Source organism: Solenopsis invicta, chromosome 3 (assembly GCF_016802725.1).
Source record: "Solenopsis invicta isolate M01_SB chromosome 3, UNIL_Sinv_3.0, whole genome shotgun sequence".
NCBI classification, from domain to species: Eukaryota; Metazoa; Arthropoda; class Insecta; order Hymenoptera; family Formicidae; genus Solenopsis; species Solenopsis invicta.
Window position 1 is genome coordinate 14,825,457 of NC_052666.1, and position 288,358 is coordinate 15,113,814.

A 288,358-nucleotide genomic window follows, 5' to 3' on the forward strand; every position below is an offset into this window, starting at 1 on the left:
AAAATTGAAAATTATATTTTTAAATTATAATTAATTTATTAACATTTAAAATCATATTTGTACAAATAATGAGATTGATATCATTTTACACGATTATGTATAAATTCTTTATTATATTACACATATAAAATGTTTTATTAACCTAATGTCATACAATAAATATGAATCAATAATACGAATGACGAACGCTACACATATTACACGCGTCTTTCGTTGTCACAAGATGCTTCAATCAACGTTGCAACATTGCAGCGTTGATTCTACGCGAGGCATTCAGCTTAAAAAAAAAATTCGGAATACGTGACGCTTGTGTTCGAACTTCGTCTTTTAAAGTTAGAGTACGAAAGAGATGTAGAAACGAGGATTAAAGATCATCCAGTGCGCGCGCTCAATGGAAAAATTTTAACAATCTCTCTCGTTCTCCTGCCCCGACGAAAGTGTAACAGTACAGAGATTCGCTAGGCCAAAGAAAATAAACGGTAGTACCACGGCGGGAATCGGCGGAGGCGCATTACTCCGAGTCGAGAGCACACAACCTACGCTCCCATCGGACTTTCTCGGGGTCACTGAGTTGAACCGAGTGGTGTATCTAAAATTGCACCTAAGAAGAATGTCAGCAAAAGGTGGAAGGAGACGTTGTGTAGAGGAAAACGCCGTTGGAACAGTGTTTGATAAGAACAGCCAGTGCTTTACCGGTTTCTCATCGCCGAAGTGGATCCTCGCGCCGTGTGAGAAATTTTAAAGTAAACCGTGACGTAGATTCGATTTAAATGAAGCTTCAGAATTCAAAAAGTGTCCTCGGAATAAAGAAAATCGTGTTCATGATCACGAGAAAAGAACGCAAATGATCAAATCGACGCGATAACAAATCGATAAAACGATATCAGGAAACTTGAGATTATCGCGTGATTAATTCATTCATAAAATAACATTATATAATAATCCCAAGAAGAACAGTACAGTCAAAATGATGTCAATTTGCCGTTATGTTGACCAAATATACATTAATTTTGTGTCATAAATAATTATAATTTAAGTAGAACAAAAAGTCATTATGACAACAAAATGACGTCGAAATCGTTAAAATAATTTGTAAAAATCATGACTTATTTTAATGTCATTTTAATGTTGTGACATATTGTTCTGCTTAAGAAATTTTGGTCTTACACGATTTAAAAGTGATAGTGCATTGATTTTTTTTTCTTGTGTGTTTGTGATTTTTAGAAACTATAATGTATGTGTATTTTTTGATTATTAGATGCTTATTATCACAAAAATATATGATAAATATCCCTAACGAAAAGAACTCTACAAAATTAAAAACAAATCAAAATATACCATGAAAAACATCAAAACTACCAGAACCTATAAAATTCCACATGAATTTAAAAAATACTACAAAAATTTACATGAAAAAAAGAATTAAAACACTTTTGTATATCAAACAAAACAAAATAAAAGTTATGGCTCTTATAAGTGAATTAAGTTAGAAAAAAGTGAGCTCAAGAGCCGCGCAGGATGTCGGAAATAAATAACAAAAATCTCCAATGTCAGGCAAACGTTTCGACTTTAATGACGGTCTTCCTCAGTGATAATACAAGTCTATAAAACAACAATCGCACTAATTAAGATATGAATTTATCACAATAAACAAATAAAGAACAGAAATAAGAAATGAAAAATGAAAACTTTTGTATATGTTTGTATTTTCTAGTGCACTGTGTTTGCGACTTCTATAAATGTCTTGATAAAATTACGTAGAACTACAATTAATATCGATATTCTAGACATTTCTATATACATTTAAGTACAGTAAAATATAATAAAACTAAGGAAGTTGAAATTAAAAACACTTTTGTTGAGATTTTTGTTTTGCGATGAAAAATTTGTGTTTATACAAGATTTTTTATTTAAAAAACATCCAGAATTTGTATTTATTTTAGAAAATCCTTATTTATTTATCAATATTAATATGCTCTCCTTCAAAGTAATCCCCATCGAATTTCATACACTAGCGGTTTTTGCAATCATCAAAGCTTCTTTGGACTTTTTGATATAGCCTTCAGCTCGTTCAGCGATGCTATTTTTATTTTCTTTCGCAGGGGGCCAAGTCCATCGAATACGGTAGCTGAGGCATCAATGTTGAATTTTTATAAAAACTCACGAACAAGTAGTGAATTGTAATCAGATGCGCTGGCACAAATTTGGTTGCCACTCGTAATATGCCAGTCATAGTGTTCAAATGTCAGTCATAATTAATTGTATGGTCCATATAAAATACCAAATTCATTTGCAACCTCTCCAGTGATTTGGTGATTATGGTATTCAGCACAATTTGTTTGATTTTTCCACGTTATCATCAGTAATTGATGTACGTGCTCATCCAGACCTCTCGTCATCTTCAACATCTTCACAGCCTTCTTCAAAATGTTTGTACCAATCGTAAAGTGCTGTTTTCTTCCTAGCAAACTTATGAAAAGCTGTCTCTAACATTCCACTTACGTTACTACATTTAATTTTATTTTTAACGCAAAATTTGGTACAAATTCTTTGGTCCGTCACATTATTACGACAAAAATCACCGTCTTACTAGCTTACCTGTTCAAAACCAACTACGCAAAATGGCTGAAAATTCACATAAATGTCATAGACAAATGTACTAATCTCAAAAAAAGGAAGTGAGTTCAATCGGTTATGCGCGAAATTAAAAAATTCTATTATACATATTTTTCTAACAGTACTCTATGTTGCGGCAATTTAATCTGTTCAATAAATTTCTGTTAAAATTATGCTAGCCTGCATTAGTGATGCTTTTAAGTTTTTATATTTTTTTTTGTCATTAAGTACAATATACTATAACAAAATGGCATAATCAAAATTCTTTTATAGACTTTTGTATTTTTTTTTTTTTTTAATGTTTGATTCTAATTAGATATAAGATTTACACTACATATTTTGGGACATACAATTCCAATCACACATTTTCACAAAAAAAATATAAATGTTCTAAATTCTTTGAATTAAGAAGATATTCAATAATTAAAATGTTGCATGATTTGTGTAGAAATGTAAAAAACTTTTTTCCAGCAGATATGGCTTTGAATAATCGAATGGAAACTTCGTAAATTTTTTCTCCCGTGTACATCTTCAATCTTTATTATGTGTAATCTACAAAAATTTTCCATAAAATTTATTTTAGCAGTAAAACTAACTTAAGTGTAGAAAAAAATTTTTCCTAGATCAAGGAAACATCAATTTTTTTGCATTTTGACGAACAATTTTGATATCGGTTTAATCATTTTGATATCTTTTTGACATTTCTGTTCAGTTCTCTTTGAGAATGTAACTTACAATTAGTAAACATTAATGATAACATCAATGTTACGATCTCATACTTGACAATATAAATGTAACATAATAAATGTAAATTTGTAACATTGATGTTGTTATATTATTACTAGTATTTATTAAAAAGCTGCATAAACTTGTGACAAAAACATTTTTTTAGACGATTCGTTAATTTATTAAGCCACAGAGCAAAGCGACATACATACAGCAGCAGACGATAGAACACAAAAACCAGCCACATTATTAAATTTCAACGAATTCAATGTAAAACTCATGCAACGCGAGAAAAATGTCTTTCGTGCGGGAGGCCATCCGGTGACCTCATTCGAGTAAGAGTGTTTTCAGTTTACGTCCGACCGAGAAGACACTAGCAAAAAGGAACAACATTGCGAGCGCGTTAATACGTTGCTGGACCAATTTTATTGTCTACACACATTGCATGAATCGCTGATGATCTATTTCGTGAATCAGCGATGACTAATAATCTTAATATTGCACATTATAAGGTATCTGAGCCGAATAAGACCCACCTAACTTATTTTATTTGTTAAAAATTTTATTTACAAAGATATTGAAATGAACTAAATGAGAATAAAACGTTTATTCCAACCACTTGCCAAAATAAAATTATTATCTATATAAAACATTTTTAAATAAACAAAAAAGAAATTTTTTTAAACTCTGACATTGAGTCTTATAAAATTCTTGTGCTTAATAAGGCCCAAATTAAAAATAAATTGAAAATAACAAAGGAATTAAACATATTTTCCAACTCACTGTTAAAATGATTATTATACACAAATACAAAATCCTTTAAGATCTATTTTATCGTAAAACATCACAATTATTTTAATTTTGTCTATAATTAATATTTTAACTTTAAGAAATTCTGACTACTTTAGTGCAATTTTAGCTTATGGAAAATTAGCGTTATTAAAAATCATTATTCTCTGTTGCAAGCCACATACATAATAAACAAATGGCAATGGCTATAACAATAAATGTATAAGTGAGCCTTATTTAATAATACATAATTTATAAAAAAGTATACATATTCCAAAAAATCAATATACCTATATATATATATATATATATATATATATATATATATATATATATGTGTATATATATACATATATATATATATATATATGTTTTTTTCTACAGTTAGAAAATTAAGTAATATTTTAATACGTTGTAATAAATCATAAAATAATATATGCTTATTAAATTTCAACAAATTTTTATGAAAACGGCTGATTTCCCCACTTTGTTACAAGCTTTTGTTGCACTGAATAAACGTGTTGCTACCGGTATTAATCCCCTAGTCCCTCTTTATCTACTTCCTGTGACACATTTTTTAACCATATATTTTAAACATAAAGCGCATTTTTAAATGATAAATTTAAAAGTGGGCCTTATTTAGTACTGGGCCTTATTCGGCTCAAGTACCTTACATCATAATTATTATATATATATATATATATATATATACACATACACACATATATATATATATATATATATATTACGTATAATATCAAAAAATGTTTCATAATTATGTGTCTCTTTAAAGCCAAAGTATCTCTCGACCTGAACGGAAAGTCCAATGTGGGTCACCGCCTTACAGAACATGTTATTAATTGATCCATCGATGATGGTACGCTTATGATAGTAGCAGTAGTAATTCACGGTCTCTCGAATTGCATGGATTACATCATAAGGTGTGCGCGAGTCCGGTATTAATCAATAGCCGCGACGCTGGCAAAAAGTGAAGAAACTGCGAGTAATTGGATGCTATTGTTGCTATTTTTGCTGCCCCAGGTAGAACATAAAATCATAATAAGATAACATCAAATAAAATTCATTTTAGAAAAATGATATGATCTCATTCGATACAAACATTTCTGATAAATTGTTGATATTAAAATGAGTTTAACATTAAGTTTTTAGTTTAAAAAATCATTTTAAAATCATTATGACTTTGTAATAAATTCTTAATATGGCAATGATTTCAAAGTGACTTTTTAGTTAAGTTAATTTAAAATTAATGAATTCATTACAAAACTATCAAAGATATCGAATGAAAGCGCAATGACTTTTTCTAAAATTATTTCCACTTTATGTCATCTTAATCTTATTATAATTTTGTGTTCTACCTGGAACGATGTAGTATTCCCAATGCGTCAACACATGGAAAGCGACGCTGCTACATCAAATGTGCCGAAGATAATTCGCAGGTGACACGAAGAATCGGGCCTGATTATCTGCTTAGTGAAAACCGTGCCTCGATGTGCCGTGAAAGGTTCGATGTCGCACGTGGCCGCAATTCGCCACCGCGAGTGGATCGATTATCTCGTCAGCACGGAAGGATCTTATGCATTCTTTTGATGTTTGAGACGCTGCTCGGCTGCGACGCTCGAGGTAAGTACTACTGCTCAATAAAATTTATTTTGTTATTACTTTGCGATTGTTGAAAAGTCTAAAAATTATTCTTCCGATACATAATACATAGACAAAAAAAGTATACACTTTGCAATTACATACTTTTATTTCAAAACTATTTCATCAATTAATTCTATTCATAGAAGTATTATTATCAAATAATTTACGAAGTTAACATTTTACGACAAAATATGTCAAAATAAAATGTAGCATTAAGGCTGAATAAAGACTACTTAATTTATTTTATCTTTTTAAAAATAATAATTAGTATTTAAAAATAAAATTTTTAAAAACTAAAATATAATTATAAAATTTAATTTTATAATTTTATTCTTAAAATCTCTATTAATAGAGTTTTAAAATAAAATAAAAACAAAATTCTAAAAGTTAGTTATTCAGCGACATCTTATAAAATATCTTATAATTATTGATTTTTTGATAACTCTACTTTGATACTTTTTATATGCACAATAACTAGAAGAATCATATCATATAAAAAAAATCATATGATTCAATTTAAAAAAATGGCAATGAGCTTTATGGTATCTTAAAAAATTAATTTTTTTTTCAAAATTAATTTTTCAAAAATTGATTTTACCATTATTTTAGCACTTTTTTCAGAAATTAATTTTATCATTATTTGTTTTCCTTCAAATTATAAATTTTAAAACTTGAAACTATAGAACTTTGTAATTTATTCATATATTCAACTATCAAAAATAAAATAAGACCCTGTATAAAATGTTTGAATTATACCTATTTCTACCAACGCAGATTAACTTTAATCTTAGTTTAATTTACTCTTTTATCTTTTTTTAATTCTAAGAATTAGTAAAAGTAAGTTAAACTAAGATTAAAATTAATCTGCGCTAGTAGAAATAGGCATTACTAAGTCTGTAAGAATTTGAGTCACACGATATATTAATTTGATAAGCCCATAATTAGAATTCATATATTCGTATTTAGAAACATAGAAGTACAAAACATAGAAAAGAAATTTCATAGTACAATTTATAAAAATTTCGAATGATTAATAAACGAGGAATAACCTAACCTAAGAAGAAAACAACAATAAAATTCTTGATTACTCGCTTGACTGTTTAAAGCTAAACAACTAAATAGACAGTTATTCAATATACATTCATATTGAATTATTATATATGTCGCAATTTTCACTATAAAATATAAAACGTATTACATATTATTATTGAAATAAATAATAAAAGAATTAGTATAATAATTTACCATGTTAAATCAATAATTCCATGATTCCGCAGCCGTAATACTCAATATAATTATTTAAATAAAATATTTGATAAAATAGTGTAATATTACATTAAACGTGGAAATATTATGTATTATATATATTAGAGAGATATATACAATACGATTTTCGTAAATTGCATAAAGATAGCTTTCACGCATAAAATGTTTTGTTACTTTGTTTCTCTCTACGATATATTGATTCTTTTATGTATAAGTACATTTCATTAATACGCAAGCGTTATTGGGTATTTGTAAAATATTAAAGCTTTAAATTAAAAAATTAAAATGTAAAAATTGGAATTGTAATTGTTATTTTACGCGCACGCACGAACGTACAAATTTCTTTTTTTAATTTAATTAAAATTAAATATGAAGAAAAATATTACTAGACTTTAATATTTTCCTTTTAGCAATCACGTTATTCCTACATTATCGTCAGTATAAATCACGTATCATGTGAGAAACCAAATTGTATTTTCTCATCTGGAAAATTTTACTTACATTGTTGTCTGACTTCTTGCTAAGAACTTAACCATCGCTCTAATCACACGCTCGTAGATTTTATCTTAATCAACTAACATATCGTGCGAATGTTCTAAGAAAGCGTACATACAATTGAATTGGATTTAAAAAATAGTGAGAGCAACATTCTAATTAAGTCGATTCACAATTAAGACGCTAAAAACGAAACGTCCATTCAAGTCAAACGAAGTCTTGCAAGAGAATCTCGTTTATAACAAATAAAAGTAACGTTGGTATAATTATTATTAGCCTAATAAGACTAACTTCGGTTATGTAGGTATCATGGCTTAAATATTTAATGTATGCAATAAATATTTTTTTACTTGTTTCAAAATCATTTCCTTTTTTTCTCCCGATTTACATAAAAAAGAACTCACGGAATATAAAATTCTAATTTAATAAAATTTTATATATATGCATATAAAGGAAAGAAGAGAGTCGTGAGATATGTGTGAGATATCTGATATCATGTACAGTTTGTGTTGAATTCTAAGGACAAACATTAAAATTACTTTGGTTACAGTTTACTTACAAAGGAACTGTCACGGGTATTCGGCGCCGATTTGATTCTCCTTGAAATATGTTGTTAAATACAAAAATCTAAGAGGCCCGTATTTTTTATATTGGCGGAATTTCATGTGTAGGGGATAAAACCCTTTGAAAAAAAAAACAGTATTTCTCTTACGGGGCGTATATAAAAATAGAAGAGACAGAAAAAAATATTTTTAATAAAAGTTGTACGGTTTAAAAAATATCTTAAAGTTGTTAAAAAAATTTGTTTTGTTTTGTTTAACAAAATACCCCAAGCACCCAAAGTGTTTTTTAAATTCTTCAAACTCTTTTTCAGCCAAATTAAAGGTTATTTTTTTCCAATCCAACCATACATAATAAAATTTGAAAAATTTGAAAAAAACTTTGGGTGGTGAGGATATTTTGTTAAACAAAACAAAAATTCTTTTTTTCTCTACAACTTTAAAGTATTCTTTAAACCGTACAACTTTTGTTAAAAAAATATTTTTCTGTCTCTTCTACTTTCGACAATATTTGCCCCAAAAAAGAAATACTGTTTTTTTAAAAGAGTGTTTTACCCCCTAAACATGAGGTTCCGCCAATATAAAAAAATATGGGTCTCTTAGATTTTTGTGTTTAACATCATTTCAAGAAGAATCAAATTGGCTCGACAGTTCCCTTGTTAAATATTTTATAATGGTTAATAATCATTATTATAAAATATGTGAATTTCAACTTTGCAAGTAACAGAGACTTTTATAAATGTATATGCAATTTTGAGAAGTAAATTAAATATAAATTTTTTAACTTTAGTCTAGTTTAAAATCTTAAATGTGGCTTTTAAATAATGTAATTGAATTTAATGTGTATCATAATATGTGCATTAATTCGGCGTATATCATAAATTATATCATGAAATGAAAGGATCATGAGTCATTTGCTTTAACCGCTCTTTCGACTTTATAATCTCATAGAAGACGTTACGGAAAATAAGTATTGAGATATTAATACTTATTAGTATTGGCAATACTAAATTAGCCAATACTCTTTCGCCCAATACTTAGTATTGGTGAATACTCAATAAAGTATTGGCAAATATGTACAAGTATTAACGAGGGTAATAAAAAATACAAAAAATGTCCACAAAACTCATTATCCTTATTTATTGATTATAATGCACTGAAAAAAAATTTATTAAAAAAACTAAAATATTTAGTCCAATATAATCATCAACTAAACATTGGGTTGATTCAAGTTATTTAGTTACACAAAAAAGGTATAATTTATTCATGTCAACTATTAAAACTTTTTAACCAAGACACAATTGAACAAACTCAAGGTTTAATTGTACGTATCGGATTAAATATTTTAGTTTTTAACCAATTTTTATAATTACATACGTACAATGCTTTATAAAATAAAGGTTAAAAATATAATAAAAGCGGGTAAACCTTTACAAAAGGGGAGCAGCCTCTGACGACCTTGACCTTAATATATGTTATCAATGGGAAAGTACTGAGTGACATACACAAAGTTTTAAGTAATGCTCACTTTTTATTTAAAAAAATATTATTACGGAAAGAAAAAACAGTTTTTCTTACTTATTTTGGAAAATATTTATTTTACAAAAAAATGTGTCAAACAAAACATGAAGCTAGTAATAAGCTCTATAAAAAAGGTCATATACATATTTTACTTAATTTCAATACTTTCGTCGTTATTGTAGAAAAACTGTTTTACGTCGAAAGGGTTTTCGACGCAAAATAGTTTTTCTACAATACACAGAGAGCGCGTGGGCGGGGGAGAGGCTCCGCCCCTTCCCCTGCACTCCCTCTGCGTATTTTTTCTAACCCAATCCACTTTGTCTCAGGTCCACTAATGACGGGGTGGGTGTGGGAGGGGATCATAATTTCAAATCTAATATTGCAACGTCAATTAGATATCCTTGGTCAAATTACAATTAAAATAGGATTAGGTTGGGTTAGAAAAAATACGGCGGGGGGGCGGAGGAGGGGCAGAGCCCCCCCACCGCCCAAGCATCTACTTTTCACACAAAACTACTAAAAATTAAAAAAAAAAAATTATTTTAACCCTTAAACACACCGACCCTGTAAAATACGGAAACACATTTTTGGGTCTGAGAGACTTTTTCAACTTTGAGAAGCTATAACTTTGATTACAATCAATATTTCTTTACAATTTTTTTTTTTAACGAAAGTTCAAAATTTTAAGAGTGTGACTGCACAATCGGCATTGCCGAAAAATAATTTATTGTAAAGCTATAAAAGAAAAATCATTAAGCAAAAATGAGAAATTGATAAAAAATCCATTTTTCCTTCAAAAAATCATATTTTTGCAACAAAAAACTTTTAAGGACTTTCAAATAAGGCGTTTTAAAGCTAAAAATTCATACTTTCAAAAAAAAATTATATCATTGTTATTTCTATTAAAAAATGTACTTATGTAACAAGGCGAATATGAGGCGAATATATTTTTTGATTAAATTGTGTCTAAAATTGAAAATTGATGTGTGTCATGATATATTTTGGAAAAACTCCCTTTTCTACAGCATTTTATAGTATTCCAACTTTAGACAGAGTATATGCGAGTAACATCCGCAAATCGACCTGTTCGAACGTATTTTGTCCAGCTTTTTTATGTAAAATACTCACAAAAAAAGTTTCACTTTCACACTATATGGGTCGCATTGGCCCTAACAAAACTTTGCTGCCGTGCTGTTCGAATTCTAAGTGACCAAAAAAGTTGATCAACCATATCAATCGAAAGAGGAGATTTCAAACTTTTTTACGTCTTGGTCCAAACCTCCTATCTCATTCCGTCTTCACATAGCAAGCGTTCAAAACTTCATATGGGGTCTCTCAGACCCACTTACGTGTTTCAGGGTTAAAACAGTTTTTCTACTATAACGACTAAAGTATTGAAGTTAGATAAAAAATTTATATAACCCTTTTTATAGAGCTTATTACTAGCTTCATTTTTTGTTTGACACATTTTTTTGTAAAATGAATATTTAGTGAAATAATTAAGAAAAACTATTTTTTCTTTCTCTGATAATATTTTTTTAATAAAAAGTGAGCATTACTCAAAACCTTTTGTATGTCATTCAGTACCTTCCCATTGATAACATATGTCAAGGTCAAGGTCGTCAGAGGCTGCTCCCCTTTTGTAAAAGTTTACCCTTAAATATATATTGATATATTAAAGGGTTTAGAAATATAATATGACTGATTCTTTATGAAATCAGATAAAATTCGCGATTTTGCTGAAACCTTGTATTTTCTATAATATTATGTGATCACTAATCAAAGTATTTACCAATACTAATTGTCAATATTCAGTTTTTTGTTTATCAATACATAATTACTTTTAATCAGGGATGGGAAGTAACTCGTTACTTGTAACGAAGTTACAGTTAGAGTTACCTGTTTTTGGTAACTGTAACTTAACTTCGTTACTTTTTTTCAACTGTAACTATAAACTTAACTTAGTTACATTATTTGTGTAACTAGTAAGGCTGTGTTCCGATATTAACTGCCAGTACTGAAAATGTATAGTATATGTGACGTGAACTATAAATTTTCAGTACTGCCAGTAAAAACGGAACACAGCCTAACTAAATTAATAGTTATTTTTATAGTTACTTTATATATTTCAAACTCATTTGCCAATTTAGATAGCATTTGCAAACATCACCCGAGTGGCGTCGTGTATCATTTTATCTTTATTTAACAATCGGTAAACAACAAGGATAAAATGATATATATAAGGGTACTCAACTGATGTTTTCAAACGCAGCTTTAATGTAATTGGTGATTGGTTAGACCTAAAAGATTACACTAATAGCAGTAAGCGCTCACTCAACCACTGAGTTTGCTGAACGCAGCCACTGTTGCTCGATGCAGTGACAATTCTATGTTCTATGCTTCTTATGTGATCCGAGAGAGATGATATGATGAGAGATGATGTGATCCGAGAAAAAGTTCTGTCTAGAAAGATACACGTGACAATAAACGGTTATATGTTATACATTTGGCAGCCCCGTACCAGTAGTCATAGGTTACAAGTTATTTACATGTAGATACACGATTGTATGTGACACATTTTCTTCGATGGTTTTTAAAATATAGACTTGCTCATCGAACGGCGAACGTAATTGGTTCTTACTTGTGGATTCAACCAATTATGTTCGCCGATCGAGGAGCAAGTCTACATTCTAAAAACCATCCAAGAAAACGTGTTGCAACCTTTTAGCTCACGACTGTACTTGTAGGGCCCGGATATTCAAGTACGATTCCGGGATGCTCGCGAAGAATCACTGCGTGTTGTGTGATCGTCTGGCTGGTCTATCGTGTACATACGTGTGATAATCAGCCAGCAGAGAATTGGTTACTAAGAATGCCTTTGAGTCTAAATTCTATACTTAGTCTTAAAGTTAGTTTATAATAGCCGTTACCATAAGAAATTGATCAATCATAGTCAATTATTCTTTTATAAATCAACTATGATTGACCAATTTCTTACGATTACGGCTATTATAAACCAACCTTTATCCTCAAAAAATTTAGAACATAATTCACATAGTTTTCATCTGTACATATAGGTAATTAATATTTAATATATGTAAACATGTCACATGCAAATTATGCGTCGTCAATAAAGACTATAATAAAGACTTAAGCCTTTAGCCTTAAGAAATTGGCCAAACACAATCGATTATTCTTCTATAAATCAATTATTATTGGTTAATTTCTTAAGGTTAAAGGCTTAAGTCTCTATTGTAGATAACGCTTTACACAATTAAAGATAGAAAAGACTTTACGTGGATGCTCTTCAGTAAAAGTCTCGTATTTAAATTATTAATGTTTTATAATATTACCAAAAAAAAAACAGAAAAGTAACTGAAAAGTAACTTTAAGTTACTTTTTCAATAACTGTAACTGTAACGAGTTATTTTTTAAAGTCAGTAACTTGTAACGGTAACTAGTTATTTTTTGGAAGACAGAAACTGTAACTGTAACTAGTTATTTTTACAAAGTAACTTTCCCAAGCCTGCTTTTAATACTTGAGTATTGACCAATACCAGTTTCCAATTTCTAATATTTAGTATTCACCAATATTAATTGTCAATATTCTCAGTATTCATCAATATTTCATTATAACTATCTCTAATACTTGAGTATTGACCAGTTTCTAATATTTAGTATTCACCAATACTCTCAGTATTCATCAACGTTTGACTATCTCTACCACTAAAGTATTGACCAACACCAGCTTCTAATATTTAGTAATCACCAATACTAATTGTTAATACTCAGTATACAACAATACTTAATTCTCTTTAATACTTAAGTATTGATAAATACCAGTTACTAATATTTAATATTCACCAATACTAACTGTCACAATTTAATATTCATTAATATTTAAGTATTCACCAATACTGACTTTCAATACTCTTTGTCAGTATTACATCTTAAATACTAAATATAGAATTATCATTACTAAATGAGCCTCAATACTTAGTTTTCGTATATTTTCCATAAAAGACATCATTGATTTTTTATGGGCTGTGTTTATATATCTGCCAATATGAGCATTATTTTTAATATTAGAATAACTTCAAAGAGTTTGTTTTTTTGTTTTATGTTGTGTCAGTTTTACCAGGTGTACAAGTATGAAATGCGGATTTGAGACAACAGATGGTGCACCAATGCAGTGTGTAGTAGAGTCCCTAGAAATAGAGAGTCTGGACATCTGTTCCTAAAATGTCGGTGATGATTATGTCAGTGTATGTAGGTGAGTATGTTTTGTGTGTGTGTATGTTTATCGTTGTGTGCACTTGAACGTGTTGTATGCTGTTATCGCATTGGCTAAAGAGGATTAAACAGGGATCCGTATTGATGCTGCCATTTTAGGTGCACAATCACGTGTATCCAATCACGTGGAACCCCGAGATGTCCAGACTCTCTACTTCTAGGGACTCTAGTGTGTAGTAGAGTCCCTAGAAGTGGACAGTCTGGACATCTCGGGGTTCAACGTGATTAAATGCACGTGATTGTGCACCTAAAATGGCAGCAATAGGAATCCCTGTTTAATCCTCTTTAGCCAATGCGATAACAGCATCCAACACGTTCAAGTGCACACAATGATAAACATGCATACACATAAAGCTCACGTACATACACTGACATATTCATCACCGACATTTTAGGGGCAGATGTCCAGACTCTCTACTTCTAGGGACTCTAGTGTGTAGTATAAAGATTTGACGTATATGCCATTTTGTTGTGCCATCAACAAGAGTTATCGCGCACAAGTAATAAATTGAAAAAGTGTTTGCATAGTATTATTTTGCTGTATTTAATATGTCGAAATTTGTGCCAAATAAAGAGCATTCGCGGACAGTATTAATTTTTTGTTTTTATCCGAATAAAACTGCTGCTGAATCATATCGATTACTTCGAGTAGCTTATGGTAAACATGCTCCATCGCAAGATACGTGTGAACGATGGTTTCGGCCTTTCAAAAGTAGTGATTTTGATGTTGTAGACAAGGAACATGGAAAACCACCAAAAAGATACAAGGATGTAAAATTGCAAGCATTGTTGGACGAAGACGATTCACAAACACAAAAACAACTTGCAGAGCAATTAAACGTTAGTCAACAAGCTGTTTCCAATCGCTTACAAGAGATGAGAAAGATTCAGATGGATACCATATGAGTTGAACGAGAGACAGATGGAGAGGCGCAAAAACACATGTGAAATTTTGCTCGTACAATATAAAAAAAAATCGTTTTTGCATTGTATCGTTACTAGGGATGAAAAGTGGATATATTTTGAAAATCCCAAACGCAAAAAATCATGGGTAGACCCAGGCGCACGTTCCACATCAACCGCAAGACCGAATTGTTTTGACAGGAAGACAATGCTCTATGTTTGGTGGGACCAGAAGGGTGTTGTTTATTATGAGCTATTAAAGCCTAGTGAAACGGTTAATACTAAACGGTACCAACAACAATTGATCGATTTAGACCGTTTGTTACTCAAAAAACGACCAGAATATCAAAAAAGGCAACACAAGATCATTTTTCTCTATGACAATGCTCCATTACATACGGCAAAACCGGTACGCGACACGTTGGAAACATTCAGCTAAGAAGTGCTAACACATGCGTCTTACTCACCAGACTTGGCTTTTTCCTATTACCACTTGTTTGCATCGATGGGTCACGCACGTGCTGAGCAGCGCTTCGGTTCGTACAAAGAAGTGAAAAAATGGCTCGATGAATGATTCGCGATAAAAAGGGAAGAATTTTATTGGCGTAGTATCCACAAATTATCCGAAAGATAGGAAAAATGTATAACTAGCAATGAAGCATATTTTGAATAAATTACTTTTTATCATTCTTCCAAATTTAACAGGTTTTCTTTGGAAAAAAATCCGCATTTTGTACTTGTACACCTGGTAAAGATACAATAATAAATCTTCAAATATATTAGAAGAATTTTTTTCTGGCTTTATATAACATCTAACTTTAGACTTGTCACATAGTGTTTGATACAGTATGGGACAGTATGTGACAAATGAGGTGGTATGTAACAACAGTTATTTCTCTATTGTTTCCGAAGATTATTCTTTGCGAAGAAAAAATTATTCTTTATTGAAAGGAAAACTTATTCATTTCATAAAAATTCAAACATCCTTTTACACTAAAAAAAAAGAGCAAAAAGAAAAAATCTGCCCATAATGTGCCCCACCTTTTCCTATTAAAGGATGAACAAAGTTTAAAATTTACTAAAAACAATTTTAAAATAATTTACAAGCAAAAAATTACAAGATTAATAACAAAGTCATTAATATTTATAAAGTTAATAAACTCGTAATTTTAAGACTAAATTAATGAACAAATATATAAGATTTAATAAACCGTTATTTAATTGTTAATAACGTAATAGAACATTTCGATTTAACTTGGCCCTCATCAGCCATCTATTATATGTACATGATACAAAATAACGCATAAAACGTACGTACACAATATTCAATAAGAAACAAAATTCATTGTATGTAATTGAAATTTAACATATTAATCGTTATATACTTGTCACACTTTTTTAAGTCTGCACAGTGTTATATTCCTGATTTATTTTTTACGGGAAGTCCGCATTAACACCGGTTGATGATTTGGCATTAACTTATGACAACCTGCCTTGTTTGAGAACCTAGCGCATAATTAAAACCATGCTAATCATGATGGCAAATTGTTTAAAATTGAGCCTATATTATTTGTCTAATTTATCAAATCTTAATCTTATATATTTGTTTGTTTCTTTGGTCTTAAAATTACGTGTTTGACTATAAGATTTTTATGTAAACACTATGTATAATTAAAGAGTTTATTCTAAAAAACATCCTGTATATCCTAAATTTAATACTTTGCGACGTACATCTTTGATAGTATTCGAAAATTTAAATTTTACACGTTTTCCAAGGTAAATCCGTTTTATTAAACAAATATTTAGCTTAAATTTTATTTCTAGTTGATAATTTTTAACGTTTTATATTGTATTTTTTATTAATTAAATCTCTTTCCTAAAAATCGAATGTTTACCGTAAAATCCCATTTGATGGACGATTGAATCTGACTTCCATGCTTTACTCACCCACGCTTTGCTCAAGCGTTACTTCAAGGGAGAGCAAATCGACATAATCAATTTTTACGTGGCAGCGCCATGGAAACCGCGAGCAAAAAGAAATTACGTTTCACAGATTATAGAGATTATCGTGTTATACCGCAGAATAATTAATGTTGCGAAATGTTGTGACGCCAATCGTCGATTGTTCCCGCGAAACCGTTAAAAGCAGTGATTTGATCGTGCCGTTTTATTTTAAAATCTCAATTTACTTGTCATTGAGCAATTCTGACGGCAAAAGAGATAAACAGTAAAATAGTGTATAATTTTAATTTTTTCGCGAAATACGTCGTGCGTCATCACGTCGCATCGCGGCGTCGCATAGTGGGCAAAAAAGCTCATTTTTTAGACAAAAATCGACCGACAGTGCAATTCTTAACCGATTTCAAAAAAATTTTTTTTTAAATAACTTGTAATGAAATGCTCTATAACGTGGTGCTGCGCCTTTTTTCAAACAAAACTTCAATTAAAAACGGCGGATCATAAATGATTGCCAAAAGTGCTGAAATGATATTGAATGTGATACCTCACCTACAATATTGGATATATTTACACCAAATTAGATATATATGGTTTTTTGGGCACGCTAAATATGAATTTAGCAACTAAAAAATTCTAAACTTAAAATGACAATAAATATAAAAATTAAAAGTATTGAAATTATACAATATTTAGTAGATTTACAAATAAGTTAGTAAACATTAGATACATTATTATTTTTAAATGTTTTTCACAGTTTGTAATATTATATTGTTAAGAAACTAAAGAATATTATATTGCTAACTAACAGAAATTTGTTATATTGCTTTGTTATAACTGTTTGTGTATAACAAAACAATGCTTAAGCCTTTTTACCGCGTTAAGGTATCTGTCATTGAAAGAGTATTTGTTTTTTGGGTTTTTGTCTATTTTGTTTAGAAATATTTTTGTTTTTTATCTTTTGTTTTTGTATTTTTTTATTCCTATATTTTAAGCATTATATTACGCGTTATTTATACACGCATACGTATGCACACGCGCACACGCATATTTATATTTTTATATATTAAACGCATTTCTGAAATAAAAGATCTCTTATGTCCTCATTCTAAGACTCACTTAAGAGATCTTTTATTTCAGAATTGCGCTTAATATATAAAAATATGAGTATGCGTGTGCGTGTGTGTATACGTGTGCATATCTAAATAACGTGTAATATAATGCTTATGGTATAGAAATAAAAAAATACAAAAAAAACAAAAATAAAAAACAGAAAACTTTCTAAGCAAAATGAAAAAAACCAAAAAAACAAATACTTTTTTAATGGCAGATACCTTGACGCGGTAAAAGAACTTAAGTATTGTTTTGTTATCACAAACAGTTATAATGAAGCAATATAATAAACTTCTGCTTATTAGCAATATAATATTCTCTAATCTTTTAACAATATAATATTACAAACTGTGAAAAACATTTAAGAATAATAATGTATCTAATGTTTCTAACTTTTTTGTAAATCTACTAAATATTGTATAATTTCAATACTTTTGATTTCCATATTCATTGTCATTTTAACCCCTAAACACACCATAAAATACGTAAACACATTTTCGGGTCTGGAAAACTTTTTCAACTTTGAGAAGTTATAACTTTGGTTCCAATCAACATTTTTCAACAAAATTTTTTTTTTACATAAAAGATCAGAATTTCAGAAATATGACTGCGTAATTGGCTTTGCCAAAAAATGATTTGTTGTTAAGTTGTAAAAGAAAAACCATTAAGCAACAATTGTTCAAAAATCCACTTTTCTTTAACAAAATCATATCGTCGCAACAAAAAACGTTTAAGAACTTTCAAATACGGCATTTTAAAGCTAAAGAGTCATACTTAAAAAAGAAATTAAAATATTGTTATTTCTTTTAAAAAGTATATAATTACACAGGTCTATAAAATTGGGGGGGGGGGTCTTGGGCTTTAAACTTTAAATGACGTTTCTATAGGATTTTGATGCGCTGAAAACGACTACGTTGTCCGTTTTTTTCCATCACCCGCCATTTTTTAAATAATTGCAAAAACAGTTTTTTTTTAACTTGATTTCTTTATGATTTTTTTCTGGTTAAAGAAAAAATGATAACGTGGTCAGCTTTACGGCATTTTACGCAGAAATGTTCCCACAAAACAGAAAATATTTTATCGTATCTTATAAAAATGTTTTGTGCAAACCGTAAACAAAAAACTTTAAAAAAATCGTGAAAAATCGTAAAAAAGTGATTAATTTCGAAATATAAAACCAAATAATTAAAAAACAAAAAATCTTACAAAATATTTGACTTTGTAGGCACATTAGCTCCATGTTTCTAGTTTAATCCTTTTTTTGAAAAATTAATTTCCGATTATTTGTTAAAAAGTTATTGAATTTAAACCATAAATGCATCCCGCGAGCGTTACCTACGGTGCGAGACATCCTTTCACGTCTGACGGACTGCCATCGAATAAAGTTTAAAAAGTTATAAAGTTATATGTGATCATGTTGTGTATAGTTTTTTGGTCATTGATTTAAAAAAAAAAACAAATCAAAATGGCGGATTTAATATGGAAGACAAAAATTAAAAAAATGCGTATAAATAACATGAACATCGATATCTGATAGTTTTGTAAGTCTTTGATTACTGCTGTATAATTATAATTGTTTAATTGAAAATGGCGGATCTAATATGGCGACACATAAGTTTCAAAAATTCATCGTAATAATTTAAAATTGTATTATTTATACTGTATGACAAAACAAAGAAATGTATATTATGCTTTCTGTAACGACTTTAATGTAGTTTTTTTTGCAGTTTCAAAATCTTCACTTACTTATTGTGACAATAGAAAATGTACATACAGAAAGGTAATTTTGCGCTACCCATCCTGTATCACGTGGAGGTATCACCTTATTAGAGGTCATGGCCCCTTACGTCAAGAACATATTTATACTATGTGCAATCCTTTTCCTTCACTATTTACAACATTACTATTTACATTATTATAATATTTACATTATACAACGTAACTATTAATCTTAATGCTAAATTTACATTTATTATTTAATAAAAGATCAATCCTAGAAAGCAAAGTCCAAAAAGTATCAATGATCCGGGACTTTGAAAATAAAAGAACTTGCTTTTATTAAATTGGAAAATTATATTCTACATTTAAGTATGCAATTAAATGTAAATTTACTATTAAGATTTATCGTTATGTAGAATAATGTAAATATTATAATAATGTAAATAGTAATGTTGTAAATAGTGAAGGAAAAGGATTGCACATAGTATAAATATATTTCTGACGTAGAGGGCCATGTCCTATAATAAGGTAATACCTCCATGTGGTACAGGATGAGTAGCACAAAATTACCTTTCTGTATGTACATTTTCTATTGTCACAATAAGTAAGGGAAGATTTTGAAACAGCAAAAAAACTACACTAAAGTCATTAAAGGAAGCATAATATACTTTTCTTTGTTTTGTCATACAGTACAAATAATACAATTTTAAATTATTACGATGAATTTTTGAAACTTATGTGTCACCATATCAGCCATTTTCAATTGAACAATTGTAATTATATAGCAGTAATCAGAGACTTACAAAACCATCAGATATAATTGTTTATGTTATTTATACGCATTTTTTAAATTTTTGTCTTCCATATTAAATCCGCCATTTTGATTTGTTTATTTTTGAAATCAGTGATCAAAAAACTATACACAACATGATCACATATAATTTTATAACTTTTTTAACTTTATTCGATGGCAGTCCGTCAGACGTGAGAGGATGTCTCGCACAGTAGGTCACGCTCGCGGGATGCATTTATGGTTTAAATTCAATAACTTTTTAACAAATAATCGGAAATTAATTTTTCAAAAAAAGGATTAAACTAGAAACATGGAGCTAATGTGCCTACAAAGTCAAATATTTTGTAAGATTTTTTGTTTTTTAATTATTTGGTTTTATATTTCGAAATTAATCACTTTTTTACGATTTTTCACGATTTTTTTAAAGTTTTTTGTTTACGGTTTGCACAAAACATTTTTATAAGATGCGATAAAATATTTTCTGTTTTGTGGGAACATTTCTGCGTAAAATGCCATAAAACTGACTACGCTATCATTGTTTCTTTAACCAGAAAAAATTCATAAAGAAATCAAATTCAAAAAAAGCTGTTTTTGCGATTATTTAAAAAATGGAGGGTGATGGAAAAAAACGGACAACGTAATCGTTTTCAGCGCATAAAAATCTTATAGAAACGTCATTCAAAGTTCAAAGCACAAGACCCCCCCTAATTTTGTAGACCTGTGTTATATAACTAGAAAAATATGAGGTATTTTTGGGTGTCTAAAAATCTATTTAAAAAAAAAATTCTTACCTTTGCAACAAAAAACATTTAAGAACTTTACACTACGGCGTTTTAAAGCTATTTAAAGTTGCGTGAGACGCGAGTTGAATTGTCAGAATTCACTCCGAATAGAGCGCAAGCGAGAACTGTGTGAGCGATTAATTTTATCGACGCTCGGACTAGATACAGCCCTGAACGCGCGATTACGAGAGCGAGTCCGACGTGAGAGCGCGAGCAACGAGGGTAACGTAACTTTGGTATAATGAGAGAAATGGGAGGCGGGAGAGGAAAAGAAGGCGAACACAGTGATTACTCAATATAATTAAAGGTTCAATGTTAATCGTCTTTAATCACTAAATTATTTACAGTGTCTCTGTCTCGTTGATTGATAAGAGCGCCCGCGCAATTTTATTCAATACGCGCGTGTCGACAGCGAACGCAAGCTCGCGCGCCTTATAACTCCCGACGCTTCCTGATTTCTGTCTCGCTCGGTTACGGATGTGACTCTCTCGCGCCGCTTCTCGAATCTGAATCTGCGGATTTCTCGCAGAGAGAGCGAACCTCCCTGCTCTGGTTTAAACGAAGAAAAGCCGGGAGAAGCAAATTCGGCGGGAAAATGTCTCATTGGCTCGGATAGACCAATTACTGTATCGTCATCGACGATTTAAAACGGTATCCGGACCGACCGGTAAACTCACTATTTGCTTGGTCCGACCTTCCTTTGCGTGTACGGACGACCACGACAAAAACTTATTTGCTTCTCATACAAAATATTATTCTCGTTACCGAAGTTTCTCGTATTCTTACTTTCGAATAACCAACGAGACAGAATATTCTTGACGAGATACGGCGCGTAGAACGGATGTTGTTAAGAATAGTTGAAATGAGAAAATGTTTAATTAATATTATATTTTTTAAAGATAAAATAAAACGAATATTTTATAATGTTAAGGAATTATATGTTTATGTTTTTTTAAAAATGAGCTTCAGACAATAACTTTATTATAACAAATTTATATTAATAACATATATTTTTACGATACCTTATTTACGATACCTTCAGATGAAAATTAATTTAAATATCAATTTAATATATTTACAATGTTTTCTTGGGAAAATCCATATTCAATATAATTATTCTTCTTTCATAATAAAGAACAGGGGATGTCCAAATAGGTAACTTCCAATAGGCTCAATTATAACTGTTAAAATGAAACTCCTCACCCGAATGGTAGGCGTCCCTCTTATTTTCTTAGACTCTTCCACCCGAACGGCAATCACTCCGCCCGAATGGCTTAACAAATCAAAATGCTTTATGATTCTTCTTTATATAAATGCCGAACGCATAAATATCTTATAATGCTGAAAGCCAAGAAGATCTTTTTTATAAGACTTCACAAAATCTTATTATTTATTTCATAGATATTCTCTGATCGTGATAAAATACTAACTAACTCTCAAGTCTACTTTTTCTTTAAACTAAACTACACTGACACTCGAATTTTTGTCAACAACAACCTATCACCTAGCAACCACAACACTCCTTTTTTTTAAAAAATACGAACGGAATTTCTCGATTTTAAATTTTTACAAATATTATCAACACATCGTTATCTAACTCTTCGCGAATCATGATATACTATTTTAAACAGATGTTCTTATGAATACAATGATGTGATGATTTGCACGAATTTCATAATCTTGAATTTGATTAATAAAATAAATTGAAATTAATAAAATTGACATTAATAAACTAAGAAAAAACAAAATACAGTAACTTATAATTAATCTGACTCGACTGTATAGTCGTGAGCTAAAAGGTTGCAACACATTTTCTTCGATTGTTTCTGAAATGTAGACTTGCTCATCAAACGGCGAACGTCATTGGTTCTTACCTGTGGATCCAACCAATTAAGCATCGAACCATCTACCATCAAAAAAAATGTGTTGCAACCTTTTAGCTCACGACTATACATAATTATTTTGAAATATTTGAACTCAAAACAAAAGCTAAAAAATCATACTTTCAAAAAAAAATTATGTAACTGCCACTTCTAACGAAAAATATACTTACGTAACAAGGCAAATATGGAGTATTTTTGATTAACTCAAGGTGTCTAAAGTTGAAAATTGATGTGTTTGACAATATATTTTACATCCTACGCAAAAATCCTCTTTTTCACGGCGCTATAGTATTTTAACTTTAGACAGAGTAACATACGCATAGGGATCTGTTTGAACGTGCTTTTTCCAGTTTTTTTTACACAAGATTACTCAGAAAAAAGTTTCACTCACACACTATATGAGTCCCATTGATCCTAACAAAACTTTGCTACCGTGCCATCCGAATTCTAGTTAAGCAAAAAAGTTGATCAACCATAGCAATCAAAAATGATTTCAAATTTTTTTATGTCCGAAACTTCTATCTCATTCCATCTTCACACAGCAAGCGTTCGAAACTTCATATGGAGTCTCTCAGACCCACTTATGTGTTTAAGAGTTAAGTTTAGAACTTTTTAATTGCTAAATTCATATTTAGTATGCCAAAAAAATCATATACAGGGTGTCTCATTTTAAATGATCCAGCCAAATATCTCGAAAACTAAACCCAGTAAACAAAAATGTTTCAGACAAAAGTTGTATGACTTCAAGGGGACATAAGGTGGTGTCATTAATTTAACCTTGAATAGTTGCTTAAAAGTTACGTAAAAGACACCTTCAATTTTTTTAATGAAACTGCCTACTTTTTATTATATATTCTTGTAGCTTATCGAGAGCTTTCCAAAACACTACAAGAAAGTTTATTTTTGTTGAGTACTTTCCGAGTTATAAGGCTTGAAAGATACGGTGTACTGTAACTTTCAAGCGTTACAACTCGGAAAATACTTAACAAACATAAACTTTCTTGTAGTGTTTTAGAAAAGTCTTAAAATAAGCTACAAAAATATGCAATAAAAAGTACAACATTAGAGTATTGGTACTTCCCTAATTAAAACGTATCGGTACTTCTCTAACATTCTATATATTTTATTACATTTTCTTGTAGTTGATTTTGAGAGCTTTCCAAAACACTATAAATAAGTTTATTTTCGTTATTTCCGAGTTATGACGCTTGAAAGTTATAGTACACCGTAGCTTTCAAGTTTCAGAATTCGAGAAGATACTCAACGAAAATAAACTTTCTTGTAATGTTTTCGAAAAGTCTCGAGATAAGCTGCAAGACATGTAATAAAAAGTAAGCATTCCCATTTTAAAAATTGAAGGTGTCCTTCAGGTGACCTTCAAGCAACTATTCAAGGTCAAATTAATGACACCATCTTATGTCCCCTTCGAAATCTTACAACTTTTGTCTGAAATATTTTTGTCTACTGGGTTTAGTTTTTGAGATATTTGGCTGGATCATTCAAAATGAGATATCCTGTGTATATATATAGGGTTGAGCAAAAGTCCGGCAACGATCAAATATCTCGAAAAAGATCAACTACGAGGTGTGTTCAAAAAGTATCGCGAATTTTGAATTTTCGCTGGTTACGTATATTCGAATTTCGATCTTTTTGTGGCGTTATGTTGGTACTCATGTCTCTCACTTATGCCGACAAGCTCGGCCATTTTGAATGTTCACTTAATTGTTGACAGCTGCTTTGCTTGCACGTGTTTCGTCTTCGATTTTTACCTATTCAAAAAAATGGATCAAAGAACCTGTATCAAATTTTGTGTGAAAAACGAAATTAAGTGCGCGGATGCATTCCGAATGTTGACTGTGGCATACGGAGAAGCTACCTTGGACCGAAGCAACGTTTATCGGTGGTACAAAATGTTCTCAGAAGGCCGAGAAGATGTGAACGACGAAGAGCGTGCCGGACGCCCGAGCACTTCAACAACAGACGAAAAAATTAATGAAGTGGAGAAAATGGTATTGGCCAATCGTCGAATCACCGTTAGAGAAGTTGCTGAGGACCTAAACATATCGATTGGCTCGTGCCATTCGATTTTTATCAATGATTTGGGCATGAGACGGGTCGCCGCGAAATTCGTACCAAACGCTCCTGCTCACACATCGTTGCTTGTGCGCGACTTTTTGGCCAAAAACAACACACTAATGATGCCGCAGCCACCGTATTCCCCAGATCTGGCCCCCTGTGACTTTTTCTTGTTCCCTAAACTGAAGAGGCCCATGAAAGGACGACGTTACGCTACGCTTGACGAGATAAAGACGGCATCGAAGGAGGAGCTGAACAAGATAAAAAAAAATGATTTTTTGAAGTGCTTCGAAGATTGGAAAAACCGTTGGCACAAGTGTATAATATCTCATGGGGATTACTTTGAAGGGAACAAAATAGATATTCATGAATAAATAAATAATTTTTGAAAAAACACAAAATTCGCGATACTTTTTGAACACACCTCGTATAGCAAAAAATATGTAAGTAGCAAAGTTGTAGGGTTTAATAAAATGTACCCAATGATGGCTAAAAATTTGACCTTGGATGGAAGACGAAGATCATATGAAGGTCAAATTGAATTTTTTTAATGGAACTGCCTACTTTTTATTACATGATCTTATAGCTTATCTCGAGACCTTTCTAAAACACTATAAATAAATGTTTTTTCATTAAGTATTTTTTGAGTTATAAGACTTGAAAGTTACAGTATCACCGGCATTAGCATAACCTAAGGTGTACCGCGTGGAGGTTGCACGGTCGGATTTGCACCTTGTGTGTTTGTGCGTGCGTGCATACGTGCGTGTGTGCGTGTGCGTGTATGTATAGCAGCAGAGATTAGGATCCCACGGTTTGTCACTTCCGCGGTATTTAGTGACTCCAAAATCTCTCTGCTGTGTGTAAGTGATATACCTTTGAAAATATCATTTTCCACTTTCTCAATTAACTAAATGTTCAAAATGTCTTCCTTCTACCGTTTGACAACGAGTTAAATGCTCATAGAAATTATTGATCACATTTTTTATTTATTCTAAAGTGATCAGAGATGTTTCCTGTGTTATTCGGTTGCTAAGGTTTTCCAAATTGCGTGGTTTTATCGCATAAACCTTACTTTTGAGATGTCCCCAAAGAAAATAATCAAAAGGAGACAAATCAAGTGATCTAGCAGGCCATTCAGTGGTATCTCTCCTACCTATTCATCGATTAGAAAAACCACGGTTTAGAAGTTCTCAAATTCCTACTGCATAATGAGGTCCTGCTCCATCTTGCTGGATAGTTCTGTATGTTTGCGTCAAATAAATTTTCAATTTCTAGTATAATATGATCTCGCAATAAACAAATCATCATCAACTCTGCTTGAAGCCTAAAAAATGTAAACACAGGAGAAAAACAAAAATAACTTTGTTTTTCGCGTCTCGAGCTAGACGATAAGCTCGGCTTAGTTCTTCATTCGCTCTCATCGAACGCAATTATTCCTTCACGATGTAATATCACACGTACTCAGTCGAAACTCGCGCATACCCGCGCTTCACGATTACGCTTCTCAGTCGACTCAGTTTTTGTATTTTAAAGACAAATCGCGCCATCTCGCATCTCACTCTGTCTTTCCTTTTTTTCCAATTACAATTTTTTTTTTCGAAAATGTTGACTAAAAAAGAATAATAATGCTGCTTACTTATCGAGGATTTGGAGACCGCATTAAATCATATCAAGAAGTACCTGAACTATTCAATGCTACATATCCTAATCGCAATCCTATTTCTAAGTCCACCGTTCAGAGGACAGTGATACGTTTTCACAAAACAGGAACAGTTAAAGACCGACCTCACAGTATCCACAAGCATTGAATGTCTAGGCAGAAATCTGTAGTCGCGGTATTTTAGCCCATTTTTTATAGATAGTAATTTGAATGCTGAAAAGTATGAAAACTTATTGCAAGATCATATTATACCAGAAATTGAAAATTTATTTGACGCAAACATACAAAACGTGTGGTTCCAGCAAGATGGAACAGGACCTCATTATGCAGTAAGAATTCAAGAACTTCTAAACCGTGGTTTTCCTAATCGATGGATAGGTAGGAGAGGTACCAGTGAATGGCCTGTTAGACCACCTGATTTGTCTTTTTTTTTAATTATTTTCTTTGGGGACATCTCAAAAGTAAGGTTTATGCGACAAAACCACATAATTTGAAAGACCTTAGCAACCGAATAACACAGGAAACATCTCTGATCACTTTAAAACAAATAAAAAATGTGATCAATAATTTCTATGAGCATTTAACTCGTTGTCAAACGGTAGGAGGAAAACATTTTGAACATTTGATTAATTGAGAAAGTGGGAAATGATATTTTCAAAGGTATATTACTCACCTAAAGGTATATTACATAGCAGAGAGGGTTTGAAGTCAGTAAATACCGCGGAAGTGACGAACCGTGGGGTCCTAAACTCTGCTGCTACACACACACACACACACACACACGCGCGCGCGCACGCACGCACGCACGCACGCACGCACGCACGCACACACACACACGCACGCACGCACGCACGCACGCACACACACACACAAGGTGCAAATCCGACCGTGCAACCTCCACGCGGTGCACCTTAGGTTATGCTAATGCCGGCGGTACTGTAACTTTCAAGTCTTATAACTCGAAAAATACTTAATAAAAAAGCATTTATTTATAGTGTTTTAGAAAGGTCTCGAGATAAGCTATAAGATTATGTAATAAAAAGTAGGCAGTTCCATTAAAAAAATTCAATTTAACCTTCATATGATCTTCGTCCTCCACCCAAGGTCAAATTTTTAGCCAAATCATTAGATACATTTCATTAAAGCCTACAACTTTGCTACTTACATACTTTTCGCTATAGTTAATCCTTTTTGAGACGTTTGACCGTTGCCGGACTTTTGCCTAACCCTGTGTATACATACATACATACATACATACATTATATGTATATATATATATATATATATATATATATATATATATATATATATATATACATAAACACATAAATACATACATACATATATACAGTGTGGGGGGAAAAGTACCGAAACAGCAAAATATCTCGGAAACTAAGCATTTTAGAAAAAAGTATTTCAGATAAAAGTTGTAAAGTTTCAAAAGATCTATTTATTGATTTTACCAGTTTAACTTTGGATTGCGTCGCCAAAGTCATATTAAAATTATATTAACTTTTTTAAATAAAATACCCTATTTTTGATTCCAGAATTTAATAGCTGGTGTCTAGAAATTTCCAAAACATTATAAGAAAATTCATTTTTGTTAAATACTTTTCGAGTGATGAGGCTTGAAAGTTACATAGTACATAGTACAGTAAACATTTACACATACGCACACGCACGCACGCACGCACGCACAGGCACACACGCGCGCGCACACGCATACGCACGCACACACATACACACACATACACACACGCGCGCGCGCGCGCTCACGCACGCACACACATTTTCACACATGTATACATAATTATACAATCCTACGCTCTGACCAATCATTCATCCCTCCCTAATTTTTCTTATTAAATAAAAACTATTTTATTTGCTACAACTCAATACTTATTAATTCACTCTCCCAAAATTCTCTCGTTATTAATAAATTGTTGCATTTAAGGGTATTGTATCACACGCTTTCCGGATACAACTGGTGACAGCTGCTTTCTCTATTAAATTAAATCAAATACTTACGTCTCAGATTTAAACTCCACAATCCGCGAACGTAACAATAGGTATATTATTCATGCAAAATTAACATTTTGTATTACAATTTAAAATTATTTGATTTTATCATTTTACGAGTTACATTATTGTAATAACAATTTAAAAATGAATTTAGCCGTAGACAGTTAAAAGTGACAGATTTTTGACATAGGTTTTTTACAAAAAATCACATTGTATGCGTTTAGTTACTTCGATGGAGCCATTTGATAACACTTTGATAACTGCTTTCCAATAATGTTTAGATACTTTTAGTCAGCTGTGTTTTTATTATGGACACAAAACAAATTACAAAATGGCGTCATTTGGGTCAGTAGCGTAATTCGGTACATTTATCCTATAGTAATATTTATTAATTGAGATTTTTTTATCACGGATTCAAGAACTGCATATCAAAAATTCAAGTAAATCGACTGCAAACGCTTTCTTCATATAAATCGCATAAAGTTCTTTATATAAAAATCCTACAAAATTTTGAAAAATTAATAGAAACATTCTAAGAAAAATTTTCAACAAGATAAAAAAATGTAAACGTAGATAAATATATTCGATTACGCAAAATTAATATATGTATGACAAACTACGATTGTAACTGTATATCTTTTATAACTGTACGTAGGTGTCGTGCAATCTTTCTCTTTCTCTCTCGTTAACACCATTTATTTGATCTATAAGCACTTGTGGCACTTGCAGGTAACGGTACGCCAGATGTTTATAAGATACTCGGAAGTGCTAGAATGCGCCAAGCAGACTACGATTATTCGTATATGAATAATGACATGAATGAAAATCAAGAAGATCTGTACGTCGGTCACAGTGGTGACCCGTGGAGTATTTCTTCGACACGTATTTACAATAAAAATATTTACGCATACGTATCGTCGAACAACGCCACGACAAACGACACGAAAGTTCTATCTACGTAAGTTGAACTTACCTACATGGGAAACTTTCATTAATTTGTAATTAGACAATTTATAATTTAAAACTAACAGAACATAGAAAAAACTACACAGAACGAATAACTTTTCCTTCTAAAAATGCATTTATTTTTAAAATGTTAAATATTAAAATGTAAGATTATACGTATATAACTTTAAACAAACTTATATATAGAAATTTTGTATAGTTTTATCAAGAAAAAGATGTTCTCATTATTCAATAATTATTTTCGTAAATTAAATAAAAAAAAAGAAAGCAATATCTTCAAACGAGAATTAGAATTTTTTTAATGAGTACAATGTGATTTTATTATTAAAACAATCATTATGCTTCTTAGATAACTAAATAAAATGAGAATATATTTTTTTAAGAAATTTAAGATTAATAAATTCTTTAAAAAAGGTTAAATTAAATTTAAGCAAGATTGTTTTATAGATGTATAAAAAATATATTTTCTTCCGAATATAGGAAACTATAATTTTTGAATAAAATATCCCTCATAGCAAAAAATATCATAGTGATCATAGTAGGCTACAGGTAAATTGTAATATCACTACGAAGTCATCAGAAAATATCCCTGTTACTTTACTTTATGATGTCAAATTTATATCACCGCCATCCCAGTCAGAAATAATTCTTTCGTTTCGACATCATTAAGATCGATTCAAAACTTCTTACGTCCAAATTATAACATTTTCAAGTAACCAAAAGTTGTATACGTAAAGAGTATAATAGAAGATACATGCATTTTTTAATATTTTTGGAATATACATATATGTAATAAATAATCTTATATTCTGAAAAATTTTGTTCGAAAATCGAATCGATATCTATTCAATATCAATTCGACGATGTGATGATGTAAAAAAAAATTAACTATAATAATTACATTTCTATTTTTGCATCGTTTATTTTTATCATTTATTACATGAAAACAAATAGAATGATTTCAGCATGTAATGATTTATAAAATTGACATTATTCGACGTCGATTTAAACAATAATTGTTATCTGAAAATTTTTTCAGAATTTTTATACACATTAGAATACGTCAGAAATGTTGAGAAATTTACATTTTTTCCCAAAATTTTTCATATAATATATTGTTGCGGAACGCCGCAATTTTCCAGCTTCTTCCAGAGTCATTAATTCTAGAGCCAAGAATGTAACGAAGCGCTGAGATTATTATTTTTCAGTTCCAGGCGATCGATTCTTAGCTTTAGTGTTATTGTTTGGCGATCGGAGCAAAGCGGTGAGCTCGGTCTACCGCCCGCGTGATTGCGCGCGTGGTCGAGCGATGCGCGCTGTAGCCGACCAATTAGCATTCGATGCGCGACGATCTCGCGTATTTTGAACGGCTAAGTCCGGCACAATTCGGTTCTTAAGTCGATTTTTAGTAACATTGTCAATCGATAGAATATATTTAAATATATTTGTAACTTTTTTATTTTTGCAATCTACTCTTTATTTATAAAATTATAGCAATTTTAAAACACAGTTGGGCGTCTGATTGTTTGAACGCTCCGGAATTGCCCGAGATTATCCGAACTCGAAAATGACGTCACGATGTTGTTGCCGAAAGCATAGTATGTATGCACATAGTACTCAGTACAGCTGTATGCTCAATTTTTATTTAATTTGAACTGCTGTACTGTTATTACAACAAATAAACATGAGTTATTGATGGTGTTTTGTGTTCTTGTGCAAAAATATTACGAAAAGTGCACTCGCTAAAGTATTTGTGACAGTACTACGCGAAGAAGCAATAAGGTAGTTGTGGTTTCGATTGGCTCGACGTCCGCATGAATCAACAAAATCGAATTATTTTTGTTGTGATGATCATTTTGTTGTAAATATTCAATATCAAACCATTATTTCCATTAGTATCTATATTTCTAAAGTTTTGAAGTTAGGTTATGAGAATAGTATCTATAAGAATGACATGTTGTAAAAATAATTCTTTAGTTGATATTTTCTAACTAAAAGATGACATGGAAAATTATATTTGTTTCTCTTCAATGGGTGGGCCTATAAAAATGAAATCGGGAGTTATGCCACATATTTTTTCCTGTCAACTCAATAGAGAACGAACTGCAAATTATTCCTTTCATCTTACTGACAATAAGATACAAAAGAGGTTACTGATATTTTGGCTGCAGGATACTCTTCGTTTGATGTTAGAAATAAATGAACTTATATTGCAGCTTTTGCATTCCCTAACTTCAACAGCGTTGAATTTGTCATTTTCCTTAATAAACTCACAAACCATAAATACGTCTATTTGAAACAAATTTGTTAAATCAGCTTTAATAAAACCTGATTCTAAAATATTTGCCATATTTGAAACTACTTTTTGTTTATAATTTAATAATAATAATTGTGCGAAACTATCACACAGCAGAAGGCTCGAAGCGCGCGGAAAAGGAACAACATTGTGACGTCACGCCAATAGTGATGCGTTTTCATCCATTTGAAATTCTATGAATATTTGAACTTTATTATTAAAAAAATATAAACAAATTAACTGATTTTATTTTAATAAATTGTTATTATAGTACTAATATTTTAATAAAACAATTAAATTTTCCAATTCAAAAATTTATTTACGAACCCAATTTGTTCCCTGCAAAACCGCGAAAAGTTTCACGTAAAACCCTCGGGACCGGATCGTGTCGCAAACTATATAGGCTCCCGCAAACAGCAGGAGCGCGCCTTTTCGCAGTCAGAATTCTAGGAGCAAGCGTGTCATATTGAGAGCGAGTATCTTTGTTCAACAAAATTAAAGTTCTATTTTTTTTCAAACGCAACCAGCACATTTAATGAAATTTAATCGGCATCTCCATCCCGCCAAGTAACATCGGTGCAAATTCGCGCACCAGTGCCGCGCGACGAACATATATAAATATTTCAAAATATTCTATAAAGGTTTACATTAAAAATTGTGAGAACTGTTCTAAAAAATATATTATACAAACAATTAAAAAAATTCCAAGAAAAATTTTCTTTATTCTAAAAAAAAAAATAAAAAATAAAATAAAGAATAGTGAGCTCAAGAGCCACGCAGGATGTCGGGTGCAAATAAATAACGAAAGACTTCAATGTCAAGCAGGCAAACGTTTCGACCTTTAATAACGGTCTTCTTCAGTGATAATACAAGTCTATAAAAAACAATCGCACTAATTAAGAAATGAATTCGTCGGAATAAACAAATAAAAATCGAAAAATTAAAATTAAAAACAAAGTTACCAAAAAGATAGAGATTACATCTTATTATAGCGTCTTAGCATAATGATATTGTGAACAACCTCACAGAGCGTGTGCCGAGACAAGAGTTTTGTGAAACAACATCGATTGGTTGCTAACAAATGAATAAATAAATAAATAAGACAATGATGTTAAAATGATGACTATAAAGCTTGTGGCATACAACAATGAAAATAAATAGTTAAAAAAGAAGAAGTATAAGCGGAATATAAGTAAAGAGATTCTAGTAAATAAATAAGAAAGCTGTACAAGTCATTAGATATAAAATTATAAAAAATCATTCTAAAAGTAATGTAAATTCAAAAAAGGAAAAGAGGAGATAAGTCAAAGCGAAAATCAAATACAGATTACCTCTAAGCACCAAAACTCGTATCACAGCCTTGAGATGGGATGTTACATCTTGGTGAGAATAGATACAAATAATATAGACCGAAACGAGATAGCCTCGGTGGCCCGAACGAAAGGAATAGAAGGAGGAGGGGTGATGAACCTAAGAAGGGGGAATACGCTCGAGGATAGGAAGATACGCATCCGAGAGAAGTTCGGTATCGCTTTGTTTATTGAGTCCGTGCATTTGATTTTTGATGTGTAGCATCTCGGATATAGATCTTTTGACATAAGATGGCTCCTTGTCTAAAATTTTTACGTTCTCCCAATCAAATTCGTGATTTTCTCCGATGCGATGTAACGAAATAACTGAAGGAGAACTGGCCTTCCTAATGTCTGCTTTATGTTCGCTAACTCTTGTTTTTAATTGACGTTTCGTCTGTCCCACGTAAGAAGAATCACAGTCCTTACAATTAATTTTGTAGACTACGTCATTACAAGAAAGACGCTCTGTATGATCTTTACCTGTCGTTATAAATTTATTAAGTTTAGAAGGGATTGTGAACGCAACACTGCAGTCAAACTTACATGAGAAAGACGAAAATTTCTCTGATACCGACTCAATGTAAGGGATCGTAAAAAATCTTCTAACACGTTTATCCTCAACGTAGGTGTCATCTTTGTAAAAAAGGTGTTTAAGTCTGGAATTTATCATGGAGAAGATAAAATTTAAAGGATAGTTATTCTCCAATAAAATGTTAACTAAATTTATGAAGTTCTTACAATGAAATTGAGGATGTGATAATAACAGTAATTTGTCAACCAAACCAAAAATAACACCCTTTTTATGACACAGGGGATGGTGTGAGAAAAAATTTAAGTATCTTCCTGAGAAAGTTGGTTTGCGGTATTGATCGAAAATAATCCTATTATTCACATTTATAAGCATAACATCAAGAAAACTGATTTTTCCCTCGATCTCTCTCTCCATAGTAAATTGTAAACGGTCATGCATGGAATTAAACGTGTCAAGAATGCCCGATAGCGAATTAGCCGGGGCTGCTAATATAATGTCATCTACATATCTGCAGTAAAAAGGTAGATGAAAAGAAAGGAGTTTTAACGCCTTACACTCCAAATCCTGCATGACCAGATCCGCTAAAATAGGAGACAGCGGTGATCCCATCGGCAGACCGAAGATCTGTTTATAGCAAGTATTATTAAATTTAAAATATGTGGAATCTATTATTAAATTTAGAGCTTTAAGAAATTCATTGACCGGAACAGTAGTATTTTTTGAAATCAGATCCCATCTGGTCGTGACGCTTTCCACCGCTAAGTTTTTTGGAACGTTGGTGAAAAGAGACACGACGTCCAATGACACTAAGACGTGATCCGATTCCACGTGAAGGCCATTAAGTTTATTGACCAAATGGAAGCTATTTTTCACGAAACTATCTGCTTCCGGTATGCTGTTATAAATTATGTTATGTAAAAAATAAGCTAGAGAGTGTAACGGACTATTTATGGAAGAAATTATAATTCTTAAAGGGTTATTAGGTTTGTGGATCTTCGGCAGGCCGTAGGCTCTCGGCAAAACACCGTCCGTTGTCAATAAACTCCTATAAATATGTTGTTCAATGAAACCTTTATCTTTCCATATGGAGAGAAGAGAGCGAGTCTCTTTGGTTAATTTTTGAATCGGATCTTTGGATAATTTGACGTAAATAGACTCGTCAGAGAGCATGCCTTCCATCTTCGAGATATAATCATTCTTGTCAAGGGCAACTGTTACATTACCCTTGTCCGCTCTGGTAAACAAAATATTAGGGTGCTCCCTAACGAATCTTCCCGTGGTTCGTAACCAGTCTTTAATTAGCTGGTCATTGATATTTACCTGACGGTCGCTGCGAAACAAGGTCTCCAAGATCGATACCGAACGATTCCTTATTGCCACGTGTATGTTTTCTCGGTATTGTGAGATGTTAAGTTCTATGTGTTTGATGAATTCTAATAATGTTCTTCCTCTGTCACCATCCAATAAAGGTAAACCAAAGCGGTCCCCCAGTTGTAAGAGATATTGGACGTCCCTCGGGATGTCATTATTGCTTAGATTAGTAAACCAATCGTTATGCAAAGTGTCCAGAGGAATCTCAGAATTAAATTCAGAGGGAGACACATGGATTTTATGTATTGTCTCATTCACACTGGGCGTAAGCCGTTGGAAAGAAAAAGTTGTTTTCTCATTAGTCACATCCGAAGTCTTGGCGACATATTTAATGTCTCTTATGTTATTAATCCAATACTGACGCTTTTTATAGTCATCATTTTAACATCATTGTCTTATTTATTTATTTATTCATTTGTTAGCAACCAATCGATGTTGTTTCACAAAACTCTTGTCTCGGCACACGCTCTGTGAGGTTGTTCACAATATCATTATGCTAAGACGCTATAATAAGATGTAATCTCTATCTTTTTGGTAACTTTGTTTTTAATTTTAATTTTTCGATTTTTATTTGTTTATTCCGACGAATTCATTTCTTAATTAGTGCGATTGTTTTTTATAGACTTGTATTATCACTGAAGAAGACCGTTATTAAAGGTAGAAACGTTTGCCTGCTTGACATTGAAGTCTTTCGTTATTTATTTGCACCCGACATCCTGCGTGGCTCTTGAGCTCACTATTCTTTATTTTATTTTAATTATAAGAGCCTTAACCCTTGTTTTATTGTTTTGTTTTCTCTATTCATTCTTTATTTGTTAAAAAAATAATTTTCAATAATTATTTTAAGGAGTAAAAATTTTCATTTTTAAACATGAAAATAAAGCGATTTTTGAACAAATAAATTCAATCAAAAACGTTATTATCTTAAATGAACAAAAATAAAAAAAATTACCTTCAACAATAGTCCTAATTCAAACCAATATCGAAACGATCTCAACTTTTAAATTAAATCATTTTACCTAATCAGAAATAATTCTTTAAAAAGAGAAAAAATAATTATTTTTTTGTTTTTGACGGAATGTTCTTAGAAAACATCACAATAACTCTTCGAAACAATGTCATTTTGGTGTCGAATAAAAGTCAAAACTTACTTGAAATTGGAGTCAAAAATCTATCAAAATTAACAAAAATTTCGAAAATTTTTGACTTACATTTTCAACATCAAAACGATATTGTTTCGAGGAACTATTTCTGACTGGGATATCGCTGTGACATGCAACTTTTATCACATTAGCTATGCTACTGTGACATCATATTTGAAATATGATATTACAATCATACAAATTCAATATCACGTATACAAATCAGGATATTACTATTTGTAAATAATTTGCAGAAATAAATATAATCTAAAATAGTTTTTGTGATTTATTATTAATAACATTCACTTATTTATATATTTATTTATATTTAAACAGATTTTTTAATCAAAATATTTAAGATGGACTCGGCAATATTAAAATTAGAAAATAAAGCGTAGGAAATGCGAGTCAAACGAGGTAATTGATGCGTCAATGTACAATATATTTAGGATTTAGTACATTGAAATGTACATTAATAGATCAGACGCGTTTCGACTTTACTTGAAGTGATTCTCAACGGTAATTATAAATTAACAAAATCATAAGTGTTCATAATTGTGTAACGTGGTGGTCGCGTTGAACGAAAGAGAAACGTCTCATATTTAGCATAAGTTGTATTCGACTCGAGAGCGAAGAATCGAACAGTCGCTTCTATTTGTTCAAAAATTCTAAGCGAATTTTCAAAAATAATCCATCAATGTTGACCACCAAGATGGATGTATGGGCGATTATGCCGTGATCTGTGGACAGTGAACATGAATGTTTGGAAGTTATAAAATAAAAATTTAGACAACTCACCAGCACTGTCAATTCAAGCCATTTTGTAAGTTGACGTCACATCGTAATAAATTAACACAGATTTCTTTTTATATAAAAATAAATTCAAAGAAAGATGTCATTAAGTCGAAATTAATAAAACACAATAAATATAATAAATAGAGTGGCACAGAGATAGTCAGATGTTTCCTCGTCAAACGCACGAACACAAATGAGCTCGCAATAATAACCGATATGTATCAAAAAAGGTCACAACCTGTCTAAGATCCCCGAGTATGCGTGGTCGAGGAAATTCGTGTCTGTTTGTAAATTCAGACTCTCTCTCTCTCTCTCTCTCTCTCTCTCTGAGATTTAACATGTAGCATCTCTGAAGTGAGTCGTTTGAAAATATTCTTTTCGACATCGAGAACTTGAACATTGTCCCAATCAAAATCATAACCGCGATGTAATCTATGGTAAGTAATAACAAAATTAGTTGTCGTGTTTCTACGAATATGTTGGTGATGTTCTGAGATTTTCGTGTTTAATTGTCTCCCCGTTTGACTCACGTAGGAAGCATCGCAGTCATTGCATGATATTTTACACACGACGTTCTTTTTGGAGGTATCCTGGAGAGGATCCTTATGGACTTTGATAAAAGTGCCAAGTTTATTGAGACTGTAAAAAACCAATCCAGAGTCAGTATTATTTGTAATGCCCCTGAATTTGTTAGACACTGAATCAATAAAGGGGATCATAAACCAATTTTTTTTTGTTCAGATTCAGAATTATTAGTGATCCTGTTGGGTATTTCGATTATGGATAAGACTTTCTAATCTTGTTTTAATAGTTTTTAAAATAAAATAATTTTTTTAATGTTTTTTAAACGTTTTTTGATGTTTTTTTCAAATAAAATTTTTTTCATATTTAATTTAATTATTGTATTATATTGACATATATTTTCTAGTTGCATTTTTATTTAAACAAATAACAGAAAAGTTATTCCAGATGCTATTCCGCATTTATGAAAATAGTAAAAAACTATAATTTTATACATGTTTATATAAATAATGCTTTAATTATACATATTTCATCTTTTCGGTAACAAATATTGACCTGATCTATCAATTATATACATGTATCAGCACAAAGTGTTCACAGGTTATTATGAAGAATCAGTTCGCAGCAATTGTAGAGGTTAAGCATCATTCTTTGGGGTCACGATTTGAGTAGGTAGGGGCTACTCGGAAATTTCCAAAAAAATTCCGAACTTTTTTTATTGCGGAAAATTTGTTAAATATTTAAAAAATATTGTTTTGCTCACGTATGATAAGCTCCACTTGAATGATCCATGTAAAAAGAACATGGATTCCACGTACCTATTCTCATCGGGTTATTTCATATCATAGTCATGTCATGACGATATCACGCTGTGACAAAGTGGACATTCGCATGTCATTATGACATCATGTGATATCATTATAACATAATTACTTGTCACACAACACATCTGTGCAATATCACAGTGACATTTTTTGCTATGAGAGATATTAGTTTAATTTACCATAGTCAAAAAAATTTTTTTTAATTTTAGAATTAAATTGTTATAAAAGTATTAGAATTGGAACACTTTCCTAAATTTTTGTAAATTTGTAATGCATCGTTTTTGCGATGAATTTCTCAGTGAAACTACAACATTCTACACATTTCTCAAATATCTTACCATCTCTTACAAAAATAATTCACTGTTTTTACACCTCACATAGACCTTTTTTAGCCCGTTTTTAGCCCGTTTCATCATTTTTATGCCCGTTTCTCGCACTTATAATCTATTGCAAAGTAAGATGATGAGTATACACGAGTATGCTTACAAGTATTTTTGAGTAGATTCGTTTTCAATATTCATTTTTCAGCTGATGAGTGACAATACGTTATTTATACGTTTTTTTACTTACAAAAGGAGAATAAAATATTCGCTGATTTTCTTAACTTTAATCATATTTATATTAATTATATTAGTACTTATCCTCTACTAATTCATGAATAAGTGACACGACGCAATATTCAAGTATTATTAATACCTAATGTATGATGCTGCAACAAACCGCCTTTCCGCCTTTAATATTTGAAAAGCTCATTACAGGGCGAAGCTTTACAGATTATTAGCGGATTTGAGATCTCGTCAGAGAATTATGAACCAGCGTGGGAATTATTGACTAGCACGTATGACAATAAGAGGTTATTGATAAATACTCATATGAACAGATTATTAAATTTCCCAACGGTAGAGAAAGGCAAGTATGCTACTTTTAAGCAAATAATAATTCATGTTCGAACACATATAAAAGCCCTCAACGTGCTAGAATTGCCTGTTCGAGCATTGGGATGAATTATTGATTCATCTGATAAAAGATAAACTAGATTATGTAACACAGAAAAGCTGGGAAGAGGAGACAAGTCGAAGAGCAGAGAAAAACAGGCCTACGTTAGAAGACTTTCTTCGATTTTTATCCGAATATGCACGAACAATGAAGTTAATCGACAATGGCAGATCCAAACCGGAAGCGGTTAAGCAGCTTACATCGAACGCGAGGATGAACAAAATGGAGAAGAGGTGAACGTGGCGACAACATCAAGGGAAACATGTGACAATTGCAGTGGTCCACATCGCTTATTTAAATGTGAAGAATTTCTGAAGTTGTCGATACCGATGAGAACCGACAAAGCACGACAATTAAGACTATGCTTAAACTGCTTTGGTAAGAAGCATTTTTCAAAAGAATGCTATTCGGGAGCGTGCAGGAAATGCGGCGGAAAGCATAACACACTACTGCATAGGGAAGAATCCAGTGCTAAGGCAGACGAAGGTAAGAATACGTCTCAAGGTACATCGGATGCATCAGCAGTCACAGTGGCAGTCTACACAAAACAAAATTCAGATCAACGCATTCAGGATAAAACAAGCACGGAGAACAAGCTTAATATTCACATTGCCAAGAACGACCAATCACATGTCATATTATCTACAGCTCAAGTGTTAATAGAAGACATAAATGGAGAAAGGCATCTCTGCACAGCACTATTGGATCCGGAGCACAAACTAATGTAATAACAAGATCTTAATAACAAGAGCTTAATAAAATAAAATTGAAACCAATCAAAACAAGCCAGATGATCAGTGGCATAAACAGTGAAAGAGTTAAGTATACGGAATTAGCAAGAGTCAAAATAAAATCAGCACACACCAAATTTGAAACAGAAATTAAATGCATCATTATGCCGACGATTATTGAACAATTGCCTCAAGTTAAGTTGGAGAAGAAACTTATACCAATAGGCACCTAAAGGCATGCAATTAACGGACCCAGAGTTTCACAAACCGAATAACAGTGATCTACTCAACAGAGCTGGCTTATTTTGGCGCATTTTCTGTAGAAAATCCATGCCACAGCAAACAGGGGTACCGAGCTTACAAAAAACATTGTTCGGTTGGATCATTGGAGGAAAGCTGCAAATAGGTAAAGTTACAAAAACGGAGAAGATATGTGAGATATTAGCGGATGTCACTCTGAAGGAGCAGTTAGAACGATTTTCGAAGGTAGAAGAGATATTGGAAATTCGTCAGCCTACGGAAGAAGAAGTCGAATGCGAGGAGAACTTTAAGAAAACAGTAGAAAGAACATCATCCGGAAGATTCATAATAAGTTTACCAAGGAAGCAGAACGTTTACTTAGGAGAGTCAAAAGAGCAAGCAGAAAGAAGATTGTTAGCGTAGAGAGGAAATTCAAGAATGATTCAAACTGTAAAGAGAAATACATAAAATTCATGGCAGATTATGAAAGCAAGGCGCATATGTCACGGATATTGGCATCAACGGAGGAGCCGGAGGAAATATGTTGGTTGCCTCATCAAGCAGTGTTTAAGACGGATGGCTTGACTACCAAAATTCGAATAGTTTTCGGCGCATCATCCAAGACATCAAACGGTAAGTCATTGAATGATAAACTTCAAGCCGGACCAAACTTGCAGAATAAGATGTTTGACATTCTTTTAAAATTTAGAACACATCAGTTTGTATTTAGTGCAGATATTGAGGCCATGTATAGACAAATTCTAGTAACAGAAAGAGATCGACACCTCCAGAGAATATTATGGAGATCTGAATCAACGCAACCGATGCAAGCCTATAGCTTAAACACCGTGACTTATGGGACAACTGCCGCACCTTTCTTGGCGATAAGATGCCTGCGCGAATTAGCACAGCAAGAAGATAATTTGTTAGAAGCAGCAAACGTTGTAAGACACGATTTTTATATGGATGATGTGTTGTCAGAAGCATCTACAGAAAAGAAAGCTGTTCAGCTACGCAAAGAAGTGACAGAAGTATTGAAGAAAGGACAATTTCGACTAAAAAAGTGGCGAGCGAATCATAGAAAAATTTTGGAGAATATTAAAGGAGAGGATGAAAACGACAAATTTTTAAAACTTGATAGGGAAAGAGCACTAAAGATTCTCGGATTACTATGGGATGCAACAACAGATACGATACAGTACTCAGTGAACATATCAAGGCCAGCCACTGTAAGCGGTGGCACAAAAAAGCATAGTATCTCAGGTTGCACAAATTTTTGATCCGTTGGGTCATTTTGGGATCTTTTCCAATTTTAATCAAGGTCAAATACATCATGCAGCAGACCTGGCAATTTCCGTTGGATGAGATAAGCCTCTACCTAAAATAATGCAGGAGCAGTGGCAAGAGTTCTATGATGCTCTGCAAAAACTCAATGAATTTAAGGTCATGCAAAACTTAAATCCAGGTAACCAAACTCAGGTGTTTAATGTCATGGATTTCGGAGATGCCTCCAAAAAAGCATACGGAGCGTGCCTCTACGCTATATCAAAAGATAAGGAAGGTAATACACAGTCTTTTTTAATTTGTTCAAGGAGTAAAATAGCTCCTTTAAAAACTATCTCACTACCAAGGTTGGAATTGAATGCTGCGCTCATGCTAGCTAAGTTAACTGCTACGGCTATACGTGCATTCGGTAACAGAATTAAAGAAATTCATTTGTGGAGCGACTCTAGCATTGTGTTACATCAGATAAACACTAGTCCCAACTTGTTGAAAACTTATGTAGCGAATCGTGTGACGAAAATTCAACAGGCAGTGAAGAAAGCAACTTGGCATCATTTGCCATCATCGGACAATCCTGCGGATGTCCTGTTACGAGGTTCATCAATTGAAGAATGAAAACACAACAAGCTTTGATGGCATGGTCCTTGGTGGATCGCTAACCCGGGAGAGTGGCCGTAGCTGCCGCAACAAGAAGAAGAAACGGAACAGCTGGAATTGAAGAGGGCACTAGCGGCTGTGTGTATTCAATCACATAATGATATTTTAAGAAGATTTTCCTTGTACGACAAATTATTGCAAGTCAGTGCATACTGCCTACGTTTTAAGAACAATTGCAAGGAATCAAGAGCTAAAATAATCGGACCATTGACAGTGCAAAAATTGAATCAAGCAGAAATTGTAATTATTAAGTTAGCACAGGCAGAATCTTTTATAACGGAGATATTAACTTTTGTCAAGGGACAATCTATTCCGAGAACTAGCAAATTAGCGGCATTTAATCCATTCTTAGACCATGAGGGAATTTTGAGGATCGGCGGACGATTACGCAACGCACAACTTATTGCAGAGCAGAAGCACCCGATACTTATACCGTCGGAAAATTCATTAACTGTTTTGATCATTAGACGAGAACACGAGAGACAATTACACAGTGGTATAAATCAACTACTGTATACCATACGATGACGTTTTTGGATCATTAGAGGAAGGCGAGAAATAAAAAAGGTGATCAAAGGATGTATGAAGTGCTTCCGTTTGAAGCCTGAGAGCAAAGAGGTACTAATGGGTGATTTACCCAAAGAGAGAGTTTGTGAAAACTTACGAGCCTTTATAAATGTCGGAACTGACTACGCAGGACCCTTCTTAATTCGAGAGAGTGGCAGAAGAGGCAAGATGGTCACAAGAAAGGCATGGATAGCAGAGTTTGTGTGCTGTGCTACTAAGGCAATGCATCTAGAATCGGTGACAGACTTGTCAACGAAGGCATTTATCGCTGCTTTACGGCGTTTTACAGCAAGAAGAGGACTCTGTAATCAAACATTATCCGATAACGGGACGAACTTTGTTGGAGCAGCCCGACAGCTTCAAGAGCTCTACACGTTTTTTCAAAAGGAGAGCGAATCAATTTCGCAGTATTTAGCGCAACAACAAATTCAATAGCAATTCATGCCACGATCCCCAAATTTTGGCGGATTATGGGAAGCAGCAGTGAAGGTAGTTAAAAAGCACTTCTACGCTGTCACTCAACGTCAGATTCTGACTTTCGAAGAATTCTATTCCATCTTAACTGAAATCGAGGCGATAATGAATTCGCGTCCACTTTGTCCAATGACCAAGAATCCGGACGATTTAGCTGTTCTAACTCCCGCCCATTTCTTGGTTGGGGATTCATTATTGCTACCTGTGGAGGACAATTTTTTAGTCACACCAGATAACAAACTATCCAGATGGCAACTTTTACAAAAGTTGAGACAGTCTATATGGAATCGTTGACACATTGAGTACTTGCAGGAACTGCAACGTCGACATAAGTGGGCTCACCCATCGGACAATCTTTATCCAGGTATTATTTGTTCTGTTAAAAGAGAAAAACGTACCACCACTTCACTGGACGATAGCTCGCATTACCGAGGTCCACCATGGAAAAGACGAAGTCGTTAAAATAGTCACAGTCCGCACTGCGAGAGGATTCTTCAAACGAGCTGCAAGAGATGTTTGTCTCCTCCCAATATACGACAATCAGGAAAAAATGTAAAAGACCAGCACCAAGTAACGTTTTATTTTATTTTTTTTTTAATATCTGCCCTCACGAGAGATTCACAATTTGAATGTATTCAATTTCAGTATCATTTAATCATCATTTTATTATATCAACTATTATATTAATTATATATTATTTTATTGAAAGTCAAGTCTTTCAAGGAAACCGGAAATTTTCGTTCTTTCTTGTTCATTAACAAGAAAGAACAAATTCGTTTTCCCACGCGCGACTACGCATTGAAGGACGCGCGCGCCTCTCTCAGAGTTCTCATGTATACATTAGCCAGAATAAAAACATTGTTCGTACAAAGATCAATCAAGCTATCAATTCACACCTATCAGCATTAACATATACAATTGTACACACACACACGCACGCGCACGCATGTTTGGGATAGCGTGATTCAGTAAAAATTTTAATAACTAAAGGAGAAGAGAGTAATATGGTACCCATTTTTATTTTATTAAATAATTTTGTTTATAATTAATATTTTCTATTGAAACTTGAACGATTACAATTATCAGAGTGTTGTTTAACAGATTCTAGACTCAAAGTAAAAAAATATTTATTATTTAGAACGTGATTTATAAAAATCTAATGCACTGCATAATCGGTGGAAGAAAAAAAGTGGTTGTAATATGGTTATCCATAAAAATAATTTCAAAAAATCTGTTTAGTTTAAAAGAATCACAGTACCTTGTTACAAAATTATATTCTTTTAATTTTCCATTGTTTAGAATTTTTTAGTTTAGAATTTTTCTGCGTTCACAAGCTTTAGAAATACCATTAGAAATTTTATTAAAAATTATATTATTTTATCCCTGTTTAACATTAAACAACAAACATAAAATAATGTCTCTAATGTTTCTAAACACCGCTCTGTAGAATGATTTATCGAAGAAATATTTTAATATAAAAATTTCGCTTAAAAAATTATATTAATGGAAATTCCATGTTATTGTTTTAACTTTGTACAACTCGAAATATGTATAACTGAATAAAAAGATAAATAATAGAAAAACACTCGAGTGTATGTACCTTCGTGTAATGATACACTCAAATTTAAGAATAATGAGGAAAGGTATGTAATTAAAGATTAAAGTGTGTCTTGAAAAAATTTAGAAGTGCTCAAAAGTAAAAATGTCTTATAACAATTGTCAGTCATTATATATTGGCATATAGCATCACTAAAAAATGGTGAGCTACTATACAAATAATTCCAAAAGCAATTGTTAAAATCAGTGTTTTCACTTTGAGGGAAATTTTCCCATTTCGGAGAATTTTTGAACTTTTGAGGGAAGAAAAGAAAAAAGGAAAAATGAGGGAAAATTACACAAACTCGAGAAAATAATAAAGAACATATAGTTATCCATATTAATAAATCCCTTTTTGAGTGTAACTACTATAGAAATAAGGAACAGCCAATTAGGAGTTGATAGCATCGTCTGATTGGCTGAGGTTGTTATAATTCCTATATTTCCTCACTCTACACCTGAGGGATTCGATCGATTGAATTTAAGAAGTTGGCAATCTTATTAGATATCTGTGATTCTGTATTGTTTTGTTATTAAACATTAAAAAATTGATGAATTTTTATTTTTAAAAGATGTTTGTTTATTTTCCTTATTTATTCTTGTTATTGTTAAAAATAGATTTTTAATCAATTTGATTGAAAGTAGACATAATCTATTTTCTTTTTCTGAATTAAAAGCATTAACTTAAGTTTAACCTGACGCCTGAGGATAACACTTGTAAGATATAAAGAAATTATAAACAATTATAAAGAAACAAAATAAATGATTTAAATATAAATTCAAAAATTTTTTATTAAAATAAAGACTTTAGACGCAAACTACTCTTAAATAATAAAATCGCTAACATTTTTTTATGTAAAGGAAAATACAAGGAAAATTCAAGGTAGAATGTCGGAAAAAAGGGAAAATTTAGGAGGAGGAGAAGAGAAATTTTAAACCACTTGGTGGAAACACTGGTTAAAATACGTCACCTAATGACGGAAATAAGAGAGGTAGCCATATTATCGACAGTAGCCATAATACCTTCTTCTCTTTTATATGTTAATTATATATTAATTATAATTTTTAATGATTTGTGCTATTTCAAGATGTGCAGCGTCCCAGAAATTTATTCGGAATTAATTCATATTTAATACAGTCTCCGTATGGATATTACTGAGGTATACAAAATAAAGGTTTGCCAAACTCAAGCCCTTTCAGGGTATAGTTGTAGTAGTATAATTTAGGCTGCCTAGTTACAACCCGTATAGGACCCAGTTTGAATTTTACTTTCATTCCAAGATAATTATACCTAAAAAGTATGTTTAAATAAAAATTTCTTTTTTTCAAAAATAAGCAAAATTTAATTAAATCATTCCGTAACTTTTTACAGAAAAAAAATTTTTAATTTTTGTTTTAACTTATTAAAACCCAAGATTAAACCAGCAAAGATATTTAAAAAATAATAATTAGAAATAGTATCAAAACATAAAAGAACATTATTGACATAAAAAGCATATTGCAAAAACTAATAAACTGATTTGTTTATAACAATTATAACCATTAAGAAACCATCATATATGTTTCTTTAGTAATTTTTCCCCGTTGAATCGATTGGAGCAGTTTCTCTTTACAATCAATTTTTAATAATTTGTCTATAACAATTAATTTGCAAAATTGACTTTTGTAACGTACTCTTTACGTCAATAATGTTTTTTCATGCTCAGGTCCTATATCTAATTGTTCTTTGGCTACTTTTATCAGTCTGGTCATGAGAAGGAACGAATTTTAATTATTTACATAGTTTATTTTTTTGCATAAAATATGAATGTTTTAAGAAAGAGTCATATACATTTCGTTAGTAATTTTTTCCGTAGAATCGATTGGCGTAATCAATTTTCCTCTACAGTCAATTTTTAATAATTTATTTATAACAATTAGTTGCAAAATTGATTTCTGTAATGTGTTTTTTACGTCAATAATTCTTTATGCTCCAGTATTATTTCCAATTGTTATTTTTTTAACTCTCTTTATTGGTTTGGCTATGGATAGACACAGGTTTGAGTTATTTATATAGTTTATTATAAAAATATCTAAGGCTAAATAATCAAAGGGTTAGTAAAAGTGTTTACTGTTAGTGGCAATTAACACGCAAGTTTCTTCATGTTCAAATCAGCTTCACTTCAAATATAACTTTTTATTAACAATATTCCAAGTGTACGATTAAATTAGTATTAGCGTATTAAGTTACTGTTCCCAGATCTTAGGTTCGAATCCCGCCAATGCATTTTTAAAGTTATAAAATAATGCGTAATTGTATTTAGTAAATTAAAAATCTTATATGCAAAACAGTGAATACAGATTAAGCTATAAGAATAATAAGATCTGTTAAAAAACGGAAAAAAATATATAGGTAAATATTTCTAAAAAAATTAAAAAATAAACAGGAACAGACTAAAATTTTTGGCCTAAGTTTGAAAACTACTGCAGGCGTGAGTGCTTATGAGTGCTAGATGAGTATTTTGCACTCGTAGCTAAATATACATTTGTACACCTCAAATTTACACACTGCACGTTTTCACTATTCAAAAATACTTATAACTATACATTATTACTACTCAGATATACTCGTATGTAACCGCTTTAAGCAATCATTTTTCCGGAAAAGTTCCTGTTTGCGACCTAGAAACGGATCATACTCATTGAGCGGATTGCACGTTTTCACCACTCATATTGACCATTTTCAAGTGCTAAAAACGGGCCAAAAACGATGAATTATTTTTGTAAGGAATGGTAGAAAAAATGTCTATTGATAAGTACAAAATTCTACTAAAAATAGAACTTTGTAGAAATTATTTATTTTTTAGAAAAAATATTTATTTTTTCAAAGAAATGTGTATTTAATTATTAACTAACAAGTGTTATAGTTCCAGCATTTTTGTAAATTTTTGTAGCATTTCTTAAGTTTGTATAGAATTTTGTAAAATATTTTTCTGCCAAGATAATACTAATATGTTAATATTTTTCTGCCGTGATAATACTAATATGTTAATATTTTCTTCTATACATGATTTCAGAACGAGCGGAAAAGAAAACAACGGTCATGCAAGATATAAAAGAGGAGTGATACACCTTTATAACATGGTAGTATGTGCCACAGGATGTAATCCCTTAGTTTACAAAGGATATGGCTGTTACTGCGGATTCTTAGGATCTGGTTATGTCATCGATGGTATCGACCAGTACGTTCACCTATTTTAGCTCTGCCCTGACAGAGTCAAAAGTTCTAGAAAATTCTACACAAATTTAACCCTTAAACACATTAGTGGGTCTGTGAAACCCCTTATGAAATTTCAATCGCTTGCTGTGTGAAGACAGAATGAGATAGAAGGCTCGGACTAGGATGTAAAAAAAGTTTGAAATATCCCCTTTCGATTGATACGGTTGATCAATTTTTTTTCAACTAGAATTCAAACGGCACGACAATAAAGTTTTGTTGAGGTCAATGGAACGTATAGAGGGTGATTCAGAATAACCCGTTGTCTTTCAAGGGACGTATTCCTGGTTGAATTCTAAGACGATTTTTCCTTTGCCAAAAATTTGTCAGACCCTTAGATTTTGAAATATCAGCCGATTAAGTTAGCGTATCACGGGTCCAATACAGATGGTACGCAGGAGCGGCGCACTCACCGTTACGCGCGGGTGTGTCGTGAGGTGCCTGCTGCGCTCAGCTGATACAACACACAAGTCTTTTTCCCCTCTCACTCTCTCTCTCTCTCATTCTCTCTCTCTCTCTCTCTCTCTCTCTCTCTCTCTCTCTCCCCCCTCTCTCCCCCCCCCTCTCTCTCTCTCTCTCTCTCTCTCTCTCTCTCTCTCTCTCTGTCACATCACAATGCTAGCTTTAACTTAAAAATGTAATTAATTTTCTCCTTAATTTTAATGATTTTAATAAGAGAAGTGCCAGGAAATTCTTTATACAGTCGAAGAATCGAACAAAGAATTGCACAAAATCTAGATATTTAATTACATTTAATAAATTATGTCATTGCAAGTATTCAAACAAATATTTATTAAAATTTAATAACTTTTTTTCTCAATGTAGAATCTCTTGATATAAAAAAATAATTTTAATAAAATAAATAGAAAAATATTTTTCAATAAATTTTATTATTAAAAACAATATTAATCACTATTTTATTTTTAAATTGCCGCGTTCTAACTTCTGTTTGACCAATCACGCATTCATATTCGATCATAACGTATCTCATAAAATCAATCGGCGGCTCTTTCCTGTTGTCGAGTAAACACGTGTTATCTGTTCGTCGCGCGTAAACACGAGTTTTATCGAGCTACATATTTTCGCACGCCGAATGACTAATAATTATTTACAGTGATCGTTACTCGAAGTCATCGTTAATTAGTTACTCAAGTTTTATTGATCAAGTGAATGAATTGTGTATTATGATATTAAAATGATAATTTACGAGGGAATCAAGGAAATTTTGGTCTGTCTCATCGTGGAGACAACTTGATCGCTATACAGAATAATACGTAAGTAAATGCATGTCCAAACTTGTTCGTGCAAGCACGCGCGCACGTGCTCTCCTCTCTTTTTCCTCCCCCCCTTCTCTCTCTTTGTGACAAAAAAAGAACTACTGTTTCTAAAAACTCGAGATATAAATATTTTTGTAGATTTCGTGCAATTCTTTGTTCGAGTCTTCGACTGTACAAAAAATTTTCTGGCTCTTATTAAAATTTCCCTTTCTCTTATTAAAATCATTAAAATTAAGATGAAAATTAATTACATTTTTAAGTTAAAGCTAGCATTGTGATGTGATAGAGAGAGAGAGAGAGAGAGAGAGAGAGAGAGAGAGAGAGAGAGAGAGAGAGAGAGAGAGAGTGAGAGAGTGAGAAGGGAGAAATACTTGTGTGTTATATCAGCTGAGCGCAGCAGGCACCTCACGACACACTCGCGCGTAACGGTGAGTGCGCCGCCTCTGCGTACCATCTGTATTCGACCTTTGATACGCTAACTTAATCGGCTGATATTTTAAAATCTAAGCGTCTGACAAATTTTTGGCAAAGGAAAAATCGTCTTAGAATTCGACCAGGAATACGTCCCTTAAAAGACAACGGGTTATTCTGAATCACCCTGTATAGTATGTGAGTGTAACTTTTTTGTAAGTAATCTTATTGTATAAAAAAAAAACGAACAAAACAAATCCGTTCACGTATATTACTCACATGTATTCTAAAGTTTAAATATTATATAGTGTTACGGAAAAAGCAGCTTCTGCACAGAGTCCAAAATATATCATGAAGCACATTAATTTTCAATTTTAGACATCTTGAATTAATCAAACATCCTTTACATTTGCCTTGTTACATAATATTTTTTAATAAGAATAACAATAACATAATTTTTTGTGAAAGTTTGACTCTTTAGCTTTAAAACGCCGTACTGTAAAGTCCTTAAAAGTTTTTTGTTGCAAAAATATGATTTGAAAAGAAAGTGAATTTTTATACATCTAAAACTACTTATTATAAAAGAATAACAATGCCATAACTTGTTTTTAAATGTGACTTTTTAGTTTTAAAACGTCGTATTTTAAAGTCCTTAAATGATTTTTTTTTTTTGTTGCAAAAATATGATTTTTTTAAAGAAAAAGTGGATTTATGGACAATTTTTCGTTTTCTTTTATAACTTCATATAACTTCCTTTATAACTTTCCTTTATAACAAAATAAATCATTTTTCGGCAAAACCAATTGTGCAGTCACTTAACAAAGTCGAGATAAACAGATGGATTACTTTAAAAGCAATAAATTCAGGAAATATTTTAATATTGTAACGCTGGTACTTTCTGGTGCAAGATATTGAGATAGGTTGCTCGGATGTGCTCGTCGGATGCCAGGGTTTGAGAAATGATAACTTCGTGATTTGAAGTATGAAAGATACAAAAGTGTACATATATTTATCTTTAATATAATTCAACTATAAAGAAATATAAACAAGCGTTCGATCAAATTACACAAACAAACAAATAAATCAAAAGATAAACTGATTTGCACAAATGTTGTAAGCAAAATAAACGGACTCGAATAAACGGTTAACTAAAAATATCGTGGGTTCGTACAACGGTTGTAAGAAAGTGAACGGATTTTTGTAATTGAGGTGAATACGTGCGCGAAAGCACTTGTTAAACGGAGTTAACGTGAAGCGGCAAACTTAGAAAACGGTTAAACGGGCCGCGATTGGCCGGCGCGACGGCCGATCGCGATCGCGGAATCGGCGGCGCGCAACGTAGCAGACGGTTTCGCGATCCGCAAGGGTAGTCGGCAGCGGAGATCTAAGTGATCTCGCCCCGCGGGGTGCTGTCACTCCGTGGGGGTTGATTTACGATTGAGCCGTATACAGGGGACGGCATCTAGTATCCCCGACGACGGTGTCAGTTTCAAGAATCTCCGAGAACGGACGTGCGGGACGGACGGTTCCTATTGGCCGAGAATACCCGGCCGCGAAAGCGATGAGAATACCCGTCGCGGAAGGCGGATTGGATTGGCCGAGTATTCCCAGCCGCTAGAAACGACGAAGATACCTGTCATAAAGTGGTTAAAACAAGAATCCCCGTTCCCGAGGAAATGTTCGTGAATGCCCAAGCGAGGAAGGTACCGAAGATACTCGGCGCTGGAGAGGAGTAAGTTGGAAATCAGTGGCTCGGAGCGATCTGACTTCAGCACCCCACTGCCAGCTTATCTATCGGTCCGCGCGGTTGGACGCACCAATCAACGCGCGCGGCCGGGCCGGCCGGAGTGGGAACGCTTGCCAAACGCGGCGCGTGGCGCGCCGGGCGCACGTGGTGGTACGTGATCACGGCGAGGTTGGCCTGGGCGCACGCACGTGTTTAATTTGCAAACGACAGTCAGATGTTCGGACCGGAGGTGAAGTGGCGGCACGGTGGAGGGCGCAACGTTACAATATTAAAATTAACACGGCAATTAATTTACTTCATATACAGGGTGAGCCATTGGAATCTATAACCCCGAATATTTCCGTTCCCTTCCATTTTACAAGAAAATGTTTCAGACAAAAGTTGGTTTCGAGGTGGACATAAGATGGTGTCATTAATGTGACCTTGAATAGTTGCTTGAAGGTCACGTAAAAGTCACCTTTAATTTTTTAAATAAAACTGCCTATTTTTTATTGCATATTCTTGTAGCTTATCTCGAGACGTTTCCAAAACACTATAAACAAATGTTTTTTCGTTAAGTGTTTTTCGAGTTGTGAGTCATCTGAATCTATCACCTCCAATAACTCGTTTGGGTGGCCAAGTATCAAAAAAAGTTTCATATAAAAGTTGTAGAGTTTCGAGGGGGAACCAAAATGGCGTACCTTTCAACTTTTGGTTTTGACCGGAAGTGGGTTACTTCAACCGGAAGTGGTGTTTTAAAATGGAAACCCCCCTTTTTGACACCGGAAAATGAAAGAGCGGAAAATTTTACGTTCAGATAAGACCTTGGCTGTTTTAAAAATTTCAAGATGGCGGACAAAAGTTTTAGTAAACCGATTTTCACCAAATTAAATTTACGAGGGTTTTTGGGGTTGTTGATCACGAATCTGAAGTCAGATTTACAAAATTCAAAATGGCGGATCCAAGATGACGGACGAAATTTTTAGCCGAAATTAATAGAAATTACTACTCTTAGCACTATCCAGGAACAACGGCGTGGACGTGGTAGTTTTTTGTTCCCTTTGGGGTGCTTTATTTACGTGAGTTTCCTTGCCTCTTACTATCGGGGTGCTTTATTTAGCGAATTAAATGTTCAAATTACGTCCATTTTCTTGAATGCATAGGTCGATACGCCTTCTGAATGATGTAACTGTTCTCAAAAGAATTTCTTGAGATATTGCGGCACAAGCAATCCGAATACGTTCCTTCATATTCTCCTTGGTTGTTGGTTTCTCGCTATAGACAATATTTTTCAGCATTTCCCACAAGAAAAAATCGGGAGAAGTTAAATCTGGCGAACGAGGAGGCCACGCGACTGCGCCCAATCTCCCAATTTACCTACCATTTTATCGGTTATTTAAATAATTTCTTACAATATTTGAATAATGTGCTGGCGCACCATCCAATTGAAGCCACATCCGTTCTCTGGTGAATAAATCAACATCTTTCAATAGTACCGGTAAATCGTCTCGAAGAAACTGCAAAAAGTTTTGTCCGTTTACATTTTCTTCAAAAAAATAAGGACCTATTAAATAGCCATTTACAATGCCACACCAGACCATTAAAGACCAACGATTTTGAAAATTAGTTGAACGAAACCAATGGGGATTTTCATCAGACCAGTAGTGACAATTATGTCTATTTAAAGTTCCATTGCTAGTAGTGACAATTATGTCTATTTAAAGTTCCATTGAAAGTTGCCTCATCCGAAAAGAGTACGTACCAGAAAAAGTTTTCATCTTGTTGGATCATTTGCAGAGCCCATTCACAAAAATTTACACGAAGTAAATAATCATTAAAATTAAAATGTGTCAACGTAATGTGATATGCATGAAATTTTCTCGCCTTTAATATTCTCGCAACTGTTCGCTGAAGTATGCCAATTTCTCTTTCGATTTGACGAGTGCTAATATGACGATCGAGATAAATTTTCGCTAAAATGGTTATAACACGATTATCATTAACATCATATTCATGATGTCGTGATCGGCGAACCATAGACCCATCACTTGCTCTCTGCATAAGGGTTTTAATGTTTACCCTAGTTGGATGCCGTCTATCAGGATAACGTTGAGCATACAGACGTTCAGCTCTCGAAAAATTATTCCTACATTCCTCCAATATTTGGATCATGTCCACGATTTCGTTTGGTGGGTAGGCTGCCATATTAAAGATAGGTAATTACTTGAGTTCTAAAAGTATTGATTTCTCAATAGATACAAATAAGCGGAGATATCGTTGCTATTTTAGCATTTACGTCTGCTTTTTGATTGCAGGATGATATGTAGTCATGGTTATAGCAACCTAGCCGAAGAGCTACATGAACTAGTGGCGCATCGTTAGGGTCGGGACTAGGGTAACCATTAAAACCCTTATGCAGAGAGTAAGTGATGGGTCTATGGTTCGCCGATCACGACATCATGAATATGATGTTAATGATAATCATGTTATAACCATTTTAGCGAAAATTTATCTCGATCGTCATATTAGCACTCGTCAAATCGAAAGAGAAATTGGCATACCTCAGCGAACAGTTGCAAAAATATTAAAGGCGAGAAAATTTCATGCATATCACATTACGTTGACACAACATTTTAATTTTAATGAATTTTAATTATTTACTTCGTGTAAATTTTTGTGAATGGGCTCTGCAAATGATCCAACAAAATGAAAACTTTTTCCAATACGTACTCTTTTCGGATGAGGCAACTTTCAATGGAACTTTAAATAGACATAATTGTCACTACTAGCAATGGAACTTTAAATAGACATAATTGTCACTACTGGTCCGATGAAAATCCCCATTGGTTTCGTTCAACTAATTTTCAAAATCGTTGGTCTTTAATGATCTGGTGTGGCATTGTAAATGGCTATTTAATAGGTCCTTATTTTTTTGAAGAAAATGTAAACGGACAAAACTTTTTGCAGTTTCTTCGAGACGATTTACCGGTACTATTGAAAGATGTTGATTTATTCACCAGAGAACGGATGTGGCTTCAATTGGATGGTGCGCCAGCACATTATTCAAATATTGTAAGAAATTATTTGAATAACCAATACAATGGTAGATAAATTGGGAGATTGGGCGCAGTCGCGTGGCCTCCTCGTTCGCCAGATCTAACTTCTCCCGATTTTTTCTTGTGGGAAATGCTGAAAAATATTGTCTATAGCGAAAAACCAACAACCAAGGAGAATATGAAGGAACGTATTCGGACTGCTTGTGCCGCAATATCTCAAGAAATTCTTTTGAGAACAGTCACATCATTCAGAAGGCGTATCGACCTATGCATTCAAGAAAATGGACGTAATTTCAAACATTTAATTCGCTAAATAAAGCACCCCGATAGTGAGAGGCAAGGGGACTCACGTAAATAAAGTATCCCAAAGGGAACAAAAAACTACCACGTCCACGCCGTTGTTCCTGGATAGTGCTAAGAGTAGTAATTTCTATTAATTTCGGCTAAAAATTTCATCCGCCATCTTGAAATTTTTTAAACAGCCAAGGTCATATCTGAACGTAAAATTTTCCGCTCTTTCATTTTCCGGTGTCAAAAAGGGGGGTTTCCATTTTAAAAAACCACTTCCGGTTAAAGTAACCCACTTCCGGTCAAAACCCAAAGTTGAAAGGTACGCCATTTTGGTTCCCCCTCGAAACCCTACAACTTTTATATGAAACTTTTTTTGATACTTGGCCACCCAAACGAGTTGTTGGAGGTGATAAATTCAGATGACTCACAACTCGAAAATCACTTAACGAAAAAACATTTGTTTATAGTGTTTTGGAAACGTCTTGAGATAAGCTACAAGAAAATGCAATAAAAAATAGGCAGTTTTATTAAAAAAATTAAAGGTGACCTTTACGTGACCTTCAAGCCACTATTCAAGATTACATTAATGACACCATCTTATGTCCCCCTCGAAACCATACAACTTTTGTCTGAAACATTTTCTTGTAAAATGCAAGGGAACGGAAATATTTGGGGTGATAGATTCAAATGGCTCACCCTGTACTTTATTCTTGTATGATACGCTGGCACCACCACTGTCCATCGAGTTTGTTAACTTAAACTGCGAGCAACAAATATTGAACAAGTTTACTTTATTTTTAATATCTCTTTACAATATTTTAGAGTAATTAATTAGTGTAAAATTTTAGTGTTTTTTTTTTATCTACAATACTCTATATCTTTTTTCCGGAGTGGGGGTGCTAGAGTAAGTCAGCAGTGTCAGCACCCCCAGTTTTGATTGTAATTTCCAGGAAATAGGTAAGAACAATAAATTCGAGACTAAGGCAATAAATTAGCAATAAATAAGCTACTGTGCCATTGAGATTTTAACAATGGCCGCCTCAATAAGGATATTCCACGTCTATGTTCGTACTACACTCTCGAATATGAGTGTGAGTTAAATCTCAATATTCTCAATTTTTTTAATAGTTGGAGTGCTAGCTTCACTTCAGAAGTTTCCAAACAACCTATTAGAAGAGATTTTTCTGGGCAGAGTTACTCTCGATTGTTTGCCTTTGCTTTCGAGAGGTAGCGATCGCTTTTAAATCGATTAAAAACCGCGATTTAAAACTATACTGTTCTGGGTAGATTTGAACCCGAAACTTTGAAATGGAAAGCAAACTCGCAACTCCTTATGCCACATCGCCGCCTAGTCTCTATTAAACAACATTTTAATATAATCGTTAAGTTTCAATATAAAATATTAATTATCAACAAAGTTATAAAATGTGAAAAATAAAATGTAAATAAGATTCCATAATATCACTTTCTCATTTACAATTTCAATAAAATATCGTTAATTTATCATTACGGAATATGTGCAAGTTTTCATTGCAATTTCATCAAAAATTTATTTCAATCTCAATAAAATGTTAATTTACAAAGTATTTACGATCTTTCGTTGCAATTTTATTAAAAATTTTTTTTAATTTCAATAAAATTTCCTAACTTTTTTGTTAAATAATAAGAGAAAGTATGATAAATCGGATCTATTTACGGAGTTTTTGTTCTTTATAAGGCGCAAATAAAGATAATAAAACCGAAGATACCATTGAAATGATAATTTAATTCCCTTCATTTTTGCTTGAAATTATTTTGATATACCTTTCACCAGTGTTGAAATATAATGAAAAATGTAAAAACACTTTTTCCAGTCCGATTTGGAACCATACCTTGGTCCAAATCACACTTCTATTTTTATCGTCTTTTAATTAAAATTTTAGAATATTTTAATGTTTTTTTTTAGTATTGAGTAAAAACGAGCAATTTAACAGTCAAAAATAAAAACTCTATTTAAAAAAACAAATTAATAATAGTTTATATAATTGAACCGTTTCCCTATCATGTCATAATATTGTTATTATAATTAAAGTTGAAAACAATAAACTTCAATTATTCCGTGTCTGATAACTCATAATATTTTATGCAATAGAAGCACGATTTTCGTGTCCTCCCAGGACATGGGCGTAAGTGGGCAATCTTTTGTGACAAACATTTCCGTATTGTGAGCATGCGCACTTTTGTTAAGAAACTGTGAGCATTTCGTGACGCATGCGCTGAGCGTAGGGTCGAAATACATAAGCAAAGGTAGTACACTGATCTCTCATAACCTGTAACCGGGACAGATAGTGACAGGAAAACGCCACGCGCTTCTTTTGCCTGAAATGGCGCGAAAAACGTACTTCCATTGCATAAAATACCGTATGCATCAAGGAGCCAAACTTCGCCGGTCTTGACTTCGGACGCTATTTTCACCACGAGGCGTAGCTACGCGTGCTATGTACTAATTTAACATTTCTAGAACCGGATTTGGTCAACCGATCACCAGTGATGGTCTACGATCAGGTTGCAATTCCAATGTAAAAGTCCAATTTGGACACGAGACCTTTTGAACTTTGAAACTTTTACAGTAAACCACAAAAATGATGACAAAATGCTTGATATTTTTGAATTCTACACTTTTTAATTCTTAAACCAATTACCTTTCAAAATTTTAATATATTTTAAATAATAATTTGTAAGAATTTTTATTTTTTTTTCACATGATAGCTAAAAACACGTATTCGCATTTATTCTATGAATGTTATGATGGAGAACTGTCAAACTGTTGTTACATGTTCGGTATCTTATAAGGACTTTACATTATAAATGACACGCAAATCTGCTTATCATCTGCAAATTTGCTTATCATTCTGCAAATCATATTCAATTAAATTAAAAGTACATATTTGGAACACAATCCGATTTAGTCCACTCTCCTGTATCGATAATTTTGCATTAAAAATTTATTTGTATTTTTAAAAAATTATTCAAGTGTCATCTATTTTTTATTAAACACAGTAAATAATTTTTTAAGCAAAATGTAATTAAAATTTCATTGAATATTCATTGAAATTTTGTGAAATTTAATGAAATAACAAATTCATCGAAATTTTATCAAAATTTTATCATTTTTCTATAAAGAAAAGAAAATGCCAATTACAATCGTATTTTTATCTTCACACAAAACAAATATCAATTGAACAAAATGTAATGTTCCAGGTGTTGCAAGATGCATGATTGGTGCTATGACGCTACGGAGTGCCCTATGTTCTCGGAATATTTTGTACCATATTATTGGAGATGTTACCATGGCTATAAGCCCGTTTGCGGTTCGTTTATTGATCGATTATTTGTTTTTTAATTTCCTTACGAGTTAACGCAATTTCTTTTGTGAATTGGAAGGGGATTAAAATAATTTCAATACAATTCTTTTTCTATAAATTAAGTTTGACTCATTTATTGTATCTCTGGTGAAAATTATTCTTAAAATTTTTCATAATTGTTCAGAATTTGTATACAATAAAATTCCAAATTTTTCAGAATTTTTGTATACTTTCTAAAATATTTCTTAGATTTTTCCAAATTAAAACGAAATCCCGTTTAATAACATTGTGATCACAGCGATCAAAGCTTAGTTTTTCTAAATCAATCAGAAAGTTTTATATGAAATTAACCAATTGGCAAAGTAAGCAATTGAATCTCATGTACTTGGAACACTTCAGAAATGATTAACTAAATTTATATATATTTTTTTAAATTTTTTATAAAGGGTTTCTAATAATTAATGATACATCTCTCGCTTGTACGTAGAATGGACAAAACTGAGTCGAAAAGTCCTGTACCACTTTGCGATCTTTGCAATAGTTAACGAGTTATAAATTAATAAAATATCTGAATTAGTCCGCCCACCGCCAAATCCAAGCGCGCGATTGAGGTTGCCAAGCGTGCAGGGCGGGAGTTTATTAGCGGCAGCGCGGCTACGCAAAAACGGCGTGCAATGCTGGACCTCCCCTCCCCCCCCCCCTCTTGGTCGTGAATGTTCTCCATCATTTTTATCAAGTAAACTTCCGCCCTGCGTGCTTGGGTTTGGCGGTGAGCGGGACTAATTCGGATGTTTTATTAATTTATAGCTCGTTAATTATTGTAAAGATTGCAAAGTGGTACAGGACTTTTCAACTCAGTATGGTCCATTCTACCTACATGCGATAGTTTTATCATTAATTATAACTAGTATATGGTTAGCCATGGGGCGTCAAAACAGATGACGTCACAGGGGGAAGGGGGAAACTGGCACCAGTCTTATCAGTGGAAGGGAGAGGGGGGGGGAGGGACGCGATAGCAGTAAAAGGGCTAAGTGGAGGGAAGGGCCTAACAAAATTTGGAGCGGGGGCGGGAAAGACCTGACGACATCAGGACCGGGGCGAGGAAGACCTAACGATATCAAGAGCGTTTTTATTGGGAAGTAAAAAGGATGAGAGGGTGGCTCTGGGAGGAATTAGAGTGTGCTTATTGGTTCCCCCCACGGCTGCCCCAGAAGCGGATTGATTGAAAAACAGGTATTTTGGGAAAAATTTAGTAGCAAAGTGGGGAACGGATAAAAGAGGCCTGAGAAGTCAAAGGGCCTTATCTAGAAATTACGATAAAAAGGACGGAAACGCCTTTTACGATATACATATGCTTTCAAAGAAAGGGTACGTTTAGAAAAAAATAATTATCAAAAAGAAGCACTTTTAGGATTTTAGCGTTACTACGTGCAGGAGATAGAATCTTGGCATTAGGCAGATCGTGTGAAAAAAATAATTTGATTTTAAAAGTTACAAAAGAGTATTTATTGAAACATTCAACTTTTTTTCATACATCTACGAGTATATTCTTATATTTTTAAGTTACATGATTGAATGAGGTAGCATACAAATGATTTTATCACACATTTTCTTTTATTATAAAAAAAAATTTGTAAAATAATTCTACAATTAGTCGGTCGTTGTATGCGTATTTGACAGAAAATAAATTGAGGAACTGATTAAGATTATAGCCGTTACACATGAAATATAAAAAAACACAGCAGTATTGCCCACAAGTTTGAGAAAGCGCTTCTTGTAACTGTGTAGTGTTCTATTGATGCGTGATCGAGGTTTGTCGCAATCACAGGAGGAATCTAGAATTCGAAGGAAGTAATCCGTAGCTATCGAAATATGTTCCATTTCCATGTTTGTCAATGTAAAAGGCCAACCCAATATTGGCCAGGTTGATTGTAATCATCGGTCTTGGCAACGATGGCGGTCGACCTCGTCCACATCTTCGGTAGCTTGTCGGCTGGATAGACTCCCGTGTACGAGTATCCTACATTCAACTGGCGCAACGCATGTAAAATTTCGAGTGAATTCATACGACGGCAGTGGGATTATTTTCTCGTCTTCGGCTATAGCCGACGCTGTTTTGTATGTTACTTCTTCTTTTTCTTCTTTGCTGTCGTTTTTGTCGGAAGGAAGACTGCTGCGGCTCGAGCTACTACTATTTTGCTCGATTAACCAGCGTTTCAATTTGTAAGCATTGCGCAACGCGCAGTGAAAATTTGTTTTCGCACGAAATCCGTGGTACGTGCATCGATGACCACTCTCCTCGACATCAGGTAAATTTTTGAAAGCGGGAGAAATGCCTTTCAAATTATATACGTTTCTGGATAGCAGATTGTGTAGGTAACGCGCCTTTTCTTGTCCTCTGCTATAGATGTAGCGTGCTTGCCGAGTAATTTCTCGTAGATGTTGCTTGAAATATTTGAGATTAACTTCACCGTCGAACCACTCAATGCCGTGATAATTGCGCGTAAGCCAGTTGTTTTCACGTCTCAATGGATTATAATACGACCTTGCCCGTTTGACGAGTTGCCTTTACAGGCAACTCGTCAAACGGGCAAGGTCGTATTATAATCCATTGTCCAATGATTGGAGTGTTAACAGCGACAACCGCGACTTCTTTCGGAATAAATTGTTCTCAGCATCGCAAAAACCTTGAATGTCAATGACTATGTCCATAGTTTTATACTTTACGCAAGCTTTCTTAACCGAACCGACTACGTCCAAGTCTCGTTCTAAACGGAATTTTCTTTTAGGCATACGGTAGTTTAATGATGATGGTGACGATAAAGCTGATGGGGGTGAACATTTTACAAACAATGTTCTTGTTGTTGATTAATGTGCGTTATAAGAGACTACCCAGAAAAATCGACTATGACTTGCGGAGATGAATCAATTTCTAGAACATTATCGAACTCGGCATACACGATGCAATTAACGGTCGCGATAAGCGCCTTTTAGAATCTCACTTCTAGTCGTAAGCTTCCATGTTTCACGAAGTTCCAATGCCCAGCACAATTAGCCGATAGATCGGGTGTAAGATCAAAAACAAAAAAGCAATATTCGTTAGAGTAATCGTCTCTGCTTATAGAATTTCCTTCGTTCAAAAAATGTATGCCTGTTCCGGAAAAAAAGGTGTGATACGAAGGTTTCAATGTAGAGCGGTTCGTCTTTCTTGAGCTCGGTTGTAACGGTCTTGTAACTTGGAATCTGCATTCCGTCAGCGTAAAGCGAAAGGAAATTTATGCCGTAATTCTTGAAGTTAAACAAGTTTAATTTTCTGTCGCCGTTAAACACTTTGTTATCAACAAAGCCAACTATTATTTGTTTCGGTAGCTGTCTAAGTATTACATTATCTAACGATTCTCTCACGAGACCCGAGTGTATCGTGAACGTTTTAACTTTGACTCTCGTGAGGGGATACTTGGAAGTGGTTTTACTCAGCATTCTCGCATGCACTAGTAATACTCCGGGAGTTATTTTTGCTCTTCTTACAAGTAAGCTAGCGTCGAGAATGCAGATTTTTGACGTGGAATTTGTTTCCATTTGACAAAACGAATCTTTGAAACGTACGAGTCTTATTCTAACTTCCACCCCGTTAATTAAGAATTTATCTTGATTAAAAACGTTGCAATGAAGATGTCCTATGAGATCCAACGCGCATCCTCTTTGAATGTAACGCGCGCGTTTCACGAGAGTCTGATTTGTTGGCGAATCTACCGGCTCGTCCATGAAACCGGGAATATCCGTGTCTCACAGACAAGAGGTGAGATGGGAAGTTTTTGCGGGTGAAGCATAATTTAATAACGCCTCAATGTATGCGTGGTAAGCGTAACCGTTGTTTGGAGGTGACACGAGTTTTTGATTGAAATACACGTCAATTTGATTGAACATAAAATGCAGCAGTTGATTTACAGGGCCTACTGTGGGCGCCGCGGCGGCGGCGGCGGCGGCGGCGGCGGCGGTGGCGGTATTTGTCGACGTTCCCGTTTCTATACGTATACGCAAACTTAGCATAGTGCGTGAGATCCAGGTAGTTTTCTCCATGCCCGGGTATAACAAATTCTATTGGTGCATCGTCTGCGAGCGATGTTACGGGCTTGTAATAAATCCATTGAGCACTCTCGATACTAGTCTGGGTAAGCGATAAAGCAAAAGAGATCGAGTTCACTATTCAAATACTCGCTCGAATGGGTATGAAGGAAGGACATACTTATCACGACGTAGGTACTATGGATAACGCTAATTCGTGCAAAGATTACGAGAATATGTCGAATACACTGCGTTTCTTGCTGTTGGGCGTTTCGTGCCGAATGACTTTTTAGTTTTTCGAGTTGTTCCGTGACTTTTTTCCTTTTTTGACTTTTTAGCGTTTTTTCTGCGTACACTTTTTTTCGATTTTCTTTTGACTGAACGATTACGTTTACAAAGCGACATTCTCTTAGCGATGCGTGGATCGTGGTATCCGTGAGGAAACTGAAGCATCGGAGTTGTTACGGATACTTTATATCCCGATCCTTTCAGCAGGTCTTTTATTTTTTCTGTGGCTTTTCTTTTGAGGTTTTCCCCGATTCCGCGAAGCAATTTTTGAATGCCTCATTCAACGGGGTATGGTTCTCGACATCCTCCGTTACGTTGATCCCCGCGCCTAAAGCCTCCTTACGGACAGCCCGCGCATCCTTCTTTAGATAAGGTAAAATTTTTCTAAATAATCCTCCGAGAAAACTTCCGATACCATGTCCGCGTTGATAGGGCGAGCCGACAAAAACCCATGGAATTCCCCCACCCCTTTCGCCAGCACTTACGCTTTGCATCTCGTAATATTTTTCATAGTTCATGGTAAAATTAATTTTCCCTCTTTTGTTTATTGCAGACTTACGTTTATTTCAACTGTATTTTAATGAAAATTATTGAGCACGTCTGAAGTTCAATGTCACCGTCAAGGTTCCCCAATTCAAATGGTATTTTTTTCCGAGCTGATCTCTTATATCTAATTCGATTCTGCGGAAACGTGTTTGTCGCAACGGAATATAAAATGGAAGAGAGAAATGTTTCACCTGATTCGTCCCGTACGCGTAATTTCGCGTGACTCGACCGGACTATTCGGAGAAGCAGGGTTTGTACATTACCGGTTATATAAGATTTACAAATATCACAATAAACGAACAGTTTATCTGGAATACCACGCCACAGGCTACAGGGCTCTTTACTCTGATAATAATAAATTCGATTACCGTTTTCCATTTTAAATCCGAGTTTGAGAAAAGTCATGCATTCACCGGAATCGTTTATTATAATTTTACGAAAATATAAATTATCTTTTATGCCTAATTCTGTTTTGCATCCTAATATTCAAAAAAGATTATCGGAAAAGTTAGTATAATGATTAACACGACATTTTTCTACGTCGCAGCCAAGTCCTATTTCAAGTTTACTACCTTCTTTTTGTATTTCGAAAACAAAATGTGAATCTCGGCACGCTTCGTTAATCTCATGATAAGATTCTCGATAGTCTCGTAAATATCATTCTGTATTATTTCATGATGCAATACATACGATCTATTGCGTATCTCGTGTATATCTTCTATGGAAAAGAAATATTTGAGTTCATTTTCGGGAAATGGGTCACTGACATACGTGAAAAAAACTACAGGGAAATTGAATCTTGCTTAGTGCAACTTCCCATTCTCCATGTAATTCTACAGTTTGAGGTAACTCTGTGATGAAGGAGGAAGTAGTATTTTCCGGAAAATACTGCATACTGCTATTGCTCGAAAGAATCATATGAAATTGGTCCGTTGCCGAATCTCGGAGATTCGATAAACTCGAAACTGGGATCCGAGAGTCGAATTTGCTAGGATATTCGCGCCAGCTAACTAGCAGTTGCTTATTAGCACCACGTTCTTTACTCCTTATCACGCGATCGACAATAAATTCTTCCTCCTGCAGGTTTTTCTCGATTCGAGCTAATTCTTGTTCGTAAAAGATCCTGTCTATGACCTCCCCTGCTAAATCACTCAATTCGTACACACGAGGTTTTCGCCATTCTAAAACATGAATTTGAAATCGGTCCAGTTTGCCTCGTATCCTTTCTCGAAGGTGCCTTTCGTTCTACTGACGCGGACAAGATCGCCAGCATGGTATTTAGCATTCTTAATTTTGTTAACGTCTTTCCACCGTTCAGTTATATTTTCACGCGCGATACGAGCATTTTCTCTCGTTACAACCGCGGGTTGCATTTCGGTGACCGAATGACGAGTGTGATTGTACACACGCACAATATCTTGCAAAACATCGATGTATTGACGCGTATTTTTATGCGTAAAATACCGCCACATTTGTTCCTTTAACGTTCTGTTAAAGCGTCCGACGACGGCTGTTCTGATGTTGGAATTGCGCGTTACTCTAAAACAAATATCGTTTTCTTCCAAAAACTTTTGCGTCGCACGCCCAATAAATTCTTTACCCTTGTCAGTTTGCAAATATACAGGTATTCGTCCTTTGCTTCTCGCGAGTACACGTTGAAAAACTTTTGTCACGCATACGCTCGTTTTGTCACGTAATGGTTCTACCCAGACGAATTTACTAAGTACATCAATAATCACGAGAAAATAAGAATATCCGTCATTATAATTTTTAAGATTTCGTAGCTCAATTAAATCGCCCTCCCACATATCGTCGATATTCGTTACGTTGTAATGCAGTCGAGGAAACTTCCGCGCAGTGGACGGTGCAGCGAGTACGCATCTTGCGATTCCAGCCAGCGAACGACATTGTTACGTGTGAAATTCGATTTAGCGGCACGTGTCAGATTTTCCACTGCTGAGAAGCCAGCGTAATGGGCGGGATCGTAACATAATTTTTCAAGTTCCGACATTATCGATTATTTCTTCAGTGTATTCCAATCTAGCAAACGTCTTTTTCGCGCAGGAAGCGAATCTACGTTTTTCATAAAAGTTATAGACGGATAAGCTTTACGAAAGTAAGGCGATAGATACAATGCGTAATCAGGAGCTCTTTCTTCTTCTTCTCGTTCCTGCTTCTTGCGTTTTCCCGATTGACATTTCGTCGATCTTGTTGAATACGCTTTTGTTGCAATCGGCGTGGAACTCGACGAAGGCCGATGTTTCACATTAATCGGGGAAGAAAAAGCGAGGGTGGCATTTAACAGTCACTTATTCCCTACCAGTGCTGAACGCGTGTTTAAGCTGCATAGTAATCGAGCAAACTAAACTCTTCCTACTGGTGGTTTTACGGTTTTTCTTTCTCGCATTATATCGTTCATCAGTTCGCTGATATTCAAATATTTCACAATGTTGCCATCTATAGTCACGACTCCATTCTCGTACCAATTAATTCTGTCAGGCACCGCTTTATCGAGCAAATGTTTCATCAGTAAGCGAGCTTGAGCGCGATACGATTTCGGGACAGTTTCTACTATTTTTCCGGCACTTTTCAACAATCGAACGCTATGTTCTTTTCCTATCACGGTATTGTCGATACCGGATAAATGAGAAAGATTAGCAGAAATTTGCGATTTTTGGGGGATATCATGAGAAACAAACGTCGATTCACCGTCGCTATTGTTGCTGATCTCCGCCGGGAGTCGTGTTTTGTTGTCGACAATTTTGGTTACGTTGGTTGCATTTCGTTTTCGCGCTTCTCGGATATAGTAAAGATACCGCCAAAGCACCTCTCTGTACATTTTCTATCTCTCATCCTCGTTACGCGGGTAAGGTGAATTAAGAATACGACTCATTTCCGCATCGAGTCGTGTCAAAAGGGTACCAGACATTTGTACGGAATCATTATTATTGTTTTCACCGTTCTCCGTTGTGATATTTTCCTTCGGCTCTACAGCAATTGATTTATTCTGTTGTTGCTGCATTCTCTCAAGATTTTCTGTAGAAATCAAAACCATCTTTTTTGCTCTTTCCATTGCGATTTATTCCTATGATTCCGTACCTCCGATGATTCGTGTTAATAAGGCCGACAATATGGATCCTATGATATAGGGTAAAAATCCGCCTCGTTGTATCAAAAGCTGTCTCTTATCCTTCCAATTTTCGCGTTTTGTCGCAATACGTCGTAGTGTCGATTTGTATTTACTCAGCCGATCTTTTTCACGTCGTTTGAGTGGGACGTTGCCTTTAAATGTATTAAAATCGCACTCGTAAAACAACAAATAAATTTATCGTTCGAAGAAAGATCATTCGCTGCTTATTATTCAGATGACACAGCGCCTCGAGAAGACAAGCGTTTCTCTTTCCGATTGAACGTCTGGCGATTTTCGTCACGCTGTCCGAACTCATGTTGTCCTCCTTCGTCGCAAGAAAGAACCACGCGACTGGTCTCCACGAGCAGCGTTACGCGATTTTTATGCAATGGAAAACGATCTACGCAGTACGTAAACGTAATGTCTAGTATCATCGGGAAAGACGTATGTACAAAATCGATATTCGTCCGGAGTCGATTGCTTCAGATCGAGCAACAAGTATCCGTGAGGTCTCGAAGTAGCGTCGTAATATGCCTCTTCTAGAAATTTTGGATCGTCGGGATAGACTTGTTGCGCTAAATAACGAATTTGAGCGCGATCGCAAGGATTTTTGAAAACCACGACGTAATTCGCGTTGAGAAATATGTCGCGTTAGTCCGCGTCCCTGATGGAAGAGATTATGCGAGATAAAAATGACACTGAGATTCTTACGATGACTGCCTTTGGTAAAAAGATCTACGATCGCGTAGCTCGATGACGATTCTCTCATAAAGTCATCGATTATCACGAGTTTTGGGATAAGCAGATTGTTTGAATAATCTTCCGGGCGAGGTAATCCCTCGCAAAATTCGATTATATTTTTCTTCGTTGTTGTTGTCGTCGCCATTCTAACGTCGTATCCCCGTGCTGAATCTTTTGCCTCGCTTACATTCACGTCGTATTTTAATTGCCGATAAGCTTCTTGCCACTCCACGTAATAAAATAAAACTCTCAAAACTCACGTCGGACATGCTCGATAGATATTTGATAAAAGACTTCACAAAGATCGTTTTCCCACACCCGGTGGGACCGCATATAATCGATGTCACGAGATGTTTCCAACGCACATCCATTTCGCAAAATGATCGACTCGATTCCCGTGCGCTGCTTCAAAAACAAAAAAGAAAAATGGCGGTCGATGTTAATAATTCGTAAAAACGGACCGCAAGTAAAATTTTTTTGAATTTTATACATAAAAGCATACATTTTTCTCCTTTCAATAGCTATCCGTGTGTTTTCCTTTCTAAATAGACATCATTTTACATGCTTTTTACAACTATTTACGGACTGCTAGGCAAAAAAAGAATAGTCTTGATCCATTTTTACGAGTGTTCTAAAGCCATCTGATAGTCTGTTTTGTCTAAATTATTTTTATTTACAGATGGCACGTCGGAAACTTTAGCTTAACCGTGTGTTTTCATGCTTGAATAGCTTCACTTTGTATGCTTTTTACGACTATTTACTGATTGTTAGGCGGAAAAAGGATAATCTTGACCCATTTTTACAAGTGTTTTAAAGCCATCTGATTAGTCTGTTTTATCCAAATTGGCTTTATTTAGAAATGACACGTCGGACAAAATTACATGTCATTTCACGCAATTTCACACTTCTGACGCTACGACTTCAATATAGCCGCGGTGAGGAGTTAAGAACCTTAACTTTGTGTGAATGTTTAATATACTATTAAGAAAAAAAAATTATTTCATCATTTTACTACAGATTGATATGTCAGATGCAACATGAATTTGAAAATAAAATTCTTATAGATACTTTAAACTTATACGGATTCTGTCCATCTTATGATGATAAGAAAGTTTGTTACTGCTGCTGGAAATGAGGAATTAGCAAAAATTAAAACAATATATGTACTATATATTGAGAAATAATACTTGTACATGTAGGAAAAAGTGGAAAAGAACGATGGCACTTTAGGGCCGAAATTTGCCCATAACGGGGAACCTGTGAATTTGGTATTATATATTTTTATGTTTTTAGGTCTACTGAATTCAAATATAAAATTTAAAATTGTCCAAAGTGCAGGGAACTTTATGAAAATACGATATTTCTACACAAAAACCTAGTTTTGCGATACATGTTTTCTAATAGTAATTTTGAACTCAAAGACCTCTTTTTTTATGAATTTCTTTAAAAATGGATCTTTTAAATCACTATATCACTAAATCACTATATACTTTATAATTATGCATACACACATATTCATATACATATATATATATATATATATATATATATATGTCTGTATATACATAGATACAGACAGGGTATCCTATTGTATTTTTATTTTCTTTTTTTATATTTTTTTATATTCTTTTTTTATATTTTTTATATTTTTTCATATTTTTTTTAATATTTTTATATTTTTTATATATTTTTATTATATTATATTTTTTTTATGTTTATAAATCTTCTTCTGATTTTTCTGATTTATCCGATTGTAAATTGGATGGAAAAACATCGTCTTCATGAATCCCTGGTTTATTAATTCTATCTTGGAATCTCGCGTAACTAAAAAACCAAATTATCATAGTAATATGTGAGCAACATGCGAATATATAATATGGTCATTTAAAAGACCCATTTTTATAGAAATTCATAAAAAAAGAGGTTTTTGAGTTCAAAATTACTATTAGAAAACATGTATCGCAAAACTAGGTTTTTGTGTAGAAATATCGTATTTTCATAAAGTTCCCTGCACTTTGGACAATTTTAAATTTTATATTCGAATTCAGCAGACCCAAAAACATAAAAATATACCAAATTCACAGGTTCCCCGTTATGGGCAAATTTCGGCCCTGAAGTGCCATCGTTCTTTATTCAAGAATGTGATGACAATGTTGACATTAAGGGGGGAAACCACATTAGAAGGCTGTTCTTTAGGTTTTTTTTTACTATATTTTTTGAGGCGAATAAAATAATTAGAATCTATTTAAACTTTGGTATTATTTTGTTCATATTTTCAACGACATGTGACATGTTTTCAAGTCGTTTTCTATGAAAATGTCCAAGATACAAGCTGCCGTCTATCAAAGGTCATCGTCAGAGGTTGGTTATTTGCGGGAAATGTGGAGGTCAAAGTTTTGATCTGAAAGAAAAACGGCGAATGTTCTGGATTATTGCCATGTTTTCTAAGAATATTATCTACTTTGCAACTGAAAATGTTGAAAATTGGATGTTTTAGGGGTGTTTAAAAAAAAGTTTTAATTGTCACTATTTTTTGTAATTGTTTTGCAATAAAAAAAATTACACTTTTAATTAAGATATTCTTCTGCAAATTAGTTCATAGAACATTCGACATTTTTCTTTCAGATCAAAACTGTGATCTCCACATTTCCTGCAAATGACCTGATAACCTTCGATAGACGGCAGCTTGTATCTTAGACATTTTCATAGGAAACGACTTGAAGGACTTGAAAAAAAATGTCACATGTAGTTAAAAATTTGAACAAAATATGAACAAAAACCAAAGTTTAAATAGATTCCAATTATTTTATCCGCCTCAACAAAAATAGTAAAAGAAAGTTTTAAAATCATAACTTCCTAATGTAGTTTCCTCCCTTAACACAGAAACGATAGACGAAAAATATTCTTACCATATCATATGTTCGTGTTTTATTTCAAAGTCAACCAGTATATTAGAACTGCAAATACCCAAACAGACTGAAAAATCATTACATTCCAACACCGCTTTGCTGAAACTTTTAACATTTAACAAACCAACAATGAGACCTGTACCTCTTAAATTCCCTAATGTAAAAGTTATATTATCCAATCAAAAATTGAAAATTGTAAATATTATTTAATAAATGACATGACACACGAAAAAAATTGCTAAGGTTGTTACAGCAATATTATCTATGTTTGTGAAAGACATTTATGTGAATTCAAGTATATTGATGTTACATTTAATACATTTGTTAAGATATGCTCATCTATATAGTTCTCACAACCAAAGTTCTTAAGATAAATAACATCTCATATGAAAAGAAACTATTGGTAACTATACCTGAAAACTTATTATTCAGAACTATTGATAAAACTATTGAAATCTTCAAAAGCATTATGGGACATTACTATTGGAAATACGAATACTATTGGTTACTATTGGTCCGAATAGTAACTACAAGCATTTACTATTCATTACTATTGAAAATATGAATACTTTACTATTGGAGCGAATCGAATCTGATGTTTTTAAAAAATAACAAAAAGAATTTTTTTGACAGATTTTATTATTTTTATAGCTTAATCTGTATTCACTATTTCACATATAACATTTTAATCTACTAATTACAATTATGCATTATTAAATAACAATTGGAAATGTATCGGAGCATGAAAAACCATTATTGACGTAAAAAGCATGTTGCAAAAGTCAATTTTGCAATTAATTGTTAGAAACAAATTGTTCAAATTGCACCGGGCGCCCATTTTTAATCTACATTTTAAGTTCTGCCTGGCGGCAGGCGCCGTCAAGGAACCGTGCCAAGCCGTTGTACAGACAGGATTCGATAGCGCACGGTACGACAGCCCTTCAACCAATCATCTTGACTTATCTAACCTAGGGTGTATTCCGAAAGTTCTATCGAAAATATCTCTTTTAATAATAAAGTTGGTAACACTGTAACTAACTACGCTGTGTTCCGTAATAAAAGTTGAGTTTGTGATTTTGTTAACTTACAGAGACCATCGGAGAAGTTAGTTTAATTTCTTGTAATTTAATTATTTATAAAATAATTTTAATGACGTATTATTTATTAAACTAGTTCTAATCGTGTATTATTAAAATAATATTTACTTATAATAATTTTTATTTTGAAATAGAAATTAAGCAAAAGATGGATTTCCAAAAATTCCGTAAAACTAAAAATCGCAAGTTCTGATTAATTTTAAATTATTAGTTGTAAGTAAATTAGATTATATTTGTTTGTATGCATGATAAAATTTATTCTATTTAAGTAGTTGGAGAAGCTACAGTAGCTTAGCTAGCTTATAAATGTTAGACTTTTATCAAATATTATTATATAATTTCATACTTATTTCATACAAAATCAAATAAGTGTAAGATTATAAAAAAATAATATCAATATTAGCAATATCAAAAAATTTATTTTACAAACAAACTTTGCTGTTAATTTTTAGTCTTTAGAAGTTCTTATGTTCTTCAATTCTTATTTTAAAATTAAAATTATTATCAGTAAATAATTTTTTAATCAATAATACATGATTACAATTATTTTATAAATAATTAAAATACAAGAAATTAAACTAACTTTTCTGCTCATCTTTGCAAGCCAAGGATAATTACAAATTCAACTTTCATTACGGAACACAGCGTAGTTAGTTACAGTGCTACCAACTTTATAATTAAAAAGACTATTTTTAATAGAACTTTTGGAATACACCCCTAACCAAAGAAAAAACTCTAAGCATCGGCTACTGTGAGTGGTGGTATGCTATCGATCCCGTGTGCTATCACAATCCATCTCGTCGCACGCGCCGAGTCAGTGCGCATGCGCATTTAGGGAAAGCGCGCGGTCTTACCCCGGCGACTCCGCCGTCAAGCGCCGAAAAATAGCGAAGGCAAACGGAATTGCTGGGTATAAATAGGTCCCTAGAAACAGATTGCCTTCTTTCTGCCAGCATCCCTGCTTGTTCCGCTGCGCCGATATCTCGCTCGGAAAATATGTAGTCGAGGATTCTTAGCCACGGCGGAGGTACTCCGGGTTCAGACACAACTTCCCACCTTCCCGTACTTCTAAAACACGGATATTGGACTCTCGGCCAAGCGTCTTGGCGTGAAAAAAGTTTCACCCCAAGATAGATCTCTTCTCCCCGTAGTAACGCAGAACAACGGAAACACCAAGTTTGGGATCTCTAGTCGAGGTACTCGACACGTTTCCACGGCCCCTACCGCCATTGCTTGCTTCACGCACGCGGCCAATCGGCAAGTGGGCCAATTAAGCGGATCCCGATAGCACATGGGACCGATAGCACACCATCACTCATAGCGGCCGATGCCTAGGGTTTTTCCGTTGGTTGGGTCAGATAAGTCAAAATGATTGGTTGGTGGACTATTGCACTGTGCGCTATCAGATCCCGTCCGGGCCGATTCGCTCATCACAGCTACATTTGCAGAGCCGCGCCGCGGACTCTGCCCACCGCGTCTCGAGACCTCAAAACCGCGCCAGCAGAGCATCGCTCGTACGCACATCCCAATAACTAGCGACGTACCGCGCCCGCTTGTACATACATACATAGAGAAAACCGCTGTACATATCCGCTTTACAAATCTGTCCGTCCGTGCGCCGTTACATGTAAACATCTGTCGTTTAAAATCAGCGCGTTACTATTCACTTGTCCGCGCGTATAGTCGTGTTCATTATAGTTGCGACACTTTTTCTTTGATAGTTTTTGGAATGTAGACTTGCTCATCGAGCGGCCAACGTAATTGGTTGAATCCACAGGTAAGAATCAATTACGTTTGCCGCTCAATGTGCAAGTCTACATTTTAAAAACTATCGAAAAAAAGTATTGCAACTATAATGAACACGATTGTACATACCTTCAGTTAAATCGCTTGTAAAATCACCAAAATATCACGTCTGTTACTGTCAAAATAAATCGTTTATTTTACTGCAAACCGCCGCGTAATTATTAACGCACCTTAATTCTTTCCTTCCTCCCGATTGAACCATTTTCGCTGCACTGATGAACAAACTTGCGCAGGGAAAAACGGTATATTACAACTTTGACATCTTTATTGCACTTATATCTGACGAGGGTTTCAAATTTTTCATTGATTTCCTTTATATTTGATTTGCTTCATATTTTGAGGAAATGTATGTAATACATATTCTGTAAATAAAATTGATTTCGAATTAATAAGATAGGCTTACAGGGAGATGCTTTCAATTGCGAAATACGAAATTAGATGAGCCTTAGTTCATGCGGAAAGGGAGGTCGAGGATATAAAAAGTATCAGAGCATTTGAATGCATAGGCCTTCGTTTCAGAGAAATTTGCATATGAAGTTTGGCATTCGCCGCGCGATCCGTTAAATACTATTGCGCGCTAGATTAAAGCGGGCGGATTCCGATAGCACACGGGACCGATAGCACACCACCACTCACAGCGACCAATGCTTTTCCCGTTGGTTCGGTCAGATAAATCAAAAGGATTAGTTGGTGGGCTATCGCACCGTGCGCTATTGGAGGTGCCCGTCCGAGGTGTTCGAAACCTCGCAGTGCCAATTTTTTTTTCAATAATAGCAAAATTTATCAATTGTAATTAATTTTTATTATTCTTAGCAAGACATTAATCGTTATATATTATTCGTTACATGGAACAAAATGTAATAATCAGAAAGTTTGCATATTTATTCAAGTTTATTTATTTATTTTTATTGATTATACAATTCTGACATTGCTGTGGGACATGTACAATGTTGTGGGTGAAAACTTACGTAAAAGCATTGGAAACACAAATTCACTGTACACGATGAACATTGTATAAAAGAATAACGTGTTTTACCAGAATTTAATATTATATATATGTTTACAGGAAAACATAATTGATTCACATTACTAAAAATTTAGCGTTCATGTTCTAACTTAGACGCGTAGCAAGCAAATTGTAGCATATTTTTTAATTTCGGCGCACATAATAAATAGTGTTAACGATTGAATTCTAATTGCATCATATCGCGTATTCAATGCTGTTTTTTCTCCGCCAACAATAATATCAGAACAATGTACAGCAATGTCAAAATTGTATAATGAATAAAAATAAATAAGTAAACTTGAATAAATATGCAAACTTTCTAATTATTACATTGTTTTTATGTAACAAATAATATATAACGATTAATATCTTGCTAAAAATAATAAAAATTAATTATAATTAATAAATGTAGCTATTATTGAAAAAAAAATTAACACTGCAAGGTTTCGAACACCTCTCTTCACGCGACCACCAAGAACAAAATAGAAGGCGTACGCCTTAGTCTACTCATTCACCGTACTTCACGCTTTAACCTAGCGTGCAATAGTACTTAAGAGGATGTTAAAGTAACAAAAGAACTTCCTCGACATCGGTACTGAAGATTGCTGAAGATTATTTTTCGAACGAGACCAGGCTCTTTATTTATCGCTCAGATCTGTCTTTGTTCTTTGATTACACAGGTCTGCAAAAAAAATTTTTTCAAGAGCCGTTTTGGTTATTCCACATAAGTTATGTTTTAGGGTGTGCTGAATTCGAAAATGACCTCCGGGCAAATTACAGGGCATCACATTTTCTGACAATGTAGGTAACTGTGTTAAATAAGGCAATACTTCAAAACAAATAAAAATAAGTTTATGAAATTAAATTCAGTTATATCATTATGAAATTAAGTTCAGAAATCCAAATATGAACAGGCGAGAACCAAGAAAAAAGTTAAATCAGAGCCCGCGCGTCCAGCTTGTAACATGTTGATGCTGGTTAGGTTTCATTAGCTCACTTCTTTTCTTTGAAAGTTACATTGTTTTGGCATTGTATATCTTGAATGCACTGATGTAAATTAATTAATAATAATTTTGATTTTAAATTTAATTAAAAACCCTAAGATCAAAAAATATCAAAAATTGAGAAAAATTTACTAAAAAGATAATTTTGCATTTTGTGACAAATCCTGACGTCCAGGATTTTTTTCAAAATTTTTTTCGTTTTCAACACCCCAAAATACATGGAAATTAGATGAAAATAATCAAACAGCTTTTTAGTCGCAGACCTAGAGATCCTCAAGTAAGAGATTGGACACCTCCATATTGTCCAACCGCCATATTATTCAAGACACTTTCGGCGCGCTTTCAAATGTTTAAATTAATTTAATTATTAAATTAATTTAAACATTAAAAATTTATATATGTAGTAATTTTTAAAAAATTTTATTTTTAGAAAAATTTTAAAATAAAAACGTCATTAGAAATTATCTAGACAGTAGCGTGGAATATATTATACAATCACTATGAAAATTATTAATATTTCTATTTATGTTTTTAAATTACTAAAATTTTATAAAAAATAATATAATTTTTGCATTTGTAGAAACAAAAAGCAATTTAATAAAATATGCATAATTGCAATAAATAAATAAATATTTGAAATCAATAAACAGTTTTATTTAACGCGAGTATGCATAGCTACACTTTTACTTGTAAAAATATTGTTGTTTATATGTGTATTAGGTGATATTATAGTCATTTGCTTTAATCTTACTCCAATAAAATACTGTATAAAATAAAGTAATTTTTTGTTTCAAAGAATAACAATTTGATATATCATATATTAGATTACTACAGATCTCAGTATAAAAATTTCTTAAAAATTTCTTATACAACGAGGCATTTTAAATCCAACTCACCGTACATTAAAACATATTTTACAATTAGACATAGACAATACATTATCGGTATTTCTACTGATACATGCACTATAAGCTGGAAATTAGCATTACAAATGTATCATTATTTATTGTTATTATTATTATTTATTATTTTATATAAATAAAATAATTTGTATAAAGACTAAATAAGCATAGTCATATTAAATTAAACTTTTTTTTAATTTAGGTATTTTCTTTATTTTTTTTAAAGCGCAATACATAACTTTTGGTATTATTAATAAATTACAAATGTATTCAATAGACACATAATTCTTTATAATTGTCAAAATGCGATCTCGATAATGACAGTAACTCACAAAATAAGCACAGCGTGAAAACTAATCAGCATTACGGAAAAGCATCAACAATAAACTTCGAGAAATGCAATTATCGATTTAGCATGGACTTTTTCAAATAGGATTGTTAATAATATTCGCAAAAAGTTGTAATTATTATTCAAGTACTCTTCAGTTACGTAGTAATAATTAAATAGTTACTATTCAGAACTATTCATCAATGGTCGTAGTTATTATTGAAGTACTCAGTTACGTAATCTCAAATAGTTACTATTTGCTAACAATCGTAGTTACTATTGAACTCTACTATTACGTTACATAGTCGCAAATAGTTACTATTCAAAACTATTCACCAATAGCCGTAGTTACTATTCAATTACTATTTATGCACGTAGTTACCAATAGTTACTATTCCATTTACTATTGAAATTGAATAGTAACTATTGAAAACTGAATAGTTCTCAATAGTTTCTTTCCATACGGGATTCGATTAAAATACTCTCATGTATGGTTGCCTGAACCGAAGGTTTATTTCTCTAATATAGATGACAGAACAAATAGTGTGATTGAAAGATCTATAGGAATAGTTGCATGGTTCAGTGTCAGCAGTTCAGTGCCATTGCAGCAGTGTTACCTAATGTACTTGCAAAGAATAAAATAAAGTGTATTACTAACCCTTTGTTTATTTAGCCTTAGATATTTTTAATATAAATTATATAAATAATTAAAACCTGTTTCTGCCCATGGCCAAATCAGTCAAAAAACAACAATTAAAAATAGTATCGGAGCATGAAAAAACATTAATGACATAAAGAGCCCGTTGTCAAAGTTAATTTTGCAATTAACCCTTAAACACATAAGTGGGTTGAGAGACCCCATATGAAGTTTTGAACGCTTGCTATGTGAAGATGGAATGATATAGGAGGTTCGGACCAAGACGTAAAAAAAGTTTGAAATCTCCTCTTTCGATTGATATGGTTGATCAACTTTTTTGGTCACTTAGAATTCGAACAGCACGGCAGCAAAGTTTTGTTAGGGCCAATGCGACCCATATAGTGTGAAAGTGAAACTTTTTTTGTGAGTATTTTACATAAAAAAGCTGGACAAAATACGTCCGAACAGGTCGATTTGCGGATGTTACTCACATATACTCTGTCTAAAGTTGGAATACTATAAAATGCTGTAGAAAAGGAAGTTTTTCCGAAATATATCATGAAATACATCAATTTTCAATTTTAGACACGATTTAATCAAAAACCTCATATTTGCCTTGTTACATAAGTACATTTTTTAATAGAAATGACAATGATATAATTTTTTTTTTTGAAAGTATGAATCTTTAGCTTTAAAACGCCGTATTGTAAAGTTTTTCAAAGTTTTTTGTTACAAAGATATGATTTTTTTTTTTTAGTGGATTTTTAGATGCCCAAAAATACCTCATATTCTCCATGTTACATAATTATACTTTTTAAAAGGAATGACTTTGCCAAATTTTATTTTGAAAGTGTGATTCTTTAGCTTTAAAATGCCGTATTTGAAAGTCCTTAAACGTTTTTTGTTGCGAAGATATGATTTTTTTAAGGAAAAGTGGATTTTTGACCAATTTTTCATTTTTGCTTAATGGTTTTTCTTTTATAACTTCATAATAAATTATTTTTCGGCAATGCCGATTGTGCAGTCACACTCCTGAGATTTTAAACTTTTGTTTTAAAAAATATTGTAGAAAAATATTAATTGTAATCAAAGTTATAGCTTCTCAAAGATGAAAAAGTCTCCCAGATCTAAAAATGTGTTTCCGTATTTTACAGGATCGGTGTGTTTAAGGGTTAATTATTATAAACAAATTGTCAAAAATGACTGTAGAAGAATACTGATTGCGCCAATCAATTTACCGAAAAAAATTACTAAAGAAACATATATGACGCTTTTTTAATTGTCATAGTTGTAATTGTTATAAACAAATTAGTTGCATAATTGTTTTGATAAAGAAATAATTACCAAATTCCGTAAAGAAAGCGCATGATGTACGTAATGTAACATTTTATCCTTGTTTAACTTTCGGTGATCAACAAGGATTACGTCATGCGCATTATACGCTTTACGGAATCTATCTAACTTCTAATGGACATTTATCTGACTTCCACGATAGAAGTAAAATCTCATGAAGCTATAGAGATTTTATGGACTTCTAATGGACGTCCATCTGACTTTCATGATGGAAATAAAATCCCATGGAGCTATGAAGGTTTTATGGACTTCTAATGAAGATTTGTTGGCCTTCCATGATGGAAGTAAAATTCCATGAAGCTATTTCATGGATTTCTAATGGACATTTATCTAACTTCCACGATGGAAGTAAAATTTCATGAAGCTATAGAGATTAGATGGATGTTTAATGGACGTCGATCTGACTTCCATGATGGAAGTAAAATTCCATGGGGCTATGGAAATTACATGGATGTCTAATAGAGATCTATCTGACTTCCATGATGGAAGTAAAATCCCATGGAGCTATGGAGGTTTCATGGACTTTTAATGTTCGTCCATCTGACTTCCATCATGGAGATAGACCTCCCATGGAGCTATGGATGTTTCATGGACTTCTAATGGACATCCATCTAACTTCCACCATGGAGATAGACGTCCCATAGAGCTATGGAAGGGCGATAGACATCCACCGGAGGTCAATTTCTATGTGGGAACAAACATAAAATGATGTCTTTAAGAGAATGCTAAAGTACCATGAATTACCGACATTTACAGTGCACTAAATATCTTCAAATTGGCATTACAGGATCACAAAAACTTTTTTTAGAATTGAAATATGCGTAAAACGAAGATGTACTTTGGTCAATTTTACAAGAGAATCGAACAAAAATTAATAAATCATTAAAAATTTACTCGTACCCATACAGCACAGAAAATTGCAGCAATGTTGCAATGTTGCAGATTGCAATGCAATATAACGGAGACATTGCAGAAACATAAATTAACAATATGCTTGCAACATCTCATGGCATATAATATTCTAGAAATATTGCAATATCATAATTTTTTAATAAAATAATGGCAATAAAGAGCCAAAGCAGAATATTCGCGTATAATAATATATTAATTTAACTCATCTATAAATTATTCATCCGCATTTAGCAAACTAGGTCGGGCGACGTTACTAAATTTTCCGCTGAATCTCTACATTTCCTAACAGTACAACCGTCCATATATCGACTGTACGTTGACTCATCCAAGTCAGGCTTTCAGAGTTGACAGCAAATCGACTTTGCATAGACGTCTGCAGACATGCTTCAAATGTTGACTCTAAGACGTTTAAAAAAGGCATGCGGTCCCGTGGTGCTGTGTGCATCATAGTATTGTTAAGAAACATGAATATTCATATCAACAAACGAAATAGGTCTTATGAAGAAACCTTGATCTACATCCCAATGAACAAACAATATTTTTTAATCGTTTTTTAATAAAATTTTTTTCATATTTAAATGAATTATTGTATTATATTGATATATATTTTCTAATTACATTTTTATTTAAACAAATAACAGAAAAATTATTCCAAATGCTATTCTGCATTTGCGAAATTAGTAAAAAAAATTATAACTTTATATTTGTTTATATAAATACTGTGCTTTAATTATACATATTTTATTTTTTTGATAACGTATATTGACCTGATCTACCAGTTATATACACATATGTATCATAAGGTGTTCACAGGTCATCATGAGGGATCAGTTCATAGCGATCACGCTGATCAAGCAACGATCACCGGAGCCGCGATTTGGATGGGTGACCGCTTGGAAATTTCAGAAAAAAAATTCCCAAGATTTTTTTTGCAAAAAATATTTTTTTAAATGTTACACAAATATTGTTTTATTTATTGGAATTACGTGGTGTAATAATATTTATGTGAATATTTTGGAAAAATTCATAACATTGCAATGTTGCTGGGATATTTCAATGCAATATTTTGAAAAGCGGACATCTTAATGTTGCTGCAATCTTCCAGCAATGTTGCAACAATGTCTCGCAATCAAAATGCAATATTACAATGTTTCAATGAAATCATTCAGCAATATTCCTGCAATCTCTCTGTGCTGTATGGGTATAGCCGTCACCTGAGGTTAACTTTATCTTAATACAGAAGTTGTGTAGCTCGTACGTACAAAATGATAGTAGAATGTACTTTAGAAAACATGCACAAATAACACTGAGCGTGTGAAATTAAACTAAACGCTTAACAAAAAAAGATACGGTAATGTGCTTTTACCATATGCATATTTTGCTCAGCGAAGCTAAATTGTCATAAACAGAGCAATATAGTCCTCAAGAGTAGTTGATAGGTCTTTTTGCAGATGGCGAAATAATCGAAAAACAAAGACAGATCATTGCGATGAACAAAGAGCGATAGCCTGGTCTCGCTCGAAAAATAAATTGCATTGATCTGCAAAACCGACGTCAAAATCTCTTAGCAGTAACCAAGGTCGCTTGATTTTAAATCGGAGCGGAAAGAAGTAGTACTTTTTAGCGGACGGATGGTTTGGATAAGAAGAAGCCTCGTTAGTAGTTTTTTTTTTTTTTTTTTTTTTTTTTTTTTGTTACTTTAGCATTCTCTTAATGTTTCTAGACACCACTCTTTAGAATGACAATCAATTTCTCAAAAAATATTTCGATATGAAAATTTTGCTTAAAAAACCATATTAATGAAAATTCCATGTTATTGTTTTCACTTTGTACAATTCGAAATATTTATAGCTGAATAAAAAAGTAAATAACAAAAAAACACTGAAGTATATGTACATTCGTAATAATATACTCAAGTTTAAGAATAATAAGAAAGTATAAGTAATTAAATTGTAACAAACCGCTTTTCTGCTTCCCCTTCGGATCTTCCACCGCTCCACGCTGTCCGGCCGAACACCCGCCGGACAGCCGAACAACTGGCGCACAGTGCCAAATAAATATTTCCAACTGGCGTAACGAACGAAAATGTATCCGCGCGTCGAGAATATTTCCGCGCGCACGCGCCTCAGAAGCGAACGAAGTGGCGGTCGCTGCCGATCTCGAGCGGCGGAGATTCCCCCTCCGTTATTAAACCGTCCGTACCCCGCGTCGCCTCTCCTCACGAGATTCAGCTATATAAGCGCCGCCACTTCTACTACCCAGCCAGACATGATTAGTCGAATCAATGTCGATTCGACGTCCATAACACTGGTCGATCGACGATCGAAATGTGTAGTCAATTTGACTTAAAAATGGGCTTAAATTTCGACCAGTCTTTGACAAGTCGATTTGATATCAATTTGATGTCGAATTAATACTAATTTCCAGCGAGAAATGACCTATCGAATCGACATCGAAATAACATCATTTTGATGATTTCGATGTCGAAACGATGTCGAATTGACGTCGATTTTATCATCATTTCTCACTGGGAATATCTAGAGATGAGATTATAACAAGTTGAATTACGCCTAGAAATAAAATGTTTTGTGTAAAATTACTAGACACAAATATGAAATATTTGAAGACAAAGTATTTTCCTACTGTTATAAAAAATACTAATAAAATTTATAAAGTAGTATGTATTCACTTATAATCACTTCCCACAACAGTAATTTGCAAAAAGGTCTCTTTTGATTGCCATCGCCTCGAAAATTGTATTTACATGCAAGAGAATTACTAATAGCTGCAACTATAACTGGATACAATACTTCACTATCATTTACTTTAAATTCTTCTTTGGCTTTTACTTTCATTTGTGAAAAATAATGTACCTAATATAATAATGTAAATAAAAAAAGAACATTATTTAACTAGAACAAACTATTTCACAATTAAAACATAAAATCAAATCAACATAGTAAAATATTCAAACAGACTTTTAGCTCTTAAAGAATACACCAATAACAGTGAGCGCTCAACTGTAAAACGCAACCATCCAAGAGACACAATTGCAATTCGCGCCAAGTCTAAAAGCGTAGCGTAAGTGATGCATACTTATATTACCGTACACTGCCGTTCGATAATAGTAATAGTCGTAATTTATCAACCTTGTTTGCATGATAATAATCAATGTGGGCGCATTTCGAGAATATATTTAATAATAATATAATAATATAATAATAAAAAAATAATAAAAAAATCTTTTTTCTACATTTCTCATTTTACATTTTCATAGAAAGCTTATAAAATTTGACAATATTTAAGGTTTTTAAAAATTCCTTTAGAAAAATTTCAAATATGATGAATTCTTATAATAATTATAAATGTTATAAGATATGAAAATTATTATAAATATACATGTGTATGAAAAATGTTAGTGCAGCTTAGTGATATATTCATTGTAAATGCCCGGGAAAAAATATTTTATATATAAAATATGTCCAAACATAAATATATATGATTATATATATTTACATGTAATTTACATTTGTGTTATGTATATTTATATGTAAATAAATATACATATAATTATATAAAATTCTATATAATTACATATAATATAATTATATATACGGACATAATTTATGTATATGTGTACATAATTATATAATGATTATATATAAAAAAAATTTTTCCCGAGTGTCATTCTTTTATAACAAATGTAACAATTTTTAAGATCTATTTATTGTTATTAAAAAGTTGTTAAACCATGCAAATGATATATATGCATCTCTACCCAATTTGCAGATCAAGATTATATACAGGTTATATGTTGATTTAATTGTGTATGCAACACATATCGCATTCCAATATTTCAACTTTTTAGTGCATAAAAACAATGTAATAAAGAAGTAAAATATATACTGCGCTTTCCAATTTATGTTGATCTACGTAAAATTGAATAAAAGTCAATAGAAATTTTATAAAAATATTCGCAATTACTCAATAAACAATTTTTATGACAAAGTAAAAAATGATAAAAATATCGACTAGTTTTCGACCGTCGACCATTTATCGACGCATTGACGTCAAATCGACGTCGAATCGACGTCGATTCGACTAATCATTTTTGGCTGGGTAACGAGGCTTTTTATCCGAACCATCCGTCCGCTAAAAAGTACTACTCCTTTCCGCTCCAATTTAAAATCAAGCAACCTTGGTTTCTGCTGAGAGATTTCGGCAATGAGCATCCTAATCGTCTCCGTTTCTACGAACTCAAGTTTCTTGGGCTCAATCGAGAGATCTTGGTGGACCGGAGAAATCACGATCCGATCTCTTTTCCGTCGGCACCGACTCACGATCTGGGATGTGGAGTTCCGCGCCTCTATTAAGAGATCTTAGCGTGAGTCGTTGCCACCGCCGCAATACCAATGCGATATCGTACCGTACAGCTGTGCCGCGCGCGAGAGTTGTATTGTTACCGGGTTCGCGCGCCCATGGACACGGCCTTCGGCAAGGCCAAGCCGACTTGTAAACAGGGAATCCTAGTTTGAAGAAATTCGTCTCGGAATCACTTGCGTGTATATAGTCCGCGCGTAGTTATCTCTTCTGTCCGTCCGAGCGTTATTTCTCTGCTCCGTTGTCTGTGTTACTTTTCCGTTTCGTCCGTCCACGCGTAGAGATAAGTTCAACGTCACGTCCGTTCGAGCGTCATTTTCATTTGTCCGTCCGCGCGCCGCGTCCGCGAATACTTCATTATATATTCTCTTTGGTGTATAACAAACTGAGTTCTTTTGTCATCGTCAGAAACCAGTCTAGTTCTCTTGGCGACCTACCCGCTCCCTCGTCCGCCGAATTAACACCGCCCATATGCGAAGTCAGGTCATTACAAAATGTTAAATGTGTATCTTAAAAAATTGTAGAAGTGCTTAAAAGTAAAAATACCTTATATCAATTGTCAATCATTATGTATTGTCATATTAGCATCACTAAAAAACGGTGAGCTATTAAATGAATAACTCCATAAGCAATTGTTAGAATACGTCACCTAATAACGGAAATAATAGGGATAACCATATTGTCAACAGTAGCCATAATACCCTCTTCTTCTTTACATATAGCAACTACCCTCACTAAGGTTGGGACAACCATATAAATGATATAAGTCATTTCCAGAGAACTATTGTGTATATTTTGTATTCATAGGCGAAAATATTGCATTCAATATTTTGTATTCATAGGCAAAAAAATAACATCATTATTCTGTTGTGGCAATTCTGTTGTAACTTTTTCTCTGTGCATGGATGTTACTTCGGTAAATTTGTCGTATAATTTTTGATAAAAGTAATTTTAATAATGAAATTATCTCTTCTTTGGTAGCCTTTAATATACATTTTTGTGAAGGAAAACAGACTATAACAGTGGTTGTTACGTTGAAAATATATGGGTCTACTAGCGCACGATCTATACCGCGACGATAGGTCCGTTGTATTAGCGGTTGATCAATCCACGACTTTCATGACACACGCACACTGTCCTGCACGGCGCAGAACCGTATATTATATGTCGGATCGCCGCGACGACTTGCTCTCTCACCATCTCTCAGCGAAGCGACATTAAGAAGCATAAGGCTGAGATCTTTGTACAAACCATGAAGCCAAATCTTCACACGAGATTTCAATAAAGGTTACAAAACAATGGCACATATAGTCCTGCAATAAATGAAATACCAAGTGATGTGAACACAGTTTACACGACATTGAAGCAAGGTCAAGATCTCGTTAATAAGGCTTGTGGTCAAACTTAGCATGTTTATTTTAGACCAATAGTTATATGCATAATTGCATAAAAAATAAAATTTACTAATGCAGAAGAATTTCCGTCATTGATTCTTCGTCTTGGTGGTTTTCACACTTTATGCAATTTTATATCTTGCATTAAAAAACTTTGGGGTAATTGAGGTATACGCGATATGTTAATTGAATCAGGTGTATATGCAAGTAATACAGTAGTTCGAATGCTCGATGGCAAATAATTTCATCACGCTGTAAAAGGTTTAACCTTATGCTACAAACTTTTGCTGATTTTAATATTTGATGATTTTTTTCGAAAGTATTTATGAAAATAATAGTGACTTAAGGGGCAGTGTTTTTACTTTGAGGGAAAATTTCCCATTTCGGAGAATTTTTGAACTTTAGAGGGAAAAAGAGGGAAAAGGGAAAAATGAGGAAAAATTGAACAAAATCGAGAAAATTATAAAGAACATATAGTTATCCTTATTAATAAATTCCTTTTTGAGTGTAACTATTATAGGAATTAGGAACAGCCAATTAGGTGTCGATAACACCGTCTGATTGGCTGAAGTTGTTATAATTTCTACATCCGCACTCTACACCTAAGAGACTCAATCGATTGAACTTAAGAAGTTGGAAATCTTATTAGATATCTGTGATTCTGTGTTGTTTTGTTATCAAACATTTAAAAAATTGATAAATTGTTATTTTTAAAAGATGTTTATTTTCCTCATTTATTCTTCTTATTGTTAAAAATTTTTAATCAATTTGATTGAAATTAGACATAACCTATTTCCTTTTTCTGGATTGAAAGCATTAACATAAGTTTAACCTGATGCCTGAGGATGACACTAAAATATAAAAAAATAATAAACAATTATAAAGAAATAAAATAAACGATTTAAATATGATTTCAAAAATTTTTTATTAAAATAAAGAATTTAGACGCAAGCTACTCTTAAATAATAAAATCTCTGATACTTTTTTATGTAAGGGAAAGTATGGGGAAAATTCAAGGTAGAATGTGAGAAAATAAGGAAAATTTAAAAAGAGGAGAAGGGAAATTTTAGACTACTCTAGTGGAAACACTATTAAGGGGGCAGGATCCTTTGGAGGGTCAAAAAAAACCTATTTTTATGAATTTTTGTACAGAAACTGTATGAGCGATTGATTTGAAATTTCGCACACATATTTATCTATATTTTGTTGTTAATCAGGAAATTTACAAGTAAAAATAATGAAATTTGTAATAATTATAATATTATTCACGCGACGTGTCTGAGTGCGCATCGTCTTATAGTGATCATGAAATCTTGACACTTAGTTATCTGAGACAACAAATCGGAAAAGATTCTTAATCTACAAATGTTTGGTTATCGTCGGAACCAGAATTATTAAAATCAAACTATTTTTTAAATAATTATTATGCGTATAAAAATAAATTTTAAAAAATCACTAAAAATTTATGAAAGTTTAACGTAAAAAGAAAATAAACGCAGTAATATTGTTGTAGCTTCATTAACTACTTTAATCATCTTATATATCCGCTTAGCAACGATCACGCCACGAATTCTCGTTCCATCAGAAATGCAAGCTTGCGGAATTTGCAAATGTGCGAGCAGCGTAACCATCGCACGATTGACGGGAATACGACCATATACAGGATGATTCAGAATAACCCGTTGTCTTTCAAGGGACGTAATCCTGGTCGAATTCTAAGACGATTTTTCCTTTGCCAAAAATTTGTCAGACGTGTTAGATTTTTGTTAGATTTTGAAATATCACCCGATTAAGTTAGCGTATCACGGGTCGAATACAGATAGTACGCAGGGGCGGCGCATTCACCGTTACGCGCAGGTGTGGTGCCTGCTGCGCTCAGCTAATACAACACACAAGTCTTTCTCCCCTCTCACTCTCTCACTCACTCTCTCTCTCTCTCTCTCTCTCTCTCTCTCTCTCTCTCTCTCTCTCTCTCTCTCTCTCTCTCTCTCTCTCTCTCTCTCTGTCACATCACAATGCTAGCTTTAACTTAAAAATGTAATTAATTTTCTACTTAATTTTAATGATTTTAATAAGAGAAGTGCCAGGAAATTCTTTATACAGTCGAAGAATCGAACAAAGAATTGCACGAAATCTAGATATTTAATTAAATATAATAAATTATGTCATTGCAAGTATTCAAACAAATATTTATTAAAATTTAATAACTTTTTTTCTCAGTGTAGAATCTCTTGATATAAAAAAATAATTTTAATAAAATAAATAGAAAAATGTTTTTCAATAAATTTTATTATTAAAAACAATATTAATCACTACTTTACTTTTAAATTGCCGCGTTTTAACTTCTGTTCGACCAATCACGCATTCATATTCGATCATAACGTATCCCATAAAATCAGTCGGCTCTTTCCTGTTGTCGAGTAAACACGTGTTGTCTGTTCGTCGCGCGTAAACACGGGTTTTATCGAGCTACATATTTTCGCACGCCGAATAACTAATAATTATTTACAGTGATCGTTACTCGAAGTGATCGTTAATTAGTTACTCAAGTTTTATTGATCAAGTGAATAAATTATGTATTATGATATTAAAGTGATAATTTACGAGAGGATCAAGGAAACTTTGGTCTGTCTTATTGTGGAGACAACTAATTGATCGCTATACAGAATAATACGTAAGTAAATGCATGTCCAAACTTGTTCACGCAAGCACGCGCGCGCGTGCGTTTGCTTTCTCTCTCTTTCTCCCTCCCCCCCTCTCTCTGTAACAAAAAAAGGACTACTGTTTCTAAAAACTCGAGATGTAAATACTTTTGTAGATTTCGTGCAATTCTTTGTTCAATTCTTTGACTGTACAAAGAATTTCCTGGCACTTCTCTTATTAAAATCATTAAAATTAAGATAAAAATTAATTACATTTTTAAGTTAAAGCTAGCATTGTGATGTGATAGAGAGAGAGAGAGAGAGAGAGAGAGAGAAAGTGAGAAAGGAGAAATACTTGTGTTGTATCAGTTGAGCGCAGCAGGCACCTCACGACACACTCGCACGTAACGGTGAATGTGTCGCCCCTGCGTACCATCTGTATTCGACCCTTGATACGCTAACTTAATCGGCTGATATTTTAAAATCTAAGCGCCTGACAAATTTTTGGCAAAGGAAAAATCGTTTTCGAATTCGACCAGGAATACGTCCCTTAAAAGACAACAGGTTATTCTGAATCACCCTGTATAGTCATCGCGAGAGCCTAGTGCCCCACCATATCGGAAATACCGAAACTATAAGTTAGGCTGCCTAATTATGGGCAGTGGGAGATTTTTAATGTAAAGCACGAGCGGCACGTACGCGCTCTGCGATAAGCTGGTCACCCGACACCCGTAACACATCCAGCTGCCGAGTGCGCGATAACACGTGATCCGTTCACCGCGATTTGATTATATTAAAAGGGGAGATCATTTATAATTACGTTTGACGAATAAAAGTGTTAACAAGAAAGTGAGAAAGTGTTATTCGCCACCCCGCGCGTCTTCCTCCAAATGTCCTCCTTGTGAGTTTCAATCTTTCAGACGGACCGAATCCCGAATATTTTATCTTGTTGCACCCGCCAGTACAAAAATATAATTTAATTTTGCTGGTTCCAACGATAGAAAGAAGTGTTTTGAATATATAAATAAAAGACGAATTTAATCGGTTCATTAGTTTGTCTAAAATTATGGTCACCAGTTTGAAAAAGATAGTTTCGAGAAAAATGCGTTTAAAATTTTAAATACAATTTACTCGTATATTTTTAGGACTTATGTAAGTATCATTCTAATCAGCAATTCCAGGTTTATATTATATAGCCTGGAATTGCTGATTAAAATGACACTTATATAAGTATTAAATATGTGTGCAAAATTTCAAATCAGTCGCTCATATAGTTTCCGTAAAAAAAATTCATAAAAATAGGCTTTTTTTAACTCTCCAAAGAATTCTGTTGCTTAATATGTAACTTGTCCAAAAAATGTAATGAGTTTATAAAATGTTTGCGTCTTGCAATAAACTATGTTAAAAAATTCTTTGAATAATTTGTTTAAACAAACAGAAAAGATAATATTACCATTTAATAACTATAGGAAAAAAAAACACGACGAATCACCTACATTTAAATTTTAGGATGATTGTTTACAAAGTTTGCAAATACTTTTACAATATATTTGCGTTGATCATAAATCAAACTGGCAATTACACGTCAATACATTAATAGCAATGTTGCCATGTTTTTTCGCGTGTGATAAATATAATTACTCTCGGAGAACTATATTTTACACAATAAAAATGTTTCATCTCCCAAAGAAAGTAGAGACTGAATTTTTAAATGATCAATTTTTGATTAATTTTTCTGCTGGACCGTTTTGGAGCTTGCGGAGTGACATGAGTGTTAAAATGTCTATAATAAAAGATACAAAATCTAATACCAATGATATAATAAGATTAACACAGAAAGATTCTACTGTACTTCGCTGGATTGCAACTCAAAATATTTTTGGCAAGTTTTCTACGATAATGTCATTACGAAGCAAATCGAATAAACGAAATAATTCATGTGATGAGTATGAATACTAAAGTGAACGATCAATGGTATTGAAGAAAAATAAAGATGTGTTCAAAATGTTATATGACGTACAAACTCACACGACCGATCCTTTTTCTTTTGAAACAAGATCTGATGTTTTAATAAACTAATAAATACTGAATCGATGACAACTAAAATTTCTGATAATTTGTTGAATGTTTTATCCAATGACCGTAAAAAAAACTATTTTATTTTGCAGTAGTTTGTAGAGAGTAAGCTTTAAGAAAATCCTTCAATCAAGAAGATAGGGTTTTATAAGCCAGTAACCTGAAACAATTTGAAAACGTTCGGTGATTTAGTAAAACCTATAGTCATGAAAATAAATGAAAAAAAAATCTCTAAAGCTATTGAACCCAAAATTGTATCAAAGAGCTCTCGCTATCTACATAAATTGAAAAGATATTAATCTAGCTGTGTTATTGAGTCACTTATTAACAGATAATCCCTGTTTTTTATTTAAAACTGATAGATCCAGAAGACCGATAACAAAATCAGATTTAATTCATATTCTAAAAATAAAATTTGCAATTTTGTAATCTATGAACGTCCTGCATGCAGGAAACGTCGTTTTTATTATCGATGGAATGGCAGAGCTGTACTCACTAAATATAAAAATATTAAAGTATTTAATATCCTAAGATTTTAAATCATGGAACGGCTAATACAGCGTTTAACATATGCGACAGAAATTTATTTGGTTTTTCGATCGCTATGATATTTCTTCAAATCCAAAACAAAAAGAAAGAGCACGTAGATATGATAATAATCAAATACATAAAGTCGATGTTTGTGGTGGATGACTAATCGTAAATAAATCTGCGTTAATAAATATTTGCTGTTATACATATAAAAGATAACATTCATAAATGCACTATAATAGAAAAAATGATAATAAGATTTTCTGACTTTTACCTCGTCAAGATACTTATGTTCTTCTTCTTTTTAAAGTGCCATGCAGATTCCTGCGTAGGCGTCCTGCGTTCTTCTCTCATCATATGACCCTGTTAATAGCAGCCCGTTGGAGAGACTGGAAATCATGTATCCCCGTCCAGTGCCTGATGTTTCTGAGCCAGGACAGCTTTTTTCTTCCTAATCCTCTCTTTCTACCTTGAATTTTTCCCTGTAGAATGAGGCGTTGGAAGTGGTATCGTTCTCCCCGTATAATGTGGCCAAAGTAGGAGATTTTTCTTTTCTTAATGCATTCGAACAGTTCCCGGTTCTCGAGTCCAGCCATACGGAGCACATCCGTGTTCCGCAAATGATCAACCCATTTTACCTTAAGCATCCGTTTCAACATCCACATCTCAAATGCCTCCAGTTTGTTGATAGAAGCAATCTTAAGTGACCATGTTTCCACTCTGTATAACAGAATTGACCAGACATAGCACTTCACCATTCTATATCTGATCTTGAAACTAAGATTCTGGTTTGTCACGAATTTTTTCAGTTTCAGAAAAGTTGTTCTTGCCTGTTCGATTCTGCATCTTATTTTGGATTCCGGATTTCCTCTGTCATTCACACTGCATCCTAGGTATTTAAACCTTGTTACTCTTTCCACTGGCTTTCCGTCAAGATATAGATTGATGTTTGGAAGCCCCTTTCTGGAGACCATGAATTTCGTTTTGCTATTATTAATTCGTAACTCAATTTTTTTACTTGCTTTGTTGACCGCATTTAGCAGTGTTTGGATATCACCTTCACTGTCCGCCATGATTGCAGTGCCATCTGCATATCGTAGAGTGTCTTGCAATGACCGAGCAATATTTTAACAGCGTATTCTGGATGTAAAGTGGAGCAAAAAATCTTAATACAAAAATGTCGAGGTTATAGTACTTTTTGAATTATATCCAATCAAAGATAACCAATAATGTCGCGTAGAATTTGCGCGCTCAGGCCCGTAGTTGGATAGCACGCTCATCGGTTTATCACTTGTCACTAATTTCACAAGTTCATACAAACTGAATGTAACTACTAAATATATAGGAAACAGATGTCAATTTGTATTATGCTCGCTAAATAAATAACGAGTCAATATTGCATAAAAAAAACGTGACAAAGTTTTTTAGAGTATAATATCAAAGTATAATTACAGTGTGTAAACAGTGTGATAAAATAAAAATAGATTATACATCACAAGAATATTTTAATATGTTAATCACATATGCTGAAGCTAATCAAAGCGCTTATCGTAAAAAAGTAAAGAAGTAAAATTTTATAATTCAGTATATCATCAAGATTGTAATAAAAATTGATATTGTTTTATAAATGTGGACGATTTAATCTTATTTCCTTGATTAATTGTAATTATACGATTTTACGCTTTATAAGTCGTGAAAAATACAAAAATAATAATAAATTATTTTTTATAATTACTTTTTATGTTGAAAACGTAAAAATCTTTGTTTTGCAATTGTAAAACTATAAAATTTAATAATTATAACAGTAATAATGACGTTCTTAGGAATCAGATGTATAGTAAAAATCAATATTATGTGAAATCAGTGACAAATAATAAACCGATGAGCGTGCTATCCAACTACGGGTCTGAGCGCGCAAATTCTACGCGACATTATCTTTGATCGGTTATAATTCAAAAACTACTATAGTCTCGACATTTTTGTATTAAGATTTTTTGCTCCACTTTACATCCAGAATACGCTGTTAAAATATTGCTCTGTGATTGCAAGACACCCTGTATACTTATGTTATAACTAATGAATCTATTTATATTGATTCTGACTTTTACTGTCATACAAATACATATACACGCCTTATTTTTCATGTCCAAAAAATTCAAGAATGTGGACTAAAAAATCAAACTATTATCGTAGAGTCTCCAGATGTAGATGTGTTCATTTTGCTTTTATCACTTTATCACAACTTCAAATCAGAACCTCAACTATAATGGTTGTAAAAAATTGGCAAAACATCAGCACGTGTCAATCATCGTCGATATATTCCAGTTTTTGTTTTTGGAAATATACTCAGCCTAATTGAATGTTTGTCTATTTTGAATCTTCATGCACCAACAAGCTATGATACAATAAGTGCAATTTTCGGAATAGATAAAAAAACAGCATATTTAGCATTCGAGAAATTAAATGGTAAGGAATTTCAACAAGTAACTAATTTACATATAGTATTTTATCTGCTGAAAATGCTTTAAATACAATCAGTACATTATTTGCTGCCATAGATGATCCAAATAATAAAGGGTATAGCGGAATAAGAAGAGTGATTTTGAGCACCACGCGTAATCAACCGTTATATAGGGCAAAATATACATTTAGATAAAAGAAAATTTTATGCCAAATTTCATTTCAAAAGACCTCCACAAATTTGAGATATTGCAAGAAATGTGATTAATATTTTTCTTCTACTTTAAATGTAAATTAATTTTTACCGAAAAAATTTATGGGTATAAAGAATATCTACACTGCCCACCAAAGAAAACGGTACACCAAAAATTTAAGAAGAATTTATCAAATTTTAAACGCTTGTAAAACAGGAAATATTTATGATACAGGAGTGTCTCAAAAAAGGAATTAAAGCTTGAAATCAGTACTTTGAGAAACTTTTAATGCCGATTAAGTGGCATGATTAATTTGCTAATAGTCGATGATAGAACAAAAACTTGCAAAATCGATAAATAGAACGTGCAATTTCTAGAGTTGTGTGGAGTGAAGCAGTTGATGTAACTCAATGAGGTAAAAAGCGCGTAAAAGTTCGATTTTTTTCCTTCAAAATGTGATTTTGCGGAACACGATACGATAATTTTTCGCTAAGTTATGCCAATTTGAAGAAAAGTTGTTTTTTACGAGATAATAATGAATTATGAATTGCAATGTTGCCGTTATCAATGCAAATTATTACAATTTTGTCCAAGACATGTTGTTGGTTTAAAACATATTCGTGTATGTGTGTGTGTGTGTGTGTGTGTGTGTGTGTGTGTGTGTGTGTGGGCGTGCGTGCGTGTGTGTGTGTGTGCGTGTGCGTGCGTGTGTGTGTGCGTGCGTGTGTGTGTGTGCGTGTGTGCGTGTGGTGTGTACGTGTGCGTGTGCGTGTGCGTGCGTGTGTGTGTGTATGTGTATGTGTGTGTGTATTTGCATACCACAAGGATAAAGACCCCGTGGTTCGTCAATTCCACAGTATTTAAAGATTCCAAACCCTCCTCGTGGAGTATGTGTGTGTGTGTGTGTGTGTTTGTATGTGTGTATGTGTGTGGTGTGTATGTGTATGTGTGTGTGTGTGTGTGTGTGTGTGTGTGTGTATTTGCATATCACAAGGATAAAGACCCCGTGGTTCGTCAATTCCACAGTATTTAAAGACTCCAAACCTTCCTTGTGATATGTGTGTATGCGTGCGCGCACATGTGTACTAATAATGAATATGACCTCTTCGTGTGCGTATTACTTCATTCATACGATGAGGTATACTTCTTATTAGTCCTTTAATTTTATCCTGCCTTATCGTATTCCACTCGTTTTCAAGAACTCTTTAAAATTCTTGCAGTGTTTGAGGAGCAGGTACGTGATTTTGTACTTTCCTACCAAAGTTGTCCCATAAATGTTCTATGGGATTTAAATCTGGACTATTTGCTGGCCAATCAAGTCGGTTTATGCCAACTTCATTCAAGAAATCAAGCACTCTTCTCACAATGTGTGATCGAGCATTGTCTTGCATAAACAAGAAATTATCTCCAATAAAGTGTGCGTATGGAACAACGTATGGAATGAGTACTTCTTCCACGTATACATCTGCGTTCATGTTCCTGTCAATAAAATGTATATCTGTATGAGCATTCACTGAAATTCCTGCCCAAATCATTACATTGCCTCCATTGTAGCTACACCTCTGACTTACAGTGCAATCAGCAATACGTTCTCCACTGCGACGATAAATTCGTTCTCGTCCATCTGGAAAATAAAGACAAAAACGACTTTCATCGCTAAAAAGTACTTTGCTCCAAACTGCGTAAATCTAGTCTCTATGCTCATGTGCAAAATTGAATCGAGCTACACAATGACGACGTGTAAGCAAAGGTACAGTCGCTGGCTTACGCGAAAACAGATTTTGTTCCGCTAATCTTCTCCGAACAGTGTTAACGGATACGAGTACATTGGTGTTGCAGACATCCCTTAAATTATTTTGAATTTGGACAGCTATTCGATGTTTATCTCTTAATGAATTTAAAACAATGAATCGATCATCATTGTTTGTGGTACGTCAAGGTCATCCCGAATCAGACCTTCTCTGGAAAGAATTGGTGTCTAAGTACCTAGCATCAGCACGTTGCACAGTTGACACTGACAAATCAAGTGCTTCAGCAACATACCTTCGACTTCTGCCATCTTCAATTAAAGCAACTTGGGCAGCTTTTTCAGGATTTATCGTTGTCATAATTAATCAATAATTTGAAGGCAAAAAAATTAATTATAATTTGAATTAAAGTCGCACAAAACGTCTCGAAAGGAAAACATCAAGGAAAAAAATTTCCCGAGACAGCACAAGTTTATGAAGATTTCCTTTAAAGATTTTGGCACAGTTAAAAATCTGCTAGACTTTCCGCGGAAGCATTAATTACATTTATAGCATTGTATGCAAATTTTTCTTACGAGAGAGCTTCTTTGCTCGGCCCTCTGTCAGCAGTGTCCCGAACAACCGCTTGAGACAGTATTTGAACACAGTGTAATACGAATTCGGGACACCGCCGACAGAGGAGTTAACGAACCAGGGGGTCCTTATCCTTGTGGTATGCAAATACACACACACACACACAATCCACAAGGAGGGTTTGGAGTCTTTAAATACTGTGCAATTGACGAACCACGGGGTCCTTATCCTTGTGGTATGCAAACACACGCACACGCACACGTACACGCACGCGCACGCGCACGCGCACGCGCACACACACACGCACACGCACACGCACACATACGGATATGTTTTTAAACCAAGAACATGTCTTGGACAAAATTGTAGTGATTTGCATTGATAACGGCGACATTGCAATTCATAATTCATTATTATCTCATAAAAAACAACTTTTCTTCAAATTGGCATAACTTAGCGAAAAATTATCGTATCGTGTTTCGTAAAATCGCATTTTGAAGGAAAAAATTCTAACTTTTATGCGCTTTTTACCTCATTGAGTTACGTCAACTGCTTCACTCCACACAACTCTAAAAATTGCACGTTTTATTTATCGATTTTGCAAGTTTCCGTTCTATCATCGGCTATTAGCAAATTAATCATGCCACTTAATCGGCATTAAAAGTTTCTCAAAGTACCGGTTTCAAGCTTTAATTCCTTTTTTGAAGCACCCCTGTATCATAAATATTTCTTGTTTTACAAGCGTTTGAAGTTTGGTAAATTTTTCCTAAATTTTTAGTGTACCGCTTGTTTTGATGGGCAGTCTGTATACATAAACTCTAATTTTTTTCATTCTGCTAAAAATTCTGTTTTTAAAAAAATTTAGAATTTTTTAAATTGCATTATCTTTTGATTTAAAATAATAGCTATTTTTTTAAAAATTCACAGAATTAGTCATATGACATATTATATTCAAGATTCTTTTCAGATTTTTGAATTTGGTGGAACGTGTCAAAAAAAAATAAAAACCGATTTTTTAAATTATTGTTTGGTCTTAAGTACATCCGATTGACATATATTACGTTGTTTTTAAATACAATTACCTCCGATTACACATCTGCATACAGTAGTATAAAATTATAGAGTTCACGTAATTTAAACTGTAAGATTTCAATTTTTTTTAGACAGAAAAATTAATTTAACAAATTTTAGCAGTTTTTTCATTTTCTACAAATGTATATTTTCTTCAATTTTTAACTTTATCAAGCACATTGATAAACTTATTTACTCATAAGTAGATAAAATTATCATATGTATTATGTGCTTAACTTAATTATGTGAAAAAAGATATATAATGCTGATACAAAATCGCTAATATTTTAAGGTTATGTTGTTGCCAGATGTCCAACCTTACGATATAACGTTTTACAACTGACAATTTCAACCATAACATACTAGTGGCGCCATTTTTTGTGAAACGGCGGAAACTTATTTATACTCCTAATACATTTGTAGAAAATAAAAAAATCTAAAATCTGCTAAAATCAGTTAAATTAATTTTTTTGTCCAAAAGAATTAAAATCTTATAGTTTAAATTACATGAAATCTATAATTTTATACTACTATTTGCAGATGTGTAATCGGAAATTACGGAATTGTATTTAAAAACGTATTTAACGTAATATATGTCAATCGGATGTACTTAAGACCAAAAAATAATTAAAAAAATTGGTTTTTATTTTTTTTAACACGTTCTACCAAATTCAAAAACGTGAAAAAAATTTTGAATGTAATAGGTCATATGACTCATCCACTAAATTTTTTTAAAAATAGCCACTATTTTAGATCAAAATGTAATGCAATTTAAAAAATTCTAGATTTTTTAAAAAAAGAATTTTTAGCACAAAATGACAAAAAAATTGTCATTTTCTGCTAAAAATTCTTTTTTTAAAAAATCTAGAATTTTTTAAATTGCATTAACTCATATACATAAGAGTTTATGTATATGAATATCCTTTATAACCATAAACTTTTTTGTAAAGATTAACTTAGATTTAACGGAAAAAAAATATTAATAAAAAATTACATTCCTTACAATATCTCAAAATTGTGGGGGTCTTTTGAAATAAAACTTGGCACAAAATTTTCTTTTGTCTAGATGTATATTTTGCCCTATATAACGATTGATTACGCGCAGGGCCCAAAATCACTCTTATTCCGCTATATCTTGTATGGCTACTTGTAATTCTATTAATTTATTACGATTAATTTAGCTATTGAGAAATATTATTCGATAGATTGTAACGACCTATTTTTCTTACGTAGAAATCGCGCACGGCCGTAGCTCGTCGGAATTTCCAGGGCACGATCTGGGTCACAAGAAAATTAGACAGTAATTTGACTTGGAAAATATGTACACGTTTATTGAGAGATAGATTTAGATACATGTACGCACAAGGCGTTTAGATCGCAAGTAAAGATAACAGTTTGGAAGTAAACAAGGTAGTTCGCAAAGAAATATTAAAATCATATACGAGGTGTGTTCAAAAAGTATCGCGAATTTTGTGTTTTTTCAAAAATTATTTATTTATTCATGAATATCTATTTTGTCCCCTTCAAAGTAATCCCCATGAGATATTATACACTTGTGCCAACGGTTTTTCCAATCTTCGAAGCACTTCAAAAAATCATTTTTTTTTATCTTGTTCAGCTCCTCCTTCGATGCCGTCTTTATCTCGTCAAGCGTAGCGTAACGTCGTCCTTTCATGGGCCTCTTCAGTTTAGGGAACAAGAAAAAGTAACAGGGGGCCAGATCTGGGGAATACGGTGGCTGCGGCATCATTAGTGTGTTGTTTTTGGCCAAAAAGTCGCGCACAAGCAACGATGTGTGAGCAGGGGCGTTATCGTGGTGCAAAAGCCAATTTTTGTTCTTCCACAAATCCGGGCGTTTCTGGCGGATTGCTTCGCGCAAATTGCGCATAACTTGCAGGTAATATTCCTTATTGACCGTTCTACCCTGTGGCAAGAACTCATGATGCACCACGCCCCTGCAATCGAAGAAAACTGTCAGCAAAACTTTCACATTCGACCGAACTTGGCGCGCTTTTTTCGGTCTTGGTTCGTGCGGCAGCTTCCATTGAGATGATTGAGCTTTGGTTTCCACGTCATAACCATAAACCCACGATTCGTCACCAGTTATGACCCTCTGGAGCAAATTTGGGTCGTCGCGGACAGAGTCCAACATCTCATTAGCAATGTTCATGCGATGCTGTTTTTGGTCGCAATTGAGCAATTTTGGTACGAATTTCGCGGCGACCCGTCTCATGCCCAAATCATTGATAAAAATCGAATGGCACGAGCCAATCGATATGTTTAGGTCCTCAGCAACTTCTCTAACGGTGATTCGACGATTGGCCAATACCATTTTCTCCACTTCATTAATTTTTTCGTCTGTTGTTGAAGTGCTCGGGCGTCCGGCACGCTCTTCGTCGTTCACATCTTCTCGGCCTTCTGAGAACATTTTGTACCACCGATAAACGTTGCTTCGGTCCAAGGTAGCTTCTCCGTATGCCACAGTCAACATTCGGAATGCATCCGCGCACTTAATTTCGTTTTTCACACAAAATTTGATACAGGTTCTTTGATCCATTTTTTTGAATAGGTAAAAATCGAAGACGATCCAAAACACGTGCAAGCAAAGCAGCTGTCAACAATTAAGTGAACATTCAAAATGGCCGAGCTTGTCGGCATAAGTGAGAGACATGAGTACCAACATAACGCCACAAAAAGATCGAAATTCGAATATACGTAACCCGCGAAAATTCAAAATTCGCGATACTTTTTGAACACACCTCGTATATACAAGGTAATGTGAGATCGGCATCGGTAAATTGACTTCGTTGGCCGTAAAATTTACTGGTGACGTTCAGCGTGCGGCAAATGCACGGTTTATTCGTGTGCCGGATCGGCGGATTACAATTATGCACCTGTTCTGGTGCGTCGGTCCGGGAAAGCGCGGTTGCCGATATTCCTACAGCCGGTGCGTGTACTTTCTAACGGCGCGACGCGGATCTTTGGCGCAGGCTTTTGTTCGGCTCGACGGATGGTCCGCTTTTTCTACATGTGTTTATATGGAATTGGGTCGCGCTGAATTTCACGGTCGCCGGTGCGGACGTGGGGTACGAGGGACGCACGGCTATTCGTTCCTTTAAATCGTATGCTTTCGCAGTGCAAGCTTTCTGTCAAATAGGATGCAGTGGCTATGTCAAGTACGCTTGGCGAAAGCAAAGACGCTTTACCTTGTTTGTCTTTAGCCACTGCAACGGGATCGGATCGGTGTTCGGATGCCGGTCGGGCAAGAACTCTTGCCAGAGCCCAAGTACGCTTGAGCTCAACTTTGGGACGGGTGCAAGAGTGGTAGTCGCCGAGAACGCTCAGCAGCCTAAGACGCTTGACCCCAAGACTACCTAGGTAGACTTCTTCGAAGACTAGTCGGCGGAGTAGCTATCCGAAAAGTCGGCGGAAAAGAAGCGCCGCATCTCGCTGCTCTGGCTCTTTTATACCCAAATCTCGAAACGTCGGGGATGTTTGGTGGTGGTTCGGTTCGTTTCGGTGTCAGCATCCCCGCCGCTCAAGATCTGTCGCTCGAAGAGCGAATGGAGGCGAGCGAGTACGCCGATAGCGCGTGCCAGTTCGAATCGGTGCGCGTGCGCGGCAAGATACCCGACGCGCAGAAACCTTGTCGCTCGCATAGACGCATGTAAATTATATTATAAGCGCGTAGCGCTTTTCTTACGGATGTTCGGCCGGGCGCTTGTGGACGGTAACCGGTCCGAGGAGGGTGGCGAGAAGGAGGTTTGTTATAAGATAAATTACCTCCATCGCGACCTGATCTAATTCAACATGTTCTTTAAGCTAAATGGTAGATCAGTGAAAGAATGAAAACACTTCTGGCACGTACTAATCCTTTGAATTAAATATGTTTAATTACAAGAAAATGATATTTTATATCCAAATTATTTTGACGGTAACTCAGCAATGGAATTGCTACAAAAATATTTTTGTTCTAATGGCGGTCTCCTTGTTCGGTTATGACATCTTAATAAACGGAAATAGATTGAAAATTTGTAATCCATTTCAATTAATTTGAACATACATTTTAGATTAAAAGACAGCAATTAAGTCATTTCAATCCTATGTCAAAGATTAAAATGGATTAGATGACTCGTAAAAACTCCTTTTAGACAAAAAAAAATTACTTTATTTCAATCCCGTTTCATGAATTAAAATGAATTATATAACCCGCATATAACACTTCTTTAAATTAAAAAAAAATAGAAATCCAGTAATTTCAATTTCACTTCATAAATTAAAATAAATTCAAAAAATTCTTAAACTTTAATTGGATAGAAATAGATTCTTGTGGTCATTGTCAATGACTACATTCTTGATTTCCAAATTCTTGATTTTTTAAATCTATTTTTATTCATTTTAAATATTTTGAATGTATTTCCGCTTACTATGATGCTCTTGTTTGACTCCGATAAAATGTTGTTTAGTTTGTAATTGTTCTAATAACTGTACAAATAAAGATAGTACGAGTTATGTTCGGAAAGTAAGGTTATGACAAATATTACAAATCGAAAAATGTGAATTTATTTATGAAACTTACATGGAATGTTACGTAGGTATATAACTATTTTCCAACATAGTCACCATTCAGTTCCTTACATTTAGTGAGCCACGGGACTAATTTTTTTATGCCCTTGTTGCACTCGTTCCCCGCCAACTTCCTCGACCATTCGTAGACCGCGTCTTTTACCTCCAAATTAGACGAAAATCGTTTTTCCACTGAGATGCTCTTTTAGACGAGTGAAAAGGAAGAAATCAGAAACTGCAAGGTCCGGACTATGGGATGGATAGTTTAAAACATCTCAACCAAAAGAGTTTGGTACTACCAAGGAGATTCAAAACGCTAATTATTTAAAAAAAAGAACCGTACCGTAATCGTAAGATAATTTATTAGAGTATTACACTAATTTTATTGAATTTAACAAAAAAGATTATATAGTATAATAGAATGGATTGAAGAGAAACTTAAAAAATTAGTAACAATGAAGTAATAAAGATTATATTGTGTAATAATTTCCCGGACGTCTTAAAAACGACTTAAATTAAGAACTTTTTTTCAGATATCTTTAAGACGTCTTTCGAACGTCTTTAGGACGTCTCTTTGTAATTAAAACGTCTTGAGACGTTTTTGAAATGCTTTTAGACGTACATGTTGTTTGGATTACCTTTAAGCGCGTTTACTACATAATTCTAATTGTACCTTAGCTAAGACTTACATACGGTACAAGTGTCATAAAAATTTTGAATTACTACACATACAGCGAACACCGAATCTGGTATGGGCTGCAACTAAGAAAAAGAACGAACGATTTCAGAACACGAACGTGAATGTCCAAAGGTTCGTGTTTGGTATTCATTCTATATTTATTCATAGATGTATATTCAGTTTGATGCAATTGATCAATCGATAAATTAAAGTCGGTTTCTTTCCTATCGTAGAAACAATAACCAACAACCTATATATCACACTTTATCCAAGAAATATCCTTAGTATATTCTTAGGATCTAGTCATTAAAATATTCCTTGAAGGTTCTATGCTGTATGGGAATCAAATCTGATAATAAGATGAGTATGGGCAAAATTCTGCGAAAAAGAAAGATATATCAAAAACTACTAGCTCTCTTTCGTTTTTTTTCTGTTTTTCTTTACTTTTTTATCTATCTCTTTGTCTCTTTTGGAAGTAGGCAAATCAATCCTAAAATTTTCGTCAAGTCTCATTGGCCTAGTTTACACCGAGCGCTTAGTCCGCCACCTATACCCTATATTAGACCCAAACGTGATAGGTCACAACGATATAAACAGCTGTGGCCTTGGGTCAGGAAACTTCTTCGCGATCTCTCACCTATCTAAGGCGCTCTCAGGTCGCCCGAAATAATGCGTGTAAACGGAGATAGACTAAAGTAGCGCAAAGTGTACCAGTGAATCTTGATAAATGGCTTTGTTTTATGCAGGATTTACCGTGGTGGGAGTCTTCTGCCACAAGGATTTACATTGCGTAAATCAACAGTTTGTTTAATAATTAATAATTATATCAAACCTAAAGTGATGTAATATTTCAAATATAAATTAACCTCAAATTTAGCTCAATATTAATTCCAGTGCTTACACGATATGTCTTATTTTAATAATATTGTAAAATTAGGTAGTACGTCATTTATAAAAAAAACAGCAATTTTTCGCAAAATAGTAATTAAAAAAAAATTTGGAATATATTTTTCTGGTTTTTTTTCAGCAATTTGAAAAAAGTGGGTTTTTTAAATTGTACTGTACATATTCGTGCAATATGCTTATCGAGGCACTTCTTGTCTTGTTTGTCTTTGTCAATAAATGGTATTAACATGGTAGGTAAAACTACCTATATTAGAGCCTAAGATAGCCATAGGACTAAACGTTGTAAACGTTTCAGTAGTGACTTACTTTAGGTCAAGGGATAGGTTAGTGCATTGGTCAAGCCGCACGGTGTAAACTAAACCATTGTCAATCAAATTGGCATCGTTTCGGATCATGTTTCTTTATTTAAAAATCAAAGCTGATGACCAAACTCTGATTATACGATCTATATTCTATCGAGTTATAAGGTATTTCACTCTTACATTTAAAATGTGTAAAATTATTGAAAATATTTTGATATAAGAATTTTTTTCACCAGAAATGTTATACATTAATAACGAAACACAATAAAATAAAACAATCTGTGAAATCTTTATTACAGCGGTTGAGCATGGCAGCTGGGGAGGATCAGGATCTTGTGCTCAACGTTTATGCGAATGCGATCGATCATTAGCGGAGTGTCTGAGAAGATATCCCTGCCCTACTACCAAAGCAGTTTGTACCTCGTCACCGTGGAGACTCGTGCAGAATCTCTTCATGATTATATAAATCGTATTTTAAAAATAACATAAGCCACGATAGACCACATGTATTTTAAAACGAATTATTGATAGATAGATTCGTTTAAGCTAGGGATAAACATGTAAATATACAAATTTATGCAGTAAGAATTGACCTAACAAACACCGAATATACCATAGATAAAATATCATAACATATACATGTATTATATCTATACAATACAATTAAAGACAAGATAAGCCTGTATAAGATCATAGCAAGATTTTGGCGCTGAAATAATATTTCTTGTAATTTTACATATGTACAATTTCTATTTCTTTCCAACTATGTGCCCTTACTTTTGAACACAGCCCTTAATTAAATCAAAATAAATAATATCACAGAATTAAATTGACAAATTAATTTAATATTACTTTGATACTAACATAGCATCTTTTAAGATACCCCGGAAAAATGAAAAGAATATTATTTCAATGCCAAGATCTTGCTATAACCGTGTATAAATCTATTTTGTCTTCATTTTGTATTGTACGCCTAAGTTCAATTGTTAATTATTGTACATTAATTTTAAAACAGTCTCTGAGTATTTTTATTGTTGCAAAGAATATCAAGTACCTCGGGGTGGTCGACTGACTAAGACGCTCGCACGGAACGTTAGAAAAATTAGAATCAAACCCTGACCGAGAAAATATTTTTCGCGACAAATTTTTCACTTTTTTTGAAATAGAAGGCTCTTAAAAAATGTTATGTATCAGTAATGTAAAATTGACTTGTTAATATAATTTTGTAATTATTTATTCTAATTCAATCTAAAAGCTGTAGTCAGCGTCAAGATCTATACCGTATATGTAGGACTTTAACTTAGTTTCCGCCCGCAAATGTTAAATGGCGATGTAAACAGTTCTAATAGTCATTACTAACGCATCTTTTTTCGTCAACGTACTTTTTTCTTAGCTTTGACGTTTCTCGATAACATTCATTGTCAGTCAACATACATAATTATTTGCGTAAACAACATTTTTTTTGCTTTGTGAAAAATGGAACGCGATAAAGTGTTTTTTTTTTTACATGCTTTTGCACTACTTTGATTTGAAAAAAAGTGTAGCAGAAGTTCATCGATTACTTGAAGATGGTTATAGTGATCAAGATCCATCGCATACAACATGTAAAGAGTGGTATAGACGGTTCAAAAGTAATAATTTTGATATCGATGACAAACCACGCTTAGGACAGCCGAAAAAATTCGAAGACGATAAATTGCTGGCATTATTGCATGAAAACTCAGCTCGAACGTTAGAGAAACTTGGAAACAAGCTAGGAGTTACTGAAGCAGCTGTATCCAAATTTTAAACGCCATGGGAAAGATTCAAAAGGAAGGAAACTGGATACTACATGAATTGTCTGAAAGTGTCATTCACAACCGTTTCAATATCACGGTTTCCTTGTTTGCCAGGCAAAAAAAGAAGAGTTTTTTGTGGCGTATTGTGACGCGATGAAAAGTGGATCTACTACAACAATCCCAAACGCAAGAAATCATGGGTAAGCCCAGGACAATCATCAACATCGCAACCAAAACGGAACATTCACGGTCACGAGGTAATGCTTTGCATTTGGTTGGATCAGCAAAGAGTGCTGTACTACGAGTTGCTGAAACCGAACAAAACTGTTACTGTCGATGTCTACAAACGTCAATTGAACAAATTGAATGATAAGCTGTTGCAAAAAAAACCAGCAATAGCGAGTAACAGGCGCAAAATTATTCTTCTTCACAATAACGCTCGGCCACACACTAGAAGAATCGTCAAGGAAACACTGGCGCAGCTCGAATGGGAAATTCTTCCTAACCCAGCGTATTCACTAAACATAGCACATTCTGATTACCACTTGTTTATATCGATGCAGCACTGCTTGAGTGGTACACGCTTCCAAAATGTTAAAAAAGTGTAAGAATGAGTGGACGAATGGACTGCTTCAAAACCGACATCGTTTTATCAAGATCGCCCAGTTGCCAGAAAGATGGAAAAAAGTTGTAGAGAGTGATGGAAAATACTTTCATTGAAATAATTTATACAAATTTTTTTCCAATAAATGCTTTTTTTCAGTCTTTTTCGGGCCAAAACTAAGTTAAAGTCCTAACATATAGACATATTTTGCCTTCAATTGTATGTATGCAAAAAACGTGGTCTAGGTTTAATTGTTAATTGCTACATCTATGTTGTATAATATTACATTTATGTTACATTCGATGTTTGCTGATAACTTTCCAAATAAAGTATCTCATAATGCCTAATATATGATTCATGTATACATACTCAACGAGAAATAATTTATTGAATCAATTTCAAAAACATGTATCGATAACCGGAACATACCATTTGATAACTTTGCAATTAACCACAGCTCAACTTTCCGTTTGGAACAGTCAATCTAAATATTTTATACTAAATTAGTTAATTAGTGATATGGACAATCAGATGTCACTCATCAAAAATTAATCAAAATACTCATCAACAATCGATTAATTTATGACATACTTCTCGATGAATTTTCGATTCAGAAATGTTCAATTTTGACTTGACATCGAATACTATTTCCTTATTGAAGTAATATTGAATTGGGATTTCTAAAGCCCTTTCTAAGTACATATGAATAACTTTTCGGATAAGAAAATGACAATTTCTCAAACTGTGATTGACCAATCATATATAAAAGTGCCATTTTCATATGCAAAAATTAATCCTCAAAAACGAGAAAACATAAATATTTTCTTGTATCATACATTAAAAAGACTTAACTTATTCAATTGTATATTGTAATCAATGTTTAAAAATTTTTTTGAGCACACAAATCAATTTATTAACTGGATTTTGTTGAACTACTGTGTACGTATTAATCAAGAGGCGCGATCGCGTCTCGTGCCAATTCAAAAAAAAAAAAAAGCGAAAAAGACCGAACGCCTCTTTTACTCGAGTCAGCAAGTTCAAGCATAACGAGATTAACAGATCTCAGTAACGGCTAAACCGATCAAGTTCTGAGTAGTCTCAATCGTTAGCTTGGGTCAAAAGGCGCAGTCGCGCCTCGTGCCAATAAAAAAAAAAAGAAAAAAACCGAGCACCTCTTTTACGCGAGTCAGCAAGTTCAAGCATAACGAGATTAACAGATTTCAGTAACGGCTGAACCGATCAAGTTCTGAGTAGTCTCAATCAATAGCTTGGGAACGAATTGCATAACAAAAGTGTTTTTATTTTTTCTTTCCGTGCCCTACAAGCGGAGATATCGCGATGCAATTCTAAGTTTTCGACATTTTGTGTTAAGAAAATCATTGTTTTCATTATCGTCATCGTCGCCCTCAAGAATTCTCCCTTTCACATTTTCAACACAGAGCGCTGGCATACATTAGCTGTATGCGATTGTGGTGTACTTGTGGTGTATGTGGTATAGTACTTCTTGACATTATGGCCGCCGTGACAGGTTTTTTAACCTAATTATGCCTCAATCGTCAACAATAATAATCTCGATTCGCGGGGCAGTCCGATACTTTTTTAATCAATTCGTCCGTTTCGTCGTGTAAAACCGCGTCGATTTGATCGATCGAGTCTATTCATCAATCAATTGTAACGACCTGACTTTTTCCGCGCACGGGGCGGCGTGAGTTCGGATGGACGGATGGCGGTGACCATAGACTAAGATAGACGGAGCCTTTTTACGAGGGGTAGCTGAGATTAGCGGTAAGGGGGGGCTACCAGCTCTTCGGCTATTTCCGCAGCGTTCGGCTATGTTCGGGTTACATAAAGCTGGGATATGCTAGAAGAACGTGATTACTCGGAGCTATATTCAAAACTACGGTCTGAGTAATAATTGAATAAGGAATAAATGTAATAAAGGAATACATGAAATAAAATATATGTTTATTATTGATTTTTATTGGCTTTTAAATATAATTAATTTGTTTAATGTATGTCTGTCACTTAAATTTTCGTTTTTTATATAATGAGTTAATCTTATTTTAGCATATAATTCTATAATTCATCGCAATAAATGATTTAAATGATTACTAAAGAAACATTGATCATTAATATGCTCCTTTAATTGAATAAATATATTTTTATTGTAAGATATATTTTCTATTACGTTATATATAAAAGCATTCATATTAAAATTATTTAGAGCTTTATTTGTTCTTATGTACGTAAGTATTGCATTTTCAACTCTTTTGCATATATAAATCATATCTTCTGATGGAAATATTAAAGAACCTTTATTTTTTAAATGTATTAAATTCTGATTTATTCCTACATCATTCGCGATTAAAACATCAATACATTCAGCACAGTGTAAAGTTTTCTTTAATTTTTTAACTATATATCCTGCTATATATGTAATTATTTCGTTTTTATATTCGGTTGTACTTAGGGGTAATTGAGTGTGTAACAAATAATCATGATCTGTTTCTTCTGTATGCAAAATATCTAACCATCGGCTATTTGAATTTTTATATGTTGTAGCATTAATGATATCCAATGAATTTTGTGATGATGAAATATGCAATATGGGTATATTCTCCAAGGGTATGCAATTACCGGAATCTTTCTCGCGTATTTCTACATGTACAATTAATTTCTTTAAAGCAGATTTGAATTGTTTAACAGTTGGATTATTATTATGTCCGCCATGGGATCTTATACTACCAAATATTAACTCTAAATGGTCTTGGCTGACTTTGTACATTGGTAAATAGTCCAAGAAATTGTTGTCAATACAAGTAAACTTATATAGATGTAACATACTTTCAATATTGATTAAAAAACCGAGGAAACCTGTTTTTAGTTTAGACTGTAGTATGCTTTGATGTCTGTTTTCTTGTAATAATGACAATTTTTTAATATAGTTAGCACACTTTTCGACTTTTTTAGTTATTTCCGATAAATTTGTTACGCTTATCGGCTTTTTAAATCCATATTGTCTTTGGTTTTTAGAATTCAAAATATCAAACAGATCATTGAACATTGATGTAAACTTAATTGTTTCGGAACAATGTTGAAATTGTGATAATTTTAATAAATTTTTACAAAATTCGAACGAAGTTGCAACTGATGCGCTTAATAATTGTGATGCTAATTTAACTTTCATTTTATGCATGCGTCTAAGTTTATTTGCTAAATGTAAACCTTCGACTTCTTGTAATTTGTGCAATTCTTCAAAATACTTCCATTCAATTGTATCCTTAGTGTTAGCATAAAGAATCTTCAGTTTAGCCAATGTATTCCGTATCAATTTCAACATATGGCTAGGATCCAAAAATACATAAACGTTGAAATCATTAGATGGATGTTTGAACCATGTCTGAAAATTTTCAGAAAGATTTAAATTGCATCCTAAACTCTGGAACATTGTTAAATTAGAGCATAAACCATCACACGTGAGTGACACAATTAACATTCCAGCTTCTTGAAGTGCAATCAGGCATTGAATAGTTAAATTTTTCTTCTGTTCAGCATTTATGCCATTTTTTAGATAATATGCAATTGGCAATTTCCAAGAGTCATTGATGCATACCACACAAAAAAACCAACGCTTCTTTAGTCAGTTTTGTTGAATCACATTCTACATTACTACCGCAGTCAACGTAACCGACAAATTTATCTTTGCAGTAATCCACATGCTGACGTATAGCGACCTCGTCAAAAATTAAAGCACCTATCAATTTATATGAAACAGAACGTGCATGCAATTTTATAGCCTCTAAAGCTTCAAAGTTAATACCAGGTTCTCCATCAACTGAACGATACCACTTTGAAATGGTTTTAGGATGAGGTAAAGCATTATAGAATTTACAACAAAATTATATGCTCTAGGTGAATAATAGTGTAAAGATAAAGCAAACTGACGTAATTTAGGAGGATATTTCTTGGCTATAGGTAAGAGTTTCTTTTTTCTTATATCACGTTTTACTAATTTTTTCGCACCTTCATTTAAATGTTGCAATATGTCACCTTCATCTTCTGTTATTAGGTTTCGTTTCTGTAATTCCTTTAAGATAGTTTTTAAATCACGAATTTTCTTCTTTGCTTTCTTGTGGGTATAATTTATGATATGAAGCTTTCTTTTAAGAGATTTTACTTTTTCTCTATGAATTTTTCGCATTAGAACTTTGGTAGGAGAATTAAAAATCCTATCAGGGGAGATGCTTGTTGAATGATGTACTTGAGAATTTACATTATGCACTGCAGCACATGTTTCATTATTTACAACATCTGTCTCAAGCAAATGACAAGAAATATTTTGTTAGTCATCACATTGTGTATATGTTAAATATATATATATATATTACATTATTTCTTACATTAACATGTGGGAAAGCATCTATCTTTAATTTTTTTAATGTTACATGTGATTCATAATCTTGTTTGTCAAAATGCGCAGAACACACAGCTGCTTTTTTCGGTGGACACCAATATTTTAAGTTTAATGCTTCAAGCCATTTATTTTTTCTATTAATATCTTTTGGTAATCTAAAATTACGAATTATTTAAATACCTTATTATTATTATTATTTAAATACGTATAAACATAATTTTTTAATTAAATAATAAATTTCTTGCAAAAATTAACCAATAGATATATTCTAACTTACAAATGAAATGAAAATTTTTCTGTTTCTTTTTCTTTTTCTTGCTGCTCCCAATTTTTTCTATTGCAGTTATTCCGATTACTGCACCCAGATACAATGCAATAACTCATTGTAAAATATTCAAAGAAGCACGAAAGTGTATAATTGAATAATCGCAAAATGCAATGAAGCCATGAAGCTGTATGCAGTTTGAAGTGACAGCTAAGAGCCGAATGATTCCGAACAACTCCGAATCAAACCGATGTGCTGGTAGTCGCCCCTTACCGCTAATCTCAGCGCCACCCCTGTCCTATCTAACAGTATAAGCTCCGTCTACCTTAGTCTATGGCGGTGACGCTCGGACGGACGTAACACAACTTAGATATTACGCGCGGACGGACAGACGGAAATCAGAGCGTGCGGACGGACGAACGGTATTTACACGCGAGTTTCGTGACGGTCGGCCTTTAACGCGGTATTGTACACGGATCTATTTACAATGTTTCGCGGGATTTCCGAGCCGAGATTCTCGGAACTCGGAATCCTTGTTGACGCGCGAGTACCGTGGCCTTGCCGAAGGCCGCGGCCACGGCCGTAGACGACGCGCGCGCGGTACAGCTGTACTTAGTCCCGATTCCGGCGCGAGGCGGTTAATACCGCGATGGTCGGCGGTGGTGATCGACTCACGCCAAGAGCTCTTGGTAGAGGTGCGGAACTCCACACCCCAGGTCGTGAGTCGATACCGAGACGTGACGGCGGATCGGGAAGTGCCGACTACCAGGATCTCCTGGTGGAGCCCAAGGTGAACTTGAGCCCGTGAACCGACGGTCTAGGAAGGCGGATGGCTCGTGTCAAGATCGCTTGACGGAAGCTAAGGCGTTTAACTCCTTGTGAGCACTCGGGATAGGCTTTCTTCTGCGGACGAGAGATCGGACGGAGAAGAAGAAAGCCTCGACTCTCGGAGCGGCGGCGCTTATATACCTGAATCTCGAGGGCAGGGACGGTGCGGGGGTACGGAACGATACGGAATCGGTGGGGGTCTCCCCGCCGCTCGAGATCGGTCCAGCGGTCGCCACTCCGGTCGAGCGCGTGCGCGCGGAGATCTGTCACGGCGATCTCACGTGCGGATGCGTCAACGCGCACTACGCCGGTGCCATGTGTCTTATTGGCGGTACGCGCCGTGTTTTTGCTGTCCGGCGATTGTTCGGCCGGACAGCCCGGAACGGTGGACGGTCCGAGGGGGGAAAGGCGGTTTGTTACACAATAAAAGGTCGCAAGTAAGTTATTATCGAGGACAGCTAGTGTATTAGTGGTGGACGACGACGACGACGACGACGACGACGACGACGACGACGACGACGACGACGACGACGGCGACGACGGCGACGACGGCGACGACGGCGACGACGGCGACGACGGCGACGACGGCGACGACGGCGACGACGGCGACGACGGCGACGACGGCGACGACGGCGACGACGGCGACGACGGCGACGACGACGACGACGGCGACGACGGCGACGACGGCGACGACGGCGACGACGGCGACGACGACGACGACGACGACGACGATTTTTAAACTACAAAAAATTGGCGCTGTTGTTTTACAACATTTTATTTAGATTATATTTAGACATCTAGCAGCGCCAATTTTTTGTAGTTTAAAAATTTTTTATTTTAATAAAACATTCTCATTTCTGTATCAAGTTACTTTATATTTTTATAATATATTCTTTTTTATCAAACGCAACCACAGTGTTCCTCTTATCCACCTTTGCAAATATTATATCCGATTTATTAGAAATAATTTTGAAATAAATTTTGTAGAGAAATGTGCCGAAAAGATTTCTAAGTTTAGCTTTGATTAGTGTTATCTAAATTTTTTATGCCCTTGACAATAAGAAACAATTTATTTTTAAATACATTACTATACTGTGCACGAAGTCTAGCAAAATTATTTTTGATGGATTTTATATATTTTATATATTTTTTATAAAAGAGAGAAGTAACGATTTATTTGTCACGTAGTTATCATTACTTTTTTGGTAACAAACTGGTAACTGCATTATTTTTTATTTTTTGTAACTGTAACGGTAAAAGTAACGGTAAAATAACAATAAAAATAACTGTTAAATTCGTTACCGTTACTAGAAAAATGTAACGTAGTTACATAACGTCGCATAACAAATACAATAACTGTTAAATTCGTTACCGTTACTAGAAAAATGTAACGTAGTTTACATTTTTCTAGTAACGGTATTGAATTTAATAGATACTTTTCTCGTTATTTTACCGTTACTTTTATCGTTACAGTTATAAAAAATAAAAAATAACGCTTATAAAAAATAAAAAATAACACTTACCAAAAGATTGTTATCAAAAAAGTAACTGTAATAGTAACTACGTTACAAATAATTCGTTACTTCTTATGAAAAATATATTATATAAAATAATATATAAAATATATTATACAGGTATAAAACGTAGTTACATTTTTCTAGTAACGGTAACAAATTTAACAGTTACTTTTATCGTTATTTTGTTAATTTATGATTGTTACGTCTGACGAGAAAATTTTTTATTTTTCCGCGCCATCCGTACTAATAATAGCCTAATTAGAATCCGGAAACATCCTCCGATCAATTAAATAAATCCCACATCGGTATCATAAATCGATATCGCTCGATTTCAAATCTCATACGGCTTGGCTACATCGCGATGCCGCCCCCTCGACGCGCAACACCCGTGAGCGTCCATCAGCGCGAGACAAACATTGTGCGCGCCGACCCCTCGGCTCGCGACCCCCTCTAATACCACCAAGCTCCGCGCGTTGGAATTCTATTCATCTTTCCAATTTAGTATAAAATATTAGGAACGGCAAATTTATAATTATCGAAACGTGATCCTCTCATGGACGTTTCCTATGCTGCGCCATGCAACTCTGATCGAAACAACTCTAAAATCGCGGCCAATAAAAATGATTTTGAATCAATTAATCTCTTACGAATGATAATAAAACCTTAACTTTTTATACGTAAAACTACTGTATGTGCTTGGCGCTATCGCCTCGCACACTCTCAATTATAATATAATTTCTATTAAATTCTATTAATTTTTTGAGCACTGGATTTCGCGTCGGGGCTTGGTATGCGGTGCCCCCGCGAGTCGCAATCCCCGGAGAAGTCTACAAGCGCTCGCGCAAACTATAGGCGCAAGCCGCGCGGTCGCGGAGCGGGGCGGGCTTCTAAGGGCCACACGTTACGAAAAACTATTGCACCGAATTTTCTGGGAATCTGAGGAATCGTCCCGCGACACCTCTTGCTCATATCCTTGCCTATATAAGGAGCAAAATCGGAGCTCGAAAAGCAGATCAGTTTTGTTGGTCGAGCGAGAATCGCTGCCATCGGCAACCGCCAACGTGCAGACCTTCAGGTACGATCTCAACAACGGGTGGGTTTTACTCCTGACGAAGACGTTGGTCTTCGGGGTGGCCCCGGTCGAATCGCCTCTTTCCCTCTCTCCCCTTCCCATCAGAGATCCTGAGGGTTGAACCACACCTAGCATTAGCTAGAGTGTGGCCTCACTCGTTTCTCTGCTCCCCCTCCTTTTCATCCGAGCGTTGGAGAAGACTCGCGAAAGCGACTCTCCGACGTCTCCCCTCTCTCCCTCTCCTACGGCGTCGAAGAAGACTCGCTAACGCGACTCTTCGACTGCATCTTTTTTCCTTTCCTATCCCGTCAAGGAAGACTCGCTAGCGCGACTCCTCGACGCATTCACCGTCTCCTCTTTTCCCGAATAATATCCACTTCCAAGGGGGCGTTCTAACGGGTGTCCACTCCGACCCAGCGGATTCGTCTCTCACAACGTATACTCGTAATTTCGATTAGTTTCTTATCAGTAATAATTTGTTTCACTAAAATTCGTGGATCATTCACACTGACCTCTCTCTCTATCAATCGCTATTGCGTTGAAATTGTTCTTCAGAAGACCGGTAAGTCATCAGCTCATTTATACATTCACGTGGATATTCTTCTCACTGATTCAATACATCCCAGCCAGAAATGATTAGTCGAATCGACGTCGATTCGACGTCGATAACACTGGTCGATCGACGATCGAAATGTGTAGTCGATTCGACTTAAAAATGGGCTTAAATTTCGACCAGTCATCGACAAGTCGATTTGATGTCGAATTAATACTAATTCCCAGCGAGAAATGACCTATCGAATCAACATCGAAATAATATCATTTTGATGATTTCGATGTCGAATCGATGTCGAATTGACGTCGATTTTGTTATCATTTCTCACTGAAAATATCTAAAGATGAGATTATAACAGGTAATATTAACGTGAACTTGAGTAATATCGAATTGCTATTTATTACTGTAATATATTACTTTAATATGTGAATAAAATGTTGAGTGAAAATATAAATGCATATGTGTATTTGCCAAACAAAATATAATTAGAAATGCTTATCTGTTTCTTTGATTTTTTTATCACGTCTTCCAAAACTTTCATCATCTTGTTTTTGATATAGAGCATTCTTTAACCATTGTTCTATGTATAATGATAAATTCGTAACAGATACATTAGGTCTCTTGTTATGAATTGCGCCTAGAAATAAAATGTTTTGTGTAAAATTACTAATAGACACAAATAAGAAATATTTGATGGCAAAGTATTTTCCTACTGTTATAAAAAATAAAAATAAAATTTATAAAGTAATATGTATTCACTTATAATCACTTCCCACAACAGTAATTTGCAAAAAAGTCTCTTTTGATTGCCATCGCCTCGAAAATTGTATTTACATGCAAGAGAATTACTAATAGCTGCAGCCATAACTAAATACAATACTTCACTATCATTCACTTTAAATTCTTCTTTGGCTTTTACTTTCATTTGTGAAAAATAATGTACCTAATATAATAATGTAAATAAAAAAAAACATTATTTAACTAGAACAAACTATTTCACAATTAAAACATAAAATCAAATCAACATAGTAAAATATTCAAACAGACCTTTAGCTCTTGAAGAATACACCAATAACAGTGAGCGCTCACTCAACTGTAAAACGCAACCATTCAAGAAACACAATTGCAATTCGCGCCAAATCTAAAAGCGTAGCGTAAGTGATGCATACTTATATTAGCGTACACTGCCGTTCGATAATAGTAATAGTCGTAATTTATCAACTTTATTTGCATGATAATGATCAATGTCGGCGCATTTCGAGAATATAGTTAATAATAATATAATAATATAATAACAAAATAACATAATAATAAAAAAATCTTTTTCCTACATTTTTCATTTTACATTTTCATAGAAAGCTTATAAAATTTGACAATATTTAAGGTTTTTAAAAATTCCTTTAGAAAAATTTCAAATATGATGAATTCTTATAATAATTATAAATGTTATAAGATATGAAAATTATTATAAATATACATGTGTATGAAAAATGTTAGCGCAGCTTAGTGATATATTTATTGTAAATGCCCGGGAAAAAATATTTTATATATAAATTATGTCCAAACATAAATATATATGATTATATATATTTACATGTAATTTATATTTATGTTGTGTATATTTATATGTAAATAAATATACATATAATTATATAAAATTGTATATATAATTACATATAATATAATTATATATACGGACATATTTTACATATATGTGTATATAATTATATAATAATTATATATAAAAAAATTTTTTTCCGAGTGTCATTCTTTTATAACAAATGTAACAATTTTTAAGATCCATTTATTGCTATTAAAAAGTTGTTAAATCATGCAAATGATATATGCATCTCTACATAATTTGCAAATCAAGATTATATACAGGTTATAAGTTGATTTAATTGTGTATGCAAAAGAACACATATCGCATTCCAATATCTCAACTTTTTAGTGCATAAAAACAATGTAATAAAAATATATACTGCGCCTTCCAATTTATGTTGATCTACGTAAAATTGAATAAAAGTCAATAGAAATTTTACAAAAATATTTGCAATTACTCAATAAACAATTTTTATGACAAAGTAGAAAATGATAAAAATATCGACTAGTTTTCGACCATCGACCATTTATCGACGCATCGACGTCGAATCGACGTCGATTCGACTAATCATTTCTGGCTGGGATCTCTTCAAGAAGCCATAGGCCGAAAAGGGACCGCGGCACCGACCCCGCAGACTGCCGATCATTACCGAGAGCGAAAAAATCAATTTAAGGTTGACCCGGGATGGACACAAGAATTTTTATTGTACCCGCGGTTAGGTCGTACAGTTATTATCTTTTCTGTAGTTTCCTTATGTTCATAAATATATGCTATCAATTCAACTTCGTGCACGCTCTGTCATTCATTTAACCCCACGTCAAGCTCAATCACGCATGTCCAAACTCCTTCGACTTTAGTAAAATATTATTAAACCTTTCCAAATTCACTGCGTATTCATTACACAATTACATATATATATATATATATATATATATATATATATATATATATATATATATATCTCCCAAAATATCTCCTAGTACTTGCGTAAACGAATTGTCGTGCGTCGGGGCGTGTCACCGCACGATTCCGAACCAAGACTGGTGACAGCTGCCTATATCTCAGAAGTAAAATCCAACCAAAACTAAGTAACGAGCAAGATCTACGTCCCGGATCGCAACCTCGCGAATCCGCAGACGTAACAACTGGTGACAGCAGTGGGATACCAAAATACCACTTATTCACTAAAACTAACCAAAGAACAAGATCTACGTCCCGGATCGCAATCTCGCGAATCCGCGGACGTAACAATGATATAATTCTTAATCTTTATTTTTCTATCAATATTCATAGCTCGTTACCCAGTGAGAAATGGTATATCAAATCGACATCAACTTGATGTCGATTTGATATCGAAATGTGATATCGATCCTCACATCGATTTCGATATTTAGGTGGTCACAGTTTCGATCATCGACATCGAATCGATGTCAATTCGACTTCAATCATCGATATCGTATTGACGTCGAATCAATGTCAATTCAACAAAATGTTTCATTGTACCCGCCAGGTATCGATCATGTAACTTTCCCCAAGGCGAAAAGGTGAAATCTTTCGCCATTAAAGTTAATGGCAAAATTTTTCACTTTTCACCTTTCCGCTCTAAGGAAAGTTACATGATCACTACTCAAAAAATAATAATGAAATTGACATTAATTCGACGCCGAAATCATAAATATTCTAAGTTACAAGCTGACGTTGTTTATCGTCATTTTTGACGTCAAAATATCGACAAATAACGTTAACTAACCATCAGATATGCTTTACCAATTACAGTTAGATTAAATTAGCAGGGTGTACGGTCAACGGAAGAAAGGTTGCAGCACACAATACATTTTGTTGCAGGAGTAGACTGCGTAAAGGCTGCGATGATGATTGGAAAATTAGGTCATGATATATTTCCTTATTTGTCCTCCATAAATATCAATTGGCTCCTGATAATATTCATATTGATAAAATTCTATTCTATCTAGTAAATAATTTTATTGAATCCAATTTATTCAATCAATTATTCGTAGAGAAGGAGACATTGTGGCTATTGTAAACAGAACAACTACCCCTATATTTCTATTATTAGGTGACAAAATCTAACAAGTGCTTACAGAAGTATTCATTTAGTAGTCCGCCGTTTTTTTTTGTGTGGCTCTAATATATCAATACATAAAGCTTACAATTGTTATAAGGCATTTTTACTTTTGAACACTTCAACATTTTTTCAAGGTACATTGCAGCACATAATTACATATACTTCCTCATTGTTTTTAAACTTGAGCACGTTATCACACGAATGTATGTAAACTCAAATGTTTTTTGTGTTATTTTACTTTTTATTTGGTTGTATACATTTCAGGTTATGCAAAGTTAAACAGTAACATGAGATTTTGTTAATATAGCTTTTTAAAAGAAATTTTCATACAAAAATATTTTTTTAGATAAATTGATTGTCACTCTAGAAGTCTGCGTTCAGAAACATTACAGATATTATTTTATTCTTGTTATTTAACGTTAAATATTATCTCTAATAATATTTTTAATGTTTCTGAACGAATGAAAATTTTAAACAATGGAAAATAAAAAATCGAGTAAAAAATATATAACTTTATAACAAAATATTGTTTTTTAAACTAAACTATTTTTTGAATTGATTTTTGAATTAGCAGTATTATTACCACTTTTCCTCTTCCACCGATTATGTTATGCATTACATTTTTATAAATCACATACTAACAAGGAAACACAGGGAAGTGTCCGCCTCAGATTAAAACAAGTTTTTAATATGTTGTAGTACAGATAAAAATAAGGGACGCGTATTTTTTTATACGTGCCCATACGCACTTTAAGGGGGTGAAACACCCCTTTGAAGAAAATCAGTTTTTTTCTTTCTAAGCGTATGCCGTCGAAACTATAAGAGATAGAAAAAAATGTTTTAAATGAAAGTTGAATGGCTCGAAGAGTAATTTATAACAGCGGAAAAAAAAATTTCTTTTTTTAATTTTTTTTAATACTTTCCTCCACTTACCTATTTCTTTTCAAAATTTTTATTTTTTTTATAATCAAAATAAAGCTTATTTTATTACGAATTCAACGGTATATGATAAAGTTACGATACAACATTCCCATTTTCCAAAAATAATTAAAAACCTCTCTACACGCACGGTACGCGCACCCGTCCGCGCGTTTGTGCACTACGGAAGTGACTCCCTCCGATTTCGACATGCCTTTAATATGTTGTACAGTTTAAAATAAGGGACACGTATTTTTTACACGTGTCCTAATACATTTTTAAGGGTGAAACACCCCTTTGAAGAAAATCGGGTTTTTTCTTTCGAAACGTGTATCGTCGAAACTATAAGAGATAAAGAAAAATGTTCTCAATGAAAGTTGAATGCATGTTTTTCTCGCATAAGATGACAAAAACATTTCGAAGACAGTCTGTGTCTAACATGAAAATGCAGACATTGAAAAAAATATTTACTACAAAATAAAACGACACTACAATAAAAAATAACAACAATTACGGTGTTGTAAGACATTAATTTCTTGTTTAGAAAATAATATGTAATTAATACAAGTTAAACATTTATTTATTGGTCTACATGATTCGACTAGAATAGTTGTTTTCTTCAACATTTTATAGATAAGGAGACTTGGATTACAAAAAATTATTACTCACACATTCCATATCTTCACTATCTAACGCCAGCTCATCAACTAACAACAAAAGAACTAACATAAAACTAATTAAAAAATTAGTTAGAAATTTCATTTTTTATACTGCGTTTATACAATTCAATTAAAGTATTTATTAAATTCCATTAGTGTAGAAATATGCATAACCACGGTACTGGCGCGTGTACTTTGGGTCATTTCCTTACATACGTAACTCTTGAATCTATACATGTCAATACTGCCGAGACGTAAACATTCTATTTCAAGATAGGAAATGACCCTAAGTGCACGCACCAGTAGCGTGGTTATGCATATTTCTACACTAATGGAATTTAATAAACACTTTAATTGAATTGTATAAATGCAGTATAAAAGATGAAATTTCTAACTAATTTTTTAATTAGTTTTATGTTAGTTCTCTTGTTGTTAGTTGATGAGCTGGCGTTAAATAGTGAAGATATGGAATGTGTGAGTAATAATTTTGTGTAATCCAAGTCTCCTTATCTGTAAAATGTTGAAGAAAACAACTATTCTAGTCAAATCATGTAGACCAGTAAATAAATGTTTAACTTATATTAATTACATATTATTTTCTAAACGAGAAATTAATGTCTTACAACACCGTAATTGTTGTTATTCTTTAGTGTAGTGTCGTTTTATTTTGTAGTAAATGTTTTTCTCAATGTCTGCGTTTTCATATTAAACACAGACTGTCCTCGAAATGTTTTTGTCATCTTATGCGAGAAAAACATGCATTCAACTTTCATTGAGAACATTTTTCTTTATCTCTTATAGTTTCGACGATACACGTTTCGAAAGAAAAAACCCGATTTTCTTCAAAGGGGTGTCACCCTTAAAAGTGTATTAGGACACGTGTAAAAAATACGTGTCCCTTATTTTAATCTGTACAACATATTAAAGGCACGTCAAAATCGGAGGGAGTCACTTCCGTAGCGCACGAACGCGCGGACGGGTGCGCGTACCGTGCGTATAGAGAGGTTTTTAATTATTTTTGGAAAATGGGAATGTTGTATTGTAACTTTATCATATACCGTTGAATTCGTAATAAAATAAGCTTTATTTTGTTTATAAAAAAAATAAAAATTTTGAAAAAAATAAGTAAGTGGTGGGAGAAAGTATTAAAAAAAATTAAAAAAAAAAAATTTTTCCGCTGTTATAAATTACTCTTCGAGCCATTCAACTTTTATTTAAAACATTTTTTTCTATCTCTTATAGTTTCGACGGCATACGCTTCGAAAGAAAAAAACCGATTTTTTTCAAAGGGGTGTTTCACCCCCTTAAAATGCGTATGGGCACGTATAAAAAAATACGCGTCCCTTATTTTTATCTGTACTACAACATATTAAAAACTCGTTGTAATCTGAGGCGGACACTTCCCTGTGTTTCCTTGTAAGTAATAAATACTTCATTACTTTAAGTCTAAAATATCATAAGTAAAACTTTGACAAATATAATTATTGAAGTTTCAATATGAAACACTGATTATTGAAAAAGTTATTTAATAAAATAAAAATGAGTGTCATTATATTATCTCCTCTTCTACTAATTTTAAAGTATATGTATAAATCTTATATATAGTCGTTTTGCAATGAGTTGTTAGTCGTTGATAAGATATCAAAAACGAAATTAATCGTGTTATAAGGCAAATACAACTGTGTTATTTGTAATTATAAACTATATTATTTCATTTTAGATATAAATTTGTTACGATTAACGACTTATGACTCCCAAATAGCCACACTGTTGAACTACGACTAAACCCAGTGAGAAATGGTATATCAAATCGACATCAATTTGATGTCGATTTAATATCGAAATGTGATATCGATCCTCACATCGATTTCGATATTCAGGTGGTCACAGTTTCGATCATCGACATCGAATCGATGTCAATTCGACATCAATCATCAATATCGTATTGACGTCGAATCGATGTCAATTCAACAAAATGTTTCATTGTACCCGCCAGGTATCGATCATGTAACTTTTCCTAGGGCGGAAAGGTGAAATCTTTCGCCATTGAAGTTAATGGCAAAATTTTTCACTTTTTACTTTTCCGTTCTAAGGAAAGTTACATGATCACTACCCAAAAAATAATAATGAAATTGACATTAATTCGACGCCAAAATCAAATATTCTAAGTAGCAAGCTGACGTTGTTTATCATCGTTTTTGACCTCAAAATATCGGCAAATAACGTTAACTAATCATCAGGTATACTTAAAAATTACAGTTAGATTAAATTAGCAGGGTGTACGGTCAACGGAAGAAAGGTTGCAGCACACAATACATTTTCGTTGCAGTTTTATTAAATAACATAAATATTATATGTATTATATTAAACATAATAAAATGAAGATTGCACAAAAGACTAAAGAGATATTTAACGAAATAAAATATTTATTATAATAAAAAATAAACATTATTATCTAAATTAAACAAGAATAAATGCATACAGTAGATAATAAAAAATACATTTTTAAAAATGCAACAAAAAAAACAAATTCTTTAAATGTATGAAAAATAACTATAGAATTATATATTAGATATAGAAGAAAATGACAAAAAAAAGAGTATCAGACTATTGGATCTGTACTAGTATTCAAATCCAAAATAGAATAAAATAGTTTGGGACGATTTGTTTAAATTGTACATGACTTATTTTTAACAGTCATCCTTAAAATTAAGGGGAAGAAAATAAGTTCTTAGGATTCGAAAGCTTTCGACAGCGTAACGTCAGATAAAACATGCTAAATAAAACAGCAAATTTTTAGCCAAGTTATTTTACATCGCAAACATGCCAGGTATGTTTAACAAAGAATGACACAACTCTTGTCTTAAGGAATATAACTTTTTCTTAAAATCCTAAAACAATAGGGCATTTTTATCAAGGATCAAGAATCTACAATGACACAGCAAGCGCAAATCAAAATATTGTCCAATCAGCTTGTTTCGTGATCGGAATTGAGTTTTAATAATTTGAGTTCAATATTAATTCATAAACGACATTATACGTGTTGCCACAGAGCATAAAGTGCAAATAACACGTTTTATAATCACTTGTGACATGCTCCATTTTTGTCTCTTGTTAACTCTTTCTTGGTTTATCACAGCTGAGGCAGAGGTGGGAAGGAAGAGGATTTATGAAGAAATAAAACTAGCAAAAATCCTCTATTCTTTATAATCCCACCATTCCTTCTCGTACCCTTCATGGACAAGTTCTAAAAGCATCTTTCTCCGGCTATCCCAGTATCTATATTTATCCTGAACCTTTTGTTTAATACCTGCCAGATTTTCGCTCGTAATATCCCTTTCAAGATATTCAGAGGGGCACTCCTCTAGCGCTCTCCAAATCCTTTTGGTTCTCTTCAAAAATCACAGACTGATTGTTCTTTTTCACATAATAAGCAAAAACGTAAGTGTACATAAGAGTCTAGTGTCTACAGGAACACAAAATGTCAACTGCCTTTTTTAAAAATTGCACCTCGATCCACAACATATTATGTTGCTGCATTTTTTCCATCTTTTCCTTTACACTGGCGTATAAATGTTTTATTTTATAATTTAGTCAAAGAAAATTCAGTTGCCTTTACGAAACGTTTTCATCAAATCTCTCGTAGGTTCAATAAACTCAGTTTACACATACTTTTTTACACGTTTGGCGACGATCAATAGTCCCATCTAATTGTGTGCGCCATGCGTTGGCTAGCCATAATTTTGCGACATTTTCAGCTGCAGACATTTCTTCCATTTCGAAATATAAAAGTAGTGCACCTATTGTAAATAAATACATTAGATTATTAAGTTGCAAAAATAATTTCAGACTTGTTAAGATCATTTAAGAAACCAGTTATTGTCAACATTTTTTAAAAATTATTTCATTTTTCTACAACTAGACAATTAGATTTTTATATACTCAATTTTCGGTCCTAATAGTGTATTTTAAATATTTAAGATAAAAAATCTTATTAGTAAAGATTCTAGCAAATGTATAGAATTTTATTCCAAAAATTTCAAGACAAAAACTCTTCTAAAAAAAAAAATTATAAAAATTAAAAAAATAAAAACATGAGTTATTTTGTCTTAAGTGCACTAAGTTGTATCAATATTAAAAGTAGAAGAAATAAAATAGCAATACCTAAATTTTTACCATCTTTTAATTATAGTAAAGTTTCTTAAATGAAAAAATATATAACAATAATATTACATTTTCAAGTCAACAGAAATACCGTAAGTATTTTTGCTCACCTAGAATAAGTTCCCATATCTTCAAAGTCTCAAACTTTTTCTTTCCTTTCGCTCCTTGAAAGCTGAATTTGTTAGCAACATTGTTGCATACAACATTTGTTAATAGTTTCCTGAATGAACCGTCTAGACTATTTTTATTAACAAATCTTCCAAGATACATACTCTGCAAAAGAAAATATAAAATTACGTAATTTCTTTGAAACATAGTCATTACTTTCGGCAAGAACACACAATGAAAAACTTACGGCAGCTGATAAATTTACATCATTTGACAAAAATGTTTCCAAAGCATTTAATTCTTCTTCAGATTAAACTGGAAGCAAAGGGAATCTTGTCGGTCTTTTAATAACTTTGTCACTCGGAAGTATGCATCTACATAGTTTCTCCTGATTCATTAAAACAAAATCCAGTTTCCTATTCAATTCTTTTAATTCTCTCTTTACCTCATTATGAAATGTTGTGATGAGATGTATAAGAGAAACATCTGCAAATCAAAAGATACATAAATCAAAAGAAACATAAATCATTATACCTATAACAATAATTTTTCCTTAATTTACTTTCTTACCTGCTTTCTTACTCTTAGATGAACAACTGCTTTCATTCTTGAAAGATGAACTTATGCCTGCAGCAGAAAATGGTAGACTTTGCAAAGGATTAGTTGATCGTTTCAACTCACTTGATGAATTACTCTTTTCGGATGAGCTGGGCGAAAGAAGTTTATCTATAGAAGATGGGCAATGTTCAGAAACAATTTCCTTCTTTGAAGTCAATTGACTATTTTCAATAAACTTTTCAAAATTTTGATGGACTCCAAAATTCTGATTTTCTAATAAATCACAATCGTTTACATTTTTATGGTCAGATGTCTCGTTATTTTGATGCAGGGATGTTTTGCAAGGTTTTCGAATATTTGTATTCGACAATAACTGACGAAGTTTTTCAGAGAGCACGGTATTTTCATTTTTTTCTTCCTGCATTTTTTCCCTCATGTTCATGATACGTTTGGTCACTTGATTTTCTTTATCATTTTGAGATTTGCAAATATTTATCTTTTTCGGTGATTGTTTCTCCTGGGAAGTATGCTGGCGCACTAAATCATGCGTAGAGACGCTGAATCTTCGTGATGCAATGAAAGGAACAGGAGGAGGTACTGGTACTAGTTGCTTTAGTTTTGAAAGACTCTTGTTGGTTGGACGCCTTGTTTTTTTTATTGCAACATTTTGCGATCATGCACTTATATGCAGGCACACACGTTAAATACTTTATAGCCAGCTTCTTTTATAGTTGTGGCTATCTTCCAAACGTAGTTTTATTTAAATTCTTTTTTTACAGGAAACAATAGTCTGCAACAAAATAATAATTTCACATTAAAATAGAAAACACATAACCTTAAATATGTGCATAATAGTAACAATTATTGAAGAGATACAGAACAATCATATATTAAAAATATGTTCAAAAGTAATAATTTAATTTATTTATTCTGTTACTAATATATAATTTATGATAAAAAAAGGGAGAATTACCTATATAAAGCGATGATACGTTGTACACTTCTGCCCACTTTAGCCGGCCGGTACTTCGCAAATCAATGATGTGTTCGATGAATATCAAGTAGCAAGAAAGCAAAAACAATGTTAAAAAGGCAAAGTCTGTGCACGAGAACAACCACGTTGCCGATTGTGATGCAATCGACGGGTACAAAAATATGAGTAACGGGCGAACACGTCCGACCCGTATGCGGCCCCAAATGGACTCAGAGACGAAAGACGAAAAGAGGTTAGAGGAACAGACCGCGGTGCGGCGAGCTTTTCACTGCAACTCTCGCGAGTATCGAATTGATATCAAATCGACAACAAATGGATATTCAATAAAAACAAGGAAAAACATTGAAAATCTTGAAAGAAACATTATATTGTATTATTACTGCTACCAACAAATACGAATATCATAACATCGAAATAATCACGAAATATTTGAAATTTCGATGTTCAATAACCCGGAAAAATCACATCGATGAAATTTGATCAAATCGACATCGATTCGACATCGGTTCGATGTATCATTTTTCACTGGGAAGTACTCATTGTAAAACGGCCATTAGAAACCATTTAAGAGAAATCTTTTGAGTAGAATCATGATAATAAAATTAATAATGGTAATTTTGGAAAAAATACTTACAGGCCTATCGTCCTCTGACATCGTGCACTTATATGCAGGCACACACGTTATACACTTTAGCCAGCTTCTTTTATGTGCCTATCTTTCGAAACGTACAATTTTATTTCAATTCCTTTTTTACAGGAAACAATAGTCTGCAACAGAATAATAATTTCACATTAGAATAGAAAACACATAACCTTAAATATGTGCATAATAGTAACAATTATTGAAGAGATACAGAACAATCATATATTAAAAATATGTTCAAAAAGTAATAATTTAATTTATTTATTCTGTTACTAATATATAATTTATGATAAAAAAAAAGGAGAATTACCTATATAAAGCGATGATACGTTGTACACTTCTGCCCACTTTAGCCGGCCGGTACTTCGCAAATCAATGATGTGTTCGATGAATATCAAGTAGCAAGAAAGCAAAAACAATGTTAAGAAGGCAAAGTCTGTGCACGAGAACAACCACGTTGCCGATTGTGATGCAATCGACGGGTACAAAAATATGAGTAACGGGCGAACACGTCTGACCCGTATGCGGCCCCAAATGGACTCAGAGACGAAAGACGAAAAGAGGTTAGAGGAGCAGACTGCAGCGCAGCGACCCACCGCGCCGCGGCGCTTTTCACTGCAACTCTCGCGAGTATCGAATTGATATCGAATCGACAATAAATAGATATTTAATAAAAACAAGGAAAAACATTGAAAATCTTGAAAGAAACATTATATTGTATTATTACTGCTACCAACAAATACGAATATCATGACATCGAAATAATCATGAAATATTTGAAATTTCGATGTTCAATAACCCGTAAAAATCACATCGATGAAATTTGATGAAATCGATATCGATTCGACATCGGTTCAATGTATTATTTCTCACTGGGTATTATATTTAAGATTGTTGAAAAAATAGTTGTAATATATAAATATATAAATTATAACTTTCATCAATCAAAATCGGCTTCTAAATCTGGAGAATTACAACAATTTTTAAAATCAAAAAGGATCTGACATCAAATTATTAAAGAATTTTTCCAAAATGAAAAATGCATTCATTAAATTTAATACGGCGTTATCCAGCAGTGCATCAATCAAAGACTGTTTAGTATAGGTAATTCTGTACTATCACAAGAGGTCATCTACAAGATAACATAATGGTGTACCAACTTTTGTTAAAAATAAATAGTATATTAATACGATAATAATGTAATATACCGGGTGTCCCAGACCACCCGTCCCACCCGATTTTTTCGTAAACGCGACATTTTAAAGAAAAATGTTTCAGACAAAAGTTGTAGGGTTTTAAAAGATCTATTTACTGATTTTATCAGTTTGACCTTGGATGGCGTCGCCAAGGTCAGATCAAAATAACATTAACTTTTTTAAATAGGACACCTCATTTTTGGTTCCAGAATCTAATAGCTGGTGTCAAGACCTTTCCAAAACACTATAAGAAAGTTTATTTTTGTTCAGTACTTTCCGAGTTGTGAGGCTTGAAAGTTACGGTGTACTGTTACCTTCAAGCGTCATAACTCGGAAAGTCCTTAACCAAAATAAACTTATTTATAGTGTTTTGGAAAGCTCTCGAAATCGACTACAAGAAAATGCAATGAAAAATATACCTGTTTCAGACCACCCGTCCCACCCTTTTAAAACGTAGGGATGTGCTTGTACAAAAAAATGGCTCAGACAAAATTTGCATGATTTCGAGGGATCAACCTGATGATGATCTTGAATTCGACCTTGAGATCGATCTTGGGCATAAAGGTATAAGTCAAAGTAACATTTTTAAAATGTAAAAACGAAATAATCGGTGCCGCCTGTAGGTATTAGCGTTACCTAAGGTGTACCACGTGTAGGTAACAAGATCGTACTTACACCTTATCGGGGTGCTTTTTTAAGGTGGTTCCCCTCGCCGTCACCTTTGTCGGGGTGCTTTCATAAGGTGGTTCCCCTTGCCGTCACCTTTGTCGGGGTGCTTTCATAAGGTGGTTCCCCTTGTCGTCACCTTTGTCGGGGTGCTTTTTTAAGGTGGTTCCCCTCGCCGTCACCTTTGTCGGGGTGCTTTCATAAGGTGGTTCCCCTTGCCGTCACCTTTGTGCATACGCATGTTGTTCAGTCTCGATGTTCAAAATGTCCACCACGTGCATTTATACAGGCTGTTACCCTACTTTGGAAATCATCCGTCGCCCGACGAATTTCGTCAGTATCTAGAGACTGAATGACTTGTCGAATTCTGTTTTTCATATCTTCTGCAGTCGTAGGTCGTTCGCGGTATACAAGGTCTTTTATTCGTCCCCACAAATAATAATCTAAAATTGTAAGGTCCGGTGATCGTGGTGGCCAATTATGTGGACCATGTTTACCTATCCATCGGCCGCGAAATATGCGGTTCAGTTGATGACGAGCAATGACAGACGTGTGGGCGGGACATCCATCCTGTTGAAACCACATATTTAGACGTAATTGGAGTGGAATATCTTCAAGTAAACGTGGAAGTTCGTTTTCGAGTAAATCGGCGTATAAAAAACGGTTTAAATTCTCTTGAAAGAAAAATGGTCCCACGATATGCGTATCAACAATTCCGCACCAAACATTGACTTTCCAGATACGTTGATGATCCATTTCTCGATACCAATGTGGATTCTCTTGTGCCCAATAACGAAAATTATGTGTGTTTATTTCGCCGTCACTTTTAAAGGTGCACTCATCAGAAAATAAAATACTTCTATGGAAATTAGGTAATTGTTGAGTAATCCAATTACAGAATATCAGTCTTTGTCTATGATCGTTCAATGTCATGGCCTGGTGAAGTGACATTCGATATGGATGGAATGAATTTTCACGAAAAATTCGACTGATCGTGCTTCGACTTATTCCACTATCTCTTGCTCGTCGCTTTAAAGAATCATTCGGGGTTACAAAGGCAGATGCAATTACATCAGGTGCTCTTACTGAACGAACTGATCGATGAATTTGCCTTCCCTTATTATGATCCGACTGAACAATACCTTTTACAATTATTCGACGTTGTAAGCGACTGAAAACTTTGCGCGAATGTGGTGTATGATCGGGATATTCATTTCGCCACATTATTTCAGCTGCTCGAAAACTTCCAGCTCTACCCAAAACTGACATCATTAACGCAGCTTCTTCGTTCGGGTAAGGCATAACTACAAATTACGCTTACGAAAGGGTTGCTTATTAGAAAACGTGAATTGGTGACGAGTTGCGTAATATTATGAATTCTAAGCAATGACTTTTAGGAGTGGTATGTAAGGGTGCTTTTTCGTGAAAATTACTTTATTGCTACAATAATCAACATTAAATGAAGATTAATATTAATAAATCAAGAATAAACGGCATCATAGAGCTGTACCGAATGTTAGAGATCTCGGTAATTAGGTATCTTCAAAACTCTACGCGTAGGACTATAGGTACACGCACCGGCAGAAATGGTGTCTCTCGACGCTAGCGCTCGGCTGCCGCACACACGCGGAGCCGCGCTCGTACGTGTGTCTAGGTTGCGCGGCGACGATCGGGGTGCGGGCGGAAAGTGGTGGGGGGCTTTACGATAGTGCATCCTCCTCGCTCGACGCTGGGTCGAGAGAGAAAGCATTATTCGACGTGATACCATGGGCGAAGTCGGTGTCCTCTGCTTATATTTTTCATTGCATTTTCTTGTAGTCGATTTCGAGAGCTTTCCAAAACACTATAAATAAGTTTATTTTGGTTAAGGACTTTCCGAGTTATGACGCTTGAAGGTTACAGTACACCGTAACTTTCAAGCCTCACAACTCGGAAAGTACTCAACAAAAATATACTTTCTTATAGTGTTTTGGAAAGGTCTTGACACCAGCTATTAGATTCTGGAGCCAAAAATGAGGTGTCCTATTTAAAAAAGTTAATGTTATTTTGATCTGACCTTGGCGACGCCATCCAAGGTCAAACTGATAAAATCAGTAAATAGATCTTTTAAAACCCTACAACTTTTGTCTGAAACATTTTTCTTTAAAATGTCGCGTTTACGAAAAAATCGGGTGGGACGGGTGGTCTGGGACACCCGGTATACTAAAGTAAAACCTTTTTATAGTTTTACTTTTATATTATATTTCAAAGTAAAACCTTTAGACAAAAGTTAAACCTTTGTGACATAATTAAGCTTTGTAATGTATAATGCATAATTAGCTTACTATTAAAAATCTTGATAAAAAAATTTATTAAGTTTATATTTAATAAATCCTATATAAATCTTATTCAGAAAATCCTATATACTTTTTGTAGTTTTATTTATTTTAAGAACTGTAGGTTTAGAATTATATTAAAATTTTTAAACATAATCTAATTTTATTTTAAAATTACAAAAAGTAACAAAAAAGTAACAAATCATTACTTTCTATGTAACGGTAACGGTAACGAGTTACTTTTGAGAGTTAATAATGAGTAACGCTAACTACTTACTTTTTTTATTCAAACGGTAATGAGTTACTTTTAAAAAGTAACTTTATTCCTTGTATATATTAATAAAAAATATTTAAGCAATGTGTTATGGCCAAAAATAACTGAAAAAATTGAACCTTTTTATTTTTATTTGCAGTGAGCTCTTGACGCTCTTTTACAAAAAGAAACAAAAGATACTTAAAAAACTAAAACGGTGGCGCACGTGTCCCCCGTCTACCGTAGTGCCGCAATGGCGCCTGAGTAGATTCCATGAGAGCTGGCGTACAATAGGCGCGCCATTCAAATGAATATAGCCAAAAGTAAAGAATAGATTAGAATGATCATGTGCTAACACACCGCTCACCAAGATTAGGCGGATAATCTTTTTCAACTGATATGTCGTTTACGGGTAATTTACAGAGCTTAGCAATGGATCTTTTAGTGGTACTAGTGGCCGTACGAACAGTAACAACTCGTATTAAATCATCTTTACCCGTATGGGTATCAATTACTTGTCCGGTTTTCCATTTCAAAGAAGGAAGATTTTCGTCTTGCAATAATACAAGATCGTCAATCTTAATATTTTCATTTGTTGTCTTCCATTTGACACAATGTTGAAGATTGACTACGTACTATGCCACCCACCGCTTCCAAAAGTCCTGAACGGCGCACTAAACGGCTTTCCATCGATCAAGGCGATTGATCTTAATATTTGACAGATCAATTTCTGAAAGACTCGACAACGGTCCTTTTACAAGAAAATATCCTGGAGTTAAAGGTAGTAAATCTGTTGAATCCAAGGATAACATAGGCCTAGAATTTAGGCAAGCTTCGATCTGAACTAGTGCAGTTGTCAGTTCCTTAAGATAAACAAGGTGTTGCCCACTATTCTCCTTAAATGATATTTGCAGGATTTCACTCCTGCTTCCCATATTCCTCCGAGATGTGGTGAATAAGGAGGGATTAATGTTCATTCAATATGCATTTGGTACAGAGCATTGCCAATGGTTTCCTTAACGGAAGTACGAATTTACGTATTTCCTCTAATTCGTGTTTAGCTTCAATAAAGTTAGTGACATTGTCACTACAAATTTTGTGTGGTACTCCTTTTTGTCCCACAAATCGTCGCAAAGCAACCATGAAAACTGACGTAAATAATTCACTTACTGCTTCCAACTAAATGACTCTTGTAGCAAAGCAAACGAATAATGCTATATAAGATTTACAAGTTTTTCTGCCGCAACTTTTGTTAATGGGTCTAGCATAATCACCGGTGATATTGAATGCTCTTGATGGACTGATTCTTGCACTGAGTAATGATCTCATAGCTTGTGTTAAGCCTCTAGAGTTCGTCTTAACACATCGAATACATGTGCGACAAACTTGACGCACTAGATTCCCTAATTTTAGAGACCAATATTGTTGTCAAATTGATGCAAGCATTAAAAGTGGTCCTGCATGTAGCAGCCTGCTATGTTCTCTTTCGATGATCAAACGTGTAATTTTACATTTAGCAAAGAGTAGAATAGGATGCTTCCGTGCAAAGCTCCAGGGTGCCTCTTGTAACCGCTCATTCTGATGACATCATTTTTATCCAAAAAATCCTGTAGTTGTAGTAGCTTGCTAGTTAATTTTACTTGGCCTTGTTCTTGCAAATGATGTAAATTTTCCTTGAAGAAGGAGTTTTGTGAATACTTGATTGTACGAGGTGTGATCAAAAAGTAAGGTGACTTTTCATTTTTATAAAAAAATATTCATTTATTCATCCAAAATTATGTTATCCCCTTCAAAATAATCCCCCTCTGATACAATGCATTTGTGCCAGCGCTTTTTCCAGTCGTCAAAACATTTCTGAAATGCACTTTTGGGTATTGCCTTGAGCTCCTCCAGCGATGCAGCCTTAATCTCCTCAATTGTCGCAAATCTTCGTCTTTTCATAGGCCTTTTCAATTTTGGGAAGAGGAAAACGTTTCGTCACCAGTTATAACCCTTTTGAGCAGATCAGGATCATCATTGACGTCGTTCAACATGTCTTGGGCGATGTTCATGCGATGCTGCTTCTGATCAAAATTAAGCAGTTTTGGAACGAATTTTGCTGACACACGTGTCATACCCAAAACATCCGTTAAAATTGATTGGCATGAGCCAAACGATATGTTAAGATCATCAGCTATTTCTCTAATCGTGATTCGATGATTTTTCAACACAATTTCTTTTACTTCCTGAACATTTTCGTCGGTTTTTGACGTGCTAGGGCGTCCAGAGCGAGGTTCATCGTTAACATTTTCTCGGCCCTCTTGGAATAACTTATACCATTTATAAACATTTTTTTTTGCTCAATGTTGACTCACCGTACGCCACTGTCAACATTTCAAGAGTTTTTGAACACTTAATACCATTTTTTACATAAAAATTAATACAAACTCTCTGCTTCATTATTTTCAACAGCAAAAAATCGCCGAGCACGCAAACACGAGTCTAACCTTTATGCCTCTCACATAAAAACAACACATGCTATATAGTCAAAACTGTGAACATATGATCGTGACGAGTGTACCAACACAAAAAAAAAATTTTTTGAAATTAGAGTGTACAGAGCGCGCGAAATTCAAAAAGTCACCTTACTTTTTGATCACACCTCGTATTTTGAGTCCTTGTTAATTCTTGCGTAGTCAATTCATCCAATACTCTTTCTTCCGATTTTTTTCTAAGAATTGGAAATGAATCTAAAACAGTATATTACTGTATGCTCTATTTTCGTTAAAGTAGAACAATTTTGAACACGTTTATGAATAATATCAGCCGCTGCTGGCTGTTGCAAATGGGTGGATTCCGTTAACACATGGTGCAGTAACCCACAACAATACACGCCAAATTTAAAATAATTCCCGATAACCCACGTCTTTTTAACACACATCTCGATAACGCACAAAGCAGAATGCGTTGCTGCCCGATAACGCACCAAGTAAAATGCGCACTTGCCCTATAACGCACGTAGTAAAATGCGCACGAGCTCGAATACGCACGTCCCAATAGCACACGTCAAATTTAAAATAATTCCTGATAACCCATGTCCCTTTAGCACACGTTCCGATAACCATCGAAATAAAATGCGCACCGTCCACCTCTCTCTCTGCCCACGCGAGCAAAACAAGATCTACAGATGTACTGTCCCAAATAGGTTTGCAATTTTCCATGATAGGGTGGATCTTGTTGTCGAATATCAGTCATGAAATAAAGCTGTTTAGGCCAAATGCGCGTAATTAAATCTGTTTTGGGACGTGCGTTATCAGGCAGGTATGGATTTTATTTCGTGGGTTATTGAGACGTATGCTAAAGAGACATAGGTTAACCGGAATTATTTTAAATTTGACCTGTGTTATCGGGACATGACTATCGCACCGTGCGTTATCGGATCCCGTCCATTTATGCCAGCTAATCACAGAGTCGGTCACGTGATCCCAGTTGGCGATTCTTTCTCCTAGAGGTTCTCTAACTCAAACAAGCGAGTGACGCAAGATGGCAACGAACGTGTTTGGCTTCCCTAGAGCTCGAACTCATTAGATGAATAGTGGAAGAGCTCGCCACATACCCTCCCCCTCCCCCCCAGTATTAACGAAGAGAAAGTAATAGAAGTATGGGTTACTTAATTAAACGCTAAAGTATTACAATATAGTTGCAACACAGAGCTTACAAACTAATAAAGCTAAACTAATGTTAGATTTACATGCTGATTGACAATAAGGTGTACAGGAAACGCTATATTACGGATACAAATTAAAAAGAATTATACAGCTATTTGCTTAGATTAAATCGTACTCGTTTTTTCTGCGCTGGAAACATTTTAATTTGACTCAATTGTCGTTGTTTCCAAAGGGGAACATTCGTTTGATTGAGTTGAAGTAGAAGAGATGTCTGCAGAAGGCGTTTCATGAACGTTACCTAATAAAAAAATGCGCGGGTTTTAACCGTTCCACCGAGACGCTAACGAGTCGATTATTGATTTTTATAGTTTAAATTTTATCGGTATTTCTTTGAATAATTTTGAAAGGACCAGAGTACGGCCGTTCCAAAGGTTTCTTAACCGTAACGGAGAAATACATAAGAGCATGAGCTCAGTTTTTTAAAGAAGAAAGGGCGTCTCTTATAATGGTGAGCTACGAGCACTGGTTTCATTTGGCGTATATACTCTCTAAATTTAGTAATAAAAATCTAAGGATGAGGTAAAATCTTTTTAAAGGAAAAATTTTCCGGACACTGCGTTATGCCATACACGTATTCGGTTGGAGAAGCTTGAGAATCTAAACAAATATGAGTTCGCAGACCAAGAAAAACGATTAGGAGGTTCTTTTCGACCAGTTGTTCCTTCGATCAATTGTCCTTTTGACCAATTGTCTTTTCGACCAATTTTCTTTCGACAAATTGTCTTTTGATTAATTGTCCGTTTGATGAATTGATTTTCGACAAAACGTTTTCGATCAATTGTTTTAGACCAATTGACCGAATACCCAATTCACAGTATAGCTCTGTATTAGGAGAACCCCAAATAAATTTCTTTAATTTGAGAGAAGACGTATCAGAAGCTAATAAATGTTTGAGCACATCATCCTCTTTTTGCCGTGCGGCAAGGTCAACTAATTCGAATTCGGTGGGTAAGCAAAGGGCTTCGATTCGCGATAAACCGTTAGCTACCACGTTATCGAGACTGGGAAGGTAATTGATGTTAATGAAGAATTGGGCGATAAATGATAATTGTTGCAATTGCCTCGGGGAAGCTTTATCCGAGCGTTGCTTAAATGCATAAGTCAAGAGTTTGTAATTGTTAAGATCTTAAAATCTCGACCTTTGAGAAAATGTCGAAAAAATTTTATTGATTTATAAATCAAAGTAAGTTCGCGATTATACACGCTGTAATTAATGTGAAATTTAGTGAATTTTTTGAAGAAAAAAGACAGAGGTTTTCACGTATTATTAAATTTCTGCTCGAGGACTGCCCCCATTGCAAAATCGGAGACATCAGTCACTAAATGAGTTTCTACATTAGTGGATGGATGTGCTAAGAAAGCTGCGTTGATCAGTTGTGATTTAATTAAAACAAACGCATTTTCAGCATCAGGAGTCAATATTATCTCGCGCTTATCGTTTTTTTGTGAGTCTTTCAGATAGACGTGGAGTTGGCTGAATGCGCTGCCTGAGGTAGGCTACGCCTGTAAAAGTTTAGAGCGCCTAAAAATTGCCGAAGGTCAACGATAGTACGTGGTTTCGGTAAGTTTTGTATCGCAACCACTCTTTTGGGAATCGGTTTAATGCCGTCGCAGTTGACCGTGTGTCCTGGGAAAGTTACTATGCGCACCTAAAATGCATTTAAATGGATTTAAAAATAACCCGTAATCTTTTAGTTTTTAAAAAACCGTGCAAAGGTGTTTCTTATGCTCTTCCTCTGAGGAAAAAGCAATAAGAATGTCATCAATGTATACATAAATTAAATCTAAATCTTTAAGAGCGCGATGAATGTAACGTTGAAATGACTGCGCAGCGTTACGCAAGCCAAATGTCATATAGACAAACTTGAACAACCCGAATGGAATGATAAAAGCCGTTTTAAGTACGTCCTCTTTTGCCACCGGGATCTGATGATATGCCCTAAAAAGATCTAGAATGAAAAAGATGGTTTTTACCTGCCAGATTGGCAGAAAAATCATAGAGATGGAGAATAAGATATTTATCCGGAACATTATTGAATATAACCTGCGATAATCGCCACATATGCGTCATTTCCCGCTTTTCTATCGTACTAGGTGAATAAGAGTAGTCCAAGGGCTACTAGAAGGTCTACATATGCTTAATTCAACAAGACATTTTAATTTGGCTTTTGCTGCCGCCGGATTCTCTGACGCCAAACGTCGAGGACGCTCTGCAATTGGAGGACTTGTAGTTAAAATATTGTGTTTAACATCACGTATTTCTGATAAAATTAATTGACTAACTCCAGTTATTTCTGAGAATTCCAAAAGGATGCACGCAAAAACAGACTCGCAATTTATTGTTGATGTTCTCGTAACAGGAACGGACCGAATTTTGCCTGTGGTAAAGAGCTTAGTGCTCATATTAATAAGCTTGTATAAATCGACCAGAAGTTAATAATGTTTGAGACAATCTGCCCCGATAATCGTGTTAGGCACTGCAGCTATGCGCAAATTTCATGTGATAGGTCGCCGAAGACCGAAATCTAACGTAAGACAACATTCGCCATAAGTGTTGATAGAGGAATTGTTAGCCACAAATAATCAAAGTTTTGACAGTGTTTTTTTATCGTAAAGCAACGCAGGAAAAAGCGATATTTTCGCGTCTGTGTCAACAAGAAATTGGAAATCTGTAACGCGGTCGTAAACATTGAGACAGTTTTGGTTTGCCCCGTCTCCTCCGACTATCACTGTACAAGAAGAAGGCTTTAGTTTTCCGCATTATTTGCGACTTGCCATGTGCATGGCTTGCGACAAGACGTCGCTTTCGTACCATATTTTTTATAAATATAACAAAAGTTTCATTTTTTTACATCTAGCGCTCGCGCGGAAGAACGACTTCTTGACAAAGATCGTTTACGTCGCGACTTGAATACCTCTTTGTTAAGAGCCACGAGCTGTTTTGTTATTTGCTTAAGTTGTTTTTCAATGCTGGACGAAAGTACAGCGTCCTCTGATTTATTCGGAAGCGACAAACGGTACTACTGAAGTACTAGACCTGTTAGTCTCGGAAATTCTATCCGCTATTTCCATAAGTCTTACTCGTTAATCGCGGTTAAAATCGCTTTGTGAGAATCAGATAATTGTTCAATAAACAGGGATTTAAGAACCGCTGAACAGCACTGGTTATTATTAAGATTCTTCATATGGTTTAGAACAGTGCTCGGAGTTAATTGCTTATTACGAGCCGTTTTTTGAAGCAACGGCCATTGTCGCCCCACTACTGCTCGCCGTTCGACGGTCGAGCGGATGGCGCTCTGCATCAGGAGCGTCCTTGAGTGAAAAATACGTTGGTAGCATACTATTTAAGAAATTTGTCGTAAAAACTTATCTTAGTTCTAATTATCGTACATTATTGTCATTTATATTTTTGCAAAAAATATATATGTAATTAACAAATGTGGGGTATTTCTGATGAAACACCACGCTTTTGTTGCTTGCTTTAAAACTGCTTTATTCACTGGTTACAAACACATTGCTGATTCAACGGATGGCCGAAGAAACGATGTTACTATTCGACGGTCGGCCGCAGAAACGCACGCAATATGCACACATGTTGCTACCTCAACGGTTGCCCGAGGAAGAAGGAAAGAGCCTCGATGTGCTCCCGTACGTGCTATCATAATGCACCGCTGCTAATTTGAGCCACCGTTAAATTAACTTTGATAGTCTTACTATGCCATCTCTGGGCTTACAATTAGACTTAATTGATAAGCACTGACTCTTTATGAGTAATTTATACGTGTTGACGCACTACGATAGCTGACCCAATACGTGCTGACACCTTACGATATTTGGTCCGCGCTTACAATACTATACAACAAAATTTTATTTATAAAAAATATGTAAAAAGAAAAATTTTTTACGACAAATTTCTCGAACGGTACGCTACTAGCGTATTTTTCACTCAGAAACGCTTCTGATGCAGAGCGCAAGCCGCGTGATCGTTGATCATCGTACGGCGAGCGGTTGTGGGGGAACAATGGGCGAAGCTTTAGGAATCAGCACAAAATGAGCAACTAACTCCGAGCACTTAAACTTTAAAAGGTGCGACAGTTTCTGTTCGCCTAGCACTTGACCTTTTAGCAGGCTTTGCAAACGAGGTTCGGATGACGCAGCATACACGGATAAGATATGCTCTTTGAGTCGCTCGAATAAATTGTCAGGCGGCGAGTCCGCCTTAAGTAAATCAACAATATGTGCGACTACTTCGACGCCCTATTGACGCCCGTTAACAAATAATCCGCTTTCGTCCGGTCTACTATAATTCCTGCAACGTGCAGCGACGCGACGCTTCGACTTGCAAAAACCACGCTTCAGGTTTGCTCTTCCAAAACGGCGGAATTTTTGATACGCGGTATGATTCCACGCGAGGCGGTTTCGACATAGCGGCAAAGGCGAATATCGCACGACAGAAGAGAATGGTGTGCCACAACCCTGGCGATACAACCGGAAGCATTAAACAAGGCACGCACGAGGTAACGTCAAATACGCGAGCCATACGTGACGTTGCTACGCACAATTTTCACGCGGCGCTTAACTCAAATGCTGGAACGCGCGTACTGCTAACAAAGAAATTGAGACAGTAACGTTACGGGACGGACGAAGATTTTGATGTCTGCAATGGCAGCAACGTTCCGCCGGACGGGATAAAGTTCGCCGACGGGTCGGAAACAACCTCGCCTGGGATGATTTTTTGGTAGACGGGCTGTTTCTGCGATAAAGTGGTGGGAATGGCCTAGACAAATGGCGCGTCGTCTCCTACACTCTCGTCTAATGGCGCGTGGCGCGCTATTACTACGGCCTTGAATATTGGCACGTGGACTTTTACAGTACCACTAAATATGCATCACTCTCCTTAACACAGGAAAAGTGATAAGTTGAATCGACGTCAAATTGATATTATTTTAACAGTCGAAATGAGATCAAATTTTATGTCTAGATCGATGTTAAAATGTTTAAATTTTGATGCTATTTAGATGTCATCATCAACGTCTATAAAACATTTAATAAATGATATTAGCATCTTTTTGGTACTATATAACTCAACAAGAAATGACATATCGAATCAATCTCGAAATAATTTCGACATTAAATTGATGTCAATTTGGCATCGAATCTATTATCATTTCCCAGGAATCGTTTAATAGACTGGAAGGATGGAAAAAATCATACCAGAAATTAAAATATTTGATTAAAAATACATTTTATTAAAAAATATAATATAAATAAAATTATAAATAAAATGCCCTATTAATAAAATAATACAATCATATTGTATCCCTGCCAAAAATGTGCGATTAAAACCGATTAAGAAAAAAGTAATCTGAATTGAACAGTATTTCTGTACCGAAAATACAGTATTAAGACAGATTATTAAAAATAAGATCGGAACACAGATAGATTTATTAAAACAGAATACAGTAATGTAACGTAATAAATGTTTAGAAAAAAATATTTCTTATATCTTTTTCGCTAAAAAGGATAAAAAAGGATTAAATTTGAATTAAATATTTAATTTATGTACAAGATTAAATAAGAATATAAATTGTCATTTACATGTAAAAATATAAAATTTTATGTGGAACAAGATTCCACACACGTCATGTTTTGCAAAAAACGAGAGCAAGTATTCATCTTGAAATTACAATAAGTAGCTCGTAAAAGTTGCACTGAAGTATGAGCTAGGGAGTCGACCGCGGTGGCGCCTAGATATAACGCCTGTGACCGCACTCGACTCACGAAAAGATTCTCTGTGGCGTGACCGCCTAGCGGTGGCGTCAGCACTCACTTGTTAAATCTATTTCAGTCCAAAATTACAGGATTTCATAAATTATAATTAAATTGATTTTTAATGCGTTGTGAGACGCTGATAATTCTTGTGTGCCTTTTTTAAATAAAGAGATATTTTGATAACAACACTACAAATCACGTTAACAAATTTGTAAAATTGTCCGAAGGCTATGCTTTTTTTAGCAGTTAATAAACAACTGTCCAGAAAAGAAATAGTTTTCAAATAATTTTACAAATTAGTTAAAATGATTTATAATGTTATTTTATCAAAATAGCTTTTTATTTAAAAATAGCACGCAAGAATTCTTAGCGTCTCAGCATATCATTTCTCGCTACTAATGTCAGGATTCCTAAACGTGGTCACTAAGAGTATTTATGAGTCTTAATGCAACTAAATTAAAATTTTTAAAAACTTTTATGTTATGCATTACACTTAAACAATTTATAAAATTAGAAAAATAAAATCTTACAAATTTTCTTTAATGTTTCGAAATTTTTAACAGCATAGAGGTATATTAAATTTAAAAAAAAATATATATATATTTCTAAACGTGGTCGCTGAGAATTTAGGATTTATAATGCAACTAATTTCAAATTTAAAAAAATTTTTATATTATGCATTACACTTAAACAATTTATAAAATTTGAAAAATAAAATCTTTCTTGAATGTTTAGAAATTCTTAACAGCTTAGAGATATATTAAATTAAAAAAAAAAATTATATATATATATACAGGGTGAGTCATTTTAATCTATGGACCCGAATATCTTCCAAATAACGGTATCTACAAAAAAATGGTTTAGATAAAAGTTGACCAGGACAGAGGGGGTCATTCAATTGTACCATTGGTTTTGACCTTGAGGTCAATTTTGAAGGTTATTTCAAGGTCACGATGGTTTTTTTAAATGGGACACCCTATTTTTGACTGCGGATTTCGAAAGAGCGAAAAATTTTACATCAAACTTGTCTTATGAAAAAATTGTTTTTGCGACCTAGGAAAGGTAAAAAATGAAGGTGAAATGCCTGAAAAACGATCTGGTGTACTTTTTCTGAAATGACGTGGTTTTCTGGGTAACACAAATGTGCATAATGCTTAAACAAAGTCAATGAATTGTAAAAGTGTTAATCACTTTGACTAGCTTGACCTTGAGGTCAATTTTCAAGGTTGTTTGAGGCTCATAACGCATTTTTTGATTAGTAAACCCTATTTTTGACCGCAGAACCTGTTTCTTGACAATGGGTTCTTAAATAATGGCACTTTTTACATGAGCATAGGGATTTTTTAGTTTTTCGACCTGACCTTTTGAAGGTCATATCAAGGTCAAAAGCACTTTCATCTTACTTTTAGCGTTACCCAGAAACAACGACGTGGACGTAGTAAGTTCTGTTTCCTTTAGGGTGCTTGATTATCGTGAGTCCCCTTGCCTCTCACGTCGGGGTGTTTGATTATCGTGAGTCCCCTTGCCTCTCATGTCGGGGTGCTTGATTATCGTGAGTCCCCTTGCCTCTCACGTCGGGGTGCTTGATTATCGCGAATCCCCTCGGCTCTCACTGACACTGTAATTTAAATGAATTACCCACGGAGTAATTGTTCAAAATTACCTCCGTTGGCTTCGAGGCATAACTGCAATCTGTTTTGAAAACTATCCACAGTTCTAAGCAGGGTAGCTCTAAGAATGGCTGCACAAGCTCTACGAATACGGTCCATAAAATCATCTCTTGTGGTTGGTCGTTCAGCAAAAACAACATTTTTCAAGTATCCCCATAAAAAGAAATCAGGCGAAGTCAAATCTGGTGAGCAAGGAGACCATTCAACTGGACCCCTTCGTCCAATCCATCATTGTAACTGGCATTTAAAAAGGCACGTACAATGAGTGCATAATGCGATGCAGCACCATCTTGTTGAAGCCACATTCTTGCTCTTGTTGCTAAGTCAACATCTTCTAATAAGCCTGGTAAGTGATCTCTTAGCAACGATAAGTAACTGTGTCTATCAGCGTTCTCTTCAAAAAAATAAAGTCCAATCAAATAACCATTTACAATGCCGCACCACACCATAATACTCCATCGATTTTGATGATCTATTGGCCTATACCAGTGGGGATTAACATCTGACCAATAATGGCATTTATGTCTATTAAGTTGTCCGTCACTATAAAATTTAGCCTCATCTGAGAAAAGCACATACCTAAAAAAATTAGGATCATCGTGTAACATTTGTGAAGCCCACTGGCAAAAAGCAATACGCATCAGATGATGATTAGGCTGTAAAGCCTGCGTAAGAGTGATGTGGAAAGGGTGATAATTTAGAGCTCTTAAAATTCTAACAACAGTTCTTTGTGGTATACTTATCTCCCTTTCAATCTGGCGAGTACTAACATGAGGATTAAGGTGAAGTATTGCTAAAATAGTTACAGCTCGCGCATCATTTTCCTCATATTCATGATGTTGACGTTGACGAACAAGATATCCATTGCGAGCTCTTTGGACTAAACTACGTATTGTCATATCAGTTGGATATCGCCTTTCAGGAAAACGTTGAGCATAAAGCCTTGATGCTGCATTGTAATTGCTACGACACTCCCCTAAAACTAATATAATATCAACAATCTCATTAGGACTATAATCAGCCATTCTGGAAAGGTAACTTGTGAATGTAATTACCTACATACTCTGTATGTATGTTTGGAATTTTTAAATTTAAGCAACTTTAAATAGTAAATTTTTCAATTATGCAGAAGTGAGTAAGAAAGAAAAGGAATAAAACTCTATTATAACAATAATTATAAATCTTAAATCAAATGTAATTGTAATTTAGTTTTTTTCAATCGTTGATTATTAGCATTAGGTAAGTCGCAGTGCTGTCAGCTACTTGCAACTTTCGGCCGGATTCTTCGACGCACGCCTATTGCTCCCCTCCCACCGCTCGCGCCTTAGCAACGGCGCCGCCCGACGGCGTAACTAAGGAGCGCGATACATCGTCTCAGGACCGTACGTTACGCCGTCCGGCGGCGCCGTTGCTAAGGCGCGAGCGGTTGGAGGGGAGCAATAGGCGTGCATTGAAGAATTCGGCCGAAAGTTGCAAGTAGTAATGTTTAAGCATTATGCACATTTGTGTTACCCAGAAAACCACGTCATTTCAGAAAAAGTACACCAGATCGTTTTTCAGGCATTTCACCTTCATTTTGACCTTTCCAAGGTCGCAAAAACAATTTTTTCATAAGACAAGTTTGATGTAAAATTTTCCGCTCTTTCGAAATCCGCAGTCAAAAATAGGGTGTCCCTTTTAAAAAAACCATCGTGACCTTGAAATAACCTACAAAATTGACCTCAAGGTCAAAACCAATGGTACAATTGAATGACCCCCTCTGTCCTGGTCAACTTTTATCTAAACCATTTTTTTGTAGATACCGTTATTTGGAAGATATTTGGGTCCATAGATTAAAATAACTCACCCTGTATATATATATATATATACAGGGTGATTCAAAACGACCCATGTGTCCCTGTAAAGACGTGTTCTTGAATAAATTCTGAGACGATTTTTCCTGTACGAAAATTTTGTCCGACGCTTACTTTTTGAATAATAAGAGGATAAAGTTAGCGAATCACGGGCCGTACATACGTGGTAGACAAAGGCGGCGCAACTCAACGTCCGACGCGGGCGCTTACCTGTGTCGAACGGTGAGTTGCGCCGCCTTTGTCTACCATGTGTACACGGCCCGTGATTCGCTAACTTTATCCTCTTATTATTCAAAAAGTAAGCGTCGGACAAAATTTTCGTACAGGAAAAATCGTCTCAGAATTTATTCAAGAACACGTCTTTACAGGGACACATGGGTCGTTCTGAATCACCCTGTATATATATATATATATATTTTTTTTTTTTTTTTTTAATATATATATATATTGTCACGTATTTTCTTCTCGCCGGAGAGCGACGGCGAAACACACAATCAAACAAGGTAGCAGAGATTATACGCAAAACACGCGCGAGAGCGACGAAAGTACCCATAGTTACATTTACGCTAAATCGCGAAATTGGGCGCCAGACGCGATTATATCGGTCGCGTCACCGGGTTCACTCTTCAACACTAAACGCTAATTCATACCACGCGATAACTCTTCATACGAAAACGCGAAATCGTCGCTCGCACGCGGCCAGCTAGCTCCTCTAACCGGTAGAGGAGCGGGGAAGCGGAGACAGGGACGAAGCGGCTCTCTTACGGGAGGAGACGGGTAGGTGAGAAATTAAGCAAAGTTAGACCGATGTAACAAGCAGAATATAATATATTGTGATGAAAGACAGAAATAACATACAGCAAAAGAAATCAGGCGAATACAAAATCAAGCAAAAAAAAATAGCGACCGACATAGATAAGACGTTAGCAAAATAAACGAATGTGAGAATTAGTCAAACCACTACAACAGCTACGCGGACGCGAAAACTACGGTGGCTCACGCGCGGGACGCGACCGTCAATTGCGTGCGCTCTGAGCGGCGCGGCATGAACACGATAACCACCTCCGCGAAAGAAATTGATCTAACTTACAATAAACGTCCGAAAAGGCGCACACCAACGACAACGCAGTTATCGCAAACAAATCCAAAATTATTACACTCGTTGATAAACGCGACGCTATACGACAACGCACCAAAATACCAGGCGGCCGTGCAATCACGGCCGTGGCACGACTCGCGTACGTGCGTAAGAAATTTGCGGCTTCCCGGGAAGCAGGTCATCCGCAAGCTTCAACGGCGGGACAGCGAACGCAACACGCGACAACCGACAGTTGGGTGCCTCGACAAGGTCTCGGGCTTGAAGTAGAGAGCCAGACAAACACGAAAAAGGTGCGTTCAATCGCCACACGGCGGACGAACTCGCACACTAACCTAATAGTTCCACCTCAGAGCGCGAGCCAGTCGACACCAACAGCTCGTGGCTTTACACAGCGGTTAGAAGGGTCACCTCGACTCCAACACGGTCCTCTTCCGGGTCCCTAGGGTCCTTGTGGATCCTCCATGCGGTCGGACAAAGCTCGCCAAGGCCAGGCACTTTCACCGATAGCGAATATGCCGATATCCGCTGTTCGCTTTCCAGCACACGCACGCAGTCGAACAGGTCGCACGCAAAAGCCGAGAGGATCGCGATCGATGGGCGCTATTCCTCCCACAGGGCGCGCGGTATCATTGCGCCTAGCGGCGCGGCCTATCAGCGGCCGCCCTTATCTAGCCGTGACATCACGGCCGCGCAATAACGGGTCTCCGCCGGTGCCTTGCGGTCCCCGTCAGCATCCGGCATCCTTGCCGTTCTCGCCATCTCCACGGGCAGTAGACGCAAACTTTCTATGCGACGATCCCTCGCCGCTATCCTCTCGGGAGGGCAGCCGGCATTCGACGGCCCTTGTCCTAGCCGTTCGTCCGATCCAGCCTGTCCATCCTTGGCGCCTCGCGTCAGGTTCGCTCGCGCGGCGCTTATTTGTCGCCACGTCTTGCCTCGTCCTCCTCTCCGTTGGCAGTTTTCGGTGCGCCGGTCCTGGGGATCAATCATGTTTCACGTGGAACTTTTCACGTTTCACTTTTCACGTTTCACTTTTCACTTTTCATTTTTCATTTTTCACTCATAGAGAGTTCACGTGAATCTTTTCACGCACAGCGATTATGTATGAATAATGCGCGAAAGTTTAGTTTGCGTTCCGAAATTCACCATTAGAGGCTCTGTCATTGCAACTATCAAGCGATCGTGAAAAAGGTTTCTACCTGCTTTTACAGTATAACTTTTACTGTAAAAATTTTATTATATAAAAAAAAATTGTAAAAAAAATATTCATAAATAAATAGCAATATTTCTTAGTTATATTGCATAAACTTAATTTACAAATATAATATATATTACATTTATTTTTAATGATCCATATATTGTAACAACTATTTTATTATGTAGTAATCTAATATTCAAAATTACATTGTAATTTAATTCAAGCATTGTTTTTCAAAATTAATTTTAACTAGTTTTTTATGTGTGCAAATTTTAAAGTAAATTAATTTCATTAGTCATTAAATTTAACTTTGTTTAATTAAAAAATATTGAATAATTTAGAATACGGACCTTGATCAAAACTGAATTCACGGCTCACACATGTATTTTCCAAATTTATAAGTTATAAACACTTACATGATTGATTAATATTCTATTTCACAAGGCGCACCTTTCTTATATCATTATGTATCAAAACGCGTTTAAAGTATATTTTTATCTAAATTTGCATTTGATGAAACCTCATTCTATATAATTATCAAGATATCAATTTGTCAAATATAAATATCAAACCTAATTACATCACAAAAGCATTATTTTTATTTATGTATGTATTACTTTATCCTATCAACGCAATGCAATACCAAAAAGGTTAACCTCTTCAATAATACCTCTTCAAACTGTTACCACACTGTTACCACACTTTCATTCTTATTTCAAAATATATACAATTTATTAATTCCCTAAATTTTCACCTTTTCGCCATCACGGCTGATGGCGAAAAAGTTCACGTGAAAAAGTTCATATTTCCGCTCATGAGTGAGTTACATGATTCCGTGGAATCGTACATGATCGTGCAGTTCACGTGAAACTTTTCACTTTTCACGTTTCCACCCTAGGGGAAATATTACATGATAGACCCCCTGGACAATCGCTCTTGCTCCTTCCTGGGGCCGTCGACATCCCTCGCCGCTGCCGCTTCTTTGCTGACATGTGTCGAGGCGCACAATTTAACATAGAAATAAGCTGCAAATAAATAAACAAAAATAATAAACGCTATGCCGTCCCGCCGAAGACTTCGCTCTCTCGCTTAGTGCCCGGCCCAGTCACATGCGCCTCTTTGCGCGTTGCTTAGACGAAGGACAAAGTGGCGAGGCAGGTAAAACTGCCACGTCACAATACACACACACACACACACACACACACACACACAAACACACACACTAGCCACCAAAAAAAGCGGTACACTAAAAATTTAGGAAAAATTTACCAAACTTTAAACGCTTGTAAAACAAGAAATATTTATGATACAGGGATGTTTTAAAAAAGGAATTAAAGCTTGAAACCAGTACTTTGAGAAACTTTTAATGCCGATTAAGTGGCATGATTAATTTGCTAATAGCCGATAATAGAACAAAAACTTACAAAATCGATAAATAGAACGTGCAGTTTCTAAAGTTGTGTGAAGTAAAGCAATTGACGTAACTCAATGAGGTAAAAAGCGCGTGAAAGTTCGAATTTTTCCCTTCAAAATATGATTTTGCGGAACTCGATAATTTTTCGCTAAGTTATGCCAATTTGAAGAAAAGTTGTTTTTTACGAGATAATAATGAATTATGAATTGCAATGTCGCCGTTATCAATGCAAATCACTACAATTTTGTCCAAGACATGTCGTTGGTTTAAAAACATACCCGTATGTGTGCGTGTGTGTGTGTGTGTATGTGTGCGTGTGCGTGTGTGTGTGCGTGCGTGTGCGTGTGTGTGTGTGTGTGTGTGTGTGTGTGTGTGTGTGTGTGTGTGTGTGTGTGTAACGATCGTACTTCGCGTACGGGCGGTGATCGGTATGGGAACGGACGCGAAGGGTCGCCTGAAAGAATGAGACGTCGTTTTGGGTGTGTGTGTGAAACAAAGAGTGTTTATTTAAAACAGAAAAAACGCAATGAGACCAACATACGTCTCGTGAACATATATTTGATGGTACGCAATAGCGTCGGCGATGTGATTACAGAAAATGCGGAGACGCAGTCGAACGGTAATTAATCGCGGAACTTAACTAGTAAACGAAAACGCGCGTACGGACGTGACACTAAACTCGCGATCGAGAACTACGGCTATCTATTTACAGGTTTTATGTACAGAAGCACCTATTTCGAGAAACGCGTTTCTCAAAACGGCGTCGAGCTCTTTTCTCGGAATTTAGGCGGCCTTGTTATTGTGGCCGTGAAACGTGTTGCGAGACGCGACGCGGTACGACGGCGCGTACACGGATCCGTGTCGCTGTGCGTGTTTTCGCCCGTCGTCGCGAGGCAGTTAATACTGCTGACTGAATTCGCCGGGTGGCACTATCCCGCGCCAAGTGCGCTTGGTGGAGGTACGGAGCACCGTACCCCTTTACGCGTGGTAGCGCCGGACTCGGGATGATATCGGAATCGCCCTGCGTCAAGTACCTTGACAGGGCCCAAGTTTACTTGAGGACAAACAAAATATTGCCTTCCTGCAGACTAGCGTTGCTTCTTCTTAACTTTGTAAGTTATCACGAAGAACTTTGGTATTGATAATTAAACGAAGAACGATATTGGGAGTGAACCCAATGAACAAAACTAAAGTTAATACGCTTAAACTAACGCATGTGCTTAAACTAGCGGGAACAAAATCTTAATACAAAATTTACTTAAAAAGTATACAACGACTTAAATGTATTTAAGATTATCGGAAACGAAAATTTAAAATAATGAAAGAGATCAAGGATACTTGAGGCATTAATTGCGCCCATCCCTATTATGTGAATATGATTACTAAGTTAGGGGTTTAGCCCAAGGTTTAATTCGGTCTGGTGACAGAATAGTGTTCAAAGATCTGGAAGTTAACCCAAAACCAGGAATGTCTTGAATTACATATCTATTCTTATTTAGAACCTTGGCTACTAAGTAAGGACCTTTGTAAGATGGTTTCAATTTACGGTCTTCACCAGGTTTGAGAGTGGTATCTCTAATCACGACAAAATCACCCTCCTGGTAACGTGAAGGAGTTTTATGGCGTTTATCATAATATTCCTTATTATATTGCTTGATCTTATTGGAAACATCTACAGCAATCTCTCGGTTTTCAGTTCTATCGTCATCGAGATTGATGGATGATTTAGTCAAATTGTTAAGGAATTGAACTAGCTGAGAGTCGGACTTATTCCGCCCGTCATACCCTAATAAGAGTTTCGAGGGAGTATTTTTAACAGATGAGTGAAAAGTGTTATTGATAACATATTGAACGGTAGACAGATGATCTGACCAATTCAGAGGGTCTTCAACCAATTTTCTCAAGGAAGATTTTAAGAACCGGTTGACTCTTTCAACAAGACCATTAGACCAAGGCGCCGCTACGGCAACTAAACGGTGTTTTATATTTCTTTGCATTAAAAAATCAGCAAAATCCCTGGAGGAAAAAGCCGTACCGCGATCAGTAACCACCTCATTCGGATTCCCAAACGCGTTAAATGTTGGAGTCAAATGATTAATAACTTCTAATGTACCCGTCGATTTGCATGGGAACAAACAGGTAAAGCGCGTACATGCATCGACCAATACTAAAACATGTTTAATTTTATTCCGAGACTCTATCATCGGACCAAAATGATCTAGGTGAACGATTTCGAATGGTAACTGAGGTGTTCCTACATATTGAATTTCACCTTCTTTAACGTTATTCGAAGTGTTTGCAAGTAAACACGTCAAACAATTTTCTATGTGATTCTTGATCTTTTTCCGCATCGCTGGAAACCAATAGTTTGCCAAAATACCTTGTACGGTTTTGTCAAATCCACAATGGGCAGACTCGTCATGGTAACGACGAATTATGTTGACAACCATACAATCTGGTACATAAAACCGGGGTTTATCATCGAATTTTTTGTAGACTAAACCTTCAAACAAAGTAAAATGATCATGCTCCTCGGTTTCGAGGTGAGAAGCTATTGCTCGAATATGCGGGTCAGCCAATTGCCTGATTTGCAATTCACGTTCAAGCGGTAACGCGTCAACTGCCGCGTCTACTACCCGACTAAGAGCGTCCACGTGCGCCATTCGCTCCCCTTTTCGATGAACAACTTTAAACTTATAGTTCTGTAGCCTCACTGTCCATCGTGCGATACGCGAATTAACGTGAGCTTTATTCAACGCGTAGACAAGCGCGTGACAATCCGTGATAACGGTGAATTCGATACCGTAGAGATAAATGTGGAAACGTTCCACCGCTTTCACAACCGCGAGCATCTCGAGTTCGAAAGAGTGATAGCGGCTTTCCGCATCATTGGTTGCCTGACTATAGTACGCTACAGGCGTCCATTTGCCTCGGTCCTGTTTTTGAAGGAGAATCGCTGCCAAGGCAATCGAACTTGCATCTGTATGCAACTCAGTTTCGAGGCTAGGGTTGTAAATGCGTAAAATTGGATATGAAATTAAAACTGTTTTCAGAGAGTTAAACGCGAGGGCGCAGCCATCATCGAAATTAAACGGAATTCCCTTTCGCAAAAGGTTATATAAGGGTTTAGCCTTAGCAGCGAACTCGGGGATGAATCTTCGGAAAAAGCTTACGAGACCGAGGAAACGCTGAAGCTGTTGAACGTTCCGAGGAGATGGAAAATTGCGCACTGCACTCACGTGTCTCTCACTCAAAGTTATACCTTCTTTAGAAACTTGGTATCCGAGATATTCGATACTTTTCTTTAAAAATTTACATTTATTATAGTTAACTTCAAAATTATACTTCTTAAGAAGAATGAGTACTTCTTTTAAAACCGTTAAATTCTCTTCGACGGCATGTGAAGGAATTAAGATATCGTCTATATACACCAGCACCTTGTCTTGGCGTATAAGCGGTTGCAAAATGTGTAAGAGTCTTTTTTGAAACTCGGCCGGGGCCTCACAATACCCGAAAGGAAGTTTCAAGTATTCGTATTGACCATCCGGAGTCGCAAACGCAAAATATTTAGTCGAATCGCGATGTATATCTATTTGATGAAAACCATCGCGTATGTCTAGCAGAGTCATAACTTCAATTCTATCACCGATTCCGGCGATACAGTCTTCTATCACTGGAAAAGGATAATGCTGTTTGACCGTTCGGTCGTTGAGTGGCCTAAGATCCACGCACAAACGCAAGCTTCCATCTCGCTTCCGCACCGGAACAACGCGAGAACAGTAGGGAGAGCTGCTTTCTTTAATTATGCCCCGCGCGAGCAGGTCATCAATTATTTTCCTTAATTGAAGGCGCTCCATCCAAGCGAATCTTCTTGGCGCAAATGCGAAGGGAGAATGATCTTTCAAAGTGACAGAGACGCAATAACCGTCTTCGACTTTAATTACCTCGGTATCAATTACCTCGTTAATGATTTGAATCACGCTCTGATCGGCTTGATAACCGAAATCCGTTTGTATTTCGATCGCAGGCGATGACAAAAGGTTATCTTCAATAATGTCCGCCGAAGCGACTTCGTTAAAAAGTTGAATTCGATTTGATGTAACAGGATCAGAAGGATCGTATAATAATTTGAGATTGTTAGCAGTTATAAAATCTCGACCTAAAACCGCATGAGTTGACCATCCCGAATTTTTAATCAACTTAAAATTGACTTTGGAGAGAAAGTTAGGCAATGGTTCTAACTCGATATCCAGACTTACTTCTCCGTGAGTTGAAATAATTGAATTATTAAGAGCCTTAAAGGAAAACGTGTTGTGAGTAACAACATTCGAGTCTTGACTTTGAATATTTTCTAAAGCTGAAATTTGCAAGAAGGAAACCGGGCTGCCGGTGTCAATCAACGCGAGTAAATTTGACTTAACGCCGTTAACCGCGACAATTTTTACAATAGTATCGCTTATCTTAAGCTCGTGCTGCAGATTGGTCTCGACGCATCCTACAGTCTCAGGCTCCTTTGGTGATGAGGCAGCGGGCACCGTTGACGTGACTGGATCCTCAGCAACACAGCCGACCTGCGACGAGGCAACCTTGAAGTTGGCAGATGAGAGTGATGATTTGGAAGACGCTGGTGCAGTAACCGAAGCTGTGGCCTGCTCCCTTCTTTTGAGTTTAAAGCAGTCTTCTTTGCTGTGGCCTCTGGCTTTACAGTAACCACAGTGTAAATCCTTGGCGTCCTTTGACGTCTGGTTAGACTTCGTAGGAGAGGAAGGCGAGACTTTGCCTCTCTCTTTTTTAACTGGTGGAGGAGACATCCTCTTCGACGTGGTAGCGTATGAGCTGGTGATCTCGTACATGAGATCTAAGAAGTCGTCAATCGTTTGAGCTCTGAGAGCAGCAGCTGTGCCTCTCAGTGATGCACTACTAATGCCGTTGATCAAAAGCTGGATGCAATCACGCTCAGGCAGTTGCAGCGGATGCATAAGCTTCAATTTCTGTCTAGCATATTGCTGGAAGCTTTCTTTCAGGAAGTTCCACTTACGGGCGTCGACCTTTTGCATAGCAAAGTGAATAGGTATTTTACGACGGAATGCCTTGATTAAAGCGGGTTTCAGCAAAGCCCAAGAGCTGGTAGCTGGTCCGATATTCATGTCGTGCCAATCCTTGGCATCATTGGCAAGTTTCTGGGATGCAGCCAATCTTATGACTTTATCCGACACACCATGAGTATCGGCGATGAATTCCACTTTTCGAATCCAAAGTTCAACATCTTCCTCCTCTGTTCCACTGAAAGAAGGAATCTGAGATGTAAGCAGTCTCACGGCTTGTCCTGTTGACATGTCCGATAGATGCTGATCCTCACTCTGAGTTGAGGTATTAAGAGGCGAAGGCCTTGAAGGTCCTGGAACCTGCGCACCGGCGGCATTTCCAAGATTCAATTGAACCAACAGTTTGATTTGTTCGGTTAATGCTGCGTTTTGATTGGCTAGCTGCTGAAGAGATTGCTGCAGCGTAGCATTGGAGACATATGAAGGTGTCACCGTTGATGAAGAACCACTGTCTGGGTTGCCTGTGCCCAGCAGATCCAAAGGGCCGTATCTTTCCAGATGAGCCACAAGAGCATCAATACAACGAGTCGGATCCTTGTGCGTCGGTAAACCATATTTTTTAAGTTCGGCGTGCAACTCTCCCACAGAGAGCCCTTCAAGCTGCTGGCGATCCATCCTGGGTTGAGAACCACTTGCGAGGACACTCGCGAATCCGCAAGACCGAATGCGCAGCGAGGCGATTGAACACGCACCGACAAGTTTGAACACGCACCGACAAGTGTGAAGGCGACGCACACACCCTTATAAAATGGCGGCACTTTCGAGACGTTACGAAAGGCGAACACGGGGTCGTCAACGCTGGCTGTATTGCAGCAGCGGGAAAAGTCGAATAGACACGACGACGCTAATGCGCGGTAATGAACGCTGGCTGAGACAAAGCCGCGGGAAAAAGATGTAGACACAACGACGATTTTCCGCACCGAGCCAATGGCGCGAGAATGCTGTCGCGTGTAAAGCGTAACACAACGCGGAACGGTGGCGACGAAACACCAAGGCGAACGGGCTAGCTGTCCGTGCTGCCTATGCAAAACCGAGTAGCGTAAATGCACTACGGCGAGAATACCGTAAACCGGTGAACACTGCCCGATACACGTGGCCGTGTGGAAAACGTAACGCGTGTCGTAGCGGCCACGCTCGCGTCCTCGTGAAACCGTAAACCGGGGAGAACTTGAAACAAGGCACGAACTTTAAGAGCACACCGCGAACACGAGAGACGGAAGAACTTGACTTCTGTGCAGGCTTCTTTTGTAGAACCGTCGTGCTGACAAGGACAGAGGAAAAACGAGAGTGTATCCCACTTCTGAATTACTTTGGCTGTAAGGCGGGGAAACTAGAATTTGTCAGGAACCGCCTGGGAATATTTAGGAAGCCAAATGAAAGGGCAAAAGGATGACACTTGCAGGTCTCAAGAAATATACGTTTAATGTTAATGACCAGATGTACAAAGATGTCCGTCAACGACGGTTGCCGCACAAGAAGTGCCGTTCTCCTCGCTTCTCCTGCCATGCGGCTTCTTTAAGCCACCAGATGGCAGGTCCGCTATCTCAAGCGACCAATCGCAGGGCGTCCTAGAGATCACGAGGCCTGAGGGGCCAATGTGGTCTCGCGCTCAGTTTCGCGGGTAACTGCAGCCAATCGGTTGCAACGGTACGCAAGTAAAGGCGATTCGCAGCGCCATCACGCTCATGTCCTAACCTAACGTAGGACTCCGCACGAATCTACAGGGTGTCGCTTACACTACAATACATGTTATTTCTGTCTGTTATATCGGCCTGATCTTGCTTGATTTCTCGCCTACCCGTCTCCTCCAGTAAGAGAGCCGCTTCGTCCCTGTCTCCGCTACCCCGCCCCTCTACCGGTTAGAGGAGCTAGCTGGCCGCGTGCGAGCGACGATTCCGCTTTCGTGTGATGAGTTATCGCGTGATACGAATTGGCGTTTAGCGTGGAAAAGTGAACCCGGCGACGCGACCGGTATAATCGCGTCTGGCGCCCAAATTCGCGATTGGTGGTATCTATTGGTTATATCGTCGCTCACGCGTGTCTCGCGCGTAATTCCGATGTTTGATCGCGTATTCCGCCGCTGCTCTCCGGCGTGGGATAAAAATACGTGACAAAATTTGGCGCCCAACGTGGGGCGCGCCAGTACAAATTTCTTTCTACGGTCTTCGGGAGACACGGGCGTAGCAACTAAACATTTTTTTTCTGCGTGTTATCGGAGGAATTTCGGGCCGGCGAGAGATTCTAGGTTGAGTGTGAGTAACTTTTTTTTTGTTTTTCCTGAGTAAGTGTGGTGTGCGTCCTGTCTGAGTTTTTTTTGTACTTTCCTGTTCTCGCTAGAATTTTGATAACTTATTGCAAGCCAATTTCAGCTTTCAATTGTTTGACACCGCTAGCCATTGACGAATAATATCAAAATTTCTCGAGACCATATTAACCGTCTTTTGTAACTAATTTTTGTTCGCTTTTGGTATCGTCTTGATTCTTGCGTGTGAATGTTGCTTCTCAAGCTGTGAGTTGCGATTTTGAGAATTCACGATTGACATTTTTATGTACGATCTTGTGACTTGATATCGGCGAGCAAAGCCATAAACAGTCCGTCTTGTTTGATCGGTCAATATTTGCGAATGTTATTTCGCGACGGTGGAATTTGCTGCTCAGTGCCGATTATAGTGCTTGGCGTAGAAGTAAACACGCCGAGGAATTTAGGGGGAGGGTGTACTGTCGAAGTGTCGTGCCGTGTTTGCGCGTTCGAGTGTCGCGAATATTTTGAATCTAAGAATACGCTTGGAGTGACCGTTTATTTTCGCCTCGGCTATTGTTATCGTTTTCGTGGGATATCGTCGTGCCATTGCGCGCGTGGAAATCGGTCGGTCGCGCGGGGAAATAACGTCGCGTAAAAATGAATTCGACTAGATACGACGACGAGTGGATTTTTACCGCCACCCTCGAACAACTAATTGCCGCGCTGGAAGAGCAGGGGCTCTCAACCGAGGGTTCTCCATCCGTGCTCGCGTTGAGATTATTGCGCCACATGCGGACGACGCGTGTAGGCGAATCGTTCGGTGGCGCGGACGGCGCGCAAGGGTTACCGGATTACGGGCATTTAAATCTCCCCGAAGAGGGGGTACCGCGACCAGACAGTCCCTTCGAGGCCGCGATGAGGCCGCTGGCGAGCGTTCACGCGTCCGGGGGAGGCGGGGGACGTCGACCACCGGGATCGAGCGACGCGGCCGCCGCTTACAACATCATGCGGCGTTGGAATCTAAAGTTTTCCGGCGCGCGGGGGGAAGACGCGGAAACCTTTTTATTACGAATTAAGGAGGGCCGCGAGTTGATACCGGTCGACGATGCGGACATATTGCGATGCCTACCGTTCTTCCTATCGGGTGTCGCGCTTCATTGGTTCCGTGCTAAGCGCGCGAAATTGACGACGTGGGGTACGTTCAAGGCGGCGTGGCGAGCGCGATTCGGGGATCCCGACTTCCAGTTCGCCTTGCGGGATGAAATTATGCGGCGTACCCAGGGCGAGCGCGAAACGGTCGTGGACTACTTAACGTGTCTAAATGCGCTTTTTGACCGTCTCTCACCCCCGTGGGGTGAGGAAGAGAAAATCGGTTACGCATACGGCCATATGTTGCCGCGCTTACAGACCATGGTGCCGCGCGATTCGGTCACCGATTTAGAGTCGCTCGAATTATTGGCGGCGCGCGCGGAAAGTTGTTGTCGGGCAGCCTTAAGTTATCGAGCACCTCCGCCGCCGGAGCGATCAATATTTCCCGATCTAGCTTATCGTCCTTCAAAAGAGGAGGGCCGCGGAGGAAAATCAAGTGATACTCTTGCGGCATTAGAGATATCGGGCCTAGATGAAAGTGGTGGATCGTCGCGCGCGGGGAGGGGGAAAAAGGCGAAGGCTCGCAGCGAAGCTGCGACAACCGCGCCGTCAACCACCGCCGTGGCTGGTTCCTCGACCGCCACCCCGTCTACAAGCGTGCCCCGTAGCAATCCCGGCAAATGTTGGAATTGCGATCTGACGGGCCACTTTGCGCGTGACTGCAAATCCGCTCCGCGCACTCATTGCTATCGGTGCGGCAAGGCGGGAGTGACGTTGCGTACGTGCCCAGATTGTGCGGGAAACGCCTAAGGGAGTCGGAGAAGGGGGAAAACGCGACTCCTGGCAATGCATCCCCCAATAATGTATTGATACCGGTATGCGCAGATTTCGTTTGTAATTCGTTCGGGGCGAGGGAATCATGCCTCTCCTTTATTCGTGTTAAAATATCGGGTAATGAGATTCGCGCTCTATTGGATTCCGGGTCGAGTCGTACGTTTTTAGGTCCGGCCGCTATTGAATTAGTGCAATCTTTGGGATATCGGTTTCGTCGGGCTAGGGACCGCCGCGTGACGACTGCGACCAGTCAGACGACGCGGGTGAGGGGGGAGGTAGAAGTGCCCCTGGAGATTGAGAATCGCACGCGTACTTTAAGCGCGTACGCGTTGCAGACGTTAGCGTTACCGTGTATATTGGGTATGGACTTTTTGACAGCCTTCGGTGTTATGATTAATTTTGCGGGAAGTACCTGGGGATTCGCGGATGATATCACGCGACAATATCCCCTGGAAATTGAGACCACGAGCTCGCTGTCGGCAGCGCTCGCGCAAGGAGGTGCTGGGCTCGAGCAGGGGACGGGGGAAGACCCCACCGAGCGGGGAGGCAGCTTACGAGATTCGACGCCTAACGAAGCGGCCGGTATCGTGGTGCTCACACCAAGAGAGGAGGGGACGTCTACTGCTCGCAAACGCGCAACGCCGCAGGGCGGATTAAGGGAGCTGTCGGCTGAGGAGAGCGCGCGGTTATCGGAATTTTTAGAGTCGGAGATATCGGACGTTCTCGCGAAACTCGGAGCGACGTCGCTGACGGAACACCGTATAGATGTCGGCGGGCACGCGCCCATTAAACAGCGTTATTATCCCGTGTCGCCTAGGGTACAAGAAGCGATCTATGCGGAGGTCGATTCGATGCTTGAGTCCGGTATTATCGAGCCCTCGAATAGCGCATGGTCGACGCCCATCGTCATGATTAAGAAACCGAACAACACGTATCGCTTTTGTTTAGATTTTCGCCGGTTAAACGAAGTATCGAAGAAAGACGCGTACCCCTTACCATATATGAACGCGATTTTGGATAAACTTCGACCGGCCGGTTACATTTCGACCATCGACCTTAGCCAAGCTTACTTACAGATTCCGTTAGAGAAAGATAGTAAAGAGTACACCGCGTTTACGGTACCGGGTAAGGGACTTTTTCAATTTACGCGGATGCCGTATGGCCTAACGGGAGCGCCCGCAACGTTTCAGAGGCTTTTAGATCGTTTAATAGGTCCGGAGATGGAACCGCACGCCTTCGCGTATCTCGACGATATCGTTGTCGTGACGCGGATTTTTGAAGAACATCTTACGTGGTTGGGCAAAGTATTTGCGCGTATTAGAGACGCGGTGCTCACGATTAACCCGGAGAAAAGTAAATTCTGTCGATCTCAAGTAAAGTATCTGGGTTTTCTCGTGCAAAGCGAAGGGTTAACGGTCGATCCAGAGAAGACCGCCGCTATCGTTCAGTATCCTCCGCCGCGAAACGTTAAACAATTACGTCGTTTCATAGGAATGGCGTCCTGGTATAGGCGCTTTATACCGCAGTGCGCGACGCGGATGGAACCGCTTACGAGTCTTTTGAAGAAGAATCGCTCTTGGGTGTGGGGGGAGACTCAAAAGCAAGCTTTTGAGTCAATTAAATTCTGTTTGACCACCCCACCCACGCTATCGTGTCCGGATTTCGATTTACCATTTTTGCTGCAAACAGATGCAAGTTCAGTAGGATTAGGCGCGGTATTGGCGCAGAAAAACGGGGACGCGGAACATGTAATTGCCTACGCAAGCCGCGCGTTATTGGACGCGGAAAGAAAATATTCCACCACGGAATTGGAATGTCTGGCTATTGTGTGGGCTGTCAAAAAGTTTCGTTCCTATTTAGAAGGATATCGGTTTACAATTATAACGGACCATAGTAGTCTCCGGTGGCTACATAATTTAAAAAACCCGACTGGTCGTCTGGCGCGGTGGGCACTCGAGCTCCTCGAATATGATTACGTGATCGAACATAGAAAGGATGCGATGCACCACGTGCCGGATGCACTTTCGAGATTATACGAGGACGAAGAAACGGATTTTTGCGCTGCGGTCGTGACGAATGACGCGTGGTACAACTCGAAGGTCGAGGAGATAGCACGTCACCCGCGACGTTACCCAGAATGGCGAATGTTCAACGGCGAGATGTATTTTAGAAAGTCGCGCTTGATGGCGGAGGTCGTGGAAGATCGCGATCGGTGGAAACGCGTGTTGCCGAGAGAGGCGCGCCGTGCGGTGATTAGGGAGAATCACGATCCACCGCATGCCGGTCATTTGGGGGTCGAGAAGACCTATCAGCGTATCGCAACGAGATATCACTGGCCGCGCATGCTAAGGGATATCGCGAATTACGTTAAACATTGCGGCGTGTGTCAGAGAGTAAAAGTGGAGCAAGACGTACCGGCCGGATTGATGGGGCAGCGCGTGATAGAGTCGCCGTGGATGGTGGTTGCCGCGGACATTATGGGACCGTTGCCGACGAGTAAGTCCGGTCACGCATACTTGCTCGTAATGCAGGACTTGTTTACGAAGTGGATAGAGTGCTGCCCACTTCGTAAGGCTACCGATCGACGGATTAGAGAGGCGATTGAGGAGATGGTGATTTTCCGTTGGGGCGCGCCGCGTGTATTGCTGACGGACAACGGAACGGAGTTCCTGAATAGAGACTTGCGCGCGATGTCGGAGCAGTATGGGATATATCATACGACGGTGCCACCTTATCACCCGCAGGCAAACCCGGTGGAGCGAGTAAATCGAGTCCTAAAGACGATGATCACTGCGTTTGTAGAGCGGGATCACCGCGAGTGGGACGTCCACATTAATGAGTTTCGATTCGCGTACAATTCCGCACACCATACGTCTCTACAAGCTACCCCCGCCTTTCTTAATTATGGCCGAGAACCGCTACCGGTCGGCTTGCATCGCGAACAGGACGACGTCGGTGTCGAGATAGAGGAAGCGAACCCCGTCGAGTGGCGCGAACATATGGGGAAGATGGGCGCGTTACGGGAGTGGGTCGCGGAAAACTTGGAAGCCGCGCAAGATCGGCAATCTAAGTATTATAATCGGCACAGGCGCGAAGTCACATTTAATGTAGGCGAACAGGTGCTCAAGAGGTACCACGTGTTATCGGCCGGCGCACAACACTTCTCAGCGAAGCTGGCTAAGAAGTTCCATGGCCCGTTCATTATTCGAAGAATTCTCTCACCAGTAGTCTACGAGTTGGCTGATCTAACGGGTGGGATTGTTGGCAAGGTCCACGTGAAAGACCTCAAGCCTTACCATGAGCCTTTGGAGGATGGACGCGCCGGCGTCTGCCCTGTCTTCTCGCGTCTTCTGCTGTCGGGGGAAGCTTAGGCTTACCTAGTCACACATATTTTTTTTCTTTTGTTTGCGCTTGACTCGCCTTTTTGTTTTTTTTTTTGTTTGGGGGAAAGCCAGTCGGACCCCTTCCTTTCTCTTGCCGCGGCTATCGGCCGCCCGGACCCAAATGGATATCGTTTTTTTTGTTGTTTATTTTTGTTTTTTTGTCGATTGGTGAGGTATTCGCTTATAAACGCCTATTTTGTATACGTTACTGTCTTTGGTTTTGGTGTAAATGCTCCCTGCTCCGTCTCCGTTCCCCATATCCCATCCGGTCGCCGACGCGAAAGCGCACGCTGGACTTAGGAGCGCGTTGGAGCCGATCGTCCGGGACCGGAAGCGGCGGGACCGCGAGATGAAAGAGCGAATAGCCAGGGGATGACCATGTCTCCCTGGCCGCGTCCTAACAGATTTTTTTTTGTTGTTTGGTATGGTCATCTGGACCGTTTTGGTTGGTTAACAATTTTCTTTTCTTTGCGAATCGGTAAGATTTTTTTTTTTTTTTGGTGTTGTGCCGTCTGATTTCTTTTTGGTGATATCGCAACCGACAGACTGGAGATTTCGGTCGCTCTTGGGCGCCTTCCTCGGTAGCTCGTGGCTGCAGAGGGGCATCTGGACCGGCACGGTCCCGCTTGGCATGGGGGGGTTGTGACGTGGCAGCTTTATCTGCCTCGCCACTTCGTCCTCCGCCTGAGCATAGCGCAAGGAGGCGCGTAAGACCGGGTCGGGCACTCAGCGAGGGAGCGAAATCTCCGGCGGGACTGCGGCGCGTATTGATTTCATTTATTTATTCGCGGCTTATTTCATGTATCCGCGGGCACCTCGACAAACGTCGCCTAAGGACCAGCAGCAGCGAGGAGGATGGGCAGCAGCAGGACAAGGAGAAGGCGATCGTCCAGGGCCGGCGCACGGAAAACCGACGGCGGAGAGAAGGACGAGACTCGACGTGGTGCAGATATGCGCCACGCAAAAGAGGCTCGTATTGGCGCAGCCGAGGGACAGGCCAGGGCGGACGAACGGCCAGGACAAGGGCCGTCGAATGTCGGCTGTCCGTCGAGAAGGGTAGCGGCGAAGAATCGTCGCGGGAAATCTCTGCTGCTGTCGTCCGCGAGGACGACGAGAGAGACGAGGATATCGGATGCTGACGGGGACCGCACGACACCTGCGGAGACCCGACACTGCGCTGCCGTGACGTCACGGCTAGATAAGGGCGGCCGCTGATAGGCCGCGCCGCTAGGCGCAAGGATATCGCGCACCCTGTAGGAGGGGTAGCGCTCATCGATCGCGTATCGAGCGCGATCCTCTCGGCTTTTGCGTGCGACCCGGCGATCTGAGCGCGTGCGGGACGAATCCGAGCGAGGGTTATCGGCGAGCGAGCTACCGGATTTTGGCTATCGGAACTGTGCCCGGCCTGGCGATCCCTGCGGAGACGTCCACGGGACCAACGGAGGACAGGATCGTCGTCGAGGTGACCCTCTAGAGACGGTGTAAAGCCACGAGCTGCCGGTGCCGGCTGACTCGCGCTCTGAGGTGGAGCCATTGGGTTAGTGTGCAGGTGCGTCCGCCGCGTGGCGATAGAACGCACCTTTTTAGTGTTTGGTCGGCTCTCCACCTCAAGCGTGAGACCTTGTCGAGGCACCCAGCTGTCGGCTGCCACGTGTACGTTGGCTGTCCCGCCGTAGAAGCTCGCGGACGACCGGCTTCCCGGGAAGCCGCAAAGCCCTCGCGCACGTGCGCGAGTCGTGTTACGGCCGTGATCACACGACCGCCCGCGTTATCGGTGCGTTGTCGTGTCGCGCGTCTTCGAGAGAATTGTGCCTCGTGACCGCGACGACGGCATTGCCGTCACCGGGTATCTTTGGTTGTATTGCTGTTGAGTTAATTACTGTCCGTTAGCGAAAGTTCGACGAGTGTGTTCTCGCCGCGCTGTTCCGAGCTCGCGTGATTGGCGGTCTCGTTCCGCGCGGGACCAACCGCCGTTGTTCGCGTCGCTAGCGTAAGCATTGTAGTATTTAAGAAAATTTTCGCGTTCCGCTTATTCGTTCCGTCAGCTCTCTTTATCTTTTCCGTTCTTTGCTTGCTTCGACTGACAATTTCTTCGTGTTTGGCTCTACTCTGTCTCTGTCATATGCTACAATACATGTTATTTCTGTCTGTTATATCGGCCTGATCTTGCTTGATTTCTCGCCTACCCGTCTCCTCCAGTAAGAGAGCCGCTTCGTCCCTGTCTCCGCTACCCCGCCCCTCTACCGGTTAGAGGAGTTAGCTGGCCGCGTGCGAGCGACGATTTCGTGTTTCGTTCTGAGAAGCTATCGCGTGGTGTGCATCCGCGTCTAGCGTTAAATAGTGTACCCGGCGACGCGACCGGTATAATCGCGTCTGGCGCCCAAATTCGCGATTGGTGGTATCTATTGGTTATATCGTCGCTCACGCGTGTCTCGCGCGTAATTCCGGTGTTTGATCGCGTATTCCGCCGCTGCTCTCCGGCGTGGGATAAAAATACGTGACAATATATATATACAGGGTGTCCCGTAATGCTTCATTAAATTTTTCAGGGATTGAAAGAGGATGAAATTTTGAACTAAAAGTTTTTTTGCCCATTTTGGCTCAGATCATTATTTACCGACTTATTAACGGTAAAAGTTGATCAGATTGCGCTCAGCCGAAGCGCCCAGAAGCGTAGCGTGCCGTGGGGCTCCTCGCGCTTACTGTAAACATTCTCCCGATTAAAATGTTATTCTAATTCTTCATATTAATAAATAAATAAATCAATAAATAAATCAATAAATCAATAAATAGGTAGGTGAATAATTAAATAAATAGGTAAATGATTAAAAATAAATTGCAATTGAAAATTTATCTAATTTTTGAACATTTTTGATTTTTTTTATTATTTATTTATTATTTGTTTGCTTAATTCAATTATTTAATCCATTTGTTCATTAAGTTACTTAATTTCCATGGCTAACCTCGTAGCGATGGGGAAAAATTAACTACAAGATGTTTGTCATGGGTATAAAAGAAGATTATTGGAAAAAAACATTAACAAAATAAATTGTATAATAAATAGTTTGTTAAACACATTCTTCAAAAAAATGTTTTGACATGTATCACGCATGATTATTTTGTTTTATTGTTATAGAAATCGATAAAGCTATCCGTTTTTATTTAAAATTAGATTTATAAAAAACTGTTTAATTTGTTTGAAGAGAAACTGTTTAACAAATTGCTTGTAAACAATTTATTTTGATTATTTTTTGTTAGCATATTAATATTGACGTGTAACATACAATTCTACCTTTTTTTTTTACAATTCGATCACGTTATAAACGTACAATTAAAATTAAACGTACAATTAAAATTTACGAATACGTAATTAATTAAATTCTCAATTGTCACTTTCATCTTTTCGTTACATAGTAAACAATGTTTTGTAAGATTTAACATACATATTTTATTATGTACCAAACAGATAACCTAATTTTTTTTGTTAATTGAATTCACGATACATACATATGTTAAAAAGTAACACAAATATTATATAAAAAATTAACATAAAATAAATATAGCAATGACATAATTTGGAAACAAATTGTGGAAACACATTTCTTCAGTAAAATTAACATTAATAACTTAATGAACAAATGGATTAAATAATTGAATTAAGCAAACGAATAAATAAATAAATAATAAAAAGAATCAAAAATATTCAAAAATTAGATAAATTTTCAATTGCAATTTATTTTTACTCATTTACCTATTTATTTAATTATTCACCTACCTATTTATTGATTTATTGATTTATTTATTGATTTATTTATTTATTAATATGAAGAATTAGAATAACATTTTAATCGGGAGAATGTTTACAGTAAGCGCGAGGAGCCCCACGGCACGCTACGCTTCTGGGCGCTTCAGCTGAGCGCAATCTGATTGATCAACTTTAACCGTTAATAAGTTGGTAAATAATGATCTGAGCCAAAATAGGCAAAGGAACTTTTAGTTTAAAATTTCATCCTCTTTCAATCCCTGAAATATTTATGAAGCATTACGGGACACCCTGTATATATATATATATATATATATATATATATATATATATATATATATATTGTGACGTGACATTCTGTTTGGTTGTCCGTCACAGGGATCGTAAGATCCGTCCGGGAAGCGCACGCTGTGGCTCTACATCCTCTCAGCTCGGAGATGGACATGTCGGCGCGTGCGCTAATAATTTTGCGTTTTTGTTTTGTGTGCTTGTGTTCGTCCGTCAATTTTAGCGACGTTTGACGGATCGGCGGCTGAGAATCACTAATTGTGTATCGACGAAGTCTTACCTGGCAAGAAGCCTGCAAGCCGGAGGACCTACCGCCATTAAGAATTTTGCAGATTGTGCGCAGGATCGCAGTAGCGTGCACGACAGGTGATCTCTATTCATTTAATTACGTTATCTCTTACCGTCGCGCCCGTACGCAACAGTAAGGCCGCTAAATATTGCAGGACGCTAAGTGGGAAAGTCAGACGAAGGAGACGTCGACATTCCACACAGATCATCGCGTGGGAGGCCCTGAACGAGGAGCTGCGAGAAGATGTTCTTGATTTGGTCCCAAACGCGAAGGCAGCGGACAACGAAAAGGATAGCCGTCCGGCCTCGGGAAAACCACGGAAAGAGTCGCAAGCTGCCCGAAGGCACCGATCTACCTCAAATTGCGCGCCGCAGCGCAACAGCCTGATTAGAGGGTCGCGAAGACCGCCTAATAAGGCGGGACCAATACCGGGGCGCAACGATCCCCCGTACGTAGGGCGAGAAATTCTACGTGCCAAATTTCCTCGCGCTATCAATCACTTCGCTGTGGATCGAGTGCGAACGAGTCGCAACCCTTGTAGAAAAATACTATTAAGCACTACTACCCTGTCTGCACCGGACGTAACAGAGACGTGCTGTTTTGATCACAAAGTCGCAGAAAATATGATACGTCTTGTGCACGTCGCTGCGACGTAACTAAATAATTTGAATGTTTTAATTAATTAGCTGTTTGTTGAATTTTCTTTTGTATTATGACTTATATTTTAAAGATAAATAACATTTCACTTTTTAAAAATGATGTTTTTCATTTAATGTAATTAAATTTAATACGTATTTGTGAAAACGTTACGTAGAGTAATGTACAATTGGGAAATACTATCGCGGTATCCGGCTGTCTGGTAAAAATCACTATCCGATGCATCTCTCATAATAATTTCCTTAAACATGCAATTATAGTCACAAATACTTTTTTCTCTGCGTATAGTAGTACACGAAACCGTCACTAGATGGTTGTTATGGCGTTTTCTCGTAAGAAAGAAAACACGTAAATGGTATAAAAGGCGGAGCATTATAAGATTTTTCACCGATGTTCTATTAGAGTAGAATAATTTTTCTGATGAATTCCCTTGAAAATGAAATCAAGTGGAAGATGTTTTAATTTACTATGTGATTAAAACTAACCTTTTTAAATTTCCAATATTTGGAACCATTATAAACATAATAGATGTAACCATACATAAAAAGTAGAATATTATAATTCAGAATTACTATAATTTATAGATCGCACCCAAAACCACTATAAATTACAGTTAAATTATGGTAATTGCAATCATTCTCTTCTCTCAGTGTAAAACTATTATACATTTTATCTAGCAAGTATTTTACGTACATAACGCAGTAAAAACTAATCTTAATTTTTCAAAATTCGTCGATAATTTTCAGGTCGCAATTAGTGCATAAGTCACAAAATACACGTCATTACAACGTCGCTGTCACCAGAAATGGGGATGTTAGTTACGTCTCAGCGACGTCTAAATTACGTTTCAAACACCAGTTGAGACGTCGCTAAGACGTAACATGCGACGAGTTAGCACGTCACAGCGACGTGCTTGTTACGTTTGGTGCAGGCAGGGTAGTGCGCAGTAGTATTTTGAAGTACTACGGCACTACTGCACCACTACACTACTGCATTGAACACTATTGCACTTTCCTTACGAAAAAATTCACGGGCTAGGAATTGTAATCCATGTGATTATTGTAACCCCGCACGAAAATACTACATTCAATGGACCACATGCGTATAGTTATTGTAATACGAATATTACGGAGGCCAATTTATTACAGTAATAGGATCGACTTACTACATTATACTACAGTAAGTTCTCGTTATTAATCTCGCCATATTGAAATTTAGGATGCAGCGCTGATGCAAGTCTGATTTTGCATTCTCACTCAGTGATCACATAGTTTTAAATAGTTTTTTGTAGTATTTAATTTTACGAGTGCTCAATATGTAAGAGCAATAAATCTTCATCAAAGGTCAGTAAATGATTTATCATACTGACATGTATAAGTTGGATTTTTTCGTGTATCTAATAAAAGTAGCGTTAAAATTACATAAATCGAATTTTAAATATTACTATATTTTTTTTATAAATATTAGTCGTATCTTAATCGTTTCTATTAGTCCGCGTATGATCTAAACATTTATAGAGATGTTATATATCATTCTTCATTCCCTGCTGAAAATATTCTATTAAAATTATTAGAAAGCTCTGTTTGGTCTAATAAGATTGAATTGTGTTTTTGAACTTGTATTTTTTAGTAAAACATAATACCTTTTAAATCAGTTGTATAGTAAAATGATTGAGCTTTATAGCGTTCAATTGAATTAATTATGTTTTTCAATTTTCCAACTGAATTGTGAATCTAAATTTTCCAGTAAAACATAATACAACTGATACAATATAGTACAACCGATTTGAAAATAATTATGTTTTCGACGTTGTCTTGTTAGTTGGGTTAATTAGTTCGTATATTATTGTGATAACAAACCTTATGTAAACTTGCATGATGAATAATAAGATATTTGCTAGGATTATATTAAAATGTGTTCATATAAAATTTTATTATTTCACATGTGAATGTATTGTTGAATAAAATGTGTTAGAGTGATAAGAATCGCAATTATATAGGGGAAACCGGGGCAAATCGTTAGACGGAGTAATTCGATAATAGGAAATATTTTTTTATGGGTTTATATTAAAAATTTACTTTAGACACTGTAAACACGTCCTAATGTAACAATGTTGCTAACAAAGTTTTTTTGGTAACGGCGTCTTATTAGGGCGGATCCCGATAGCGCACGGACCGATAGCCACCACCACTCACAACGGTCAATGCCTAGAGTTTTTCCGTTGGTTGGGTTAGATAAGTCAAGATGATTGGTTGGTGGGCTATCGCACCGTGCGCTATCGGATCCAGTCCGTCATATTAATATCGTAGTAGTAAAAAATGTGTTTTGCGACAGTCGAAGTAATTTCTGATAGTCAGCATTTCTTCAAAATTTAAATAAAATAATAGGGTTTTTTTTGAAAACTTTGTATCGTGTCCAGTTGAATGTATTTGAAATATTTCGTGTTTACTTTTTGTTATGTGATGTCTATTTTTGTCGATTATATGCAATAATGCGCACAGTTGATGTCGGGGTTATTCGTAATACTGAGCACCAGGGCGATTCGTTAATACTAATTACAGTGCCTAACCTAAGTTGGGTAACCCTAACCCTTTGGCTGTGTTACGAACGTCTGCGCTACGCAGAGTTAAGCATTGAGGTAAAGTTCTTCATTGATTTAGTTCAAACTTGATAATATTATGTATTTCAGTACATAGAATATGAATATAAAATCGACGCTCTTAAGCAGGTAAAAAGTTGTAAAGCGTTAAAGATTGACACTTGTGAGGTTAAGAAATTTGTCACACCGATGGCATAAAAAGATATGCGAACGTGTATGTTTGCATTTGTTTTTTGTAGTACTAGAACAATACAAGCGCGCGCTACACGCGCGCCATTTACTTAATTTCATGTTTACATATAATATAACTAAATACAAATAATAAAAATTACAAAACATAATTAAACATTTATGATTAAGAATCATAAAATTCACGATAACAAATAACAGATTATCTTCTTGATGACAGATTACAAATAAATAAAAATAGAATATGATTTGATTTATTATTAAACGTCTATAAAATTATCATTAATAAATAAAATACATTAATATCACATTCTTGTAATTGATATGTATAACTTTTTAAGTCTTTCATATAACAAATTCTATAAAAAATTTAAAATATAAACATGTTATAATTATTTATTTTATAATTATTTAATATACAACAACGTTTGTAGTTAGCACGTGACACGATTGTATTTTTGTATTAAAAAAAAATATTATACACGAGTCATCAACAAAACCAAGACATCAGTCCAAGCACACGAGATGATCATAAATTAATAACTTTGAATCGATCAAGTTCTACATACTCTCAAACGATACCTTGAAAAAAGCTGTATGATAAAACTGTCACTTTTTTTATCCGTGTTTTACGGGTGGAGTAATGAAAATTTTAATTCTCTGAAATTTGATTTTCTGAGATGCACTGGTATCACAGAAGTATCAATGGGGATGACACAGTGGTCATTAAAAAAATCTTCAAACTTGTGTTTAATTGTATTCTTAATTTCTTTCGTCCTTTATTTAAAAATATTTACATTCTTAGCCGTCCTTAAATCCTTTCCACTTTCTAGTTTTTTCCTATTTATACACTCACAATACTTTCTTCTTCTTTATTACAATATTTCACACATTTCTTATGTTCACACTACTTATATTCAACCGGACGTAGAATGAAAATCGTATGTCAACTGGACATGGACTGAAAAAAAAACGTCAGCGGGACATAAATTAAAAATCATACGTCAACCCGACATAAATAGAAAATCATGCGTCAACCGGATATGGATTAAAAAAAATACGTCAACCGGACATAGATTGAAAATGCCATGACGGCACTGCCGTGACGGCATTGCCATGACAGCAATGCCGTGACGACATTGCCATGACGGCATTGCCATGACGGCATTGCCATGGCGGCATTCCATATTATTCTATTCAAAAATCTTTAACTTCTCCAACATCTTCAATTTTTTCTCCTTTTTATTTTATTTTCATTCTACAATCTCCTCGATCCTTCCTTTTACTTTCCTTCCTTTTTATACTATTTTATTCTAATCCTTTTCTTTATATTCAGTACACATATTTAAATATCTTTAATAAAATAGATACTATTCCATTGCCATGAAAGCATTGCCATGGCGGCATTACCATAATTTAATCTGATAGAGATTGAACATCATACGTCAATCAGACATGAATTGAAAATTAGACGTCAACCAGATATGGATTGAAAAAATACGTCAACCGGACATAGATTGAAAATGCCATGACGGCATTGCCATGACGGCATTACCATGACGGCATTGCCATGACGGCATTGCCATGACGGCATTGCTATGAAGGCATTGCTATGACGGCATTGCCATGACGGCATTCCATATTATTCTATTCAAAAATCTTTAACTTCTCCAACATCTTCAATTTTTTCTCCTTTTCATTTTATTTTTATTCTACAATCCCTCGATCCTTCCTTTTACCTTCCTTCCTTTTTATACTATTTTATTCTACTCCTTTTCTTTATATCCAGTACACATATTTAAATATCTTTAATAAAATTGATACTATTCCATTGCCATGACAGCATTTCCATGATGGCATTGCCATGACGGCATTGCCATGACGGCATTGCCATGACGGCATTGCCATGACGGCATTGCCATGACGGCATTGCCATTACGGCATTGCCATTACGGCATTGCCATGACGGCATTGCTATATTTTAACCGGACTTACATTGAACATCATACGCCAACCAGACATGAATTGAAAATCACACGTCAACCGGACATAGATTGAAAAAAATACGTGAACCCGACATAGACTGAAAAAATGCAACAACCAAACAGAGAAATATGTTTAAAGACTTTTTTAACTCCTTTTTATTTTATTTTTTTACTCTTTATCTTTTCAGTTCCATTTCCATTCTAAATTCCTTCGATCATTCCTTTTTTTTTCTTTCCTTCCATACATTATTTTATTCAAAAACCTCATACTCCAACATTCATACTCCAACATCTTCAATTTTTTCTCTTTTTCATTTTATTTTCATTCTACAATCCCTCGATCCTTCCTTCTACCTTCCTTCTTTTTAATACTATTTTAATTTACTTTTTTCTTTTTATTCAGTACACATATTTAAATATCTTTAATAAAATAGACACTAAATAAATTTCCAATTTTATAAATTCAACATTTTTATCCCTTAATTTTCTGAACTTATTGAGTTAGAATTTAACCAATATTCAATAGCATTTTTTATTTTATTCACCTTTGATTTAAAAACCTTTTTTTCTCCATCACCTTCAATGCCTTTCTCCTTTCAATTATATTTTCATTATATACTCTTTCAATACTTCCTTCTTCCTTCCTACCTTCCTTTGTAACGATGCACCTCCGCACCGTTTCCCCCTAGGGCCACGAACCGCCCCCCTGTCCGGCCGAACACCCGCCGGACAGGCAAACAGGCGCTATGCGCCGATAACGCCTCATACACGCGCGCGCAAACGGTCCAGCAAACGCGCCGTTAATCGTGCGAACTCCGCGCGCACGCGCATTAAGCCGCACGCTCCTGGCGTTGAAGCAACAAAGAGGCGTACGCGCAAGCGAGAGCGCAATACCCTACTAAGGGAATCCCACCGAGCACCTGTCGCGAATTCTAAGAACACCGACGCGACGTCTGAGTAAGCATCCCGACCCGCGCGCGCGTCGCGGACCGACAAGACCGCGACGACGTAAACACAGCGAAAGATACGCGTCGAAATCCAACGAGCATAACAGGGACAACGCTACCGTGCCATTCTCTCGCACCGGCCGCAAGCCGAGTACAAAAAACCGAACCTGTGTAAATAGATATCAACGTTCTGTACATACCGCGTTTCGCTATTATTAGATCACATCACCGTACCGTCTTGTATATACCGCGTTTCTCCGAATTGAATACTTATGTATATTGTCTTCATTTGGCTGCAATAAAGTTATACTCTCTTTAATTCACTCCCGATCTCAGATTTAATTAACCCGGCAACCTCCCTTCGAGCCCTGAGCTCGTCCACGCTCGGACAAACACAGGTTGTTACACCTTTTTACACTTCTTTATTTTATTTTTTTTTTCTTCTTTTATTTTCATCTCACATCTTTTAAAATCTTTAATAAAAGAGATAATATTCTATTAAAAAATTTTTTATTTTTATAATATATAACATATAAAAATATCATGTAATATTCAACTATTATTAAAAAAAACACCTTCAAACTCGTATTCAATTGAATTTTTAATTTTATTCATTTTTAATTTAAAAAATCTTTACCTTCTCCAACCTTCAATTCCTTTCTCCTTTTAATTTTATTTCAGTTATATACTTCTTCGATCTTTCCTCTTTCCTGACTTCCTTTTTATATTATTCTATTCCTCTTCTATACTTTATAATCATTTCACATTTTGAAAAATATTTACTAAAATAGATAAAATTTTATCAGAGAAAAATTTTTAAAATTTATAAATATTTACTAAATTTGATAATATTCTATTAGAAAAATTTTTATATTTTTAACACAAAATATCAAATATCACATAATATTTACCTATTGTTTCTTTATTTAAAAATTTTCAAATCATTACCTTCTCCAACTTCTTAAATTCCTTTCTCCTTTCTGTATTAGTGCCATTTCAAAACTCTTTTTTCTTCTCTCATTAATTTATTTTTATACTTTTTTTAATCCAACCTCACAATAATAATGTTTATACACAAAAAAACATTTTAACAACAATAATGTAATAAATGTTAAACAAAAGCGCTATCTGAAAATAAAGTACAACACAAGTATCAATTTTTTCTAAAGATAATTTTCACAACCATAAATAAAAACGTTTAACAAAACTTATCTAAAACAATCATGAAATCCTCCAAAGGAAAGGAAAAATCTTTAGACGCAGGAAACAAAACCAACACAATAAATAAATTTGTAATAATTAATTTGATAATATAATAATATTACACTATTAACCTCTTTATGACTACTAACCTCTTCATGCATGTAACAGTTATTATGTCTATAACTATCAACACGATCTCCGCTATGACAGCCGTTTACAAAGTTATCACAGCGATAGAACCAATCAGCACTTTGGAAAAGCGACAACAATAAATTCGATAATTTGAGAATCAATGCAATACATTTTTTCAGAAAGGATACCTATATCTTTTTTTAAATAAAAGAAAGTCTTAACAACAGTTTTTTTATAGTCTTTCAACTTGAAACACAAATTTCGGGATATTTCCGGACTAGTTACGAATTACCCCGGGCTTCAAGCTATTCGTAATTTTTGGCATTGGTTGACATTTTTATATGTACTTCAAAGCAAGTACACTTCCATGTTCTATCTATACCGGCATTGTGAAGGGGAAGATTCAACCTTTCAAACCGTCAAATGTTTTTTTTTTTTTTTTTTTTTAATGAATATAGGACTCAGGAGACAGAAAAGAAAAAGGTCTAACAAATAGCCCCGGTCTCTCCTATACATAACTTTTTTCGAATATGTATTAAAAACAACTTATGACAAAACAAAATAATAAGAGCTACAGAAAATTTTAACACTACTTATTGTTAGCACTATTAAAAATTACTGCACTTCTCTGCACTACAGTAGCAATAGTGTAGTAGTGTTGTAGTGCAGTAGTGCAGTGGTGCAGTAGTGCCTCAAAATACTACTGCGCACTAATAGTGCTCAGTAGTATTTTTCTATAAGGGAAGAACGAGAGCCGCTTCGACGAAATTAAAGGAGCCGAATTGCGAGCGAAAGATAACTCAGCGTCGTGATGAGACGAACAAGACTTTTGTAAAGCCACCGATTTCGTTGATCGGATGGGTCGCGCGCGCGGTAGCCGTAATGAGAGCCCAAGTTCGCAGTAAGATCTCCCGCTGAAATTGGAGCACGCAGGTGATCGCGTGCTGTCCGCGTGCTTTGCCGTTGTACTCATCTGATCAAGTCGCGTCTTCCCAGCAAACACAGTTACATAACGGCAATGTTAATAAAATAAAATCGAAAGTAACACGCAATATAACATGCGCGTTACATGTAATGTCCATGTTAGTTGTAATTTCCCACTCATAAGAAAAATAACAGTTACATAACAGTTGTATCATATTTGTTATACAGCCCTGTCGAAAATGTACGATTAAAATCAATAAAAAAAAAGTAATCCGAATCGATCGGGATTTCTGCACCGAAAATATAGTATTAAAACCGATTGAAAATAAAAACCCAATCGAAACTTAGATAGATTTATTAAAACAGAATACATTAATGTAAATGTAATAAATGTTTAATTTACAAAAAATATTTCTTGTATTCTTTTCGTTAAAAAGGATTAAAAAAAGATTAAATTTGAATTAAACATTTCATTTAAGTACAAAATTAAATAACAATACAAATTGTTATTTACACATAAAAATATAAAATTTTATATAGAACAGCGTTCCACACCCACACATCATGTTTGAAAAAAGTGAGAGCGAGTATTCGTCTCGAGGTTACAATAAGCAGCTCCTAAAAGTCTCACTGAAGTATGAGCTGGGGAGTCGGCCGCCGTGATGCCTAGATATAACGCATGTGGCTGCACTCGACTCACGAGAAAATCTACCACGGCGTGGCCACCTAGTGGTGGCGCCAGAACTCATTTGTTAAATCCATTTTAATTCGAAATTACAGAATTTCATAAATTATAATTAAATCAAATTTTAATGCGATGTGACACATTGAGACGCTAACAATTCTTATGTACCATTTTTAAATAGATATTTTGATGACAACACTATAAATCACGTTAACAAATTTGTAAAATTGTCCGAAAGCTGTTTTTTTTTTGGCAATTAATAATTCTTGACAACCGTCAAGAAAAGTTTCCGAACAATTTTACAAATTAGTAAAAATGATGTACAATGTTATTTTATCAAAATAGCTTTTTATTTAAAAAATAGCACGCAAGAATGTTCAGCGTTTCAGCATATCATTTCTCGCTACTAATGTCAGGATTTTGAAACGTGGTCGCTGAGAGTATTTAGGAGTCTTAATACAAATGAATTAAAATTTTAAAAAATTTTTATATTATGCATTACACTTAAATAATTCACAAAAGCGATATTAAAATTAATTACGATTTGTATATAATTAAAACCGATTACTTTTTAATCCTCTCGTGGATTGAATCGATTAAAAACAGATTAAAATCAATTAAAAAGGATTCCGTTTTAATCGGTTTTAATCGCACATTTTCGGCAGGGAGGAGTCGTATTAATAATTCAGTTTTATAACAGTTATATTATTAAAATAAAATGTTTATTATATAAACCTGATAAACGACAGTTATATGACTGTTATAAGTTATTGTGTTGTAATATCAACAATTTAATTTTACATAACTACAATATTGCTAGAATATAAAAATTCGTTATATAACGTGACACACACAAGTTATATAACTATTATTTTCTGTGTTTGCTGGGTTAATTCTCCTTGGCTCCGGTTAGTGAGAGCGTCGGCGACGTCACAGCAAAGTCGCGTTAATTGTTGTAAAATTCTTGTGTGTCATTCGTGGTAGCGTTTTATATGTCTCTGTTTGGCAATCGCGTAGTTCCGATCGCGTACTTTGTACCGAATCGCCATGTAATTTCGTGTGAAATGAGAGTGCGCGTGTAGAGTTTTGAATGTGCACGGCGTGTTTTGTCCGCCGTTAGTTAGAGTTGAATCCTGACTCTTTTCGTTCGGTAAGCTCGTACCGACGACCGTATGATTTTCCGACCCATGTCGTGAGAAATTGTTGCAAAGCTTTGTGAGTTAATGTCCCAGCAAACACAGACATATAATTATTATGCTGACGTTATAAAACAGATTATAACAAGCAATATAACATTACATGTAATATCCACGTTCGTTGTAATTTCCGACTCATAGACTATTCAAGTTATATAATATGAATATAATGATGTAACCAAAATATAACGACTGTTATATGGTAATAATATAATTTGCTGGTGTACTGAATCCTCATCTAATGTGCCTTTTGCACATACTAATCCTAAAAAAGATCTTTGAATTAATTCCAAGCAAAAACAGTTTTATTTGCTTTCACTTACAATAAATAAAAAGACCTTTTTAGAATTAATATGTGCAAAAGACACATTTCATATAAAAACTGTTTTTGCATAAGTTAAAAAAAAATTAAATTTACATTTTAACAGAAAATTTATTTGAAGTTTTTATATTAAGTACATAAAATATATATCATAAAATTTTTTTATAAAATATATATCTTTTTATAACTTCTTTTTAATTTTATAATTAATTTTAAAAATAAACAATCTTCAAATTTTTTATAACTACATATGCTACTCTATTACAACGACAATGAAAACAATGAATGAAATTTCTTAATTTTTATTCTCGTTGTCTTGCCTGTTTTTCTTCTGTTTTGCGAAGCAAAATCATTCAACCGCTACAGCATCAAATTGAAACTCCGTAAGCACTGCATGTTGCAAGATAATCTGTTCTGAAAAGAAAAATGCGAACACAAAATTAATAAAATTATTGCAATAAACATTTTTAATTTATAGGATTTAGCGAATTTTTTACATACTTCTAATAATTGTCATGATATTTAAATCATGTAAACGGAAGTTGTTCCGTATACCTTTCCGAACACTGCATGCCACACTCATTGGTAAAAATCTTTTGTAAAGTGCGATGAATACTGTCCCTAAGGTTGTTTCCTCCAATTTTTGATATAGTTTTTATAAAAAAATGTATTTTTATATATTATAATATGATATTGATATTACATTATTATTATTATTAATAAATTAATGTCTTTAATATTGATATTATGTAATTACGAATATTTCAATACATCGTTTTAAGATAAAAATATGAATATATAAAACTTATAAACTGTGTGACTGCTTCGCTTGAAGTTTTCAAAATTGAATCCATCTCTTTAATATCTTCTATTTTAGCCAATGGTAAAAATGGTGAAATCAAATTATCTTCATTCTCCACATTTAATGCATGACCTTTGATAGCATTTTTCACGGCTAGCAGTTGTTGATTCTTCAAAGTTTGTTTTTGCTTGCATTCGTAATAGTTGCTGTAGGCTGCCTACAACACCATCAACATATATAATATTCCATTTATATAAAAATAATGATTGCTACATTTAATATAAATAATGCAAGAATTATTTACTTGTTATGTTAAAATGTTCTTCATTCTGCTGTGCAGTAAGTAACAAAAGATCCCCTGAAATATTTTGAAATATTAATTATATCCAGGTGTGTGTGTAGGGTGGGGATTGCGTGCGCGTACATTTACAATTAATCTAGCTTGCTTTTAATATATATACCTTGTGTTATTACGGGTATATCTTCTCATTGTTCCTTAAAGATTGAAACGTCTTTTTCTAAAAATATATAAAATTAATTTCATTTTTATAGTTCTCATATTTCTACTTTGCTCAATTTTAAAGTACATTTGTAGTTAGACGTGTATTTAACATCTTAATTTTAAAGCTTATAAAATAATGTTTTAAAATAGCATTTTAAAATAAATTTTTAAACAAAATTTAATGTAGTATATTAAAAACAAAATTAGTGAAAAAGGTAGAAAAAGAAATATTATTATGCACATACTATAATCCAGCCTAGTCATATTTGATAGCTTTTCAAAAAAAGGTAAAAAAAAGGTGCCAATTTATGTGTGTGCGCGCGCACTTTATCTATAATTTTTTTTAAAAACTCAAGTGGTACTATTTTTTAATTCAACCTAAATGTATTTTTTCCAAAAAATGTATGAAATCTTTAAATTGCGCCAATTATAAAGAGAATATATTGCTGTTTGAAATAACTGTTGTACTACTTTTAACGAATAAAATGCAAGTGATATTTATTTTTTAAGTAAAACCCAAGTAGCAGTATCTTTAATTCTTTTTTAAATAAAATTCAAGTGATACTGTGTCTGTGTATTTTTATTGAAACATTTTTCTGTTCTAACCTAAGTGGATGTATTTAATTTAAAAAAGTTTCAATGAAATATGTAACATGTAATCTCAAAAAATTAAACAGAAATGAGAATGTTTTATTATAATAAAAAATTTTTAAACTACAAAAATTGGCGCTGCTGTTTTACAACATTTTATTTAGATTATAGTTAGACATTTAGCAGCGCCAATTTTTTGTAGTTTAAAAATTTTTTATTTTAATAAAACATTCTCATTTCTGTTTAATTCTTTGAGATTAAATGTTACATATTTCATTGAAACTTTTTTAAATTAAGTACATCCACTTAGGTTAGAACAGAAAAATGTTTCAATAAAAATACACAGACACAGTATCACTTGAATTTTATTTAAAAAAGAATTAAAGATACCGCTACTTGGGTTTTACTTAAAAAATAAATATCACTTGCATTTTATTCGTTAAAAGTAGTACAACAGTTATTTCAAACAGCAATATATTCTCTTTATAATTGGCGCAATTTAAATATTTCATACATTTTTTGGAAAAAATACATTTAGGTTGAATTAAAAAATAGTACCACTTGAGTTTTTAAAAAAAATTATAGATAAGGTGCGCGCGCACACACATAAATTGGCACCTTTTTTTTACCTTTTTTTGAAAAGGTAATTTTGTACTGATATCACGCGTTTTTGTAGTGTTAAGCAATATATTTATTTTTTGTGATGCCATGATTTCAACTTACAAGTAAGATTATAATGTGTGTGTGTACACACACACACACACACACGCGCGCGCGCGCGCAATATATACATACATACATACATACATATATGTATATATATATATATATACACACCAAGCAAATCAAAAACTGCTTACGTGAATATAATTAACCACAACTCCCATCCACAATAAATAATATGTCTCTTGTATAGACAAGATTATATATTATGCACTTTTTTCAGCCGAATTCGTTTGTCTCGTACAAAAACGTGTTGAATAAGTGTATTATTAATAAATATATGCAGTTAAAAATATATATTTTGCATTAACTAGAGTCAATATTATATTATACTCCTACGAATGCTACGTATAAAATTTTTCAAGTGTCATAAGATATGATTGACAAAGTGCATATGAATATGATAATGAAACATAGCTAATTAGATTGCATGAGCCTTATTAAATTTATTTTTATCTTTCTATCTTTCTCCAATGCATATTTTTTCCACCAAAAATGTGGTTTGCTTTTTCTCAGGTCTACCTCTAAGTCATACTTTTTTAACTCTAGCATAATGTAAATGTATATTTTGAATGAATTGACGTTTGAAACAAGTGTCGAATGATTGAATAAAGATATAAAAATATGTGTAATTTTACAAGTTGTGTCTCAGAGGTTTCAACGCTGCGTATTCTCTCTGGTTTTAGAAATTTGTAACTAGATTAATTAATAAGTATGGTAAGTACATTTTGAATCCTGTTTATTAAAGTTAATAAAGTTAAGTGTAGCTCTTACAATATATATATTGAGTTCACTAAACTAGTTAAAATAATACATGATATTAAATATGCTCGCTGTGTTACAAAATAAATGTTAATTGTAAATAAATAATATGTGTTAATCTCGCTGTTACCTGATATTTAATAATATTTCTGAGCGTCTTATAAAAGATATTTTTTCTTATAAAAGATAATTCATTTTGTAACACAGCGAGCATATTTAATATCATGTATTATTTTAACTAGTTTTTAGTAAACTCTATATACATTGTAAAAGTTACACTTACTTTATTAACTTTTTTAATAAACAGGATTCAAAATGTACTTACCTTACTTATTAATTAATCCAATTACAAATTTCTGAAACCAGAAAGTACACGCAGCGTTAAGGCCTCTAAGACTCAACTTGTAAAATTACACGTACACCAGGCATTGGAATCATTTTTATATCTTTATTCAATTATTTGATACTTGTTTCAAACGTCAATTCATTAAAAATATACATTTACATTAAGGCTAGAATTAAAAAACATGACTTAGAAGCAGACCCGAGAAAGCAAACTACATTTTTGCTGAGAAAGGTAAATATGCATTGGAGAAAGATAGCAAGATAAAAATAGATTTAATAAGGTGCATCCGATCTAATTAACCTCGTTTCATTACCATATTCATGTGCACTTTGTAAATCGTATCTTCTTATGACACTCGAAAAATTTTATACGTAGCACTCGTAGGAGTATAATATATAACAATATTGACTGTAGTTAATGCAAAATATATATTTTTAACTGCACATATTCATTAATAATAGGCTTATTCAACGCATTTTTGCACCACGCGAAAGAATTCGGCAGAAAAATGTGTCGTTTGCCCCGCAAACCGAGATATTATTGACGATTCAGGTTACAGGTTAGGAAACCTGTCATACGCGTAATCATGATCGCGGTCACGTGATGCACATCACATGGTGCATCACGTGACCGCATAGATGCTGATAGTGTAGTAGCGAGCGCCACACTGTGTCGAAAATGTGAAAGGGAGATTCCTGAGAGAGGAAAGACGAGAAAGAATTCCTGAAGGCGACGACCAAGGAGACGTATCTTACAGAAAAATGTAGAGATTAGAATTTGCATCGCGATATCTCCGCTTGTACGGCACGGAGAGAAAAAATAAAAACACTTTTATATATGCAATTTTTCCCAAGCTATCGAATGAGACGACTTTGAACTTGATCGGTTCAGCCGTTGCTGAGATCTAATAATCTCGTTATGCTTGAACTCGCTGACTCGCGTAAAAGAGGCTTCGGTCTTTCTCGCTTTTTTTTTGAATTGGCACGAGACGCGACCGCGCCTCTTGATATTTTATATTTTTTTACTAATTTATATTACGGTTTATTTTAACTTATAGTGAAAAAAATTAGTTTAATTTTTAAAAAATCTAAAAATTGTATTATCTAAATATTTTGTTCTAAATATCTTGTTCATAAATAATAAGTTTTAGTTATACAGTGGAGCCTCCCATATCCAAAATTTCATTATCCGAATACTCTAATCCGAATATTCTATCTGAACTATCCAAATGTTCCATTATTCAAACAGCATTTTGTAGTAATGTTTACAAACTATTTAAGTATACAATAAAAAATTTAAATTTTTGTTTGAATACTTACATGAAATTTAATATAAAAATATGTTTATTCTATTATCCGAAAATTCCCTCATCCGAACAATTTTGTCTCCCTATTATTACGGATATGGGAGGCTTCATTGTACATACATAAGCACAATGCATGCACACGCGCGTGCGCACACAGATATATGCAAACACACACAACACACCCACACACAAACGCGCGTGCACGCATGTACACCTATGGAATTTGATTCTGTCCATGGGGAAATTTTCCAAACTAAGAAATCACTATCTTTCTACGTACTTACAGTTTATGATTAACGTAACAATAAGCTCTAGTCGTTACATTAATTATAAACTGCGAGTATGTAGAAAGTGGTGACTTCTCAGTTTAAAAAATTTCCCCATGGACAGAATCAAATTCCATGGGTACACACACAAAATGTGTAATGATGAAATAATATTGCACTTTTACTTTGTCCATTAGTTACTTCTTCACTGTCGCCTGATTCAAGATTATCAGAACATGATGGTGAAACCATAGAAACGGTAGTGATCGTTTTGTTTCGTTTTTCTGCAAAGAATTATTATAACATACGAATTATAAACATTAGATATAACATATACAATATAATGTAATAATTAGGGTTAAAAACGTTAGCTTAAAAAAGTAACGCGTTACTTTGTTGCAATTACTTTTTATAAAAAAATAACTCGTTACCGTTACTCGTTACTGATTTTAAAAAGTAACAGTTCGTTACTTTTTCGTTATCTTTTTGTAATGTTGATCATTAGATTTTTGTAACAGTAAATCATATGATTTTAAAATTACATTATTTAATGACACTGACAAATGAAAACTTTTTTTAGATCAAAAATCGAATAAAATAATTCTTATAGAATTTTTGTCGCCTAAAACAAATCCGTAAAGGAAATTATTGTCACGTAACATTTCAGAAAAAAATTAAACTTCAAGGTGCCAAAAATGCTATTTTTGGGCACTTATGAACTAAAATACCTTAAAAATGTGACAAAAGAGCAATCTCATTTATGGATTCGTACAGCAATTTTATTAGTGGATTTTTCAGTGATAAAAAATCTAGAATTATCTTATTTGGATTGTGGTCTACAATTCGTGTCACAGTGTATCAATGTTAAATTTTGTGTAATAATAAATATTAAGACTTAAAACTCTCAAAGTTATTTTTACGTAGAACACAGTGGCGTAGTAAGGGATTACAGCGCCTGGGGCGGTCCTTTCCTCCTGCCGCCCTCTGTCTTTACTACACTATTAATAGCGAAAAGATAATAACTAATTATCTTTTCCAATTTATTAAGTAATACCTTTATTTTACATTTTTTTTCTTATCTTCCATGTACAATGTTTTAGCAATTAAACATTTAAACAATAAATAATATTTTTCTAAATTTTAAACAAATCAAAAATTTTTAGTAAATTAATTTTTTAAAAGAATCTATAACTGTTTAAATAATTTGTATTATTTTAATAAATAAAAAAATAAGAACGTATTAAAATATTAAAATGTTAAAATTTAATCTTGCGGGCTTTGATGCTTGCAAATTCTGTAATAACATCTGTAAAGTCTATTTTTTTCGTTGCATCTCGTTTAATAAAAAACATTGTAAGCCCATTTGTAACGGTACGCGGTTTCGGTCGGTTCGGTGCGGTGCGGGAACTTCGGGATCGGACCGGATAAGGCTCGTCGGTTGGTCAGGTGTCCGCAATGATTATACCCAGCATTTTAAGTAGCAAAAGATAGAGAATGATTTATTAAAGATATAATAATTACAAAAGGGTTGAACAAAAGAAAAAGAAAAAGCGTTGACAAGATGCATGAGATAACAAAGATAAGGAGATCGCAAAGAGATAATGATAGCGGGTGCTTTCCAACAAGAGACACAGGCGACACTGTGTAACACGTGTCTACATTGGTGCTTTCTAACTATGACACAGAGAGACACAGAGCGACACTGCAAAACACAGCTCAATCTTAAGTTTGGCCGTGTTAGCCATCAATAGTGCCAACACATCGGGCAAATAAATTATTTTTTCAAGTGTGGTAGTGGTACATTTTAGTCATGTTCAGTAGAGTCCTATATAAAGAGAGAAGCGACATCGAACCCCCACCACAACCTTCAGCATCCAATTGAGTCCTCCACCGCCATTTTGGGACCGCTCTAACGTCATCAAACACCATTCGTATCATTCTGCAACAGCTGTGTTCACAATATGGCTGCTCGCTTAGCCAATCAAGTATCAATCAGATTACCAATCAGAGCTTCGGACATCAATGTCGCTTCTCTCTTTATATAGGACTCTAATGTTCAGTTATGTTTTGTTGCCTTAACATACAAAATTAAAATTATAGTTCGAACTTTTCGTTTCTTCACATACTACATTTTTAAATTAGCACAATGGACTTATATTTTTACTAAAAATGTTTCGTGTTCGAAAATAACGTACCAGACCCAGAATTCTTAGATGGTAATCAATATTCATTATTTTTATTTAAAGAATTGTAAGCCTAAGAAACAATGCATTCGTTGATTATTAATTATTCATGCGTATTTCATCGGATTAATTTGCATGTTTATTCTTTTGTCGGCATTGTAAAGAAGTTATTTGGATAATGTAAAATTCCTTCTTTAACGGGTCTGAATTTTCTACGGATAGATTTCTGATTCAATTCGAATCTGTGTTTTTTACTAACAATAAGTCAGTCTTTTACGCACTCTAGTGACCGTGTTTGGTAACTTATCTGTTCCAATTAGACTACACAACTGTGTTACACTGTGTCTCTCTGTGTGACACTGTGTCACACTGTGGCACTCTTGTTGGAAAGCACCCAGCGATAATAATATAGAGATAACCAAGAGATAATGATAGAGATAATAATATAGTTGGTATTCGGATTACCAGTTGCGCGGCGGAGTGCCTGTAAAAGTCTTTTTACGCGGTTTACATCTAAATGCAAGAACTATCTATTTACGGCTAGACTAGTGAGTTATGCGGACTGCTTGCCCGTACGGTCGGGGAGTCGCGAAGCGCGGCGGGATTGGCTAACGCGGTCGTGTAAGCGTGTGCGCAAATGCGGGTCGTTGCCAGCGCGGTCGCCGCCGCGATTCGCCCGAGCGCGCCCCGTGCAAGTGGGGCGCTCGATCGACAGGTTGCTTGTGCCCTGCCGATGAATGGGTTACGAAATTGGTCGGTTCGACAGTAAAGGTATTCGAAGACGACGGTGATTGGTCGTGAATGCTCGGCCGGTGATGATGACGAGAATGCTCGTCGAGGATCTCGGACGTGATTGGTCGAGAATGCTCGGCCGGGGATGATGACGAGAATGCTCGTCGAGGATCTCGGACGTGATTGGTCGAGAATGCTCGGCCGGTGATGATGACGAGAATGCTCGTCGAGGATATCTGAGACGACTGGTCGAGGATACTCGGCCGAGGATAGCGACGGGAATGCCCATCGAGGATATCGGAGTGCGACGAGAATGCTCGTCTTTAAGGAGCGATCGAGAATGCTCGGTCTTGTGGACGAGTCGGATAGTCGGACGGATCTGCTCTGTGCGTTCCCACTGCCGGCTTATATATCCGAACGCGCGGCTGAGCAAGCCAATCCGCGCGCTCGGTCGGCTGAGCCGGAGTGGGAGCGTTACGGAACGCCACGATCGGCGCGCGTGTCGCCGCATGGTCGCACGGTGAAGTTCGGTCATGCGCGCACGTAGTCCCCGCAGGGGTGTTCGACTCATATAAGAAAAAAGTTGTTGTGGCGCTTCTGTCGGCCGTGACGGCGCTGCAGTCCAGAGCGCTGCTCTGCAATTTTTATTTCCGCTAAGTTGGTACCAAGAGACACTTTTTTCGTTTTTAATAACTAACGGACAGGAGAATCGAATCCTCTCAATTCATTTTCGCCTTTTTTGTAAAACACGTACAATAAAGTTCTTGTATTTTAAAATACGATAACGTATTCATTTTTGGAGAGATACCGAAACACCCACAATTGGTGACCTGCGTGCGCCCGATCTCGAACTCGCGATATAAACGCCGATTTCAAGGTTAAGGTTAAGGTGACGAGTAACCACAAGATAACCGCTCGCCGGTCGTTGAAAATTCACGAAATACGCCATGCCAACTCAACATTCACCGACAAGAGGAAGCAGTAATTCATCCGGAACCAGCACAGACCTTCTCGGCGGTCTCTTAACACCACCAGGCATGACCAGCCAGGATCCACCACAGGACCTCACGCAACACCCTGTTATTGGCGCGGCAACTTTGGCCAAGCTTCCACCCTTTTGGAAGGAGAACCCTATTCTATGGTTTGCGCAAGTAGAAGCTGCATTTACCCTAGCAAGAATTTCTAATGAAGACACAAGATTTAGATATGTAATTCTAAATCTCGATAATACTGCTCTACCATTTGTCTCAGATATCGTTGCGAACCCTCCGCCTGTAAATAAATATCAGGCCCTCAAAGAAAGAATAATACGCTCTTTTGATGAAACTGCGGAATCCAAGTTAAGAAAACTCATTCGCGGTCGCGAAATTGGCGACGAAAAACCGTCCAATTACTTACAAAAACTAAGAAACCTAGCAGGCGGTCAATGCAATGACTCAGCCCTGCGCACATTATTTCTTGAACAACTTCCTGAAAATGTTAGAGCAATACTATCAATAAGCGAAGTCGGAGACCTAACAATACTTGCTTCACAGGCCGATAAGATCTATGAGATTTCGAAGCCGACTATCAATGCTGTAGCACTCTGCCCAGCATCTCAAACAGCGTCAAGTAATCCCATTGACGAGTTAACCAAACGTATTGACGCATTAACCAAGGAAGTTCGTGGCAGAAGCAGATCTCGCCAACGCAACTTTAGAAACAGATCCAAATCCAGAGGACGCAGTCAAGAAAAAAACTCTTTTTGCTGGTATCACCGTCAATTCAATGAAAAGGCCAAGAAGTGCGAGCAACCTTGCAGCTACAAGGCAGAAAAGAAACCGGAAAACCAATAAAACCTCCGTAAATCCAGGCGCTGGCGGATGGTACAAATACAAGTCGCCTATTTATTCGAGATTGTAAGTCAAACTTCACGTATTTAATTGACACCGGAGCTGACATTTCCGTCTTACCTAAAAACAAGGTTAGTAGATCATATTCACAAGACGAATTCAAACTATTCGCTGCGAACGGATCTGAAATTAAAACCTTTGGAAAAATGGCCATGCAAGTTGATCTTGGCCTCAGGCGAATGTTTTTATGGAAATTCACAATCGCCAACGTAAGTTATGCAATTATTGGTGCAGATTTCCTCCAACATTTTAAGCTTTTAATTGATCTCGCAAACAAACGCCTTATAGATGAAACAACAAAATTGCATACTCCTGGAAAAATATGCACTTCAGCCATATCTTCATTAACTACAATTAACACTAATTGCAGATATCATCATCTACTCAAAGAATATACAGACATCACAACAACATCACCACGCAAAGAAGGTATCCATCAGATAGAACATCACATAGTCACTCATGGACCTCCGATAGCGGAAAGAGCTCGACGCCTTCCTCCGGAGAAATATAAGATTGCCAAAGCAGAGATCGACATAATGATTCAACAGGGCATCTGTCAACCGTCATCTAGTCCTTGGGCATCGCCTCTTCATATGGTGGCCAAGAGAAATGGTGAGTGGAGATTGTGCGGCGATTACCGACGTCTGAACGCTGCCACTGTACCGGATAAGTACCCGCTACGCCACATTCACGATTTTTCCTACGCCTTGCAAGGATGCAAGGTATTTACCAAACTTGATCTCATTCGTGCGTTTCATCAAGTGACTAAGGAAGACAGAGCCAAAACTGCAATTATCACGCCTTTTGGCCTATATGAATTCAATGTTATGACCTTCGGCCTTCGAAACGCCGCTCAAACCTTTCAGAGGCTTATTGACACCGCTCTTCGCGGATTGGATTTTTGTTATCCATACGTTGATGATATTTTAATTGCATCTCCCGATCATCAAACTCACGAAGAACACCTTAAAATGGTATTCGACAGACTACGCAAATTCGGTTTATCAATTAACTTTTCGAAATGCCTTTTTGGCGTAGAAGAAATTGAATTCTTAGGCTACAAGATTAACCAACATGGAACTAAGCCCTTATCTGAACGCGTAGCAGCTATACAAAATTTTCCAAAACCCAAAACAATCCAGGAGTTACGACGATTTTTAGGAGTCATTAACTTCTATCGCAGATTCCTTAAAAATGCTGCTCAAATTCTAGCACAACTTAATGATTATCTTAAAGGCGCATCAAAAAAAGATAAACGACTAATCAATTTTACTGAAATAAGCAATCAAGCTTTTATCTCTTGCAAACAAAGGCTTGTTGAAGCATCACTTCTTTTTCACCCGTTCAATGGTGCACCTCTCGCTCTCACCACCGACGCCTCAGACGTTGCTATGGGAGCAACTTTAGAACAAATGGTCGACGGCAAGTGGCAACCTCTTGGCTTCTTTTCCAAAAAGCTTTCTTCCACGCAACAACGTTATAGTACTTACGACCGTGAGCTTCTCGTTATTTTCGCAAGCCTAAAATTCTTTCGCCACTTCTGCGAAGGTCAACACCTTTTAATAAGAACGGATCACAAACCTTTAGTGTTTGCTTTTCGACAGAAAGCTGATAAAGCTTCCCCGAGACAGCAACGTCAACTAGACTTTATCAGTCAATTTACCACTAAAATAATCCATTTGGCAGGTGAAGAAAATTCCGTTGCCGATTGCCTCTCACGCATCGAGCAGATCGACATGCCAATCATTGTTACTACAGAGGAACTCGCTAATTTTCAAGAAGACGATGAGGAACTCAAGAAGTTATTAGATTCAAATTCTTCATCACTCTTGCTCAGAAAACTTCAATGCGACGATAACAAGACAACGCTTTTTTGTGACGTTTCAGGAAACGACATTCGTCCCTACGTTCCACAATGTCTAAGACATCGGATCTTCAACGTAGTACACGGTGCAGCACATCCAGGCATAAGATCAACACAAAAACTGTTAGTACGACGTTTCGTGTGGCCTTCTATGCGCAAGGATATTGCGACGTGGGTTCGCACATGCTTGGCCTGTCAACGTAGTAAAATACATCGACATGTAAGAAATACACCTGATCGAATTGCTATCCCAGATGAGCGTTTTCGTCACATTCATATGGATCTTATAGGACCACTCCAAGCTTCAAGGAATTATAAATTTTGTCTCACCATCATTGACCGTTTTACCCGATGGCCTTAAGCCATTCCTATCTACGATACATCAGCAGATACCATTATCAACGCATTTTATTATACGTGGATTTCAAGGTTCGGAGCACCCTCCACTATTACTACAGATCGTGGTTCACAATTTGAATCTCGTTTGTTCGACGCACTCACGCAAATAATTGGGTCAAAGAAAATGCACACTACTGCCTACCACCCTTCATCAAATGGAATGATCGAAAGATGGCATCGGACATTGAAGACTGCAATTACGTGCCATAACAATCCGGAGTGGGTTGATATCTTACCTACAGTTTTGCTAGGACTCAGATCAAGCATCAAGGAGGACATCAAAGCATCTTCTGCGGAACTGCTTTATGGAACTACACTACGTATTCCTGGTGAGTTTTTCATAGATGTTCAATCAACTAACCAACCCCGCCTATTTTTAGAACGCCTCAGACAAACCATGCGTTCAATCAGACCTACTCCAGCGTCTCATCACCACAAAAACAAACCTTTTTATTTTAAAAATCTGAACGAATGTAGTCACGTTTTCGTAAGGGTTGACTCAGTAAAAAAACCCTTGGAACCCCCCTATGAAGGACCGTATCAAATTCTTCAACGCATCACAGATAAAATATTCGAATTGGACGTGAATGGAAAAGCTACAACTATCTCAACAAAAAGACTAAAACCAGCATATTTTGAAGAACCTTCTTCTGGCCAATCTCCAAACTCGGAACCAACCAGCATTCAACCTACTCTGCGCACATACCCAGGAGCAAAGAAAAAAGTCCATTTCGCGGCTTGATTTCTCAAACCACTCGGAGGGGAGTATTGTGGCGCTTCTGTCGGCCGTGACGGCGCTGCAGTCCAGAGCGCTGCTCTGCAATTTTTATTTCCGCTAAGTTGGTACCAAGAGACACTTTTTTCGTTTTTAATAACTAACGGACAGGAGAATCGAATCCTCTCAATTCATTTTCGCCTTTTTTGTAAAACACGTACAATAAAGTTCTTGTATTTTAAAATACGATAACGTATTCATTTTTGGAGAGATACCGCGAAACACCCACATTGTATAGTATTTTGGCGCCATCTAGAAGTTGGGGAAACTTAATGATGAACTACGAAGCCAAAAATCCAATATGGCGTAAGTGGCCATTTTGACATTCGACACATAGTGATGATCGCGCATGGCACATTGTCGCATATTGTCGCATATGATCGTGCTGTACGGACGTATTCGCCAGTATTCGCTATCGCATACTTCGGATAATTTTGTATATCCGAATCGTTGTCGCATTGTACGCGTTGTCTTTCATCTTTGGTAAGAACATTTACATTTATCAATATTTTCTCTTTATTTCTTATGTTTTTATATTTTTATGTTATATTTGTAGTAATAATGGTGGCTAGAACTTGTTGCGTCCCGGGTTGCAAGTCTGGCAAAAAAGCCCCGCGTCACAAATTTCCGAAGAATCCTGCAAGATGCAATGAATGGATTAAAAGTTTAAATCTACTTTCTTTGGCACATCTAACTGTGAATGATTTACAAAATTATAGAGTGTGTTACAAGCACTTTCGTCAAGAGGATTACAGTTGTAGTCTTCACAATCGCTTTTTAGTTCATACTGCAATTCCTGTTCTTCATCATAATATTGAGAATACCGATTCAATAGAAAGACAATAATATACAACTACGACCTGAATATAACGAAAATGAGCAAAATAAAAAATTGCAGCCTCAATACACTGATTTGTTGCATGTGCAAGTGCAGCGTAACAGTGAACAGTTAGAACAGCAACAACATCTAAATAAACACTTTACAGAACAACAACAAAAAATAGAAGAACAGTTGCAAGAACAAAGAAATCTTACAGATACACAGTTAGTAGAACAACAAAAAATAGTAGATGAAAACAAAAGTATTATTCTTGAACACGATGAGCGTTTAAAGAAACTAGAGGAGCAATTACAAAGAGTAACAAGAAAGAAAGTCTTATGGAAAAGACCTAATTTGGCACACATTACCCGTACCAGACATCTTTGTCCAGATTCGAAAATGTTGTATAACACTACTGTTACGCTAAAACGTTCAAATAGGCGATTAAAGCGACTTACGAAACTCCAAAAACAACAGTTTACCAAGCAAACATCAATGCATACTAAATTGTCCAATAATGTTGAAAAACAATTCGTGGACATGATAATAAGAAACAGTGAAGTACATCCTCAGGTAAATAATATTCCTTCGTAAGAGAGCCTTATCATGAAATCCTGAGGACATGTCTCTGAAAGACATATTGCAGTTAATTATGTACATTTGCAAATTTTTACATTTTTTCATAAATTTGTATATATAATTTCAATTTTTTATTTTTAAAGTCAATTTTTTTATTTATTCGTATTTAGAAATTTACTTATTTTCTAAATATAATTTTTGTAGGCTCGACGATATACAATAGACGAGAAAATTTTTTGTATTGGGATATATAAAAGATCCCGTTCGTGTTATAATTTCTTAACGAAGTATTTGACCTGTCCTTCCATCTCTACCTTAAATTGTCAACTTACCAATATACCTTTACAAGCGGGATGTAACAAGATTATATTACAATCTTTAAAAAATATCGTGCGAGACATTGAGGATGAGAGAGAGAAAGACGTAGCACTTGTATGGGATGAAATTTCACTACAACCTGCCCTACTTTATAATAAGGCACGTGATAAAATTGTTGGTTTTGAGGATTGGGGACATCGAAGAACAAGGAAAATAGCTGATCATGCCATAGTATTCTATTTGAGAAGTTTAAAAACTGGACAAAAGATGCCATTGGGGTATGGCTTTTGTGAAAGTGCCACGAAAACAAATCAATTACTTCGCTGTATAAAGGAATGGCTGTCGAATATAATCATATGTGGGTTAAACCCCATAGCTACGATCTGCGATCAAGGGAGTGCCAATATTTCTGCAATTAATGCTCTGATAGCGGATAGCAACGTGATTCGCTGCAAAAAGGGTTTGCGTCCAAGTAAGTAAATTGAGACATAAAAAATTGTATAATATAATATATTAATAACAATAAATATAAAAAATAAAATCTTTCAGAAAATACGTTCGTCATAAAAGGACAAGAGGTTGTACCTCTCTATGATTATGTGCATTTATTAAAAGGTATAAGGAACAATCTTTTAACAAAAGATTTGGAGATAGATTTCAAGAATACATGCACAAAAAGTAAAAAATTTGCATCGTGGGATGACATTTGCACTGCATATGATATTGACACAAACAGTTATGTGAAACAACGTCAGTTACCAAAGATTACAGAGAAACACGTTAATGTCAAATTTATCCCGAAAATGAGAGTAAAATATGCCTCTCAAATTTTTTCTAACACACTTGCAAATAACATGGATGTTATATTAAATTTATGTGGAGGTAAGACTGTAAGAGCATATCAATTAACAGCACACAAAAAAAATAACATATACATTAACAATATAATTTGCATTTGTTGTTTCAGGAATTGTTCATACGCGTAAAGGAATGATGACTTTGTCATCGAGTGCTGCAGTAACGTCTGATGTGTTGCATTTTTTCAACGATTTGTTTGATTCATTTAATGGAAAACAGCAACAAGGATTAAGTAGCTTTATATCTGACAACAGTGGACACATGCAATTTTGGCAAGAGGCTTGTAAAAAACTTATAAATATGCGGTTCGTTGATAAAGATACTGAAAAAGCTCCCAGAAGAAATACTGAAAAGTGTTTGGCTAATTGGGTGTGGACGATAAAAGCCGCGAAAGAAATATGGAATACATTACATTCAATTGGATATGAATCACTCAATTTAAGATATATGAATCAAGATGTACTTGAAAACTTTTTTAGTCAGATCAAAAGTCATGGATGTGCAAACAGGAATCCAAGTCCTGCTCAATTTGAAGCAGCTTTTTAAATCTTTAATCGTTTGTAACTATACATCCAAACATTGCATAGGTGCGAACTGCCACGAAAATAATGAGGGTACGACTTACGCTCTATCCCAATTAATGAATGTTGGTGAAAAAATGAAACAACAGAACTCTGAGCTGATGGATGAAACAGAATGTGTTGAAGCAATGATACCTGCAGCAACGGAAAATAAAATATTATTGAACGAAAAGAAAATTTTAAAATGTGTACGTGACAACGAAACAATTGCGCTTTGTGAACAATGTGCAAATAATGTAGACAAACCTGAAATATCTACATTTATAAGAGATTCCTGTCAGATTTTAGAAAAAGCGTTTATGAATATTTGCCATGAAGAAAAACTTGGCGAAAAATTAACACATATTTTGGAGGAAAAATATCTTATGTCTTGTCTTCCACAGTGCACACATATTCAAAATATCCTATCACAGACAATTAATGAAGAATTCATTAAAATATCCTGTTCTTTTATAAATAATATTTTATGTCGGAAAATAGACATTGAGTCAGACAATCACATTTACAATGCTGCAAAAAGAATATCTATGAGATATCGAAAAAAAAATAGCGAGAATAAAACGGAAAAATGAATTCCTGTTTTTTTTACAACGTATTAGTTTCTCTGATTGGTGTAAGTATCACATTCTATTTTATATTTTTGGAAATAATATATGAGTATATTGTAACATATTATTTCTTGCTCCTACTCAACGTAACATTTCTTTAAATATTCATTATACAATTTTCGAATGTATGTAAATTTTTTTTGTTTACAGTTTTGGAGTAGAACTGGTTGACGTTCAAGTAAAAGATACGACATGTAAAGGGACTAATGATCACCCATCACTATGATGAACTTATTATCTGCTAGTATCACTATGATGTCTTATTATCTGCTAGATTATGATGTCTTATTATCTGCTTATCATCTTTCTTGACACTTCATGAATGTGCAACAGAGATATTATGTTTCTTAATAAATCAATAATTTTGTGCTTCTTGTGTATATATATATAAAAAATAAAACAATAATATAAAAATAGTTTAATTATTTTTACCTTTAAAAATTATAAAATAATTTATTTAGTAGAAAAAAATTAAGTTGTGATTAGAACCATTTAGCTAAGATTACAACCATAAAACCCTTCACTCTTACCGACCAAATACGCCATCTATTGCTATGTAGTTCGTTTTTGGGGGGTCCCCAACTTCTAGAGGCGACACAAATGCTGTTCAATTTTGTCAAGAGGGGAGTCGAACACCCCTGGGTCCCCGGTTGCACTCGGCGTTCGTTGTTCGGTGGACGGAACGGAGGCGCACGGACGGTGGAGGGGCGTATCGTTACACATTTAATCGCATTTGACTTGTGGTTGAACGAAGATAGGTTTCAATAAGCTTTAACTTCGAAAAGCTTCGTTCACAAGTAGCAATACTCACGCTCATGGTCAGAAAAATTCGTAAAGCTAGTGTCAAATTTAGCATTTCAGTGAAACCTTATTTGTCTACTATCCATGTAAGAAATGTTTCACGAAGATGTTTTTACACATAAAGTTGCATTTACTATTGAATCATTTATGCAACTTAATATATAAAGATATTATTTCATTTACCCATTTACGTTATATTGTTTAAAAAATATTCTTATTTTTATTGTACATTTTATTACTTTTTTATAAATAACAAGCGTTTTCAATACTTATTGATTTAACTTTTTAGAAATAATAGGACGTTAATTAATACGCTAGTGCAGAAATCTGACCCACAAATGTGCACTATACAGCGGACAAAATTGTTGAGTTAACTACTTTATTTTTGAAAAATCGACAGTCAAGTGAGATCTGCCTTGTCCGGGCCAACAATTTTACTTCTGAATCGTTGCAGATCAAATAGGTTAGAACGTGCTTTAACAATATGGAAATATAAGAAATTTTATGACTAATATCTGAAAATCATACGTCCAGTTAAATTAAATTGTTTACCTGAGAGTTGTGATAATTGTTTGCCACAAACCAATATCAATCGTAAAAAAGTAAGTGACTTCCTTGTTTCCACGCGATTCAATTGTCTCAAGCGTGGAGAAAAGAAAAAAAGCTGAAAACTGATTGCGCGAGCTGGACGTTGGGCATTTCTGATTTATGACTTTTTGCCTTCTGTTACGAACAATCTTTGATCTTAAATTTTTACTTGTATCAAGAAAGAATACTGCTGATTTTTGGCGCCCTTGCTAAGATGACGCCCGGGGCGAACCGCCCCCCCCCCCTACTACGTTACTGGTAGAGCACGCTTATCTTTACATTAAACTTATCTAATACTTTTTCCAATTCTATAATTTTTAGTATACTCATTTTTATAAAAACTTAGATTAAATATTTTTAAACATTAATGATGTTATTAAGAATCCATTCTAATAATAACTGCCAGTGCCAAAAATCGATAATATATATGTAATGTAAATTATTCAATACATATCGACATTAAGTATCAGAATGCAACCTAAGATATAAAAGTGCTGTATCAAAATATTTTTATTCAATCACATGATTAACGCGCGATCTATTAAATAGATATAAAGATAATAGAAAAGTAAAGTAACGATAAAAATAACAAAAATTTGTTACCGTTAGTGCAAAAAGGTAACTGGCGTTATCGAAAAAAGGAAACAAAGTGACAAAAGCGATAACGGCATTACAAGTCACGTATTACTTTCCAACCCTGGTAATAATCACACACACACGCGCACACGCACACGCACGCACACACACACACACACACACACACACACACACACACACACACACACACATGCCCGCACATGTACACACACAAAATTTGTTATATTGATAAGATACCTTGTAGTGACGTTGCACCTTCGTGTCCATTGTTTGTTCCTTTGATTGTTCTTTCGTATTTATATAATTCGAGGTTCTCAGGGCATGATGGTAGCTTTGAAACAACAGTCTCGCATTGTTTTTCTGCATAAATCAAAACATTTTATGTTAATTGTATTATAAATAACATGAAAAGCATATGATGAAATATTAATAATTTAATCTTGGCTGAGGTAATATTTTTCATAAAGTCTTTACATAGATTTTGGAAGACAAGATTTATTCGGAACACACATATACATACTTTTCATATATTTTCGTTTGCTATGATCCTGTTCCTCATCGCTGCCAAAGCGATTATATGGAGAATGTTGCCTTTGTCCTCGGCCTAACTGTTCCTCGTCAGTCGTCTTGTAAGTGGCATCTGATGCATGTTTCCGTGCTGATCGAAGAGACTCTACACAGTAAAAAAAAATATTCAAATAAATTGTTTTGAGTTCTTAGTAGGTTCATTTGATAGCTCGTTTTTGAATTAATTATTATACTTACTGCAATATTTTATAATATTTTATCTTCACATCGTAGCAATCCCATGTTTTAAAATCAGGACTGCCACAGTTTGCAATCATCAGTGGACAGTTAGCTGTTCTAGGCGGCCACCAGTACCGCCGATTATCGGTATCCCGATTATCGGAACCTAATATAAGCCATGTAATTGGAATTTCTGAATATGTGGCGTCTATGAGAAACTCATAAACAACCGCATAACACCAGTTTTTTGACGTCCCTGGTATGTCACAATCCATCTCTTTTACGATCTACAAAAACATAATTTTTTCATTAACAGGGTTTGCATCAACAAAAAATAAAAATTAAAAACACTACTTTTACAGAAAATAACCTTTAGAAATAAAATTTTTTATATGCAACAATAATTTTATTAACATTTTTTAACTACTCTTATATAATTATTTCACGGTAGTAATAAAAGTTGATTCAAAACATATTTTTCATATTTATTATGAAATTGCAGATTTCATAAAACAATTTCATCTTCAATAAAGATACAAAATGTTATAAATATGTGCAATAAGCAAAACTTGTCTTATTTCTTTACATAAAACTTTTGTAAGCAATAAGTGCATCCTCAGAAGCACGACCACTCACTGAGCTGCTAAGTAGCAATTGAAAATGATTGGTTCGATCCAGAAAAAACTTTAAAAGGTAAAAAATTGCCACTTAGTCGATCAGTAAACGGTTGCCCCTTATAGAAAAATACTACTGAGCATTAGTAGTATTTTGAGACACTACTGAACACTACTGCATTACTGCACCATTACACTATAATACTACTACACTTCAGTAGTGCAGTAGTGTTCAGTAGTGCCTCAAAATACTACTAGTGCTTAGTAGTATATTTTTACAAAGGGTGTTTATGGAGCGCAGCCATTATTTTAAAATGTTATACAAACCTTTTGTTATTATTGTGAGTCAAAGATAAAATTTGCATGATATTTAAATAAAAAACGAAAAAAATATACAAATTTTTAAAAATATTAACAAAGATAAAATCAAAAATTATTGAAGTACCCTTGTATTGCACCTAATTATCAGTGAGATGAAGCGGTAATATAGCATAGGAATCAATTTCATCTACATATTTCAATTTAATACATTTTTTCTGTATTTGCGCTACTGGAATTGTTATAATGTCAGATGTAGTAATATTTGATAATACAAATATGCCTAACCTTTTTGAATCGCACGGTATAGTAAAAAGTGATTGTGGATTTAATAGCGATTTTGGCTGGGACGTACCGGTGTGCCACCTTACCGGTGGCACACAAATTGGCTTCGACTATTTTCTCAGGTCCACTTTGTGTACAACCAATATGCACTTGTAAGGTGTATCGAGCCCAAACGAACACGCGGCACCATTGAGAAACTGCATTATTTGACTAGCCAAATACAAAAGTTGCACCGACATCTGAAATGTGCAACCGGTGCGCCCCAGCCGAAATCGCTATAAAAAACGTTGTGCACGGATACATAACACTCGGTTTTGTTCAAATATATCTAAAATAAAAACCATATAGTTGTCATCGAGTAAAACACAGTTGTCACATTTATTAATTGCAATCTTGAAACATTTAAACTATAGATAAGAAATGTTATCTGATCGGTTTTTATAAACAATAATTGGATATTGCGTCGTGTAATTGTGCGGTTGAATTGGTAGTTGCGATTCTTCAAACAAACGATTTGATAATTCTTCTAATGGATTTACGGATTGATGTAGTTTCTTTTTAATTTTCTACATATGATTTTCAAATTTAAAGCAACTAAAATTTTCTATTAGGAGTACAAATTGAAAACCGCCGTTTTCCAGAAGATGGCGCCAGCGGTAAATGCTGGCGCCAAACGTTAGATCAAAAATTTTAAATGTAAGGTTGGGCATCTAGCAACAATTCCTTATCATTGCAGTTGTGAATTTTTATCGGCGTTATATATTTTTTTGTGATCGAAAATGTCGAAATTTGTGCCCAATAAGCGTCATTTGCGGGAAGTTTTGCTTTTTGCCTTCAATTCGAAAAAATCTGCGGCTGAGGCGCGTCGAATGATTGTAAAAACTTATGGTGAGGCTTCCATTAGTGAAAGAACGTGTCGAGAATGGTTCCAACGCTTCAAAAGTGGTGATTTCGGCGTAGAAGACAAGGAGCGTCCCGGACAGGTGAAAAAGTTTGAAGACGCACAATTGGAAACATTACTGAATGAAGATTCATCTCAAACGCAACAGGAGCTTGCAGATTCATTGGGCGTGACTCAACAAGCTATTTCACATCGTTTGAAAACCATGGGAATGATCCAAAAGCATGGACACTGGGTGCCATATGAATTAAAGCCGAGAGACGTCGAACGGCGTTTTTTCGCGTGCGAACAGCTGCTCCAACGGCAAAAACGGAAGGGCATCGTATTGTAACCGGCGATGAAAAGTGGATCCATTATGATAATCCAAAGCGAAAAAAATCGTGGGGCTACCGCGGCCATGCATCAACATCGACGGCCAAGCCAAACATCCATGGCTCGAAGCTCATGCTGTGTATTTGGTGGGACCAGCTCGGCGTGATTTATTATGAGCTGTTGCAACCGGGTGAAACCATCACAGGAGCTCGCTACCGAACACAACTAATGCGTTTGAGCCGAGCATTGCAGGAAAAACGGCCACAATACGAGCAAAGACACAAAAAAGTGATGTTGCTGCACGACAACGCTCGGCCACATGTTGCTCAGGTCGTTAAAACCTATCTGGAAACATTGAAATGGGACATCTTACCTCATCCGCCGTATTCTCCTGACATCGCCCCTTCAGATTACCACTTGTTCCGATCAATGGCGCATGGCCTGGCTGAGCAGCACTTCCATTATTACGAAGAGGCCAAAAACTGGGTCGATTCGTGGATCGCCGCAAAAGACGAGCAGTTTTTTCGACGCGGGATTCGTATGCTGCCCGAAAGGTGGGAGAAAGTAGTGGCCAACGATGGACAATACTTTCAAGAATAAGTATGTAACCATTTTTCAACAATCAATCCTCAAATTTTGACAAAAAACGGCGGTTTTCAATTTGTACTCCTAATACGTAATCAAAAGTTTTTATATCGTTGGCGAGATGAATGAGATTATGAACGTTATGTGACAAATTTTCATCACCGTAAATATTTCCATAATTTGAAACAAACCACACTAATAACGAATTCGCATAAGCGTTGAATGATTCACATAACTGTGGATCGCTTAATATCCTTATAGCAACACTAAGACAAACAAAATGATTGTAATATATCGATGACATTTTTGATTTCATAATAACAATTCTAGTATAAAGTAGAAATTGGCAAAACTCCGTAGCCTTCCAAATCATTTAAACTTCTTAGTTTTCTAAAAAATTCTGCTGGAATACAAGACCTAATTGTAATTAGATGAGACGAAACTAAATTTACATTTTCTGCAGACAATCTAATACTTTTATTCCCTTTACTCTATAATTGCAGTAATCTTTTCACCTAAGCAAACGAGGTGCATGTAATCTAGTGGAATTTGTATAACCATACCAATACGTAATTTCTCTAATATAGAATTGCCTGTGTGATGCTCAATTTGAGTTCGATTTAGAAATGTGTCGTTTGTACACCCAAGGACTTTGATTCTGTCCATGGGGAAATTTTCCAAACTGAGAAGTCGCTATCTTTCTACATACTTACAGTTCATGATTAACGTAACAACCAATAAGCTCTAGTCGTTTCATTAATCATGAACTGCGAGTATGTAGAAAGTGGTGACTTCTCAGTTTGGAAAATTTTCCCATGGACAGAATCAAAGTCCTTGGGTGTACGTAAAGTACAATCAGTTTCAGGAAAAATGATTCTATTATTAACAAAGTCACTTTCTTGTACACATCTGGAACATGAAAAGTGTGACCTTTTGTACACGTTAGAAATGCTTTAGCCGGAGCATCATATACTATTGCATTAATAACAACTGTATATGTTTCAGCATAAACAGTAATACCACACTGAGAAAATATAATAAATTTGTTGACAAAATCAGTTAGAAATTCGTTAGCATTATTAGGTTTGCTCATACCATGATATACTCCAATTATAAAAGACAGTGTATAAACATCAATTTCTTCAATTGACGCCATAATAAGCCAAAATTGACTACTAGAACTCTTGCAAAGTTGCAAGCCATCTATATTTATATGTAGTTTTATTTTCTTTGTTTTTATACATTTGAGATATGTCTTTATAGATCGCTCCAGAGCAGAAAAAAGACCAAAGTGTACATAGCGACCATTGCCTATAACTTTAAAATTTACGGATGCATTTCGTGGGATTTGAAACAAAACTCTAACATCGCTAGGCAATTCTACATGACTATATTTTCTTAGAATTAACAGTATTTTGTTCGCAGCATTATGTGAAATATTATTTTCCGTTATTAATCTTTGTAAATCTGTTTGTCAAGTCGTTTCACTCGTACAATTAATGACATCTGTCAATGTAGAAATGTCATTTTGTAATTCAACATGAGAAGATGAGATTTCTACATTGCTACATTGTTCTTCATTTCTTTCTTCTACAAAAAATTGTGATTCCTCTAATGATTTGTTTAATCCATTTAGGTCGTTCGGTAATGTAACATTTCTACAAGATATGTTATCAAAATGCGTCACTTTATGTTCCGCTTTATCTACGAAAGAAGATACTACGTTCCAAACAATTGATTGTTCGGAATAAAAAATTTTATGACAATGCAATTCACAACTTATTAACTGATTCTTTCGTCTTTTATATAAATATCGTATGTCCCTAGGCATGATGCAGACAGATTGTGGTTATTCTATAACAAACGCTATAAAAAATTAACAGAACGTAAAAAATGGAAAAAATAGTTTTAAATTACTTTTGTTTAAATACACAATTAAAACGTTCGCAATATAATAAATTAAAACTACAATTAATATTTTTAAAGTTATATCAGTATATAGAATAAATAATATAATAAGAAAACGTATTTTCAAATTAGTCTTGGTATATAAAAATATGAAATAAGAGCTGGTGATTGTTAAGAATGCCGATTGCACGTTCGATTTTGACGAAATTAAGTTCATTCGACGTGTTTTCACTTAAAATGAACAAATCTGGCAGAAAAAATGTCGTTCTGCCCCGCGCAAACCGAGATATTTTCTGTTTTTTTAAAAGCACCAGTAATTCTTAAATTAGAATTTTCAAAAATTTTTTTCTTTTATAACATTTTAAACATTAGATTGGTTTTCGTGTTCATTGCAATTATTTCTGTCATGTAACTTTATTTGAAAAAAAAAACAAAGATTTTACTAGCAACTACAATGATTTAAAAATTAAGTAAAAATTCTGAGAAATAAAACTTCTATTAAAATTCATTAATTTGTAACATATTATGCATAATCACAATTATTTTTATATTATTGTTACAAATAATGATAAAAATATATATATTGTCTTCTTGAAAATTAGACTTCTATATGTATATTTTACATAAATTTAATTTATAAATAAAAAATTTATAAATAATTTGATATTTTTGTATTTTGAAAACGATAATTTTTATAAGTAAAAATATTAAATGTATTTATAGTATATTTAATATTGCAATTATCTTTATTTTCATTCAAAGTAGTTATAAAAATAATTTAATTATAAATATCTCGGCATAAAAAAAATTCTTTTTTCTATCAGCCACTCTGATTACCAAATTGACTTTAGTTTAACTAAACAAAAGCATAACTCTTGTCACATTTTATTTCCATCTTACTCTCTTTCTTGGTTAAACTTTCATCCTTACAGTATTATTTATCTTTTAGCTTATAATTCCATAGTTTAAAGCTGTTCTTATGTAGTTACTAAATTGCATTTAATTTCTTTTTAATCATGTATACTATATCTATTTACAGCTCATGTTCTCCTATTAATATTTACTAAATGTCTCTCTGACGGACTATTATTTTCTTGTTCTTTTTTTTATATACATTATTCTCTTATTCATATATTAGTTGTACTAAATTGTCGCCTTGTTTTCTAAATTAAATAATTTAATAAATTTTTAAAAATAATTTTTAATTTAATTTAACTACGTTTCTAGTTTACACAATTTTTAATTAGATTGTTGTGCCCAGTAGTGGTCCAGGCACGTCGGTAGGTATTTCAAGATTCGCTTTTGCCCAAAGAGTTAGAACTCACGGGACAGCAGCAGCTCAGACAGGTTGCCAATCAAGAAACACCTTTCTTGTCGCAATATAATGTAGATTTATTCTTGATACTTCTTCTTATACAGGTATTGCTTATACTTAGATGCCCCATTACAACGGGTTGCAGCGCGCGTTATCTTCTTTCTATCGCGTCACGGCTCGACGTATGAGTTACGCACAGCCGTGATGTTAAGGTGCAGTTACATGCAAGCGTCGTGCGTCGAGCGTCCAGCATTAAGTTGCGCAGAAGGTTATTGCGCAGCTTCTTGACGCTAGAATCTGGACTTGGAGATTCTAGCTTTTTGATGCTAGAAGGGCAAATAAGTAAGGTTACGTTGTAAATAAGGGAGGTTATGTTTGATGTATAAACATTTTTTAACATATAATAACTGAAAATTTATAAAATATATATTGCAATATTCTATATATGCAACATTAAATATAAATTTTCAGTATTAGCAATAAATATCGGAACATTGCCTCAATGAAATTGTCCTTGACGCTCGATGCTCGACGCTCCAATGTAAAAGCGCTTTTACTCTGACGGTTGTTCAAGTTATTCTCCGCTGTTTCCCGATTTGGAGGCCATTTTATCCTCCAATATTGTTGACGCTAAATTGCAGGTCGGCTACACGCTGAATCGGCGGCGGTGCGACATCCGGCGAAAGACTATCTTGTCTTCCGTCGTTGTCGTGTTTTTGGCACGTCTTTTGAAAGGAAGTTTCGAAAGACGATCCGCGCTTTCCGTTGCTCTCGCGTTTTCTGCACGTCTTTCGAGAGGAATTCTCGAAAGACGATTCGCACGTTGCTTTCGCGTTTAGTAAATATTCGCTTAAAAATTAATATGCATAGCAATGAAATCGCTTTTTGTTGCTATGTACTGGTGTTAGCTTAGGCTACAACAAGATATATATTTTTTTTTATTTAATTTATAAAAAAATAATGATTATAAAAAAAGAAACAAGAAAATAACGGTTTGTGCCATGTCAGAGAGACATTTAATTAAATCTTAATAGAAGAAAATGAGCAGTAAATAGATATAGTATACATAATTAAAAAAAATTAAATACAATTTAGTAACTACATAAGAGCAGCTCTAGACTATGGAATTATAAGCTAAAAGATAAATAATAGTGTAAGGATGAAAGTTTAACCAAGAAAGAGAGTAAGATGAAAATGAAATGTGACACGAGTTATGCTTTTGTCTAGTTAAACTGAAGTCAATTTGGTAATCAGCGTAGCTGATAGAAAAAAGAAATTTTTTTTTATACCGAGATATCCAAGAGTACTTACCGGCATCCAGATTCGTCGAGATTATGCGTCCAGACAGTTATGGGTCAGTAAATGGAATTTCTTCACCTCTTCTAATAATGCAAGGCATTTCTTTTATAAATGACAGAAGAGTGCAGATTGATATAAAAACTGTTATGTGAAAAACATGGACTCTGGCGTGCACGGAATACTTGCAAATAGCGGATCTAATAGCGCCTCGTCGCACTTTCAAATGATATATCGGCTTCCGCCATTAAAATAGTTTCAGATTTCTTTGCTTTCAGATTTCTTGCAGCCTCCGACACAGAAGAGTAATGTGAACCAAACACTGCAGTATGTAATAGTAGTTATCGGGCAGGAGAGCACGAGCATGGTGGAAGTAACATGGTGTGTGCAGTTTGCAAGCATCTCTCTCTAATTCTTTGCCCTCTCGCTTGTTTTCTGACCGTTCAGACCCCAGGTGTACCAATCTTATTTAACTCCACAAAGTTGTTACAACTGAATGTAGTTGTCTTCGTTGCACGCATATCATGTTGTATTCTCTCGGTCTTTTTTTATCGCATACGTGAATATCGTACGAGAGCCTCGAACAGAAGGAAGAGTGTGATTTGCATGTAAGTAATATTTTTTAATATTTTACAATAATTGAAGAAGTTTGTTCATTAACATAAATTAAACTGGAAAGGCTTCAAATAAAATTACATAAAATTCAATGAAATGACTCTTTAAAGGTCTCTTTCAATATATAAAAAGAAAAAACAAATACAAAAATTTAATTTTAAAGAATTCTCAGTTAATTATCTCCCAAATTAGTTCGATCCGCCATAAGGCCGCGAACTGCACTATATATAGTGCTTTCCCTAGATTTCCTTCCGCTCCGCTTGAAAAGTCGCGATTTTTTTACTCAATCCGCATAAAATGCCGCGAGTAATGTATAAAATTCTTAAAATCGTTCCGCTTGAAAAGCCGCGATCGTTTTACTCGATCCGCACAAAATGTCGCGAGTAAATGTAAAATTGATATTTTACAAACTTTGATTAATTTTTGTGGAAGTTTGACTAGTATAGGTTGCAAACGATACAAACTGCAATTCTTTCCGAGAAAAGGACACAACGAACATATAGCAGAGTGCGACAAAGATGCAATCATAACAGTTGTAGTAACCTGATATTATCAAACATATAATTTTTCGAAGTTGGTACACCTGGGGTCTGAGCAGTATCCGAAGCGAAAAAGGGGCGTGGTTTGCGGATTTTGCACACACCATGTAATACTTCCACCATGAGCACGAGCGACCGCTCGTCTCGTTCAGCACGGACCAGCACAGACGGAGTCCTGTCCACCGTGTATGAACATGTATGAAAGAATCACCACTCACCACAGCGCGAACAATACGCGAGCGCCAATGGCGGCTAGACTCCCGCGTAATTCAAATTATATAATATCAATATAATGTAAATATAAAACTTATTATATTAGGTGCTTAACTAAATTCTCGCTGTTTATATATACATATATATATATATATATATATATATATATATATATATATATACGCACGCACGCACGCACGCACGCACGCACGCACGCACGCACGCACGCACGCACGCACGCACGCACGCACGCACGCACGCACGCACGCACGCACGCACGCACGCACGCACGCACAGTGTCCCATTTTAAATAATGCAGCCAAATACGAGGTGTGTTCAAAAAGTATCGCGAATTTTGTGTTTTTTCAAAAATTATTTATTTATTCATGAATATCTATTTTGTCCCCTTCAAAGTAATCCCCATGAGATATTATACACTTGTGCCAACGGTTTTTCCAATCTTCGAAGCACTTCAAAAAATCATTTTTTTTTATCTTATTCAGCTCCTCCTTCGATGCCGTCTTTATCTCGTCAAGCGTAGCGTAACGTCGTCCTATCATGAGCCTCTTCAGTTTAGGGAACAAGAAAAAGTCACAGGGGGCCAGATCTGGGGAATACGGTGGCTGCGGCATCATTAGTGTGTTGTTTTTGGCCAAAAAGTCGCGCACAAGCAACGATGTGTGAGCAGGGGCGTTATCGTGGTGCAAAAGCCAATTTTTGTTCTTCCACAAATCCGGGCGTTTCTGGCGGATTGCTTCGCGCAAATTGCGCATAACTTGCAGGTAATATTCCTTATTGACCGTTCTACCCTGTGGCAAGAACTCATGATGCACCACGCCCCTGCAATCGAAGAAAACTGTCAGCAAAACTTTCACATTCGACCGAACTTGGCGCGCTTTTTTCGGTCTTGGTTCGTGCGGCAGCTTCCATTGAGATGATTGAGCTTTGGTTTCCACGTCATAACCATAAACCCACGATTCGTCACCAGTTATGACCCTCTGGAGCAAATTTGGGTCGTCGCGGACAGAGTCCAACATCTCATTAGCAATGTTCATGCGATGCTGTTTTTGGTCGCAATTGAGCAATTTTGGTACGAATTTCGCGGCGACCCGTCTCATGCCCAAATCATTGATAAAAATCGAATGGCACGAGCCAATCGATATGTTTAGGTCCTCAGCAACTTCTCTAACGGTGATTCGACGATTGGCCAATACCATTTTCTCCACTTCATTAATTTTTTCGTCTGTTGTTGAAGTGCTCGGGCATCCGGCACGCTCTTCGTCGTTCACATCTTCTCGGCCTTCTGAGAACATTTTGTACCACCGATAAACGTTGCTTCGGTCCAAGGTAGCTTCTCCGTATGCCACAGTCAACATTCGGAATGCATCCGCGCACTTAATTTCGTTTTTCACACAAAATTTGATACAGGTTCTTTGATCCATTTTTTTGAATAGGTAAAAATCGAAGACGATCCAAAACACGTGCAAGCAAAGCAGCTGTCAACAATTAAGTGAACATTCAAAATGGCCGAGCTTGTCGGCATAAGTGAGAGACATGAGTACCAACATAACGCCACAAAAAGATCGAAATTCGAATATACGTAACCCGGGAAAATTCAAAATTCGCGATACTTTTTGAACACACCTCGTATCTCGAAAACTAAACCCAGTAGACCAAAATGTTTCGGACAAAAGTTGTATAATTTTGAGGGGGACATAAGATGGTGTCATTAATTTGACCTTGAGTAGATGTTTAAAGGTCACGTAAAGGACACCTTCAATTTTTTAAATGGGATTGCCTACTTTTTATTACATATTCTTGTAGCTTATCTTGAAACCTTTAAAGATACAATGTTAGAGTATCGGTAGTTCCCTAATTAAAAGGTATTGGTACTTCTCTAACATTCTGTATTCTTTATTGCATATTCTTGTAGCTTGTTTCGAGACTTTTCCAAAACACTACAAAAAAGTTTATTTTTTTAAATACTTGCCGAGTTGTAACGCTTGAAAATTACAGTACACTATAGTTTACAAGCATCACAACTCAGAAAGTACTCAACAAAAATAAACTTTCTTGTGGTGTTTTGGAAAGTTCTCAAGATAAGCTACAAGAATATGTAATAAAAAGTATGCAATCCCATTAAAAAAACTGAAAGTGTCCTTCACGTGACCTTCAAGTAACTATTCAAGGTCAAATTAATGACACCATCTTATGACCCCCTTAAAATCATACAACTTTTGTGTGAAACATTTTTGTCTGCTGGGTTTAGTTTACGAGATATTTGGCTGAATCATTTAAAATGGGACACCCTGTATATTTCTTTTTTTAAATTTAATATACCTCTAAACTGTTAAAAATTTTCAAACATTCAAGAAAATTTGAAAGATTTTATTTTTCTAATTTTATAAGTTGTTTAAATGTAATGCATAATATAAAATTTTTTTTTAATTTTAATCAGTTGCATTATAAATCCTAAATACTCTCAGCGACCACGTTTAGGAATCCTGACATTAGTAACGAGAAATAATATGCTGAGACGCTAAGAATTCTTGCGTGCTATTTTTAAATAAAAAGTTATTTTGATAAAATAACATTATAAATCATTTTAACTAATTTGTAAAATTATTTGAAAACTATTTTTTTTCTGGACAGTTGTTTATTAACTGCCAAAAAAAGCATAGCCTTTGGACAATTTTACAAATTTGTTAACGTGATTTATAGTGTTGTCATCAAAATATCTCTTTATTTAAAAATGGCACACAAGAATTGTCAGCGTCTCAGCGTGTCACATCGCATTAAAATTCGATTTAATTATAATTTATGAAATCCTGTAATTTCGGATTAAAATGAATTTAACGAGTTCTGACACCACCGGCTACATCGCAGTAGATCTTCTCGTAAGTCGAATGCAGACACAGGCGTTATATCTAGTCGCCACCGCGGCCGAATCCCCAGCTCATACTTCAATAAGACTTTTAGAAGCTGCTTATTGTAACTTCAAGATAAATACTCGCTCTTGTTCTTTTTATTCGTGACGTGTGTGTAGGACACTGTTTCACAATATAAAATTTTATATTTTTACATGTAAATAACAATTTGTATTGTTATTTAATCTTGTACATGAATTTAATGTTTAATTCAAATTTAATCTTTTTTAATCCTTTTTAACATAAAGAATACAAGAAATATTTTTTGTAAACTAAACATTTATTACTTTTACATTAATGTATTCTGTTTTAATAAATCTATCTGGGTTTCGATCTTATTTTCAATCAATCTTAATACCGTATTTTCGGTGCAGAAATTCCGATCGATTCGGATTATTTTTTTTTTTAATCGGTTTTAATCGTACATTTTCGGCATATTATATTTTTTTAATAAAATGTATTTTTAATCAAATGTTTTAACTTCTGGCATAATTTTTTCCATCCTTCCAGTCTATTAAACGATTCCTGGAAAATGATAATAGAATCGATGTCAAATTGACATTAATTTAATGTCGAAATCATTTCGATATTGATTCAATAGATGTCTCGTTGAGTTTTATAGTGCCAAAAGGATGTTAATATCATTTATTAAATGTTTTATACACGTTGATATTGACATCCATACGACATTATAACATCGATGTCGACGTCAAATTTGATCTCATTTCAATCGTTAAAATGACGTCAATTTGACGTTAATCCGACCTATCATTTCTCCCTAGGTCTGTGTCAGCCTCTTTTATATTTGAAAGAGTGAGTAAATCGAACACTTTTTGATACCCCATCAGCTCGGCCAAGTCCAATCAAGATCTTTTTAATCTGACTAATCGCATTATAATTGATCAAAAGATGTCGGCGTCGTCAAGGAATGGGAGTAATATATTTGGATCACGACCTCCATGGATCTTGGCGACAAGACTAATTCCCGGATGGAGTATGTCGAGCCCCAAATTTATGACTTTGCGAGTGAGAAGTGTTTGGTCCAATATGACAGTCTGCGTGATTACTCGTCACATTGAAGCCTCACTGCTCTCGCTGGCCAGTGCAAAATCTTCGCATCGAGCCGTTGCAAATTCCAAAACTCCGTGCCGACATCCGCCGGCAATGCGTCGATCTCCAAATTCGCGATCGTGTGCGAATGAGAAGTATTTACTTTAGCATGGCATCTGATCTGACAGCTTCTCATATCGCACTTTTTCGCTGCACTTGCTGGACAGTACCCGTCGTGGGCTTTCGGTGCAAATTTCAGTGAAAAAGCCTACGCGGTTTTTGCATCGAGCGCGTCAAGCCATCCCGAGACTTTCTACCAACAGTACGAGTAAAGAAAAAGAATCATGGAGCTCGGACATAACAAAATTAATGAGAAATTTTTAATCGAGAAGTTTTTTTATTTTGTAATAGATTCGCAAACTTAAATAATTGATTTTTGTAGTAAAAATATTCACATTCAGATGTTTGTTTATTCTTCTTCTTCTACGATTAATAATTTTAAAAACTAGAAATTTAAAATACTGTTAATATTATTTCCAATTAAATTTTAAATTTAAACAATTTGAAAATTAAGATACGTTTTCTTTATGTTATCCATTACAAATAACTTATATATTATTCAATGATAGTAGAAAAGAAAGCCTCTTTCGGTCGCAGCTAGGTCTTAGTGCTAATATTTATTCGTGTGATTTTATATACTTCTTCAAATTCAGCCAGAATGTGCGCCGAATTAAGTAATAAGTAATATCACTATTTATATTGATAGTGATATTACTAATTCCTATTCGACATGCTGTGTTACGACCGGATTTAATTCGGCGCACATTCTGGTTGAATTTGAAGAAGTATATAAAATCACACAAATAAATATTAGCACTAAGACCTAGCTGCGACCGAACGAGGCTTTCTTACTATCATTGTGTTGTTATACTATCGGTCCAAAACATATTTTTAATTTATATATTATTATTATTATTTATTTATTACTTCAAATATTATTTTAATTAAAATTTCCTTAAAATTAAATTTAAATTAATGTTCAGAATGTGATTAAATTAAATTTTCTATTTAAAAAATTTATATACTATATCAATATCATCAAAATACAAATAAATAAAAACACTCATTAAAAAAAAATATTGCTCACCTCCGGGAGCGAATCCGAATCTTACGATTATGAAGTAAGCAACTAACTCGAAGTAAGGAACCAACTGCACTGCTTGGAAGGACTGTTACTGGAAAGCAGAGTTGCCGCTGATGCGCCGATTTGCAGCACACCGCTGCCAGAAAGAACAGCACTCGCTAGCACCCGTTGGCACTTTCTCCCCACTTATCGGCCTGCGTCGAGCAGCCGAGGCGCCGAGTGGGAACTTCTTCTGTCTTTTTCTCTCTCGAGCGGTCTCTCTTCTTCTCGACCTATCCTCTTCTGACTCGAACGTTCTCTTTCTCTCGTATTACAGGCACAGCTTTTGGCTCATGCTAGGTCGAGAAGGAGAGAGACCGCTCGAGAGAGAGAAAGAGACAGAAGGAGTCCCCACTCGGTGCCTCGGCTGCTCGACGCAGGCCGATAAGTGGGGAGAAAGTGCTAACGGGTGCTAGCGAGTGCTGTTCTTTCTGGCAGCGGTGTGCTGCAAATCGGCGCATCAGCGGCAACTCTGCTGGAAAGGCTCATATGGCGCGCTTTGGATATGGTCAATTTTCACAAATTTATTACTCCGAAACTAAGGCCTATTCGATCAAACGCCGAGAGACGTAAACTTTTTTTTCATCTCCAAAATAATTAAAAAAATTAGGGTCAAAATCGCAGAGTGAGTCACCTGATCCTTCCCTTGTTAATATTATAGGTTAGATTACACATATTGCGCTTAATAAGCATACTTTTATTATACTGAAAAAAATGGCGACCGCTGAATAAACATGTTGGAAAAGCGCAAAGCGATTAATGGCATTCAACCAAAAATCTTGCAACAGTTGTAAAACTAAACGCAGCCATTGAAATAGTACTTTATACACGTATCAAAGTGCTCATGAACAAGAGCGTATGTTCTTACTTCTGGACGTGTAGAAGTCTTTGGCCAGGCATGGGAATTGAAGCCTAGTATGGTCCATTGACTCTACACGGCAATACTCTGGCCTAGGCCTACTTACGCAGCAATTGTGTGATGAGGTGCGGAAGAGAACAGCTATGGCAACACTGGAACAGATTAAAGTTCTAATTTTGAGAGGGGTGTCATGCAAATTACATCAGTAATAACCATGAGTATGCTGCTTGCTATTGAACCACTTCATCAAGTGATGCTAGCGGTGGCAGCAGCAACTGCACACCGACTGGCCTGTGAAATGAAGTAAAAAGTGGGGGACGGTCATACAAAACTCCCCAATAGTGTCATTCTTTGGCCCCATCTTTAAGATAAGACAAGACAGAATGCCAGCAATTCGAGCTTTGGATGGGCGCTTTAAGATGCATATCACGAGGTTCGAGGAATGGGAGAGATTGAGGGAACTGGTGACTCGCGCTCATGACAGTGAGTCTGGTTTACAGATGAGTCCAAGTCGAGTACGTTACGATCTTTCAGGCATTGATTGTGGCGATCTTAAGGTGTACTCAATCTATTTTAGAGAAAAGAACGGGAAGGCGCATCAAATTTGCTCGGACAGCCAAGCTGCGACAAGGACGAAACTCCGATCTTCACTTCGCAATTAATCTGGAGCTGTAAGTGCGCACTAGAGGAATTGGTAAAAGACGACAAAGTTATTTTGATCCTTCGGGGATGCATGATAATGAGATTGTTGATCAGCTTGCTAAAACTACAGCGGAGATGGAGATGTTTAAGCCGACACCAGCGCTAGTCCCTTTTTGCCTAAACAAAAGGAGGATTCAAGCTTAATTGTGAAGCAAGCATTTCGACTATTAAAAAAATAAAATAGGTACAAAATGTCGGCAAGCCAGGCTTTAATAAGGGAAACACCCAGCAAGAACCTGGCTAGGGACATAACATCCCTAAGTAAAGGGGATACCAAGCTAACAGTACATATTCTGACTAGTCACGATACTCTGGATCAGTCTGATACGAACGAGTGTAAAGCATGTGAGGAGGAAGAAGAAACAAGTATTCACGTACTTAGCATATGCCGGGTTGAGCTTGATGATACTGAGCTCGACTTTCTCGAGCCAAAGCAGACAGGTAAGCTACCGAGGGACCCGATTCTCTTCTGGAGAAAGGGGTCTCGAAATTGGCGGACAACTAGGAGGCACAATAGACCGCAATCTGAGTGTCATAGGCGGATCTTCAACAATGAAATAATAATAATATACTCCCCCCCCCCTAGTAATAATAATAATATACTCTGTGAAAGAAATAGGTGTGTAAAATATATAAAAGTAAAAAATTATATTGTATATATTATACAATAGCAATTTTTATCTTACAAATAGATGTTATTTACATTTGACATATAATTTAACAATTTTTTTCTCCATTATCTGATACCTACAACGTATTTACACCCCCAGTTAAATACACCATCCTATTCTTATACTTCTTAGAAATGTCTTGCTCTATCTGTAATTAAAACAAAAAGTAACGGAATTTGTCATTCAAAAATGTAGCATTACAAGAATGAAGGTGACGTACCTCTGTTTGCAGTTCCTTAGTTCTCCGTATAATGAGTTTTAATAGCGGACGTAACTTATCGATTTGATTCTGTATATCATTTTGCTTCTGTCGCACAGATTCTTGATGTGTTACCATTCTATCGATCAAATTCAATTTTTGCTTTAAAGTAGTAGCCACTACATCCACGTACCTGCGATAAAAAGATAAATAAATAATAGTAGTATATTAAATTTAATTAACCATACCTTGAATAATGTTTGATGTTATGTAAGTGTTGGACATTGCTATGCAATATCTCAGAGAGAATAACTTGAACATTATCCAGCATGTTCTGAGTAGTCTCTATAGTAGAAAGTTGTAAAACAGATGAAGCATCCTGCATCTGACTAAAATTGAGAAGATTATTCTTATCGTCGCTTTTAAATTCGTATAGACGTAACTTCATAAATGCTTCCAGCTGGAAAAATACATATGTTTAGATAAAAATATAAAACAGTAAATCACATATATACATGTTCCACGAGAAAACCGACAAACTTCATTATATATCATAATGTATTTTATTTTATTAAGTGAATATTATTCTCTTAATATTATATGTTCAAAATGTTCATCTTCTGCTTGCAAGCTGCACATTATGTCTTCGAATCGATTAATTTGTCCATATAAAATGAAATTTTGAACACTTAACATATTTCGGAGAATAATATTCATGTAATAAATTTATAAAACATTTATAATAATAAGTTAGCAATTAAATGAAAATATTACCAAAAAAGAAATGCCAGTCTTGGGGCTTGATATTTACATAATACAATTATTAAATATTTTTTCAGTTTTATAAATTACATACTGACATAGTTATCAGACTTAAAACGTAATCACAAACAAAAGCTAGAAATAATATCTCAAATTAATTTGATTATCAAATTTAATAATAATAATGATTCTATATTTTAAAAAAACTGGAAAGAGATTTTTTGTGAAAAATATCACATCACTTCCTCATTCCATGACAGAGTTGTACCAATTTAATTAATGGATGTAATGATAAAATAATAAAATTCACTATTGAAAATTACAAATATAAAAATATTATAAATATTATTATAAATACTGTGATACTTTTTGGCTTGAAAAAAATTAGTCTTTCACTTTTAGAATTAAATTCCGACAGTTGTGTTGAACTTTGCTAAGTTTGTGCCAAAATATTAAAACAGAAATATAAAAAATATATTCAAAAATTTTAAAAATAATTTTTTAGGCTAGCTTTCCATTTTTCGAATTTCTTAGCTTTAAAAGTTGTGCTAGATTGTGCTAACAATAAGTTGTACTAACATTATGGCGACATATTACATTTGTAACGACACGTTTTTCTTGCATAGAAAATCGACACGGACGTAATTCGTTGGGAATTACCAGGACACGATCTGGGTCAAGAGAGAATTAGACGGTAGTTCGAATTTAGAAAATATGTACAAGTTTATTTAGAGACTGTTAGAATTAATAATCTAGTAAAGTTACAGTATTTGTTCTGTGTGAATTAAGCTAACGATGTGTGTATTCAATATAGTTTCAGTATCGTTGCTATGTATAACATTATAACATGTCTTATCTTTGTCTTTATGTCTATCTGTCAACTTCGAGAGTTGTATATTCGTTTGATATTATTATACTAAAAACTGTATTAATTATCTTGAATAAATCAAGAAATCCAATAGGTTATGCGCTCAGAAGCCCCTATAGAGATTTATCAAGACAAATTAGAAATGGATAAAATCAGAAGCTCAAAAACGGATAGATAGAAACTCAAGAAGGATCAAAACTTTATCAGGTTTAATTTTGTCATATATAATCTATTATATTTTTTCATGTCTGAACACAAAAATGAGTGCTTCGGGAATTCATCTTGCTTTTGAAAAGCTAGAGCTCGTGAAAGTTATAATAATTGGAAGTTTGGCATGAAAATAGCCCTAATCCAAGAAAATTTATGGGCTGCGATAGAGGGTTATTCTGAAGAAGATACAATTTCTGAAGTCGAGAAAAAACGAAGAGATCAAAAGGCGTTAGCAAAAATTTGCTTGATGATTAAACCTTCAGCGTATCCATATGTTAGATCTGCAGAAAATGCAAAAGACGCATGGACAAATTTGCAAAAAGCATATGAAGACAAAGGACTGTCACAAAGATTGACGTTGCTATGCACACTATCAGAAATGAAATTGCAGAATTTCAAAAATATGGAACTGTATGTAAGAGAGATTATGTCTATTTCAGAGAAGTTAACCGATATGGATGCTACGTTAGATGATGAATTTGTTGCCGTTATTATGTTAAGTGGTCTAACAGAAGATTATAATCCCATGGTGATCGCTTTAGAAAGTGCAAACATCAGGTTAACTAGCGATTTTGTTAAAGCAAAGCTATTGCAACATATCAAACATTCCAACAACTAACAATCAAACGAAATGACGCTTTATTAAAAAAATAATAAAGTGTATAATAAAAGGAAGGTCGTATGTTACAAATGTTTAAAAGAAATGTTTAAAAGAAATGTTTAAAAGAAATGTTTAAAAGAAGGTCATCTCAAATATAATTGTCCTAATAACAAAAAAAAAAGTAAAAGTAATGTGAATGCAAATGTGAAGGATAAAGAAGAAAAAACGATTAACAAGAAGGATAAATCTTTGCTGGTGTCAGTGAAAAATTTAAAATCGAAAGATTGGTACATCGATTCAGAAGTAACAACACATCTATCAAATAAGAAGGAATGGTTTAAAAATTTTAATTCAAATAATTTTCATAACATTGCTGTTGCAAGTGGTCATAAGCTATGATACAGGAGATGTACTGGTTTCTATGAGAAATGGTCTGAAAAGAATTTCTGAAGTTGTCTACGTACTAGATTTAAAAACAAACCTACTTTCAGTAAATAAAACGATTAAAAATAATCATATTGTTATTTTTAATTCCAAAAGTTGTAAAGTTTACAATGCTGAAGACTGTTCAATCGAAAGTGAAGTAATTGCAACAGCTTCTATTCATAATGGATTATATAAATTGGATACTGAAGTCGCAAATCTAGCAAAACAACTAGATGAAGAAGATATCTGCATAGGAGATTTGGACACCTCAATCGTAAGCATGAATTTACTGAAACAAGGATTAGCAACAGAAGTAAATTTCGCTGATGAAAAAGGTGAGCAATGTATTGTATGCTTAAAAGATAAACAAACAAGAAAGTCTTTTAAAAAAATTCAATCAAAGAGCTAAAAATTTACTTGAGATTATTTATTCGGATTTGTGTGGTCCTATGCCTGAACACTCTTGGAGTAAAAAAAGGTATATTCTCACATTCATAGACAATTTCTCTAAAAAAAGTTCATGTTTATTTTCTTGCTTCAAAAAATGAAGTATATTCCATATTCAAGGAATATCAAATCATGGTGGAGAATGAAACTATTACTTATACTCCGGAACAAAATGGAGTGGCGGAAAGAATTAATAGAACAATTGCAGAAAAAACTCATTATATGATGCATGATGCTAATTGTAATAAGATGTGGGCAGTAGCGGGATTCTGTAACTCCTTAGCGACAATTCGGTATCGTTACATCGTCGTTGCGCAGATATTATACATAGTAGAAAAGCTGCGCAACGATACGTAACGATATCCCAAGTTGTCGTTAAGAGTTACAGAATCTCGCTACAGAAGCAGTTAATACTGCTGTCTATTTAAAAAATCGTTCTCCTCATAAAATAATAAAAGGAGCAACTTCTGAAGAGATATGGACTGGCAAGAAAATAGAGTATTCAATCATTTAAAATTCTTTGGTTATGTGGCATATGTACATATTCCAAAAAATCTCAGAAGTAACTGGGATGCAAAAAAAAACCATATATTTTTGTTGGCTATTGTGAAGAGTCTAAAGACTATCATTTATTTGATATTAAAGATAAAGGAAAGATTATCAGAGCAAGAACGTTGTTTTTTTGAAAAATAAATTCTCCATAAAAGAAAGAAGTGAAGGAGATAAAGCAGATAATGATTCAAACAATTATTATATTCTTTTATCTTCACTTTATTTGAGTAGTGAAGATAAAAGTAGAAGCTTTCACTTCTGATAAAGATTTACAGCTAAATGATGTTAGATCAGAAAGAAGATCTGAAGAGGATGAAGAAGAATTTGAGAGTTTAACAGATCAAGAAGATCAAGATCAAGAAAATTAAGATCAAGAAGATTAAGATCAAGATGATCAAGATCAAGAAGTTGCTGGAGAAGCATTTAGAGAAACAGAGAAAAGATATCAAGATCAGGAAGAAATGGGTATATAGATGCAAATCAGCATCAATTATTATATTAAATTAATTAATTTAATAAAAATAATGATATTACTAATTCTTATTCGACATGCTGTGTTATGACTGGAAAAAATTCGGTGCACATTCTGGTTAAATTCGAAGAAGTATATAAAATCACACAAATAAATATAGACACTAAGATCTAGCTGCGACCAAAGAAAGCTTTCTTACTATCATTGTGTTGTTATACTATCGGTCCAAAACATATTTGTAATTTATGATTTTCTATAATAATAAATCAAATTGTTTAAAACTTAAAGACCAATTAACAAAGATTTTTTAAATTAAAAATTTAGGAGAAGCTAAAAGATGTTTAGGTATTAATATACACAAAGATAATTTCTCGAATACAATTAGTATTAATCAAAAAGATTTTATTCAGAAATTACTTGTTAGATTCAATTCCATTGAAGCGAAAGATGTTGTTACTCCTATGAAAGTCGGTTCTAAATTAAATCATAATGAAAAAGAAAATATTGATGTACCCTACCAACAATTGATTGGAGCCTTAATGTATTTAGCTGTTAATACTAGACCAGATATTGCATTTGTAACTAGCTATGTAAGTCAATTTAATTTAAGTCCAGCATTGGAAAGCAGCAAAAAGAATTCTAAGATATTTAGAAGAGACTATCGATTATTTTTTAATTTATCAAAAAACGAATTATTTGAATGTGATTGGTTACAACGATGAAGACTGGACAAATAATTTAAAAGATCAAAAGTCTTATACAGGTTTTGTATTTATTCTAGGAAATGGTGCAATATCTTGGAAGGCTCAAAAACAGCATTTAGTGGCCTTACAGAAGCAGAATATATTGCTCTTTCCAAGTCTACCAAGAAGGCTGTACATTTAAAAAGCTTATTAAATGAATTAATTAATTATAATGAAAAAATTATCTTATATAAATGATAATCAGAGTGCACAAAAATTGGCTTGTAATCCTGTATTTCATAACAAGACAAAACATATTGAAATCAAATATTCATCATTTTGTTAGACAAACTGTTAAAAAAAATTTAATTACACTTAAATATGTATCAACTGACAAAATGATAGCTGATATATTTACTAAGTCTTTAAATGATCCAAAGCATAAATTTTGTACAAAAGGACTAGGTTTAAAAAAAGGGAAGTAAACTTTTAATAATTGAAAATGTTTATACTCACTAGATTAAGAAGGGGTGTTAGAATTAATAATCTAGTAAGTATAAAGTTACACTATTTGTTCTGTGTGAATTAAACTAACGATATGTATTCAATATAGTTTCAGTATCGTTGCTATGTCTAACATTATAACATGTCTTTGTCTTTATGTCTATCTGTCAACATCAAGAGTTCTATATTCGTTTGATATTATTATTATACTATTATTATTATTATAATATTATTATTATACTAAAAACTGTATTAATTATCTTGAATAAATCAAAAAATCCAACAGAAACAGATTTAGATAGAGAGATACAGAACATATAGAAGTAATGTAAACAAAGTAACTCGCAAGAAAATCGACCAAAAGATAATTAGAAGACAAATATGAAAGCGACACCGGTAAATTTCCGTCGTCAATCGTATAATTTACCATTGACGTTTGCCGTGCAGCAAATGCACGGCGAATTCGTATGCCTAAAGGGCGGATTCGTATGTCTGAAGAAGGGATTACAATCAACGCACTTGACTCGGTGCGCGGATCTTAGAAAGCGCAGTTGCCGATATTCGCGCGGCCGGTGCGTGTGCTTTCCAGCGATGCGACGCAAGTCTTCGGCGCGAGCTATTGTTCGGCTCAGCAAGCGGTCCTCTTTTTTTACACGCGATTTCGCGAAACTAAGTCCCGCCGGGTTTCATGATCGCCGGTGCGATAGCAAGGGGCGAAGGACGCACAGCTGTTTGTCCCTTTAAATCTTGCGACTTCACGGCGCATTATTACTTTCAGACGGGATGCAATGACTATGCCGAGTACGCTCAACAAAAGCAAAGACGCTTTACCCCGTTTGTCTTTAGCCACTGCGACGAAATCGAAACGGTGTTCGAATGTCGATCGGGCAAGAACTCTTACCAGAGCCCAAGCACGTTTGAGCCCAGCTTCGGCGAGAAGAGACGGGTGCGAGAGCGGTAGCCGCCGAGAACGCTCAGCAGAGACCAAGACGTTTACCTCAAGACTACCCAGGAAGACTTTTTCGGAGACTAGTCAAAATTGCTTATCTGAAAAGTCAACGGAGAAGAAGCGCAGCATCTCGCTGCTCCGGCTCTTTTATATTCGAATCTCGAGACGTCGGGGATATTCGGTGACGTCGGGAATGTTCGGTGACGGTTCGGTTCGTTTCGGCGTCGGCATCCCCACTGCTCGAGATCGGTCGTTCGGAGAGCAAATGGAGGTGAATAAGCATGCTGCTAGCGCATGTCGGTTCAAATCGGCGCGCATGCGCGACGCGTGAATGCCTCGGCGCTCACGTACGCGTGTTTAAAATGTATTATGAGCGTGAAGCGCCTACTCTTCGCCCGGTAGATGTTCGGCCGGGCGTTTGTGGACGATGGCCGGTCCGCAGAGAATGGCGAGGAGGCGATTTGTTACACATTCATATACTAATAATAAAAAAAGTTATAATAAAAAAACAATTTTGTAGAATTTTGCTAAAAACTAACGATTGCATTAGCATTAATTACTTATATGACATAAAATAGTGTATTCAAGTTGTGCTAGAATAGCACAAGTCAGCTTAATCTTTAGATTCCAAACCACAGCAATATAGAGGGCACTTTACTCTTGTTCATGACCCTTAGCACACTGTATTTTGTCCGTTATTTCAATTTATAATTTTTCGATGTAACTACATCGTTTATTACTGAAAACAATACTATAAATCCAGTAATTTGTTTATACATAAAAATCCATTAAAAAGCACAGTTGAAAATTGTCTAAACGTTTTAAAAGTTTTTAAATTGCAGAAAAGGAAATTAACAAAAACGTTATAGCAAAAGAATTAACAAAATTTATTTTAATATTTTTTATGTTTAATAAAAGTTTTATTTCATTCTTACTTGCGTTCAGATCTAATACATATATGTTAATATAAAATATAAAAGGCAAAAAAATAAAAATAAAAATAAAAAACAAAAAAAATAAAAAAGTAAAAAAAGCAAAAAACCTGTTCTAATGACTTCCACCTTGCAGCGATGGAACGGCTTAAGTGTATATGACCACAAGAAAAAGAGATCTTATCTATTTAATACACGCTATTAAAAAAACAACAGCAACAGTAAAATGCCCTCTATATCGCTGCGATTTGGAATCCAAAGATTGTGCTGACATGTGCTATGCTAACACAATTTAAATGTGCAATAGAAGTCATTAAAGGGGGAATCTGTGCAATCAATTTTTTTCATGTTTCCTGTTTTTTGCTGAAATTGTTAGAAAATTATCTCAAAAATATAAAAAAAACATTAGAAAGTTATAAGACTTTTTTTGTGTTATTTCAAAGAAAGGTGAGTCGGCCTCAGCGCCCGAAGCGCGTAGGTATACAACTCGGACTTTGGCGCAAAACGCAACTGCGTCTCTTGATTTTCGCTGAAATTGTTAGAAAATTATCCCAAAAATGTGAAAAAAACCTTAGAAAGTTACAAGAGACTTCCTTTTGTGTTAATTTCAAAGAAAGATGAATCGGCCTCAGTGGCCGAAACGCATAGGTATAAAACTTTAAATGTCTTTTTTTTTAAACTAAATTTTGCGCGCCAGGACATGTAATTTGAAGATAATCAGTCAAGTAATTTTTGAGTTATCAAAAACTACTTGACCAATCATCTTCAAATTTTACATGCTTATTTTTCAACTATCTGGTCCCAACATATACCTATCCGATCGGTAATATTTTGCTTTAAACAATAATTATTAACAATTGTTTAAAGTGGTTTTTTTTTGTTTATGTCGCCGTTTTTGTAATTTTATAAATTTTATTAATTATATAGGTATATGTTGTGCGTTTTTACATAAACTAACGAAATTTTCTTGAAATTTTTGTTTCATATTAATTAATTTTGTTTAATATTAATTTTGTGACCTCGGCGTATCCCGGCGCAAATTCAAGAAGCCAACTTTAAGCAGCTGTTGTGCCATTTTAAAATTTTTCAACATCAAAAAATTTTTTTTAATTAGTTTAAATAGTGAACATTACTATAGTTATACTTTATCTACATTCAATAAATTTGGCCATATTTTTTTTTTAATCAAGAAAAAACGGTTATTTACAGTAGGTTCCCCCCGTAATGCCAATGCAATCGTTAGTTTAGTGCATAATTCTATAAAATTGTTTTTTATTATAACTTTTTTTGTTATCAGTACATGAATGTAATACTTTGGCACAATATCAGCAAAACTTAGTACAATCTAGCACAACTTTTAAAAGTAAGAAACTTAAAAAATAAGAGGGTAGTCTAAAAAATTGTTTAATTAATTTAATTTTTAACATATTTTTCATATTTCTGTTTTAATATTCGGGAACAGTGTGGCATAAACCTAGCACAATTCAGCACAACTGTCAAAATTTATTAATTCTAAAAGTAAGAGGCTAACTTCTTTCAGACTACATTTTGCACATTACAATATTTAAAAAATTATTTATATTTCTGAGCCGAATTGATTTATAATGTATGTGAACTTTTCTATACCTAAAATTACTTCTGGGACACTTTCTAGAAAATCGTCGATTTCCTTGCAGAAAATTTTTTTATTCATCATACCTCAAACAGCTGATTGATAAATTCGGATCTCATTAAAGGATTATCTAATATCGTATACGCCTCGGATCCTGTAGCTATGCCGCCTTCGTGACCCGCCGCTTCCACGACTATACCAGATTCCTCCAGACAAATATTATAATCTAATTCTCCCGCGGCAGATTGTTCTACACCTTTGTCTCCCCAATCAATATCACCTCCTGCATCTAAATCAATTTTCTCGCCAAAATCAATCTCTCCATCCAGATTTAAATTACCAAAATCAATGACCTGTAGAAAATGCTTGGAATAATAACAAAATCAAAATTCTGTGTTACAAAAAAATCGTTAACAAATTGTATTCATACGTCATCTACACTAGACCTCTCATTACTTTCAGCTTCATCAATTTGCATACATAATGGCGGTTCAATTATCGATACTGGTACCTCTCCGTAAGTGTACTCAAACGTGGTTGTGTTTCCCTTTTCTATAAATACCAGTATAATAATTTATCATTTGACATTTCATTGAAATGTTATAATACATTCTTAAATGAATAGTCTCGCTTTTGGATTTGTCAATAAATTGATTATATTTTGATTATTGACATTTTTTAATAATTTGAACCTAAAAGAGAAAATGTGTATCTGCGCGCGTGTACGTCCATGTGTGCATGCGTGCAAGCGCTCGCGCGTGTACATGCACATATGTAAAATGCGGCCATGCACGCACGCACGCGCACACACACGCGCACGCGCACGCACGCACGCACGCACGCACGCACGCACGCACGCACGCACGCACGCACGCACCACACACACACACACACACACACACACACACACACACACACACACACACACACACACACAGAGAGAGAGAGAGAGAGAGAGAGAGAGAGAGAGAAGATATAAATCCAATCTTGGCAACCTTGGCAACCTTGACACAGTATACTTAATAAAACGGATAATGATAATAACGGTGGTACTGTGAATTTTAAGCATCATAACTTAAAAAGTACTTTTTGAAGAAAAGCTCCATAATTTGAATAATACTTTTTAAATAAAGAGGTTTTTTATGTTCAAAGTTACTTTGAGCATCAGAAAATGTTTAACTACAAAATAAGGTTTTTGTGTAAAAAAAATTGCATTTTTACAAAGTTCCTCGCATTTTGGACAATGTTAAGCTTTATATTAAAGTTCAGCAGACCGAATAACATAAAGATAGACCGATTCCATGCAATTCGTTCATAGGGAAATTTTAATCCTAAACTATCATTCTTCTTTATAACTTTTATGTTTTTTCCAAAAAATATTCTTAAAAAAGAAAGTATGAAAATAAAATTGGAAGCGAGAATATTCTCTTAAAATAATAATTTTTTTGATGTACCAATGACATATTTAATCATCGACACACAATCACTGTCGTATTGTTGGCCGGAAGTGAATTCAACAAATGCGCTATAAAATTCCACAACCTTGTCCAAACTCTTCGTTTTCTCAGCCACTTTCTGATAAATTTCCGGCAACTCTTTCACCTTGTCCATTAACTCGCATCTGATTGTACTATAGCCATTTATACCTAATTGTTTACATAGAGCGTTGTACTCCGTATGCGCGATATTTTCTGATTTTTTATATTCTGCTTCTTTCTTTTCCAATTCCTGCCAATACAGTTTTATGCAATACACTTATGCAATGACAAAATAAGTAAATAGTATTATGGTAACATTACATAGAAGAGAGAAATACGGACACTGGATAAAATCGAACACTGCTATTTTATTATTTTCGTGTGTGCAACCTCCCGTCGTGAATGTTTGCTAAGCAATGAAAGTGTCGAGTCTATACACTGCCCCGGAAGGCAATAAATCACAAGAAAATATCAAAATGGTAATATCCGGTTTTACCCGGTGTTCCTATTTTCCCCACTCTTCCCTACACTATTGTTCAACATAATTAAGATTTTCTCGCATTTCACAAAAAGTTCTATGAAAAGTTTTTAAAAATTTTGAAAAAATTTACAATCAAGTACACTATAACATTTTTCCTCCTTTCCTTTTTTCGTAAATTATAGTTTTAAAAATTAAAAAACATTTTATAAGGGCCAAATTTTTATAAGTTCAATATTACCGCACCAATTTAAAAAAATGTTTTAAGCTTAAAAATGTTTATTTGAAATAATTTTGTTAATTTTTGTCCGAAAATGTTTCATCAAGCTACAACACTTTAAAATAAAAAAAAATATTTCAAAAATACTAACTTTTTTAATTTTGTGTAATTTAGAAACAAATTGTTGTAAAAACGAAATTAAGGTTGGTATTCTTACTTTAAGACTGTCTTAAGTATTTAAGTAATGTCTTAAGATGCTGGTTCTTGAATTAATTAGTAATATTAATTTAAGACAGTATTTAAAATTAATCCTCAATTATATCGACCAAATGACCTGCACAAATACTCCTCAAGAGATAGTACCCCCAATTTAAAATAATAAAAATTTAAACTGAAATAAAATTTAAAAATGATGTCTTTTTGGTTTGATGTAATAAATATTATGAAGCTAAAAGATAATCATTACAAATGTAACAGAAAATAAAGAGTAATCCCAAACTTAGCCCATTTTTCGTACCTCAATTTTTGCATCGAATTTTGTTTTAAATGATACCTTGTAATGAGACATTAATCCTAAAAGAAATTTTAAATTAAGCCTAGAACGAGTTTCGGAGTTAGGAGGGGGTAAAAGTGACACGTATATGTTTAATTTTTCAAGTCACAGTATTTTTTATTCAATTCTATGTTACGATATTTCGTGTTATTTTAAGTGTTTTATAATATGATGTAAATATCAAATCAATATAAAAATATAAATGTATTTGATGATTAATTAGTGCGGTGGGGGAAGAGAACCAACCGGGCGGAGCGCATTTCCCTACACCTATTCAATTCTCTTTGTTAGTTATGACATATAGTTTCGTTGTTTAGAAGAATTTCTTTGTTTTAATCATTTAAGATAAAAAACTATTATTAATCAATTTAATTGCATCAAATGTTAAGCAATAAATGATGTCATTTTATTGGTAGTACTATGCTTCTTTCGTTTTCTCGCGGAAACTCGCCAGTCGCCACAACTCAAAAAACTTCTGCAATACCTAGTGACGAATACTGGAACTACGTGATAACTAAAAAAATATCAAAGAAAATTAAATACGTACGGAAATGCACTCTGCCCGGTTAGTTCTCTTCTCCCATCGCGCCAATTAATCATCGAATAAATTCACATTTTTATATTCATTTAATATTTATATCATATTATAAGACACTTAAAATAACACGAAATATTGTAACATAGTATTGAAAAAAAAAAAACTAAGCGATTTGAAAAGTTAGACATATACGTAATATCGCTACTCCCCCCCCCCTAACTCCGAAATCCGTTCTAGGCTCAACTTAAAATTTTTCTGGAATTAATGTCTCATTATAAGGTATTATATAAAACAAAATGCGATACATAAATCAAGATACGAAAATTAGGCTAAAAAAGTCTTGATTTTAGGATCACTCTTTGTAGGACTTTAACAAAAATTAAGATTTTCTTCTAATTTTTTACGATTTTAGGTGATTTTCTTTCTAAATAAGCAAATAATAAATAACGTGCCACATGAGAAATATTTGCGTAATTATATGTGATGGGATACATTTGTATCCAGCCAGTATGATTAAAGATAAAAATCGAAAAAATATAAATACACTATACATTAAATAAATTCAAAGCTCCAGCTTCCTTCTTTAAAATAAACATTTAAAAATTTCTACTTTTTTTGCCAATATAAAATATTTGACTTTTTGAAATACAAGAAAATCTCGAGCGTAATGAAACTTTTAAGCAATAACGTATAAATCAAATCAATACGTGAAATTTGATCAATTTATCAATTAATTATTACGACTAAAAATCCTTGATTATAGTAAACACAATTCAAATGTTAATTGCTTTGAAATAAATTTTAGACATTAATCAACTAAATTTTTAATTAATAAAATAAATCAATTAAAATAAATTGTGTATGCAATTGTGATTAATTCAATCGATTAACAACAATTAATTATTGCTAATTAAAAATTAATCATTAATTATTCATTATTAGTATTAGTTACTGACCTACAATAATGATTTATAACTATTAATAGCATTGATTAATGTAATAAATAATTTAACAAATAATATCACTTTGAATATCTTTTCAATATAATATTCTTAAAATTTATAAATACTTGCAAATATTATAGATATAATTTTTTATATATAATTAAAAACTAATTAAATAGATTTGAGACCATAATTTGTATACAACAAATTAAATACAATATAACTAATCTTATATTGGCCAAGACGGTCATAGTAAAATTTTGGTGCTGAAATAATATTTAATATGTGATTTTTATATGCAGCTTCAAATTCATTCAAACTGCATGCCGTTATTTTTGGTTTCAAACACAGCTCTTGAAAATGAACTAAAACAGTATTATTATATATTAAGTGTACAACTTTGCTTCCGCCGTTTTTCAATAGATGGCTTTAGCGGTATGTGGTAGTGGAAATAAACAGATGTAGACGTCATATAATAAACTTGGGCATTTGTCATCCCCCCCCCCCCATCGAAACATTAATCGAATTGTGTCCGCATCATAAAGTTATTCTCAATTGAAAATATCAGTTTACGAATTCTCGTCATTTGCAGAAAGTTTTTATTTTTTGCTTCAATATGAAGAAATCTGCGGCTGAGGCTCAAATGCTCTCAAATACTTATGGCAAGACCGCTATTGAAAGAACGTGTCGTAAGTGGTTTCAACGCTTCAAGGACGGTGACTTTGACATCAAAGACCGGCTTAGCGGTGGAAGAGAGGTTTTCAAAGATACAGAATTAAAGGCATTACTTCATGAAGACTCGTGTCAAATGCAAGAATTGATAGGATCATTGGGAATGACTCAACAAACCATTTCAAAACGCCTGAAAGCCATGGAAATGATTCAGAAACAAGGAAATTGGGTGCCGTACGACTTGAAGCCGAGAGATGTTGAACGGCGTTTGTTTTCTTGTGAATAGCTGCTTGAAAGGCAAAGACGGAAGGGATTTCTGCATCGTATTGTGACAAAAAATAGGTTTATTACGATAACCCCAAGCGCAGAAAATCATGGAGACTTCCCGGCCATGCTTCCACGTCGACGGTCAAACCGAATATTCACAGTTCAAAGATCATGCTCTGTATTTGGTGGGACCAACTTGGCGTAGTGTATTATGTGCTGCTGAAACTGTCTAAAATAATCACAGGCGATCGGCGTTTAAGCCGAGCATTGAAAGACACGGCTGCAATACAATAAGAGACACGATAAAGTGATTTTGCAGCATAACAATGCTCGACCCGATATCACAAAATTGGTCAAAACATACTTGGAAACGTTGAAATAGAAAGTCCTACCCCACCCGCCGTATTCTCCAGACATTGCTCCCTCTGACTATCATTTGTTTCGATCAATGATACACGGCCTGGCTGACCAGCACTTTTGTTCTTATGAAAAAGTCAAAAATTGGATCAATACGTGGATCGCCTCAAAAGATGAGTAGTTTTTTCGACGCGAGATTGGTATAGTCATGAGCTAAAAGGTAACAACACATTTTTTTTATGGTAGATGGTTTGATGCTTAATTGGTTGGATCCACAGGCAAGAACCAATGACGTTCGCCGTTTAATGAGCAAGTCTACATTTCAAAAACAATCGAAGAAAATGTGTTGCCACCTTTTAGCTCACGACTATACGCTGCCCGAAAAATGGGAGAAAATAGAGGCCAGCAATGGATAATATTTTGTCCGTAATTGAAACAAAAATGTATAACCATATTTTGAATCGTAAATGTATAACAATTTTTTTACAATAAAACCTCGAATGTCGGAAAAAGACGGCGGAAGCAAAGTTGTACACCTAATAATTAAATTGAAAATTAATTTAAATAATTGCTAATTTGCATCTCTAAAATCTCCCCAATCCCTAAAAAAGTGAAAAATTTTGCAAAAATCTTGCCATGTATGAGAAGGAAAGAAAGAACAGTAAGTTTACTCGGTGTCGGCACCTTTGATCTGATGGCTGACAAATCGCAATGTTGCTGGTTGTGTGTGAATCCAATAGCGCTTTCGAGCGCAGTGTTTTAACTCAATCTGAGTCGGGTTAATGACACCATATGCTGGGGGTCAATCACGTAACTTTTTCCCTAGAGTGGAAAGATGAAAAGTGAAATTTCTAACCATTAAAGTGGTTAGAAATTTCATTTTTCATCTTTCCACCCTAGAGAAAAAGTTACATGATCGACTCCCTGGAATCGTCCAAGCAAGGGGTCAATCATATAATTTCACGTAAAACTTTTCACGTTTCACTTTTCATTTTTCACTCATAGAGAATTCACGTGAATCTTTTCATTGCGATCATGTATTAGATTAAATACGAGAAAATTTAGTTTGGGTTTCGAAATTTACCTTTTTATTATTTAAAAAGTTAAATAATAAATATAAAATATTTTCTAAATTTCAAGATGTAATTGTTACTGAAGCACATACATTTAGCTTGGTTCGTATCTTTCTGTATTTATTTTATTAATTTCTAATCACTTCAGCGGCAACTTTTAAATTTTTTTCTAAGTTAAAAATTTATTTATGTAAAAGAAAAAATTGTAAAAAAGTATATTCCTAAATAAATGGCTATATTTCTTAGTGATGTTGCATAAACTTAATTAACAAATACAATATTACATTTATTTTTGATGATCCAAATTGTAATAATTATTTTGTTATGTAGTAATCTAATATTAAAAATTAATTGTAATTTAATGTAAACAGTGTTTTTCAAAATTAACTTTATTTTAATTTTTTATTTATGCAAATTTTAACGTAAATTAATACAATACAATACAAAAAGGTTTAACTTCTTCAATACTAGCAAAACTGTTACCATACTTTTATTCTAATTCCGATCGACATTTATTAATTCCCTAAATTTTCACTTATCCGCCATCAAGGCTGATGGCAAAAAAATTTACGTAAAAAAGTTCATATTTCCATTCATAAATGAGTTACATGATCCCGTGGAATCGTACATGATCGTGCAGTTCACATAAAACTTTTCACTTTTCACGTTTCCGCTCTAAGGAAAATGTTACGTGATCGACCCTCAGAATTTAACCACCATAGTGCTGGTTGTGCTAGTCGGTGCGAAGAACAGCTTTTTCCTAGCTTTATGTTGGAGTAAACCTATTGTTCCTGCTTATACTGTGCTATGACCATTTTGGCTCAGCTTCTATTTTAAAATTGATGATTAACAATTACTTTTTTTTAATCAACGATGTTTACTTTATTTCAATCAATTAAATCAATCGTGATTATCATTAATATTTAATCGTCTATTTTAGTTTTAAGTAAAAATTTAATCAATTGAAAATACAATTGGGTCATTCTACGTCATTTCAACCAGGGCTGATTGCTTCATAATTTTTAAAACTTTTGATATTGTAATCAAAGTTCAAAATTAATTTTAAAAAAATTTTTTAACCTTACGTTTGGCTGCGGTGGCCAATTTAAGTTGGCGGTGTACAGTAATTTTTCAGTTATCAAGCATTTATGTTAATTGCTGTCTCTTATTCTATTAATCCAATTTGAATAAATCAAAAGTTATTCTCTTTAAATTAAAATGTTTCTTTTAAATTATTACAACTTTTTCTCTAACGTTAATAGTTTTTATGTTATTTTGGATTCTTTCCAAAGTTTTAATTTTATATTTTCCTCATGTTTAAATCAAAATTTTATCACGAAAGGGACAAAACACCTCAATCTTTTTATGTGAATAGTAGGATACCAAATAAGAATAAAATAACAACAAAGGTGTTTTGTTTCCCATTTTTTCAAAAATGAGGAAATTGTAAAAAGAATTTAATATTTAAATAACTATACCTAAAATCTGAGACGTAGAAAAAATTTAAAATTTGCAGAAGACCTTTTAAGAAGACCTTTTCATGTACAATATTATATTAAAAATTGGTTAAATGAATTTGCAGAAATATATTTCAATTTAACTTCTATAAAAAATCATGTGTTTTACTTGTACAGAGTAACACATATGTGAGTGAATAAATAATACAATGTAATTAAATTATATAAAACAACAAATAACAGAGAAAAAGGGTAGTGAGAGTTAGCACGGGTATAGATACGCAATCAAAATATTAATATAATATTCTTATAATTATTTATTAAGCAAATAACATAATCAATCTAACAAATGTTTTAACTTGCTTTGAAGTTATCTTCAGCATATCAATGTAAAAAGTGTAAAAAAAATTCTAGCCGTCATCAGCCACCAAAAACGGGAAACAGTCGAGTCAGTCACCAACAGTTTGCTAAAACCGTAATGGCATCTTTACCCGTAGCAGTGTCGTAGGAAATAACACTTCTCTCTATAACCATCGTATATTTTGTTTTAGATGGCAAACAATTATCGTAGTTAAGATTGTATTTGCGTGACTTATTCATTTGAAATGATGAAAACTTAAAGCTTTAGATAAAGCCTTGGATAATTTTGTCGATAGAAAATGAATTTCTCCTGTCAAAGTATATTGACAGGAAAACCCCAATAACGCGTGCATGTATACATTTTTACTTGAGACAGTGAGCACACGTTATTGCGAAACAATAAACTCTTGAATGTATACTTTGACAGGAGAAATTCATTTCCTATCGACAAAATTATCCAAGGCTTCTTTAGTTTTCGTCTGTTTAAATGGGTGAATCACGGAAATACAATTTTAATTAAAATAATTATTCGCTATCTAAAATAAAATATGATAGTTATATAGAGGTGTCATTTCCTGCGACACTGCTACGGGTAAAGATACCACTACAGATTTGACAAACCGTTGGTGATTCAACTGTTTCTCATTTTTTGATGACTCATAATGGCTAGAATTATTTTCTTACATTAATATGCTAAAAATGACTCTAAAGCAAATCGAAGTTGGTTTGATTGATTTTGTTATTTCGCTTAAGATAAATAAATAATTATAAGAACATTAATAATTTTAATTGCGTACCTATACCCGCGCTGACTCTCATTAGCCTTATTTTCAATTTTGTTGTTTAAAATTTCGAGAATCCTGAATTACATATTATTAGACAAAATTATTTAACAATTAATTTCATTAATTGATTACATTAATCATAATTATGCGTATTTAAATTTTTAGTTTATTATTTTAGTAAACAAATAAATTGATTAATGCCTGACACTGATATAATATCATTATATAAATCAATTTACAGTTAATAATTGTTCCAACTTCTGTATCTGTTTCTTAATACTGGGGATCTCGTAATTGACATTTCTCATGAACATTTGCGCAGCTTCGGCAAGATATATATTATCTTTCTCATATAATCGTAAGATCTCCTGCCAATCCTTCATCCTCTGAGAGCCATAACGTCCAAATAAATTTTTCGTATCCGCTTCTGTTTCTTTCAAGATTTCCACAATTTTCATGCAATAAAAATAATTTATATCTATAAAACAAACAAATTGACAATATTCTTATAATGATCATGGGGTACAAGTACACGAAAAACAGTATCAAATTAAAATTACAATAAGTGAAAAAAAGGCGGCTAATATGAGTCAAGCGCTGTAATTGATGCGTGAAAATAAATCAAATTTAAAAAAAATTTTTTTATAAAAAAAATTATATCTAGGGGAAATCGGAACTATTTAGAACATTTTTATTTCTTTTGCGTCTCCTAAATCCTGTATTCATATTTTTAAAAAATTTGTTGAACTTATCTTATTAAACCTGATTTTAATGGTGCCGTATAATAGAAATCACTACGTTTACACGTCACCATTACTCAGATTGAATAGCATCGGTAGTTATAAAACTGGCCAATCACAAGTATTCCTCTGAAAAATGAAATGACTGTAATTGACCAGTTTCATAACTATAGATGTTACTAAATCCGATTAATGGTGACGTGTAAACGTAAACATTGAGGATAATGGCAGTATCAGGAAATTACGTTTGTTTTTTCTTATCTCTATAGTAAATTGAAAAAATGGATAAAAAGTTAAAAAATTGTAAAGTGAAATTTACCATGTCTAACAGTACAACCATAGCAATATCATCCACATATCTACAGAAAAATAGAACTTGAAACCCAAAAGTTCCCAGCACCCATGTCTCAAGATCCTCACAAATATAACGGTTTAAATGACTTACAATCTGATACTGACTATTTACTCTTATTTCTCGGCCATTAATAAATATATTGTAAGTAGAACTATCTATTTATATTATTGTTTTTAGATTGGACATGATCTGCAACACTTATTAAGGCAATGCTAGACTGACGGTGGAACTCACTCGATGTCGGTACTGCAGATTGCTGCAGATTTTTCTTCGACGAAAAGTCGAGCGACTGAGAGTCGCACGTGAGGCGAAGAGTAAGGGAAATCGGCTAGCACTTTTTATCAAACGCACTCATCTGTCCCCGTTCTTCGACTTTAGCGCTAATGCAAGCTCTCTCAACTCACATACAGAGTCAAGGTTGACCCTCGTGAGAGGGGGGCTGTCAGGGTGAGAGACTTTCGCAACTTCGATGGTGGCCGCTTTTTGGAGGATCTTGAGCACTGGGAGCCGGTGTTGCAGGCAAATGATATTGACAGCAAAATCAAATTATTCAATAATTTACTGTTGAGCTGCTATGATGTGCATGCCCCGTAGACTATTCGCCCGAAGCACCTTCTTGTACTCTGGTTTAAATAACAACATCAAGAATATTATGAAGGCCGCGATCTTGCTCGAAGAAGATGGAAAAAATGCAGGACGGACAAAAATTATGAGTCTTATAAAATACTGAGGAACAAAGCGCAGAGTGCGGTGCGTGCAGCAAAGCATCAGCACTATTACTCTGCTTTTAGCAACCTAAGAGACCCTGCTGCTATTTTGAAGAGGCTGAGACATCTAGGTCTCGTTCAACAGAAATCTGAAGATCGTAGATTCCTCTTCTGAGTTGAGGAGTTAAACAAGTTTTTCTCTTGTGTCCTCTGCTCCGGAGTCACCTCCAGGTGCAATTTACCTCGGAGAGCTACTTATAATAACCTTAATTTTTACTAGAATCCTGTTTTCTCGCAGGACATTCTCTATGCCTTACGAGACAACAAATCGGCTGCTGTTAGTCTAGATGGCATCTTAGGCTTATTCTGTCAGCTCTTCCGTACGTATTGCCTTTACTGATTCACTTGTTTAATTTCAGCATTAATCATGTCTTTCCTAGTCTGTGGAAATCCGCAGTTCGACCGTTACCTAAGGTCAAGAGTCCCTCCATGGTTGGAGACTACAGACCAATCTCCTTGCTTTGTTCGCTCTCCAAAACTCTTGAGCGTTGTCGCAGGGCAAATTACCAGTTTTCTGGAAAACCGAGACTTATTCGATCCGCATCAATTCGCGTACAAGAAAGGCCACTCAACACAAACTGCGCTCATAATTTTCCTGAATGATGTACGTGCTAGAGATTCCATATGTGTCACCGTTTCTGTCTTTTTTGATCTTAGAAAAGCTTTCAACAACGTAAATCACCGCATATTAGTCGAGAAGCTACAAGGTTTGAATTTTTCTTGCTCTACTCTTCATTGGATTTGCTCGTATCTGAATCAGAAAAAACAAGGTGTCAAGGACGTCACTACGGATTATGTCATCTAAAGCTATAATGTTGAGGCAAGTTACTCAGGGATCCGTGCTAGGTCCCTTGCTGTTCGCACTCTACGTGAACGACTTTGGGCAGGTGCTGAAAAGCTATAAATACATCCTGTACGCGGACAACCTCCTGATCTATATGCACTCTAGTCCTAAGGATTTATCTCAGTCCATTGGTGTTGTCAATGAAGATGTAAATAGAATCCTGAATTGATCCAAGGAAATCAAACTGAAAATAAACCCGAAGGAGACTATTGGGGTAATCATGAGTACAGCACGTTACATAAATAGCACTTCACTTGAACAGTTACCTCGGTTTGTTGTTAGCGGAGAGTGTTCAGTTCCGTAGCTCCGTCAAATATCTTAGTCTCTTTATCTCTAATACACTAACGTGGGACACTCAAATCACAAAAACGTCAGCCAAAATCAATGTAGCTCTGCACCAACTCAAGCTCTACAAGCACCTTATACCTTGCGCATCAGACTTGTGTCTACGCTTATCTTCCCAATTTTCGATTATTGCTGTGCTGCCTTTACAAACATCACTAGTGAGCAGAATCTCAGGCTTCAGAAGGCTTTCAATTCCTGCATGCGCTATATATTCCCTATTACGTAGGATGAACACGTTTCTCCGTATTTTCATGACCTTGGATGGCTCAAAGTAAGGTCAAGGCATATGTTTTTCGTGGGTTGCCTAACACTATCAAGACGTGTACCTGAATCGCTATTTCTTGCTTTAAAGAGTCGTAAAAATATGCGACATCATGACATGAGAGCTCAGGATGATCTACTGATACCTCCTTTGTGTCGTACAGAGTTTTTTAAGCGGTCCTTTTGCAACTATGCCGCTGAGTTCTAGAATGGCATCTTTCGAAGCATCCGCTCTGCCACCTTTCTGCGTTACTTTAAAAGTCAATTACATAATTATCTTCTTGAAACGATCAACGGCTCCTGAATTCTGTGTGAATATCACGATGTCACAATGACTTTCAAATTGTTCTTTTTTTTATCAATCTTTCTTTTCTTCTACTTTTCAACTTAGCTATCTTTATTTTGTAAACTTATTTTCATTGCATTTTGATTTTCAACATATCTTTATTTTCTTATTTTGTTATCTATGTTTATACAAGTTTTTATTTTTTTTATTTTATTTTTGTTAACTTTTGCGTTTTGTATCTTACGTGAGATCTACTCAAATGTTTATAATAGCGCTTGAGAAGATTTATCCTAGAGCGCTCAATAAATGACAAAATCATCATCAACTATCATGAACACATTTCTGCTTCTCTTTGCACCAATTCCACGTGCAAATTACATAAACAATTTTCAAACACTTATATCTCTCATACCATATTTCTATGAAAAGAAAAATTTTCATATATAACTTATTTTTTGGTATCACATTTAGAACAAAGGAAGTTTTTGCTAAAAATATCTTAAGAATAAATACAATCTAATATGTATTTTATGTACTAGACATAAAAATCTAATACACATTTTAGATTACAGTTCTTTAGTGTCATATTTTATTTCAAAAAACAAAAATAGAATTTAATGAATCATATTTCAACAAAATAACTCTTGTTATATATTACAAAAATAAACAATTACATTTTCACTAAGCAGAATTATCATTATTAGTTACATCACTCTCAATTTTAATTTTCTTAAAAAAACTAGTTATAAGAGTAGTTTTACACATCTCTAATTTTTTATATAGTGGTTCAATCTGAGAATTATCTAAATTTAATTTTATTGCCTGAGCCCCTTCAAGTAATACCTTCCGTAAGCAATTTGTAATTTTTAAAAATCTATTTGTTGAAAATCTAAAAATGTGCTAGACATCTCATTGTAATAAGTAGTTTCGCAATGAGAATCGGGCTTATTTTATTTTTTCAGACCATCCTTAATTGTCATTCTAGCATCGAGTGTCTTTATTGGCATTAAAGTTCTTTCTTCTGTCAATTGGTTACCAGAATCACTAAAACGCCTTTCTACATCAGCACTACCATGTACGAAATTCAAACTTTCACAATTTTTATTACTAATGGAAATTTTGATTCTTCCATCAAGTTTTTTATACCAAAAATTTTTCCCAGTGATCTATTCGATTGATTTTTGCGATACCAGAACTAGTTTCAGGTTTCTTCAACTTATAAGATTGAAGAAATTGAAAATGTTTAAATTAAAAAATAAAGCGTAGAAAATGCAATTCAAAACGCGATAGTTAGTACGTCAATAATAACATGTACAATATATTTGAGTTTTAGTACATCGATATGCAAACATTAGATCGGATGCATTTCCGACTTCTTTTGAAGTCATTTTCAACGATACATCTAAATTAACAATTTCATTGTACTGATAGTTGTGTAACGTAGTGGTCGCGTTGAACAAAAGAAAAAACGTCTCATGCTCAGCATACGTTGTCTCCGACTCGAGGGCGCAAATTTGACATGCCGCGTAGTCGCTCAAACGTGTTCAAAACTTCTAAGCGCATTATCACATACTGGTCCATCACTGTTGGTCATCAAGATAGACATACGAGCAATCTGTGGTGGACAATAAACATAAATCCTCGGAAGTTATAAAATAAAAATATCAGACAACCAGCTTTTAGCATTACCCAGGTTGAACGACGTAGCGGTATCACAATTCTTTGGAGTGCTTGATTTGCGTGAGTCTTCTTGCCTCTCACGGTTTAAATCTTAAATCAGTTCCTTGATAAGGATTAACAAAAATTATGAACAAATTATGATTATTAACAGAAATTAACATAATTATGATTATTAACAAAAATTAACAGAAAGAGGATTAACACAATGTAATGATCAATCGCATAAAAAAAAAAGGTTTATTTGTTACGAGATGATGTTTCATCCAAGTAAAGTATTTCAAACCTTCTCCTCCATCTAAGAGCAAAACGAGATTTACAGTTGTGCTGTTTGTAAACCCATGTGGAATACATCTGTAGATCTCGTTTCGCTCCTAGACCGGGGGGGGGAGACCTTGCTTCGCGTGGAAACCCCTCCCCCGTTCAAGTGTTTACTTTTCACGCAAAACAGTATTAAAAATTTAAAAAGTCATTTTAAAACAGTTTTTCTATTATAACAACTAAAGTACTGGAATTAGGTAAAATATGCATATGACATTTTTTGTAGAGCTTATCACGAGCTTCATTTTTTATTTAACACATTTTTTTGTAAATAAATATTTTTTAAAATAATTAAAAAAACTGTTGTTTCTTTCTCTAAGTATATCTCGAAAACTGTTAATTTTAAGAGATCGCGCCCATTGACACTTTTAATCAGGACACCTGGAACTACAATTTCCCAAAATACAAAAAGATTTGACCAAGACCAAAAATCGATAAAAGATGTACGGGGTCCTTTTACTAATTAAATCGGTGGTGATAAAATTAATATTTTAGACACTACAATTTTAATTTGTGACAATAAGATTAAATTTGACTAGTTTCACAAACTTACATTTTCAGAAAGATACCTGAACTTTTTGTCTCAGCATCTGCTCTCACAAAAGAAAGATATAATCATGGGCATAGTTGATAGGACCTTCTTTTTATCTCATCCTAAATTCCATTAAAAAAAAACTAGAGAAAATAGTAAACATTCTATTGAGCAACGACCGTTAGATTTTATTTTGAAAACTATAAAAACAAGATTAAAAGATTTGACCTTATAGCCGGAATGCCGGGCGGATCCCGATAGCACACGGGACCAATAGCACACTACCACTCACGGCCAATGCCTAGACTTTTTCCGTTGGTTGGGTTAGATAAGTCAAGATAATTGGTTAATGGGCTATCGCACCGTGCGCTATTAGGTACCGTCCCAGAATGCCTTACAAAAAAATTCTACCAATGATTCTGAATCTAAAGAAATAAAAAATTGGTTTACAATCCCCTTTATTGATTCAGTGTCTAACAAATTTAAGAACATCACAAATAATACTGACTCTGGATTGACATTTTACAATCTCAACAAACTCGGCACTTTTATCAAAGACCGCAAAGATCCTCTTCAGGATACTTCTAAAAAGAATGTCGTGTACAAAATATCATACAATGACTGTGATGCTTCCTACATGGGCCAAACGGGAAGACAATTAAACATGAAAATCTCTGAACACCATCAACATATTCGTAGAAATACGACAACTAATTCTGTTATAACGGATCATAGGTTGCATTGCGGTCATGACTTTGATTGGAACAATGTACAAGTTCTCAATGTTGAAAAGAATATTTTCAAACGGTTTACTTCGAAGATGCTACATATTAAATCTCAGAGAGAGAGAGAGAGAGAGAGAGAGAGAGAGAGAGAGAGAGTCTAAATTTACAAACACAAATTTACAACAATTTACGAACTTTCTCGACTATGCCTCGCCGAGTAGGCATAGTCGAGAAAGTTAAGAAATCTTAGACAAGTTATAATTGTTTTTGTGACCTCTTTAATACACATCGGCTATTATTTCGTGCTTATTTATTGATATGAACATAATATATATATATATATATTATGTTCATACTGTCGATGAGAAAACATCAACTATTTCTATATCATTCTATTTATATTTAACATTTTTATTATTTCCGACTTAACCCTTAAACATACCGATCCTGTAAAATACGGCAACACATTTTTGGGTCTGGAAGACTTTTTCAACTTTGAAAAGCTATAACTTTGATTACAATCAATATTTTTCTACAATTTTTTTTTTTAAACAAAAGTTCAAAATCTCAGGAGTGTGACTGCACAATCGGCATTACCAAAAAATAATTTATTGTGAAGTTATAAAAGAAAAACCATTAAGTAAAAATGAGAAATTGGTCAAAAATTCACTTTTCCTTCAAAAAATCATATCTTTGCAACAAAAAACGTTTAAGAACTTTCAAATACAGCGTTTTAAAGCTAAAGAGTCACACTTTCAAGATAAAATTTGGCAAAGTCATTCCTTTTAAAAAGTATAATTATGTAACATGTAGAATATGAGGTATTTTTGGGCATCTAAAAATCCACTTTTTTAAAAAAAATCATATCATTGCAACAAAAAACTTTAAAAAACTTTATAATACGGCGTTTTAAAGCTAAAGATTCATACTTTCAAAAAAAATTATATCATTGTCATTTCTATTAAAAAATGTACTTATGTAACAAGGCAAATATGAGGTATTTTTTATTAAATCATATTTAAAATTGATGTGTTTCATGATATATTTCGAAAAAACTTTCTTTTTTACAGCATTTTATAGTATTTCAACTTTAGACAAAGTATATGCGAGTAACATCTGCAAACTGATCTGTTCAAACGTATTTTGTCCTTTTTTGCGTAAAATACTCACAAAAAAGTTTCACTTACACACTATATGGGTCACATTGACCCTAACAAAACTTTGCTGCCGTGCCGTTCGAATTCTAGTTGACCAAAAAAGTTGATCAACCAGTTATCAATCGAAAGAGGAGATTTCAAACTTTTTTTACGTCTTGGTTCGAACCTTCTATTTCATTCCGTCTTCACATAGCAAGCGTTCAAAACTTTATATGGGGTCTCTCAGACTCACTTACGTGTTTAAGGGTTAATGACGTCTAATTTTTCAAAAATCTGTGTTAATTTATTATTTTACGATATGACGTCAACACTTTACAAAATGGCTTAATTTGACAGTGCTAATGAGTTGTCTGATATTCTTATTTTATAATTTTTGAGAATTCATGTTCACTGTCCATCATAGATTACGACATAGATTGCTCGTATGTCCGTTTTGATGACCAACAGTGATGGACTAGCATGTGATAATTCGCTTAGAACTTTTGAACACGTTTGAGCAACTACACGGCATGTCAAATTCGTGCCCTCGAGTCGGAGACAACGTATGCTGATCACGAGACGTTTTTTTCTTTTGTTCAACGCGACCACTACGTTACACAGCAATCAGTACAATAAAATTGTTAGATGTATCATTGAAAATGACTTCAAAAGAAGTCAAAACGCAACCGATCTATTACTGTTTGCATATAGATGTACTAAATCTCAAATATATTATACATGTTATTATTGACGAACTAACTACCGCGTTTTGACTCGCATTTCCTCCGCTTTATTTTCTAATTTTAATATTGCCGAGTCTACTTTAAATAATTTTGAAAATGTTTAGCTGTATCAAATTTTAAAATAGATTTTGATAATACATGTTCAGCAGTTGCTTTGTAATGCTGTTGAATATTAGGTGTAGTAAAAAGAAATTCATTATTTTTGCATTAAATTGATGGCTTTATTTAGAGAATATAGCATAGTTAGAATAATCGAATTTAGGTCAAATATGCACCGTTTTATTCGATAACTTGATTTGATTTTGAAAATAATTTCATTATGCCTCTCTCATATTGGGGGTACAACTTAGTTCGGTCCGTTTTCAAAAGATGACTGTAAGTGCTATAAATGGTTGACGATGACAGCTGATTTTTGCTGTATCGTAAAGTGTCAACATCTGTCAACCAAATATTGTTTACAAACCTTTAAGTTTTACACAACAAGTTTAATTTTTACTGCGTTGAAAATGTCGAGTTTCGTTCCCAATAAGCACCATTTGTGGAAAGTTTTAATTTTCTGTTTCAATTGGAAGAAAAGTGCAGCTGAAGCGCATCGAATGCTTGTGGAAGTATATGGTGAATCTGTACCATTGGATAAATTTTGCAGAAAATAGTTTCGACGATTTAAAAGTGATGATTTTAGTGTTGAAGACAAAAAGCGTTCGGGTCAACCAAAAAAGTTTAAAGATAAAGAATTAGAAACATGACTCCATTAAGATTCGTGTTAAACGCAAAAAAAGCTCGCAAAAACATTGGAAATTACTCAACAAGCTGTTTCAAAACGACTCAAAGCCGCGGGATACATCCAAAAGGAAGGAAATTGAGTTCCATACAAATTGAAACCGAGAGATATCGGACGACAATTTTGCATGTCCGAAATGTTGCTTGAACGGTACAAAAAAGTCTTTTCTGTATAGAATCATTACCGGGGACGGAAAAATGGATTCACTACGACAACTCAAAACGCAAAAAATCGTATGTAAAGCCCGATCAACCGGGAACATATGACAAAACCGTATATCCATGTCGCCAAAGTAATGCTCTGTATTTGGTGGGATCAGAAGGGTGTGATCCACTATGAGCTGCTAAAACCTAGTCAAACCATCACGGGAGATTTCTACAGGCAACAATTGATCCGTTTAAAACGAGCTATAGCCGAAAAATGTCCAGTGTATCCAACTAGACACGAGTCCATAATCTTTCACCATGACAATACTTGGCCTCATGTTGCTGTTACAATTAAAAACTATTTGGAATTAACGGATAAGAAGTTTTGGCTCACCCGCATTATAGCCCAGACCTTGCCCCTTCCGACTACCATTTGTTTCGATCGATGCAAAACGCTTTGACCAGAATACGCTTCACTTCAGAACAGAGTATCAAACATTGGCTCGATACATTCTTGGCTTTAAAAGATGAACGCTTCTTCCGCGACAAAATCCATAAATTACCAGAAAAATGGAAAAAAGTAGTGGCTAGCGATGAACAATACTTTGATTAAAGTATTAATTTATTTTATCGTTCAAATAAATGCATTTTTCAAACAAAAAAAAACGGACCGAATTAAGTTGTACACCCAATAGAAACCCTCGTCCTTATTGGCAAAAAAACTCGGACAATCAATTTTCACAAACTTCTCTTGAGGCAAATTTTTCACCGGCAAAATCATTCGCCATAGACAGGAACAGGTGGCAATCTCTTAGTGCCAGATCCAGACTATAAGGTAGATGCATAAGAACCTCCCAACCAAACTCTCAGAGCTTCTGGCGAGTCACTATCAATGTATGTAGCCTGACGTTGAATGGAACACAATTCCTCTCCTATTGGCTAAAGCTAGCCGCTTCTGGGCGATTGCTTCCTTCAGACAGTCCAATTGTTGACAGTACAGGTCCAAATTAAGAGTTTGGCCGTAGGAAAGCAGCTCATAGTAGACGATTCCCTGCCAATCTCACCAAATACACAGCCAAACCTTCCGGAATGTCAATCCTGACTTGGCCACTGTTTGCGCCGGCTCACCGCGATTCGACCATGACCGTTTTCGCTTACAATGTTGTCGTAAGTGACCCACTTTTCATCACCAGTAACCATCCTCTTCAGAAATAAGTCAATTTTGTTGCGATTCAGCAGCGATTCGCAGATGGAAATTCGGTCCATGAGATTTTTTTGCGTTAACTCGTGTGGCACCCATAGATCTTCTTGTATCCAGCCTTACTTAAGTGGTTCCAAACGGTTCTTTGTGCAATGTATAGCTCCTGGGCAATCAAACAAATCCAATGCTTACATGACGGTCGAACTCGACGATTTCCATAATGAATTTCTTTTTACTATACCTAATATTATCGAGATTTCAGGTTATAAATAGTAAAAAAAAAGAGAAAAAAGTGATCAAATTTAAGAAAAAGAGATTTAAAGTAACCACTTACAAAAAAAGAAACAAAAAGTAAAAAAAAAAAGAAACTCATTCTCATCCCTGTACTTATTTCATACGTACAATGTTTGAAAGCGTGAATCTTTACCTTTAATTTATGTTTTTGTTAAGCTTTGCACGATTTTTTTTCACTAAGTTATTCAGCACTGAAGTAAAAATGATTCCTTTCCTCAATGTTGAATAAATCGGTGAATAAAAATCGTACAACGATCAACAAGTACGTAAATTAAAGATAAAGATTCACGCTTTCAAATATTGTAAACTGCATTTGTATGTGATTTTCAATTCACGTTAAATAAACTTGCAAAATTCGTAGTAAATTTTCTTACATCTTTATTTTTATCCGTATAGCTCCGTAAAAAATCAGTATGTTTTCAAAGTCGATAATAAAATTGTATGTAAAAACATTAAAGTATAAAATGAGTTTTGAAACATTTAATTTATCATTTCTGTTGATTTATCATGTTACTCTCTTTTTGGAGAGTAACTGTAGGTGATCCTTTAATTTTGTTGTTCCACGCTCACTCAATTTTTACTGAAGTTCAAATAAACTTCGTAAAATAGTGAAACGATCTTTCTGGACTCATTTCAAAGGATGAAACCTTTCGATTATCCGAGTTAATTTTTTTCAAAAAATTTTTTACATTAGGAACTAAGTAGGAAATTCAAAAAAGATTTTAAGGAATCAAAAATTTTATAAATTAAAACAAATTTATGAAGGTACAAATTTTTTACCATTCAAATTAACACGAAGTTAAAAATTAAAGAAACCGTTTAAAATAATTTATTAAGTATAAAATTATCTATGATATTTTTAATGTTTCATTGTATTGTGAAAAATTTTTCCTAAAATCGAATATGCCGCCGGGATTAGCGTAAGCCAAGGTACATCACGAAGAGGTTGCACGGTCGGACTTGTACCTCGCGCGCCCGCGCACGCGCCCGTGTGTGTATGCGTGCGTGCGTGTGTACGTGTATTTGTATGTGTTTAAAAGCGTGTATTGTTACTTTATAACTTCTTCGCGTCAATCTTACATATATCGACGCATCAATTCTTGGAGGATATTGTTCCATAATTATCGAAGTTCATGTGCCAATGTTGCTAATGTTACAGGTGATCTTTCCAAATTTTGCAGTTTTCGTCCAAAAATATCCCACAGATATTCGATTAAAATCTGGACTCATTAGTGGATGATCATGAGTCGAGATGTTATTTGACCTGAGGAAATAGCGTGTGAGGACGAGCATTGTCCTACATCAACAAAAATCTTTTTCCAATTCTATCACTTATTGGGAACACATGCGGACGTAAGACTTCTACAATGTATCGTCTGGAATTTAATCCTGGCGGCGGTATTACTGCTAATTCAGTATGATGGAAAAATGATATTCCTGCCTATACCATTACTGAGCCACCATGGAAAGCTCTTACTCGAGCTACATTTTATTGATGGTATCAAGTATTGCGACAACGCCAAATTCGATGACAACGATCATTTCCGTAGAAGTAAAATCGTGGTTCGTCTGTAAATAACTCGCAACTCCATTGTCTTTCGGTTCAGTTTACGAGCGTCTATGCATAAATTAAACGCGATAGTTCAATGTTAACGCTGGAACTCTTGCACGACTTCTTGACTGGAGACCGGATTCGTGAATTCTTCGGTGGATTGTGTCGATACTCACATCACTCTCGAGAATATCACGCATATCATCGCGTACTTTTCGAGCAATTACTCTCGGATTATGCAATGTAAACTACACAATCATCCTATCTTCTGCTCTCAATGTTACTCGCCTACGCGCCTTTTCCTTGTCGTTTACGAAAATTTTGTGTTTCCTGGTCCGAGTCCATGTGCGACTTACGCTAGATTGGGTTATACCCAGGAATCTTGCCACATACCGCTGACACATTCAGACTGTTACCTTCCTGAAGAAGAATAACAATTTGCGCGGCTTGTATTTCTCTAATCGGTCTTCGAGGCATTGGAAAATTTTTTCACTACACGTATCTGCTCGACAATAAAACTGACCAAACAATTTTAACAAGATTTTATGTTAATGAATTGTGTCCGTAAGCCAGTTGCAAAATAGCAATATGGCGTCCCACTTGCTGGCATGTACATCGAAAAGTTGTGTGCATTGCCACTGTTACACAACACTGCCGGCAGCATATTCGATATTTTTATGAAAAATTTTTCACAAAGCAATGAAACATTAAAAATATCGTAGATAATTTTTTACTTAAGAAATCATTTTAAACGGTTTCTTTAATTTTCAACTTCATGTTAATTTGAATGGCAAAACATTTGTAACTCCGTAAATTTGTTTTAATTTGTAAAATATTTGATTCCTTAAAATCTTTTTTGAATTTCCTATTTCATAATTTACAACTTAAGTATTAACGATTGACTAAATTAACTTATGAACTTTAATATATGTACGGATAATTTAATTTACAGCCATCAATGCGCATTTGCAACATTTTAATCAACCTAAACTATTAAACAGCATGTAATTCGCACATCAATTTTTGTACTGAAGATGGTCGCAACTTTGCACCAAAATATGTATTCTTTATAATACATCAAAATATTTTTGTTGTACACATAAAGATCTTGTGGTTGGCTTATGTTGGCATTAACATCACAATAGTTTAATTTTTTGCTGTTACAAGCCATTTATTTTTCTTTATATTAAAACCATATCCAATTTGTACCTATAAGTCTCATATTTTTTACATTTCCTCACAAAGAGAGCCTGCCACTTCGATCTGCAGCAAACTGATTTGTGGCAGTCATGTGTATATGCTGAAGATGCTTTGACTAAAAAATGAGTCAAAAATCATTACACATAATTTTTTATAAAAAAATTCGAAGAACTTTGATTTATTTCCATGTACCAATTACTGCGCTTGACTCGTATTAGCCACCTTTTTTTTCACCTTTATTGTCAATTTTGTGAGCCTGTACATATTGAATTAAATTAAAACTAATCTAATTTAACAAAAACTACTTCATATATAAACAAAATTATTTTTAATTATATGTATGTGTGAAACAATAAAAATATTAATTTTATGTATATAATTATTGCTTATACATACATAATCTTTAAAGAATTCAAATTTTACCTTTCAAAAAAATATTGTATCTGTATTTCAATATTATAATAATAATTTCAATATTATAATCATATAAGAAAAATAATATAATTATTTAATAACAGTCTTAAGTGTTTAATAAGTTTTCATGATAGTATCAAAAAATTCTAATTCTGAATTTAAACGCATTTTCTGTTTATTTCCTTGTAAAATTTATTAATAAATAATGAGAATATATTTTTCTAGATAAAATTATACAAAATTTTTCTCATAAACAAATTATGTCTATTTAATGCTGATATGATTTTTATATTCAGACTGTGTTTGGAAACATTACCCGAGTACCTCCATGTATCATCTTTCTTGTTTGCTGTGTTAAACAAGAATGATTAATCCTTACTAGCCATTGTGGAGTCACTAGCGTCCAGACAAAATTTCCCGCGTTGCATACACTGGTATAATATATGCTATACGAACCCATACACCATCTAAAAACACTTTGTTGATGGGGGAACTGACGCAGCAGTGGCACTTTTTAACCACTGTTATTTCAATAATTAAGTCGATGAAAAATTCACAGTGCACGACTGATCCCAACTTGGTGGAATCAAGGTGCTAAAATTGGAAGTCAGTAATTCTTATATTTTTTATAATATTTTATTTTATTAATATATTTGCATGATATTTGTAGTTTTTAACTTTTTATTAATAAAAGTATTTGATTCTTATGTTATTACAGAAATGTTGCATTATACGTATGTATATACAGGGTCTACCAAAAAAGTGGTAAAACCTCTAAATATTTCCGTTCCCTTGCATTTTACAAGACGTTTCAGACAAAAGTTGTAGGTATGTAAAAAATACAATATGATTTTGGTATGTATATTGTCGATATGTAAAAAATATAGAATGTTAGAAAAGCATCGATACCCTTTAATTAGAGAATTACCAATACTCTAACATTACATCTTTTATTGCATTTTTTTGTAGTCGATTTTGAGAGCTTTCCAAAACACTATAAATAAATTTATTTTTATTAAATACTTTCCGAGGTATGACGTTTGAAAGCTACAGTACACTGTAGCTTTAAAACCTTGCAACTCGAAAAAAAAGAATTGATTAAAAAATAAATTAAAGTTAAAAAATTATATTTTTATAAAAAAATGTTCCATTGATTAGATTCATAATTTCATGTTTATTTTGTAACATAAATAATGCTTATTTTTATAATATAAAATTAGCAGATAAAATGGGATTTTCAATAAAAAAAATATAGCTTTAGTTCTATGAGTTTAATGAATTTTAAAACAAATTTAGTGTTAAAAAGCAAAAATTACATCTTTGTATTTATACAGAGTGTTTCAAACCACTCATACACGCCTTTTATCTTCGCATGATTAGGTCCAATCAAAAATATGTTCAAACAAAAGTTATAGGGTTTTAAAAAATGTCAAAAAAAATGTATTGATTGATTTTTTCAGTTTGACCTTAATGATATCACCAAGGTCACATGAACTTTTGTAAATAAAACACCCTATTTTTGATTCCAGAATGTAATAGCTGATGACAAGAGCTTTACAAAACACTACAAAAAAGTTTAATTTTCTTTGAGTACAAGAATTTTTAAAAAAGTTATGATATTTTTCAATTATTACTCTGCATTTACTGTAATATTTTGGTCACATATTTGCCAAAATTACATAATTTCACCAATTGTTATTACTATTTTACTTTTTAGTCATATACTAGAATAAAGTAAATTTAGTCATATACTAGAACTAAGTAAAATTACAGTTAAAATCCATTACATTATGGTGTATCCTTTAATAAAAGTCTAAAACACGAGTAATGCCATGATGACTATTAAGGAACAAAAAATTATGATAGCTAGTAAGTGTTAATGAATAATGGAGGAACTCAAGTGTGTATGGGAGAGAGAGAGAGAGAGTGTGTGTGTGTGTGTGTGTGTGTGTGTGTGTGTGTGTGTGTGTGTGTGTGTGTGTGTGTGTGTGTGTGTGTGTAAACTTGAGTTTCCAAACACAACCTTAGCATTTCAAAAATAAAAATGTTTAAAATAAGGTTATTTTTTTCTAAATGTAACAATTAATATTACTTACAGGCGCCAGACAACAGTGAGGCAATGCCATCATGAGCAGGCATATTCTGTATTGCATTATTAATTTTCTGCCTTATAATCAAAATATTTGTGTGCCAATCCTTCTTGCAATGTCTTCGATTAATCAGCCAATCCAAGAGCTTTCCAGTATTAATGTCAATCGGGATATCGTGCTCCTAAATGATTACTTAAATGTAAAGATTCCATTTAATAAAACACAACAATAAAAAAAAAGAATATAATATTAAAAACATGTCTATATCCTTCCAAGATGTTCACTCCATATCCTAATTTACATCAAGCACTTTAGTAAGTGTAGCAAATATTTACAGTGTTACATATGTGAAGATATGTACTATTTTAATTCAATACACCTATTTGATACATATTATATCATACTAAAACAGCATTGTTTACACCACCGAACTGAGTTAATTTATCACCGTACTTGGTACTTTGATACGTATCAAACGACCGGTATGAACTAGGCCCATATTGTGTGCCAAAATTGTACATACATATATACACATGTATGGTCAAAATTAATGTTGACGTGAAAATAATTACATATATGAACAATATAATTACTTGCCTGCATATTATTGAATTCGATAAACCTATCAGCAAAAATTTTGTGATTTCTCCTTCACTACGTTCACACGTTTCTTCTTCTTTTCACAAGTCCTGGGTATCAGACTTCATAGGAGTACTTTCAGTACCAATATTTCGCTAAATAAAATATAAGTTCACACGTTTACTCACAGAACATATATGACAATATATGAAGAGAAATGTCAATTCCGTCTTGAAAGAAAGGAAAACAGGTGACTGCCACGATCCTAGTGGGGTGGCACGTGTACTACATACTGAATTGTTCTCATGTGGTAACAGATCTTATTCAAAATAAGAACAGACTTAAGGTTGGTTTATAAAGGTTGGTTTATGCCACGGAGGTGACACTGCTAAAATTAAAGGTGCGAATTCATACAGCGATAAATCGCTGGCGACTAGAGTCCTATATAAAGAGAGAAGCGATATCGAACCCCCACCACAACCTTCAGTATCCAATTGAGTCCTCCACCGCCATTTTGGGACCGCTCTAACGTCATCAAACACCATTCGTATCATTCTACAAACAGCTGTGGTCACAATATGGCTACTCGCTTAGCCAATCAAGTATCAATCAGATTACCAATCAGAGCTTCGGACATCAATGTCGCTTCTCTCTTTATATAGAACCCTACTGGCGACTTTCCTCTTCTACCTCGATTTTCCCCTTCTACACATACTTGTGCCGAATCGTCGACAAATCGTCAGAAGTTCAACTTGGTTGAACTTCAGCGACAAGTCGACACAATCGTGAGCAGTATGGAATCTTCAAATCGTAGTTTAGGAACGGATACGTGAAAAAAGCTATGATCCTAACGGTCTTTTAAGTATGGAGCTACCCAATACTGCTTCTTTTTGTAATGCCGTTTCTCTTGTGTTTTCTTGCAATTCCAACATTATAGCAGTTGTAATCACTATTCGTCGCTTTTTAATTGCTCTTGCTACTGCTGTTCCCAAAATATTTGCGCATTCAGCAGAATACACCTTATTTGAATGTATTGTCACTTTCATTTTTCTTCACTTTTCAATTTCTATTAAAAATAATACTTATTACTCTGTAATTATTAACTAATAATTTACTGAGTTGATTGCGCCTATTGACACTAAACGCCTATTGCGCCTTTTGCAATCAACTCAGTAAATTATTAGTTAATAATTACAGATTAATAAGTATTATTTTTAATAAAAATAATACTTATTTTATTTTATACTTTTTAATACTTTTTTTTATACTTATTGTATTTTTAGTCGCTAGCGATTTGTCGCCACATGAATATGTACACCCAAGGACTTTGATTCTGTCCATGGGGAAATTTTTCAAACTGAAAAGTCGCTATCTTTCTACATACTTACAGTTCATGATTAATGTAACAACCAATAAGCTCTAGTTGTTTCATTAATCATGAAATGCGAGTATGTAGAAAGTGGTGACTTCTCAGTTTGGAAAATTTCCCCATGGACAGAATCAAAGTCCTTGGGTGTACATATAGTCGTGAGCTAAAAGGTTGCAACACATTTTCTTCGATTGTTTTTAAAATGTAGACTTGCTCATCAAACGGCGAACATAATTGGTTCTTACCTGTGGATCCAACCAATTACGTTCGCCAATCAATGAGCAAGTCTACATTTCAAAAACTATCGAAGAAAATGTGTTGCAACCTTTTAGCTCACGATTGTACTAGGAGAAAAGCGACAGATACTTGACACTGGCATTACTTTTCCCCCACTTCTTCCAAGTCGCCAGCGATTTATCGCTGCATGAATTCGCAGCTTTAAGGCGCAAGTTCACGCAGCGAATAAAAGCTGGCGTTTTACCCCCTCTCCATCAATTTGGCGAATCCAGCGAATAAACGCTCAAAGTTCGACACAGTTCAACTTGTAGCGACTAAACGCTGGCGTTTACCCCTTCTCCACCAATTTTCATCAATTTGGCAAATTCAGAGGATAAACGCTCAAAGTTCGACACAGTCCAACTTTTAGCAAAACGACGCTGAAATTTAAATATTACATTCCAAATAATTACCTTCCAAAAGTGAATATATAAGAAAAAAATTATGACTGAAAGGTTAAATCAATCGACATCATCTGAAAATACAAACGAAGTTAATATACAGGGTGTCCCAAAATTCGCGCAATCGGAGTACAAGACGTGATACTTTACGATAAAAAAAACAACTTTTTCCTTTAGCAAAATTGCGTGCGACAAGTAGTTTTTGCAGGAGAGCACGTTAAAGTTAACGAATAAGCGTTCTTGGCTCTGCGGCGCTCAGGACCGGCGCGCGCGCTCCTCATTCACTTGTACCTAGTCGTTGGCTAGTGGTTGTAAGTAATGTCTTAAGATGCTGATACGATTCGGTTATAATTAGTTATGACATTTTAAGACTGTAGAATCAATGAATATCGGTCGTTAATCTCTTCCGTATTGCTTAAAATATGAAAAGTTAATAAATTAAATATTGATTTCATTCCTTACGTAAGAAATGAATAAAAAGTTATCTAATTCCGTAGATTTATCTGAAAATAAAGTTAAAAAAAACAAAGAATTTGTTCAAAATTATTAATTTTTTAATGTTATAATTATTACATAATTACATAAAATTAGTAATAATTGTTCCGGTATTTTAAAATTTATATATTTTTATTTACACATTAAAAATTAAAAGTCGGAAATAGTTTCTGTAATTCGATGCAGAATGTTATTAAAAATATTATTTTAAAATTTTTAATTGATCAAATAAATTATGTTTGAATTATTATGACTACCGCTTTGAAAAATAATGTTTTGAAGAAAATACGTTCAAAGTTTCACATTACTCTTTTGATGTAATTTTGCACTTAACCTTTTTATTTATTTTTAAAAAATGTAAATCTTCTTATTTTTTTACCAAAACAATTTTTACCTTTTTACCATTTCGTTTAATTCTCCTGATTTTGTAAATAAAAATGTGTATTATAAAAATGTGTAAATAAAAATATGTAAATTTAAAATACCGGAACAATTATTACTAATTTTGTTTGTAATGTAATTATGTAATAATTATAACATTGAAAAAATTAATAATTTTGAACAAAGTTTTTGTTTTTTTTTTAACTTTATTTTCAGATAAACCTACGGAATTAGATAACTTTTTATTCATTTCTTACGTAAGGAATGAAATCAATATTTAATTTATTAACTTTTCATATTTTAAGCAATACGGAAGAGGTTAACGACCGATATTCATTGATTCTACAGTCTTAAAATGTCATAATTAATTATAACAGAATTGTATCAGCATCTTAAGACATTACTTACAACCACTAGCCAACGACTAGGTACAAATGAGTGAGGAGCGCGCGCGCCGGTCCTGAGCGCCGCAGAGCCAAGAACGCTTATTCGTTAACTTTAACGTGCTCTCCTGCAAAAACTACTTGTCGCACGCAATTTTGCTAAAGGAAAAAGTTGTTTCTTTTATCGTAAAGTATCACGTCTTGTACTCCGATTGCGCGAATTTTGGGACACCCTGTATATTATACAGGGTGTCAGGTAACGATCGCCCGTGGTTTCGTGGATTGATAAATCAAGTAAAACTGAGTAGAAAAGTCCTTTACCACTTTTTAATATTTGCCATAGTTAACGAAATAAAAATTAATAAAATCTGCGAATAAGCGCGTATCACCGCGCGCAAGGACCGCCCGCCGGTCGCCGAGACGTAGGCAGCCGCGGCTGTAAGCGCGGCGCTGTGCGGTGAGGAAGGAAAAGCAGTAGCTGTTTTTCCCATGGCGAAGAAGTTCTTGCTCAAGTTGTGCTTATTTGATATAAGATCGTCTTCGCGAAGCAATGCTCAAGCTAACGCTTATTTATGAATCGGCTGTTTCCGTGATATTTCCTATGAATTCTCCAATAAGAACATTGCATACATTGAGCTAAACGGATCAGACCAAATATTCCATTGAATCTGTTAAAGCCCGCAGACGATACGTTTTTTCTTACGGGATTGCTTACGTGCTCCTATACTGGCAGTCTTACGTGCTCCCGTACTGGAAATTGGTAGCTTACGGGCTACGCTACTGGCTCCCGTACTGGATTTTCGTAATAGATCATGTCCTATTTTTCTTACGTGATTCTGTACCGGTTTATTGTGAAAGCCAATCAGAACGCAGTCTGTATAGGTTATACTGGGTTATACCAGGTTATACTGTCGAAGTGTTGTCAAAGTTCAAACGTGAATTCACTTCGCAAACATGACGTCGTGCAAAAATGAAAAGACTTCAAAATAGTCCAAAAAAAGTATTTTATGTTTAATAGAGGCCTACTAATAGGAATCATGTTTATATGCGATAAACACACCAAATTACCATAATAAGCACAGTAAAAGTAAGGCATTAAAGAATGTATTGACTGTCGACTCCATAAACGTCGGCGATATTTATTTTGTTGTCGCAATTTTTCAATAATTAAAAATAATGCAATAGCAATTTTACGACAATGTACAACTGTTGCAATAATTTCATCCATCTCATCTATCTCATCCATATTTAAGCGTGCCGCTTCTATGAAACAAATTTCAGTTGCTCAGCCCGTATGTACGAAAACTCACACTGTGTGAAGCCACGGCCAGTAGCACTGCCAGTACCATTGCCCGTACGGTAGCAAGTAAGAAAATCCAGTTAGAAATCCAGTGTTACGTCCAGAATTCTCGAAATAAGTCTCTCGGGTCGGTTGGCAGGTAGAGACTTAGAGAAATAATTCGAGCGAGGTAGGAAGGACGGAACAGGCCTAATCTCTCGCACACATGTCTCCGGGCGAGTGCGACGAGTCGAATGCGTCAGGTGAGTCAGAATGTAGGTCAGGTGTCGAGAATGACGACCTATGACTCTCATTCAGACTCTTGCATTCGTGTAGTCCTTATTTTGCGTGAACGAATCGAATCGCTTTTACGCGGGATCGGACTAAGTGCAATTTTATCGGAGCGGGAATTAGAGGTGGTTGAAGTAAAGAAAATGATTGAAATTAAGAATTACAATTTTATTTTAACATAATAAAAGAAATAACCAATTACAATGATAGGTGATGACTAAATTAATAATTATTAATGTACAAATAATATTTTTGTTAGTAGAAAACATGTATAATAAAAAGAAGAAAAATCTTATGTTCTTAATAACAAAAAAAATTGTAATTATAACTTAAATTCTAGTTGGTTATAAGTGTGCATGTGTAGGTGTATTTTATGATCAAGGAATTTTTAATTATCCAGGTAGGCTTTGGAGCGAGTCGAAGATTTCTTCGAATTCATTGAGTACTCTTCGATTCGCTTCGATATTTTCATTTACTATATTCTCTACCTGTTCGGGAGTAAATAATGAATCGGAATGCGGGTTTTCTTGGGGAAACTCTAGCGCGGGGAATATGGATCTTCCGGAGGTCTTCGAACAGGTGAATCGGAATTACGATAAAAAAAATCGGGGGAAGGTGTAGGAGGAAAATCTGTAGGAGAAAAGGTTGAATCCCGAGGAGAGGCTAAGGGTTCTGCAAAAGGATCGAAGGTAGAAGACGGTGACCCTGGTGGTTGTTTAAAATCTGGTTCTACATGAGATCCAGGAGAGTAAGAGGGGGAAGGATAACGACAGGGGGAAAAAGAGTGTGATTCGGGGGACGGATTTGAGACTGGCGGAGATGAGTCGGTCGGTTCGTCGGAAGTACTCAAATTAATTAGAGCGTTAGGCAAAACAGAAATTTTTGCTCGCTGTTTGCGTAATTTACCGCAGAGCGATAACGATGCGCCAAGCCTCCGGAGCTTCTTATTTCGGCGATTCCGACAGTTCTTAATGGCTCTTCGAGTTTTATGGTCAGGGACTCGCTTACGCACTAAAATGAATTTGAGAATTGAGGCTACGTTCTCTCTTTCTTATAAAGGGAAATAAAATTTATATTATAACTTCTTGAAAGAAGAAAAAAAGAAAAGCAAAAGGAAAAAGTTTGAATTAATAAGAGGAACGGAATTCTTCGTTTCCGCTGGAAGCAAAGAAAACTGCGAATTCAATCGAACGAGAGTTCGATTGTATCCAGCAGGGAATAAGGAGAGTCGCGGACCCAATCGCGAGAGCTCGATTGTATCCTGCGGGAAATAAAGAGAGTCGTGGACCCAATCGAAAGAGCTCGATTGTATCCTACGAGAAATAAAAGAGTCGCGGACCCAATCGAAAGAGCTCGACTGTATCCTGCGGGAAATAAAGAGAGTCGTGGACCCAATCGAAAGAGCTCGATTGTATCCTATGGGAAATAAAAAGAGTCGCGGACCCAATCGAAAGAGCTCGACTGTATCCTGCGGGAAATAAAGAGAGTCGTGGACCCAATCGAAAGAGCTCGATTGTATCCTACGGGAAATAAAAGAGTCGCGGACCCAATCGAAAGAGCTCGACTGTATCCTGCGGGAAGTAAAGAGAGTCGTGGACCCAATCGAAAGAGCTCGATTGTATCCTACGGGAAATAAAAGAGTCGCGGACCCAATCGAAAGAGCTCGACTGTATCCTGCGGGAAGTAAAGAGAGTCGTGGACCCAACCGAAAGAGCTCGATTGTATCCTACGAGAAATAAAAGAGTCGCGGACCCAATCGAAAGAGCTCGACTGTATCCTGCGGGAAATAAAGAGAGTCGTGGACCCAATCGAAAGAGCTCGATTGTATCCTACGGGAAATAAAAAGAGTCGCGGACCCAATCGAAAGAGCTCGACTGTATCCTGCGGGAAGTAAAGAGAGTCGTGGACCCAATCGAAAGAGCTCGATTGTATCCTACGGGAAATAAAAGAGTCGCGGACCCAATCGAAAGAGCTCGACTGTATCCTGCGGGAAGTAAAGAGAGTCGTGGACCCAATCGAAAGAGCTCGATTGTATCTTACGGGAAATAAAAGAGTCGCGGACCCAATCAAAAGAGCTCGACTGTATCCTGCGGGAAGTAAAGAGAGTCGTGGACCCAATCGAAAGAGCTCGATTGTATCCTACGGGAAATAAAAGAGTCGCGGACCCAATCGAAAGAGCTCGACTGTATCCTGCGGGAAGTAAAGAGAGTCGTGGACCCAACCGAAAGAGCTCGATTGTATCCTACGGGAAATAAAAGAGTCGCGGACCCAATCGAAAGAGCTCGACTGTATCCTGCGGGAAATAAAGAGACTGAGAGTAATAGAGGGAGAAAAGGAAGGGTAGTGCGATAATACTGAATATATGAGTGTTTTGAAAAATATAACAAATATCTTATGAGAGAGAGAAGGTAGTCTTATGAAGAGTAAAAATAAAAAATAAAAATAATGGACGGCTGAGACTTACTGTTGGGTGAAGTTTTGAAGGTGTGAACGATTTAGTGGTTGGCAGAGCGGATTCAGCTTACAACGGCGGACGGTTGGTCGACGGTTGGCACTCAGAGTGTTCGGATCTCACAATGCCGCGTCGAATTTAAGTACGATGAATACGAATCCGAACGTCACAAACTCGGACATATAATGTCACGGAATGTGCGCCGGATCGAACTAGAGTGAATCGCGAAGCGAAAAATGAGCGATTGATCAGAATGAAAAAAGGTGCGGTATGTGCCCGTAAGTGACTGTAAATGATTGTAAGAAAGTAAGTAAGTATGTGCTCGCGAGCTCCGAAGCTCCTTCCTTTTATACCTGATTCTGCCTATGGTTCCTATGGGATTTTAATCCGCAGGTGTACCGTCTCTTATTATTGCCCACGCCCTACCTATTAATTGCGCGACAAGTGTTTCGAGTCGGTGAGGTCAATCATCCGCGTTTCAACGCTTGCTTCCGCCCAAAATCGGCACGTGTCAAGGGTAGACCAACCGTATTGACTCGACCGGACAATTTTAGCGTATCCGCGCGATTAAGATAGGCCATCTTTTCGCAATTTTTCGGTTGCTTGGCTGCATCGACTTCGAAAGAAAAGAATTGTTACTCCGCAGGACGTAACACCAGTAAGAAAAAACGTATCGTCTGCGGCAGGCTTTACACTATGCAATTATATATTGTTTATAGAATTCTTATTTATTTTTATTTTATTTTCACTTATATATTACTTTAGCATAGCTATTGACACATTACTTGTTACATTTAAAACATTTATATCATTATTTTTATTTATTACATTACATTAAAAAATTTTCCACTTACACTTTAATTTCTAACCTTTTAACCAAAAACTATCAAAACCACTCCACGGCCGGTATTCATAGTCGATTCTTATATTTAAGATTGTCTCAAGTATCATTCTAAGATGCCATCAACCAATCAGAGAGCCGTGTTAGCATCTTAAGACGTTACTTAAGACGATCTTGAAATAAGAATCGACTATGAATACTGGCCCAAGACACAAATACCAGCAATTTTATCTTTGTCTAACACTTGGGCCGGTATTCATAGTCGATTTTTATATTTAAAATCATCTTAAGTATCATCTTAAGGTGCCATCAACCAATCAGAGATCCGTATTAGCATCTTAAGACGTTACTTAAGACGATCTTGAAATAAGAATCGACTATGAATACCAGCCTATAATTTTTTTTCTCACTTCCTCCGGACACATTTTAGTCTGCTATTCTGCTTCCATGTCTATATGTTCTAAGCACGGACTTAGGAATAGAGGGACGGTGCATAACCTATAGGGGCGCGGCACGTTCGCGACGAGGGAGGCCGCTATGTTGGTTCAAAGATAGCACACATTTAAACATATACACCCAACGACTTTGATTCTGTCCATGGGAAAATTTTCCAAACTGAGAAAACGCTATCTTTCTACATACTTACAGTTCATGATTAACGTAACGACCAATAAGCTCTAGTAGAGTCCTATATAAAGAGAGAAGCGACATTGATGTCCGAAGCTCTGATTGGTAATCTGATTGATACTTGATTGGCTAAGCGAGCAACCATATTGTGACCACAGCTGTTTATAGAATGATACGATTGGTGTTATTGGTGTTTGATGACGTTAGAGTGGTCCCAAAATGGCGGTGGAGGACTCAATTGGATACTGAAGGTTAGGCTGCGTTCAGATTCCTTATCCGGGTGCACCCAAGCATCATTCTATCCTTGTTTAACATTCGGTAAACAACAAAGATAAAATGACATTTAGGTGCACCCAGGGCACGTATTACGCATTTGTTCGGAATTGATTCCGATCGGAATTATTCCGTTTCTCACTAAATTTCTATTGTGTTTTCTAGGGAAAACGGAATAATTCCAATCGGAATTGATTCCAAACAAATGCATAATACGTGCCCAGGTGGGGAATCTGAACGCACCCTATGGTGGGGATTCGATGTCGCTTCTCTCTTTATATAGGACTCTAAGCTCTAGTCGTTACATTAATCATAAACTGTGAGTGTGTAGAAAGTGGTGACTTCTCAATTTAGAAAATTTTCCCATGGATAGAATCAAATTCCATGAGTGTACAGCCATTAAATATTCGCTTTAACCATCAGACTTCTTACATATGAAAGACTTTTTGCATTAAATAATAAAATTTATGTAACCTATTTTATTGACTTTAAATATATATCTTTTATTAATTTAAAATTATCATGGATAAATAAGATTTTATTAGATTTTGACGCAGGTCAAAATCTAATAAAATCTTAGGTTTGGTTTTAACGCAGAACGTTTTGCTTTGATAAGTAAACCTGCAGAAGAGAATGCACGTTCAGATGCTGAACTTGTAATCGGTATGGCATAAATGCAGCAAATCAATTTGTACAAGTTTGGCAAAAAATTAAGAAATAAGAATCTGAATTCTCGACTGTGATTAGCTAATTCTTATGGTACATTTTATGGTTATGGTTAAGGTTGGTTTATGCAGACCATAACCGTTAACTTATGCCGGAATCTATAAGAAATTGACCAATTATAGTAGAGTATTCTTCTATAAGTCGATTATGATTGGTCAATTTCTTACATATTCCGGCATAAGTTAGCGGTTATTAAGGCTATAACACACACTTTCCATAACCGTAACTATAAGACGTACCGTAAGAATTAGCCAATCACAGTCAAGAATTCAGATTCTTATTTCATAATTCTCGACTGTTATTGGCTAATTCTTACGGTACGTCTTACGGTTACGGTTATGAAAGGTGTGTGTTATAGCCTTTACGACCTGCATAAACCAACCTTTATAGAAGGTGTGTGTAAAGCCCGTATCAGACTACGCATTGAAGATTGAGATTGAAGATTAAAGATTGAAATTTAACCAATCAAAACAAGGAAATTTTAACTCCTTTTATTTTGATTGGCCAAAGCTCAATCTTTAATCTTCAATTTTCAATTTTCAATGTCCTAGTTTACACCGAGCACTTGATACGCGTACTAACTAGTAATTTTCTATTAAATTATCTTAATTTTGGCAATAAATTTAAAAAATAGTATATTAAGTTGGTACAATATGAATTGAGATAATTAAATATATGTGTTATGTGTACATGCATTGTCGAAAGTAAAATAAATTAATAGAAAGTTACGAATTAGTACGCGTATCAAGTGCTCGATGTAAACTAGGCCATTAAATTATCTTACCTTCGATGATGCGTGTATACATGATACATATAAGCCTAGTTTACACCGAACACTTGATACGCGTACTAACTCGTAACTTTCTATTAATTTATCTTACTGTCGACAATGCGTGTATACATAACACATATATTTAATTATAGGCTTGTTTTCTATTCCTGCACTAGACTGCACTGGAACGTTCCTTCTTGCTTTCGCTAACTTTGAAACATCTATCTATTTCATTTTAAGTGTACACTTATTTAGAGAGTTCAGGAACAGAAAACAAACGGTATCTCAATTCATATTGTACCAACTTAATATACTATTTTTTAAATTTATTGCCAAAATTAAGATAATTTAATAGAAAGTTACTAGTTAGTACGCGTATCAAGTGCTCGGTGTAAACTAGGCCATTGGTCCATAGGTCTTAAGGGCCTCGCACATGAAATGCATAACGTAACACAAGCACAACCGATGGGCCAATGAGCATCCAGCATAAAATCGCCATATTGATTTACATAATATTTTCATTGGTCTATTGGTCTTATGTTGTGCTTATGTTATGTTATGCATTTTATGTGCGAGACCCTTTACGTTGTGCTTATGTTATGTTATGCATTTCATGTGCGAGGCTCTTTATGCGCTGAAGGTTAGGTTAGATTTGATAGCAGTGTATGTAGGTGAACAGTTAAAGTGGATAAATGATAAAAAGCACATGAAAACTTTATCCAGTTAATTAAATATTTATTTCTTGATAGTAAAATGGTAAGAATAAATCTAATAATCTTATTTATTAAAATTATCTAGCATTTTTCTTTTCCGTTTTTTTTTTGTCAGTACGCTTTGATTCACAAAACAGAAAATGCCCATGAAGATAGTATATGGACTTGTGGCTGGGGCTGTCCAAAGAAAAAGAAGGATCTTTCCCTAGATAATGACGATTCACGGTAATCAAAGTTTATTAGTCTTAACCATTTATACACATGTTTTTTGGGTAATTATTCAGTTTAGGTACTTTACGTCCGATTATTATGAAACTAGTCTCATTCGACGCGTTTTTACTCGAAACAAACGAATCTGGCAGAAAAAAGTGTCGCTCTGCCCCGCGAACCGAGATATCAAGCGTTAAAGTTGGCGATTGTGCAGGTTAGGATACATGTCATCTCGGCGTATTGTAATAAACTGAGCATGTGCTGTGATAGAAATGTGCACGAAATTTGAAATGTTAATCACTGTTACATCTACTACACTTGAATGTATTTGTCAGAACACTGTGTTGGATTAAAGAATTTATTATTTTTTGTGCAATGTAAATTTTTTAATTAAGGTATTAAAACAATTTATTTTATAAAATAAATTGTTTTAATGCCTTAGTTAAAAAATTTACATTGCACAAAAACTAATAAATTCTTTAATCTAATACAGTATTGACATTTTATTAAACATTTTTATAATATATTTAATAATTAACAGGGGGGAGTGGATAAAATATACATTGCATAATCAAGTATAGTAAACGTGGGAGTGATGTAATTATTAATAAAAAAACATTTCAAATTTCATACACATTTCTATCACAATGCATGCTCAGTTCGTTACAATACGCCGATGACATGTATCCTAACCTGCACAATCGCCAACTTTAACGCTTGATATCTCGGTTCGCGGGGCAGAGCGACACTTTTTATTACCAGATTCGTTCGTTTCGAGTGAAAACGCGTCGAATGAGACTAGTTTCCTAATAATCGGACGTGAAGTACCTAAACTGAATAATTACCGTTTTTTGATATTTTTATACATAATGGAGTTTACACTTGAGTTTATTTTTTATTATTTTTACATATAAAAAAATATATAATGACTTTTGTGTATATTGTACTATCTTCAAAAAGTATATAATTTTAGAAAAAATTGTATATAATTATATCTAATTACAATGGTTTTAATTAAAAAAAAAAAAAAATGTGCTCAGAATACAAATAACCCCATTGTGTGTGCAGGGGTTTAATTTAGAATTAGTACAGGATTGTAGTTCATATATTTTATTATTTGACAGGGATTCTATACCATTTAATGAAGAGATTGTGGAATATTTGGTAACAGCTTCTGTTGATGATTCTGTGAAAGTATGGGAGCTAAGGGATAATTCTTTGAAGTTGAAACACAAGTTAACTGGACATTCCTTGGGAGTTGTGTCCATAGCTATTAGTTCGGATGGATCAAGTAAAGAATTATATTGGATTAAAAGATATACCCATATAGCACACAAATATTGACTTAACATTTCAGAAATGACAATATAACAAATGTTATATTTCAAAACAAATATTGAAAAGACCTCTTTTATTTTTAGTATTTTTAATGGTTGTTGAATTAATATATATACATATACAGGGTGTTCATTAATAGTGGCACCCACTTTTTACCATAGGAGCATGATTTACTGACTGATATGTATTTCTAACATATTATTATATTATAGCGATTTTAGCTGGGGTGCATCAGTGTGCAACCTTACAGGCACACAAACTGGCTCCAACTATTTTCTCAGGTTCATTTTGTGTACACTCAATATGCACTTGTGAGGTGTATCAAGCCCAAATAAACATGCGGTATCATTGAGGGATTACATTATTTGACTAGCCAAACACAAAAGTTGCATCAACACCTGAAATGTGCAACCGGTATGCCCCAGCTGAAATCGCTATTAGAAATAACAAATGCGTGCTTCTATGGTAAAACGTGGGGACAACCATTAATGGTAATCCTGTATATATAACATTGTTGACACAATCTAATAAAATGTGTAAAATCACTTTTGAAATTATTGGTAGAAATCTAAATTTAAAAAGTAATATGTTGATTCTTATTTAAATTTAATCTGTTTTTCTGAAATGTACTGTATATAAAAAATATATGAATAAAATAAGTGTGCATGTGTCAGTGTATTGAAATAAGGATATCTACATCTGAAAATTACTTTACATATACTATATATATATATATATATATATATATATATATATATATAGTGTGTGTGTGTGTGTGTGTGCGTGTGCGTGCGTGTGCGCGTGTGTGTATTCATATATATATATATATATATATATATATATATATATATATACAGGGTGATTCAGAACGACCCATGTGTCCCTGTAAAGACGTGTTCTTGAATAAATTCTGAGACGATTTTTCCTGTACGAAAAATTTGTCCGACACTTACTTTTTGAATAATAAGAGGATAAAGTTAGCGAATCACGGGCCGTGTACACATGGTAGACAAAGGCGGCGCAACTCACCGTCCGACACAGATAAGCGCCCGCGTCGGACAGTGAGTTGCGCCGCCTTTGTCTACCATGTGTACACGGCCCGTGATTCGCTAACTTCATCCTCTTATTATTCAAAAAGTAAGTGTCGGACAAATTTTTCGTACAGGAAAAATCGTCTCAGAATTTATTCAAGAACACGTCTTTACAGGGACACATGGGTCGTTCTGAATCACCCTGTATATAGTGTGTGTGTGTGTGTGTGTGTGTGTGTGTGTGTGTGTGTGTGTGTGTGTGTGTGTGTGTGTGTGTGTGTGTGTGTGTGTGTGTGTGTGTGTGTGTGTGTGCGTGTGCGTATGCGTGTGCGTATATATATATACAGGGTGTCCGGGAATTAGGGAACTTACCGCTTTGACAACTTAAAGGGGATAAAAAGGGACAAAAAAGTCTTATACCATTTTGCGATGTTCGCTACAATTATCGAATTATAAAATAAAACGTATGAGCCAATGTGCGGTGACGCTGCGCCATCGCGCCTAGCTCGTAGGCAAGAGTCCCTTTTTATCTCCTTTAAGTTGTCAAAGCAGTAAGTTCCCTAGTTTCCGGACACCCTGTATATATATATATATATATATATATATATATATATGAATTGTGTGACACCATTGTAAATATAAATTTTAATCAGAAGTTATTTTTCATTAAGCACTTTCCGAGTTATAACGCTTAAAAGTTACAGTACACTGTAGCTTTTAAGCCTCAAAATTTGGAAAGTACTCAACGAAAATAAACTTTCTTGTAGGCTTTTGGAAAGATCTTGACACCAGCTATTAGATTCTGGAATCAAAAATAGGGTGTTTCATTTAAAAAAGTTAATGTGATTTTGATCTGACCTTGGCCATCCAAGGTCAAACTAATAATATTAGTAAATAGATTTTTTGAAACCCTATAACTTTTATCTGAAACACTTTTCCAAAACGCTTAGTTTTTAGGATATTTTGCTGTTTGTTAATTTTTCTTGCCCTATATACACAAATGCGCGCGCGCGCATACGCAGGGTGTCCCAAAAAGCTTGTATCCCATAAAAGTGGATTCTTTGGAACATTATGAGAAAAAAGTTCTAATACAAAAATGTCGAGGGTTTAATGATTTTCAAATTATTCGCGATTAAAGTTGACGAATCACAGCTGACATATCGCGCGTTTAGGCATGTGACATGATAAGATACCACAAGGGTATCTCTTGATATTGAAATTGTCATATAAATACGCAGTGACATTTATATTAAGAAATTATTCCTATAGGAAACATATTTGTACATTACATATGCATAATTAATGTTTTCAATAAAATATCAATTTAATAACAAGATGTTACAATAGCCATGGGTCAGCTATTCATTACAATGTTCATATGATAAGAACTTTTATGGTAATATATCGAAAATATAAAAGTTCCTTTAAAAAAAGTTCTTGTCATATGAACATGAATTTATTTTAACAGCTGACCAAACATCTATCGTAACATCTTGTTATTGAATTGATATTTTATTAAAAACATTAATTATGCATATGTAATGTACATATATGTTTTCTGTAAGAATAATTTCTTAATATACAGGGTGTTCGTTAATGGTTGTCCAGCCTTTTACCGTACGTAGATGCCGTACCGACTGAGCTTGCTAATTTGCTAAACGTTTCCTAGATGACAGCTGCTTCGGTTGAGCGCGCGAACGCGATCTCGCAGGACTGAGTGACACGTACAGGCCCCTGGTGAAAATTTTTCTCATATTTTTTTCGTATAATTTTTCCGAACATCTGTATAATTTTTTATGAAATGTAAAAAAAAATGTAAAAAAGTTAAAAGTATTTTTTTAAAACTGTGAGATGAGAAATCTCAGAATACTTCAGAATGTACGTGTATGAAAAGTTCTAACAATAAGAGATGTAGACTTTCTAAGTATTATTTCTACGTATTTCTGAAAAATGTTCCTATTCGTATAAAAATTATGAGAAAAACTGTAACCAGGAATGTTAAATTCTATAAACGAGAAATTTTATAAAAAATTATTAGAATAGTTTTTACCGGGGAAAGCTGTGCATACTTTGTTATATTACATTTGTTACTAAGATTACTATTTCTATTTATTAATCAAATTAATAAATAAAGTAGTAAATAGAAACGTAGAATACTGAATACATTTAATAATATATCCACACAATTTTTATCACAAATTTTTAATACTTGTAATCTTTTGAATTTAAATATTATCTTTGAAGTACTTTTAATTTAAAGAACTTCAGAAATAATTTTGTAATGTGATATCAAGTAATGAAAGCTAAATGGTAACGTGGACTTCCACACCACCTTTGAGGTTCCACGATTGGCGCGTTAGGTTTTTTGAAGTGGACCTTCGCCTAGAGCCATATTATACCACATTAAAGACCTATTTTTTTGGTACATAAAGCTTAAATAGATATTTTGAAGTCATATTGCGTAAGAACACACGTAGATGAAAAGTTACATCTACGTATGATCGTGCGTAATATGACAACAAATTATCATATTTTTAGAGCAAGTGCTCGAAGTGTCTCCCTTCCTCCTGCTCACAACGTAAAGCCCGACTCAAGATTGCTTGCTCAAGATGGAAGCGAGCCGATTTCAAAGCTTTATGTACCGTACTCAAACGAACTCCTAGATTCCGCGCTATGGTTCGTATACTGATGGTTGGATCATCAGTAACCATTTGTCGTATTTGCGCGGTATGTATGCGCTGTGGTCGCCCTGTACGGAGTATAAAAATAATGATAAAACAATAGAATATTTAAAATTGTATTATCAAAAAATTTTATAAATATGTACCTGCAGGCTTAATAGGTTTAAATTGACCGTATGTTCGCTGCCTCGACTCCAGCCTTGCAAACATATTTCGATATGGCTGTCGTCGCTACGGATATCTTTGTATACCTATATCTTTTTTTAAATAAAAGAAAGTCTTAACAACAGCTTTGTTATAGTCTTTCAACTTGAAACACAAATTTTGGGATATTCCCGGACTAGTTACGAATTACCTCGAGTTTGGAGCTATTTGTAATTGTAGAACTGACCGTAGCATGCTTATTGAAATTAAAATTATAAGAAAAGTAGTTAATATAGTTAGAACACACTTTGTATAACTAGATGTAATCACTGCATGAATGCATGATCATAGTAATCGTAAAATCAAATTATAATTAGTTGCTATGTAACGATGCATGTTTTATTTATAATTACGATCTTCTTAATTTTGTTAGTATCTCTCGTTGTAACAAGACGTTCTATAATTTACTTCTCACTAATAAAATAAAGTTATTACTACAAAATAATAGTAAATATATTTACGTAACTAACATTGGTTATGGGCCCAGAACACGGTTCAGTGCTTACATAAAAATTAGTGAAGTGAATTAGCTCTGAAGAACGGTATTACAAAGAAGATTTTGTTCCTGTTGAATGTCCTAAAATCCAAAGGAAGAGATTCTGAAGAGAGAAGATGGCAGAATCACATAGCCACGTTACAATTGGCAAGCTAAAAGGAAGAGAAAATTATTGTACATGGAAAATTGTTATGCAGAGCCTGCTGCATTTGGACGGTTTATGGAAAGCCATCCAGGGAACGGAGACCAACAAAGAGAAGATAACGAAGGCAAGAGCAAGAATAATTTTAAGCGTAAACGAGTTGATCTTTATGCACGTGTCAAAAACGACGACAGCGCAAGAAGCGTGGAAAAATCTTCAGTCGGTATTCGAAGACACAAGACTTACAAGAAAGCTGGGTCTACTTTGTAAGATCACTACAAAATTTGAAACCTGCGGAGGATCGATGGACAAATACGTCGGCGAGACGTATCTACGACATGTCTACAGCGCACCAATTGATTTCTATCGGTTTCGAGATTAATCAAGAATGGCTTGGAACGATATTACTAGCGGGTCTTCCCGATAAATATCAGCCAATGATAATGGCATTAGAAGCTTCTGGAATACAGATCACGGGAGATTCTATTAAGACTAAGTTACTGCAAGAGACAATCTGCCAGAAAAGTACTGCGGAAGGAGAAACAGCTTTTCATGCAAAGCGTCAATTTAAAAGTGGAAGCTCAAAATTCAAACCGAGAAAGTTCCTTTGTTGGAACTGCGGCAAACCCAGTCATTCGACGAATAATTGCAAAGAGAAGAAGAAAGAAGAGAAGCCGGAGCAACGAGAAAAGAAGAAGAGTGAAACCAGCACCAAAGCGGCGTTTCGGACGACAGCCTTTATAGCGGACAGCAATACGTACGAAAGTGGGACTTGGATCATCGATTCAGCAGCAACGGCGCACATATCTTAAAGAGGGAACTCTTCGAATCCTTTACTCCCCTGGCCAACGCAGAAGTAGCGGTAGCGGATGATACGCGGTTAGAGATAAAAGGAAAAGGTACCGTGAATCTTGCAATTAATTTAAACAGTCGAGTCAACGAAATCATAGTAAGTGATGTATTCTTTGTACCAGATTTGAAAGTTAACTTGCTATCCGTGCGTAAAATAACAGAGAAAAACCTAATTGTAAAGTTTAATAAAGATTTTTGTGAAATATCTGATAGTTACAATAATAATCTAATAGCGATTGCAAAAATAAAGAATAACCTGTATGAATTGACACATCAAAAAGAACTCGCGTGTAAGAGTAAGATTGTTAGTGCTCTTAAATGGCATAAGAGGCTAGGACATTTGAATCGTCATAGTATGAAAGTTTTGCGAGATCAACACGCGCGCGGATTAGATTTTAAAAATCTGGGAGAGGAACCATGCGAAATATACGTTAAAGGAAAACAAACGCGACGACCTTTTATTAAAAATGACATTAGAGGAAAGAAAGCATCAAAACTCTTAGAGTTAATTCATACTGATATTTGCGGACCAATGGAAATAAACTCAATCGGAGGAGCTAAATATTTTATCTTATTTATAGATGATTATTCTAGACATTTAAGCATTTATTTTCTAAAAAATAAATCAGAAGCACTAGAAACATTTAAGAAATATAAGATTTATGTTGAGAAAAAGACAGGCGAAAACATTTTAGCTCTTTGTTCAGACAACGGACGGAAATTTGTTAATGAAGCATTTAAAGCATATCTTGAAAAAGAAGGTATCCAACATCAACTCACCATTCCATACACACCGAAATAAAATGGATTAGTCGAAAGATACAACAGATCAGTAGTCGAAAAAAGACGCTGCCTACTCATTGATTCAAAACTACCAAAGCAATTTTGGGCTGAAGCATCGTCAACAGCAGTATATTTATTAAACCGTCAAAAGGTTTAGGAAATCGAACACCATACGAGATGTGGACAGGGAGAAAACCCGATTTATCCCATCTGAAGACATTTGGATGAAAGGCATTGGCTCATATTCCAAAGGAGATGAGACTAAAATTGGACGAGAAAGCGAAATCTTGTATTTTTCTGGGATATCTAGAGCACACTCAAGGCTACCGTTTATGGGACAAAGAAAAAAGTTTTTAAAGGAAGAGATGTAATCTTTTTCGAAGATGATAAAAATAGAGAAGAAAAACTAGAAAATCAAAAAACTAAACGGAAATCCGACAATCAAGAAAAGGAAATAGTTTTTCAAGAAAAAGAAAAGATTTCATCAAGAAACAATCAAACAATTTTATCTTTGAAAAATTTTATCGAGGACCAAGATTCAGTGAAGGTACAACCGATCGAAAATGAAGAACGAAATGATAACATAGACAACAGCGAAGAAAACGATGATAGAATTAATGAAGAAACAATCAATGATCAAACAAATGAAAATGAGAATAGAAATATAGAGGATAGGAATGAAGAAGCAAATAGAGAAGAGCAAGAAAGTTTAGAAATCCGAAGAAGTGAACGAATTAAGAAACCGAAGAGTTGGTTAGATTTCATTATTTTTAATGTATCAACTGTCGTTTCAAACGAACAAGTAACTGTTCAAGAAGCTCTGGAAAATAAAAATTGGAACGCAGCAATGAAAAAAGAATACGAGGCTTTAATACGGAACGAAATCTGGAAACTTAGCATTGCCCCAAAAGATAAGAAAATTTTTAAAACGAAATAGACTTTCAAGATAAAACGCGATTCAGAAGGAAATGTAGAACGATATAGAGCAAAACTTGTCGTAAAAGGATATGAGCAAATAGAAGGAATTGATTATAATGAAGTGTACTGTTCCGTAATAAGATTCACAACACTGAGATGCTTATTTGCGTTAACGGCTAAATACGACTATGAGATTGAACACTTTGACGTTACAGCCTTTCTAAACGGAGAATTAGAAGAAGAAATCTATATAGAACAACCGGACGGTTTCATTGTAAAAGGATAAAAAAAAGGTATGCAAGTCAAAGAAAGCATTATACGGGCTGAAACAAGGAGCGAATGTCTGGAACAAGAAACTTGATAAAGCACTTAAACAATTAGCCTTCAAATGTTCACAGGTGGACCAAAGCCTGTATATTAAAAGAGACAACGATAATGTAATTTATTTAGCAGTTTACGTGGATGATTTGTTATTATTTACTAATAATAATAAAATAAAGAAAGAAGTTATACAGAAATTAGAACAGAGATTTAAGATGAGAAACCTAAGAGCAGTTTTAAGAGTCTTGGGGATAAATGTTTCTAGAAACAGAGAAAAAAGAAAAACTATCTAGAAGAAAAAGATTACATCAAGAAAATCTTACATCGCTTTAACATGGAAGATTGTAATCCGTCGAAAACACCACTTGATATTAACTAAGAGTTAACAAAAGAAATGTCACCCAAGAACAATTCTGAAAGAAATGAGATGAAGAAAATTCCTTACAGGGAAGCCATAGGCAGTTTAATATACCTTTACCAAGCTACACGATCTGATTTAGGTAGTACAATTACCTCTTTAGGATCCTATGTCGAAGATCCAGGAATTGTACACTGGAATGCACTAAAACGTACCCTACAATATCTAAAGGATAATTTGAGATTAGAATTTGATGGATTTAACTTGTCCAAGTTATGTAGCTATTGCGACGCGAATTGGGCAAGCGATCAACTAACAACTACGTTGTCTTATTGGGAAAAAATGCAATTTTTTGGTCTTCCAAAAAGCAGCAATCAGTTTCCTTGTCAACAACCGAATCAGAGTATATCGCGATAGCAGTAGCAATTCAAGAATTAATATGGTTAAGAAGGTTAATGAACGAAATTAATAATGAATATGTAAGCGGAAAAATTAAACTTTTCATACAACCAAAGTGCAATAAAGCTATTACACACGAACAATTTTCATGCGAGAACAAAACACATAGACACGAAATATAAGTTTTTAAAAGAATTAATTGTAAATAAAATTATAGACCTAGATTGTATACCGCCCGAAAGCATGATAGCAGACGCACTCACTAAAGCGGTAACAAGAAACAAAATAAATTATTGCAATGAAGGTATGGATTTGAAAGATAGTAGCGCGTGCGTGCGTGCGTGCGTGCGTGCGTGCGTGCATGCGTGCGTGCGTGCGTATACAAAAATATCTTTACTTAATCTTTAATTCTCATTTCTGTTTTCTCTTTAATTCTTTGAGATTAGATGTTATATATTTTATTAAAACTTTTTTAAATTAAGTACATCTACTTCGGTTAAAACAGAAAAATGTTTCAATAGAAATATACAGATAGTATCACTAGAATTTTATTTAAAAAGGAATTAAAGATATCGCTACCTGGGTTTTATTTAAGAAATAAAGATACTATTACTTGCATTTTATTCGTTGAAAGTAGTACAGCAGTTATTTCAAACAGCAATATATTCTTTTTATAATTGACGCAATTTAAAGATTTCATACATTTTTTGGAAAAAATATATTTAGGTTGGATTAAATTTAAGATATTTATTTTTAAGTAAATACAGCAGTTATTTCAAAGAGCAATATAATCTCTTTATAATTGGCGCAGTTTAAAAATTTTATACATAAAAAAAAATACATTTAGGTTGAATTAATTAAGCGCACACACATACATTGGCGCCTTTTTTTACCTTTTCTTAAAAAGGTAATTTTGTACTGATATCACGCGTTTTGTAGTGTTAAGCACTATATACGTCTTACGTGGGTTAATTAAAAAGATTCATTACGAGATTCAATACGAGAAAAGGGATAAGAACAATATAAAATCATACTTGGCAAAACATTGAATAGTCTTGAAACATTATAAGTCATCATTACACTTTTGACTGGAACAACTTGTATGTAAAAACTTTTGATTCTGAACATAATTTTCACAAAAAGCTCATTTTTTAAATAATCTACTTTTAAAAAAATAAATTTAAATTGAAATAAGGACACTGAACTGCTTGACGAGGCTTATTTTGATACACCTACCTATCCTATTTGCTAATAACAATTTCTAAATAGTGTAACCGAAATATCTCATTATTTATTTTCTTTTTATTTTTATTGATTTTATCTTAACAACTCGCTCTCAATTCTTGACAAGATTCTGTATGAATCAGAAGCTACAGACGTTTGTCATATAATTAATTATTAATTAATTATTAATTAATTCAATTTCTACTTTAAAATAATATAAGTTAGGACTGCTTTTTATTGTTAATTTATATTAGGTATTCTCAAATTCTTATCATTTAATTTTCTAAAATTTAATTATAAAATGAGTTATAGAAATTGTGAAGTGGATTTTTTCGAAAAGAGGAAATCTAATTGCAATTCCATCAAATACTATGACAAACTTACTATAATAATGCTTAAATTTGTGTTTTATTCATCTTAACCATTTTTTGACACTTGATTAGTCTTTTTGCGATTTTTTATCATTACGTTTTCAACCATCTTGTTATAATTTTTCTAATTTTGTGGTCAATAGTTTGATATCTATTCGCAATTTCAGATTTTTTTTGTGTTGCGAGAATGTTGAATTATTGATGGATATTTCTTTAATTTTTTTTTCTCTTAATGCTAAAAAAAATTCAGTAGAGTTGAAACATGTTTTTACTTATTTAAGTGAGATTGAAGTTAATATTTTTTCAACAACTTGATTTGGTTGTTATTTGGTCTAATTTTTTTCAGTTTTTGAAAGATAATTCGTTCACTGTTTCAACATTAACAATCAATGAAGAAACTCAATGCAGATTCAATATTGAAAATAAACATTCATACTTTAATGGCTCCTGCACACAGAATGCGGCAACGCGACAACGCAATAGCCAATCTTATTTTTAGACATATAAATTCTGCTGGGTATTTACAATGTTGAAGTTATAATATTTAACACACACACATTGCTGTCTCAATAACTTTTTTTAATGCTATATGAGATATTAATTGGTTTAGATTAATTTTTTATAATGAAATTTGTAGAATGTGCCTCCAGCTCACTCGACTCGAGTCTGAAATTGTGGGACTTGCACTCTGGTGATAAGCTATTAAATATTGAGGTTGGCCCGGTAGACATTTGGACTTTAGTCTTTTCTCCCGATGATAAATTCATCGTATCTGGTAGCCAGGCTGGTAAAATACATTTATATGGAACTGACAATGGTAAACAGGAACAGACGTTAGATACGAGAGGTGGGAAATTTACATTAAGTGTTGCTTATGTAAGTAGATCTTATAAAAATCTATAGTGTATGTAACTTGTGTATAAGAGATTGCATTCCAGAGCCCTGATGGTAAATATATTGCAAGCGGCGCAATAGATGGTATTATCAATATCTTTGACGTTGCCTATGGAAAAGTTTTGCGTACATTAGAAGGTAGAAAATAAAAATACTATAGAGATGTGTGAACTATTCGAATACGAATCGAATCAGATAATATTTGATTCAATTTGGATTTTAATCTCTATGATTTGAATCCAAACTATTCGAAAAATTTGAACTTAAAAGGTTCGAATATGAATCACATATATTGACAATCTTCTTGAATTTTATTTAAAATGATTATTACATAATATTGAATAAGAAATAATATCTTTTATATATTTTGATATAATTGAAACTTTTTTTGTCAAATGGACCACTGACTGTTCTAAAATTATATCCGACATGGAAAAACCGCCTTACTACACACAAATGTAGTTACAGGTATAAACTATCAAAAGCCGTGTAAACATTTGAAAAATTCAAAATGGCGAGTGTAATGTTAGTTGACATGAAACGGAAAAATGTGGCAATAAAAGAATAAACGATTTCAGTACTCGTTGGATTTACTTTAAAGTTGGTTTTAAGTTTCTGTTGAAATTACAAATATGTTAAATTTTAGAAATTTAAAATGGCGGACCAGCATGGTGGACATAAAAGTACAAAGTACAGGAATTAAAAAGTTCTCTACATTTTACAGGGTTTGGACTGTCAATCCAACATGTATAAAGTCTGCATTACTTTTCTTTTTTGTTTTTTAATCTTTTTGTTTTTTAATTTTTTATTAAAATTTTTTTGTTTTTTTCTGTTTTTAATTTTTTATTTGCTTTATTTTTATTCATATTTGTATGTGGTTATGAATACTAAAGTAATTAAAAATTTTTTACGCAATTTTGGTAAGTTCTTCATGAGTATATTTTTATTAGCTAGTCTCCGTTTGGGAGGATTGTAAAAGCGTGTCTACTTGAAATTTTGGAGACAGGTTTTACATCTGTGAACCGTTTTTTTTAAATGCAATTTTTTTATGTATTGGTTCATTGTAAAATAATATCTCAATATGAATGAAATGTTATTTAGCACAGTTAGAAAGTGTAATTGCGTTAGTTAGAATATGAATAAAAATAAAGCAAGTAGATTAGAAATAAAAAACAAAAAATTAAAAAAAAACAAATGAAGTAAACAAAAAATAAAAAGAAGTAAATGAGAAAGAAGCCATCCTGCAGGTGAAGTCTATGCGAGAACGGACAAGTTTTTGTTCAAACAGTTTGGTTTTTCTCTGTGAATATAATATAAATAGATAATCTCAACTCTGTAAAGTGCAAAGTTTTTCAATTCCTCTACTTTGTACTTTTATGTCTGTCATGTTTGTTTCACTATTTTAATTTTTTAAAATTTAATACATTTATAATCCTAACACGCATACGCACTCGCACACATACACGCACACGCACGCACTTAAAACCAACTTCATCTCCATTATTGGATCTACCATTTTGAATTTTTTCAAGTGTTCACATGACTTTCGATAGTTTGTTTGCAATTACATATGTGTGCAAAGCAATTTTTCTACGTTGAATACAATTTTGAAATGGTCGGTGATCCGCTTGACAAAGAGTGCCCTAATTATTAATATTAAAATTTAATGTAACCATAATTATCTTATTAATTCAAAGTTATGTTTCAACTATTCGATTTAATTCGATTTGATTTGATTTTGCTGATTCGGTTCGATTCAGATTCGAACAAAGAAATAAAATTCTATTCTATTTGGTGTTAAGGGGATGCTAAAGCTAAGGCCGAACTTCTTTGATATCGGTAATACAGATTTTTTTTCACGACAGTCAAGCGGCACGTTCTTGAAGCGTGCGAAGCGAAGGAAATAGCTCTAAGACCAAGCGAGAAGTCAGCTAGCTCTTTGTCTAGTGCACTCGTGAATATATCTGTTCTTGCTTTTCGATTTTAACGTCATCTAAAGATCTTAGGTCATTTATTGTTGACACAAATACTGCTCTGTTTACCATAGCTCATTTTCGGTAATCTAAACGTATACGTATAAAGTTAATCAGGGAACATCTTTTTGGTTAGATATTCATAATTTCACACGATCACCATTATTTGTTAGTGTTTTCCAAACAGCGTAAACGACTTATTTTGTATGTATAAACCACAACTTTTATATTAAGATAAAGTTGATCTCAAGATGATAGCTGTACGTGTGAATTTTTAATGTTTTATTCGATTTTCTTGTAAAATGTAGTACCATTTATTTCTTTTTTACGCGTATTTCAATTCTATAAAAGGATTTTACGATTCTGCCAATTTGAACATTTGCACTAATTTGATAATATTGGTAATTCGTACTACTTTAGCATCTTCTTAAAATATCTTTGATTTTTAATATACAGGGTGCACCAGTAAAATCCGGACAAATCCATTGTGAGTTTTCAGAATCACTTATTTTAATAAAAAATAATCGTATGAAAAATATTTTTATGTTTGGGTTAAGGCATACCTAAAAAACAATCTTATTCTATATAACCCCCTTCTACTTCGATAACCGCTTCAATTTTGGGCCGGAAACGCACGCATGCCTTTGTCAAAAATTCCTTCACCATACTCGCGAACGATGCCTCAATAGTGGTTTTCAGCGATGCAACGTTAGGATGTCGAGTCTTGTTGGAGTGTTCCTTAAACACGCTGCACACGAAATAATCCAGCGGATAAAGTCCGAGCTATTAGCGGGCCAAAATTCCTTACTCCGACACATGCTCATGTTTTCGAAGACCCGATTCTGCACTAAATGGCCGTCTAAGAACCTTCTTCGGACTTTTTGGAAGCCGTATAGCGATGAATAATATCGTCGATTTCGGGTAATCGGAGAACTTTATTATTTCGGATATGGTACGCTTAGCGCGAAGATTTTTAACAAGCACGGCTCTCCGGTTATATTCTGGACACTGCTTAACTAGCTCGGCCATGACAAAGTTATGTTTTTGTTCCCAATGGATAAGGTTTACTTGAATGTTATTTGGTTGCCGGCTCACAAGTTATTATATGGCGAAAATTTTAATTTGAAAATTGTGCGGATTCTACTGGTGCACCCTGTATATAGCATTGTTGAGGAAAGTTTTTAGAAAGATTTCAATCTTTCACATTTTATATACAATACTTTTGAAAGGATTCTGCAAAATGTCATATGAAATTTTATAACAAAAAATTTTGTTTGTAAAATCTTATGATATAAAATGTTGCTATAGAAATGTTTCTAAAATATATATTTCAAATTGGTTTTTTAAAATTTAAACATTTTTAAATTGGAAAATTTGTTGCTTTTGCCAATTGGATGAGCAAAAAGGAAAATGTTACAAAAAAAACCTGTTTTTACTGTGGTCGGGAAAAATTAAACAAGCATTATTTCTTACAATTTTGAGGTGAGGAATCCGATTGTTCTAGTTGACCATTAAAAACACCGATCCGGAAAATTTACATATTTTCTGATTTGGAAGACTTTCTACTTTGAGAAGCTGTAACTTTGGTTCAAATCAATATTTTTCAATCATTTTTTTTTCCAAATGAAAGTTCAGAATTTCAGATGTCACTGCAAAATTAGCATTGCCGAAAAATGATTTATCGTGAAGTTATAAAGAAAAAACCATTAAACGAAAATGAAAAATTGTTCAAAAATCCTTTTTCTTTAAAAAAAATTCTATCTTTGCACCAAAACATTTTTAAAGATTTTACAATATGGCATTTTAAAGCTAAAGAGTCATACTTTCAAAAAAATTATTATTGTCGTTCCTATTAAAAAGTATAATTATACAGGGTGGCCATAAAGTTTCGGGACGATAAAATATCTCGAAAACTAAACATTTTAGAAAAAAATGTTTCCGACAAAAGTTGTAGGGTTTCAAAAGATCTATTTACTGATATAATTAGTTTGATCTTGGATGGAATCGCCAAGGTCAGATCGAAATCACATTAACTTTTTTAAATAGAACACTCTATTTTTTATTTCAGAATCTAATAGCTAGTGTCAAGATCTTTCCAAAACAATACAAGAAAGTTTATTTTTGTCTGAGTACTTTTTAAGTTATAAGGCTTGAAAACTATAGTGTACTGTAACTTTTAAGCGTCACAACTCGACAAGTATTTAACAAAAATAAACTTTCTTGTAGTGTTTTAGAAAAGTCTCGAAATAAGTTACAAGAATATGCAATAAAAAATATAGAATGTTAGGAAAGTACCGATACCCTTTAATTAGGGAACTACCGATACTCTAACATTATATCTTTTATTGCATATTCTTGTAACTTATTACGAGACTTTTCTAAAACACTACAAAAAAGTTTATTTTTGTTAAATACTTGCCGAGTTGTGACGCTTGAAAGTTACAGTACACTATAGTTTTCAAGCCTCATAACTGGGAAAGTACTCAACGAAAATAAACTTTCTTGTATTATTTTGGAAAGATCTTGATACTAGCTATTAGATTCTGAAATAAAAAATAGGGTGTTTTATTTAAAAAAGTTAATGTGATTTCGATCTGACCTTGGCGATTCCATCCAAGATCAAACTAATTATATCAGTAAATAGATCTTTTGAAACCCTACAACTTTTGTCTAAACCATTTTTTCCTAAAATGCTTAGTTTTCGAGATATTTTACCGTCCCAGAACTTTATGGCCACCCTGTATAACAAGGCAAATAGGAGTACTTTTGGTTAACTCAAAGTTTTTAAAGTTGAAAATTGATGTGTTTCATGTTATATTTTGGACTCTGTGCAGAAGCCTTTCTCACAGCACTATATAATAGTCTAACTTTAGAGTATATACGAGTAACATACGCGAACGGACCTGTTCAAATGTAAACTATTAGGCCCGTCATTCAACAATAATTAACAAAAAAGATTTTAGTATTGATTATAAATTAGTGTGATAAGATCATTCCGAAACGGTACACGCACCGGCAGAAATGGTGTCTCTCCGCGCTGACGTTCGGCTGCTGCGCACACGCGAGCTACGCGAGGCGCGCACGTACGTGTTTCGAGGCAGTGCGGCGGAGGTCGGGGTGCCGGCAGAAAGTAGTGGGGGGCGTTTCGATACCGCATCTCCCTCGCTCGATGCTGGATCGAGAGAGAAGAATTGAGGCGCTTAAGAAACTGCCAGAAATGGTATTCCTTGCGCCTATACGGGCGGTATACGGTATACGGGATACCGCGGTTGGTCACGCGCTGTTGTAATTTTTAATTGCATAAAGAAATTTACTCGGATACGAAGATTTGTTTGAAAAATAATGTAAATAGAATTACGATTTTTAATAATAAATTAAAATTATGTCATTACGGCAATACAGCACTTACACGAAGAGAAAAATTTTCTTCATCTAAGCAAATTATGTCTGTTTAAGATCATAAATTCTTCCAAGAAGATTTTATATTGTTGCTTATATATGAAACAATAAATTGTTGAGTTGACATTAATTTTTTTCTGTACAGTAATAAATTAAAATTACGTCATCACGGCAATATATTTTAGCTTCAATTGGTGAGACTATTACTTTACGTAAAGACATAATTTTAATTAATTAATGAATGTAAATCTTTTTAATTACTTATTAAAATAATCTGTATTAGAAAATAATTTTAATTTGATTAATTTATAGATGTGTTAACGTTATCGGACAAGCTAGTTTACTTTGTAATTCAGGTAAAACAATACTCGGAGAAGTGACAGACTTCTCCATATTTTGACGTTGCAAATTACTGTACGAAATTAAAAAAAAAAATCAGAATCAGACATTCATTCGGGTCTTCTTTCAGAGTATTGTTTTACCTCAATTACAAAGTAAACTGGCTTGTCCGATAATGTTAACATATCTATAAATTAATCAAATTAAAATTATTTTCTAATACAGATTATTTTAATAAGTAATTAAAGAGATTTACATTCATTAATTAATTAAAATTATGTCTTTATGTAAAGTAATAGTCTCACAAATTGAAGCTAAAATATATTGCCGTGATGACATAATTTTAATTTATTACTGCACAGAAAAAAATTAATGTCAACTCAACAATTTATTGTTTCATATATAAACAACGATATAAAATCTTCTTGGAAGAATTTATGATCTCAAACAGACATAATTTGCTTAGATGAAAATTTTTCTTTTCGTGTAAGTGCTGTATTGCCATGATGACATAATTTTAATTTATTATTAAAAATCGTAATTCTATTTACATTATTTTTCAAACGAATCTTCGTATCTGAGTAAATTTCTTTATGCAATTAAAAATTACAACAGCGCGCGACTAACCACGGTATCCCGTATACCGCCCGTATAGGCGCAAGGCAGCGCAAGGGATACCATTTCTGGCAGTTTCTTGAGCGCTTCGATTCGTGTCTTCTCTCTCGATCCAGCATCGAGCAAGAAAGATGCGGTATCGAAACGCCCCCCACTACTTTCTGCCGGCACCCCGACCTCCGCCGCGCTGCCTCGAAACACACTCGCGTAGCTTGCGTGTGTGCAGCAGCCGAGCGTCAGCGCGGAGAGACACCATTTCTGCCGGTGCGTGTACGTAGCGACGTAAAGCATCTGCTACTAACAATAAGCCGCTAATCCTGATGTTTTTATTTCTTTTAATAAGTATAAAATATTATTTTATTTAGCGAGTCTTCCTTGTAAGATATAAAAATTTTCTATTATCAAATATGTATTATAGGTCACGCGATGCCAATCAGATCTTTATGTTTTTCTCCTGACTCTCAGTTGCTTCTTACAGCATCTGATGATGGACATATGAAACTATACGATGTGTAAGTAAATTAAAGGTTGTAAATACACGTCACCAGGGTTGGGTAGTAACTAATTAAAATGTTAAATAATAAAATTAAAAGTAAATAATTTTTAATTTAGTTAATTTCAAATAAACTATTTTCTGTAACGTCAAATGTTTAAAATCCATGAATTTATTAACTTTTTTTCTGTTAAATATTGACTTATGTGAAAGGAAAAATTGTAAAAAAAAGAAAATACATTCCCGTTAAAAAAAAAAACATTTTTTTTTCGTTTTAAAAAATAATGTGAGAAGGGCTCAAATACAAAAATTGAAAGAGTATAAACGAGCTCGACAGCTGCGCTGGGTGTTGAACGCAATAATCAAAACAAGTAGATAAATTCGTGTATACGTTTCGACCTTTAATAATACGGTCTTCTTCAGTACAAACAAGTATCAATTCTGTGGAAAGTCCGTAGAACAATAACATCTATTGACTGTCAGTTATAGATTAACAAAAGAAAATCAAGACCTCTCAGAAACGTTCCGTAACACATGTTTCGGAAACTTAGGCATGGTGAACTGTAAATTCTGAAAAACTGTCTTACAAATAGTCATGTCACGGTTTAAAATAACACAGAAAATAGTATGTCGTATCATGTCTGTTTAAAGACAATTGGGTCTTTACGACTGGGGACAGTCGTCTTTAAACAGACATGATACAATAGTCTTATACTATTTTCTGTGTTATTTCAAACCGTGACATGATTATTTGTAAGACACAGTTTTTCGGAATCTATAGTTCACCATGCCTAAGTTTCCGAAACATGTGCCATGGCACGTTTGTAAGAGGTCTCGATTTTCTTTTGTTAACCTATAACTGACAGTCAATGGATGTTATTGTTCTACAGACTTTCCACAGAATTGATACTTGTTTATACTGAAGAAAACTGTATTATTAAAGGTCGAAACGTATACACAAATTTACCTACTTGTTTTAACTATTGTGTTCAACAGCCAGCGCGGCTCTCGAGCTCGTTTACACTCTTGAATTTTTTTTCATTTTAGATAAAGTTATTTCTTTGTTGCCTCATATAAATTTAATTTACAAATAAAGTATTAAATTTATTTTCTCATCATATTGTAATTATTTTGCTATTTAGTGTAATCTAATTTTAAAAATAATTTAATGTAATAATACTTTCCAAAGTGTTAATTTTTAATCTAACATAGGGGGTATTCTTGCTTTTACTTCAATGTTTGTATTTTTTTCCTTTATTGATTTTTTGAAAAAAGTTATCTACAAATTTATGGGCATGTTAAAGAAATCAGCTTACTGTTGCCATTCAAGATGCATAAATTATCTGAAACAAAAAAGTAAAAGAAATTCTTAGTCTATACAAATGTAGTTCGCTCCAATAACAAAATTACAAAAATAAATTTTGCAAAAACTAAAATTTTGAAAAAATAAATTGATCTTTTCACTTTTTTTTTTAGATTTTCTTGTCGGATGAATATCGAAAAATTATAATTCTTATTTTGATTGTAAGTCAGACGAAAAAGAAACATGTTATAAATATTTCCTAAAAATTTTGAGTCAATTAGATTAAAATTAAATCAGTATCGTGGAAACAGTTTTGAAAGATGTTATTTTGAGAAAAAGCATAAAAAATTTTGGAAACAGTTTATACGTGAATAAAAACATGTCTTTTACCTTTAATCTTTTCTCTTAAATTATACAAATGTAAAAAAAATAGATTTTTTTGAAACTCAAAAACGTGAATGTTCTCTTATGTTAAACTTAACGCAACTTTTAACCAACAAGGGGAAGACACAGTTGAATTGTTATAAACTTTATCTTCTTTCATATATAAATCTACATCGAAAAATAATCCGTGTCCGAGTATTTTGTCCAATGAATACATCTTGTAAAGAGTATTTTTTTTAATCAAAATTCTTAAATTTTTTGTTTTTGATATAAAGTTAACAAGGCTTGAGTTACATTTGTCCCTATACTTTAGGGAGAAATCTGAAAGCGGCCATCTCAGACTTTTTCATAGAACCGTCAAAATCTTTGTATACTACCACCAATACATTTTTAAAATTGTGGGGGCAAAAATTATATCCCCATCACATGGTTTTAGTATTGATTTAAACTATTTTTATCAGCAATGTTATAAAATAGATATGCTATGTAGTATCAATTTCGAGAATGGATATATTGGCGGTAGTGTGCGGAGATTTTGATAGTCCCACGAAAAAGACCAAGATGGCCGCTCTTTCTGCTTTAAGGCTCCTGACTTTTCGCGCGACTATATTGAAGTCATGAAAAAGAAAGGAAAAAGTGAATGAAGCGATTGGAGTGCCTAGCCAGAGTTCCAGCAACGAAGCTTTAAATTAAAACCTGGTACTGTGGCTCGACAAGAGAAATCCATAGGCTTAATAGAAGAAGAAGGAGGTCATAAGCGAGAAATAACACGTAAAAGTTTCAGCCGTGGCATTTATAAATAAAGAGAATTTGGATAAAACAGAATAATGAGATCGCTTTAAAACACTTAAAAACGGATCTCGATTATCTTTTTTTCCATCTAACATTTAATAAATAGTTATAATAAACATGTAAAGTGAAGCCTATTCGGACAGGAAAACACACGGACAGCTGTTGAAATGAGTGAAAAATATGTTATGTATAAAATTCAAAGAAACTTTACTTGCGGCCCATTTTTGATAAATATGAGATAATTCACATTTTCGCAATGAAACACATAATGAGTTGACATACAAGGCCAAATTTCATCGTTAACATATCACGTTTCACGCTATTGTAACTTTTTCTGCGATATTACATCGCCACCATTAACGCGTTTTCAACGAGTTTTCAACTTAGAAGTCAAGAGCCTTAATCATGAAAAAGGATTTTTAAATCTATAAATACAAATAGAAAAAAAATCGTGTTTAATCGGTAAAACAAGATAACTGTAGCATTCTCTTAATTCAATCTTTTTTTTTTTTTTTTTATTTCAGTAAAGATGCAAATTTAGCGGGAACAATGTCGGGTCATGCTTCTTGGGTACTTGGCGTGGCCTTCTCACCAGACGGACAGCAATTTGCATCGAGCAGCTCTGACCATACGGTCAAGATCTGGGAACTAGCGCAGAGACAGTGTCTGCATACATTTCGTGAACATAAGGATCAAGTGTGTCTCTTAAATTTAAAGTAATTTTCAGTTTTATTCATTGTAGTTTTTTAAGATTTTAATAGATGCAATTTTTTAATAATAGGTATGGTCGGTCAAGTATAATCCACAGCGAAATAACATAATTGCGTCAGTATCCGAGGATAAGTCTATTAATTTATTTGAATGTCCTACTTATGATAAATAATTGCGCACAAAGAATCAATAAAAATTTTTTATCTGCTACACCTTTTATTCCGTTTATTAATTGTTAACAACCAATGATTCCTTTCAAGTTTAGATTATGAGAAAGACGGGGCAGAGGAAATATTCTTAGCTATATAAATTTTATTGTACTGCAAATAATAATATACAACCATATAAATATCTGAAAAATTGAAAAAATATAAGAAAATATGTAATGCAATATGTAATAAGTTATTATTATTCTTAAAACTTAGAGCGGAGTTAAAATGGCGTGAAAAAGAAATTATAAACATATCTGTGATGTACAGACTAACATTTTTTAAGGAACAACACATAAAGATACCCTGATATGATTCCAAGTTAGCGGAGTTAAATCTAATTAACTTGAACTGGAACAGGGTAAAATTCACAAAAGGCTTTTCGATTAAATTAAAATTGAAGTAAATATATTAAATTTAACACGTAACTCAGTAAGTTCGTAGGATGACATATACATGGCGCCACTATTGACAAATCCATATGATTTTTAGGAAGTATAAACCTTCAAACGTTACGTGCCAAAATTTCATGACAATCTGACGTTTAGTTCACAACTTACAGTGGTTTTAGTGACGCTACTTTTGTAATTTTCAAAACAATGGAAAAATCTGAATTTTGTGTGTTGATAAAGCATTGCATTTTAATGGGAAGTATTTGTCAAGTATTTGTCAAGCCATTGCTTTGCTTGAACGGTATTTTTTCCCATTAAAAAGCAATGCTTTATCAACACACAAAATTCAGATTTTTCCATTGTTTTAAAAATTACAAAAGTAGCAGCACTAAAACCACTGTAAATTGTAAACTAAACGTCAGATTGTCATGAAATTTTGGCACGTAACGTTTGAAGGTTTGCACTTCCTAAAAATCATATGGATTTATCAATAGTAGAGCCATGTATAACATGCTACAAACTTTTTGAGTTACGTGTTATGTTCATCTTTCAAATAATCTTCCGACGAGAATTGGATGACGATATAGTTTCCACGCAAAAGAAAAGTTGATATGAAATAATCTATACATAAAGAATATAAGAAAAGAGTAACGATATAAAATTAAAAATAAAATTAAAATTAAAAAAACTTGCAATATATTGAAGTTTTCAATGAAAGACAGAATATTAAATAATAATTACATATATAACATTTCGATCTCAGATCTATGTGATTTCATTGATCCGTACACCTCTTTAGTAATATATTTATTTCTAAAGAAGATCGATATTAATGTAACAGAACGAGTGTTAATAACACATAATGTTCGGCAATAGATGATAGAAAATTTAAAGGATATTTCTCGATAATAAGATGAAAATAAAGAATATAACAAAATTACAATTAAGGCTTTTTTTATAAATATTTAAATATTTATATAAAATGTGTTTAAAGCAGCAATAAACATTTATAATTAAAAAACAAAGCCTTAATCGCAATTTTGTTAATCTTATTTTTTTATTTTATAATCTAGAATTATTCTTTGATTTTTTTCACCTATTACCAAACATCCTATATATGTAACATGTGATGAAAATAGACGATACACGACTTGTAGACTAGAAACTCAAAATAATACAAAATTGCCGTTATTGTATACCATTTTTTTTGTAAATTACTTAGACCGCACTACGTTCATGGTCAATACAAATGGTACTTCCTCGTTACAATTTTTGATCGAAGGCGTTTACTCCAGATCTTTATCGCCTTACTTATCAGTCTTCAAAAAGTAAATAGACTTTGCATCCGTTTACAAGAGATGGTATTAATCCGTTAACATGAAGGAAATGAAACACTAAGCCTCGTCCTTCTTTCTCTGATTTTTCATCCTCGAATACGCAGATTTATCACTAACAATGTATCATCAGCACGTCGTGCTACACATCGTAGGTTTAAATACATGCTATTAAAACTTTCTACATCCTTCACTTTCATGTACCGATATACATACAGGGTGAATTTTAATGGTTATCCCCACGTTTTATTATAAGAGGTGACTCATCGAATGCACTCTTAAAATTTAATAAACGTTTATTTATAGTAAATTTTATGAATGCAGTCGGTAAGTTATCTCTTATGGTAAAACGTGGAAACAACCATTAAGACTCACCCTGTGTGTGTGTGTGTGTGTGTGTACACACGCACACACACACACACACACATACACATACAAAATTGAATAAATAACCAATCAGAATAATCGCTACATATTATGAATTTTCGAACTGGTTCTCTCTCTTCTTTCAACTTCGGAATTATTTTATATCGTCATGTATATATACAACAGATAAAGTGGACAAGAATGGTCTTGAGATTTTCTATTGATATTTCACATTTTATCATTATTGAAGAAGTTGGCATCGCGATGCGTACGAGATTACGGCTCATACGATACAGAGTACTATATAGTATGTATGTATGTGTGTAAATATATATATATATATATATATATATATATATATATAACATCTCATACTAACAACATTGAAACATTCCAGTAATTTTGTAAAAACAGGCAAGTTTTTAAATTCATCGATTAATCAATCGCATTATACAAATGTAGTTTTTACAGAATAAAGTTGCATTTGCACATAAATGTGATTGATCAATGATTTTAAAAAACACACCTAACATTGTAAAATTGCTGCAATATTACTAGAATATATTTTGTGCTGTATAAGGGATTATTATCATAACTATTCTACAGCACAGAATACAATATAACATTTTAGCAATATTGTAGCAACACTTCAGCAATATTGCAGAAACGTTGGAATGTTCTGTGCTGTATGAGTTTTATATTCTTGATAAAGTTGAAAGTACACACGGCACATGAGACAAGAAAATGATTAAAATAATCTATCTGTGTATCACATGTAACAAATATGTGCGGACAGAGTAAGCAAATATACACAATGACTAGCCAGGAACAAAGAGAAGGCGATTACAGAACTTATTCGCGCTTTGTTTGAGAGATTCGTCCCTCTACACTGTCGTTATCCGAGCGGATCCCGTAGTGATTTCCGCATGGCAATCCACTGCCTCGAACTTATCCTGATCCTCATCCGATTTAATTTTGGCCGCTTGCACCGTTGAAATGTTTGGTTTCGGATTGTAATTGTAGGGCGATATGATCGCTGAAGCTAACATTCGTACGCTGCCGCTGTCACTGTTTTCCGCCGCTGCCGTTGTTGGGTCTGCTACGCGAATAAAGGAACCGAGTCTGGATATTCTCTTGGTAGGGTCCGCGTCTGCCGCGAAATCGGTGCCTGATTGCTTCCTCATGGTCACCAGGATGTCACCCAATTGCTTGATTTCTCGTTTGTACGTCTCAGAGGATTTTACCGGGATCTTGCACGGCGTCTCATGGGCACTCATGCCCGTCAAATCGCACGAATTTCTATATTTGGGACCGCCAGGTCCAATCTGTGCACTTGAAACCGGTGGTTGGTTGAATTTGGATTTGGATGGCGACATCTTGTCGTCACTGTTGTCCTGACAAATTCCCTCGAACGTGGAACTGCGAAACAGTTTATATACCGGCGGATCGTTGACAACGTTGGTTGCGGCGTCCACCTCGGTAGCGCTATTAATAGGTCTTATCCATTGCCTGGTGTCCGGCTTCTCGAAACGCTGCTTATTCTTGCTTTCCTCGACCTTCTTCCAAAGATTCGCGATTTTGCTTGTTGCCTCTTTCGCCAATTTACGATTTTGCACGCCCATAGATGAATTAGAGTTGCTGTTAGATTGTTGTCCTAGTGGCTCGATCTTGTCATTTTGAAGCGCGTTACTGTTAAGGACTTTTGTTGGCACGCCTATTTTTCCAGATGACATTTTCTTCGCCATTAATAACCCTTTAGGCGAATGTATTTTTTCGGAGCTATTAACTAGCGTCACTTTTGGCTGATACTCATGATGCGCCTTCACAGAGATCTTGAATTTTCCTGCTGCCGGATATATTTTTGACGAAGCGCCTCTAACCGGCTTAGCGATTCTCGTTTTTATCGGAGAGGAGGATGCGGAATGCACTGTCGGGGCATTTTCCATCTCTGGCTCATCTTTTGTAAAAGTTCCTTGACGCTCTAACAGTTTGATTGGGACTTCCGATGGTCTGCTGTCATTCTGATTCGATGAGCAAGCCAGGGGTGTACTGTGTCTCTTTGTGGATTTTGTAAAGGTTAATGTAGATCCTTTTTGAGGCACGGAGGCCCTCTTGGATAGGGTTAAATTTCGCATCTTTTCCGTGTCTAAAGAAGGCGAAATCCTTTTGGGGCTCGTGTTAGACTTCGGAGAGTCTTTCGTGGTAACCATCGTACTATAGTTATTCTGCCGTAAGGTGGTCGCTCTAGTAGCTCTAACAATGGGAGAAGTGTTACTGCGACCTATTGGTATTCCGCTGATAGGATTTATTTGCTTTAAAGGTGAGGACTGCGGAGTCGGCTTTCGCGTTATCGGATTAGAATAGAGCGCTTTTCTTCGTCCTCGAATAGCCTTCGGGCTCTCCGATTCGGATTTATCCGTCCCATTAGAATCCACACTTGGATCTCGACCCGGTACTCCCGGTTTGATTATCCGTGGTCTTTTTGTCTCTTTGGGTTCCTGTGTTTCATCAGCGCAATTGGACTTCTCATCGCTGTCTGAATCAACTAAATCGACTGGATTCGCCAAACTCAGATAAGCGATTTCTACGTGCTCACCTTCCAATTCCTCATTGTCAACGTTTGCCATAGGAGTCTGGGTATCATTAACATATTGTGTATTTATCAGTTTCTTTGAAAGTCCATTCACGAAACGCATTTTTATATTGCGATCTGACTCGGGATCATTCGACGTTAAAATAACGGTTTCACATCGCAAAGTGTTATCTCCAGTCGAATCAATAGCTCTACCTGACTCATTTAAAGTCTTCAACATGGTGATGGTATTCTGTTCTAGCATGCTCTGAATCTTTCTCTGCGAGCTTGATCCTTGCCTCTCTTCTGTCATGTCGATACTCGAAGCAGGATTGCATTCAATCTCCTTGAACACGGTCTCTGAAGCGTCCAGTATCCTCGTGCGATACCTTTCCTTGTTTTCCTGCGAATTCCCATGTTTCCTCCTCAATGCTTTGCATACCGGCAACCTGGTGAACGTAGGGATCGAGGATTTGACAGGAGACGTGGTTTTCTCTTTCTCAACAGCATTTTCAACAGTCATCTTATGCGGTGCTTCCTCCTTAATTTGAGCTGCGTTCAAATCCGAAAAGGGATTCTCCAGCACTTGCGTTTGGAATCTTGCTCTATTTTCTTGTCTACGTTGCTTCGGCGTTAGTTTCGAAAAGGAAGAACATTTTCCGCGTGGAATTCGGTTACTTACGTCATTGACATTGCTGTCTTGCCTCCGGCGTTCCTCCTTTTCCTTCTTAACGATCTCTGCGGCAATGGTATATGTTTTGTATCTCTCTTTCGCTAAGTTTCGCTTTTGCTTCGGAGTCAGATAGTTTCTCGAATGCGACCGCCTTTTTGGCGTTGATTCCGCCGAACTACTAACACAATACTCGGACGAAATCGGCGTGGTTGCCTCATCGGTATCATTGTCCATCTCGTCAATCACCTCTGCCACGATCGAATGTATCGCCTCGGTATGGAGCTCCATGTCTGTGCACAGAGTGTCACTACACATAGTGTCGGGAGTTGCCTCCATCGTGGACTCGTCCATCTCAGTCACCTCATTGAACAAGGATGGTGGGTTAATATTCTCCAGACATTCGCTCAGGCTGTTGCTCGCGCTGTTTTGCATGCCCTCAACGTAACGCATACACGTCATGGACAGCACGTTGGCAACCGGTTTCAGCATTTCGAACACTGCCAAGTCGTTACCGGTCAAACTATGCGAATCGTGCTCTTTTGAATCCGCAATTTCCGACGTGATACTAGCCACACTCAGCATGCTGTTTTCCATGTCACCCACATCCGGTAGTTCATCCATCATCGATGGTGGCTTAACATTCTCCAAATGCGAGTTGGTACATTCATTCAGTAAATTTTCCAAGCTAGTCGTGTGGTTCTGACCTTGGCCGAGCGCTCGCTTGGCCACCATACCGACCGGTAGGGACTTCTTCCGCACGTTACGAAGATCGTTGGCACTTCTCATTGGTGGTAGCGACGTGGAATGACACCTGTCCCTATTAACGAACGTTTCGGTGTTGTCAGCGGTATCAGTGTAACTCGTAGTCAATGAAAGTAAACTTCCCATCGAGGACGGCGGTTTGATCGCCTCGAGATCGATAGACGTCAGACTTGTTGTTTCGAGCTCATTGTGATTGTTCGACTCTGCATCCACCGCCTCCGCTAGCTTGATAGCCTCACGTTGGATTATCTTCGACTCTGACATGTTGGTTTGCTCGTTATTCTCCGATATAGTGGTACGCTGATCATCCAGTGCGTCGCTGTTGAACGAAGCGATCAATGGCGCACTTATGCTGATACTGGGGAAGGAAACGTCATTGGGTGAATCCTCGTTCCATGTATCGCACGTCAGACTCTGCTTCATCACACCGGAGTCTCGTTCACGTATCGCTTCGGTTTGCTGAACCAGAGTTGCCGTTAATCGGTCTAACGAAGCAATCATAGCATCGGGATCTCTCTGCCGTCTATACGTTTCTTCTTTTATATGTTTCTCCGCGCTGTCGCGATGTAGAATGTCTGAGGTTCTCACAATTTCGAAGGTTGTTTCCAGTTTTCCGCTCATGTTACCGTCAATCTCGGTTTTATCATTATTTCTTCCTTTTATACAGTCTATTTGTTTGTTGTATAACTTCAGCTGCGATTTAATGTTATCTGCGTTACTTTGGTTGAAAATGATATTACCTTCGGATTTTATACCGGGTTGAATACACAGTTCTAAAAGTGTATGTTCGGACTGCTCGACAGAATCAATCGACTCGCTGCTCTCAAAATCTTTTAATTGCTTCATAGATGGTACATTTGCAAGTGGAACATCAGCTATTGCTTCATTGGAATCTTTTTGATCTGCGTCGCGTTCATTAGTTACGACAAAATCACTGGAAACGTTTTTATCTAAGGATGCATTAAATTTCTGTAGTATAGTTATTGTCTCTTCTGAGAAATTATTGCTGAGATTATTTTTATTTGTTGTTTTCATGGTTGTAATGTTATTTGATTTTTTATTACATCTATATTCGCTATTTACGTTCGTCGTTACCTGTGAACAAAATATTATCTTGTAGGATATATATTTAAAATAAATATTGTATATATTCATCCCTGCTAAAAATGCCAGGTAAAATCGCACAGAAAAAAATTCTATGCGGAATGAGTCTGTTTTTGAAACAGTAATTTCGCATTTATCCTTATTCGAACTATTTTTTATACGTTTTTATAAGGAATTACTATCATTAATATAAGGTTTTTCGTGTATTTACATATGATTTCTGTGCAGTTGTATAAATATTTCTGTGTCAAGTAAATTACAAACGTTTTTACTCGGAATTTTACCTCAATTGTCTATTAGGTTTTATTTGGAATTACAAATTTCCTGTAATACGCAGAATTAATAAGAACTGTAACTTACGCGGGTTTAACAAGGAATTCGTTTCAATAACTGCATTCAACCGTGTAAACTTTTGAATGCAATACTCTAATGCGGTTTTTCTAAAACTATCTTTTCCTTATGCGTACTTGTGCAAATTTCTTATGTGATGCTACTTGTAACACGTGGATTGGAAAGTCGAAATTCTATGCGGTTCTATTACAAAATTCCCGCAAAATTGGATTTTATAAGAAATTGCGAATTTTAGCTGGTAAATAAAAAGTATTACGTGTAATAATTCAATATTAATAATTGAAATTTCGCTAAGCAGACTATGTCTACTGACTAAAAACTATACGTTTTTCACAAAAGGAACATTTGCTTTTTCATATAATAAATAATAAGTATAATAAATAAATTTATACTGAAATTAATTTCATCTTTGTTATTTGTTTCTTAGGTTTATTTCAGATAAAGAATAAAAGAATACGTATTTCTTTTCACATCATGCATTTTATGTATATTTACTTTATATATTCATATTATACATTTTAAAACACGAAAAGTAAACATTGAAACATCTGTATTATTTTTCTGTAATTTTCTCATTTTACTTATTAAAATAAATGTTAATATTAACTATATTATTATTAGATATTTCTTTTTATTCCCTCATTATCATAATAATAAATTTCATAAACATATAATAAAAATGCAGCGTTAACAGATACATCTAGGCTGTGTTCAGAAACATCAGAGATATTATCTTTGTTGTTTACCGAATATTAAATAAGGATTTTTGTATTATATTTTTGGAGAAAGCGTAAACCACTTATATTTTTTTTCACTGTGATATACGCATAAAATGAAGAAACAAGGATTTCCAGATAAAATCCAATAGAATTATATTAGCTTTAAAAATGTTTTTGAATCTCCTGAATAGTCACCGCCATATTGAAATCGTGACATCATAAGTGAGAAATCACACGTAAAAGTTTCTTACGTGCCATTTGTAAAACAAATTTAGATAAAATAATATCATTTAAATAAAATTGTAAAACTGGGCCTTAATTCTCCTTTCCTTTCCTAACAATCAGTTAATAGCGCGTGAAGTGAAGCTTATTCAGATAGGAAAACACGGACAGCTGTTAAAAGGAGTAAAAAAAGACATTTTTACGTATAAAATTTAAAGATAACTTTACTTGCGGCCCATCTTTACAAATTTTACAAATACGAGACAAGTCACATTTTCATAATGAAACATATAA

The 288,358-nt window shown here is 34.9% G+C and overlaps 6 protein-coding genes and 2 long non-coding RNA genes across 12 annotated transcripts in view; 4 read left to right on the forward strand and 4 right to left on the reverse strand.

The window, feature by feature from the left end:
• The first annotated feature begins 352 nt into the window (after nt 1-352).
• On the forward strand, nt 353-106,325 carry LOC105208171. Of its 2 annotated transcripts, none has more exons than XM_026140202.2 (7): nt 353-743; nt 4,925-5,172; nt 5,522-5,772; nt 29,565-29,793; nt 48,237-48,401; nt 58,438-58,547; nt 103,087-106,325. In XM_026140202.2, exons 3-7 carry the CDS (start codon nt 5,640-5,642, stop codon nt 103,251-103,253), a joined length of 804 nt encoding a protein of 267 aa, XP_025995987.1. In that variant the 5' UTR covers nt 353-743; nt 4,925-5,172; nt 5,522-5,639; the 3' UTR covers nt 103,254-106,325. The 2 variants fall into 2 exon arrangements, with proteins under 2 accessions (XP_025995987.1, XP_039302544.1); XM_039446610.1 differs by having other exon boundaries at nt 353-728.
• LOC120357083 lies at nt 34,298-36,145 on the forward strand. The gene is made up of 2 exons (XR_005574283.1): nt 34,298-35,886; nt 35,975-36,145. It is a non-coding gene; the product is annotated as an uncharacterized LOC120357083 (long non-coding RNA).
• Nucleotides 106,326-122,673: 16,348 nt separating the features above from the next.
• LOC105204285 lies at nt 122,674-124,583 on the reverse strand. Its single transcript, XM_026140203.2, has 4 exons — nt 123,927-124,583; nt 123,604-123,842; nt 123,359-123,521; nt 122,674-122,884 (listed from the first exon to the last, which is right to left on the reverse strand). Exons 1-2 carry the CDS (start codon nt 124,354-124,356, stop codon nt 123,667-123,669), a joined length of 606 nt encoding a protein of 201 aa, XP_025995988.2. The 5' UTR covers nt 124,357-124,583; the 3' UTR covers nt 122,674-122,884; nt 123,359-123,521; nt 123,604-123,666.
• A 50,263-nt stretch (nt 124,584-174,846) lies between these two features.
• On the reverse strand, nt 174,847-194,572 carry LOC105204746. Its single transcript, XR_005574235.1, has 8 exons — nt 194,188-194,572; nt 193,943-194,095; nt 193,660-193,782; nt 180,010-180,108; nt 175,790-175,846; nt 175,633-175,686; nt 175,028-175,545; nt 174,847-174,940 (listed from the first exon to the last, which is right to left on the reverse strand). It is a non-coding gene; the product is annotated as an uncharacterized LOC105204746 (long non-coding RNA).
• Nucleotides 186,993-187,896, forward strand: LOC113005207. The gene is made up of 2 exons (XM_039446389.1): nt 186,993-187,226; nt 187,461-187,896. Exons 1-2 carry the CDS (start codon nt 187,022-187,024, stop codon nt 187,637-187,639), a joined length of 384 nt encoding a protein of 127 aa, XP_039302323.1. The 5' UTR covers nt 186,993-187,021; the 3' UTR covers nt 187,640-187,896.
• Nucleotides 194,573-210,445: 15,873 nt separating the features above from the next.
• LOC105200982 (CDK5RAP3-like protein) lies at nt 210,446-246,071 on the reverse strand. Of its 4 annotated transcripts, XM_026140422.2 has the most exons (9): nt 245,869-246,071; nt 245,278-245,452; nt 229,101-229,339; nt 221,134-221,407; nt 220,110-220,231; nt 219,766-220,032; nt 210,910-211,121; nt 210,683-210,854; nt 210,446-210,610 (listed from the first exon to the last, which is right to left on the reverse strand). In XM_026140422.2, exons 1-9 carry the CDS (start codon nt 245,872-245,874, stop codon nt 210,539-210,541), a joined length of 1,539 nt encoding a protein of 512 aa, XP_025996207.1. In that variant the 5' UTR covers nt 245,875-246,071; the 3' UTR covers nt 210,446-210,538. The 4 variants fall into 4 exon arrangements, with proteins under 4 accessions (XP_025996207.1, XP_025996209.1, XP_025996208.1 ...); XM_026140424.2 differs by lacking the exon at nt 245,869-246,071 and having other exon boundaries at nt 229,101-229,294; nt 245,278-245,415; XM_026140423.2 differs by lacking the exons at nt 245,278-245,452; nt 245,869-246,071 and adding an exon at nt 230,519-231,184.
• Nucleotides 246,072-256,994: 10,923 nt separating this feature from the next.
• Nucleotides 256,995-279,570, forward strand: LOC105197115 (WD repeat-containing protein 61). Its single transcript, XM_026140429.2, has 8 exons — nt 256,995-257,172; nt 257,245-257,354; nt 258,464-258,630; nt 269,095-269,333; nt 269,396-269,489; nt 276,096-276,189; nt 279,174-279,345; nt 279,431-279,570. The coding sequence occupies exons 1-8, from the start codon at nt 257,170-257,172 to the stop codon at nt 279,530-279,532; spliced, it is 981 nt and encodes a 326-aa protein (XP_025996214.1). The 5' UTR covers nt 256,995-257,169; the 3' UTR covers nt 279,533-279,570.
• LOC105197114 overlaps nt 279,355-288,358 on the reverse strand; it is a 51,546-nt gene continuing 42,542 nt past the window's right edge. The window contains exon 10 of the mRNA XM_039447615.1: nt 279,355-286,763. Coding sequence (XP_039303549.1) covers nt 282,546-286,763 — 4,218 coding nt within the window. The 3' untranslated portion in view covers nt 279,355-282,545. The remainder of the gene's footprint in view (nt 286,764-288,358) is intronic.

Bases quoted from the DNA above. Each gene is read 5' to 3' on its own strand.
- LOC105200982 (XM_026140422.2), bottom strand. The intron at 220,232-221,133 runs GTACATCAAAAA...TGGTATTTATAG, and splicing joins GATGATTAAATATGTCATTG to AAAAGGGAAACACAACCACG. The intron at 210,611-210,682 runs GTACGTCACCTT...TTTTAATTACAG, and splicing joins CTAAGGAACTGCAAACAGAG to ATAGAGCAAGACATTTCTAA.
- LOC105208171 (XM_026140202.2), top strand. From the start codon at position 5,640: ATGTGCCGTGAAAGGTTCGATGTCGCACGTGGCCGCAATTCGCCACCG. The intron at 5,773-29,564 runs GTAAGTACTACT...TGGCACTTGCAG, and splicing joins GCTCGGCTGCGACGCTCGAG to GTAACGGTACGCCAGATGTT. The intron at 29,794-48,236 runs GTAAGTTGAACT...ACATGATTTCAG, and splicing joins GACACGAAAGTTCTATCTAC to AACGAGCGGAAAAGAAAACA.
- LOC113005207 (XM_039446389.1), top strand. From the start codon at position 187,022: ATGCACACTACTGCCTACCACCCTTCATCAAATGGAATGATCGAAAGA. The intron at 187,227-187,460 runs GTGAGTTTTTCA...AACGCATCACAG, and splicing joins AACTACACTACGTATTCCTG to ATAAAATATTCGAATTGGAC.
- LOC105204285 (XM_026140203.2), bottom strand. From the start codon at position 124,356: ATGAACATGAGGGAAAAAATGCAGGAAGAAAAAAATGAAAATACCGTG. The intron at 123,843-123,926 runs GTAAGAAAGTAA...TTTGATTTGCAG, and splicing joins ATCTAAGAGTAAGAAAGCAG to ATGTTTCTCTTATACATCTC.
- LOC105197115 (XM_026140429.2), top strand. The intron at 257,355-258,463 runs GTAATCAAAGTT...ATTATTTGACAG, and splicing joins CTAGATAATGACGATTCACG to GGATTCTATACCATTTAATG. The intron at 269,334-269,395 runs GTAAGTAGATCT...ATTGCATTCCAG, and splicing joins TTACATTAAGTGTTGCTTAT to AGCCCTGATGGTAAATATAT.